Here is a 281,621-nt window from a genome sequence, read left to right as displayed (position 1 = left end):
GTAGCATTTCCAAGCAGACAACACCCCCCACCGCCCTCTCCCCTCCCGCTTCCCTCCCACCTCCACACGAAATCCAAGGCAGTGTCAGATTTGGGGATGAAGGATGGGGATGGGGGGCGAGGAGGGAAGCGCGCCGGTTCCTGCGCTTGAGAAATGGGGTTTCTGCCGGGAGAGAACAGCGTGGGCCGGGGTGCGGGCTGGGACGAGACCCCCCGGGGGTCGCCATGCCCGAGGCAGGAGTGCAGCCACCGCGCTGCAGCGTGCCCGCACCTGACCGCGCCGAGGGCCCACGCCCGCCCCGTCGGGGTGACCCGGGCCACCGCAGCCCCAGACGGGGCGGGCGGCGGGGGAACCGCCGGGACTCCATCCCTCTCCCGCAACCCCCCCTCCCCCGCTCCCGCACACCCTTTTGCCAAACTGCGGGTTTTCACCTCCCCGGGCCAGGAGCTGGGGGGGTTTCGCAGCCTGCCTTGCCCGGGTTTACGCCTTTATTTTTCCCGTCGGGAATCCCACCTTCCCCATTTGAATCCGACCCTTTTCTGTCTGATTCGTTTGGGAAAGGCCGGTCTCTCGCGCCTGCCCCGTGCCCACTCTCCACGGCAGGAATCGCTGGGAGCCGGTCCCCGGGGCACGGAGCACCGGGCCGGGAGCGAGGAGCTTCGAAACGTTCCGGGTTTGCCCGGGGGTGGGAAAACGGGACGGGCTCTGCCCCCGCCCCGTGAATCCACGCAAGAAGCACCGGAGGCAGGGAGAAGGCCAGGCAAGGGGGCCGCTGACCCGGGTGCCCCCGGCCAGCAAGTCCCGGGGGTCTCGGCCCAGCTCCCCCCTTCTCCGGGGCAGCGCTGGCTCCGGAGTGGAGCGGCCAGCGGCGGGGCAGATCCCCCGCCCGCAGGGCCGGCTGGTTTAGGGGCACAGGGTAATTTGGGGGTCTGAGGTGGGCAGGAGGGGTTCCGTGCGGGCCCTGCCCGCTGCCCGGAGCGCGGTCCCGGCAGCAGCGCTCCGAGCCGGCTGGGAAGGGCTGCGGCTGGGTCAGCCCCAAAGGGCACGGATTCAGCGCTGTCACCGCGTCCCTACTTCTGCTGCGGGGAAAAAAAACAGAGAGAGAGAAAAGAAATTAAAAATAAAGGTGGAAAAAAGCCAATTCCGGATTGTATCTAAAATTCGAGGGAGAGCAAACCCTGAGCCATAAATCTACCCAGCTAGGTAATCCCAGGAAACGGCGCGTTTAAAAATGCATGACAAATGAGGGGCACAAGCCGGCCCTTCATTTTTAAGCTAAAAAAAAAAAAAGCTTTTGTTTTTCAATATGCAAATTAAATAACCAAAATCCCGGCTATTTGGAAATGGGGGCGAGCCAAATTAACACGCTGCAAATCTTCGAGAGGAGGCTTTATTTACTAACCCGCCCCAGCCACGTGTGGTAAACTTCTGCGGGTGCAAGGCGGCCCGGCATCTCTTCTCTTTGCACACAGAAGTCAATAGATCAGAAATCCAAATTAACTCCCAGCCTATTTTCCACACACCCAGCCACTCTTTTTTTTTTTTTTTTTTTTTTTATTTCTTGGTTATATTGAATTGTAGTGTTTGCAGCCTCATTAAATCCATTCCAAGACAAAAGAATAAAAGACTGGGGGGAGGGAGGGGACAGGAGAGGAGGGGGAAGAGGAGAGGGAATGGGGGGGGGGGGGGAAGAACAGATAAAGAAAACAAATAAAGCCCTTTAACTAGATCTTCACATAAATGTCACAGTTTCTCAGCATTTACGATTTGCCTGTTTAGCATAAAAACACTTAAGGACAAGATTGAAGGCTTTCCGAGAGATCTGGACAGAAGTCAAAGCTATCACTCGGAGGTAAAAAACCAAACCAAAACAAAACCAAAAAAAAAAAACAAACAAAAAAAAGAGGAATGGCGGGGTGGGGGCGGGAGGTGGCGGAAAACAAGTGCTCTTCCAAATAATACTAAAGAAAAGTGGATTTCATTGTAATTCATAGGCTTGTTCCAAATACCAAGAGAGAAAGAGAGAAGAATAGAAGCGCACAGATGCCCCGACGAAGGGAGAACAGCTCTGCTCCCATTGTTGTGGAGTTAAACAGTGGAAGGGAGGGTTAACCTAATCCATCAAATTGTCTGGAAATTGTGAAGAAAATTCAAAAACCATATGGTCTCCAAGCGCTCGCCTTCTCTCTGCTGCGGAGGGGCACGCTTGTTTCAGCATGGCGAACCGCAGGAGGCTGTATATGCTCCATTGTCGCTTGTCACTTCAGAGAAGAGGGCTCATTTGTCCCCAGTTTTCATGCTTTACGCTAAAAATTACAACCCCATCCATTCTCAAAGAGGAGAAAGATTTATTTAGCCTCGGAGAAACTGGACCAAAAAAAAAAAAAAATCCAACCCACAAACCAACCCTGTCTTATCTGGACACTGCTCCGCCGAGCTCTGCCACTGTACACCAGATTTGTCTTTCTCACATAAATTTTGCAAAGAATAGGGAGAAACACACGTTGCTCGACTCCAAAGGCAGGTCACGCTGCCAAGAGAAAACACATTCACCAGAGCCTTAATTTTGGCGGAAAAAAAAAAAAAGAAGGGGAGGGGGAAAGAAAAAAGGAAAGGGAGGAAACGAAACATTTTCCACTCTCGTGTCGCCGAGGCAGCGCTTTTGCCCAGGAGCGGGAGGTCTGGCCCGCCGGGCGGAGGGCAGCTCCCCCCGCTCACACACGCCGCTTCTTTTGTCCAAATGGGTGATAACTCCTTCCCCTCCGCTCCGGTTTGGGTTTTCTTCCTTGTATTTTTTTTCCCCCTCCCTTTCCTCTCTACTTCGGGCTGGAAATGCTGTGCTGGAGGCGGGCGCGGAGGTGCGGGAGGGGGGCGCCGGTGGCCCCGCTCGCCCCGCCGCGCTCCCGCCGCCGCCGTGCATCCCCCGCGCCGGGGAAGCGCTCCCCGCACCTCCGGCCTTATCGATCCGCCGGGTTCTCCCTCTGCTAAACCTCTACCTGGCTTTAACCTTATAAAAAAAAAATTAAAGTAATAAAGTTCTCGCTCGCGTGCTCCTTCCCCATCATTCTCTCACAGGTACTGCGGTTAAAGTAACTTTAAACGCAAACGGGATGGGAGATTCCTGTGGGGGAAAAGTCTGTCGTAACCTCGGACCAGCGGAGCGGTTTTTCTTTCACAAAGAAGGACGTTAAAAGTCTATTAAAATGGTAAAGATTTTATTGTATCGGAAAAAAGAGCTATCTGTACAATTCTAAGAGACAGTAAATAAAGCGACATTGTCCCTATCGGAACTTAAATAGCAGGCCTTTTAAAATTTGTACAATTCAAACAAAAACAGGTCTTAAATCTGTACATTTTTTTTTAATTTATAGTGTAATATTTAAATGTATTGATCTTGGGATTTGTCCTTTTTTATTTCCGTAGCATGCAAAAATTCTAAAAAGAGTAAAAAATAATTCTAGGATTTTTTTTTCATTTTCGTTTTTTTTTTTGTTACCACCTTCATATCAAAAATACGAAAGGCAGCTTTTTAATAAAAGCACAACAATAGCAGAAAATGGTAAAAATAGCTTTTAATTGGTAAAATGAGGCAGAAATTGCATTGGAGACAAATCTCTATGCTCTAGGAAAAAAGAAAGTATATATTTTTCAACTTGCATTATAACCCATCCCCAAGTTCCCAAGATTGCGAAAGAAAAAAAAATTTCTAAAAGGAAAAAAAAATTACTTCGTGCACATCTGAAACATGCAAGGAAAGGAAAGTGGCTAATTTTTGCTGTTGCCGTTTCAAGTCTAACTTAAATCTCCCCTAAAGTGGTTCGTTTCGGAAGTCTTTGAAAACAACTGCCTACCCAAACATTTGTTGGAAGCCGAGTTTATTCCAAGGTTACGCATCTCCCTTATAGACAAAATAATCGTCATTGATAGCTATTAAAAAAAATAATAATCAAAACCTCAAAAAGAAGGGGGAAGGAAAAAAAAATCCAATATATACGTTTAAATATTTATACAGAAGCCGTCCGTAATTGCACCTTTCCGAAGATGTGACAGGCGGAGGGATATCGACTCTACCCTAAATTAATTTGTGTGTGTGTGTGGGTTTCTATTGCTTATTGCTCCGACCGAGGGGGAGCAGCCGCCTCGCCGCGCTGCCGGGGCCGGGATGGGGGGCCGGGGGTGCCAATTTGGAGCTGTCGGGGTGGGGTGGGGGGGAGCGGGACGGAGCGGGGGGGTGGCGGAGGTGGTGGGGGAGGCCCGCCAGCCGCCCCTCAGTCATCCACGTCGATCTCCACGTCCTCCTCCTCCTCCTCCTCCTCCTCCTCGCTGTCCCGGCGGCTGCGGGGCCGCTCCGTGGGGGGCGAGGCGGGGCGGGGCGGCGGCGGGGCGCCGGGCTCCCGGGCGGCGGCGGGGGGCGGTGGCGGGGAACCGGACCGCGCCTTGCCCCTTCCCTCGGCGCTGGGCTCCAGCTCGGCCAAGGCCACGATGTCCACGGCGGGGTTGGGGCCCAGCTTTTTGGCCGATTCCACGTCGGCCTTCATCTCCTCCAGGTCTCGCTTGAGCTTGGCGCGGCGGTTCTGGAACCAGGTGATGACCTGGGCGTTGGTGAGCCCCAGCTGCTGGGCGATCTGGTCCCGGTCCGCCGGTGACAGGTATTTTTGGTAGAGGAACCGCTTCTCCAGCTCGTAGATCTGGTGGTTGGTGAAGGCCGTCCGCGACTTTCGACGCTTCTTCGGCGTTTGCCGCTGCCCGAAGATCGTCATCCCGTCCCTGCCTGCCGACGAGCCGCCGGATTGTCGCCGCTTTCCCGATGTGTCCCGTCCCCCCCGCCACCCGAGCCCCCCCAGACCCCACGCCCCTGCCCCGTCAGTATCGGGGGGAGCGGGGCAGAGCCGCCGCTCCCGCGTCCCGAGGGTCGCGGGGGGAGGATGCCGCCGGGTACCGGCCGCCCGGGGATCCCCCATCCCGCCCCGTGCGACACCCCGGGAGATGGGGGAGGAAGGAAAATCAGGCCGTGGGGAGGAGCGGGGCACCCACCCGCGGGAGGATCCCCCCACTCTGCCAGGGGCTTACCTTCGGCCGCCTGCAGCACGCTGACTTCCAGCCCCTTGAAGGTCTTGCTGGCCAGCTCTTCCAGGGCGCAGAGGGGCGAGGTTTGGGAGAGCAGCGCCCGGCCGGAGAGGGGCAGCCCGGCCGAGGGGTGCTTCTCGGCGGCCGAGAGGAGGTGGGCCGTTCCGCAGAGGGTGTAACTCCTCCGCACCGAGGGCTTGTTGAGGATGTCCTCGATGCTGAAGGGGGTGAGGGGCTTGTTGGAGTTGGCCGGCGGCGGGAGGTGATCCAAGGGGCTCCGCCGCCGCTCTTCCCCCGAGGAGGGCTTGGGTTCTTCTTTGGAAGTCATGGTGGGGCCGGGCCGCGCGAGGCTGCCTTCCCCACCCGCAACGGGGATGCGCTGCCGCGGGGAGAAGCCCCCGGCGGGACCGCGGGGTGACGGCGGCGGAGACAGCGAGCAAAAGTTGAAGCCCACCTCCAACTCCGGCGGAGGAGCCCCGGGTCCTCCCGGGGAGAGCCACGTCGGGCGGCGGGCAGGGCGGGCAGGGCGGGCAGGGCGGCGGGCTGCGGCCGGGAGCGGAGCTGCCGTCGGTCCCTCGCCGAGAGGTGGTCCTGCCGCACCTCTTGTCCCAGGGTTTTGGGTCGGGGATTTTTCCCCCCCCTCCCCTCTCTCTCTCTCCACTCTCAGCTCGCTCGCTCTCTCCTCTCTCTTCCTCTTCCCAGCTGCTATTTTAAGAAACACCCCAAATCGCAGCACTTTCCCTGCCCGCCCCCCCCCGAGCGAATCCCCCCAAAAAATAATTAAAAAAAAAAAGAAGGAAAAAAGAAAAAAATTAAAAGACGACTTCGGAGAGGGGGAGAGCAGCCCTCGCACCGAGACCTCGGACCAGGGGGAAAGAGGCGAGAAGAGACGGGGTAATTGACTATTGCTAACAAGTTATTGTTGATTGGGAGGTAATCAATTATCTTCAATGACACTTTTCGCCCTCTCTCTCTCTCTCTCTCGCTCTCTCTCTCTCTCTCTGTCCAATGCAGGCTTTTGCAAGTTCGGAGACCCATTAATTAGGAGGCGGTATGGAGGTGGAGCCCAGTTGAATTATAATGCTGAATGCACTTGTCATATTCTGGCCCTGCTATTTGTTTGGACATATATATTTTTAAATTACATTACAAACCAGCCTTTATTGCATCAGGATAATACAGTATAGTGAAAAATAATAATAAGCGAAAACAAAACAAAACGAAAAATATCCGGCAGTATCTTTTTCCCCCCACCCCCGAATTTTTTTTTTTCTTCTGTTTCTCCCTCCTGTTAATTTCGGCTACTAGTTTATTTAAAAAGTCTCTCTCCGGCTCTACCCAGAGCCGTTTGATTTTTTAATGAGGGGAAGAAGGGCAGAGCCTGATTCCAGGTAAGGCAGACCTTTCCTTTCCAATAAAATCCGAAGGTTTCCGCCGAATTTGTCGTGCTCCTCTTTCCCAGCGCCCTGTGCTGGAGCGGGCTGCGGGGGCCGGGGCGGGGGCAGCTGGGCGGCGGGGCAGGGCCCCCCCGGGAGGGTGTCGGTGCCGGGGGTGCGCGGCGGGGCGCGGGCCGGGATCGCTCCCAGGATGTCGGAGGCTTCTTCGGCTCCGTTGGCGCCGGGGGTGGCGGGTGATCCCGATCGGGGGCAGCGCGGGGAGAAGGGGCAGGCAGTGGCCGGGTTCCGCCGCCCAACGAAGCGCTGTGTCGGGTCGGAGAGGGCCGGTTTCCAGCCCGAGGCCTTTTGCTGCGAGCCTGCGGGCGACTTTGGGGGGGGGCAGCGGCGGATTGCTTCCCCCCATCGCCCTCGGGGCAAAACCCAGCCCGGCTCGCCGTGGCCGTCGGTGGGGGCCAGAACCGCTCCTCATTATTTTCACCCGGGCCATCAGCCCGCTTCGGTCTCGCCGCTCCGCAGGGCCGGAGACAAAGCCCGGAGCCGGGGGGTGAACCGCCTGGCCCCCACCCTGCGCGGGGGCACCCCCCACGCTCCCCGCGGCGCGGCCGGGACGCAGCCCCCGGGCCGGGCCGGGGCTGCACGGGGCGGGCGGCGGCCGCCGGGCGCATCGCGGGGTGGCGGGGCAGGAGAAGAGGCCGGGGCCGGATCCGGCCCTAACTTTCCCTCCTCACCTTGACGGGCAGGAGGAGGGCGGCTGGCAGCTCCCAGGCCGCTAGGTACCAAACAAGCACAAAAGAAGCAAATGGCTCCTCTCCTTAAAGCGCCCTCTTCCCATTTTTTATAGCTCTCTGGGAGTCTCTTTATGCAGTGACCTATTTTTAAAGGCCTATATTGGGTTATTCATCATATCAAATACTGCGAGGAGCTGGGGGGGAGCCGGTCGGGGGGGAGCGAATTACACTGATTCTAAATCGCCCGGCTTCTTTGCTTTGCTAGGTGGATTATTTGCTTCGCTTTGCTTGGGTTTTATGAAGTGATTTAAACATATTTTAACCAATTAGAGACTTTCCTCCTCTCCCTTGTGTCCCCTCGCATTATTTTCCAGCGTGGCGTTTTATGTCAAGATCCGGGTTTTATTGAGAACTCAGCCGGGGATGCTGGTGTTATAATTACAGAAATAAGATTTTAAAAAAAGAAAAGAAGGGGGGGGGGGAGAAGAAAGAAAAATCGTCTCATTCCTGGGTGAGAGTTCGGGCGGGCTGGCGGGCGTTTGGGATGCGCCGAGGCGCGGCCGGCTCCAGGCTGCAGCCCGGCCCGCCTTCCCCGCGGCGCGGAGCGGAGACGCGGGGCGCAACTTGCGCCCCCACCCTGAGCGCAGCCCGCTCCGCTCCGGACAGGGGCAAAACTGCGCCAGACACAGCGAAGCCGCGCAAACCGTTCCGGATCCCCTGTTGTCCCCCCAGCCCGCATCTTCCCTTCCCTGCCTGCGCAGGGGGACAGGGCTTTAAATGCACCCCGCTTTTTTTTGGCTCCCTAGTAGGGGCAGAGCCCGGGGGGGCGGACAGCAGCCTCAGGTCAGGCTGCCCGGCACGGGGGGGACCCTTCTTCTTTTGCCTCGGCCGCTGCCTGGCAGGGGATAGCCGGGTTCATGCTTTGCATGAATAGCGCAGCGCGGTGGCTCCAGGCCTGCCGCCTGCCCCCCCAAATAGCACCTCATTGAGAAAAGGGGTGGCTGAGAGGGAAGGGGGCAGGTCCCGCCCCCGCCCCCCCCCCGAGTCCCCCCGGCGCTCTGTGGCTGTCCCGGCGGGGTCCCACCGACCCCTCTCCGCTGGGCTCTCGGCTGCTCGGCGGCGCCTTTGGTGGGTTTGGTTTTGTTTCCCCTGCTCTCGCTCTGCAACGGCTGCAACTCGCTCCCCGCGAACGACTCCCTCTCTGCCCTCCGGGGTGGCCAAAAATCAGAGGAGGGGCAGGCTGGGTTGCCCCCTCCCCGGCTTAGGGCAAGGGCTCAGCATCCCCCCTCCGCACCCTTCGAAATTTAATTATTTTAATTTTTTTTTTGGCAGCCCGCTTGGTACCCAGCCCCGCATTAGGGACCCTCGGTGCCTCGCGGCATCTCCCCGTCCTCGGAGGGCCCGGGGGAGCAAAGGGGCACCGAGGGCAGCCGGGGGCCTGCTCCGGCCGCCGCCACGGAACTTCGCATCCCGCCGGGCTCTCCTCCTGCCTGTCCCGCCGGGAGGCAGCTGCGGGTCGTGTCTCCCAGCTTTGGGGTCGTTTGGGGAAAAACACCCTCATGCGAAGCTCTTCAACACCTCCCCCTCCCCTTCTGCCAGCTCCAGCCCTTCTGAGTTGGGACGCGGCACTGATCCCCTCTGGTGCAGGCGGGAAAAGTTTGGGTCGGGTCTCCTGCCGAGAGGCAGGGAGGGGAGCACGGCTGGAGGGAACGGCGGCCCCCTCGCTGTACGCGGGGATGGATGAGGGGGTCCCCCGGAGCCGTCGGGGAAGTGTCACTCCCGGGTCCCTGCCTTTCACTGGGGAAGAAAAGCGAGTAAAGCAGCGGCCTTTCCTCCTCCACGGAGCAGAAAACTACCGCTGAATCGGAAACTACTCAGCGGGGAGCAAAAAATCCCTCTGGCTACAAGTAGCATCTTTGGAGGCGTCTCCCCTCGCCGCCCCCTGAGTCGTATTTCGGGGTGTCGGCGTGGCTGCCCTCGCCCGGGAGCCGTCCTGGGCATGGCAGGCAGCGGCGCGGCGCTGCCGGGGCTGCCCGGCTTTGGCTCTGCGCGGCCCACTTTTGTCCAGGAAAATGTCACAGGAATATAATTAAAGCAGGCGGCATAAATCATTCAAGTGTTGATCACCAAAGTAACTGCGTACAAATGACACCTCCTTTCCCGGCATAGCTGAGCCGTGCATGGCTCCCAGTTATGTCTGCCTAGTTTAAGTGGTCTAAACACGTTGCTGCTCCCTGTTAGCAGCACGGAGAGGAGCAAACTCCGTGCCCTCTAGCTGACAGCGAGCGCCGGCTCCTGGCACAGCATCCCGCACGGGGCCGGGGTGGGGAGCCGGGAACCTAGGAAATAACTGTTATTTTTGTCTTTAAGCACTCCCCAAGTTGGGGCTGCGAGTGCCGAGAGGCGGAGAGAGCCTGTGGGACCCGCCGTGGAGCCCGGAGGAGGGAGAGCCGCGGCGGGGTCCGAGATGCCTGTCCCAGCCCGCTCTTGCAAAACTGCCGGTAAAATGTACCCACAGGTGTCCCCTGTCCCAGCCGCCGCCGGGCACCGCTCGTCGTTGCTCCCCGTGGAAAACAATCGCCCCGAGCTGGGCGCCTGCCGGCTCCCGGCTCTGCTGGGGAGGGGGTGTCGCGGGGCCGGGGGGCACTGCGGAACTGGGGAGAAACTCCCCGGCCGACCCCATCTGTGGAGGTCGTTTTACAGGTATCGCCCGCTCCTTCCTCCCCTCGCAACCAGCTCCCTGCGGGGGAAAAAACTTCGCTGCACCAAAAATAAATCTGACCCAAGTGCCCGCACCAGGCCGGGGAGCCGGGGCCAGGGGCAGCGCGCCCGGCCCGGCTCGGCTGGCGCGCACCCTCCCCGCGAAGCCCCGGCCTTTCCCCGGCAGAGAAAAGCGGAGAAGCCGCCGTTCCCTCGGGCGGCTCCGGCAGAGGTGCGGGGCCGGGCAGGGACGAAATCCGGCGCCCCAGAAACCCGGCCAGAAGCGGGGGAGAGGGGAGCAGCCTCCCCGGGGCGGGCAGGCAGCGCAGTGCCCGGCTCTCCGCCTTTCCTCGGGGCTTTTTCGTTTGCAAACGAACTCCCGGGGACCCTCAGCGGCGCCGGGACCGGGGGAGCTGCAGGGTCCGGGCACCTCCTGCCCACCCCCGGGACCGATTTATTTTCCCCCCAAAAGCTCCCGCGGAGTGGAGCTGGGCACGGCGGTGCCCGGACCGCCCCCCGCCGCCGTGCCGCAGGGCCAGGAGCGGGGGATGAGCCTAAATTTGAGTGACCCCCTGGGCCGGTGTAGGCGGGGATGCTCCCGGACGGGGTGCAAGGAAAATAGGGGAGCCCGCCCCCCCCGCAAGCCGGTGTAAAGCACAAGTTAAAAGTAACTCCCAAGGCGGATCCACTCCTCCGGCCGTCTCATCGCTTTGCGTGGGGCCGTGGAGAGCGTTTCCCACGGCGGAGGAGAACCGCGGGGATGTCCTCAATCCAAATGTCGGGGGCCAGCACGTCCCCTCTCCTCTTAGCACGGCCGGGGACCCTCCCGAGCCACCACTCCTGGCAGGTTTTCGGGGTTCCCCGGGGTTTGGGGGGGCTGCAGCGCCGGTCTGCGCTACTGCGGGAGCCAGACCCCGGGCTCAGCCGCCGTGTACCTCCCGCCGTTCCCAGCCGGGGCTCCGGGGGTCCCCAGCCAGACCAGCGAGAAGCGGCCCATGGTTTAACTCCGGGGACAGGGTCCTTCCGCAGCAGCCGCAGAGGTTCCCGTAAATACGTGCACCTGAACGTGATTTTATTCTTTTAAACTCTAGTATCTTGATTTCTAGTCCAAGACACCCAGTTGGACGCGGGCTCCCCGGGAACACCAGCCCGGACGTGCCTGTCCCAGCTCCAGGATAGACGAGAACTTGATTTTTATTATTATTATTAATTTAATTTTAAATACTTCGATAAATTCAATTTGCAAGACCCCTCCGGCGGAGGCGGAGGGAGGCGGGGGAGGGCAGGGAGGTGGGACGGAGCAGGCCGGGGGCATTCCAGGCCTCCCAGCCACGCCAGGCTCTGTGGGCGGCAGAGATTTAGCAGCTCTCGGACCCTCCCTGCACTGTCCCAATCCCGGGAGAGGCAAGGCCGGGCCGTGGGGCAAGCGGGGAAGACCCGCCGGAGGGGATCAGCGCAGACCCGACCCTCTGTTCAGACCCTGGCTGTCCCCTGGATCACTCTCGTTTTGGGACGGGGCACAGCCACAGCTTTCTCTCCAGCCCCCCCTCGGCTCCAGGGAAGAGCCTTGGAGGGCGGGGACCGGGGCTCCGCGGCCGCCGAGCTTGCCCTGAGACCGCGGGGATGGGCGCAGGGGAGGCGGGGGCAGGCAGCGCCCGGCCCGCTCAGCTGCGTCCGGAGGCGGCGGCGGCTGGAAATAGCGCGCAGCGGTGGGTTTCACTGTCACCGCTGGGCCCAGCGGGACTGGGCTGGGGGTGCCGAGCCCCGGGGTGATGCCCACCTCGGCCCGGGCCCGGGGGCTCCCTCGCTTCACCCGGGAGAGGAGTGGCGGCGGGCCTGCCCGCAGGATGCCCCCTGTCCTGCAACTCCGCTCTGGGCTCGGGGCCCGACAAAACTTTGTTGGACGGAGGGGGTGGGACGATGACACAGCCACCCGGGGCTGTGACAGCCGAGCCGCGCTGGCTCCTCTGAGACCTGTAATATCTCTGCCGCTCCCGGCACACGTAAATAATTCACCAGGCTGCCAAATGCAAGTAACGTTTGTGGCAGCTATGAAGGAGCTGGGGAGGCGAGGGCTCATTTTTGGGGGGCAGGAGGAGGTGTGGGGAATCAATTGAAACTTAATAAAGGGAGTGGGGGGGAGAATGGCGGAAATAAGCCAGGCAACTTCTTCTAATAACAACTTGGTGTTAATAATTCAGGAGCAGTCATTGGATTATAGCGCAATATCCGAAGTACGCGTTGCCGGCACAGTGCGGGTGGATAATGTAATCGGAGCTCATTTCGCCTTCCAATAAATTACAGCAGCAAAAGTTTCCTGTTAAAGCAGTTATTTGTATTTCTTTTTTGAAGGTGATCCCCCTCCCTCCTCCCCTTGCAACAACTGCAGTAAGAAAATTAATTAAAAACTAATATTTCCACCCTTTGCAAAAGCAGCACCGAGACGTGAAGCCAGAGTTTGGCTATGATCTCTTCCAACTTTGAGTGCTGTGAGGCTGCTCCTCCCTACCTTTCACTTCTTTCTTTCAGTGCTCCTGTTTTCCCATCCCTCCTTTTTTGCATCCTACCCCGTCTGACCTCACGGGACCTCTCCAAGCTCAGACAAGTGCTGCTGGAAAGAAAAATATCCCTAAAGTCCATCCCTTCATGTTAGGCTTGCTGTGTTTGCTCCCCTTGTCCCTCTCGGGTCCTGTTATGAAGAGGCAGCAGCTAGAGGCAGGGTCACCTGTCTCTGAACTCACATGTGACGTGAGTTTGCAAGGCCTCAGATGACCCTTGTTCTTTTCCTTCCAAACCGCAGCACAATTTAGCAGCAGACACATCCCCAAAGACCCAGCCGGGGTATTCCAGCTTTCCTCTTCTCTATTCCCGTTTCTCTCACCAAAGGCCAGGCTACAGCCTTGCACTCTTGTGGCCTCCATCCATGGCCGGGGTTCACAAGCTGGTTCTCAAGCCTCTCCCAGCTATCGCTGCTGGACACTGGGCTCTGCTGCACCACTCTCCTGTGCTGAGTTTGCATCCTGCTTGGGGCCCGTCTCAGCCCTGCCTCGAAAAGTGACCTTTTCTCAACAGCTTGGCCACAGCCAGCAGACGCCTCCGACGGGATGCTTTACACCTCTGTTTATTTTATTCTGCTTTCTGCCCCAGGAACCTTAGACACATTCCTCAGATGGGCTTGAATCAGGCATGGCTCTTTCTATGGGTACTTTTAGCATCCTGTAATGGTGGCTGGCATTTCCCATCCTGCGTAATAGCTGCTGTCAGCTTACAGTGTTTCTGTACTGATCGCTGTCCGATCAGGCTGTCTCCTGTCTCCAGTGCTGCTTGCTGGTACGATGGAGAGAGAGAAGAGCTTCCTGCAGGAGGCTGGGGTGAAAAAAATCTCCCCCTTGTTAGGCATTTCCCTAGTTCCCACTCTTTGGAAAATGATTCAGACTCCGAACTCTGAGGTTTAATATGGCTACAAAAATGCCTCATCTTTAGTGATTCCATCTCTGAGCATCCTGTGGTCCAGTCCATCTCTCTACTCTGTTTTTTTGGTTGCTGACATCCTGTGGCACCGAATTCCCACATTCTCCTGCCTGGCACCCAGGGCTCTTTTCCAGCTGATGTACGATTATTTGCGATGGTGGAAATTTAGTGTCTGAGCTTTTTTTCTGCGCACTGAGTAAAGCATGTGTAGTGAACAGCCTCAAGATTTCTCCCATTTTTCTGCTTGAAATCTCCTCGGGGTCTATTTAGTTCTGCTGCTTTTTTACAGGTGTGGAAAGCGGGTCTTCGCTAATGCCAAATATGCAGCAACACGTGGGTCTGGGTTCTGCTCACATATGGCAAAACCAGTCAGGTTCCCTGCATCTGCCACCCTTAGTGTTACAACTTAACGAGGACCTACCAGTGTTCCTCAGCAAGAGCTGAGGGGGGTGAGCGAGACCCAGAAAGGGAAAAGCAACCCTCAGTGCCCAGGCCCCGAAGGGGTCCCCGGCCGGGGAGCGGCGGGCGCCGGCGGGGCAGCAGCCGCTAGAGGGAGGACGCCGAACGCGCAGGGTGCGCAGCCCCGCGCCCCCCGCCGGGCTCCCGCGGCCCTCGCCCCGCAGCGGGGGAGCAGGGGAGGACCCTGGGGTTTCAGTGCTGCTTCGGAGATGGGAAAGTAGCCGTGGAGGGGCTAGCTGGGTCTGTCCCAACCACAGAGTGACTTTTCCAGGAGCAGCCCCTCTCCTGCACTTTAAATCCTCTGCTTTTCTGCTTGGAAAGCTGTGTACCTGCTCCTGCTGCTCCTTTCGGTCTCAGCAAAGAAACCGGTGTTAAAAGTCTCCTGTGCCCTGCAAACCTATTGCCAAACTCCAGATGGTCCCTTATTATAGCTAGAGAGTGTCCGTGAGCCTTGGAGTACACGGACTCCAGGACAGGGTAGAAAAGCGATTTCAATTTCAAGGTTAAACACTTGTTGACGGGTAATGCATGGCAAAAATTATAGAAGATATGATTTTTTGAGATGTATACAGATCCTTAAATGGTGACCTCATTACGTACAGGGGATGTAGGCAGAGGGTAAGGAGGAGTGAAGTCCAGCAGCGGGAGAAGGAGCGCCCATGCACCCCACGGCTATGGAGCAGTTGCAATGTTGTGGGTGCACTGGGGCCGCTCTTCTCTTTGGTCTTTGCCCTTTTGCCCTGTGCGTGTGTATAATCTGTGGACCCACCAGCTCAGTGTTGCAGAGCTGGGCATGTAGTGCTGCAAGAACGTGACCTTTTGCTCTGAAGATGGTAAGAGCTTTGTGCCGGCAGCAGAACAACATGCCCAGTACAAATAGAATAATTCTGATAATAAATCACCATCCATAATAAGAAGACATTGTTAATAACAAGTCATCCAGGGGCCTCTAGAGACCAGCATACAACTTACTGTAAAAATAGATAGGAAACATGGTGTGATCATTACAAGCAAGATAACAAATAAAAGAGAAAATGACTTTTATAGGCATTTAGCTCTTCTTTCCTTCCCCCAGCTTCCAGCCAGTTCAGTTATCAGTCAGGACAGCTATGATTTAAGTTTGGTCACAAACCCAGACTGGATTTTGCAGATGCGGAGCCCGGGGTTCACAGCACTTGTGAGCTGGCCAGGTTGCTACCTGCAAAGGAGTTGCCTGGCAAAAATCCCTCCTTTTTTTTTCCCCACTCCTCACAGTGTGATCCCTTAGTTATCTCGATTTCTCTAAGGTCCTGGATATAGGCAAGCGCTCCCCAGTTATGATACACAGGAGCCAGCTAAGTCCTTGCCCGTAGATGTCGGCTCTTTCTGTACCTCTTCAGTTGGCAGGATTTGTTGCCTGGCTCCCATGGCTTTGTTTCGGCTCAGCTCACGGGGTGGCCGGACTTCAGAAACTGGAGAATAACGAGGGGCAAACACACAGCAAAATCTGAGCTTTTAAATGAATGAATGTTTGCAACCAGAACTCTCCAGACCAGAAATATTTTCACACATAAACATCAAAAGACTTGTGAAAATTGCTCCGTGCACAGAAGCCAAAGGAATCTGACACATTTGTTTAAGGACAAATTTGCAAGTCATGCCTTGTACTGTTCCGTCAGCTTTGAGACAGATCTGCTTGGGATATCAGTGCTGCTTTCTTGCAGCAGAGGGGAAAGAGGTTAGGGCTGTTCAAATCTTTCTTGGTTTCTCCCCTTGTTTGCGTTTGCCAGGCAAACAATAGCAGATGTTATATAGTCAGTTCAGTTCGCTACTAGTCCCATTATGTTCTATTTATGTTTCACTTTATTGGCTTTTTTTTTTATTTTCCTATTATTGTTTCACTCTGGGGGAGGCAGAGAATATAATATATTCATCTTTATTATACAAAATCTGTGTGAAGCATTTAATAAAATGCTGTTTCCACACAGCTAGGAATATTACTGTTAGCTATTCTTAAGTTAATGCTCCTATTAAAAAATGTTTGATGGCTGCAGTGACTGGAACTTGTGTGGACAAAAAGCACACACACCACTAAATAAGGCACTCATGGCAATTCAGAGATTTCCCGATGCCTCATGGAAAACTTCTGTTTAGCCAGATTTCCGCTTACTTAGCAGATTTCCAGCATTGTTCTTCCCTGGTTTTATTATTAGTGATATTTGGATGGAAAAGTTTTGCTTTTTCTCCCCAAAACATTCCCCTGGAGGGGTTAAATCTGGCCCCCATCCCCAGGTCTCTTTCCCAGACGGGAGTTTTGGCAGAGGTAGGTGTGAAGGCGATGGGGGCAGGACACCGATGGGAATGCAGTCACGGTTGCAGAACCATGGCCAAGCCCATGATGCTCTCCTGCCCCAAAGTTGCTGGTTCAGTACCAAAAATGCCTGCATGAGGTAAGCTGGGCTCATTCTGCTTTACAAGGTTGTGGAGGGGGGCAGAGAGTCTATACTTGCTCATGGAGATGGAGCAGGGCAACATCTGAGACCCACACGTCACGGCACCTGGCTGTACCAGGAATGGGAGTGGTTCTCCATGGACCAGGAGCACAGGAGATGGTGCTGCTTCTGGGGGTGCTGAGGGGATCATGCAAAACAGCGGTGAAAAGTCAACATTATTGCATCAGGTGATAGGAGATGAGCAATGGAAAAGAATCTATTTCTGAGAAACAAAAAGTTATTTTCAGATGAAGGTCTTTCCCTAATCGATAACTTTCCAGGAAAGATGCAGACATCCGCACCCAAGACAACGCTGACTCAGAGATGGACAGGTTTGGTTTTAGACCCAGAGCTCAGTCAAGCACCCAGCTTACCACCACGCTTCTCCCTGGCACAGGCAGGGGTTCGACATGCAGATTTAGGTTCACAAACCCTCTCAGAACCAGAGGCTTTATCCCTGCCTGTCTCCTTTGAAGAGCAACGAGGCAGTTCAGCGATGTGATCGCTATGTGTTTGCGGGAGTGCTAATGGCAGTCAGCCCGGCACTGATCTATACTTTCACCATATATGAGAGGCTGAGGAAGGCCATATAGGATCTAACGAAGGTCTGCTTAGCCCCATATCCTAGTTCCACCACAAGCTGGTGATGGATGTCCTGAGAGAGCAAAAGACCTAATTATATATTGTATTATTATCACTATAGTATTACATTATATTATTATAATACAAACATTAACAAGTATATGGCATGCTTCCCCAGGATACTTTCCCAGCCCCCGGCAGTTCGTGGTTCAGAGAGTCCTGAGCCAGAAGTGATACCTCCATGTTTTATAGCCCCAGATAGATTGTTCTTCCATGAACGTGTCTAACCACTTGTTCAACCCATATAATCTTTTGGCATCCACGATATCCCGGGGCAATGAGTTTCACGGCTGATCTACAAGCTATGCAGATAAGATCCTCCTTTCATTTGTTATGAATCTGCCACCCGATAACTCCACGTCCGCTCGCACTTGTTCAGGAAGAGGCGACGCACAGTTAATCCCTGCTCACCCACTCCTCAGCCTGTCTGACAGCACAGACGTCCGTAGTCCTCGGTAAAGCCTGTCAGCCTGGAAACACGGAGCTGACTGTGGGAGAGGTGAATTATTCAGGACTGAGCAGTCGATGGAGAAGACCACAGATACACCTCATAGGGAGAATGACATTCATGGTGTGGTGGGCAGTGGGGAGATCTGTGGTGTCCCTGGTTGGGCAAACACCTGGGGAAGAGGTTGGGCCACCAGGATGGATTGGAGGAAGATGCCTGGCTCATGCATAGGGTTGGCTGATGTATGAGGGAAGGCAGCTGTGAAAGTGAGAGGTTGGCTACTGGGACTGCAGGGGTGAAAGAGAAACAGTGGGGCAGGGAGCTCATCCCAGTTGGCCAAAATCTCCAGAGTTTCCTGAGGAGTCGGGGCAAAGCAGACCAGGAGCTTGAGGCTCACACTTGCTCTCTTGGGATAGACCTAAGCATCAGTGCATTGAAGAAAGGTGGAGAACATCCACCGGCAGCACCCAAGGCAGCGCTGCCAGGACGAGAGACTGTCCTCAGCCTGGCCCCATCATGTCCTGCAACCCTCTGTTTTGTTCCTTTGTCCACCCTGGTTTTGGTGCCTTTGTGTACCCCACATTCCCAGGACCAGGAGGGCTTTGCAGATGTGAAATGAAACATCCAAGGAATTTGGATGCAGATGAAACATCCAAGGGACTTTTGGGCCCTGTTATGAAATTATCATACCTTGGGAATGATAATGGTTATAGCAGAAGTGTAAGGACAAGAGTTCCCAGCCTCCTCAAGTTTTTTCTTGGTCTCTCTGGATGTGGCACCCCATCTGTCGGATAGGGAGAGGAGCTGGGGCAGGAGATGTCTGCTGTCAGAGCAGTCATTTCATGACATTGCGTTCCCCAGACAAGAGCACTTGCGAGACGGAGTAAGCTCCAGAAAGTGGGAATGTTTTACAAAAGCATCATAAACATCTGCTGAGAGGTACCTGGGAACGTGACTATGAGAGAGAATGAGGAGGTGCAGGGGGGAGGGAGAACAGGTCTTTGAAACAGGTTAAACCCCCCAGCGCTGTGGGGGTGATGTGAAAGGCTCGATGGCACCATGGGGGGCACCAACCCTGCCAGGCTGGGGAGGAAGCCTCTGGAGAGAGTTCCTGAGGCTTTTGCTATGTGATAGGGGTGAGGAAAGAGCCAGATTTGCTTGAAATACTTCATTTTAATTGCAGAAGGCTGCCTGCCGTCTCCCTGCTGGCTCGCTGGGATGTGTTTCTGTCTCGGTCATACACATGCAACTTTTGGGTGAATGGTGCCAGTGATGGGCAGGGACCAAAATGTCCTTGGTGCAGATGTCTTCCTCTAAACAGTCCTCCACGACTTAAGCCTTTAGGGCTGCCCATTACCCTGCTGGGCAGACTCCTCTGGTCACCCAATCTCATTGCTTCACTGGATTTTTGCAAGGTTTTAATGTTTCACTCAAAACCTTGGGAGCAGTTCAGTTTGCACATGTGGGTTTTCTCACCTGAATTTTGTGGTACAGAGATACCCTTGAAGATGAGCAGATGTTATGGACAAACCACCCAGGGCAAGGGACAAGGATAAACCACACTTTTTTTTCATTGGTTTAAGCATTCTCTCATGATTTTTAACCTGCTTCCCAGTTTTTTTTGGCTGCTTGGTGTTGACAGCACTGAAACGGAGCATGGATTTCCTGCCAGGATCCACAATTCCAGTGATTTTCCAAAATCCCTCGGTCTCCAGAAGCCATTAAACAAAATCACTTTCTTCCCTGCGACCTCCCATTGCAGTTGCTGATCTGATGTTCTGCACTGCTGTAATGCGCAGCCCCTGAGGCTGCATGGCAGGGGGCACCTCCCAAACCCCGGGTGTCTGCTGAGCACCTCGCAAGCGAACCGCAGGCTCGGCTGCCGGCTGCCTCCGGCTGTATCTGCTCCCACAGTGCTTCAGCCTTGCAGGTTCATTGGCAGGAGGTGAGGGGCATGGGAGAATTTTTACCTCTGTTGGTCTGTCTATCCTTCTCTCTCAATATAAACCTATATTTGGGAAAAAAGGACAAAGCTGTATTTCAAGTGATCCTTGTTGCTGAAGGGTGAACTATGTAGGGAGCAAATCTGAGTGCCCCGAAGGCAGAAATGCCCATGTGATTTGGGGAGATGCTCAGGAAAGGTGTGACATTTCACCCCACAATGTGGGCCTGGAAGGGCTAGCAGAATCTGTGTGCTTATCCAGCCCTTCACACCATAAGGATAAATTGGTCCTCCTGGGATTTGTGGGAAACGCAATACCTTACCCAGCAAGTAGACAACGATCTGCCATTGCTTTAGGTGGTGAGGAGCCTGAGAAACAGAGAGGTGATGATGCTTGTTTCCCTCTGCTCTTCGTTATCTTGAAAGCTGTTACGTTAAAAACTTCTCCTGGCTGTAATCTCCCAGCTCAGTTTCCCCTAACCACCACTGGATGATCTTTCTCCATCACCCACCTCCTTATACCCCAGACCTTAAACTGCATCCCTGAATTAGCCCGACTCAGACACCTCTACATGTCCTTATTCCCTTCCATCAACCCAAAAGTTCCCCAGAAACCAACGGCAAATCTCCTTTGTGGGGCCTGGTGTGGGAGCTGCCTTGTCCCCGTCCGTACTGGTCTCCCAGTGTGGGCTGTGCTGGGGAAGGCCATCTCTCCACCGCAGGGCTCTTCCTTCCCCCGGACCCGCAGCCGCGGTGCCCTCGGCCCCTCCATGGAGCAGAGCCAGCTGGGCACAGACCTATGTGCCCAAACCCTGCTGGTACCTGAGCTCAGAGGAGGGATGTTGCCCTGGCTGTGGGGCTGTCAAGAGCAGGAGCTGTGACAGTGGGGGACAGTCCCCATCCCAGACAGAAACAGCACTGTGGGGTGCGGAGACAGGTGAGGGGATCAGGCAGAGCATTGCGAGCAGGCAAAGCATCGCGGGCAGCCCCTTCCCCCGGCACCACTGCGTGGGAACAGCCTTCTCCCCATCCCCACAAAACTTCTCTCCCTCCCCAGCAAACCCTTTTCCCTTCCCCTCCCTGGGCCAGCGCGCAGGAGCAGCCGGTTGGTGGGAGGCTGAGCCCCGGCTGCTCGCTGTCTCTCCCACCATTTGCTCTGGGGAAGGCCCGCGGCGCCATGCTCTGCTGTCTGCCTCGATGGCTTTTTAATCCTGTTTCCCCGGTTTCACATGGCAGCGGCCCACATTCGCCTGTGCAAAGCCTTCCTCTGGATTGCTGGCAGCCGCGCTTCCAAACCCAGCTTGCTGTTTTCCCCAGAGTGGCGGGATTGATTGGCTCCAGCCGGAATGGGCATGGCTCTCCGCTGCTTGGACCGAAATGCAACCATCTGTTACACCTCTAGTTAAAAGTACATAAAGTTGAGCATTTGCGTGTAGACAATACCACCCCTGATACGCTTTCCACCGCACATCCCTCTCACGCTTTGGCAGGATCTTGCACCGTGACGGGCCCAGTACAGGCAAAACCGGCACTTTAGCTCTGCTGGAACCAAGCAGTGCAGAGACGGCGGGGGTGTAAATCAGCCCTTCCTTCTTTCGCTGCAGCCGGCCACCGTCAATTTTGCAGCTTGCCGTGCCCCAGGCTTACCCCTGGCTGGGGCTGGTCCTGCTACCCTCTCCCCACCGGGCTGAAGCCCTCCCCGCGCTGGCGGCTGGGCTGCCACGTGCCTGCTGTGCCACTGATGCCGGTGGAAATGGCAGTGCATCGCTGCGTCTCGGTCGGATGTTCCCATCGAGCGAAGGCACTGAGGATAAAAAGGCGGCAGAGACATGGGAAGATGGGACCAGCGTACGAGATAGCCTGGAGGGTGGGAGCGTGGAGGCGAGCGTGGCAGATACATCGCCCGCGTAGCCCTGCACCTGCAAAGGCCTGGACCGCACACCTGCCCCACTCGCTGCCTGGCCTCGCGCTGCCCGTTCGCTGTCTGAATGTCCCCGCGCAGCAGTGCTGTAAGGGAAAGGCAGCGGAGCGGGGTGGGAACGCAACGCGGCTGAGCAGTCGCCCCCTCCCTGAAAGCGTTGAGTGCAGCAAGACCCTGCCATGGCTATAAGGAGATTTCCATGAATTTTGGCTTCTCCAGTGTTGCTTCCGAGTTCCCTCCCTTTCCCAGCTTTGTGACTTCCCTTCCCTGAAAGCTTCAGACAGACACTGCTGGGGGAGACGGCTGTTTGCCACGCTGCACCCCAGCAGCAGCCGCTTTTCATCTGCCCATCCTGCCTCCACCTCCTAGCTGTGGCTTTCCATGTCCGCCACCAAGTCCATGCTCAGAGATCCACAAAAGCATCTAGCAGCTTCCTACTGAGGTCTATAGAGACCCTGAATAGGCACAGCATCCAGCCTATGTTGGGTGGACATGGGTGGGCAGGGAGAGCTTCAGTGCCTGCAGGCTGGGGGAAAGCCTGAGCGTGCAGCAAGGACCAAAGTTATTGCTCTTCCTGAGGCACCAGATAACCCAGCCCAAATCAGCCCCTGTTGTTCTTCCTTCTCTCCAAGGAGGCTGCAGGCTGCATGCACAAGGCAGAGAGGCAGGGGAGAAATAGAGGCACAGGGATGGGAAGTGACCCCACCAAGGCCAGCGAGCAGATCAGAGAGGCAAGGAAAGGAATTTACTTTATACCACTGTATAAACGTACCATTTGCTTGGCTGTTTACCTTCACCGAACCACATGGCTGAATTGTTTGAATGGGGCAGCTCCTTTTGGGGAGACTTAGGACAGAGAGAACCCAAATTTCCCAGCCTGCCGAGGCTCACAACTGGGGTGCAGCATGTGACAAGGATCCTCAAAGTGCAGCAGCATCCCTCCATCACTGTCAGTAACTCTCTCTGGAAACGCTGGTCTCTTGGTGCTTTCACCGGAGCCAGATGAAGTGAGAAGAACGTCACCTTTGCGACTTTGGCATGAGTGATGTCCCCAGGAGCTGATGGATATTGGGTAGCTAAGCCTTCTCCCAGGTCCCTCCTGGATTACAGAGGGACTGCTGGTGATGTATCACCCATCCCTGACCTCGTTCATCTTTGTGGTGCAATGGAGGTGGTGGGAGAAGGGAAAGGCTAAATGCATATCCCAGGAGCCAGGGTGGCTCTGAAAGCTGAGAGGAGAGCTGGGGGCTGGGGGAGAAGGAGAGACATCCGAGCTCAACACAGGGACAGCAGATGGATTGGAAGGAGCGTAACCTCGTGGCAATGCATGCTCTGGTCCCTGCAGCTGGCATTAAGGGTCAATTATTTTCAGTGTAACAACTCATTTCTAACTGGAAAGAGAGCGACCTGCTGACACTGATAGGGCCTGCTGATGTCCATCTCCCTGCCATGGGAGAAGACAACAGCACAAGCCTTGAGCTTTGTTTGTCCTTGACATGTGATCAGAGATCACCGTGCCTGGATTCCCTTCCAGACCCTCCGGTGTGCTGGATCCGGCACACCCAGACCTGCCCAGGAGGTGCTCTGCACACTGAGCTTTGAGGGGTCAGCAGTGTGGTGCTGATGGGTGGGCACGTTTTTGGCATCCACCCCCTTCAAAAGCTCTAGGAAGCGGCATCTCCCTCTTTCAAACCATCCACATCAGACGGGCTCAGGCCCTGTGTCTGGGGTCAGAGCCCAGGACAGGTCAGAGCCAGCCTGGCTGGAGAGGGCTGAGGCAGGACCCTGCCGTGGTGGGGGCTGGATCCCAGCCTGGCCTCCAGCCCCAGGTCTCTCTCACTTGTAAGAGCGCTCTGCTTCTTTTGGAAAAGAAACTCCTTAAGGCCAGAGGGCTTCCCCGCTGTAAGGTGCAGTCTGGCGAGGCAGCAGGGTGTGTGTCATGCCTGCTTAGGTGCAGCAAGGCAAGGTTTGGGTGCTGTCCTTGCTGTGGGGCACTAGTAATCCATCTGCAGAAGGCCACTAGTGTGCATGATGCCCTGGTATGAGCCACCCCTGCAGGCCAGCAGCACTTGATTCAAATCCAACAGCATCCTGGAGGGATGGAGTCTTGATTTTACAGATGCAGGCAGCATCAAAGTAATTGTGTCAGGACAGGCATCTCCCTCCTGCAAGCTTGACACCTCCATGGCAGGACGACCATCCCCCAAGGGCTGTGGTGGAGGACAGCCCTGGTACCCTGGCTCTGCCTGTGCCACAGCCCAGGGCATCAGGCATCAGGGACAGCCTGCGCTGGGGCCGGTTGTTGCCTTGCTGTGTTCCCCCACCCCTGCTCCCAGCAGCTGGCTGAGCTCAGGATCTCTGTGCTCCTCGGGAAGGGGTCCAGCCTGCTGAGATGAGTTAAACCTCCCCAGCTTGTGCCATCCACGTCTGCGTGTAAGTGACGCCCCGCTGTACCAGGTTCTTGACCTGGGAGGAATTGCTTGTGCTGGCAGAGTGCTCCGGGCTGCGCTGGCCACCGCACTGTGGGGGCAACCTGCTGCGTGAGGGAACCTGGTGCCAGGCTGGAGGGGCTCCTTTGATCATCCCTTTCTGGTGAGGCCACATGATACTTGTGAGGTCCACACGATACCCTCGAGGTCCACATGACACTTGTGAGGTCCATACGATCCACCTGGCGTGAGGAGATGGGCACTTCTTGGGCCGGCTGCTTCCAGGGTGTGACATGGTCCCGGCTTGGTCCCCTGTGCTGAGACCCATGCTCACCAGCACACCCCACCATGCCAGAGTGGGTGAACACGGTGGTGGTTTGGATAAGCACCCTAACTCACAGCAGGGCTGTTCTGGGAGTCTACTGGCCACCCAGGATGGTAGGGAAGGATCCCTGGAGGGGGAAAGGGGACAATAAGGAAGGGAGAAAAAGACCCCAAAAAGGCACAGGGGGGAAATAACCAAAGCAGATGGCAAAGGAAAGGGAGAGAAGCAGGGGGAAGAGGACGAAAGGAAAGATCAGGGTCCTGCTGTCAGTCACCCCTTCAAAGGCGGGGTGTAAAAGGATCTCAAAAGGAGTGGAGGCAGGTCGTGCCAGCCCGCAGCCCGGACAAAGGAGATGATGACAAGCAGCTATTTTAGCTGATGGCCTGCAGCCATCTCGCCTGGGGCGGTGCACTCATCAAGTCTCCTAAGATAAGCAAAATTCGGCTTTGGATCGGGAGTTGAATGGGAAAGCCAAGGCAGCGGGATGAAGGGCTGGTCCCTGAGCGGCACCATGAATTAGCAGGGTGCCCAGACGTGGGGCTATGGGCCACTGCCCCCTCCGGGGGGTCACCTTTCAAACAAGGTGTTTGACGCAGCTTTGCTGCTGGAGACTTCTCTGGCTGTTTTTGTGAGGACGGGAACGTGAGCCACTGTGTCGTGTTCTGGCACAGGGATTCCAGCAGGCACCCGGGGGGATGCTCCAGGAGCCGGGCTGCCTGGGGACCCTCCGCTCACCCACCGATGAATGAGGCTTACGTGGGACTGTTGGTTTCTGAAAGGGCACCTTTCTCCTTTGATAAAACAGAAAATGAGTCAGGTCCATGGTTTTGCTGAGACGCAGAACTCACACCTGCTCACGAGGTGCCTTGGGAACCAGTACAGAGAAAAGATGCTTTTCAACATATTTTAATTTTCTTTCTTCCTGTATTTTTTGTGGTGTAGCAAGGGCTGTGTGGGAGCCAGGCACGTCGGGAGCTGCTGGAGTGCCCTGCTGTGCTGCACAGCAGGGAGCTGTTGGGAAAAACAACCAGCAAATACCCGAGTATCTCTTCTAAAGTCTCTCGCTGTTGTCTTCGAGGGACCATGGGAAGATAGTGCATCTGTTAGAAGGATGCAGGACTCAATCCACAAAACACCTGCTTTGCTTAAACCATAAGCATAAACTTCTTGAAAGCCAAAGAGATTTAAACACATGCTTGGAGTGAAGCCTGGCTGTCAGCATGCTTGTTGAATTGGGATGGAGTCTGTTACATAAACATCAAAACTGGTTCACAAACATGGCTGCTTTAAATTCATCACACGAATTCACATGTAGGCACCTTTCTGGATATCCTGGTAGCGAGAGCAGTGCTGCTGGGTCATGGGAAGCTGCCATTTATAGAAGCCAGACCCTAATCCGTGCCAGGTGAGCGTGGAGCAAACCCAAGAATCTCACACGTTATTTGAATTGAGACATATTTGGCAGGGACAAAAAAAATCCCACCCAAACCTCCTAAATCCACCAAGCTTTAAAATGCCAGGAGTAAACGGCCGAGGGAATTACACCCAGGATGAACTTGGCCCTGCTGCTCCTTCAGCAGTGATCCCTGAGGCGACGTTGAGTCTAGCATCTCCTCTGGCGTTTTTATCCTATTTCATTCATTCTATTTATTCCTGATCCTGTTAACTTTATCCTATTGATTCAAATGCATTTTCATACTCCCTTATGGTCCCCTTTTGCATCACTTTCAGCTTTTAGGCAAACAGGACAGGCTCTGTCCTGGGAAAAACAGTGGTTAGCCCAGGAGCACGCTTCTCCCAAACTCCCCTCCCAGGTCTAGGTGACCGGGGTTTATTTATTTGTCTTAGTTAGACAAACAGCTTCATTTTCACGCAAAATAGGATGTGTTTCTGAATGCATACAGAAAAGGTCAAAGGGTTTTAGCCATGCAAAGGGCAAAATCTGAGCCTGTTGAAGTGATGTTGGTGCAGTTGAGAGCGTCTCTGTGATTGGAGCCATCTCTAAAGGCTGCAAAAATACTGGGAGGTGGAGATTTACGTACCTGCCAGCCAGCAGGTATGTTCAAGCCTTCCACTGCAGAGGGGTCCCAGCGTTACCGCTGCCTTCTGCTTTCTGTTGGCTACTGGTACAGATTTGGAAGTCAAATCTCTTGGAGACATTTGATTCTGCTTTGGCCTGTTTATGAAAAGATCTTTGGTATTTAGATGGATCTGCAGTTGAATGCTGAGCATCTCCAAGGCTCAGTGAGATGCTCTGGTGTGGGTTTGGGCATATTTTTGCTGACAGCCAAAGAGGCAGGGTGACAGAGGGGCATGGGCGTCTGAAACGGAGGTTTTATGCATCCAGATTCCTCACCAGTAGTTTCTGCCCTGGCACAGCCAAAGACCTGTCTCTGGTGGAACTGCAGATGCTCAGTACTATGGGACCGGGAGAACTGGGCAAGCAGGGAATTGGGCATTTGCAAGAGTCATTATTTTCAACAGTGCTTTCCCCAGACAAGCCAACTCTACTCTGAGCGACCTGTGGATATTTAACAAGCAGGTCCCAGTGGATCTAGACCTGGGAGCAATGGGTGTCTGTGGCTTGGACTGCTCAGCTCCCACCACCCCCAAATTTTCCTTTCAAGTAAAATTTGCAGGAGCCCAGACTCCTATGCCTTCCAGATTGTCCCTCTGGTTGCACTCTTTTGAGCTAAAGACCTGTCTTGTGGCACGTACGTCTCGGCTGGAAAGAGGAATAAAAGACCTTGCTGTAAATAAATACGAAACCCCAAATGGCATGCAGAACGCCTCGTTCAAAGCGCTCGGCCTGTTTGAAATCAGCAGCCCCATAAAATCCAAACGGGTTCAGAAACACTTGGAGTCACGGGGTCTCTCTAGATGAAGGGCTCAGCTCAGCGGCTGCCCCTCACCGGGGTATCAGGGCTCGTTCCTTGAGCTGGTGAGGCTCCACCGTTCCTCACCTTGTAACTTGGGGCTGCATCTTGGGACACGTAAATCAGAGCCTTCACCCTTCGCCATGGCTCTCGGTGGTGGGGTCGGGGGGTCATGAGCTCACCTCTCAAAATAATCCCGGACGATCAGGAAGTGTTTCTCATTTGATGAATTAGGTGTATAAAATCCGTGAAGGGCTCACGAACGGACAGACCTTTTCCTTTCTTCATGGGGATAATATTTCATGATTTGGGGAGGAAAGAGTGCAAAGGGAGGGGGGGAAATAATTAGTAATTTGTGATTAACTCTTTTCACGGGTATTTTGTTTCTTTGTTCTCTGATGCCGCCTGGAGCCATTTAAAAAATGACTTAACGACAACAACCAAACTAATCGCTCTTTGTAACTAATGTCTGTGTCAGAACTTGGAAATCAAACCCAAGGGTCTTGGAGGAAGTTGCAAGGGAGATGCTGAGCTGAGATGGGAGAGGGGGTGGAGAGGAGTTCCCTCCCTGGTATCAGATGGATGCTCAGAAAGCGCCCTGAGATCTGCAGCAATAAAAGGAAAGACAGAAAACCTCCCCAGAAAGCTGAGGGCTATTCTCACCGATCCAAGCCGATCAGGCTGCCTGTGATGTACCCCTTCGTCTCCCCACGGGCAAAAGGTTTCGTTCAGTCATGCTTGGGACCAAAGTCCTCCAAGATCTCCACTTCAGCTCTTTGCCCGATGCATTGCTTGAGATCATAGAATCATGGAATCGTAGAATCATTTAGGTTGGAAAAGACCCTTAAGATCATTGAGTCCAACTGTAAACTAACACTGCCAAGTCCACCACTAAACCATGTCCCTAAACACCACATCTACATGTCTTTCGAATACCTCCAGGGATGGTGACTCCAACCATTTCCCTGGGCAGCCTGTTCCAATGCTTGACAACCCTTTTGGTGAAGAAATTTTTCCTAATTACCCATCTAAACCTCCTCTGGCGCAACTTGAGGCCGTTTCCTCTTGTCCTATCACTTGTTACCTGGGAAAAGAGACTGACATCCATGGATAATTGGATCCTTTGAGTTTTGGCTTTGGGTTGTCAGGGACATTCCCAGTGGGAACAGATGGACCTCTGGTGCTGTCTCCCAAGATGAGTTCACCTTCATAAATGGCTTGGAGACCTCTTCCCATGTAGATCATGGGTGCATGAATCAAAGACAGAGCAACACTGCCTGCCTCTGGCTTTCTTGAATTTGCCTTTTGCTGCAGGGTGGGGGGTCTCTGGCTGTCAGAAGGTGAGAACTGAGGACTGCAAGTGGTGGGAAGAACGGAGGGACAGGGTCTGGGGTGAGGTCTCCTTTCAGTCACGAAGGCCACCAGCCAGCAGTGTGTGGAAAGCAGGCTATTGGCAAGCGACTGGGGCCCAAAGCCTTGCGGTCTCTAATTGGGTCATGCATAAAATAGAGCTTCAGATTGAAAGCCTTTTGGAGCTATGATTTAGAAAGGCAAATCCATTCCGGTATCTGATTATGACACTGACATTAAAAGCACTGGGAACCTCTAATCGATGGAGGTTAATTTATTTAGACCGTAAAACAGGAATTAATTTGAAAGAGGCTGTGGTGGAGCAGCAGCTGAGACTCCAACCATCCCTTGTGTGGTGCTGGCGGGGCGACAGGGATGTGTTGGCCAAACTGAAGGGAGACCACAGCTCTCCCAACCAGGAATCTGTCCGTCTGCCTATCCCCTCTCTCAGCCCTGTGCTGACTGCAGGCTGGGGAGATCTTACTACAGAAAGGTGAGAAGTTGAGTCTCAGATGAGGGTTATCTTTGATTTGCCCTGCAGTGGAGTCTGTCCCTACTCAGGCACATCAGGCCCCTGAAGTACGTTGAGAACAGAGTCCAGTTTTCTGAAACGTTGCCATCCTTCCTGTGAATCCTCCTTGCTCTGAGCACACAGCCAGCATGGCTCGGTCCTCCAGCAGGTACTGATATGTGTTGTGCCCACCCCGGAGACCCCTTGGATAGATGCGGCCAAAGACCATCAGGTCTGGAGGGGTCTGGACACAAAGGGTCACAGCAGGTAGCCCTGACCCGCTGGTCCAGAGCAGCGAATTTCAGCTCCTGGCTCCTGCCTAGGGGAGTGCTGAAGTGCAAGAGATTTCCTTAGCCCGTCACTTTTGTTTTCCTTGGTTATTGTTTAAAATGCAGAGATTATGAGGTCAAACTTTCCCAGCCAATATTTTTCCTAATGAAAAATGTAGTAGGGTACGAGTCAGTGATCGAATCTATACGTTGAGTGTTCCACACTACAGTGATTTCCACAGACAGAACTTCAATAAATCTTGTTTTCAGAGAAATTATATGAGGCCGATGCTCTATTTTTGCCAGTTTAAGATCACTTTTCCCCTCTGCTGTGCTCTGTCCAAGTGGAACTTTCCTCCAGCTGAGCCGAGTCTTTGCTACAGCAACGCGACAGATCCTGACGGCTGCAGCATGAGCAGGGCAGGGGTATGAAGGTGGCCCCCAAAGTCCCTTCGCGGTCAGCCCACATGCCTGTGTGGTTGTGGGGTCCCTTTTCCAAAGATGCCACAGAACCTCCTTAGACTGAACAGCAGTATTGCCCCTCAATTTTCCAACCTGAGGCATTTTGCCTGAGCGCTGGCTACATCGCCTTTTCCACGGGGAGAGAATTGGAGGCGTAGGATGCACATGGGTAGCACTGCTCCTGCCACAGACTATGTGGGAGGCCCATCACCGAGCTGTATTTGGTGAGGGACACATACCTTTGTCCTTCCAACATGCACAGTCCTGCCTCTTGTCAATATTATTTAATGCTGGAACTGCCACGGCCTCAGTCAGCACGCCGCTGTGCTGTGCGCGATGCCATGGCAGCCCTGCCACCCTGCACGTGCATGCCTGCAAACGCCCTTGAAATACTAATGGTACTGTTGGATGGATGGGAAAGTCCTTCAACATCCTCTCTCCTTTGCAGCTTAGGAGCTTTCTCCTGATTTCCAGCCTGGTTTCATGATGCTCATTGGGTAGGCAGACGTGTGGGGGGCAGCGTGCTCCCCATATCGATTGCCCCGCTGTCGAATGTCTCCACCCGCTCAGTGGATTCAGCGACAGCCCGTGTACGACAGTATTTCACAGCCTGTCCATAGGATCAATATGACATTTCCATTCATCATTAAATATGTCTTCTTTACTTTGTGCTGCATAAATCAACCTTTCAAACGTGGCTCCCGGAGTGAAGAGTCGCTCTCGGAGACCACTGACCAAAACGGGGGCTTTTCTTGGTGGCTTCAGCATTGTCACACTCTGCTGGTGTAAATGGTGTAAACTTTGGGAAGAAGCACAGAAATTCTGTGCCTCTCGCAGGTGTTGGGCGAGGTTTAACCTTCGTGCTGCCCCTGCGTGCTTTGCTGTGCTGCTCAATGCAGGAGGTAACACGCTGGAGTAACTTGTGCTTGCCCCAGGGGTTGGGAAGGTACCAAGATCACTGGTCCCAGGCTGTGCTGGATTTTGTAGCGTTAGACTGATCCCAAACCAGCTTGGTGTGAGCAAGGTCAGGTGCAAAGGCTCAGGCCATCCCCCAAAGTGCTGTCGGTCCGTATGGGGCAGGGGCTCCCGGCATGGCAGGGAGAGGGCAACCGCTGTGCTGGGATGAGTTGCCCTGTCCTCTGGAGATGGACCAGGAGCTGTGGAAGTGGTTACCTCTCCAAATAAGCACAATTCTTGCTCCAACCCACCTCCAGAGAGGGCTAGAGCAGGCTGGAAACACGGCCCCTTTCTCACCTCCCCCATTAGGTGTGACCCTGCAGAAGTTGCTCTTTGCTCGTGTGCTTCTCCTCCGAAGATCGATGTCCAGTCCCTGCGCCTGCCCGCGCAGCTATGGCTTCCAGAGCGATGGGAGAGTGCGGGACTGGGCTTGCTCTCCTGAGAATGGGAATGGACGAAAAGCATCCCATCCTTCCCACGGTGACACACAGGCCTCGCTCAGCAGATGCAAGGATGGTGGATGCATAGGATCCACAGGATACCTGGGCAGAAAGGCGCGTTCAGATCCCTCTGCAGCCAGCCACAACCCTTCGCGGCAGCGGAGACAAAGGAAAGACTCGAAGGGTGTGCATGAAGCTGCCTCTGCAGCACGCCCCGATCTCCCCTGCGAAGAGCAGGCACTGACCCGCGCCCTCCCCGCGCTCTGGCTTTTTGTCAGCCGGCTCCCTTGTCCCTGCCGTACACACACACACGTTTTAGCACTGTCTGCAAAGCAGTTTGGGAATCGATATTGCAATTGTGTTGTAAGTGAATTAGTTATAGATCAGCTTGGGGTAGGATTAGCTTATAGATCAGCAGGCTGGCAGGTTGCAGGGAAGGAGCGCAGGCAGACATGCACGCACGCACATCCCCCGGCACGCCGCTCTGCTGATGGCCAGCAAGAAGAGGAGGGTGAGCTGGGGCTCTGCAGGCATGGGACTGCTGCCCTGCAAAGCGTTGCAGGCACCATGGGCAGGCCGACGCTTACTCCTGGGTTTTGCAGTGCTTGGAGCAATGGGGCAAGGCTTCAGGAATAGCAGAGGTAATGCCATACCCCAGATCTTGAGCCTGCAGGTGTGGAACGAAAACCCATCGGCTGGCTCCGTACAGCCCTGGCCCGTGGCTTGCATCCTTCCTGTGAACACTTACACCTCTGCCAGGAAGCTGTTGTGGACTTTTATCCCAACAGCTTTGCCAAAAAGTGTGTAAAAAATCCCCAAACGAAGCCAGTCCTCACAGATTCCCTTTTACCTGTTCTCAGAGATTGAAATAAACTGCTCTTTTCCAGTTGCCACCTGCAGACCCTGGGATGTGACCCTTTTAGTGACCTCAGGTGAAAGCAGTATCTCCACATAGGGATGGGGAAATTGAGGCACAGAGCAATAAGCTGTCTGCTGCAGCCAAAGTAGCTGATTCAGTGCATCCACCCAGGCTCTCAGCACCAGTCCATACACGGCCAGCCCTGGACCCTGTTTTCTTCTGGTGCACTGCCCATTTCTTAAAGTCCTGTTGAGTCCCTTGTCAGGACTCCAGGATATACTGGCTTCTAAAATTAGCCCAGCACTTGGGTCCATGCTCAGGGGGTTTCCCTTTAAATAATCCCTCTGCCTCCCCTCCCACTTTTGCTTTGACTAAGCATGCTGCAAAAACAACTTGCTTCTAAAATAAGCATCTCCTCTAACTCCCAGTTTAAACCTGAGTAGCCGTGCATGACATAGCAGGGTTGGGATGCCAGCTGTGCCATCTCTCCAGCCGCCTTTCGCTGCAACAGTACCTGGAGTGGCTGGGGCGAGGGCGCGCGTGGGTTAGGTTTGTGTCTGCTTCGAAGGGGATCGGGGCTCTGCTGGGAGAGGAGCAGGGTGCTGGGGCACGGGGGCAGGCGTCCCCCCTGGTGGTACCCGCCACTGGACAGCCCGTCTTCTCCGAAAAGCACGTTTGGCATCAGGACGTGGTCATTTGACAAGATGAAATACAGGCAGACCTCCAAGGAATGCCAGCCCTCTGGGCATGGGATAGCCAAGTGACTATTCCCTGGCATCTTGCGCTGACTTTCCTAAGTAACCCTGTCTCCAGCTCCCTTCTCCTTACGTCGAACCATTTTTCAGCCATGGGGCCAGGTTGCTGGAGCTCAGTTTACACCCACTGGATTTGAGCTGGGGCCAGATCCCAAGCTCAGTTTCACAGCCATAAATCTGGAGTAGTACCACCGAAGTCAGGGGAGTTAATTCCAGATTTACACCTGGTAGCACTGAGGTGGGACCCGGAGCCTCTGGCTTTGGGGGTGAAGAGGGTAAATGCAAGCTATAGGGGATTTACCCTGGCAGGTTGCAGTGCTCGACCCCTGGCAGTGCATCTGTGCCTGAGTATCCCGTGGTCAGAGTTATTAGAGCAAGCCCTCTCTCTATTATTTGATATAATTTACTGCTGTCCCATCGGGTTCCCCTCACTCTGTGCTCCGTGAAACCGAGTGGAACTAACCCGAATAGGAGGATTACGGGCTCCAAATGGAAACGGTCGCACCAAGCCGCCAAGCGGAGCGCCTTGTGCTGAGCAAAGAGGGCGGCTGACAGCCTCAATGACATGCCAGCACTTAAAATGCTGATGATGGATGAATGTCATCCTGCTGGGAAGGGAAGGGGGGTAAGGAAAAGGGGGGACGGGGGTGGGGAAGGGAAGGAATCCGGCCCGGAGGAGCCAAGGAAGAAGAGCTGGCACCAGAGTTGACGTCCGCACTGATCCTTGTCCGTGGGCTGTGATTCATGGGGAGAAGAGAGGGCTGAGCTCCTGTCTGCGGGCCCCGCCGCTTTCTGCACGCCGGATTGAAATTTGACTGCTCTTGGCAACTCTCTTGCTCACAGCACAGGCACACGTACAGAGGTATATATTTATATATGCACACATAGAACACATAGGAAGAATGTTTAACAGATATGTGTGTAAATGTGTGTATATATACTTATATGTATAAACACCTCCCCTTAACACACATGCACGAACATAGGAGATTTCCTCCAAGACACTTCATTAAAGGCTGTTGTCCCCACCTTTCACTGTATATTATATTTCATCCTCAAATCACATCTACTGAATGACTTTAAAGGTTTTCTGTTGGTTTTCTTTGTATTCCCCAGATGTCAGGGGATGTCAGTGAGATGGCCGCATTACTCAGAATATTGCGGGTATGTCTCCAGAGTGCCCGGGCAGGGGATTTCTCTCTCTCTGTCTCCTGTTGTATTCCTGACAGCAAAGTAATCTGCTTGTATAGATTCTGGCAACAAGAACAATGCAAAATCTGGCTGCTCGACAGTGTTGCATTTTTAACTTGAGGTTGAACAACTTCAGTCTGGAGACCTCCGGGATTCCTGTTCCAGGGTTGTTCGCTCCTCAGATTTGCTCCAGCATTGGGTGACTTTGTAGATGGGACCGTGCTGGCACGTTTCCCACCACGAGGGCTTGCGAAAGGCGCCCTACTGCAAGCTGTGCCCCGGGCTTAGGGCAGAGCAGGACCCTTCCTCCGGGCAGGGTCCCACACTGCACTGTGGCCCTTTTCTGCTCAGGACCCCACACTGCAAGTATAGTATCCCACGTGGGGTTTCCCCAGCTGCTCCCAGAGGGACAAGTCCTGGAATGGCCAAAAGTCCGTAGTTATTCTGCAAAGACATGAGGGTGAGCCAAGGGGAGAGGGATCCTGTGCCTAAACGTGCCTGTGAGAAGAGCACGTGTTCTCCAGGTGCATGAGCAAATCGATGCTCTGGCAGCTGGTGTCCATCCAGGCAGCTGATGTGCCGGAAAACGAAGCAAAATCCATCTCAGTGTGTGCTAGCTGTGGTTCTGCAATGCAAAGAGGGTAAAAGAGGGGGCTAAGCTTGGGATAAGAGCCCGTAGGGGCAGCTCTGGGAGAGGAGCCCTGTTTGGGGCTGAGCACGACCCGGGGGAGAGGCCGCTGCGCCGGCATTTCGGCAGGCGGCGCTCCCTGCCCTTGCTCAGCTCTGACCCCAGCACCCCCGAGATTAATCCTGTCACCCACCTCCGATAGCAGCTGCTTAACCGCGCACAGCAACCCTGCGCAGCAGTTTCAGCAAGAGAGCGAAGAAGCCTGTATCCAATTGAAACCGCAGGGGGGATTTAGGGAGGCAGAAGGTAATTTCCCGAGCTGGAATACGGCCAGGATACAAGGACTAATATCCTGGCTCTTGGGGAAACAGTCATGGGATCTTTGCTCGCTGAGAGTCATCCTGATCTCCGTTTTAAGTCAGATCTGGAAAAAAGGAAAATGAGACAAAGGGAATAACCCTTCCAAGAAGCCAGGGCTTTGGGGCACTGCTTAAAGCTGCCCTCACCGCAGGGAAGAGCTTCCCGGACGCAAAGCCACCAGGCACCCCAGACATGAAGGCCTGGCAGCCGCTCCACCCCCTTGCATGGGTGCTCTGTGCCTGGGGCTCCCTTGTGCACCCAGATGGGGCTGAGGAGTGCCCTGGCTCCCAGGGGGGGAAGCAGGATGCTAATGTCCATCACTAGCATCACATAAAGTATTGCCGTAACCTGGTCATGTCCTTGTGCCAGTGCTTCCCTCTGCTGGGAGATACCAGGGAAGCTCAGACAGGTCCCATGGCAAAGGGGATTTGGGGATAGAGGGTTGTGTGCTGGCACCAAACATCCATGCTGCAGCCATTTTCTGCTGGGAAAGGCTTACTGGTTGTGTCCAAAAATGATCCCAGCAAAAAGATAACCTGCTGCAAAAACACCACGTAGGATAGGAGCGTGGCCACACCATCCAACCTGCCTTTTTTGACATCTTTGTGGACTCAGAGCAGTTGTGAAACTGTGGTCGTAAGGGGATGGGCTGTGTCAGCTCCCCCAGGGCTGCTGCGCTCAGGGCTGACCCTTGGAGGCACCGTGATCCCTCAGAGGGAGGTGGCTCAGCTCTCGAGATAATCTGGTCTGAGATGCAAATACCCTAGATTAGTTGTCTGGGAAGGTCTAAGCTGGTGATCCAGGCAAGGGGCCTGTGAGTGAGGGCTGGGTTAGCACTGCAGGAGCAGCCCGACAGCATCCCTCCTGTGGGAAGGAGAGAAAAGGTTTGCTTTAAAGTTTAAAACACTTGGAAACAGCACTGGAAGCCCCTAGGTTAGGAATTATTGCTATTCCTAGTGTGGCTAGAAAACCTTGAATGTAATCTATAGGATAGTGTCTCTTTAATCAGTGCCTGCAGCAGGTTAATAGCTAGTGCTCTCCTCACCTTTACAAGTGATCCTTTCAGGCCATTTTTTTCCTTATGGCTGGGCTCCCTGCGATCTGCCTGCCGGCTGGCAGCGACTCTCCACATCGTCCCCTTGTCTGTTGCCGCGGCAGGGCAGGGGATAACAAGCAGCAGCCCATCTCGCTGCCCCATACATCACAGCCGAAATCTGTATTCTGACAGTTGCATTTTGTCTCCTACTTTCCAAGCAATGTGCCCCCAGAAAGTCAGGAGATGAAAGTATCCTCGGGTTTGATTGAAGACCCAGGGCAGGCAGACACATCCTCCAGACCACCTCGGGAGATCCAGCTGCTGGGAGTTCTTGTCCTCCTAAATCCTATCAAGAGAAAGCACGAAAGCTGCCAGAGCTTTGCTATGCTGTGTGGTTTTGCTGCCTCGCCCGTTCCTCCACCCCAGTTCCTGCCTGCTGGCAGCCAGGAATGAAACCAGCCAAGCCCTAATATTAACAAGCCCTGACCATTGCACTGTGCTTAATTGGGTTTGCATGTCTAGCAAGAAGTGCAGAGTGGGAAAAGGGTTTTCTGTTGGGAAGTCCCCAGCAGGCTGCTCTGACCCGCTGACCATATCCCTGGAGTTTAAATCCCCCGAGTGTGAGCAGAACTGAGATGCCCATCCCACCATGGGGTGCCTCAGCAAGCTGGGTCTGTCTCACATATGAGGGTGAGCTCTCCCAGCCCCACAGACAGGCTGGGACCTCACACATTGGCAGCCCAGCTCTGTATCCCCTCTCTCGGTCTAGACTCTGAAAGCGCACCTATGCATGGGGTCCTGGGGCAGGAGCAAGGGCAGGATCTTCCCCACAGCTAGGGTTGCTCCTTTCCCCGTCCATCCACCCATCCATCCATCCTTGAGTTCCCAGAAGAGGCAGGAGCTGAAGTCTGCTCACAAGTATTCAGGGCTGGGTCTCTGCAGTGAGACTGGCTCAGTGGGCACTAGCTGCCTGGTACCTGTTTGCAGGGCACAGGCAGGTTTGAAGGCTGAGACAAGAGGTCATGGCTGAGGTTACCAGGTGACACCCCTGTGAACATGGCTGGAAAACCACAGTCACCCTTCATGTGAGGCCAGCAGGGGTGGCATGGGTTTGGAGGAAACAGGGACATTTTCAAGATGAGAAGGAAACCAAAGATCCTGCCAGGACCTGCGTGTCACTGATGTAATGACGTGTCTCTGTGCAGTGATTCCCCGAGAGCCACAGCCTGCCCTTGGTGCATAGAGAAAGACCATTTTGGCCATTATTAATAATGCTCTTGGTGGCAGCCTCATGCATCCTTGTGCCCAGCTATGCCACGTGCGGCACAGAAGCTCCCCAAGGGCCCAGCTCTGTGCTGCACTGATGGGCAGAGAAACCAGCTCCCAGTCTTCTCACCATCCCTCTGAGGAAGCTGTGTTTCAGAAGCAGGGGAGAACACGGCTCTACCGCACGCAGTGGGAGACGGTGTGCGCACGTGTGCAAGAGTGGGACTGGATCGGCCGCTTGCAATTCTCCAAGGGTCCTGGGTGTTTGCAAAGGCAGCTCTGTCAATCAATAAAAAGCAATCACAATAATGAAGTATCAAGTAGGAAGAAAAGATTTCAAGCTCTACATTGTTGGGGGATTGGGGGTTTTCTTTAAATGAGGCAAGAGAGGCTGGGAACGCAGAGCCTGCAGCAGGGATGACAAATCCGCTTCTTTTGCATGGGGGAAATGGCAGGACCGCAGCCCCTCCGACCAGATCCAATGACAAGGGAAAGGCTGAGAGAGGACCCCTTTTCTGCAGACACAAAGGACTAGCCGGTGGCGGCGACTTTCTCTCTGAAAAGTCACGTTTGCCAGGAGAGACTGTGAAATCCAAGCCGTTCCCAAGAGCTCATTCCCTTCCCACCCCCCCAGTCTGGGGAAGGGAGTTGTTCTAATTTTGTTTTTATTATCATTATTCCCTCCTGGGTGAGTGCTGGGAAAGTGGTGAATTTTGCAGCTGCCCGAGAGTCGGTGGGAAGGGGGATGTGAAGGACGCATGCCAGAGCGGGGTCTCTTCTCACCTTCTCCCTGGCTTCCCACGGGACCAGGCACGACTGAAACCAAAGGATCTCCTGTTGCCTCTCCCCTCCATCTCAGTCATCCCCACCCACCCCATTTCCCCCTCAGTAGGACCTGTGGCATGAAAAGGCAGCAGTGCCACCAAGCATGCGGGACTGTGCTGGCTGCATTGGCAAAGGGATGGGGAAAGCTATTTATCACAGCAGGCTTTTAAAAAGTGAGTCATGAGCCTTCTTACACTGGAGGGGAAGTTGCTGTGGACTTTGGTCAGCAAGGCTGGTTAGAGATGGGGAGCTCCCTCCAGACAGTGCTTGCCAAACTGCCCCATCTTCCCGAGGCAAGGCTGGTCCTAATAGGGCTTTTTTAGTGCTGAGGCACGTCACTCAAATCATCTTCTCTAATTAAGCCTCCCACAAACTGTAGCAGTCTTTACCTACAGCCGTGTGGTCTCCGATAGGGCAAAACTCTTTCCTGCCATAGCAACATCAATTAAAAAAAAAAAAAAATCAATGAGATCTCTACCTTGCAAACAAAATCTCCACTGATCCATGGCGATAAGGGCTGGATGTGATTGCACATGGTCTGGGAAGGCTTGGGACAGGGTCTGGGATTGCTGTGAAGGCACGTAGGTCAGTCACACTCCGTTCCATATCTGTGATGCCAGCTTGTGAGGATTTTTAAGCAGTGCTTTGCAGATATGAATTAATTATGGCCACAACCCAGGCAGGCCAATAAGCTAGAGACAGGGACACATCCATTGCCACATTTGCAGAGGGGAGATGCTCAATGTCCCTAAGCCTGGCCATTCCTGCAGCGCAGGTGTGGTCCCAGCGCCAGCTTCACCTCTTGCTTCTCCTCCCTCTTCCGCCTTGTGCTCACTCCCTTTGCTTTGATCGTACTGATTGCCAGAGAAATGCCCGGCACAGGCCAGGTCCCGATGGCCTTTATAGCTACTGCATGTGGCAGTGGGTGGATGGGATGCGAACAGCCACGGGCTGTGGGTACCTCACTGGTGTCTCCTGCACAGATAACATTGTCTTGCAGTGTAGCTCACACTGAGGGTCAGAGAGCAGCACATAGAGAACAAAATCCCCTAATTTATTTAATATCCTAGCAGACCTGCTTCTTTAATCAGGTGGCAGCACCTTGGGCTTCAGTGCTGCAGGCACTGGGTCCAAGACAAGCTGTTCAATTGGGGACTTGGCTGCAGCTCTTCCTCTGGCCGTGGCCTTGCAGCTCAGCCCAGGGAGCCTTCGCACCCTTCTGCCTCAAGTCTTGGCTCTCTATCAGCAAAGACCCTGGCCCAAAGACAGGGCCAGAAGCTCTTCCCATCCTCTGTGGGCTTTGTCCTTGCTGGGGAGATGCAGATGTGGAAGGAGAGGTACCCTCTGGGCAGGATGGGCACAGCTGTACAGGTGCTGTCTGGAAGGCATCTGCTTGTCTTTCTACAGAAGGGAAGAAGATAGAAACCACCACCAAATTCCTGCTTTCCTGGAATGGAGGAGCATTTGCCATTGCTGGTCACTTTGTCAAATGAAAGGGACAGTGCTGGTGCAGAAGCCAGCTGAGCTTCCAGGAGGGGAACTGAGCCCAAAACAGCCCTGGTTTCATGTTGGTCGTCCCTTCCAGCACAGCAAACAGGCTCCAGCTCAGGCCATGGGAGATGGGAGGAATAAAAGAGGATAGATTTATTCCATGAAATTAATGTGGTGACACTGGGTGTTAATAGCCTATTTACCAACATTTCCTCCTCTGTCTTTCACTTAGCTGGGGAAACTGCTTCCTACCCTCAGCTGTGCCCATCGCGCCTTTCCCCCCATTTGTTTCAGACTCCCAAGGAAGGGCCCTGCTCTAAGGGGAACGGGAAGGGAAACCCACAGCCAGACCCCCCCAGCAGACCTGACTCAGCTTACCTGAGGGTCTCAAGCCCACGTGCACTCACTCCCACCTTGTCTATACACGGTGGCAGGAAAGATGAAGTTGAACAAACCATTTACACGCCAAGTGGATTAGCCAAATTGCGTTAAGCCCCCGCAGGGACGTCCTTGTTCACAGCCTTCATTTGATTTCTCTTTCAAAAGCCCACCAAGCCGAATGTGATTACAGCCTCTTAATCCTGCCCGCACGTGTCCACGTGGGGTTAATGCAGCGTAATAGATGCCCTTTACAAGTGCATGCTGGTGACCATTCCTGCGTGGCTAAACCCTCAAGCCCAGATGTTCAGCAGATGTAAACCCAAAGCACAGACTCTGAGTGCTACCGCCTGGCCAAAGAGCTGCTCTCACAGCTAAAATATGGAGGGGAAACTCCATCTTCCCAAGGCTGAGCAGCAAATCTGTGTCAGAAGCAAGAACTGCTGTTGGCACTCAGCTCCAGATCGGTTCAACTCTTGCAGCGTTGAACATCCTTGGCAGGTCCAGCTTGTGATCAGAAAGTTTTTTTCCTGGAGGTTAGGAAGTGGTACCTGAGTCCTGGCTCCATCAGGAGTGCTGCCCTCCTGGTCCGATCCCCACCCGGCAGCATCTGCAAGCCCCGGCCCAGGGGTGGCTCTGCTGATGGGCAGGTTTGCTTTTAAAAGAGTATCGCTTTCCTAAGGCAGAAGCTACAAGCAAAGCGTCACTGCAGCCAAACAGCAACACTGGAAATCCATAAGAGTGCTCAGCTAGTTATTGCAAAGCTGTCCGGCTCTGCCCAGCCAGGCATGGGAGGCTGTAAAACAGAGGGAAAGAGATTTACTTCAGTTGCCTTTTATAAATAAGTAACCAAACTGATGCTGCCTTCAGGAAGGGAGCTGCAAAAGGCAAAGGGAGGCATTCCCCAAACACATCCTTTGCATCAGCCAGCACCTAAAAAGAAATCCAGGCCTCAGCGCAGCAGGATTTGCCCTGGCCAGACCACCTTTCCCTGTTTTCACAGAAGAAACCACCCAAAGCCATTCACACCTACGTTGAAGTTTGCCACAGCAAGATGTGCAAGGTGCTCCATTTGGGGAGAGAAACCAGCCATAGTTCAGTCCTATTATCAGCAAGAAAAAAAATCAAAGACCTTCTTGTCCGGAGACAAGGGGGATGAAACCACGGGGGGTAATTTCCATAACTCTTTCAGCCAGCACTCAACACACAAACTCTCTTTTCTCGAAGTCAGACCGCCTGCCAGGGGAGCAAATCCATTCCCCTGGTATCTCAGGACTGTATCACATAATCCCCTTAATAAAGCAATCAAGTTCCAGATTAAAAAAAACAGTTAGATTTCTACCCCGCTGAAAGGTTTTTTCCAGAACATCATTAGTAGGAAACCTCCTTAAAATGTGCTGCTTTTTGCTGGACTGACCAAAAATAAAAAAACCCACAACAAGTAAACGGTAAAACTGTTATTTCCCCATGGAAACTGTTGGTTTTGCCAGAATGATATTTTCCATTAAAAATGTTTTGCTGGAGAATTCCCAACAAGTCAGGCTGCTGCATCACTGATTTTAATCGAATACAGAAATTCTTGTTTCCTTTTGTTCTTAAACTTATATTCAGGAGAAGGGATGGTTACAGATCCGTCTGTCTCCTTCACCAGCAATGTAATGTCACCCACCAGGTGACATATACAAAGAAAGATAGCTATGAAAACCCGACATGGCTCTTGCTACTGCCAGCGCTCCCCAGGCAGTGGCATAATCTCTCACAAGGCTGCCTCAGCTCTCAGAGCCCCCTCGATCTCCAGCTGGTTTTTTGGAGATGCTCATTTTCCTAAGCAGAGCTGTAACAGTAAGGCTGTGCTGAATTCACAGATAATCAGTATCTAATTGGATTAGGAGCTGATAATATCTTTGACCTTTTTTAATGGCTTGTCTGGCCTGCCTTTCTGCAAGGCTGAGGCTTAATTTTAGGCAAGAGTTTTTTCCACAAGTGAAGCATGACCCTGTTAACCTCTGAATCAGGGAGGTGACCTTCCCTCTCCCCAGCCGCTGTGGAGCTGTTGGAGATGGTGATGCACATGCAGGCTTTCATACATGCGTGCACACATCTGTGTACAAACAGACTAAGCCTACCTACAAAAGTCAGATTCAGGATCTGATTTTCAGTTAGAGCTGGGCTGATGCAGAACTAAATCCTCATGCAGAAATGGTGAGTCAAAGGGTGTGAAGCTCCTGCAAAGTCAGTGTCCCTGCCGGCGTCAGCTGCGCAAGTCATGTCCCCTCTTCATCAGTTCCTCCGCATGCAATGTGGGGAAAATGAATCACCAGTGTGACAGAGGGACCAGAGATCAAGACAGTGGGTGTTTGTGAGACAAAGGTGCAGGGATGCTCGTATGCTCTTGTGATTATGTCTTGGTCCAGCTCACCTAGTCCCATCATTGCAGCTAAGCATGTGCTCCCACACATGTGAGCAGGTTCATACACTGGCCAAACACAGCTGAGAGTAGAGACAATGTGTTTGAGTTACACCCAGCTCATGCCCGTCACAAACATACTGTGTGTGATCATAGAAATAAGATGACCACACCACAATCAGACAGACATCTACACACAGAGCCACACTCATTTAAGCGCACTCCATAGACACAAAGGAATGCCTTCCTCCCACTTGCCACAAGCATGTGCATGCATCCACTTGTCCCCTCCACCTGCCCTGCCTGACATACCCTCTTTCCTGGGGCTTAACTGGGCACTCAGAGTCTCCCACTCCATCATGCTGCCCTCCTTCGCCTGTTGCTGCTTGTTGTCTACCTTGCACAATGCACATACCCACACCCTCCAGGCCATAGGGCACTGTAAAGTCCCTTGGTCTTTCCTTTCTTGAACACACACTTTCTTTCTCATATCCTCTCTCTGCTTGCACACCCTCAACCTTTCCCCCTGCTCTCACTCACACAAATCCCTCCACACACTCCATAAAAATCCCCTGGCCACCTCCAGCCTTTCAGACCAGCTTTCACAACCCCTTCTATAGGGACCTGACAGGCTGAATTTTGGGGCATTGGGATTTAAGGAGATGCAGGGAGCAGGAGGGAAGGGAAAGCTGCCTGATGAACAGCAGATGTTGGTGATCATTGGATGGAGCTGTTAATTTAACTGGAGTTTATCGAATGGCAATTAGGTGGGGCCTCATTACTGTAGCCAAGTGGCACAAAGATGCGCTGTGAAAACCCAAGGAACAGGGATATGCACCGGCAGAGTAAGAGCACTGATGCGGTGTTTAGGATCTGGAGCAGTAAATCCTCTCACTTGCCCAGAGGTCCTTCTCCTGGGTGGTACCGGCCGGAGCTTGGGCACCTAAGCCCAGCTGCTGGGCTTGTCTCAAGGTGGGAGGCTGCAGATTCAGGAGTGGTGAACGTGTGTACTCAGGGGAGCACAGAACGGGAATGAAATGAAGGTCTGAAAACAGTGGCTGTAACGAGGTGTGGGTAACAGCCTAGGTAAGGCGGGCAGGTCTCCAGCTCAGCCAGGGACAGGAATGGAGGCAGGGTAAACTGGTGGAGGAAGAGTTTGGAGCTCTGTAAAATACATCCAGGTGTCCCCACTTGCCAGGGGACGGGACAGGGTGTCTTGGCAATTTAGACATAACTTTACCCCAAAAAAGCAGTGCAGGATCCCAGCAGGGCAGGTTTCCATTCCATGTGATAGCCAGAGACCATGCATTTAATTGCTGCTCCTCCAGCAAGCTGAGGGTTGTGTCTTACACCTCTGCTGAGTGGGGCAGCCCTGACACTGCTGGGGAGGAAAGTCAGTGCTCTGCTTCTGCTGAATGTGGGCATGAGCCCCACCAAGACCCTTTCCCAATAGACCCAAAGATGCCTGCATCACCACAGCCTGAGCATTTGGAGTGGCTTGACCAGTGCAGAGGGGGCAAGGGAGCTTTACCACCCCTGCACAGCCTGACTTTAGCCTTGCAATGTGCAGTTCAAAGGAAGATCCAAGGAGAGGTCAGAGATAGCACAGGAAAGTCCTGAGCAGAGCTTGCTCCTAACACACAGAGACAGTGGTACACACGCACACACAGACACACTCACTCTCCTAATGACATGATTATATTTTGTTCTGTCTTGGGGGAAAAATCAAATGATCCAAGTTCAAACACAAACAAAAAACTTCCGCTAATGAACAAATTGCCAAACTAGAGCGCAGCAGGGATTTGGAGGGTTAAAATGTTTGGGATTAATTAACTGATTAATTAAGCCCTCACATCAGCCTCCATCCCTGCAGCCCTGCTATTGCAGGAGGCATGTACTGGGAGTGCGTGATCCTGTCAGCATGATGCAGGAATGCTGGGGGGAAGGTGCTCGGCAAGAGAATCTTACATACTATTTGGGATCATGGGGTGAAAGTCGGCTGTGCCCTGCAGACCTTTCGTAAGACACCCTCGCACCTCTGCTCTGATCAGAGTGGCTGCCCATTGGGGCTGCTGGCTCCTTGGAGATTTTAAAAGAAAAACATAGTTTTCAAAAGCCAAAGGGATTTCTATCCCCTGCCGGCATGGGGCTTCCCTTCGTTGTGCCCTGCTGTGAACGTGACAGCAGCCATGCTCTGCTCAGCAGCCTGTGATTCCCACCGCCTGCTTATCCTGGAGGAAGGGAGCGGTGGGTGTTGCAGTATGGTCTCAGAGGACGGTAGCTGTGGGGGCATTTTGCACGGGCCTCTAGCTCCATCTGAGATTTTAATGTTCAAAATTGGGTGGGACCCTTCATTTCCATGAATGGCCGATCTTGCTGTATGGGAAAGAAAAAAGCATGATGCTTTTAGCTTCTTCTCCCATCATTCCCAACTCACAAAACCACCAAAGGAAACATCCCCATGACATGAGGCCGCCTGCCTGATTCCCATGTCCTGGCTTGGTAGAAATCTATCCACCAAATGTACCGCTGGTGGATCTGGTGGATCATCTGCTTACTGGGTACTATAAAGTCTTCAAGATTTGAAACTGTCTGTACACTGCTGTACTCAGTGCTCCTAACACTTAAGCCATCTGCATCCCACACTGCTCTCACAGTCAACAGATCCAATGTCTGGAGGAGTGCAGACAGCCTTCATTAACAAGACCTGGCCTGGGCACTTCCAGTGCAGTTCTACAAAGCTCTCCTTGGCAGATCTGTGGTACATCAAGAGCAGTGTCGCAACCCTTTGCAACAGAATAAGAGAGAAAATAAAGAAAAAAACTGATATGGACCTGCACATACAGCAGGTCATTAAGTGCTTGAGAGCATGAATCTGCACTGGGCATCTGTATGTAAAGCACAATTGAAAAAGAAGGAGGGTGGTTACAGCAGCGGATAGGGTATGTCCAGGCAGATTAAAATAGCCTGCCTTGGAGGTGTCCTTCTGAGAGTGGATGACACCAGCTTAGCCTGTCTCACATGTTTTTATTTTGCTGGGTGCAAGCACAGCAAGGGAAATGACAACCGGAGCTCAGCCCACTACTGCTCCATGGCTTCACACTATAAATAAGGCATTGAGCTATTGCACCCACCAAATTCTTCCCTGTCTTCCGGTCTATAGCAGTGTAGTGTCTGGGCTATGTATAGCATCGGCCCCTTTGCGGTATCTGGTGTTTTCATTAAAGCCCTGACTCCTGGATTCTGTGATTACATGGGTGGCTCTGATTTTTTCTGAGAAAAGCAAACCTGTTAATAGCTCATATGGCAGAAAGAAAAATTTAAGATTAGAGTCCAAGTGTATCTAAATAGAAGGAGTTGATCTATTTTGCTTAAGAATTTCTTATGGAGAAAAATGTGGTTATTCCAACATCAAGATTCTTCTAAGGAAAATACTTTGGTACAGGTTTTTTATTTTCTGTCCAGGAGAATCAAAGCAATAATACAAATCATTCCACCTTGAAATTCCCAGGCCGAGCAGCAGTCTTCATTTTAAAATGTGGCAAGAACACTCCCCTTCCCAAGTTACACCCCCACTGGCAAAGTAGAGATTTTTTTTCTGGTGTTTTCACTTTCCACATTCGCTGTTTAGCTGCAATCTGCAGTTTGGAGACTGTTCTCTTTTGCTTTCTGATGTTTCAACTTTCCCTTCTGATTCCCCACAGAGACTGATTTGGAAACACCAAGATTTCTGGCAAGTGAAAGTTTCTGTTCCTTTTCCTGCCCAGCCAGGCTGAAGAGCCGGAGGGTAAAAAGAAGGAGCTCCAAGCTCCAGGCCAAATGTCCTGGTTTGGGGACTGCGTATGAATGTTGAATTCTTGGTGCTGGCTGCCTGGAGGGCCCTGAGTCTGTCCCAAGCAAGCTCCACGAGTGTGTGGACGTACCATGACCGGTCTCCCTGGGAGCTCTGCCTGCAAAACGGCACGTTGCAATGTCTGTCGTGTAGAAGATAAACAATTTCCAGATTGCAAACCCCACAAGTGTCACCATTCATAGCAATCTTCACCTGCAATGGAGATAAAACCATGGATGGAAGAAATGTACTGTTCATCAAGGGGTAAAATAGGTGGCACAGGCTGTAAATTCTGCGACATCCACACTTGAGTTCAGGTGGGCTTACTCAGGAAGATGAGTCATTTCTGCTGCTCTCAGGATGGGATCCTTCAGCAGCTGAGCTCACGTGGGGACATGAGGCAGCTCTCCCACAGGGCATAGGCCTGAGCTCACCTGGGAAGAGAAAAGACTTCTTATCACCACGCCCTGAGCAGCAGCACTGCCTACACGCTTGCTCTTCCCATCCACTCCAGCCATGCCTCCGAGGGTCTTCGTAGTCCACATAGGATCATCCCTAATTCTTATTCTTCATGAGTTTACTGTGATTGCAGCAGTGCCTGGAGACCCCCGGGGAGATGCTAGCCCTCTACTGCTGGAGCTGTTGCATTTCTCCAGGGCACCAGACAGGTCAGGATCTAAGCAGACAAGATGGATGCACAGTGCAGCAAAAAGAAACAGTGACTCCCGTTTCAGAGGCAGGAGAAATGGAGCAGAAAAAAAGATTAAGGCCTGGTCTCCTCCAGAAAGTTTTGCTGACAGAAGTTTGAGTGTATCCATGAACTGGCAAATTCCCCGGGTGTGAGTGAACCAGGCAACAGGGTCAGGGCTCCCTGTTTGTATTGCCTGGCTTCATCATCATGGGGAAATATCTGAGTTCAGTACGCCCTGGGAGGGCACCGAGATGTGCAAACTGCTTTTGGTCCCTGCTGCTCTTAATCTGCTCTAGCTGTAAGTCCGACTTCCCCGCTGCCCTGGGGAGGGCATAGCTGGGGGTTTGCTGGTGCTGGGGGGAGGGTGCCCAGTCTGTGCAAGCAGCGCAGGTGAGCACTCACACCGAGGAGGGGGTGCTGGGAACAGGGCAGCTCTCCTCCTCCAGAGAGCACAGGGATGCCAGCCAGGACAGCCTGGAGCGCTTGTTGGGGTGCCAGCCCTGTGGTGTCTCAGCACGGGGGGAAGGTGTGAAAGGAGGCAGCAGGCTGCAGCCAGCCATGAGGTGGAGATGTGAATTCAGCAAGTGACCTTGCTAATCCATTTTTGGGTACGGCAGGACTTTACATGGGCTGTGAGATGTACCAGTCTGGCAGGAGGTCAGAGCAGCCCTCCAAAGGATGCTCCAGCAGAAGGAGGCTGCACAACCACTGTCCATCCAAAGTCACCATCTGAGCCTTTGGGGAGCCGGGATGGGTGACAGCAGACAGCCCGGGGTCAGGGCATGCTGTGCCGCGCAGTTTGGGGAGAGGAGAAGGGGAGGAGATCTCAGGAGCTGACGCAAGAGGATGCTGCTGTGAGTCAGAGGCAGGATGCTCTGAGCGCAGGGCTGAAGGCAGGGGGGAGCTGCCAGCGCAGCCTCCCGGCGCAGAGTGCTGACACTTCTTTTTGTTCAGCCTGACAGCAAGCACCTGGTGCCCCCACACGCGGAGCCGCCGGCCGCCCCCCGCCCGCAGCGTGCGCGCAGGCACACACACGCGCTCGCGCGCAGCCCCGCAGGTTGGAATCAATGCAAACATATGCTGCCATTAATGTGAAAATCACTTCTGCAAACATGAGGGTCTCTCTATTCACGGCCTTCCCCTCTCCCTGCGGGGAGGAGGGGGGTCAAGTGCAGACCTTTCATTTGAAATCCCTGAAAGGGACAAGGGGGAGAGAGGGGGAGATGGATGAGGCTGATCGTGATAGGGAAAGCGGGACAACAGCCCAGCCTAACCTACGGGAGCTGCTCTCCTGCCACGAACTGTGCTAAATCTGCAGTGCTGCCTTCCCTTCTCCCTGTCCAAACACCTCCCTGGTGCTGCCAGTTTTGCCTTTGCCTATTGCTGATAAATGCAGGAGGAGCATGCGGGACTCAGGAGAATGGTGTGACCGGATGCCACAATGATGGGCACTTATATAAAAGCTGAGGGGGCAAACTTCTGAGAGGGTGGCAAGCTCCCTCATGGTTTCATGGTTAAAACAGTGCTGATGAAGGGTGCTAGCTAGAGCAGTTTTGGTGACCAGCATGGGAGTACCCAATCTTCCCCAAAAGCACAGCATATATTTTGGCCAGCCCCGATGTGCGTGGGCTCTGTGCACTGAGCTGCAAGGGGCTCAAGTCACTTGAAGTCAATGGAGGCTGGTTATCTGGATGCTGCTCCTCTGCCACACTGCAGCACTTCAGTGAAGAGCAGGGCTTGTTGCAGACATTTACAGCAGAGCTCCCTCCTCTTTGGGCAAAGTGGCTTCTCTGATGTCCTCCTCTATTCCACTGGCCGCCTGCTGTGAAACACCCCAAGATGCTTCGCCCCAGCAGCGGCAGTGTGGACATGGTGGGCAGGTTTGGTCCACAAAGCATCAGGGGTCTGTAAAACAGCTGGAAGGCCCTCATGTGCATCTGAATGTGAAAGGGACACAGCTGACATTAGAAGAACCAAATGGAGTTTCTGGACCTCGCAGTCATTTGTCAAAGGCTTTAGAGCAATGCTGTGAGATGTCACTAAGGTGCCTTGCCCCACTCTGCCTCCAGCTCCCCCATGAGACCGGCTGTGTCCCTTGTCTGTCCTGTACAGAAACAGCTTTATGTCAGTGCGTCTCTTCTATATATCTGCAAAATCCCCACTCTCTTTTGAGCTGTCCCCAGCTGCTGCTCTCATACAAAAAATCTTCTACAAAGCTGTAGTTTCACTGCATGGAAAAGCTCCTTCTTTCTCTGCATCTTGTTTCTCAGCCTCAAGCTTTGCTTTAAGGGGGAAAATTTTCCTGGCTTGGCTTTATGCCTGTCTCAGATTCATCTCAAAGCACCTGGTACTTTATAGCATCTCCATTTTGTTTCCTTGTGATGTCCTAGCCCAAGCACGTGTGCTGAATTCCCCAGCATCTGGCCTTCGCTCATATCTATCTGTTGGAAGCTGAATGCATCTCTGATTTGGGAAATCAATCACACTTAATTGAAGGGTGATTGTTTTCACATACAAGCCTGCCACATCACTTTCATCTTTATCACATTCTCTTTCTCTCTGGGTTTTGTGTGACAAGATACTGCAGTGCAGGAGGGAAGAGGTCACTGACCTTGGACCTGGATATAATTGAAAAAAGGAGGGCAGCGTCTCCTTTCTTTCCTCGGGTGGATCAGTTTGCATTTCCTTCAGCTGTCGGACCGAGCACGTGCACCCGCACTCAGAGCCATATTTAATCCAGTCTCGCACACAGCCATGCCGTGATGCTGCGCAGAAGAGCAAGCTGGTGCCCAGAATGGCTGGTGGCTCTTGCAGGGCCGCACAGAAGGTGCGTCCCCTCCATGCATTGCAGCAGGGAAGAGGGAATGATACAGGATGGGTTCTGACACGTGGCAGAGCGTGACTGGGTGACTCCGGGCATCTTGAAGAGCAGCCTCAGGGAGATCTGCCTGGCTTTTTAATGAGATTTTGGCCAAGTCTCTTTTCTGTTCCCTCTTGCTCTTTGCCTGGTCACACTGGAGACTGTCTTGCACCAGGACTCAGTCTTTTCTTACTGGAATATTACGACGCACAGCAAGGCTCTGATTTTCTTCAAGAGCTCCCATAACACAAATGGTGCATGAGCAATCCCTTCCGGTGGGCCTCTGCAAGGACTTGTGCCCAAGTCCAGTCCCATATGGCCGCCTGTCTTGTCACCCCACTGGGATGTACCAGTCCGAAGCTCTGATAAGCTCTCAGCACACAGAGATGTCTTCCCGTCTGTACCAGAGAGCTGAATTGTAAGCTGTTCCCCAGACTCCAGTTTGAAGGTCTCTATAGTATTGACTTTCTCGCACTTGGAAGTGCCTCATTTATCTTATGCTCTGCATTTGTCTTTCCTGCCAGTGCAGTAGTAAGCGACTGAAGCTGGCTGCCAGCTTTTCTGCCTTAATGACATACCACATATGCAGACAAGGATCTGAATCAGAGCTCTGGAGTCGGTCCCCACTTCCTCACTTTGGAGAAATGTATCTTAACGCAGTATCTTTCCTTTGCAGTTTGTCTTAGGGTTTGGCAATGAAACAGTCCTAATACCCCCGAAGGCGGTGAACCAGGGCACGTCTCCAAATTTTGGACTCATCTGAAGGCTTATGGTGTCAACAGGAAGGCTCCCGCTGGCTCTGACGGCTCTTGGACCAGGCAGCCCCAACTATCTCCAACTTCGGTTCTTTTCCATTGCGGTCAGATTTGTCCCTTCCAGTTGTGGGGAGAGCCTTTCCCAGCAAAGACGCAATACAAACCTTCTCCCAGACAAAGTGTCTTTTCTAGATAGCATGGAAGGAATTTAAGGTTCTTCCGGGTGTGAGACCGCATGGTGCCTGTTTTTTCTTAGGTACCTCCGGCGTGGGCTTCTCTTTCTGACAGGTGCTGATGACTTGCAGCCCAGTCAGACAGGCTGAAAAGGGTAGGAGGGCTGGAGTTTGTGTGATGGAGCTGTGGGTTTCATTGATTTCTAAATAAAGCTTTCATCAAGACACAGCCTCACTTCCCTCCCAATTTTGTAAAGCTCTTGTCAATCTCTGACACAGCTGCCAGGGCAAAATAAGCTGCCGGCATCATTGTGAAGGCGTGTAGAGAAGCAGAGCAGCGGGTGGGGAGTTGGATGTCTTCCCTCTGCAGAGAGGAACTGGAGCCCAAGCCCAGGATAATACTGCAACGTACCCGTTGCCTGGCTTTCCCTCCGTGCAAAGTCACCCTGCCATGCTGAGGATGCTTTGTGTCTGCTGGGCCTGCTCTTGCCCAGAGGGGATTTGTCTTTGAAATGAACTTTGCAATGTTGGTGTGGGTCCCAAATGACCTTTTGCAAAGCTACAGTGGAGCTGGGTAAGGAAGTGCATGATATTCACCAAGACCAGGGGTATGTGGGCAGAGTATGTGGGCAGCTCAGGGACAGGGGTTGAATGAGGTGGCTGGGGTCCTCTTAGCATGGTAGCAGATCACTGTCCTCTCCCAGATCTTCTTTCTGAAAGCTGTCAGGAGTGGTTGTATGAAGCCGGCAGGACAACCTTTTACTGCAAACTGTGTGTCTTTGGTGTCTCGTAAGGTGGAGCCTTCCCCATCACTGTGGAAGGCAGTGGACTCGTTCCTCCCAGGGCTAGTGGAGAACACACCGGCTCCCTGCCCAGAAACTGCTATGTTCTGGAGCAGGAGGATGGAGCAATCAAGCCAAAAGCAATGATCCAAGCATTATTTGCCTCTTGCACAAAATCTTGATGAAAACATGAAAACAGATGGAACATTTGCACGTTTTTATTAAAAAACAAAGCCCAGAAATTTGAAGGCAATTTTGTATTTGCTATTAGTCTTTTCAGGCTTTTTTTTCCCCTCTTGACAAAAAATATTTGACAACTTTTTCCATCACCAAAAAATTTCCCCACTGAGGGTTAAATATAAAGTCTTCTGTGCTGAGCAGAGCTGAGAGGAAGGAGAAACCCTTCCCATTCCCTTGGCCCAGGCCAAGAGGGATTGGAGATCATTTGCTGAGACTCTGTCTCTCTCTGGCCAGCACCCAGAGGGAGCAGGGCCTCTCCAGAGCGCTCTGAGTTGCCGCTGTGTCTCAGTAAGATGACAAAGCCTTGCCTTTGTGAGCGTGAGCAGCATCTGCCATTTTAGCCTATGCTCTGAGAGCTCAGGATGGTCTGAGCAGCCCATGCTGGCTGGCAGAGGGAGACACTGGGGCTTTTGGGGAGGCTGAGTCCCTTCTGAGCTGGGGGAAGGCAGAAATCACAGCAGGAGTGTGTGGGGTGGTGGACCACAGGGTGTCCTGGGGACATCCCTGGGAGAATGAGCACCCCTGAGGTGGCCAGAGCATCGCATCTTCGGCAAGCTCTCTGCCTGCAAAAGTCAAAAGAGTGGAGCCAAACACCTCCACCCTCATTCGTCAGCGGGAATGGAGGAGCCCATGGCCTCCCTCCTCCTTCTTCCACTGGCATTCGATTTGGACATACACTAAAAAAGGAGCTGTCGGTTAAAATAAGAGCTGCTTTTCCAGCTCCCAGAGGACCCCCCTGATGTGACCTGCAAGGTGTTGCAATCCCTCTCTGCCACTGGCCTGCCTGGTTTTCGCCACACACCTTCCTCCCCCTTCTACAGTGCTTATCGTAAGCGTTTTGGTAGAACTGCCCTTGTCATATAAATCTAAACATAATTCTCTCTTTCCTGTTAAGCTAAAGAAAATAAACGTGTAGGGCTGTTACTGGAAGCCAAGCTGTAGGACTGCCCTAAATTCTCTTCTTATTGAGTCTGGGCTGAAAATCACTCAATTCTGCTGAGGACACACATCTATGCTTGCACACACAGGGAGGGAAGACGGGGAGGGGGGAGGGCAAAAGAAAGAGAGAGCGAGCGAGAGAGAGAGGACGCGGTGTGTATAAATATCTCCAGCTCTCTAGATAGTCGGCAGATTTATTCCGCTGCCAAGCCTGCAGAAAATTGACTTGTTTCATGGAGGCAGGCTATTGACACATTACCGCAAGGAGGGTTAGGAGAGAAAGCGGTGCGGCTGGCGCCCCTCTATTATACGATAATGTAATCAGCATTGTGGGAAATGACTGTGGGTAAAATGGCATCGCTGACATTTATATTAGAGGATATTGATGGCAGGAACTGTGACCACATCTATCGTACCTCCCGTTTGCCAGGATTGACACAGACGGCTCTTGTTGGCTGGATTTCCTCACTCTCTCTCTCTCTCTCTCTCTCCTTCCTCTTAGCTCCGTTGCTCGCTGCTGTCACTGCAGATAGATAATTGAAAAATGGATCTCACCTTTCCAGCAAACAGGAGTGGTTCAGGCAATTACTGCAGAGGTTATCTACTCAATCTCGAGGCCTCGTCTCCAAGAGAGATTCAGAGGAAATTGGATTTTACATGGATGTTTTATTCTGCAAGGGCTTTAGTATAAATAGAGGCAAGGAGACACCAGCAGACTGTATGGCTGAGAATCACGTGCAGAGGGGTAGAGTGGGTTTTGACAGGCTGTAGACGTGGTGGTAATACCATGCTGTGGCCCTCTGCAGAATTTCTGATCTCAGCTTGTTTGTTTTGAGGTTGCTGTTGGTTTTTTGTCATGTTTTGGTGTTTTTTTTAAGGTGGAGGCTAAAAGATGCTACCCCACCCACACCCACCTGGCTATCTGAAAATAAAAGGGAGTTGCTCCCAAAGGAAATAAAGGCAAACAGATGGCAAAATGCTCTGAAGATGAGCGGGCAGAGGAGAGTGAGATGTACTGAAAGAGCTCTGGAAACTGTCTGGCTCTTAAAGGAGAGCAATTGCTCCTGGGGAGGGGATATTACCCAAAGGCCTATTCCCCATTAGCATCCTTGAAGAGGGTTAGGCCTTGAAGTGCCTGGCTATATAAGAGGCAAAAATATACCCATGGTCCTTTAGGACACACTGTAATGCCAGGCTTTGAGCTGTGCTTGGTGGGAATCCAGCCCTTGAAAGCAATTTGCAGCTGGTATATTCACCCTGAGAAACTGCTGAGCTGGGGAGGCCAGCGAATGACCTTGAGGGTCTTGGTGGCCTTGACAGTTTGGTGTGGCAGAAGGAGACATGTGGTTTGGGGCACACATGTAGATGCACATACATGCGGTGTGCATCGCACCTGGCCTCTGCTTGGAAACCTTCATGGGAATTCTCTTGCTGGAAATCTGGTATTGCAAACAACAGAACATTATTGTTACTGCTGTAGGATCCTTAAAACTCTGTTTCATGGATAAATAAGATATGTCGTTGTACAAGGCTGTCAGTACAGCACCTTTCACTAGCACTGAATTCACTTCTAAGTGAAATTTGAAAGCGAAAAAATTCAAAAGGGCTTCTGTCGGTTGGCAAGCCTGGTGGCTGACACAGTTTTGTCTGGAGGAGTCTGGGTCATGCAGCCCGCTCCTGCTGCTGCTCAGTGAGCACAGAGGAAGGCTGTGGGGTAGCCCACAGAAAGGCTCAGCAGACGTGCCTGATCATGGACCACTTTCCTGAGAAAGGCAGGCTAAAGCAGGGTCTGTCAGGACGAGTTTGGGCAAGCTATTCCCCACTTGGGGAATTCACCCATCTTTTCATAGTAATATACAATGTGTGGGGTATTTGCACATGTGGGTAAATATTCACGCATGTGGGCAAGAGCAAAGCACCCTTGGGCCATCCAATTGGTTTTACTCCCAGCCAGCGCAGGGACACAGCTTTGCACTGACAGCTCTTAAACTGTTATCCCAGATGGAAGCAGTGGGGCTGGTTTTGCAGGAGAAGAAATTCAGTACAGCATCAGACAGTCTCACCAGCCCCTCCGCTGCCCCCAGCAGAGACCCATGCCCGGTCCGTGGGTGCTCTTCCCCGGCACTGGGTCTCCGCACCCTGCCATGTGCTGCAGTCCTGCTGTCCATCACTAGCTTTTTCGCACTCTCCTCTGCCTGTCCCCTGATGTCAGTGCTAGAGGTGCTCATCTCTTTTGCTGATCAAATCATTCCTGACGTGCATAGCGGCAGCCTCTTCCTTGCTGAAAGTCTGTCTCCAGGGTCCTAGATAAGGTCCTGCTCTCTCTTCCCCAGGCAGTGAGAAGGCAGAGATGGGGGAGGGTGGCGAGGAGGTCTAGGACAGGTTCCCCCACCCCTCATACCTCTTCTCCCCATGATAGTGAAAGCCAGAAGGCCCCCACAGCTTACTGCCTATTCTGGCAGTGAATGCAGGGCTGGAGATGAAGCCAGATGGCTTTGAATGAGCAACAAAGCCCACATTTTCAAGCAAAAGAGATGAGCTGCTGGAGTGCAAAGCTAAGGCAGGGGTGGCTGTTATGTTCCTGGAGATCCCTGAATCTGGGAGGGATGTTTTCTGGGAAGCCAAACACAGGTGATGTGGCTGAGCGTTAGCTGAAATCTCCCAGCACGAGGCCCGCAGGCTGGGAGGAGGAGAGGGGGCCAGGACAAGTAAGGCTTTATGCTTGCCCTCCTTCTGCATCAGCCCTGGGCTTCCACTGGTGGCCACAAGAAAAGGCCTGGCTTCCTGCATCGGGAGCCCAAAGCACAGTCATCTAAGTTCAGTAGAAAGAGGTGGCCAAGCTCTCTGAAAATTGCTCAATTAAAAAAAAAAAAAAAAGCATGCACAGGATCAAGCCTATGGAGTTAAAAATTTCATCTTGCCTTTGCACATCTTTCCCAAGTAAAGGAAATGCTGAGTTTCTATGATGTGACCAAAAACTGCATTCTCTGAAGAATGACAAAAATCTGCTCTTTGAGCTGCAAATGATGGACTGGAAAAAGGTGAGGACTCTAGGCATGGGGAAGAGCTGTTTTAAAAAAAACAGCAGGCAAAAAATTTCAAATCACAGTGAAATACCACATTGGCTTCATTTCCTTCTGAAATTTTTCATTTAAAGAAAAAGGCAATGAAATGCTGCTGAAATGACATTTTTGACAAAGTGCCATTTTTCAGCATGACCTCTCGGACCCACTCACACCAGTGCTGCTAACTAGTTCTGTGTTCATCAAAGCCTGCAGGAGTGCAGGGCAGCACACCATGTGCTGATGAGCAGAAATGCTTTGGCTTTTTCTGTGCCAGTGCCTCGTGGGTCTATGTCCCAGAGCAGCTTCCACTGGGGATGTTCAGGCTGGGCTAGCGGTGTCTGTGACTTCCACAAGGCCAAAGCAGAAAAGGTGGTGGCTTGGAGAGCTTCATAGTCATCAAGAACCTGCTCTTGTGGATGCGATTTACTCCTGGGGACTGCTTGCTCCTGACAGGCTTGTACCTGGAAAGGGAACATGGTTTTCAAAAGCCAGGGAGCTTTCTGTCTCCAAGCTGCTGGTCTCAGTGGACAACCCTGAGTTAGCACACGAAGAAATGCCTCCTACAGAGTACCAGGGTGGGAGTTAGGGTGTGCTGAGTAACACAGAGGAGACAGCAAGGCTCCTGCCTTCCCTGCTTTTCAAATCAGGAGTGGATGGGTGCCCAGAGTGGGGCGAGAGACCACACTACCGCCACAGCCGAAGGTCTTTGTGATGGACCACAGTAGGTTCTGAACACCACAAAAAGTCCGCTAATACATCTAAAAGCCTAGCAGTTGAGCTGAGTGTCCTGGTACATTGTCTTCTCTATAACCCCTGTAATTACCCTGAATATGGTATTTGCTTTCATTGCTTGGCCTAGATTGCTGTGGACTGTTATTGCATGCTCATAAATAGCTGCTGTGTTCCACCTTGGAGGAGACTGCACTCCACAAAGGTGGCGAGGAGGCTCTGCCGCTGTCTAAATAAGCTTTCCTGAAGTGGGATGGATGCCATGAGACTTAATCTCCCTTAAAAGCTTCAAGCTCCTTGGATGGAGGAGTACAATATTATTTTATTAGCATTACCACAATTGTTAGCGGTATTACTAATATCAATCTTATTATAGTCATAATATCTGGTCAGGATCAAAAATGATGAAGTTTGACTAGCTGACTGAAATGCTGGGTCTCAGGCCACATGCCAAACGTTTCCCCGGTGGGCACGTAACGATAGTCCACCAACAATCCCAGCCCCACTGTAGGAGAGGAAATAAGCCCTGGAGATCCTCTTCAATGCAAGACACAAGTATGCTGTTCCTTTAGAGTTAGTTTTCCCTGGTATTATCCTAGTATGGTGAGACCTCCACCCTGGATAAGGGTCCCCCCTGTCTCTCCAGTCCCAGAGCATAAAGAACTGCCCCCAAATTTCTCCCAGCTAAATGTGCTTACAGACACAGTGCTGGTGAGCTTGGGTGCACAAGTTCAGCAGACAGGGAATGGCTGAGCGCTCCCACCAGCAACTGTCCCCAGCACTGATCACTGGGGCCCGTATGAGGCACGGAGCGCTGCAGCCCAGGCACCCAGGGGGACCTGAGGGAGAGATCAAGGCCTTGGCATGTCCTCTGAGCAAATGGATGGAGAAACACTAACCCCCCCTTCTCCCTCCTATATTTGCAGATGCATTTGCTCAGCCGCAGTGTGAACCACATCCACCTGCAGCCCTGATTTGGAGACATTTAAAAGGTCCTGCACTTCGCTCAGTTCATGTTTAACCGCTCCTCATGTCCTTGCCCTGGCCGTGCCACCCTCCGCTCCTGACCAGAGCATCTTTTGAGCTTTGCTTTCCTTCCCACCTCTCTTGGTATGCGTTACATCCACCGCGGGGGCGGGAGGAAGGTGGGAAGGATTCATGGCATTGATCAATAACTCTTTCCTGCCCAGCCAGGAACCCAACCCGTCCAACTTTATTGCTGCAACCAGATCTTAGCTCGAGGGATGTTACCACAACCCGCCTGGGCTGAGGGGGCCAGAAGAACAAATACCTCCCTAACAGGCGTGACTTCAGCCCGCACATGCCCTGTCCCCGGATGGCTCCTCTGACAGAGGAAGCCCCCCCCCGAGGATTTACAAGTCCCAACCACTTCCTGAAATCGCCACTCCTGCTTGTTATCTCGCCCTCCCATCACCTGCACCAGTCCGGATCCCTGTTTGAAGGGAAAGGAGAGCCCTGAGAAGGAAGAGGAGGAGGTGTGCAAGTCCTGGAGATCTGGCTGTGGGGCTGGGGGATGGCGACGGATCCTGACGATGAAATATCTGAGCACTCTGGCCGAGTCTTTTTACTACCTGTGATGGAAAATGAGTGCCAGCTGCAAATCAGGGATTTCAACAGCCTCTCTGAAGGCACGTCAAGCATTTTATGGCTGGAAATACATTTAGGGTTTATTATGGGCTGCCCACTGATCTTTCCTGCATGCACACAGTGGCTGGGCCCTGTTCCCACCCTGCCTTTAGATGGGGAGGGGTCCCTACAAATTGATCGGTTTTCGGATGGCAAATTGATTGGTTCCATCTGCTGCTTCTCTGCTTTCCTGCTCCTGAGCGAGGATTTAACCTCACATCGAGACAGGCTGGAAGCTGATTCAGAGGGCAGCCCGGGCCTGCAGTGGGACGCAGCATATGTTACAGACCTGTCAAATGTCACACACAGCAACACTCGCCCCACGGTTCCCTCCGCAGCAGGACCGGGCTCCCCGCTTTGCAGCACTGGGCCCTGACCTCTCCATCCTCAAGCACCCGACACATGCGAACCCCACACCTTCATGAGAGGAGCACCCCCATCATCCAGTCCCATGCTGGGGTCTCGGGAAAGCGGGCAGAGTAATGGGAGCTGGATCTCCTGGAGGTGGGAAGCTGCTGCAACCACAGCTTTGCAAACCAGCATGCAAGCTCTCCAGGAGCCTGGGCACACCAGCTGTTGGAGCAAACGTCTCTCAGCTTCACTGCTAGATGTGCTACAGCCATGTCTTCATTGCACTGCATCCTCCCCTGGATAACCTGGGGCTTAACTTTGCAGCAGAGCAGCCAAACTATCCGCTCCAGAGACAACCAGCTACACTGAGCAGCGCAAGGAAAGAAGGCCAGGGGATATTGGTCTTCTTTCATGGCCTGAGCTCTTTCTCTCAGAGAAGGTGTTAATTTGGGTCTCTCCTCTTCCCAAGCTCTTATCTTCCTAAAGCTGCCATAACTTCACATCTTTGAGGCCTCTTCCCTTCTTTCAAAGTTACTTGAAACTGTCCAACAGTTGTTGAGGAGAAGACAGGAAGGCATAGATGCAACCAGGGGGCCTAAAGCTTGCTTCCATAGGAGACCCCAAGCTAAACCCCAAAACTGCAGCCCTTTGGGCAGCAACCATAAATCACAGACACCAGGGTTGAGGACAAAGGCATTGGGCTTAGAGGAATGAGATATATTGCTAACCAGTGGGACAGACCTGCTACCAAACCCTCTGGCAGTTGGCAACATCTCTCTATATGTACTGTACATATAAGAGCACATACCTGGCTCTTCCTAGCAAGGCTTCTTGAAGGAACCCTCTCCATGTGCTTGCCAAAATGGTAATGTAGTCCTGTTACCACGCAGGAAAATAAAAAATTCCCTTAGAAAAGAAGATATAGGTGATGCTCTTGCTGTTGATCTACCCTCCTTGCCATACCTCACTCCTGCTTGCCCCACCATGACGTGGTGGGGTTGTGGATGCCATGGCATGCTAGCCTGGGTGCTCAGAGGCTTGCTGGACAATCACACCCAATCCAATGCTGCTCATTAATGCACCCAGCTGGATATTGCTGGTCTTCACTCTGCTCAGCTGTCAACCATGTCCGTTAGCATCAGTAGCTCCCTGTTTGTCCTCCTGTCCACCCTCCTCGTGGGTCTCCCCACTTTGCTCTCATCCCAGGTTGCTTAAAGGATCTTTTTTTGTCCCTGCTTGAGAAACAGATCCACATACCACGCACACCTCAACTGTCCAGGTCCTTCTGTTCAGCGGCTTGTTTAATGGCTCCTTTCGATTTCTATTGATTAGTCTCTGCTCTTCCTGTTGCACTCACATCACATTTTCAAGCTTTCTCTGCAAAAAAAAAGAAAAAAAGACACGGAAATTTCCTTGCAGTGTCCTGGTGCCCAGAACTCATGACTTGAAGACATGCAGAAAGCCAGCACTGCTGATGATAAATCAGGATAGCTGGGAATGTACCCAGCAGAGGAGGTAGAATGAAGGAGGGAAAGGGGGAGAGGAACTGGAATAAACCTGAGGAGCTGCAGAGAGGGACGTTATCATGTCACCTCCTGAGGGAACAGGGGCGCGAGGTCTGAGGTGGAAGAACCACACTTCAAATGCAACCTGGGTACAACAGGGCTGAGTTTAAGCAGGGCTGTAAAACAGTTCCTGCCCAGTCCGTGGCAGTTGTCTTGGCCTGCGCCACGGCCACCATCTTGGCCTATGCCACAGCAGCCATCTTGGCTGACCCACCCCAACTGGCCAGCGAGTCTACGAGCACAACCCCCTGCCATTTCATATCTGAATTTGCTGTGGGAGCAGCAAATACTTCATTAAACTCATGCTGTCCATGGCCTGGGTGCCAAGGAAGGGCTGTAGTGTCCTAGGGTGCCTCGGCTCCGGGCGCTGCTTGCTCAGCGGCCATTCTCCCTGGAGGTCGGCCTTGCCGTGAGGTAGCAGAGCAGCATCGCGGTGCCTGGCCAGGGATCCCGGTGTGGACGCCCATCCCCTCGTATACTCCTGCTACCATCTGCTGGAAGGAATCAGCCTGCGCGCTCACCCGCCACACGGAAACCCTGTTGGGAGCCATAACGGGACGGCACAAGGACGAGGGCCGCGCTGGGGTGAACCTGCCTGCTCGCTGCCTTCCCACCCTGCGCTCAGGAGGACCGGGATGCCCGGGTCTCTCTCCTAGCGTGTGGCCTCCTGCATGTTGTTTAAAGGCTGCAATTCCTGAGGGCTTCCTTGGCTCCGACACTGCCCTGCTCCTTGCATAAGGCATTGATTTTGTCCGTGCCTCAGTTTCCCTGCCGATACTTAAAACACCAGCCCTTGGTGTTGCTCAGTCCCCTCCATCTGACTTCCTGTGACTCTACACATTGTCCCTTCCTAGAGAGGTGCCATCAGCTTCACCATGCTCCCATGCCCTTTCCTCCCCACCATTCCCAAAATGCATCGCATCGAGCAGTACTCCCCTACCACAGAAACACAGCCATGCCTTGAGTAGGGCACGCGGGCTGCTCATCTCTGACCATCTGGGGAAAAAAAACAGTGCTGAAAGCCAAAATACCAGCTCAACACGCTCTCCTGTGCAAGCTGGGCCAGGGACCAAAGACAGTCGGTACCAGGCTGGAAGCTTGTGTATTTTTGTTATGGATTGTTGAACAAACCACACAGTTTTACCCTACAGGGTATCATAAATAAGCAATGAAAAAGCAGAGAAGTGAAAAGGAGAAGTATTTGCCTGCAAAAATATGCCACAAAGTAAATGAGTCAGAAGGACGTGGACTGCGCTGTGCAGGGCCCGCTCTGTCTAAAAGCAATGCTTTTATAAGGTAGGGAAAGTGATTTAAGAGACTGCAGGTAAACATGGGCTCCCACGTACTGTTCTGGGGAAAAGTGGCAGAATAAATATGCAAATCCTTCTTATGTGACAGCCAGGATGGTGAAAATGATTATGAAATAGACCTGGAGAAGGCTGATTAATAATTTATCCTCAAATGGAAGTTAATTCTTGGCTGAGCAGCGAGGATAATAAGGCTGAGGAATCAATAAGAGCATTTACAACTCTGTAAAATGCATTTACAAGTGCACAAAGATGGGTTGCTTTGTGGCCATGCCTTGCATGAGCTAGGAGAGAGGGAAGGGAGAGTACACAACAGTGACTGCAGTGTTGGCTGCACAGACAAGTCTGGAGAGGGAGCTGGGCATCAGCAGATGCTGGTGGAGCCGAGCATCGTCCCTGGATCGGTACTGCAATCTGAATTATCCTCCGCAGTTAACACATGCCCTGACAGCCCATGGAGGACACCTTAATTAAGCCCAGTCACTTATGAAGGTTGCCATAATGAATGATGTGTTGATGGAGCAGTTCAGCAGTGTCTTCAGCCAGAATGTCTGTCCTCAGGGACAGAGAGTGGAGGGACAGTGACTGCCTAGGACACCACACTCTTGGGTGCGTTCACATCTGGCCTAGCTAATCCACTTCTTCACCGCCCCTGCACCACAGCACACATGGGTAGGGAACTCAACCTACTCTTACAGAGAAAGAAGCAACCATCAGCAGCCTCCTTTGGTATAAACTCTTAAAAATATGTGCCTCAGATTTCAAACAACGTCCTCAGTGAGATCCATTGGGCAGATGGAGGTTCATTGCTTGTCCACCTCATCTTCCCTGGGCAGCAGCACTGCTTTGGGAAGCTGCAAAGCACCTTCATGTGGCCTGGCTCAGAGCTGGGAGCAGGTACCTCTGCCTTGATGCAGCTCAGAAGAATGGGGTCCCTCAGCTTGGTCCCAGACGCTGTGATCCTGGAAGGGACATGAGCCCATGACACGTATAAGACATTTAATTGTCACCAACAGCTTTGAGCCTATGGCCCACGGGTTCCCAAAAAGTCCCTGAAAAGTGAGAAAGAAAAGCCAGTGGGGCCACAAATGACTAAAATCCACATTGCCCCTGGCAAATTTTCCTTTGTGTTTTCTTCTGTAATTAGAGCAGTGACATTTTGGGGGAGCAGAGGGAGGTGAGAAGGCAGTTCCCACTGGGGACGTGCCTGATACTGAGACCCTCCTGGCCTTCGGCAGAGAGTACAGATAATAGATTTGCACAGATTTCCTCTTAGTGCTGCTCATCCCCTCAGGGCCTTTGGCAGAGTGTCTCCAGCCCCCGGATGGCATGGTCTGTCCTAGCCGAACGGTTCAACAGAGGGAACATGGAGGGAGAAATGTGAGGCTGGAGGGACCCTGATAGACAGTCTTGCAAGACAGCTCTCCCCAAGCCCTCCCAACAGATGGGTGTCCAACCTGCTTGTAAATACTGCCAGTGAAAGAGGCTCCATCCCTTCCTGACAGCTTGTTACAGGGTTTGTGTGTGCTCAGAGTTGAAGGAGTTTCCTGACATCTGACCTAAATCATCTCTGCTGCAAATGGAGCCTTGCTCTCCTTGTCTTGTCCCCACGCTGAATATGGAGAACAATACATCCGTGTCCTCGTATAAAAACCTTATATAAGTAAATTTTTTTTACTTGCTGCCTCTTGGTCCTTTCCTTTTTGGACAAAATAAATCCAGTTCCTTCAATTTTCCTTCCAAGGTCAGATTTTCCAAAGTGTTTATCTTTGTTACAGTATGATGCCAAGAACAGCGCGCAGCCCTCTGGATGTCCCACCTGCTGTGAGCAAAGAGGAATAGTCAGCAACAGAGTGCACTGGAGGGCATCTAGCAGGACTTCATGAGAAACAGAGAAGGGCTAGAAAGATGGTCAGAGGACTGACACTACCAAGCACGAGCTGAGATCCTTCAGTTGGTGAAAGACTAGAGGCAGGCTAGGTGACGGAGGTGAATGTTATTGAACAGGTAAGTAAGGAATGACTGTTCACTGTTTCTTTCAATAGAAGAACCAGCGCTGCCAAGTGAAAGCAGCAGGAGAACAAATGGAAAGATAAATTCTTTGTGCTGTGTACAGCTAACCTGAGAGACTCCTTGCCTTGGGATATGTGGATGCTAGCTGTTTAAAGGGGTTCAAAAAGGAACTAAAAAAAATGCATGGGAAAAAAATCCACATGAGCTGCTGTTAAATTCAAACCCACAATGTTTGGCTGAGGAAGTCCCCCATCAAAGATTGCTGAAGACTGGGAAACTATTCTGGAGAAATATCAAAGCACACCGACCCTCTTCTTACACATTAGACATCGTCTCAGACACAGCGCAGGGCTGTGTGGACCCTAGATCTGACCCAATTGGGTCTTCTCCTGTTCTGGCTCGCCCTGTGCCTCTGTCGAGCATCCGAGAATGCTTTTTGCTTTAGTAAACAACAGGCCTGCTAAAAAATGGGTTCAGCATTAGCTGTCAGAAAGGCACTTAGGTTGACTCAGTCATCTAGGGTGTCTCAACAGCTAGAGAAAAGGAGACCTGAGAAACACAAAGAAAGAAAGAGAGAGAAAGAAGGCATCAGTGCATCTTGTAGAAACTCACATGAGGACAGACCAAACGGCCTCATTCAGGGGTGTGTTTTCTAGTGTAATAAACTGTGATCTTAAAAACGTTGCTCACCTAAAAGGAGATGCTGGGTTCAGATGGGACACTGGGGCAGGGGGAAGGTAACCTGCCTTGCAGCCTTGTGTGGCCACAGCTTTGTTCGTGTGTCTGCCCCTGGACTTAAGGCAATTTACAGTAAGATTTCACACATCCCATTTCAGCCACTCATGAGATCAACTTACCTTCTGGAGCAAAGGTCAAGCATCCTGGAAGGATGAGGTCCAAAGCAAAGTGGTGTCTTGGCCCATCTAAATCGGGCTGAAGCTGTGGGCAACCATGGCTTTTGTGTCTTCAATTTAAGCCTGAACAAACAGAAGGAGCCTGACTTTGCAGGCTCACTGCTACCTTTCTCACTGCTACCAAGTCTGGGGCTGGAGTACTCAAGAGCAGGAGAACCCTCCTGGTATTACAGTCCTCCTGGCATGGATTGGAAGATGCCCACTGCAGGTGGAGGACACTCAAGGCTTTAGAGGGCCCTGATTTGTAAATGGTTTACTTCTACAGCAACTCCTTCCAGGGAACAGTGCAGGCTGACTCATTACACAGCTCAGTCGGTGTGAGCAGCAGCTGGTGCGACCCAGAGCAGGGCAGCTGAGAAAAACATGAGTTATTTGCTCTGATCTCCAGCCCCGCATGTGCCTGGTGGTCTCTCTGAGTCCTTCCCCAGCAAAGATCATGGATGACTTTGTCCAGTGCTAAGCCAGGGCATAGGCTGTCTCCAGGTCATCCAGCCACCCACATCTCCACTTCCAGGGTGCTCCAAAAACATCAAGGGTGACGTTTCCCCCAGGAGAAAGTATGTAGCTGCCCTTGTGGAGGTTGGTGGCATTGGTAGAGAGGAGTGGGACATTCCTTGGACTGAACAAGGCCCCAACCCATGGACTGAGAGGAAGGGTGGGCACAGATGTGGGTTTTCAACACTTTATTTATTTTTACAATCCTCCCTTTCCCACCTCCCCCTCCAAGGCATCTTGGAAGCCAAGACTGACACCTGCCAGGATGTGAGATGTCCAGACAAAATCAGAATGATCCTCTCCAAAGCTAGAGCGGAGGGGAACTGGCTTCAGCCCCTGCGGAGATCAAAGGGCCAGCTGGGTCTGGGGTTGCAGGGCTGGGCTATTCCCAGGTGCGGGGGACCGGCGAGGCGTCAGTCACGTCCCCCTGCACATGCTCCTGCAGACGCTCGGCATATGACTTTGGGGCAGCTGGTGGCAACTAAACCTTGGCCCGCACACCCCCTTCCTTGAGAAGCATGACGGAAGGGATTAAGTGGCTTGTAAGGTGACACGGGGTTGATCAGCTCTCAGTGGCGTGGTGGGAGGGGAGATGCTGAAGTGGCTTTCTTTCTCTGCCCTTGGTCTCCTGTCCAGTTGCTACCCAAGCCCAGAAGCCTATCCTCACTGGAGCTGGAGGAACAGCAGCTCCTATACCTGCCACCCGCTTTTCAGGCCTTACCTCTATGTCCTTTTCCCTCAAGCCTCTTCTCTGTGTCCCAAGCAGTGATGCTCCCAGTGGAGTGCCTCCAGGAGCTGTATGGGTGTATGGGGGCAAGTAGATGCCGTTCAAGTACCAATGTGTCCATTTGATGTGAGAGGACTGAAGTCCCTCTGCACATCCCCGTCTCCTTCCTGTCCTTGCAGCCCCGTGGCAAGGCTTCAGCATTGCTTGGAAGAAGAGGAATGACCTGCAGCACAAAACTGCTCCTGCTTTCATCCCTCTGTGTCTGCTCTGCTGTGGGGACACAGGAGCCAGACTTACCCCAACCAGCTCAGCTCACGCAAGCAGATTAACCATCACACACGCCAGCACAGGGGAGAGAGCATCCCAGGGGCTTGAGGATAGCCCGGGCCCAGCCATTAGGGAGGGAAATCTCTGAATGCAGCCCTATCCTGAAGGTGTCAGCATCACTGATTTTGCTCACCTCTTCCTTACCTTGGGTCAGTTCTACCACGGTCATTTTTCCCCCACATGGCAGAGAAACATGGTGGGACCCTACCACCATCTGGGAACACCAAAGCAAGAGTCGTGCCACATGGAGAGCTTTTTCTGCAAGCACAGGTGGCTCCAGCATCTCCTTGCCATTCCCCCTCTGGCCACACTGTCCTATCCTCCTTGCTGATCCCGGCTGGCCCCCTCGGCAGGCATTTCTGGATGACTCCTGTGCTCTGCACTGGCCCAATGCTTGTACCCCCGCACTGCTGCTGGAGGACATGGGATGGCAGCACATGGGTCTTGCTGGCAGGGCTCTAACAACTATAGGGAGCAGGATTAGCAGCTCCTGTGTTTCCACATGCTCTGCCAGCCCTTTTATTCCTCTGCAGCCTTCCCACCCTCCAGCGACACCCAAACTTTCCCTAACTCCCTCTCATAGAGAGGCACCAGAGGGCAGGGAATAAACTTATGGGATTAGTTCATGTGACTGGTCAGGGCTAAGGATGGCCAGATTTTTTCCATCTAATTAGTTCACATCCCTGCAGCACCTATGGACCCCACTGAAGTCAGGCACTCTGCATCTAATGAGTGAATCTTCACTAGACCTGCAGAGTTTTACATGCAGAAGAAACACAGTGCACATTGCATGTCCTTTTGATTGTCCAGACTTCTCTGCTGGCTCAGGGGCAGCTGCTGAGCTTTCCTCTTCCCAGGGCAGAAAGTAGCACACATCAAGATGCAGGTGATGTCAGGTCAGGTGGTGGAGCAAGGAGCAAGGCACGAGGCTGATGCTGGCATGGAGATCATCTCCCGTGGTCCCCATGAGCTTTGCTTGCTGCTGTGTCCCCCCTAGTCTCCCTCCCAATCCAGGATGCTGTGCGCCAGGCATGGCTGCATCAGTAGTAGGGGTCAAGAAGCAGGGGAGAAGCTTGGTGCTGTGAACAAGTGATATCCAGACTAGCTGCAGGGCAGGAGACAAGGCTCTATACTTAATCCTTGAGGCCTGACAGCTTGGCGCTGCCCTGTAAGGTTTCCCTTCATTGTGAGAGCCCACTGGTGAAGGCTTAAACCAAAAGAGGTGAAAAGATCATGACTGGCATCGGTAGTGGAAAAAAAGCATCTTTAAGTGGCATCTCTAGTGGAAAATCTGGCAACTCTAGTGGAAAAAATCCAGGCCAGTTTGTCTGGAGAAGAAAGCTCAGAGAGTGCTGCTCTGCCTAAATATATCTATCCCTCTCCATGAAGGTCCCGCAGCGTCATCGCTGTCCTGCCAGAGGTGATGGAGGAGCAGGAGGGAGCGGGTGCAATACAGACCTGGCAACATTAGAGGGAGCTTTGGGAAGGGGTCTGGGAAGAGTCGGAAACAGTAACTAGATGTAAATTACATTTTGTGAGTTTGTTTAAATAAGGGATCCAGTTTAATCCCATCGACTGCTTAGTGTACAGCTGAAAATTAGCATCAACAATTTTATGCACACTAATAAATTTAAGCCATTACTCTCTCCATCTGCAGCTTCATTCATATAGTTTAAGAATCAAAGTGATTTCCCTGTAAATTTCTAAGGCTCGGTAATTTACTCCAAAGAATGTAAATAGAAAGTGCCTGAAGGCCCAGAGAGATGGTCTTATAAGCCCTCCCTCCCTTTCCTCCTCTTCTCACTCATCTCAGGCAAAGGCGATGTGAGATGCCCGGCCTGGGGAGCGAACGTGGATACGAGGCAGCGGCCCCTGACTGCCCGCTGGTGTTATCCTGCAGCTGGATGTGGCACACATCAGCTGGGGAAAGGGAGCCTTGCACACTGGGACACTTGGCTTGGGTGCAGCATCATGCTCCGGGGCGGCTGTGAGGAAATCAATCATCTTTTATTGTTCTTTGCTCCTCCGGTTGGCATGGAACATTCCTCCTAAAGAGAAACTTGTTATCCTCCCCGGCAGCATCTCTGCCGAATTCCTGGCAATAGCAGCTATAAATACCCCCCATACATGAGAACAGCATGTGGGCAAGGCTCCCAGGGGTCCACCCTGCATGCACACTGGGCCTTGCCGTCAAACCGCTGGGAGAGCTTTCCAGCTGGCTGGGGAGGTTGTTTCCTTGTTCTTAGCTTAAAAGCCAAGGCAAAAGACATGAAATACTGCAAGGAAACCAGCTGGCCGGGTGTTCTCACTCCAGGGTTTTAGGTTTGGCCTGTCCAGCTGGGGCAGGGACAAAGTTGGGATAAAGATCTGTATCTTAATGAGTTTTACAGTCTGAGGCCTTGAAACGTGGTTGGAATTAAGATTAGAAATTCTTGCTTTTTTTTGAGAATTGCAGAAGTGTCCCATTGCAAATCAGGATAAAACCCACCAAAAGTCACAGCAACCCCCTTCCCATCACCAGAACTGTGTGGTCAGAAACCTGGATAAATATTTTTGTATGTGCCACTTTGAACCACTGGGTTTCAGTTTTCAACCTTTCATCAAACTATTTTACAATTTGAAAGAAAAAGCTCATTTTAAGCAGAAAACAACTACTTTTTCATTGTAGAGCATGTAAATTGTTTCAAAATGTTTATACTTTTTTTGTAAAATAGGAAATATGTCTAAACCAGCCAAGGAATAATTCAACTTCAGGACATAAAAAGATAAAATTAACAGAACACAATCTGTTTTGGCAAGGTGTTGGTGGACTATGCAAGAGCTCTGTGGCAGAGCAAGGGGGTGTTTAGAGGAGACTAGGGGGTGGCAGGCTAAAGTGCAATGGATACTGCACAAAGATATAGGAAGAAACAGCTTTCTAGGAGCAAATCCATGCTTATAAATGAAAAACATTTGGCTTACATAAGAACTGAAGCTCTGGGATTTGGACTGGCATCGGGACTACCGTTTTTAAATGATTATATAGCATCAAGCACAATAAAGAGCTGGCCAGAGCTCTGCAAAGTGCAGAAGTTTGCAAAATTCAGAGGGGAAAAGGAAGGCTGAGAGTTCCAGATGTGCAATATTTAATTAGAAATGTCCATCTCGTTCCCTCTCTCCTTTCACTGATTTCAAAACTACCTGCAAAGGAAAGTCCTCAAGGAACACTCATTTCAGATCAGATTAATAAATTCCATTTTAATTTCAAGGTTTAAAAGCATCATACTTTTAAAATGTTAAAACAAAAAGTTGTGTCTAAACACCAAGCATAATAATTTTTTGAAACACAGAAGTGAAGTCATTAAACATTGACCAAACTTTTCCTCTGGATTTTCTTCCAAACTGAAATCCTGGTAAAATGAGCCAAATCTTTTCAACGTTGGAAGAATGGTCCATTCTGAATGAGTGTTGTCCAGCAGAAATATTTTTAGCCATCTTGCTCTAGGGCTGATTTTTTGGGCCCTTCTGAACTATGTCACTTGGGAAGATGGAAGCTGATGTTGTGTTTCATACGAACAGATCTCAGTGGAGACACCCTGGCACTCAGAGCTCTCACAAGCAAAAGCATCAAGTCGTTGCGTTGCCACTGAAGTCAAGAGAAGCTGGGTTGCTCCCAGGGGCCATGGGCACCACAAGCCAGGTGAATATGGGTGAAAATGAGGTCCTGCAGGTAGGGCAGAGTGGAAATGTTTTTGATAGGGTTAAAAATAGGTAATAAACACTGTGCTCTCTACTGGGTAGAAAAAGAGGAGATGGGCAGGGATGAGAGGAAATGAGAAATCCAAATGGGAAATGAGACGCAAACACTGCAAAAAGCCAGTGCGAGAAAAGCAATATTGGTCAGGGTATGTGATGATATGGAAGTGCCCATGTGAAAAAGAAAAGCTGATGAATGTCCCTATGGGATGATGGTGGAGAGCGCTGCATGACTTCTAAATCTGACAGACTATCGCTATCTGAAGACAGGAGTCCAGAAATGGACATAACATGCAGGAGAGAGGACCTCTGCCCAAGAGAGCCAATACCCAGGCCCAAGAGCACCCACAGGGAATAGTGCTGTGACTGGGGGGTCTGGAGAGTGTGGCAAGAGGACTGGCAGGGGCTGAGGTCTTCCTGTATGATGGGTGCGGACTTATGAATCCAAAAGATGAGTGCTAGAGAAGAAGAACCACCATCAGCCAGTGGATTTCTTAGGAGCCACATTAAGCAGCTGTTTTGGGATCCAGATGTGATTTACCGGTTGACTCTACAGAGCTGGACCTAACCCCTGTTCACACTGTCTTTACTATCCACACCAAGTTTGGCTTCAGTGGGCCTGACCCTGACCCCACTGCATCTAAACTCAAGGTTACTCTCCTGAAGACGACAGCCCAGGTCAGTAGTGCAACCAGTTACACTAGCCCGTGGATTCAACCAGCCAGAGCTGGGGCATCTTTGCAGACCACAAAGGATTGATCCATGGTAGGGGTTAGACCTTGGTGGTTGGATCACTGTACCACCTTCCTCACAGCCACCTTCTCATGCAGCTGGTGGCTAATCCTACAAACATACTTTCTCTCTCCACACAATAAATTGCAGGAGCTGGGGAACAAGGCGAATGTTGGGGTGATGTGAACCCCTCCATCAAAGTCTAAGTTTGATGCATCCTCTGTTTTTCCAGCACCTCATTTTCCTTTCCTGTGTACCAGTTGTTACCCTGTTAGTTTAAAGGGCTGCTTGAATTCTATTAGAATATTAAATTATCTGGTATTGTGCTGCTGGCAAGAGCCAGCACAAAGGACTGTATGTTAGCTTGACAGATAAGCTGTCATTCTCTTAAGTTAGCTACATTTAAAAGCCAACATCTTTGTTAGACCAGAGGGGAACAGCCGATGAAGCAACCGGAGAGGGGATGTTCCTCCTCCCCTGCTGATGTTGCTGCACTCCATCAGGTAGCATGGACCAGCCACTTCCCGCAGATGGGTTTGGGAATCCTCCGGCCTCATCTTCAGATGGTGCTTTCCTTGCTTGCTGTCATGGGGCAGATGGGAGCCCCACCACTCTGCCTTTCTTCTAGATCAGGATGTTGCCTGGGTGTCTTCAAAAAGCCAAGGTGGGGCAGCAGGAAGGTATGAAAGGGAAGCACAGAGCCACCCACAAGAAGCCCTTCCACAAAGCCAGAGAAGGGACCCTCCTCACAACAGCATTCAAGTGTCACTTGTCAGGTGGACAGACACTAGCTTGTCCAGATGTTCCCTATTTCCCCACTAAGCTTCTCCAGGAGCAAGCAAGGCTTTAGGCTGTCCCTGGAGAAGGCCCTGGAAGTGCCCCTCTTGCTTAGGGTGAGTCCTGCACGTACATCTCTGTTCTGGAGGGGACAAGTGAGGTACGGCATCTGCCCCCACTCTTAGCAAGGCCATGGCAGCAAATGAGGCACAGGGGCCAGGGTGGTATGAATCCGGCCCAGATGTGCTCCCACCTGGGTGCAGAAGCAAAGCAGCTGCGCTGCCTCAGTGCGGGATGTCCTTATCACTTCTGGAGAGAGGAGGCTGAATGAGCTCGGCTTGTTTAGCCCAGCATGACACCTGCTGAGAGGGGATCTGATTGCTGTCCATAAATACGTCAACAGGGCTAACAGCAGGGAAGAGCCGCTGAAGCTAAAAGAGGACACTGGCACTGGAGCAAACAGGGCTAAAGCAGAAGGAAAGAAATGTAGGCTGGAAATTAGTGGCAGATTTGTAACATCAGAGCAAAGAGAGGCTGGAATAGGCATCCCAGGGCCAGCGTGGGCCAAAGACAATGCTTGTGTAAGACAGAGCCTGTCCAGTCCATGAAGGGGCTGCTGCTGTGCTGGATGCGTTCAAAGAAAAAGTCCCCAGCCCCAGTTATGTTTTCCACGCAAGTCAGGCATTGCTGATGAAAGGCACCTTTCCTTGGCTTGTGTCTCTCTCTCAGTGGAGGTGCTGGCACTGGGAACTTCCTCTTTCTCAACCAGGTGGACCAGCTTCTTGGCTGGGATGTGCTCCAGCTCCCAGGCCCCAAAGAGCAGCTGGATGTTCAGCCTTCCACACCAGGTCCAACCCATCCAAGACATGACTTTAAGCTGCGCCCATACTCTGGGCTAACAGGAGCATGTTGGGGTATCTTTTGGTACAGCTAAGCTTGGGTGAATCGAGCCACAGCAATGTTATCCCCACCACCCACCCTGCCTCTCCTGGAGGGACCAGACCTGGAGCAGCCAGCAGAAAGCACTAACAGCAGAACCCACCACTGAAGATGAATTTGCAGACTGCTGATTGGGGTGGCAGTGGTGCAGGCCACATTCCCTTCTGCCCTTTCTGCTCCAAGAATAGCAACCTCCAGCAGAAGAGCAGGGCAGCCAGCAAGGGAGAGCAAGGGACAACCCAAATGCTGCAGGCCAAGGTCAGGTGGCAGACATGCTGTATCCCTAACCGTCTGAGTGGCCCCAAAAGCTGGCCCTTTGCACCGCAGCAGCTGCATGGCTGTATATTTTCTCCTGAAGTGCCACAGCTTAAAACCCCAGCATCAACAGTGTCTGCTGATTTCCCTCTGTGCTGATGCAGCAGTAGCTAAAAGCTTGTGGTGGATCGGGGTGCTCCAGGCTGGATGCGTGATGTGTTCAGCTGTCCCAGCTGCGGAGGGCAGCAACATCTGGGAGAGCATGAGGGAATGGCTGCGAATTGATGTATCACACATGCCTCCCTTTTGCGTCGGGAGCTCGAGTGCACCATGCTGACAGAGCCTGACGGGTTCAGGCTGCAGCCAGCCAGCTGGAGCCCAGGGAGAGCAAACTGACAGGTTTCAGCCATCACTTGGGCACAAGGAGCCTGGATCTGGTCCAGTTTCTGTCCAGCCCTGGAGCTGGGCTAACCGACAGCTCTGCTGGAGGCCCTGCAATGTGAGCGGCTTGGGCGGTGTTTGGATCTCATGGGGATTTGGAGTGGGCAGTGCAAGCTCAGTAGGTCTGTGCTGGGTGACCTGCTTTGCCCCAGGCCAGATGTGAGCTCCGTGTCCGGCCATGTAGCTCCCCCGGATCCTGCTATTGGCTTCGGCCAGCCGTCCCTTTTCTCCTCTACACCCTGTGCAGCTCGTGTTTTATGAGGAATTGAATTTAGTTACGTGGTTCATTGACTCTGTGCCCTGGAATTCCCTCGCCCCAAGCGCCTCCTCCCTCCAGCACGTGCTGGGAATCTGCTCTGAAGCAAATCCCCTCTGATATCTGCTAATCCTTTCTGTCTCACTCCACCCCACCGCAGCCCAAGCTGATACTGCTCTCCGCTCGGGGGAACAGACCCTTCCCCAGCTCAAGCTTAACAGGAGCTGCTGTGACCTTCTGCAGTCAAACACGTGCTCAGCAATGTGCCGTCCTCTCCTAACCGGCCACTAGTACCAGTTTTGGCTGATGGCAACTGGAACCATAATTCTCTAGCCCTAACACCCCTCACCAAACAACAGGTTCCCAGGCGTCAGCAAACCCTGAAAGCTGAGAGCAGCGCTTCCCCTAAGCTCGATGCCTGCCATGAAGTTTAGATCCTTGTGCAAACATCTCTTGAAGCAAAAGCCACCCCTACACCTGCAGCAGCATCATCACCTTCCCGGCCACCTTGCCCGATGACAAATCACTGTTTCATGCAGGCTCATGACTAAGAGATCAGTGCCTGGCAGTGGTGCTTTCCCCAGCAAACGCCATGGCAGCTCTGGGGCAGGGGAGGGACGCAGCCCCAGCCCCTCTCCTGGTCCGCTCTTCTGACGATGGTGTTGTGTAAATGTTGAAATATGGCTCTTTTTTACTTCCAGTTATGAGAGGTGGGTATCCTGCTTCGATCTGTCTCTCTCATACACATTCATAACATTCAAATTTATAATGTAATCTTACTTGCCGTTCCATATTTATGAGAAGTTTTGATGGGTGTTTCTTTATGTGATAATATCAAGCAGAATGCTAACCCATTGCCTCAAACCACTGTAAAGTCGTTTTCTTACATAATTGACACCAGCATATTCTTTCATTATACAAGATTTAGCATGCATCTGCTCCACCATTGCACGGCAATAGATGACTTTTTCCAGAGTCTCCTATTATCAATTCAAATTAGCCCCATTTCCCGAAGCTACTGTATGGATTTTACAGTTGACAGTAAGGGAAAAACACAGGAGCATAATGACTCTATTAAATTATTCAGGCCTAGTTAAACCCAGTTCGGTCTGAACTGGAGAGCAAGGAAACAGGGAAGAGGGGGGAGAAAGGGAAAAAAAAGCCCTAAACTCCACGCAACTCATTGGTTATAAAATGCAGCCATCTTTACAATGAGTTATAGAGTGCATCACCTGCAAGAGGCCTGGAAGTCCTTAATCAAAGAGAAAAGTCTGTCATATTACAGCACATTCATTTTAGTTAGGGTAATTGGGTTCAGCAAGAGGCTAAGAGGAAAAGTTTGGTGAAGAGATGGACATTTATCACCTTTTATCTTCCCCAAATTTTGGTCCTGCTTGGTTTTCTTTCCAAACTGTTTCACAGGGCTTCCTGCCTCCTGCTAATCCTATGTCACTGCTTTCCCTTCTGTACAGACGGGTAGCGGGACAGGGTGCCATTGGGTTTGGCCAGCTGATGCCATCCTAACAAAACACCCTGTGCTTTGTTCCCTTGGTGGACAGACAGACAGGTAGATAAGGATGGACTGTGACTTGGGAGAGGGAGATACTGCGTGGGGATGGACAGGTAAAGGGGTGACACTTGGCTGCTCATGGATGGATGACTCGAAAGAGAGAAATGGGACTAGGTCTTTTGGCAGGAACACATCTGAAAATGGAGGACAGATGTATCGGGCTACCTGAGACATGGAAAAATAAGGGTCAGAGTCCACCCAAAACACAGGTAGATGCTGAGTTCCTGAATAGTTTTCTAGGATCTCACACTGAAATGAATACATTGGACATGATCAGCTGTAAATGTTAGACAAACAAACCCTTTAATATATAGTGTGGCCAGCTGGCCACCTTCCCTCCTCTTGGCAGCGCATCGCTTGGTCTCCTTGTTGCACCTCTCTAGTTGCACCTCCAGGTTTGGCTTTGTGCTGCATAAACTTTGAGCTCAGTGCAGACAAATGGAAAACACTGGCCTCAGGCATCAGTCGGGCTCCTGCCACTTTGCCTGGATTATTGACGAGCCCCGATGGTTGTTCGTGTCCTGTAGAGTCTGCACAGTGAGATGATAACAACTTGTAGCTTGCCTAGCTGTGGGTTTCTTTGCCCTTTAACAAACAGCACCAAACCTACAGCACTCTATTGCCAACCAGACCCCGCCATAGCATCAAGACTTTCACCTCTGTGAGCAAAGCCTTGCACTAACCCATGGTTGTGAAAAAATGGGTGAGCAGTGGAGCAAAATCCCCCGGCTGTACTCTTTTTGCAGCTGCTGGAGGAGCAGGAATGATTTGGAGATTGTTGCGTTTTTTTCTTTTTTGGGGGGAGGATGGAGGCAGAAAAGCAGCAGGGAAGGAGACAAAGGTCAGAGGAGCTTTCCGGGAGTCATTCTGCACCCCTGGCTTGAGATCGCAAGAGGCACAAGTGAGCTTCTCACAGCTGCCCTCTCCTGCTTGGATATATTTGCCCAGGTTGAAAGCAGAGAATCCAGTACAGCGTAAACTTGTTGCCTGACAGGTTGATATAATGCAGCATGTTCTCTCACTGCTGATGGCTTTATCTCACACATCGGCTGCTGGGTCTTTTACAGAGTAAAGATTGTCCTTCAAATCCAAGGGCCCCGGGTTGAGTCTCCCCGAGGGGTTACACGGGGAAGTGATACTTCCTGTCCTGCAGAGAAACTCCCTTTCCCCTTTCCTGCTGCAAACAAGTATTTTGGCAGTGCTGAAGCGGTAGCCGGATCTGGAAAACCTAGCAGAGATTTTCTGTGAAGCTTAGCGTGCTAGCACCAACCACCATGGGATGTGCTTGATCCAGCAGCTGTGCTCTGTCAGCCCCCCCAGCGCCTTGGTGACAGCTGAGCCCCAACGTATGGATTCCAGGCTTGCAAGGGCTTGAAATGTCTGGTGCATATAGGAGCAGGATGGGAGCTGGCATCCCCCTGGGGATCCCGGCCAATGCCAGTCGCTCTCCATTAGCAGAAATGAGCCTCTGGGATCAGGAGCAAAATGCTGACAGAGAGCAACATTAGCCCTTCTCCCCATGGTGGGCTCCGAGGAGCTTGTGAATTTGCCTCGTTTGGGGTCTCCCTATCCTCTCAAATGGGGTCTTTCTCCTCTTTTCCTCTTTGTGTTCAAGCTGTACTCAGGCCTCCTCATTGTTCCTTCTTCATCCCTTGCTACCTGCTCCAGCAGCTGTTTCTTGCTGTCTCTCCAACAGCCTGTGCCTGGGATCTCACTGGCTGCTGGGGGTTTCTTTCTCTTTTGCTTCATAGCAGCAGGTGATAAAGCCCAAAGAGAATGTACCCTGGGGAACTGTACCCAGTAAATTGTTGAATTGGAGAGGATCATTTAACAAAGCAGGGAAGTGAGTGGCTCAAATCACAGGGCCGTTGAGGAGCAGCCGATGGAGTCAGACTGAGAACCCATGCGCCAAGTTCCTGCCATCTTCCCTTGCTCAGCAGATCCCAAAATGTTTAAGAACTAATTTTGATGATGCTGCCTGGTTTAACAGAGCTGGGCAGACCAGAAGAGTCCTGATAGCAGAGCCGGGGGTAAAACCTCCCCAGCTACACAGGTGTTTTAGCTGTTGGGTGGCTTGGTGCTCCTAAAGCAATGGCTGGACTGGGGTCCCCACGCTGTGAGTGGCATGGCGCTCAGTCCAGCTGGCTGAGTGCACGGGTCCACAGGTCCTGTTCACCAGCTCCTCTTTAGTCTGTGCTTCTGCATTGTGGGGCGGGCTGCCCTGACAATCCCTAGGCCGGCATCGGGGTCTGCAGGAGCCTAGCTTCAAATTCCCCCCAGCCCAGATCATGGCTGATCTTTTCAGAAAATTTGCATCAAAGGGTAAAGTCTCTGCATAGTTTAGCAGCAGCTGTTTTGCCTGATTTATTGGCTGTTGCAAAGGCCTGTGCAAATGTAGCAAAGTGGTCTATTATCGCAAGATATATCCAGTGCCCCCTGCCTTGCGGATGACTGATGTCCTGATCCAGCAGCTTATTTAACACCTGTTCAGTTTTAAGCACGTGGGCCCAACCCTTTGAAGTTCTCTGGGAGCAGTGGCAGGGCTCATGCGCTCATGGTTTGAGTGTGTGTTTCCATATTTTCATGAATTGGGGTCCCAGTAGGGCTTAGCTTTGAAAACAGCAAGGGGCAGGACAGAAACTGATCTCTCTGAAGACTTACCCACTTATGGGGTGCAAAGAATTGGGTAGGATTAGGGTACACTTGGACAGAGCTCATCTCTCCATGCCAGTGTGGGGCAGGATCATGGCTGCGCTCACGGACAGCAAAATCGCAGAGAAATGGGGTATGAAAACCTGCAGAAGGGGGGCTAGCATGGTGCAGGGAAGGTACAGCAACCAGGTAAAACCCCAAACATCTTGCACAGAGCCCTGTCAACAGCTTTTTCCCTAATGAGTGAAAATGAAGCAAAACCAAGAGTACCCATTTGTTACTCTCACCTCCCTTCTGGGTGGGGAGTTTTCTGGATGTAGGGTTGGTGTGAAATGGAGCTTTTGGTACCCAAATAGCCCAGGATGCAAGAACAAGGCATGCTTTGAGCCATTTCTTCCCAAATGATACGGAGCTTTCTGGCCTGGCTGAGCCTGGCATTGCTGGCTGCCCGCCATCTAACTCTAAGGAAGATTTTTTGTGGATATCGGGGAACCACTTCTGCCCTTCCCCAAACCCTCTAATGGGAATATTGCTTTAAACCCCCCAAATGTCTCTGAACACCAGAGGAGATGGGGCAGAAAAGACTTGAAACAATTTGTTTCGCCAGTCCTGCACTCTTCATTTCAAAGTGACATTTTCCGTTTAAAAAATTGGCCAGATTTTTAAAAAGGAAAGAAAAACGTTGCACGAGGGGCAAGTTGTTAAAAAAAGAGTTGGAGCCACCGTGAGTTCTGGAGTCAGCGATAAAGAAATCGTGTTCTCGACAGGGAAATGAGAACAGCGCGACCCTGTCACCCAGCTGCGAAGTGGACTACCATTTTCCAGAAATGATGTCTGCTGTTATGACAGCTCTTAATTAAGCTCCCTGTTAATGATCTGGGAAGAGGCTGCTTCATTCCTGAAGCCTGTAGGTGGTAGTAAAGGCAGGAATAGATAGTGAAATGACACCAAAATATTTAGCACCCGGTTTCGTTCCCAGTGGGAGCTGGACGGAGCCCATGGGAACGCTGACCTGGGATTTGAAATAGCAGATGAAGGTCAGCTTGGGAAAACACAGCTGATCTGCAAAGGGGAAAGTAACAGATGGACCCCATCAGCTTCATTCCAGCTCCCTACCCAAAATACCCAGCGGCGGCTTGGCTTGTCGTGGGGGAAAGAATCCTGATCCATTTTCACCTGCTTCACTTTTCATGTGAGTCACCACCTCTTCCCTTGTGAGCTTAAAGGAAAACAGGCTGGCTTCTTTCAAAGGGAATAAACAGAATGAAATTTTATCATGTTTTTTTCAGTCCATGTCGGTTCAGCTAGTGTTGGAGTGGGGGGACATCACACTTGGGCACAGCCATGAGTAGAGGAGATTGCCATGGGAAAGATGCCAATATGATTTGGGACTGAACACAGACATGCAGAGGGAAGGATCAAGCCTGGGAACACCCTGAGCAGCTCTGCCTATGGTCCAAGTAGAGTTACAAGGGTCATTTCCAGGCCTATGACCCAAAAGCCACTCGCATGATTGGAAGAAGTTCAGGAAAAGCTATGAAAACAAGCAGAGGTGCAAAGGGAAAGATTTACAAGGAAAGATTAAAGGAGCTAACTGCAAGAGCTTAGCCTAATGATGGCTCACGGAGGACACGATGATAGCTTGCAAATATCTGAGGGGTATTAGCACTAGGAGCCAGTCCTAGGGGAATGAAAGGGTATAATTTAGAGGCACAGGCGGCAAGGGAGGCAAAATAGAGAAGGAGCTTCAAGAAAGCTTCCAGAGAACCAGGAGCATTAGGAAATGGGATGTGCTCATCGAGGCAATGGCGGGACACAGCCTGGGACCCACAAACAGCCTGAACAAGGTGCTGGGATGTGTGTTGGGGAGCACACACGGTGTGAGGGGCGAGCTCAAGGGCTTTTCACGTTGCTGGCCCATATGATCCCTGGTGTGATGGGCTGGCACACTGCTGGGGAGAAATAAAACACCGGGCACAAGAGGCAAGCATTCGTGGAAGTGCTGTGGGCCCGTGCCAGCCGGGCATGGCTGGAAGCCGGATAAATCCGTGCCTTAGCCACACTCGCACATCAGTCGGGGTGCACAGTTCAGGCCTTCGATATCCAACCCTGCCCCCTTTGCTGGTGCCCTCCATGTCTTCTGCATCTCTCCCAGAGCTCCCCAGTGCCAGCTCTGCCAGAGCTGCTCAGGCTCAGGCACCAGGCTCCAGCACCCTTTGCTCTCATGTACCCCTGGGGTCTCCCTGCTCCCTACCTTTCTTCCCAGCCCCTGCTAGGGGAGCTCTGCACATCCTCCAAGCCGTTGCGGGGCTGACCTTTCCCACCTCTGCTATTCCAGCCCTCAGTCTTTCCAATACAAGGATTCCCAACCATCCTAAGTAGCACACAGAGGGATCTTTCCATTTTTTCTGATACTGAATATCCACTGGCAGCAGGCTCTGGGGAGAACATGCACCCTCCGGACACCTCCCCGCATGTCCCCATGCATCCTAGCAGTGCCAGGTACAAGGTCACCTCCGGAGACAGGGCGCCACGTGGCACAGAGATGTGCCAGCCCTGTCAGCTGATGCAAACACCGCTCCTGCTCCCAGGGAGCAGCGCCAGGCGAGGATGCAGCTGACTGCAGAGCAGGGAGGGGATAGGAGAGCACAGGAAGGCTGATTGCAGGGCCTGACCTTACATTCAGACCCCCCAGAAGCTCTGCCAAGGTTGCCCACCATATAGTTTCCCAAGGAGGGAGGCCGGCTCTCCCCTCTGCATCCCTCCCAGGCAGGGATGAAGCCCTGGAGGCAGGAGTCGCTCAATCACATCTTGCTCCCATCCACATACGGCTGGGCTGGCAGGTCCTCCTTGCAAAAGGCCCCTCAGCATCTCTCCGAACAGAGGGACCCTTCCAGCCCTGCCAGGATGGTAACCCCTTGGAGGTGGGGATGGGTGGGCACAGCCCAAGGGAGCAGGGCGGCAAGCGGCAGGTCACAGAGGTGGCAGTGGAAGTGTGATGAATTGCCTGGTGTCTCTGCTGCTGGACAATCAAAGAATTCCTCCAACTGGTTGGATTTATCCAAAAGTGACGTGCATCTGGGGGTGGAGAGAGAGGGCTGGCAAGGGACTCTCCTTGTGGTAACAGCTGGGACCAGGCCTAAACATGATTAATTAACATTGGGAAAAAAAAGAAAGAGAGAGACAGAAAGAGAGCAAGAGAGAGAGGAAAAGAAAACCCAAGTCACAGACACAATTAAGATTTATGGGCCCAGAAGGATGAGGAGACTGGGGATGAAGGAGAAGAAGGAGGGAAGGAGAAAGAGTGCCAGGGAGGTGGATTACAATTTAATGCTTCTTCGTGCTCAAAAATTACAAGAAGGGGCTGAGTGTCGGTCCCTGGGGTGCTGGAGCTTAGCTGGGCAGGAGCGGGGAGGCGGTGGGGGGGCGCAGGCTTGCTGTGTTTTTTTGGCAGGGAACGTGTCCTGAGCGAGATGCCACTGGAGGAATGTGCAGGCATGATTTACAGCCCGCAGGACGGCCTGCCCGGCCGCACCGTGCCAGCGCTTGTTTGGCTCGCGAGGCCTCAATGCCATGGGACCCCGAGTGGTGTGCGGCGAGGGGGGCGGCCGGCTCCACCCCCCCGGCTCTGCCCACCCCACAAATGGCTCCTGGGAAGGAGGAGCTCAGAAAGGCAAGGGGGCAAGATCAAAATTGGTTTTGAGCAGAACCAAACCTTGCCGTGGCAAGGTGCCCACCAACCGCCCAAAGACTTTCACTAGAGGAAGCCAAGGTTGAAAGCGACAGGGAACAGGGACAGGTGACCCACTTTGGGTGAAATAGGAACCGGCTGGGACCTCCTCCCAAAACCGCCGACCAGCCCAGCTTTGCTCTACCCCCCTCAACTCACCCGTAATTTATGGAACAGAGGGCACATGATCCAAAACAGCCCTTTCACATCTCTGTCTAAGAGCTGTCTTGTACCAGCTAAAGCTGTGACATGGCATTGACATTTTCCTTCTGCCTCTCTGAGTTTGTGTGCAACTGCCAATGGCTTCACTTTTTCTCCTTTTTTTCCTATGGATGAGTGGCTGGAAGCAACCCGTCCTCCCTCTCTCCCAAAATCAGCTTTCAAAGCCAGATTTTGTTAAATGTGCTGGACTTTGGGAAAATCAGAGCAAACCCCTGGTTGTCATTTTTTGTTCATTTTGCCTTGCCGAGACCCAAATTGGACACAAGGGCTTTGCAGAATTATAAATAAATAACAAGGGGGTTTCTACTGAAGTGAAAAGTTTCCACAAAGGGCTTGGTTTGTTTTAAGAAATGTTTTGTCCAAAATGTCACCCAGCTCCATCAGCATTTGCTGCAGACGTGCAGAGCTCATGAGCAGGGTTATCCTTTGCCCTTCCCTGCTAAGTCATCAGCGTCACCAGCGCTGTTGTCTCTCATCTCATGAGGAAAATAAGGCTATGACTCCACTGACTCTGTCCAAATAACACCTTGTTGCTTGCCCCAAAGCCACTCGTGGCATGCAAAGCACCGCCCTTCCAGGATCTCTGCGTGCCCTCTGACCAGCTTGGCTCCCGCAGCAGGCATCAGATGCGAGACGTGGGGAGCCAAGGGGCTAAATCTAGTAAAGTGGGGGATTGCTGCTGCCTTGTGCCCATGATCTGTGTCCCTGGGTAACTCCAGCCATGCTGCAGACCAGCAAAGGAATACTAGCTTCACACCCCAGACGTCTACAGACTTTTTTGATGGTGTGCGAATCACACAGTGTTTGGGGGACACAGGGACTAGCAACCTTCTCTGTTTCCCCAAGTTCTTATATGTTCATGCCTGTTTCAGGGTGCAGAAGATCAGTGCAAAGGTCTTGGTGGCTGATCAGACTACACAGTGTCACAGATGGGACAGGGGAAAATACAGACTCAGGAGTGTCTGTCCTGGATCTGGCCCTGAGCGGACAATGCACTTGGGGGAAGGATGTTAATCCTGGCTGCTTTGCTACAGCACTTCATGCCATGCAGAAAGGATCGGCAAGCAAGGTGCCACAGAATGGCATCAAATTGTTGTCAGAAAGTGGGAAAACTGTGGAATAAGGAAAAGTTTGGGGTGTTTGGTTTCACTACAGCAGATGGGAAAGTAAATTAATATGAGGAGTTTGGGAATTTACACCAGAACCTTGACTGGACCCACCATCCATCTGGGCTGCCCTTCATCCATCCCTCCATCCATGGATCTTCCGTGAACCACCCACTCATCCCTTTATTTTCCTCTTCCTGCCTGCAGTAATTGTTGGCACAAGGCATTGCACAGAGGAAACCAGCTGCAGAGCACAATGTCAATTTGTATCGGTACTAATTCCCCAGGAATGATGCTTCGTGGTCTTACAGGCTTTCTAGTTGCCCTTTACGCGTTAACAGCTTGTACATAGCAGAACAGCTACCTCAGCATTTCCACGGCGCAGGGCCTGCTCAGGGAGAAGCATCGCACCCAATCTGCTCCCCATTAAATCTGGACACGGGGAAGCAAAGAGGCTGGTGGTGAGGCCAGCAAGACCTGGAGCAAACAGAGCAGAGAGGGAAGCAGGGAGGCAGGGGTTGGATGCAGGCTGATAGGAGATACCCGGCAGGGAGAGGTGAGGATAGGAGAAATATGGGGTGTTTGCAGGGAAATGGGCAAGAGGAAGAGGAGCAAAGAGTAGGCAGCTGCAGTGCTGGGAGCGGATGGGCTCACGCTGTGCACGGGTGTCTTGAAAGGGGTTCCCCAGGGAAAGAAGGAGCTGGGAGAGGTAATAACAGAAGCAGCAAGACCCGGCCTCTGCATCCCTTGGAGGTGAGCGGCACTGCTGGCTCCCCAGCCTGGCAGGCTGCTCTGTCCCACGCTGCTCCTCAGCCCCATCAGCGTCTTTCCAGCTGCTTCCCCTCTCCAGGGCAAACCCTGGAGTTTCAGCAGGAAAACAGCAAGAGAGCACGGTCCAAAGTGGTGTGTCCATAGCAATTCCCTATTGCACCCGTGGAGCCGCTGCGGGCGACAGTGGCTGGCATGGTGAAGGCGAGCTCCCGTCAGGAATGAGGCGGACAGCATCCTGGCCCAGGTGGTTATCCTATCCCTGCGGCACTGGGAGGCTGCCCTGATGCCATGTCCAGTTTGGGAGGGTGGTGGAGAAGCTGGGTATGGTTTGGTGGCAGGGACCATGGCAGAGGCCTATGCTGCAAAAGAAGGTTTTTATTGCATTAACAAGGTGTGCTCCTGCGTTTCTGCACCTCAGACCAGCCTTGCAAGAAACCTGAGAGTCGTTATTTATTTGAGGCAAACGTGAAACATCTCTGCCCCTTTGCTGAGATCTATCCTCAGATGCCTCTTGATGCCTCTTAAATCTGACCCAAAATGCTTAACACTGATGAGCTTGGAAAAGGGACCCAGGTGCCCTGCTCTGAGCTCATGATTTGCTCTGTTTGGGCAAGTCACTAACAGACTTTTTCTAGTGCTTTGGATCAAGGCACTTTTCCCTTCGCCTCCCTCTTTCCCCTGCAGCACAGGTCACATCGGAGCCAGCCTGGCTGCTCCTGGGCGATAGGCTACATAAGCCAGGGGAGTCCTCTGGATCCCAACCCCCCAGGATCCAGGGAACACATGCTGAGAGGAGCTAGAGGGTAGTCTACATGCTGGAGCCTGTGAGGTTCTCATCCCCTTTGGAAACCTATAGGCTGGTATGTTCTTGTCTGGTATTGGCATCATCACGTGGCAGTGAGGTATAGAGTCAAGCTCCTTGTGTCACCCCCATGTGCTCTGCTGGTGGGTTCCCCTGGAAGCCCCTTGAATTTTGTGTTGCAAGGCTGGGGGAAGACACGGCAGCTCCCTCTGCTATTTTGTACACAGTTTTCTCCTCTCCCTTCACATTTGCCCCTGTCCTCTGCTGCTCTCCTACAAAGGAAAGTTTTTCCAGTCTCCCTGTCAGAGGCTCAGCCAGACACATCCAGGCAGGAAAAGCTGCAGTTTCAGGATCCTTGTAGGGAAAAGAAATGGCTTAATGCTTAAATACCCTCCCCGCCATGTCGACACCTTCCTCCCCCCGACCTGGCGCGTGTTGAGCGAGCAGCAGGGTACCCCAGGGAGCTCTGCTCCAGCTGCACGCTCATCAGCCATACGGGGAGTGCGCAGCGGTGCTTCGCCACTAACGCTCGCTGTGTTTAATCACACATCTGTGGGTTCAAACAGATTTAGCCAGCGCGGGAAGGGACGCACCAGGTAGCAGCAGGTGACAGAAGTTGCTGATTCTGGTTAAACTGTGAAAAACGGATAAGTTAGGGAGAGGAGAGAGGCAGTGTCATGGGAAGAGGGGAGCCACGGGCATCTGTGGTAACAAAACGTCTGTGTGTCTGCGTGTGTGTGTGCATACACCCATGTGCATATGGGAATATCCAGACCTTTATACCTCTTTGATCACTGTAGAGCGCGCAGCCTGGGTCTGCCATGCTCCCACTACCCGGTTCACACATGGGTCGGCAGTGCCTGGGCATGTGGGTGACGTCTCTGTACACAGAGCAAACCCCAAGTAGGTTCAGGCTGAGATGTTTGTGTAGCAGTTGGCGCAGGCTGCAATGACCCCGCGTGGGTGTGTTGGGACGACAGTGTGTTCCTGTGTGTGGTAGAGCCCTGTGCGGGTGTTTGGCAGGAGGAAACCTCGAGTTTCGTGTAGGTGTGTGCTCAGTCTGTGTCTGCAAGTTGTTGTTTTCTTTATTTGTTTGCATGCACCAGGAAGAGAGATGAGCAGGGATGCCACGTCTTAAGCACTAGGGGAAGTCGGGGCTGGGAAATGAGGTTTTTGGAGCTTGGGCTCCTTCCTCTTGCATGCGTGTGTGTGTGCTTGTCCACCTGCTGACAGGCGCATGTGTGCAGGGAGCGTGTGTGTGTCCCACATCCATACATGCACTCAGCCAAATGCCTGCACGCCGGCTCCTGAGGAAGGAGGCGGGTGGGCTGTATCTCCGGCTGTTGGCCATGGCAGAGCCTGCGTGGCCCAAAGGCAGCTCAGAGCATCCCCTCTCTCCTTGTGCTCCTGGCACAGTCTCCCTTGTGGCTGGGGAGGGGGAGAGGGGTCAGCCCAGAGCATGGCCAGCTCTCATGGCCAGCAGGACTGCCCATGCCCAGGGATGGGGAGCTGGGGCATGGTGCCTGACGCTGCAGCTCATGAGCAGCTATTTAGGCACTTCCCACTAGCTGTCAGCACGGGCAGTCACAAAGTCCCCCGGGCTGCATTTTCTCCTGGGGATGCTCCCCAGGTGGCTGTGCCCACAGCCTGACCTTCACTCTGCCTCTGCTGTCCCCGTCCCCAGCTTCATGGTGCCCTCCTGCCACCTTTTCTCCCGCCTTCAAGCCCAGCCGGCAGCCTTCACGCTCTCCCATATCTGAGTGTATCCAGGCAGCCTCTTGCTGCCTCCTGCCCATCCCAGCTCATTTTCCTTCGGTCCCAGCCTACCCCGTGTCTGATACACGGGGCGTCTTGGCTGGCAGCCGCGCTGTGCCGGCTGGTGGAGGGGACAGGTGGGGTCGGAGGCAGTCTCTGCTCTGCAGAATAGCACAGTTCAGAGCCACATTTGACTCCCTCAGCGGGAGGGAGGCGGGCGAGGTAACGGCTGCTCTTTTGGGAACATGAGCATCCATCTGGTGCGCTGAGGGCACAGGGGGTTTGGCACCCAGGAGCTGGCTCTGCCACCATGTGTCCTTGGAAGGGCCAGGGCTGAGCTCTGCCTGGAAAGGGAAACTTGTCCTTCCCTCTGACCTTGGGGCTGAGCAGTCCCTGTGGAGCACATCGCATCCCTCGGTCCCGCTGCTCTGCTGCAGCTCTCCGCACAGGCTGGGGACAGCCCGGCCTCTGCCTGTCTCTTCCCAGGCTGTGTCTTGCCCCCGACTGTGAGAGGAGATCTGGGGGACGCTGCTCTGGGCCCTGCGCCTTGTGCCATTACTTGCATCAGTGCAAAATGTGGGTGTGACAGCAGCAGCTCGGAAGAGCATTTAATGCACCCCAGGTGTGTTTGCAAATGACTGTACATCACTCCAAAGGGTGAAGAGTCTGGAGATGCACAAGAAATTCCCACCACCACACTGCAGGACCTCATGGGGGCTTGAAAGGGAAATGCAACAGCAAGATGGAAGGCACGTGGCTGAGCTGACTATGGAGGAGGCTCTTCAGTGGGAGTGGAGCACGGTTAGTGGTATAAACCCTCTTGAAACTCAGCGAAGAAAGGAGAGGGTTTAGCTTATCCTGCTGCTCTTTCCCAATGACCTATCTCACTTTCCATCTGCAACCCTGGCTATTTTTATTTCCCTCTTCTGTGAAAGAGACCTCTGTTTCCCTCAAACTTGGATTGTTGTTATTCTCTCAAACAGACCCCAGGAACAGAAGGTAAATGCACCCATTGGACACCAACACATCTCCGCAGGGGCAGGAGCCTGCTGGAAGGTGTATCCTTGGGAGGAGGCGGCAGGGACACCCGGATGCCAGTGTAACCTCAGTGTTACTGCTGACAGATGCACAGTTAATGGTCTGTCTTTTTAATGTGTATCACTTTGGGATCTAAAAACCCAAACCGGTGAATGGAAGTCCCCTTGTGCTGCGGCATCAGGGCACTGGCTTGAGTCCCAAGCAGAGCAGCAACTTTCCACCCCTGGATCTCCTCTGTGCGAGTGCCTGGGGAGGCCGATGGCCACAGTATGTCCTCGTCCCGCGGGAGAATGTTTCCCAAGTGCTGCTGTGTGAGGGACAGCAGCTCCTGGACTGGAGTGTGCTCTTGGGCTTACAGGCTCTCCGGGGCACCTGGACAGGGCCTGCAGCAGCCAGACATGAGTGCCGGGGCTGGCAGAGGAGGAGTGTGCTTGGAGAGTTAAGAGCTCCTTGAGCATCATCCTTTTCTGTTGGTGGATTTATGCCATAAGGATTTACCTGCGTCCTGCACAGAAACCTGCTGCTGCACAGAAACCCAGCACTATCCCAGGTGCAGCGGCAGAGGCTGGAGTTTGGAGCAGGAAGGTCCAAGGCTGCTCTTCCTCCAAGAAGTCTTTGGGGACTGAGGGGAAAGTTGGATGACGGACGGGACATGCAGGGTCCGCAGGTTGTCACACTGACTCTCCATCTCACAGAAAATACCAGCAGGCATCATTAACTCAAGTCCCCAAAGCCCTGTGCAGCCCACTGTAGCCTGCAAACAGCACTGTGACATTCGCATCACTCCCCTTCTCTTGCTGCTCCGCACCCGGCATCATGCTGTACCCTCAAAACTGGAACCATGGCTCGGTTTCTGCTGGCATCACCAACAACCAGGGCTGTGAGACTGACTGACATGCAAACACACCCAGGTGCTCACACCCACTGCCCCCCACCCCGCTCACAGCACGGTGGCAGCCCTGCGCCGGGCGCCTGGCGGGCAGCACACACCATCTCACCATCTCTGCCCGCGGCCCCGTGCTCCAGGAGCCCCCCACGCCTGCTCAGCCACCCCGGCTGCTCTTAGTTTCTCCCTACTGAAGAATTATGTAGCATGAAGAAGCAGGCTCCACCATCTTGAACTGGCAGTGAACTTTGCTTTCTACATATAAATACAGATAGCAATCACACCCCAATCAGCACACAAGCTTCAGGGCATCATCACGGCAACTCTAACTTTCCCATTACGATAATGTGATTTTCACTCAGTCTATAATATCACCAGCCATGAATAAAACAACTGGCTTTCTCTCTCTCTCTCCCCCCCTTCCCTCTCTCCCCCCTCCCTCCCTCTCTCTTTCTCTCTCCCCCTCTCTCGGATCACAGTCTTTGCATACTAATGATGGCTGAATATGGCTTCCAGGGTGCGATCCCTGATGGAAGGAGGAGGTCAGGCTCTGGATGGATCCCCTGTGCTCTCCGGTCCTCGCACGCACGCCTTCATCTCTCTTTTACCCTCCTGGATAGGTGGAACCTGGCTGGACAGACAGACCTGGCTGGACGGACGGGCAGTAGCTGGCTTCTTGCCCCATCTGCATCATGCACCTGGAGCAGGGCAGGGACACACTGCGGCTTGTGTGGCCGGGTGAAGGGGGGGTCTTGGTCCCCAAAGACCCCAGCCCCTGCTCGGCTCCCTGAAGCATTCCCATCTCTGCTCGGAGGCTCTGGTGTGTGGGAAATGTGTCAAGCCGGGATTAATCCTGCCCTGGGGCACCCTCAGCAGCTCACCCCTGCCGCTCAGCCAAGCTGTTTGTCTAACCCCGTTCAGGTCTGCTGTCCCCGAGGACGCCCGGAGGCCAGCTCAGGGAAGCAATCCGGCTGAAAACATCCCTATCACAAAAAAAAAAGAGAGTAATTCCCAGGGGGATCAGGTCCCTGATCCAACCCACTACACGGAGCAGGGCTGTCCCAGGGAATTGCCTGCATTTTCCCTCTGAAAAGCAACTTGCTGGATCAAACCCATCCTCTTCTGGGTCCCAGCGCTGCCAATGTCATTAAGGGCTACTGCAGAGGAGAAATCCCTTTTGCAGCCTTTTAGGGAATAACCCTGACCTGGGGTTCGTGATCATTTCGGCACCTCCAGAGCTGCAGCCTCATGAGCTTAAACCAGCCAGAAAGGGCTCCTGACTGATTTTAGTGATTTCCAGCAGACCGGGCATCACTGTGCATGCTCTGGTGTAACCAGGTCACCCCTGTGCCCAGTACTACATGCCCTGCTCTGCATCCAGCCCCAGCAAATGTCCTGTGCCTGCTCCGCACGCCTCTGGCCAGAGCTGGCACCCAGCTGGCATGGGGAAGGCATGGAGGGGAGCACTCCCATACACAGGAACTCAAACGAGATGTGTCAGTTTGATTTTGTTTTCCATTCTCCCTCCAGAAACTGCCATGCCAAGGCACAGAACGCCAGGAGTTTTGCCCCTTCCAGGCCATGCTGATCCAACGTGCAAAGCCAAAGCTCAATTCATTCGCATTCTCCCTCAATTTGTTTTCTGCCACCAAAGTTTTCAGTAGAAGCCTCTTGTTTGGGGACAGTGGTGCTTTGGAGCACTGTGAGGCTCTCTAACCCCAGACTCCATACCAGAGCCAAGCACTGTTCCTTTAACTCCTCTCCACCCGGTGCTTTGGTTAGTGTTATTATCTTGGGGTGAGTAATTAATTCTCTTGAACATCAGCAGCTGGCCCTGGGTGGGAGCTGTGCTGAGGCGAGTGGCAGAGCACAGGATTGGGTTATAAGATGCAAGAACACCTGTTTGTGCCTCTTGTTTTCTCCCTAAAATCTATAAAGTGGGAGAGGGAAGGAGGCAGAGCCCCTGCCTGCTCTGCTCCAGAAGGTGCTCGTGGGCAAGCTGCAGTGTGGAAGGGACTGGCTCTCCTTTTTGCAAGGTAAAGGGATGCATCAAGCACCAGTTGCTCAAGTGGTGTTGAAATGACCGTGTTCCTGACCAGTGCTCCTTGCTGTGTCAGGGTAAGCGTGTTGTTACTGGGGTCCTTCAAAGGGTGTCTGAAGCCACAATAAAAGGAATTAGGACCAGAAATGGGGCAGGACGCTGCCTAGACTTTGCAGAGGGTGGGTGCAGATGTTGTGGCTGAAATTGTGGAAATCAAGTGAGTTTTCTTGCTTGCTTGCAAGTTTTGAGTGCCCAAAGGGGAAAAGCAGTCAGGAAAACAGAAAGGAGTGGTGACACCCTAATTTTCTGCTACAGGTCTCTTGCTGCGCATGAGGGGTGACAGACTGCACGGGCAGGCTCTGCTGCTGCTAACCTGTGCCAATGTTTTACTGCTGTGTGCTGGGCCACGGCTGACCTGGCAGGATGGATGCATGCAAAGCCAACCCTGAGCACCAGCCCTGAGCCCCCTGAAAGCATATAGCATATAGGGGTTGCTGTGTTCACGGAGCTGCTGTGCAGCATTGCCACTGCTCCCGATTGCTTTGCTGGAGACCCACATAGGGAGATGGGAGACTCTGTCCCTACAGCCCTTTTCCTGGATGGGATGAGCAGGGAAGCTGCATATTGCAAAGACACTTGCCGCAAAACCTAATGCTGAACCCTTCTGGTTAGGGTGTACCATGGGGTGGCAGACACGGCATTGCTCAAAATGAAAGACTGGGACAGGCTGCCTGCTCACTCCTGCTGCGAGCACTCATGGCTTGTAAGTGTCCTTATATAAATCAAGCTTCTTCCCCAGCTGATGGCTGTCCCTGCAGTCTGGGTGGCTTTGGGGTGGCTCTATCTCTGCTGTCTCTCAGGTGTGAGATGGGCTGATCCAGAGACTGCAATGGGCCCTGCGGCAAGCAGCCTGGAAAATGCTCTCCACAGATGAGAAAAGCGTGCTGGGCTGGTGTACTTCAGAAACCTGTGCTGGGGACCATGGCTTGTCCTTTCCTCACCCTCCGGCAGTGCCTTGGTCCTGGGATGTGGGATGCTTTGGGGATTCAGAGCCAGGCAGGGCTAGGTCCTCAGCATCGCAGCTCCCTCTGCCTCCTTTTGAGCTGGCAAAGGCTCCCTCGCCTTTCCTGCCATAAAGAGAAGAGTAGAGGTGCTCCAAAAACTGGCAGGCACCTCTGCCCCCTGATCCCCCCACAGGGCTCACCCCACCCAGCAGGGGACATGTCCCCTGGTGGGTGACAGAGCTGGCTGAAATGGATGGGGCTGTAATGGAGGTACCTGCCGGCAGGGCTACCTGGGAGACGCTCTTATCTGTCATCTGATTTATCCAGGTTAAAAGGCTGCAATCAGTCACCAAGGTAGATTCATTCCCCAGTAAATAGTGCCCGAGGGCTTCCAGGACCTATTTTACTGCTAAGCACTCTCTTTCCAATGCTTGAATACCTTTGTTCCCGATGGAGCCGTTGCTGGCTGATATATATATGATATGGGGAGTCCCAGTGACTTTTTTATTTTTGCTCTGCACAGCTCCTGGCCTTGTCTCGGCTGCGTTGGACTGCACGATGAATGATCTGTCCAAGGCTTCCTCGCGTCTGGAGGCAAATCCAGCTGAGACTGCTCTCAGCTGCTGGGAGACCTGCCTCTGCGAAACAGGCTCTGCCCGAACCCCGGGGGACCGGCACGGTGAAAGACGAGAGGTTTGGAGGGGAGGGAAGCGATGCTTGGAGTGCTGGTGGGGCTGGCCCAGGTCTTGGGCTGGGTGCTGGGTGTGACCCAGCTCTCCTGCCCTCGCTGCTGTCGCTGGGGCACTTTGGGAGGGGGGTGACAGAGCTGGGCTGAGGAAGGGTCATGTGCTGTGGGTGCCCAAACAGTTGCTTTCTCCACTGACTGATTCCTGCTGGACCTGCCTAGAGCCTGTCGCCTATCACAGATGAGTCCCTTCCAGGTTCGGGTACCCCCTGGTTCAGGGAGGAGGAATACAATATCACTTTCCATCCTCACTTTGATTTATTTTTCTTTCTTTTCATCCCAGTTGAAACCAACAAAGCAGACCCCCAGAACTGCTGGCAATGGGCTGCCACCTCCATCCAAGCTCTGGGTGCTGCCTGCCTCCCTGCCCCAAAGGCCAGGGGAAAGGCTGCATCCTGCCCTCTCCTTGGGGGGGACCTCGGGAATCTTTTTCTCCTACACCTTGTTCCTATGTACCTTTTGGGCATTTGTCCTGCAAACATCTGAGATTTGACTGCTTTTATTCTTTTTCCTGTCTTTGACAAACCTCTAATATAGTTCATCATCCCAAATCGGTTTGTTAACTTCCTCCCCCTTTTCCCCATCCCCTCCCACTCCTCCTCCTCCTCCTCCCCCTAATAAAATTTAGAGTAAAGTGCTAATGGAGTACTACTGCGACGGACTAGGCAAGCTTCCCGAAGTGCTTACCTAAGGGGAGAGCACTTTGACTAATAGATGCGCATTAAGGCTGTGCATCCTCGTTGTCCTGAGAGTGGAAGGAGGGGGCCAAGAGCCCAGAGCAGAGCTCCAATTATCGGTATCACCATCTTTCTCTGGGTTTCCAGACTCTGCTGTATAGTTGGACCATTACTGCTCTCAGATGCAGACCCCTTAGGGATGGGTTTAAAATCTAACTTGCCCTTTGGTAACATCGCAGCCAGGTGGATTTGACTCCCAGTAGGTGCAACATGGTCCTTTGCCAGCTAGAGGTAGGAGCTTTCCTGCTCTGGGGAAGAAGGGCTTTTCCCCCATGCCGTGTTTGTACAGCACCTACTGCAGGAGGGCTCCTCTGGTCCCCTGGGGGATGTTCTGAAGTGAAGAGCCTGCACCGGTACTTTGAGCATTGGATCACGCAAAGCTGCCCTGGGACAAGACACTGGGACAGCCAGAAGGAGAGCAGAGGGGTCTGTCTGGTGGTACAGGGCACTTCAGGAGCTGTGGTATACCTAGACCTTCCTCCTGGGAATGTCATGAGAGGTTTTTTTTCCTGCTGGTGCTTTGGCTTTAAAGCCTCCTGTGCATTTTCCAGGGGCTGCACCCAGCACTGGAGGGTTGGAGGCTGGAGTCATGCAGAACCACACAGCCTGGGCTTTGGGGCTGCACTGGGATGATAGGCAGTGATGATCCATTTGTCTCTCTCTCCCTGCTCCTGCAATTTTGTTTCTGAACCTGTCCTAGGGTGCAGAACCGATTGGATCAGCCTGGCAGCCATCACCAACGTCATCTGCAACCTTCAAGTGTTTTGCAGCTCAATCCTCTGGACCCCTGGAGGGCATCACACTGACATTTTAAACCCTGTAAATGGCAGCAGTGCTGGGAGGCACCAGGAGAAAAGTCAAGTGCTTCAGTAAGACATGGGCAGGCATGGGTTTGCACGTGTGTTTGCTGGTTAAGTGGATGGGGACACCTAAACTTGGGAGAGAGGTAGAAAAGGGAGCTCGGTGGGGGTGCACACTGGGGTTGGGCAAAGGGATAGGAGAGGAAATAAAAATGGAAAGGAGTGAACTGGGGCTGTCATGGCCACAGCACACAGCCTGAGGGAGAAAGGCTTTCTAGAAGGTAGGTTTGGAGACGTGAAGTCATGGGGTCTATGAAACGTGGTGACCAGGTTCACGGGACTCCTGATGGCTGGGTCTGGAGGTGGTGTCAGGGGACAGCTTATCGCATGTTTCTGAGACTCCTTGTTTTACCAGGGACAGAGCAACTTGCTATGTGGACACAGCACGTGCATGCAGCCAGCCCCATATTTGTGTTTCACTTGGGCTCTCCAGGTGTTCCCAGATTTCTCTCTGCCACTTCTTGCTTAAAGCCACGCTTTTGGTGTCTGACCTCCCAGCAATCTTGCCTTAGGAAAGGGCTGGCTGTTTGGGAATTTTTTTTGCTCCCTGATTAGCAGTAGCTCTGTAACAGGAGAGATGTAGGGATAGATACAGGATGGGTTCGACTCATCCAGCTTCACTCAAAGTTAACACCTGCTCCGAGTCACCCAAACTTCTGGTATCCTCCATGAAGATGCTTCCAGAGAGGCAGCTCAGCCAAACTGAGCTTGAACACTGGTGCATAAGGAGCCTGTGGGCAGTGATGAAAACATGGCTCTGTGCATCTCCTTTATCTCCTCTTACATTGGCCAAGGGCATGAAACCTCCAAGGGCAGAGACTGATATGAGGACTGAATTTGGCCCAGCTGCAGAGTGGATCCCGGGCTCTCAGGCTCCAGGCTTCAGGTTTTTGAGTGCTGGTACTTGGCATGGTATGTGCTGGGAGAAAGAAGAGTGTCCCCAGAATAACCGCCTATGTGCATGTAAAGGCGAAAGAGGGGACACACAACACTCTCCCATTATGGGCAGGGGAGTTACCACCATCCTGGCCAGCCACCCGTGCAAGGGGCTCCTTACATCTTATTTATCCCAGCACTGGGGAGGAGGAATATCAGAGCTCCCCACGAGCTGGACACTGCTCCCTCCCTGCCTCGGCGAAGGCATGATGTGCGGCCGCAGAGCGGGGTCACTCTGTAGTGCTCCCATCAGGGAGGAAGCCTTCCCGCACCCCGGCAAACCCCTAGTGAAAGACAATCAAGCTCGCTGTCACCAAGCTAATTCCGACGGCATAAAAGCAGTAATGAAATTCACGGCAGGATTAGCCTCTCCATCCAATGGGCCGGCGCCACAGTGACATATCGTGCTTCTTGCCCGAATGTAACACACCATCTAATTTACGTCGTGTAGCGAGCGGGAATGAAATGTTCATAAAGAATTGCTGAATCTTGTCACCTTAACTGCGGCCCCGGGCTCTGAGGCATCTGTCAGGGAGAGGAGAGTGGAGAAGGAGGCTCCTGCCTTGCAAAGCTGCGACCAGGGCTTTGGGAAAGGGGAGATGGCTGCATCAATCTTCTGGGTCTGTGCAATGGAGATGCAGAGCGTGGGGATGAGGACTCCAGGCTGGAGGAGGGGGGCTGTACAGCTCCCTTGCGTGCACACACTGTACTGAGTGGTGTCAGCAATGGGGAAGGGGCTGCTAGATCTTCCCCACCCCCAGAATTGCATGCCTGGGATGCATGGGAAGGGACCTGTGGCGGTGTGGAGATAAGAGTCAGCATCCCTGGAGATCCACATGCTCACAGCAGAACACAAGTTCCCAATTTCCATGATGGGTCCCATGTGCAGGCACACACCGGTCAGCAACCGTGGGTGTTTGCCTGTCTCGGGAAGTGCCTGCATGTGTGCGCATCCCTTCTGCTGTGGCTCGGCAGCCCCATTCCCCCCCCTCCCCAAATGTTTATTTGCAGTTAATTTTCATGGATCCTAATGGCTCGGATCCTGCTAGGGGGGATCGTGCTTGTCTCTTCAGTCAGAAAGTTTGCAGAAAAAAATAGCCCTTTCCTGTTGTGTTTGGAGTAATAGCGTCTTGGTGTCCGGAGGGGAGTTGGCAAGGAAACAGGGAAGTTTATTAAGAGTAAGAGATTGAATTCCACCGGGTTTAATTGGAAGTGCTTGAGCAAGCAGGGGAGGGAGCAGTCCGGTCCAGCCCCCTGGAAGCAGCAGTGCTGTCCCCAGGCTCCATGCCTGCGGGGCTGGCTGGTCCCCAGGCCACCCCATACCCTTGTCTGCTGGGGAAGCTGCAGGCTGTGGCTGGTTTGCTTCCTCACGGTCATCCGTCCACCCCAACCTTGGCTTCCTCCTCCATCAGTAGGTAGGATCCCACGTGGGCTCTGGAAATGCTGGGTCAGGAGGGATGTAGCTCTGAAGCAGCTGGGAAAAAGCAGCTGGGTCTGCATTTTACTCTGGAAGTTGGTTCAGGGCACAAAGCTCTGTGTGCAAGTGAGACACGGGTCCTGTCTGTCCTGTGCTGAGCCAGTCCCCTCCCATGAAAATCTGCCGCGTTTTCTCCCTGGGCAGGGACAGCACAGCTCCAGGCTGGGGCTCAAGAGCGGCTGGATGGGTGCAGGTATCAGGTATGTAATTTGCAACTGAGATATGTCTTGGGAGAGTAACGTAAACTTGAGAGGCCTGCTCTGCTTTCCTATTTTAAAGCAAACAGGGACTGAATCCCCTTTTGGATCCCAATCCCCATGCTGTCCTTCAGGGCACAGAAAAGTCTCCAAGTTAGATTCCCACGGAGGCAACGATCCCTTTGCTTTGGGCTGGGCTGGACGCTGCCTGCAGAATGAGCTGCAGCACCTTTGTGCCTCCACAGCACTGATAATCGCAGGGATGCAAAGCAATATGGAAATGTGCCTTTGGCTGGAAAAAGAGCGGAGTGCCAAAAGCCAGATCCCCTCTTAGAAAAGCCTCTCCTGCAAGCCCACCTCCTGTCCCACACTGAGTTGAAAGAGGTATCGAATACTTTCTTTGCTGATGAAGGTAAATGGGGGCTCAGACATTTATTTCACCTTGAGTTCAGCTGATCGCTCTGCTGAAAAATTCCAAATTAAAGAACAATAATTGATTATTTACTTTAATTCAAAAAATTGCTTCTCCCCAAATTAAGATATATTGCTTCAAATTAAATGTTTCATTAAATCTGAGATTAAAGTTTTGGGGGCTGGGGAAAGGATGACTTTTTAATTTGGCTGAAAACCTGAAAATTGCCTTTTCCCACTGCTTTAATTGCAAACTCGGGGCGGGCGGGGAAGTGACAGAAATTTTACAAAGTGCAGTTGTGCTGGTTTGGTCTCTGCTCCCACCCCTCTGGGAGACCAGTGGGTTTCTCTTACAGACTCTCCCAGGGTGGCACATGGCTGCAGACTTCCAGCTGCAAATCCAAAGGGAGCACATCTCTAATCCCAATCAAACCTCACAGGAACGTGCTTTAATTGAAGCACTGTGTGGTTCTTGGGCTTTGCAATATCTTGTTTCTCCACAACTTCACTTCATGGGTGAAATTGCCATAGTGGCTGGCGGTGCTCCAGCTTTCACCTCTGAGATGAAAACTGGGAGTTTCCAAGGCACAACTCTTCCCAACCTTGTCCTACTTTGTGTATAACACACTGTATGCTCTTTGGTTTATATCTATCTATCTATATGTTTTTAAGTTTCTCTTGGTTGATGCCCTGTGCTGGGACTCTTGAAGGTGGGATTTCCCCCATATGCTATATCCCAGTCTCCAGACGTGACCTTCACCTCTGATGAACGTGACATGTAACCTCATGTGTGTTTTCTTGTGGTCTTATCCATGTGGAGCTTTTCTACAGGTTCTCACTAGTACGATGGCCAAGCCACAGAGGTGAATGGGACAGACAGCCTTGCGCAGGTGGAAATCTACGTAGGCTGAAATGAATGAGTTTGCTAGTTCTCTGGGCAGTGATCTGCTTTGTACTGCACCTAGCATGATTGAATCTGCTACAGGGTGGGGTCTCTGGGGCCTGTCTGGCTGCTGCATGTTAGTACCAGATTTTGTAATTTATCAGGGACTGCTGGAGTTCAGCACACGGCTCCCCCGGTACTCGTGCACCTACGCACCAATATAGTCACTGCAGAGCACCTTAGTGCCCTGTGTCCTTCAGAAGCAGTGGAAAAAGTCCGTGCTGCTCAATTTAGGAACAACCTGCACAGACACAATTGCAGGAGCAAATAATTGCTAAGGGGGGCTATTCTTTCCCCTTGGACTCTGCAAGAAAACCCAAGCTCTAGGTTGAGGACAAGCAGAAGAACTGTAGGTCCTATAAAATGGTGCTGGAGAAATACTCTCTCCCTTCTCAGAAGTACCCCTGGCTGACAAGCTTTGAACAGCACAAGTGCACAAACCAGTTGGTCACGACTGCACTCTTCCTGCTGCTCTCTCCTCCTGTGGCTGCAGGCTCACCGCTGGTGGTATGTCCTTCACTTGTGATGGTGTCTGCCCCAGGTTTGCAAAGCTGGGACCATGGTCATCTTTCACAGGAGGGTTAGAGCAGCAAGAGGAGTGTGTTTGGGATATCGGGTGGTATCTGATGCGGGGAGAAGGCCTTGTGATGCCTACTCCAGGCTGCTCTGAACCGGGCTGAAGCCTGGGCAGAGGCAAGGCTGTATGCTCCATTTCCCTTTGGGTTTAAAAGTTTTTCCTAGAGGGAAACCTCTCCTATGAGGGTCTTTTTGCTTTCAGGAGAGGTTTCCCTCTAGGCAACCTTTTAAAGGGCTGGCAAAATTTCCTTTTTTGAGTTGTTCTTCAGGCACTGAATGGCAAGGGCATGTCCCATGAGCAAGACAGCACATGGGGTATGGGGGTTGGCTCTGCAGGCAGGATCCCTCCTCCTCCCCAACCTCCTCCCCTGAGCAGGTGAATGATGCTGGAGAAGAGACTTCTGAACTGCATGTGTGTTGCTCCTGGAACTCAGGTCACTCTTGGACTCATTGGGTCCATGACAGGGGGCAATTTCTTTTGGACCTACGAATCGTAATGTCCCTCCGAGGCTTGGGGAAAGCTATAATTGCTGCAGCAAGCAGGCTTTTGCCAGGCAAACTCTCTTATGTACTTACTATGTAAGTCAAGAGTATTTACAGGAGATCTTGCTGCCTGTAACTTAAAGCTTTAGCGAAACAAATTGGAATTGCCTTCTGGAGGCCATTGTTATAAATTACAGCCCCAACATCTGTCCACATCTGCAATGTCTAGACAACCCGTCTCGGCTAGGAGAGTGAGCGTGGGGGAGGCTGTGATCGCAGCGGGGAGGGGAAGCGAAGGGCTTACGCCGGGGCTGTGCTGAGCACCTTGGTTTGCGCTGCCCCCCACCCTGAGCCCCTCTGCCTTTGAGCATGATGCTCAAAGCGGGGTCCACCCCAGCCCGACCAGGAGGGACTTCCAGAGGCATCCGAGTCAGGAGGAGCCACATCTGCCTTTCCTCCATAGCAGCCTGCAGGTTGACACCAGCAACAAATTTGGCCCTTGGAAGCCTCAACTGCTGTTGCCTTATTTATTGCATGTTGGAGGACGTGAGGGAAGGCAGCGCCTTCAGGCAGGCTTGTTCCCGTCTTTCCCCGGCCCCTGTGCAGCGCTTGCGATAAAGAGGCCGGGCCCGTCAGCTGAAGGATTGTATTTTTTTACAGTTCCTAGCGCAAACCTTCTCATTTATATGTAAAGTAGCCATTAGTCATAGCTCTGTTCCCTCACACTGCCTGATGTACAATCACATTTTGCAGTGGATGAATCTTTCCACACAGCTGCTCTGCTATGAATAATCCGTTGCTGGGCCCATAAATCAGAAAAAAATCATGCACCTCCTTTGCCTGATCCTTGCACAAAGTCATATATTTTACATGAGGACAAGCTAAATATTCATGAGGCTTTAAAAGGCTTTTCTGACTATGAGGTACTTGTTGGGGTGGTGGTTGTTCTGTCGGGTCAGGTTTGGTGGTTTGGGTTTGTTTTTCATCCTCATAAGAAGAAATCTTTCTTCCCCCTTCGCCACCCTCCAGGCAGCAATGTTGAGCCCCTGGCGATGCTCCTCCGGGCTCTCGCGTTTGCCGAAGGACCGATGAATTCGTCATTGCTGCCGTCTCAAGGACGGGCTGACGGAAGGTGCTGTCAACACCAGAGGACACATCTCAGAAGCGTGAGGCGTGTGGGGCGGTGGCCGGGCCTCAGCGAGCAAAGGAGCTGCTTTTGGGGGTAAAGAAGCACTTCCAGACCTGTGCTGGGGGGACCCGGCTGGCTGCGAGGCGGGGTGCGTGTTTCTGTATGTGCACAGTCCCGCAGGGCAGCCCAGTGCTCGACACCGGGGCCTCAGCAAGGTTGAGGGGAAACTGGGAAGGCTGCTGACAAGGGCTATAGCCCCTGTTCAAGAACATTGCTGCCACCCTGATAACTTTTAATCCGTATTTTAAACAAAGTACCCCCAGAGTCTATGGAGACGACTGGGACCAGGGCTTCAGCAACTCCTGCTTGCTGGTGGCTGAGCAAATCCAGGTGGGGACCAGCGCCATGCAGCCCCAGTGCAAGGATCCCAAACTCCCAGGATCTGGCCTTCCCGAGACATCCCCCTGCCCTCTGCCTTGGCCATCCAGAGCCTCCCATGGCAGCGATGCTGCTGTGCGAGCAGGGAGGGCTCTCAACAGGAGGGTCAAGAGACCCTGACAGTGAGAAGACAAGAGGTTTTTCACCTGGTATCTGCTGAATTAGCAGCTCCCCATCACTGAGAGGGACCAGTCTCATCCTACCCTCCCCTGCCCTCGACTGCAATTCCCGCCTGCCCTCACAGTAGCTCTGCCATTTGTCTGATCACAAGAAAAGCCAGTTTGACTCGCCAACAAAGAAGTGTTTAGTTTGTATTTCCTGATTATCATTTTTCTGCCCCTATAGTGAATTAAAACAGTTCACCGTGCTAGCAAACAAGCGTCAGAGCTGGCACAAGGTGAGAGGAGGAAGTATGTGGCTGGCAGAGACAGGAGGGGGGATGCAGGTCCCCTTTTCAGCACCACAAGGGATAAATTCAACTCAACCTGTAATGCCAATCCATAGCCTGACTGTTCTGGTTTCTCTGCAGACACGCTTCTCTCTCTGGTCATCCCCTCCACATGTGCAGCTTTGCACATCTCCTTAGTACCAGGTAATGGGTACTGTCCTGCTCCAGCCATACAGTGAACATAATTCATACTACATGGTCTTGGACGCTCTTCTTTTGCTCTTGCACGACCAAGTGGCAATGTCCCTTTGTCCTGAAAAAAGCCCCTTTGCCCACAGCCTGCTGCACACTGAGATGCCAGCGCCCTGTGTGAAGCACACCGCCATCATGGATGAGCTGGGATGGAGAGGCTGAGCTGAACCACTGGGACATTTCTGGGTGCAGGGGTCCCTGTCTCCCTCTCACAAGCTCTTATGCTATCAAATGTTGTCTGTGTGCTCAGCACTGTGAAACACACTCGCAACAAAGGCTGCTGCTGCTGCCGAGATCTTGCAGGACAAAGGGAATAACAAAAGGTTCCTCCACTGGTGCTCTCCCCTCTTTTCTCTTCCCTTCCTTTTTGCTGCAACTTGGAAAGAATGAAGTCAAGGGACTGCCAAAGCAGAGGAAAACAAGGCCAAGCACACACAGATGGTGAGCCCACAAATTTAATTTAAAATCATCCTTTATTATTCAAAATATTAAAATTCAGGCAATAATGCCCAAAGGAACTGCACTGATTAAAGCTCCCTAATGTTTCATGGCCAAATCTTGCTGCTTCCTCCAAGGGTCACTGGGACAAGAAGTGAAACCCCTCTGGAGCACGGAGAGGTAGGGCTGTACCTGCTGTAGATCGCTTAACCAAACAGTTAGTTACTGACCCAATCAGCTTCACTTAAAGCAAAGCACCAGCTGTTCCTTACCCAATTAATGATTGCCACAGCAAATTAACATGGGTTACACCAGGCGTGGATGTGGTCCGCAGAGTCCAGAATGCACAGAGCAATATGCTATTGCAAAAATAATCACAGCAATATCTTTACCGTTAGGTAGCATCCTTCATCTGGAAGGATGGTGAGCTCCCTGTGCGCTATATGGCTTGCTTCATGCAACATGCTCTGCAGTGAGGGTGTGGAGGGCAGGAAGGGGGGTATACGATTGCTATTTCAAGGGGAAAATAAGAGGAGCTGATCAGGGCAGCTCTACTGTGGCAGAGACAGCACTGACCACACAGGTCTGGCTCTTGGTTCCTGCAATCCAAACAAATCATTATTTAATTGGTTGTAAATCTGCTGAACTCGAAGTGTGCCTTTCTTCTGCCTTATACACCACAGACCTCCCCAACACCTTTCCTCCCACTGTGTGATGTGACACCCTGATGGCATAGGGCTGTAGCAGGGATCTGGTGGGTGTCACAGCTCCGTGTGTGTGCTGACCGTTCTCCCGCCCTGGGCTGCGGCAGACACAGCAAGCTGGTGGGCGCAGAGCTGTCCATCCAGCTGCAGCGAGCATCCTGCGGTGGGAAGAGGCCACAAGGCTGGGCTGCAGACACAGGAATCCAGGCAAGGCTCGCAGGGCGAGGCGTTACCTCCATGCTCAGTGCTGCCGGGCCAAGCGCTGCCTCTCCGAGTGCTTCCTCGATCTCTCTGTGCTGTGGTGGAGACTCTTGCCCTGTTCCTCTGCAGTCGTCCTGCATCGTGGGGTCCCGATGGCAGTACAGCAGAATAACTGAGCCTTCTTCCGCCAAGGTTAAGTCCAGCACCTAAACACTCACTAGTTTTGGCTCCTTCATTCATGCTTTTTATGACCCAGAGATGTTAATCCCCTATAAGTTACAGTCCAGACAGATCAATCAGCCTAGAGGGCTTTGGGACAGTGGTGTCTAGTGCTGAAGCATTACACTTTTCAATTTTCCTTCAATTAGGCCAGCATCAGATATTATTGACAAATAAACCATGCAATCAAAGCCTTGAGCCCGTCACGCTGCTACGAAGAGGATCCATTTACATCCCAGCCAACTGCAGGATGCCTGGAGGGAGGAGACGCGGGAGAGCTGTGCCCCAAGTGCCAGCGGCCTCTGGTTGCCTGCAGTACTGTTACAGGAGCCGTCCCTTTGTAATTATAGGACTCCCTCATTATAATTACTGTTATTTATATAATTGTGGTAAGTGTTTTCAGTGCTGTCAGCAGTCTGGAAAACGCCCAGCCCCATTACAGCCAAGCATTTCAGGCGTTTCACTGCTGAGAGTCTGGGCTTAAAGTATGATGACCAAGAGCGTGGCTGGGCCAGTCCAAGAATAGCAGCCCATGTCCTGGTGACCCGAAAGCTTTCTTTGGAAGATTTCTATGCCTTGGGATTGTAGAGGGAGGACATAAGGTTATCCTGCCTCCTTCTCCCAAGCCACTGCTCTGGGAGCGTAGCTCAACCCAGCATCACACCCTGCATGGGCTGACGTTCCCTGTCACCTCTGCTGGGTCACTGGCTGGAGGACACGCTCCTGGCACTGGGTCATGAGGCACCACCCAGGTCATATGTCCCTGCAAGGAATCCAGTAATGTGCATATTCTCTGCATCGTTTTCTCTCTGATTATCTTGTTTAAAAATCCGGAGGAGATGGGGCGTTTAGAGAAAATGAGGAAAGGGGCTGGTGCACAGGAGACGCTGGTTTCATACCTGCGACTTGAAGTTTCACTTTACAGGTCAAACACAGGAACAAAAAGAATGGGTTTAAGCCGCACGTCAGCAAGCAAGTGCTGATGTTCGTGGCTGGCTCCTTTGCATCTAAGTAGGAAGAAATTCAGGGTAACTTGCTTAAGATGCAGAGTCAAATATATAAATGCAAGGAAAAGAATCTGAATGTTTTACTGGATGACAAACTGCGTAGGAATCAGTGTCATGTTTGCTATAGAGAAAGGAAAAACTTATCAGGCTCTTGTAATTAGTACTAAAGACACAGGAGGTAATTCCTCTCTGCTGCTCCACGCGAGGTGGCTTCAGCTTTTGGGCACACTGTAAAAAATGTAGGAAAATTGGAAAGAGATTAGACAAATTAACAAAACTGAGAGGATTAGAAGCGATGGCTGCCAAAGAGTGAGCTGGTCTTGTTTGGTGTGCAACAGAGAAGATTAAAGAGGGGGATATGGTAAATACCCTCCAGTCTATGTGCAGCTGCTATTAAAGGGATGCTGATCAATTCTTTTTTTGTTTGCCGCTTGGTACAGCAAGGAGAACTTGGCCCAATTTTCAGGGAAAATTGATTTAGCATCATTATTAGGGGAAAAAAGCTAAATGTAAGGGCATTGAAGCACCGCGGGAGGCTGTTTGTGTGAGGAGTTTTCTTTACGGGACCGATTTGAACAAACATCCCTCAAGAATGATGTAAGTCTATTTGACCCATTCCAGTGATGCAAGTTCCCCCTGTTTCATATCCCCTGCCAAGGAGCAGCAAGGGCCCCTTCGGACCGGCTTTCTCTCCGTATGAAAGTCACCAGATATTTTTGGTACTCGTTCTACGCATGCAGGGGCACGCCAGTGCATGGGATTAATTTTAGATGGTGTACCAGTAACAACCGACTTGGAAATCGAGAGTGCACAAGCATGGAGTGCAACCGGAGCAAATCCAGGGAGCAGCCAAGCTCTCGCGGGTGCCGTGGTTGAGGCGTCCTGCGAGGGGAACCTGCTGCCAGCCGCCCCTGCACCCTGCCATTAGCCACATGCGAGATGCTAATGGTAGAGAGCACAGGGCTGTGACTTGGGAGCCAGCCTTGCACCTCACCAGGGAAGGTCTGGGGCTGGAAATGGCCCACACGGCCCCTGCGGAGAGGGGCTTCCTTCCCTCCCTCCCCCGCCCCGAGCAGGGCCGTCCGCCCCCAGCCCCTGCCCTCAAGTTACACCGTCACAGCCCCACAGTACTACAACTCCCGCCAGGCCCCGCTCCCGCAGACAGCGCATGCGCCAGCCGGCTCCTGGCGTGCCGTCGGCCCCAAGACCTTTTGGGCTTTGTAGTTCTGACCCGCGGCTCGGGCCCTTGCCAGTGGCGCGGCCGGGGACTCCATTTCCCGTGGGCCTGCGGGCGGCGCATGCGCTATGCGGGCAGCGGGGCGAGGTGGGGGGTGGTACGCGGGGCAGCGCAGGTTCCTGTTTGCGCTGGCTGCGGCCTGGCACTGAGAGGAGGGGCGGCCCCGGCCCCGGCCCCGGCCCCGGCGGCGGCGCGGGACTATGGACCCGGCCGAGGCCGTGCTGCAGGAGAAGGCCCTCAAGTTCATGGTGAGGGTCCGCGGCTGTTGGTGGCGGCGGGGGTGGGCACCTGTGTGTGTGTGTGGAGGGGCAGCCGGAGGGAGGGGCGAGGGATGAGGAGGGGCTGTGGGGGAGGGGCGGAGAGGGGGAGATGGGGCTGGGGGCAATGGGGAAGTGGACCCGGGGGGAGGCCGGGCCTCTCGGGCGTGCTGGGCCGGGGGGCGCCGGGCTGCGGGGGGGCGGCTCCTCCTGCGGGCGGGGGAGGGCGGTGAGCGGGGCCCCAGAGGCGTCGTGGGGTGGTGGGAGGGGGTGCCTGCCGGGGAGGGCTGCGTGCCGGGAGCGGGGCCCCCAAATCCGTGGAAAAGTATCATTCTATTGGAAGGGGGGTAGGGGGCTGCGGGTGGTACCTGGGAGTGGGAGAAGTTAAACTGGAGTGAGGCAGGAGCTGGCAGAGGGGCCCAGGGCCCGGGAGGGGTTGTGCACGTAATTCTTGGGTTTTTCTCTTTATTTACACACCTTAGACTATCCTTCTGTGCGGCACACCATCTCTCTGCAGTTTTATTTTGTTTTTTTTCCGTTCTGCGTTGAGAACTGTAAATACTGACACTTAAATCTTTCACCTGCTGCTGCAGCAGCATATCATTGATAGTGAATGTGAAGAGCACTTACATTGTTTAGGTTTGCGAGTTGGCCTTTGGCATGGCAAACACCCTTGGGGGTACTTGCATCCAACATGCTCTTCAAATATGGCTAGTTTACTTAGATTTGAGGCATGATGCACTTAAACTGTAGTTTCGTTCTCTCTTTCTTCATTTGTTCATATTTCCAAGAAACATAAGATTTAGGAATGAAAACAAACTGGTGCCAGCTGAACTAAATGTAAATTTTGGGTGCCCAAAACTGTTTTTTCCCTAAGGATATAGTTTAAAAGACTGGCAACACTTGCTAAAAGTTTGTTTTGGATTAGTGCTTAGTGGTACAGAATTAAATCTAAGCTCATCAAGAAGAAGCAATTCTATTAAACCTTCAGAACATATGCCCAAAATGAAATTGAGGAAACACTAGTTGCAAATTTTAATTTTTAATTGAGCTTCGAAACACTTGTTTGGCTTCTGTTTTTTAATCTTGTAGAACTTGTTTCTCTTGAGACTTTTTGACCCTTTTGCTAGTAGTCTCCAAGTTTGTCAGATTTATAGAGTCTCAGTTCAGTGAAGTGGGAAAATGCTATGGATGCCTAAATAGGCAAGGTAGCAATTAGTAATAATAAACTACTCTCTTTGGTGTGTGATTGGCCAAAGGAGTGTCCCAGATCCTGTTGCACTTGTGTTTGACCAAGCTTGGTAATTACAGCCTGCCTCTAGATAGTGAGTTTCATATCCTGAAAAGTTTCTGCTAAAACATTTTTGTCCTCTGCCAAACAGCATTGTGAACGTGCTACGCTGACTTCTCATATGCCACTTTTTTCACCCCCTGTGCTAAGATTCCCATCCAAGGGCTTAGTCGAGGCGTTTGAGATCTTCCATTGGGCCTGGGACCTGAGGGAGTCCCTGTCCATCTTGCAGCTGGCTGTGTTCCACTCAAACAATATATCTCCCCGAAACTAGGAAGAGACCTGAGCATGAGAGAGAGCTGCTCTTACAGGAGATGCATCTGTTAAGAGCACCAGATAAAGGGAGGAATTATTAAGATCAGACTGCGCTGAGAACTAAAAGCTAAACCAAGTTCCTCAATGTTTTATTAAAATGCCTCTTGTATGCAAAATGTTTGTAAAAAGTGCAATGAAAGATGTGGCTTCCCTCTGAACTTTTTAGGGTGTTTTTGCTTACAGGTTGAGAGGAGAGTGAGAAGAGCTTTGGTTTAACACAGCTCAGGCTTTTGCTTTAGGGCACGTCTATCTAGAACATGACTCTTACTTTAATTATGCTGATGAAGTAAAGTTTTTGTCAGACTTGGTGGGGTCTTTTGGTGTTTGTGGAGGTGTGGCACAGGTAGGTTTTTTTGATACATGAGGCATCAGCTGCAAGTAGCAGCTTGGCCCTTGTAGGAAGCATCTTGTTGTTTCTGCCTGTTAGCACTCAGAAAGTGCTTAAGAACTGCAGTAATGGCATTGGTACAATTATCTACATAGAGCTAGTAGATCAGCTCGTGCATCCTCTCAACTAATGCTGAATCACTCACAGTGTATTATCTTGTTCATCCAACTGTGTGACACACTTCATGTACATCTTCCTTATTAGGTGGCTTGCAGTTTGGGTTGAGGTGGGCTTTGCTATTAATTATTGATTTTCCCTGAGAGTTTCCCAAGGGCCATCGTAGGTAAATACTCAAATCCATCCATGAAGATTATTATCTCTCCAGCTTTTGGTAGTTTTCTTTTTGATATGGATTTGTGGTAGGTTTCATTTCATGTTGAAAAGCAGCCCTGTAGGTGGTAGTATTTTTGTGCTTCTCTAGAAAATAATACTTTTTTCACTTAAAGATGTCAGTACCTAATTTTTGGCATTGACTTTGAGCAGCTCTCTTCAGTCACAAGATACCAAGCAAGACAGACCAGGCGATTTGTTTTCTATTTTAATGTCTCACTATAATAGAAAAATGTCATGTGGAGACTTCATCCAACACTAATATTATGAATGAAATTATCTTGCTTTAAAGTATCTATATTTGATGCTTTGAAAGACAAACAACTCTCTTTCTCAGAAGGTTGCTCATGTCTATGCAACTTTTTGATGGGAGTAAAAGAAGGCCACCTTCTTGCTGGCTGGTATTGGCTTGATTACTTGCCATTGAAGCAGTATTACATTTAGCTAATATCTGCTACCAGTTTCCTAGTTATCCGTGGTCAGCTACGATATATATAATCTAATACTTTAAGGTTTAAGTACTTAATTTAACTTCATTTGCCTACTCAATTTATCGCTACATTTTAAGAAGGCCTAATTTATTTCTGATACTAAATTGCTGTGTATTAGCATTATGCAATCCTAAGCAACTGCTCACCAGAGAAGACTGATTCTGCTGGTGAATGAGTGTTTTCTATCATATATTCTACATGTCATCTTTCAAAGCTTTTTTTGAATGAAAGCCAGTTCATAGATTTAAAATATGATCTTGTAAATTATATAGTCCAGTGTTCTGCAGCTACACCAAGGATTTTATCAGAGTGGAACCTGTCTCAGGTCACCTCAGCCCCTTTTCATGTTTCTACAATACTACAGATAAAACTACACTCTTTATAAAGTACAGTCTGTTAGAGACTGATGCACAAGCTAAAAGGAGAGGCGAATGTGCCCATTAGCTTAAAAAAACACACACAAAAACCCCTCCCAAAAACCCTTGCCTTAGAGAGCTCTGTTTTTATGCCTTCAAGAGTATGGGATTTCTGTTGTCATAACCATTTACAAAAGTACTAGAAATGAGGTGCTCAATAAGTAACTTTCATATTTGAATATAGTGTTTAAAACTGTAGATACAGTATTTAAAGTATGAGTGCAATAGGCTCAACTGAGACTTTGATTAAATGTCATATAAAGTAAACTACATAGAATAGTAGATATTTTTTCAAAGTAGCGTCAAATGGTTCTGTTAAGTGTACGAATGTTCTGATGATTATCTTTTTAATTAAAATGAGAAATCTTTGTTTAAAGTGGCATTCTTTTTTACGGCCTGTTACAGTCTCTGTAACAATCATTTCTTAAGTCTGAACGTTTTTAATTCCAGGAATCCATTTATATAAAACTATGTTTAGACTTAATTAAGGAACGATTCTTACAAAGCTTGTAAATAGCCAGGAAAAAAGGGACAGAAAATAAAACTGACATTCACACTTAACAGAATGATTGTTACAAGGTATGTAATATGCTATAAAAATACAATAAAGCCCTTTTTATAAGAGTTCATATTTTTTGTTCCTCATTTTGAAAGGTATTTAAGAAAAATATCAAAGCTCTATGAAGCAACATCTGTTTTCTTGAATGGACTAGTGACAACTTCAGTTGTGTTTAATTAGCAGTGCTTGGAGCTATACCTGACCAGTTTGGGATCCTATCGAGGATGGTTTGGGAGGCAATTGCTTGATATTTAATGAAGTTTCACTTTCTAATTTTTTCTGAATGAATCAGTTTGCAGTACTTCATTTAATATCCTGGCTTGTGAATAGGAAGATGTTGATACTAGCGTTCTTCATGAGTGTCTTTTTTCAATTTTACCCCCAAATTACCATTCCTTTTCTTTCTGGGTGACATGATTCTAGAAGGTCCTGATGGCCTTCCAGTTTCACAGGAGAACCAAAACCTTTGGTTGTCTTTTAAGATGCATCTGTGGGGGTTTTTTTTGTTTGTTTTAGTTTTGTTATGAGATAAAACCCTGAAGTTCCTTGATTTTTACATTCTTGTGTTTGTAGGAGCTTCCACATAACTGGCAGGTAATAAAGTGAGAAATAGTCAGTGTAATTGGAGGCTGAAGGGTAATAGACTTGGAATCTTTTTTTTTTTTCCTTCTCTCTATTTATGTGTGTATATATATGGAACAGGTGGACAAAAGCTGATACTTTAAAAGAGGTTCTGTTTGCACTGAACCTGTGTGATTTCTGGTGTCAGTAGGACTGGGATTTTTAAGACCCAGGACTTGTTAGCTATTGTTATAAAACTCTGCTTTGAGAACCTTATATAGTCTTCCAAATAACATATTCGTGTCGTGGTCATTGTGGCAGAGAATCCTGGGTATCCAAAGCAAGGGTTGCATGAAAGCAATGAAAATAATTTTGTAAAACAGCTGGGATAGCAGAGAGTTGTCTCCTAAATGTGGGGTTGCAAATCCTGCTTGAATATTAAACATATGCTTAGTAATTTTTTTCAATAGAACTGAAATAACATCCTCTTAGTTTGAGGATTTGTTGGGACTAGTGTATTGTAAAGAAAATGTTGATTTATTTTCTTCTACCCCAAACTTTGTGCCCTAGATTTTTCTGCACTTGGTGCAGGCCTTTGGTACTTCAGTAACTTCACCCTTGCTTCTCTGGCAATGTTTCCTTTCAGCCACTTTGCTCCATTAAATGTATGCAATTAGAAAAGCAAATGGCAAATTTGCTATCGCATCACTGAAGTATTTAGCTTCGTAGACTTAAAAAGCAGAATTTGTTGCACCATGCTCTTCGCACTGTAATACATACTATAAACATCAGAGAGAATAGGCTGACCTTAATATTTGCTTCCCAGACTAAATCGCCGCCTTGCAGCAGTTATTTCCCACTGAATAAAAAGTTTAATTTCACGCCCTGATTAGTGCTAGTATGTGCAGGTGGATATTTATTTTATGCAGCTAAACTAATCTGCCTTGGCAAATTATTTGCCAGTCAGCAGAGCTATAATTCCTCATGAGTATTTGGTACTAAATTATCATTCTCATTAGTAAGATAAAGCAGACTGTTCTAACCACAAAGTTTGGTTAGGCAAAGGGTTTCCTAAATAATCCTTGGAAGGTACAAGACATGCGCAGTGGCCTCAACATTCTCAATATTCTGTAGTGGTTTGTGATATGGAAAGAGGTAATGAAGATCTCAGAAGAAGAAAATAAAATTATTCTGTGTTATCTCTAGAGGTAAGGTACAGTGTTTGGTGACCACCTCTTTAAGAGGTGCCTGATGAAGAAAAAATGAAATGGTGATCTTTGGAGTATTTCCAGTGGCCAGCCAAGCTCTGATCTCTGGGCCATAAATGCGATGAAAATATAGTTACATTGTTTTCTTGTTTATTTTCAGTGTTAAGAACTACTGAGGTAGGAGAAATAATGACTTGAGACTAGAAGTTAAATGGCAGAGGAAACTTCCTGGTCTGGTCTCATTTAAAATTCACTTCACGCTCTAAAAACATTTGAAGTGGGGATCAGAAAGTATTTCCTGATGTATGAATGTTGACTGGATACGCTTGTCAAGAGGATGTGTTCATCCACTGTTTTGTTTTCTTTGGATTTTGCTGTACTGGTAGTTTGTATCATAAAACTTGTTAATGAAAAGTGCTTATTTTTGATTACAAAGAAAGTAATTTATACCTGGAAATTACGAATTTTCATTAAGAATTGAGTGAAGGGATCCCACTGACTCTTTTCAGCTGTATAGATGCATTTCTTGTCATACTCATTTTCTCAGTGATCGCTGCAACAGTATTTAGGGTATAAAAGATCAGATCACATGTAAGACCAGCAAAACCAGCAAGCCGAGCAACTTGATTTTGTTGTATAAAAATTTTCATGCTAAATTCAACAATGCAGATGGAATAAGCTGTTTTCTCACTTCCTTGTCTGCTTACGTTTTGTCATCTCTAACCTCCATGTGTGCTGGTGAGATTTGTGTAATATTTAACTATTCTCACAGTGGCAAACTTAACTAGTGTTTCTAATGCTCAGTATTTTCTTCAGTCTTCCTCATTTCCTCCTTCCTACAATTCAGGAGATGCTCAACGAGGTGTATTTATATTTTAAGAGATTTTGCACAGAAGGGCTGAATGCAGTGTGTGTTTAGCTGTGGAAACTGAAAGCGACTTGTAGCATTGCAGAGTCCGGTGGCTGCAACTAAATATTAAGTGCTCAAAATACAATTAATAAGCAATCAAACATGAAGATGTTTTCTTGACAGGATGCTGATTAGTGCTGAGAAAAACTTCCTGATCCCACAGAAACTGTTGAAAATAAACATTCTGGGAATTGCATTAAATATGTCCCTGCTTATTAAACAACAATACTTTCTAATGCCTCTTTATCTGAGGTCTTGAGGAACTCTGGTGTTGGACAAATACTACCCCTGCTTTGCAGAAAGAGAAAGCTGAAGCTCAGAAATTTGCCTGGGGTCATGGACTGGAGGAATTTGTGTAGGGTCACATGGTACACTGATAATAGAAGACAGAAGAAAAAGAAACGAGTTCTTCTAATAGCTAGCCTTGTGCTTCTGACCATGTTTTGGTTAATTTTACAATTGGCTAGCCACCTGTTAAGATAACACATTTTATCATTAAACAAAATTAATTTAAAAAATGGCTTGAAACTGTCTTTTTTTTAATGGGATCTGAATATTCTTAGTTTTAATCTGCCTCATGAGGCTTGTCTTTCTTCTGGGAAGTACATTGTTACATCATTAAAATATCATCCCCTACTGAGAGAGAAATCGGTCCCATTCACGAAATGGCAATGCTGAAACAATGACAAGTATTTCTAAAAACTGCATTAAAATTCATTTTTTCTCTTTCATCTGCAAGTTCCGTGGTTCCATTAACCAATGGGTGCTCAGCCTGCTTGCAGCTGTGTGTGCACAGCCAAATTTGTTAGCTGTGATGGCAGAAGGTTTGAGAAGCGGCAATGAAGACTTTCAGTTTTAAATTATTTCACTTTTCCACAGTGATTTTGTGTGGAAACAAACGATTGATGATAATTTTGCACTCTCTAGCTGCTTCTAGTTCTCCTCTCTACTAAGAATTGAGAAACATACGATTTAGTTCTCCCTCCCCTCACTGCTGGAACAGGATCTGTGCATTCATCTTGATGAGAGCAGCAGGAAGGAGAGAATGAGGAAGAATGGGAAAGCTCAGGAAGGGGTCTTTCCAGTCTTCTTGAGGGGAGGACAGAAGTGTTTACAGTCTGTGAGCAGAAGCCATGCAACCTCTTGGCAGAATCCACTGGAGTAACCAGTTTGGACTAGCAGAAGCAAAGTGCCTTAGTGCTGGTTTAATTTCCTTCATCCCATGGCAGGAAGGGAAAAGTTGCAGGGACAAACTATGAAGGAATGAACAAGTTGTTCTTAAGTGCAGTTGTATGTTAGCAGAACACTAATAAGTGTGCTTCTAAGTATAGTCTAGATGGCCCATCTTCTTCAGAAGCACTTGGAGTAAAACAGATGTAGAAAGTGAGTTTGGGAAGTACTAGCCAGTGCAGAACTCTGGTGTGGTTTTTCCAACTGCTGGCTTTGTGCCTACATACGGATTCTCTCAGTTTGTTTGTAGGAGTCCTCTCTCTTGATGTTTCTAGCTAAGAACATAGTTATTCTTACAGATTGATGGTTATATATTTTTTTTTCCCCAAATATAGGAGGATGGATTAAATACTCAGGAGAAAGGTGATGGCTGTCTTTGCCTGGATACAAAGCAGGGCTAGACTGCATTCTGACTAGAAAAGCTTAACCTTTCCAGGCTTGCCCATATAGCAACCAAAACAATCTCTAGTTGTTTCAGAGAAAAAAATGGTCTAGCATGAAAGTCCATCATAGAATATAATCACTCTCCCTCTCTACACACATCATTTGTAATTTATGGTGGGTGATACAGAATGGAGCAGTGCTTATGTGGGAGTTGCTTTTAGTTTATGGATAGTTGGCCCCAAATTCTGTCTCTTAGGAAGATGCTGATGATTCTCCAGGGGGGTTGTTCATTGGGTCTGCTCCATGCCCTTCCTTCTTATATGCCAAAACTCTCAGCGGGTTTGAGAAATGCAGCCAGCTATCATTCATCTCCTGCAAATTAGAACAATGAAAAGTGGGTGTAGTCTCAAGAAACGATGGATCAATCTTGTTTTAGAAGATGGGTCTGGGAAGCATCTCAACAGTTTTCTGAAGAAATGCAGACAATGTTAACACTCTCTTCAAATATGACAGAAGGTGTTTTCTGTTGCTAATAGGTTTGAAAGGACAAAACTCTACATTCCCTGTTAATTTTCTTTTTTCAACTTTTTTTCCTTTTTTTTCTCCTTTTGACTGGGATGACTCCAGTAAAGTGTGTTGCTCTTGTACTTTGTCACAGCTGTTGTTTATAAACAAGGATAAATGTCCTGAAAGTTTTTTACTGTCAAGAAGATATTCCTATATATCTGTATCTCACTGATCTTAAAATAAGACTTTATCGGAGGCAAAACAGTCAGAGCCCATCAGTGAGAGGAAACAATTCCACGTGGGTTGGAACGGGTCTTGTGGAACATGGGTTCAAGTCTGATGTTGGCAGACAGTGTATTGTCTAGTCCCTTTTGCAAGCTACTCAAAGCTGTTCTTAAGTGAGTAGAATTTTCTTTGCTATGCCATTGTAGAGCTATTCCAAATTTGACTACTTTGAAAGCTAGAATCCTTGTTCTAATTTTCCAGCTTAACTTCATTCATGGCTAATTCATTCTCATTTGTTCTTGTACTAATGTTGTCCTTGAGCTTAAACAGCTCTTCTTGCTCCCCTGTGTTCACCTGCATATATTTGTAAAGAGCAGTCATATTCTCCTCTGAGCTGGATCTGGTCAGGCTAAACAAGTTTGGTTTTTTTTTTTTCCTTTCTCTCATAAGACATTTCCTATAACTCTTGATCATCTTAGCAGACCATTTTAAACAGCTACAGAATTTGATTAATCTACCTGGAACTTGAGTGACTAGAACTATACAGAATATTCCAGGAAAAGTTTTTTGTTCCTTGTACAAAAGCAGTAATCCTAATTTCTCTCTTCTGGGAATTTTTCACTTTATACAATATCGTATTGTAGTATTTGCCATCTTCATGGCTGCATCTTATTGGTGAACCATCATTATCTAATGAGTATCATATCCCAGGGCCTCTTCCCCTCTTCTCAGTTACGGAGTCCCTAGTTTATAATGGCAATAATGTTACTTTTTAATTTATGTACATCTTGTGTTGGTTCTGTTACCCAGGTCTTCAAGATGCTGTGTCCTATGATGCCTCTTAACTTTGTCTTCAGCCAATTTCATTAGCACATTAGTGCTAATTAGTAATAATGTTTTTTTTTAATCCATTAATGAGAATATTTTAACATTATTTTCAAGATTAATAATGGATTTCAACAAGGATCAATCTCTGTACAGCTTGATGGTTCCCTTTTCAAAATAACCTGTGATCCTCTACCCTTTTTAGTTTCTTATCCTCCTTACAACTCTGGTATTAATCCTAATCCTCTCCATTTTAACTAGTAACTTCCTACATGTCATCTATCAAATGCTTAACTACTTCTAATTTGTCTGGACTTCAGTGATCTTCTTAAAGAAGAAGATTGGGTTTGTCTAGCACTAATTCTAATTTGTTCTAAATTGGGAGTAGATTTACTTAGGCCTCACATGGTGACTGCTTCATTTTGGCAATAGTTATCAGTACTCAGTCTCAGTAGATTTCCTTTCTTGGGAGACAGGACATACTGTTTGTCTGTTGGTGGTTTTTTTTTTTTCTTTTTCAAGGTTGGCCAGTCAACGCTACAACATTTCAGACTCATTCTGGTTAGTCTTCTTACAGATGCTCGTTAGGTATCTTCAGCTGCTTCTGTTGCCCCCGCTTCATTCTGGCATCCTAGTCCTCCGAGACAGCAGGCTGCTTTGGTACTTCTTGTTTTGAGGAGGGGTTTCCTCTAGTTAAGCCAAGCAAAGGAACATTTGCATCTTGTGCCAGTCTCAAAGAGTTGAGAACTGTCATAGAGCTGAACTCAGTACAGGGCATTTAGATCAGGAAAGGAAATGTAATATACCTTGGTAAGTACTGGAGGCAATGAGTTATGGATTCCACGTTACTTACGATGGGTGAATAGGTCCCACATTGTAATTGTAGCACAGCACTTTGTGAGGGAAATGAATTGGGATAGAATGGCCATTCTGCAAAAAGGAAGTTTTTTGGTTGCTTTATTGAACAGGAAAATGTATGGCTTGAGTGCTGGAGCCTGCTCTCCAAAGCATTTCCATTTCTTTAGAAAAAAATGGTATTCCTCTTACAAATTTGTCTGCTTAATGTGTGAACTGCAGATTTCCTTCCAGGATAGTTGGCACAGACCTCTAGCCCATCTCTTCTGCATGCTTTTTTGTCTGCTACCTGAAATTCAGCAGGAGATCAGGAAGGTGAAAGTTTGCACTGTAGGTTCTTTTGCTGATTATGGAGATAATAATTCTTAATTTTGTTCACCTTGGCTGTATTTTTTTGTTGAGTACAGAATTTTCTATTTCTGATGCTCTGAGTCTTAGTGAAAAATTAGAATCCAGGTGAGCTTTCTGACTTTTCTATGGACTTAGGAAAAAGAGACAAGATACTTAAAAGGCATCAGCTTCATTTTATTGATCTCTAGACAAGCTTCCAGCTTGTTTGATACGTAATTCTTCCACTGTGGATGCCACTGTTCTTGTTGGATACTTACCTGACAGAAGTTCAGACAGTAGCATGAGAAACGTAGCTTCTCTTTTCTTCACCACAGGTCTTGCAGTTTTGAAGGAGGCTGAATATAGGACTTGAATTTCAGACTTAAAATGTCAAGTGGTTGTGAAATTGAGCATGTTTTTACTTACGGGCACAAAGAGGATCTCTTTACACTGCTGTTGGGAGCGTGTTCACAGAGCTTGCTGTTACTTTGTCCAAAGATTAATGGAGTGCTATCACAGATCTCCATTTGGTTTTGAATACTGTAGTTTAGTATTCCTGTGACCCCTTAAGAAGGTATCCAGGTGTTTCATGTTACAATAGTAGTTTTCCTGGTAGCTGCTGCTCTTGCAGGATCTAAAAACTTGTGCCTTTTTATCTGTCAAGGAGTATAAATAGACGTTCTCCAGCGGGAGTTGTTTTGAAGCAGATCCTGGTCAACGTACTCCAGACAAATTCACGGAAGAACTAGAGTAGCCATGTTCACCACGTGTGGTGAATTCATTAAGTTTGCATGCAGAGTCAGAGCCTACTGTTCGAGAGCACCGTGTCCTTCTGAAGGAGTTTGCATCAAACTGTGAGATCTGACAGTCAACCAATTCAGTGTTCGTTCATTCCTTCTGCAAAATCTCACAAAGAGCGTGCTTAAATACTGTCAGATTATGGTTTTAGAATCGGAGAGCTCATGGTTTTCTCTCCTAATAATAATGAAAAATTTTGAAATCCTGTCTTTGGTTTTGTTGAATTAGAGTCCACAGATCTAACTGTACTTTGTTTTTTGAGTACTGCTTTGGACAGTGGAGTAAGGTATCTGTTTGGCCCATGAAGTTGTATATTCTGTAGTAGGAATTCAATTTATTGCTATAATGCATACAAACTCATTAACAAGTTCGAGGCCACAGGGCATATTTTCCTTTGCTGCGGAAGTCATCTCAACTGGACAATCTTCAGTGCACTGGCCATGCCCTCCCATGTCAGTGACTGACAGATCTAATTCTGCCTTTGTAGCCGAGAGCCTGTTAGTTAATGGAGTCGTGAATATTGTTACTCAGAGGCAGCCTTCAGAGTATTAAAATGCATTATTCCTGTTCTTCACTTGATACTTATCAAACAAGGTGTTATATCTAATGAATGCAATGTTATCGTCAAATAAATACTGTGTGTAGATCATAACTTAAAAGGAATGAAAATATAAGTAGCTTCACTGTTGCTTTGCAGTGACAGAAAGAGATGGGTTTAGCTTGCATGTTTAAATTGTATGTGATGGAAGCCCAGAGTGAATGTCCTCTCTGAGGGAAGAGGAAGCATTGTGGGTTATATGATCAAATACATAAGATCCTTAGTACATATATATTTCATACAAGTCTCAACTGTTTTTTTTCCCCCCATTTCTTCTTACTTGGAAGCAGATGAAATGGAGAAGCAGCGGTACTGCCTTTCAAGTGCCATAGTAGCTTTCCTTTTATAATTATCACTCTTGACATATTTATTCTTTCTTATGGAAGTGAAGATGCAGATATTTAAGAACCCTTCTTGCACAAAAAAGCCCAATTTCCACTCAGTACTTAATTAGCACTTGTTTATGACACGGCATCTGATTTGATTTTCAAAACAAATTGCACAGTAAAGAGGCTGATATTTAAACTGTATAGTAACCACAGCTCCAGCTGTGACTCAAATATTGTAAGCCTTCAGGGGTTGTGTTTAGGCTTAGAAAATAGGAACTCAGGCCTGTAATTAAATGTCCTGTAAAAATCAGCCTTTGTATGGAAGGGAAGAGGGTACCACTGAATTTTAAATTACTGACTTGTTCTCAGAAATCATTCTGTTGTTCTGGGCCTTGTTAGGGACTGCAGAAATCAAATGGAATAAAAATGGAGGAGTAGATTACTAAAGGAAAAAAGTCAGGGGTTGCATAAAAAAAAATGAGCAAAGTAAGCTATTCTGGCTCATGGGTTTATAGACAATTGCAATATATATCATAATGTAATTTAAGATATGGGTAGATAGTTCTGTGGCCACCAAAAAGAATAAAGAGAAAGTAGGTGTTTCATACAGGGTAAAACTGCATTTCAGAACTGTGAATAAGTTGCTGATGGTTATGGAATAAGCCATCTGCGGTGATGGAAGGCTCACTTTCAAAGCAAGTCCTTAATAATGAACGTGAATGTCTTGGAAAAGGAAGTTGTCAGGGTTGTACTACAAATTAGTCACTCACCTAGATAAAAATGTGAAATATTCAGAAAATAACATGATAGAAATTAGTGGTTAGAGTGCTTTCAGAGTTACTTTTTGAGGTGGCTATTGAAAAAGAGAGGAAAATTATCCTGGCAGTCTGACTTCTAGTCATGGAAAATGCTGGAGCCGATGCTAAGAGAAAATACTACACTTATGAATGATATTGAACCATGAGCATAAACCGTGTGTGCTCATGAAAATACAAAAATGAGTAGATCTTGCTGGGCAATTAATTGTATTGCTGATAGAATTGCCTTGAATGGATCATAATCATGGAAGATTTTAGTGATGATTGATAAAATAGTACAGCTTTCAAACAAGGAAGTTGTCTGTGTCCCACATCTTTTAAAGGCCTTTTAAAGGGGCAATTTTATTTTTATAAGTTACCAAGCATGTGTGAGTGCCTCTTCCGTAATTTTGTAGTTGCATGTCTGCTGTCATTCGGACACTGAAATTTGGAAAGTTTTAACCAGATGTACTTATTTAATTGCTTGTCTTTGCTGAAGGAGACATTCCTGGAGGTCATTCACAATGTGCCTAGGAGAACCACAGAAGTTTAAAATTTAGGAGATTGGTTGTAAAAGTTTAGCCAATGGTGAGTCTGTGTGCATTAAATGCTTGTGAGAGCTCCAGAGATTTTAATTAAATTAGGCTTTTCTATCAGTGCTTGCACTTGATATGAATGGGGGCTCACTTGTGCAAATATCCCACTTTAACGGTACAAGCAGCAGTATGAGGGTAATGACATACCTCGTACTGGTAAAATTTGCTTCTCTTCTGTATAGTTTATTTTCATCTTAGATGAGGGTAGATTTATCAAATGTACAGGAGACATATTTCGTTTGAGGGGATTTTGCAAGTATGGTGCTGAGGGAAGGGTGATGGGTCTTAGTTTCTCCTATTTGTATATTTAACTTGTCAGCAGTGAAAAATAAATCGAATTTACAGTAGCTGCTAATCTGCTGAAAGTCCTGATTACTTTTATTGCTAATACCCAAGGAACTTTATTTTGAAGTCACAAAGAACCTGTGTTGTTAAGAGTTGTCTAAATAGAAATACAGTGTTATCTTTGATGTTGGAGACACCTCTGCATGAGAGTAATCCTGTTGATGGCAATAGATCTATTAATACACTTACATATTTGCAGGACCAGGGTCTTCAAATTAAATGCTTTAAATCAGTGTCTTAAATCAATTACTTAAACTACTCTGGACTGATGGGCTTTACGAATGTTAAGCAGCCTGCCCGTCCTAAGAGAAAGCTTCACTGTTATCCTTTAATTTGTAGGTTAGGTGACAGAAAGAGAAAGAAATGAAGTCATTTTTCACAGACCTGTTGTGTGAACCTGGGCAGATCCAAGACTGGTATTCAGGTCTCTACTGACACTGTGATTTCAAAAGGTCGTTATTTCTGCTTGTTTATGAAAGCTTTTTTTTTTCCTTGATAGGTATACTGAGCTGTGCTACTTTGAAAAAGCAACTGAAACACTTGAGCCAGAAGTAAAATGTGGGTTTCTGTAGTGTTCTTGCTAAATACATAGCACTTCATATAGTTTCTTCCATTTTCAAAGCACGTAGAAATGTCAGTAGTTCCTCTCAGCAAACCTGTGAGGTGAGTTAAATGAGTGTTGTCCTCATTATACAGCAGAAGAGAGACTAACCACCCATGAAGTTAGTGCTGAAGTAAGGATTAGGTCTCGGAGCATGATGCTTCTAGCTGTGTGAGAAGTCCCCTAAAACATAGTTTGTTAATGTGTTAAGCATTGTAAGTCCAAACTCAGCAGGTGAATGCAGTAACCAGATACACTTGACTTTAATTTATCAGCACAATCATGGTTATTAAAATTCATGTTTAACTGAGGTGACTGGCTAGGACACCAGGGCGTAATCTTACTACTGCTTTGAAAGATTTAGGAGGATTTCAATTCAAACTGGAGAGAAGCAAAAATAACTAATGTTCAAAGTGTATTGTAAAATACTGTATGTGTACTTCTCTTTAGAGTCAAGATTTTAGTCTGTTCTAGTTCTTGTTTTAATTTCAAATTCCAAGGCTGGACTACCTCCCTACTATAGTTGTGAAGGTTTGTCATTCAGTGGTGACACATTTTTCCTCTCCAACCAATTGTATTTTTCAGTGTTACAAGTACCAAGGTGGACACAGTTTGTACAAACTAAATACTGTGCTGACACAAGAACAAATGGGGATAAACTCACCTTGAACAGAACCATTCTGAAAATGAGGAAGATGTTTCCAGCCTTCCAGAAGGAGTGGTAGGGGCACACATCTGCTGGTTTGGAGGGGAAGTACAGTGAACTAAGAAAGGGGTTGTGAAGTAGTTTCCAGGAGTAAGAAAGATCTCAGGACTTGGTGTCTGCGGATGTCCTGTCTGGTCCTGTTGCTTAGATGTGATTTTAATTTCTAAGCATCTCCTTTTTTGGGGAGGAGGGGGAACAGTTGAATCGACTTGATTGTGAGAATATCTTCAAACTGCAAATGAATGTCATGACAGGCAGTGTTTCATTTTTTTGTTGCATACTTTTTTCCTAGCTGTAAGTTATGCTATATATGTTTTGTGCTTCCAGAACAATTGCATGTCTTGTCTTTTCCTCAACCGATAAAGCATGAAAACAATAAATGGGGAGGAGATTATATTTGTCTATCAGTTTGAGGCATAGTTTATGGCTGTGTGTGAGTATAGTTTCCTGTTACCCCGGTGTTAAGGCTGCACCTCTTCAGGGATTTTCCTTAATCTTTTCATGTTGTCCAATGTCTGGTCTGACTGTGTTGAAGATGGTGACTGTAAAAACACTCTCATAGCTTGACTACTGCTGTTTCGACACCATTTAGCTTTATGTAGTGGTAAAAGCGTTAATGACCATTAGTCTCTGCTACTGCACCCACCACAGAGGCTGTGCTTATCCAAGTGCATTTGTGTGGAAATTTTAAAGAAATACCTATATATACTGAGTTGAAATGTAAAATGATGGAAATGGTAAAAGTGGTGGTGGCTTTATTAGAAAAGTGTTCTTAAAGCAGCTGATATCAGAGGAGTAAACAAGAACTAATCTGGGGACTAAACCTTCATACATGGCTTAAAAAAATCTGCATTGTTTAAAATGCTCCAGAATTTAGACTTAGGTTAGCTAGGTCCCAGTGTAAAAGGAGGTCTCTCTTTATGTCTATTCTCTCCTAGCCCCGAATACACATGCCAAAAGATGGATTCCAACTTATATCTTCTGGATACCAAGCATGGCTAAAGCAGGTTGGACTGTATTATTGTTATTCATCTCATGTGAGGGACCGTGTTGGACACCTGTGCTTGTCTCATTAGTGAAGTACATAAATGAGGGTGTAATGAAGTTATGGTACCATGTTAGCTGATACCCCTCATAGCCATCACTGTTTTGTGTTTATGCATGCTGTGTTTGTATAACATTTTCTCACCAGTCTTATGAATGTGCACTTCCTGTAAATAAAAGTTCAAAATGCAGTCACCTGAAAGCGAAAAGGGTCAGAGTCTGAAAAGAAATCTGCAACAACAGCTCGAATTACAGAATTAAAATGGGCCTTCAAACACAAAGCTGCATGGTGGTGGTGCTGGTAATAATGGGGAGGCCACTGGGTTAAAACTCAAGAGAATTGCATCTAGCGTCTAATTCAGATCTGCCTGGGTGAAACAAATATGGACACTTACTCACATCACATAACAATTGTGCAGTTTGACACAATCTGACACTGTGGGGAGTCCCCACTCGGAAGTGGCCTAGTGCTATATTACTCTGGCTATTATTAAAGGCCAGGCTTTAGATGTCTCAGCAGTCTGCCTCTAGCAATTGCTGTCAGCTTTTCACTTTTGTGAGTGAAAAATCCCCCTTCAGAAAAAATAGCTTAATTTACAAATTGCCTGTGCAAATCTCTTCTCTCATGAAGATACGTGTATGATGAATCCTACGTCCTTGAGAATACGTGGCTTAAAGTTGCTGGTTTTGTAGAAAACCAGAATGATTGTGTTGTTATGGCAACAAAAACTGGAAAGATGAAAACAGCACAGATAAGCTGCATCCTGTTGTCGTGGCAACTGGAGTTGTGAAATGATGAAACGTGGTGGTGAAGGGATCTATGGTACTGTGAGCCCACCAGAAACAAAGAGCCAAGTTACTTGAGCGGAGTGGGAGAGAATTAAAAATTACTGCATCAAAACCCCTTAAAACACAAGAGTTTCATTGCAGGTGCTAACAGGATGGCTTTGATTCTCTCCAGTCTTGTCTCAGTATCTTACAACTATTAAGTAGTAACTTGTTTGTGTGAGTTGCTTGCTGCTGTCAACTTACATTGACTTCTGTGAAACTGAGAAGAGCTTGAACACCTATAAGAAGATGGGTGTTGAGTCCTGTATTACATTTGCAAACCATTTCTTTGGATGAGTGATGTGTTGCAAAGGGGAAGTGTGCTTTGGAGCTTCTCTCCAACAGACCATTTCTCTCTCTCCAAGTCCACACTTGTGAAGGTCAGCTGGGACATCGAAGCTGATGTTTTCTTGATTTAAACTTTGCTGAGCTGGAGGCAACGTGTCTCAGAGGAATCTCAACTCTGCAATTATCGTCTCACAGAGCTCAAGTTTGTTGACCTATGGGGCATGGCATCAGTTTCTGTTTCTTATGTGGTAGGTTGGGAGAACAATAGGGAGAGGATTGTGTGGCTGTTCTGTTTTTCTTTTACTTTTGAGGCAAACAGACCTGCATCTGTTTTTGCTGTGTTATATTACCAGTGCTCTATGCAGGCAGGATATATGCTTTTTTGACTCTGAAAAATACCGAGGGGAAAAAACCCCAAAATGCTCAGTTAGTGAATTTTCCAAGGAGACTTTCACATTAGGCAACCTCAAATAATAGAAGAACTTACACCTTTTAAAGAATATTTTTCCGTATGGCTGCTTTCCTTTTGATTTTTAGTTATTGGTTCTAAAGTCTTTCTCTTAAATCTTCTTACTCCTCCTTGATCCAAGGAAAGTTACAAACCTGAGCTTGTGTCATCAGCAGACGCTGTCATGGAAATAGCTTTGCTATTCCAATTTCAGTGCTGTGATTTCACCACAGGAAGTATATGGGTAAGGGAGTTGAAAGGGTGGAAACTTTTGATCAAAAGAAAGAGCTCTCATGAGAAGCAGAGAGGTTAATTTTTTTTGAGGTGAGACTGATTTCGTGTAGAATGTATACCAAAGGTCCTACCTGTAGGATTCTTTAAAAACTAATATTGGAAATAAAGCAGCTTTTGATGTATTTAAAAGCAGTAATCTATATATGCATCCAGATGGAATGGTGTCTGTGAATCAGGTTTATCCTCCTGGTGTCTGTGTTTTTAACAGGTTCCTAACGTAATGATTTTTTTTTTTTTTCCCTCAGCATAGCTGAGTATTGATCTGCTGCCTGGCTTATACAGAATGTGAGAAGTATCCCAGTAACACATTGTATTAATGTGGGCTAAAAGCAGTTTATATTACAGATGAGGTGGAGGAAGATGGAGTTCTGCAAGACTGGACACATACTATAAATATCCATAAAACTGACAATTTTATCTAAAAACAGTGCTGGCTGGATTTGCATGTTTTCAGCCTGCTTAAACTGGAGATAATAGTTGAACACTACCTGAGCATGGGTCGCCCACACTGATGCCATTACCCTCTGCCCTTTAATGGCAGGTTTTTATATTTAATGTTGCTGTGCTGCAGTGGAGAGCTGTATTGTGTTCCTATGTGGGCTAGAGGAGATACAATACCAATGGCCAGAAATACCTGTTGCTTTAAGAATAGCATTTTAAGTAATCTGCAAAGCTGTCTTTACTCTAGCTGTTTCCTTTGAGTTTATCTTTTACAAAAAGGCAAACACCTACAGTTAATTTATTCAGCCTTGATCTTCATTTAAGCCTTTCTTTGAATGGCAGCATTGTACTGCTAGCAGTCTGTAACATCTCATCACCTAGATGTTGACCCTTTGAAGACAAGCTGCGATTGACTTCTGGGGGGAGGAAGGCAGGGAATGTTTGTGTATAAATATGATCAATAGACATGACATTCTGATTCCTGTATTGTATTGACAGCTTCTATGATTTAAGCCAAACTGTGAAATTGGGCAAATTAAGCTCTTAATTAGCTGAAACACAAAACATTATTTTGATTATATAAATGGGGGAGTTAAAAGTATCATTTTAGATGACTTGTGAAACACGGTAGTTCAGAGTCAAAGCTAATCCCTCCCCTTCACATACCATTGTGAGCAAGTGATACCTATGCATGTGATACCTGTGCATCACATAAGATATGTAATATAATGCACTCATCTGAGCCTTTCTGCCTGCCACTGTCTTTTGGAGTAGAATTTTTAGAGCCAAGTTATAAACCTGCAGATGTGTTTTATGCTGGAAATTCTTGGGGCTACCTTAACTAGATTAGTACCAGCAAAGGCCAGCATAACCAAAACAAGGCACTTGAGGTATCAATGGTCTGCACTTCAGTCAGGTCAGCTGGAAAAGCGTGTAAAAAGCAGGACTGTGGTGAAAACAGGATTCTTCCACTAGAATTGCACGTTCCTAGGAGAAAAGTGCAATGATTCTGGAAATATTTTCGTTTTGTAATTTTTGTCATGTAGCATCTTGTCCTTAACTTCTAAAGCATATATTCTATTTTCAGTGGATCCATATGCTTTTTAAAATTCAGATACTAATTCCTTGGGTGGAAAGTAGAAATAAGCTTTCTTTCTGCAGTTCATTATTAATAGTTGGCACTCATATAGTACTTTGAGAATGCAAGGTGCTATACAGACATATCAGTTGTCCTTGAAACACTTTTTTGTGGTAGGAGCAAAACACAACAATAATCCTGAGAGATTTTATGGAATTAAATAAAACTAGAGATGAGAGAAAATCTAATGAAACCTCCATTTCATCTTACCACCAATGTAGGTTTGTTCTCTGCAGTTTGTGTGATGGAAATCTAGGCTGAAGTTGTAGAAGTGTCCCAAGCTGAAGAGGTTTCAACCCATTTCTTAGAGTAGGGTTCGGTATTTTTTTAAAGCCTCATAGTTGTTCAGGTTCAGTGATAGTTAGGCAGTTTGGTATATTGCTCTTTCTGCTTTTTATTATAAAGGTGATGATTCGCCATTCTCTTCTTCTTGGCTCCCTGTTGTTTTAGTTTTTGGTGTTTATATGTCAGAGCTTCATAAATAAGAACACACTCAGTCTCTGACCCCTCTCTCAGGCAGGGTGGTTCTGTTGTCCTTGCCGTAAGGATGCGGAACTGAGATGCCATGTTACTCTGCCCAAACTCATGCAGAATGCCTGCATCAAAGAATTAGATTTCTCTCTTATGGCATAATAAGATTTTAAATTGCTTGGAATTGCTGCAAAATCAGGCTTTGGACATGATGGATCTTAATAGCAACGATGTTTTCTCGCTTACGAAAGAGCCTAATGCTCTTGGTCTTGTAAGATCTCCCATTTTAAGCCTTCACATAGTTTCATGCTGTAGACTTTGATGGGTTGCTTTTAGTAAGTTTGGGTAGGGCTTGCTTTTAATGCCACCATCTTTGGTGTTGCTTAAAGAAGCACACACAAGTCTCTGCATGTTATACTCCTTAAGGAAGGGTATGGCATCTGAATTTAAAGCTCTGCAGGTGCACTGGTTTAGATTTATCGGCTTCATGGATTAAAGAGCTATAATTATGAAAACATTAGTATTGTCTAGTTCAGATATGATCTACACAAGTTCCCTCAAGCACTTGGCAATTGAGGATCTTGTACACCTTATAGTTGGGAAGTTGGCCCCTTTCTGGGGCGTGTTAACTTCTGTTGATCTGGAATCCTGGAGGTTGAACTCCAGTAACCACTGTTTGGGGAAAACATTTCTTCACAAACATTTACCTAAAAGCTGTGATTTGATCCTCCCGGATCCCACTCGGGTAAGAAATTATTTGGATAATCTGAATATGTAAACCCTTTTCTATGTCCCTTATCTTTGATATTTAAGAGTAGTTAGTGAACTGGAATCTCTTGTAAAAAGTTACTGTAAGCTAGGGAGTTACCAGAAGATTAGAGAAGAGTTTGCATAATATGTATGTTAAAGAAAATTTACTGAGCAATTACATGAGAAGTGGGAGGCTGAAGGAAAAGGAATCGTTTACAGCAGTTTGAGCTGTGTGTGCACAGCAAAGCTTGCAGAATGTAGTAACCCCCTGAGCCATAGGGTGAAGGGGAAAACTGCTGCACTGAAGTCAGTGATCTGTACCGGGGTAAGAAGCCCAGTATTTCCTATGTTTGGAATCTAGGAATAGTGTTATTATTGAACCCTGGTAGTGTGTCTCAGCCTCTGATTTGTGAAACCTAATTGTTTTGGAGATAGATCCTACAGTTGAGAATATATTCTCAGCTTTCCGTAAGTGAGGTATTGGGTTGCTTAATTTGCGGTTTGTGAAAATGCTTCAAGAGTCTGTAATAAGATGGCTCAAATACTTTTGTTATAGCAAAACAGGAACACAAACCACTTCTAATCGTCCCCATAGATGCTTGTGGAAATGTGACCGACATGTCTGAACACAATAGAAGCTGAGAAATTGTGAAAAGCACTGGTTATGACAGCAACTGCATGTTGCCCTTCATGATTCTGGTGCAGCATGTGCCAGCTAGAAGAGCTGACAGTTGGCTAGTTGACAGTGGGCTAGTTGAACCCTGGGAGATCCTTCTCATGGTCGCACTCTGAGGAGTACTGTAGTTGCCTCTTCTATTTTATAAATTCATCTTCTTACCATGGAAAGACTTTCAAGAAAAACTGCCAGTGACAAAGAAAGTCAGAATTGTCTTAAGTGCAGGGAACAGTGGTCTGGGGTGTAAGGAGGTGTAAATTCTAACTGTATGGGTTTTGGCCATTGTTTTTGGTTTAATTAAGACTTACAGCTTTTAACATTTTTCTTATTTTCAAATGAAAACAGACAAAAAACTTTTGGAGAAAGTTATAAAAGTATTAATTTGCTCTGAGCCATGCTAGTCTCTATGGTAAGTTCATAATTAGGCAGGATTTTTTTTTAAAATGGGTATTCTTGTCTCTCAGGTATATAACTGCTCCATAACTGGTAAATCTGTATTCATATGTTAGGGTTTTTAAAGGCATATTATTTACACAATTCACTGGAATGGCTCCTTTGAAAGCTGGGTGGCTCTCTCATGTAATTACGTATTTAGTATGCCTTGTATCCACTGTTGGGATGGGGGGGAAAAGAAAAGAAAAAAGCAAGGCCCCACAAAAAACTACTAAAATAAAAAAAAAAGAATATTTTCATTCCGGTTTTGCAGGTTTTTTTGAAGTTGTATCATATACCTTTTTCTCAGATAAGAAGCCTATATGATCAAGTGCTACCCAAACTAAAAAATGAAGTATGTATGGCAGGTTTTTTAATTGTGAAAGTACACAAGATGCACTGGGAATTTATTTTCTTTTTTTATACCTACACCATATATATTTAATCAAAGAGAACACCTCTCTGAACAGTAGAGGGAAAAATAAGAGATACCTTTTCATTTTTATGTATATATGAGAGGTTGAAAGGATGAAAAGTGGATCAGAGAAAGGAACCAAAATCACTTTTTAGCCAGAAGTAAATTTCTGGAATTGTTACTAAGTTTCATGAGACCAACATTTGTAATGTAAATAGCAGCTCCTTATCTGATACGTGTCATACAATGTATTGCATTCTGTGGTGACAAGAATAGTGCACATTGGACACAATGTGAAAGTGATGTGTGTTATATTTTTTGGCGTTGGCTTAGTTAAATATGTGGCCAAAAAAAGTATAAGAGGAACGGAGTGGGGTTGAAAAGAATTGGGATTTGTTCTCCCATTTGTTGTCTTATATTATAAAAATAATTGTGAATATTAGGAATCCTAGTAACATCTGAACACGTGTTTGATAAAGCATTGTAATCAAAGGATCAAAATTCCTAAGGCATGTTTCCTGAGAATTAGATTTTAGAGAGCATGCAGGGAACAGTACTGCAAAAGAGACTTTCAGGGAGAATTGTACTTGCCAGCCATCCCATATTCGCTTTCTAAAGTGATGAAAAAAAGGTGGGGAAAGATCTGTCTCCTCATACCAACCTCATTTCTGGTGTATATAGTTTTAATACTCTTCAGAGCATCCCATACGTTTTATCTGCTCCAGTTTGGGTGGTAGAATTTCTAGCACTTCTTTTCCTCTTACAACTTGTGTTCCTGTTTTTCTTTGTACAACCTTATCCAGTTCCCTGGCTTATGATCAGCTGGACCAACCAGAAAAAGCCCCTTTTCTCTCAGTTTTTAAATTCTTCAGCTCTTGTCAACATGTGTTATATTCTATTCATGCTCCTTAATAAAAATATTGGGTGAACAGGATCTTAATTCCCATCTCCCAAGAGAAGTAGAAATTGTTACTGGTTTATCTTTAGAGTTCAAGTGCATAAAGCACCGCACGCTGTACTAGAAGGGAAATAATGCTGAACTAGGAAAGGGTTGAAATAGATGTGGTTAGCAGCTGAAATTAGTATTATGTACAGTTGATCAAAACACAGCCCTTGGAAAAAAAATTGGGTTTCCTTTTTGGCTTTGCCACTAACTTGTGAAGATGTGCAAAAATGTGTTAGGTTGCCTGTAAATCAGAGGCGTTCTAGGCACGCAGGTTATCAAAAGGTTGAGTGCAGGGTTCAGACAGGGATAATAGGTTATTACATTTTATTGTGTTGAAATGCACCACAGTTAGAGACAGTCATTCTGTACTACCATCTAATTAATTTCTCTGAAGTATTTATAAAGAAAAAAACCTTAAACTACTGTTTGATTTTTTTTTTTTTTGGTTCTTGTTTTACTGTGAGTTCAGTACAGTAAGTTTGTGTTTTCACACCTGTGCACTATAGTTGTAAATTGTAGTAGTCCAAGAACTTTTGTTTTTTCCCCATGTAGAGCCACTTAGTTTTACAGGACAAGGTGATATATTTCTGACCTGTAACACAATTTACTAAAACTGTGTTAGTTACCCGTAGTATATTGCATTTGCTGAAGGACTAGAAGAGAACAAATTTGATAAAAAAAACCAGTCTGAAATGGTAATGTATAATCTTGTAATGCAATAGCAAATAAAGTAAATAACCAATTTTTAGCACTGGCAAAAATTTAGCTATTGAGTGCGTATTGAGATTTGTCTTTAGGACATCAAATAATTGGAAAAGAGGGTAGGCTATTAGAGGCAGAACATCTGATGTAGTCAAAAATGTTCTTGCAATATAGTTACAAGAATAACTGAATAGATTAAAATACGGCTTCCCTTCAGCTCACTGTTACTGCCCACTCAGCTTGGCCAGTGGCTGTGAATACTTCTAGCCTATTTTAATTTGAAATAAGGCAAGCCCATTTTAATCACCAGTGGAGCAGCTGGTACCAGCCTCTGTCAGGAGGAGGACACTGGTCTTGTTTGAAACTGTATTCCCTGTATTTCTTTAGTGGGAAAATATATTTCAGAGTTCAAGGAATGGGGCTTAAATCAGTTGGAAAAAGAAATTGTGTTTTTTTGTCATATAATTCGCTATCTTATGCCACTCAATGTGTGTTAAAGATGCTTAGCTTTTATAAATGAAAAGCTTTGCATCTCTCGGTCCGAAAGTTGTGCAGACATCTGAAGTATAATGCAGTCGGAAGTCAGGAAGGTAGAGAGACGGCTGCATCCGGGCCCAGTACTTAGCAAGCAATATCAGCATTCCCATTTGGCTGTAGTCCAAACGCTGTGCCTCTGTATCTTTGTTTTGAAGAATCAATGTAGATTGACTTGAGTTCAGGAGAGGATTTTGTCAGTCAGCTTTCAAGTAGTGAACGTTGAGGCCAGTCCCTTGTTTGTGGAGCTGACAGTACAAAAGTGAATGTTTGACACGTGGCTTGCTCAGTGGATGGGGATAGAGGCTGTTGAGATTTTTCAGAGATCAGGCTGTAAATGAAGTTGTTCCGTTGGGTCACTCATCTGATTTACACACAAGCTGTTTCTATTGAAGCACCTGGGGCCTTTTGTTCATGCTTGTGAATAAGGCTCTTTCAGTCACCAACAGTAATTTAGCGTCTCTGCTTCCTTCAATACGTAAAAGGCAAGTACAGGAATGACATTTTCTCCCACACTGTGTGCAAATTCACACTTATTTTTTTTTTAAGATAGGTAACAGTACTGTGTCAGTAATACAAATTTTGTTATATACTGGAGCAGATTCAGAAGTCATCGAAGGTGTTGGTAATTTTTTACTGCATACTTCCTAATTCTGGAATAATACTAAGCAGCGAGAGTGCATGGGTGAGTAATGCAGGGTGCAGGGAGTTGTGCAGAATAGACCTCCAATGTTTTCCTTTGATATTGTGGCAATTTTAGAGGAAGACATTTCATTACCTTGTAAGTGCCCTAGCACAATGGAGTGCCATACCTGCAGCTTGTAGTGACTCTGACTTGAGCCATAATCTCACATAAACTTTGAGGCAACATAAGGTTGCCTTTCCACTGACAGAGTGATCCTCATTTTTCCTGCCTCTGTGTCTTTCCATGCTTTGGTCAGTACAAATATTTAAAGTAACCTCTTTTATCTGGTCAATCTAATTTTAGTGGCAATCAGTTCTTTGAGTTCATTACCACAGCACGAAAACTTGAGCCAGCACAAGGGATGGGAAAGCCTGAGAAGAGGGAATAAATGGTTGGGGTGAGACTTTATAAGTCTGTATGGGGGGGGGGGGGAGGGGGGAGAGAGAGAAGAAAATCACCCCATATTTATTTTGTGTTATGTTATAAATCCTAGGATGGGTAATACTAAGCAGCTGATGCTTACCTAGTGAATTTGCTCTGCATCATCAGAGGTACCACCTTGTAGTTAATCTCCCTTGTTACTGTGACGTTCTTGGAGAGTGATAAACAACTTTGATTTAAGTAAATGTAATATTAAATTGGAGAAATGCTTAACCATAGATGTCCACTTCATATATATTTTTTTTTTTTTTAAGGCTGATTGTCACAACAGCTTTTAATCACTGAATTGATACATATATTACAAAGAAAAGATTGCTGGCATTTGGAAGGTTTTTGTTTTTGAGTGTTTGCTTTCTGGGAGGTTAGGATGGCAGACAAGGAAGTATGGCTCAGTATTTTGTTGCTTGTTATAATACTATGGCTGTAATTTTTTTGTCTCCAGGACAGGCATTATCTACAAATTCATGTGATGTGTAATATTACGAAGTACTCAAGTTCTCGAGTTTCAGTATCTTTATAAAGTGAAGAGTTTTTTTAAAAATGAAAATGGGATGAGGAGTTTATTTTAAGGTACATAAACTTCTAATAAGCGTATTTGTATAGGTTATGTTCCCCAGCAGTCTTTTAATACTATTTCTGGAACAGCAGTGTAAATTGCAACAAAGTACAGCAAAGAACGTGGTGACAGACAGGGTTAATCTCTCTGTGGCTGACTGCATAGTACCAGATTATGGATGGTGGTGATCACCTTTCTGCTCATTCAAGGATGGGTTACGTTGCTTCTACATACTAATTTAGTGCACGATTGTGTAAGGTTTTCTAGCCCTCTTAAGACCAGCAAGAAACGGTGTCTCAAAAGGCAGCTGTCATTTCATACCCATTCCAGCTGCCCTTTCCACTCAGATTTCCTTCCATCCCCCTTTGGGGAGGGGGGGAGAGGATTGCAAAAAAGAAGAGTATGAGGGTTTGAAATCACTAGCATCTAATCTATCACATCCTACAGTTTTCATAGCTATCTGCCGATTTAAAATATACTTGTTTTTTCCTGCCTTGCCAGTAATTAGACAAATGCAGCAGTGCTTATGGCATCAAAAACTCCGTGGCTGGTAAAAGCAATTGCTATCATAATGCATCCCTAAATTTAATAGTAGTGGTGTAAAATGAACAAGCAACTCTATATTTCAGGGGGTAATGGCTTTAACTATCAAAATGGCTAGTATTTTCCTTGATTGGCTGCTTTGGCTCCTTTTTTGTATTTGTGTTTGGAGGAACAGCATCAATTTATTACAATAATTGCATTTTATTTAACGAATAACAAGGCAAGCAGAAACGTGAAACTCTTATAAAGTGTCACCAAGTTCCTATTCACCTTGGATTGCAGGTTTTTCCTTTTATCGCCTTTACAGACAAAACCCAAACATACAAACCCTTTTCTTTCCCTGCCAGTATTACACTTAAAGTTGTAATTTCCTTTTCTGCTTCCCTTGCAAAATTGCTTGCTTTGTGTTGTGCCTGGAGCGTGGCTGTGCATGGAGAAGAGGTCTGATTGATTGGAAAGAAACTTTTTGTAACTGGAAAAACTCACACAATGGTGTAGAAAATTGATCAAAAATTTACTTTCTTGATCCGTAGTGCCTTTTTCTTGCTACTGTGACATCTGTAAAGCTTCTCCCAAGGAAAAGACTCATCAGCAGTTTGTGTTCTCTTAAAGATGTCTCAGTCTTTAAGGCCAGGTGCAGTTGTGTTGATGCCATTTGGCTAAGCCTTGAAAGTTCCTGTAATCTGTGCCATCCTGTCTCATACAGTCCCATCTCATAGTTGTCCTTTCTCTGCAGTGCTCTATGCCCAGATCTCTGTGGCTGGGCTGCTCCAGCCTGGCGGACAGCATGCCCTCGCTGCGATGCCTGTATAACCCAGGGACTGGCGCACTCCCAGCTTTCCAGGTACTTTCTGTCTCTCCCCACTCCTTCTTTTCTCCCCACTCCTTCTTTTCTCCCCACTCCTTCTTTTCTCCCCACTCCTTCTTTTCTCCCCACTCCTTTTCTCTCCATCTGTGTACGTGTGCATCTCCTTCTTTACTTCCTTGCTTGCTTTACCTCCATTTATTCTGTCTTATACTGTATGCCTCTCCTATGTCATTCAGATCTCCTCTGGTATTTAAACCCATTTTGTGTAGATTCAGGGCAGCTCAGTAGTGGGGCATTTCCATTACCTCAATGTAATATAATTATTTTGTCTAAATTGGCTTGGTACCATCATCTGTTCCATTGGCTTTCAGTTGTGTCAAAAATATACTACTTAATTATATTTGGCAAACAGTATCCACCACACAGACTCCAATCTGGCTATTCATGCAGTGATTCCCCTCCTATCTAAATTTTCTGTATGCCACTTAGAGGACTGAGGGGGTGGGTTCATTGCCGTAGTGATAATTGATGCCAGCATTTGTTTACTTCAGGTTTGTTAGCAGCAGTCTGGACATTTTGACTACAGAATATTATTGTACAAGTAAGCTGTCAATCAAAAGGCAAATAAAGGAAACCTGTTTTTTCTTTGGTCTCTGAATTTGTTAGATTCAAACTTTTCTGTCATGAGACAGCTTTCTGCCAAGCTGGTTTGTTCAGATGCTTTGAGTGACCAGTGAATCTCACAAAATGCAGCCACTCTTCTGTGGGTAGAGTGAGGCAGCTATTGGGTGAGCATCTAGAAACCTAGACAATGCTCTCAAGATCATTGCAAGCATTTTATGATGACATGTGGATATAACCAGGAGAGCAGCAGAGACTGGACTACGGATATGTTATGTTCATGTTGGATACTCTGTCTCTGAGATGTTCTGCATGAACTGCAGTGACTGAGGGACCTTAGGAGTATCTCTGTAGAGTGCATGTTCGTTGGAGCTTGTGGTATCATGAATGTTTACTTCAAGGTTTATGCTGCTGGATTATACTGCTGCTGCCCTAACCTGTGGCAGAGTGTTTTATTCACCAGCATCTTGCAAAACCAGACATAACGAATAAGCTAGAATCTTTCAGAAGTTTTCAGTCATTTTGGTGAAAGTTCATTACCTGCCTCTAAAGCATGCAGAGATTATTTTGAATTTGGCTTCTTGCTCCCAGGGCTAGGAGAGTACTGTGGAAATAATCCTCCCAGTCTCAGGGGAGGCTTAAGTGTCTTGCATCATTTTGCTGCAACTCTTTTTGCTGACCCAGCAGTACCACTGAGGGACTCTGGAAGGTGTTCTGCCAGGCCTCCTTTGCTGAAGCAAGCTTTTAGTGGAGTTTTCCATGGGGGAGGGGAAAGATGACTTTTTATTAGTCTAAGAGGACTCTGGAGACAACAGGCAGAATTTAGACTCCTACTTCTAATCCTGATTTGCATAATTTGACTAAATCGGATGGGCCTCATTTTTGGGCTTTCTGCTGTTGAATAAATCTCAGATCTCTTTAAGCTCAGGTTTTAGAGAACCTTAGCAGTATATGGAAAACAATTTATAAACTCAAATTGGGACTCCTTTCTTCCTACTTGAATTATTTTTGATTACTCAGAATAAGCATATATTACAAAGGGGAAGGGAAATTAGCCTCTTTTAGCTCAAGATGTTCTTGCTAATGATAGATATGAACAATAACTTTTCTGCTAATGCAGCGCGTTGATACTTGGGGTCAAATGAGTCAGCTGCACAACCATTCACCATATACTTCCTTTTTGGGAGAGTAGTAGGACTTTGACATTTGCATTCCTGCAGATTTTGAGAGACATTTCCATGTGTATTTAGTGACTATGGGAATTGGGGAAGTCTGCCCCGCTTGCCATCCAAAGTGGTATACTGGTACTCATCACAGCACTCTGACTCCAGTGTTGAGGAACACATTTAGTGCGAATTGAGAGAGAAACTAAATTGCCAGCAACAGCTTCTGCAGCAATGAGTCATCCATATTTCAGTTCATTTTTTTCAATGGGCTTTGATCCCCATTGATTTGCATGGTATGAAGAAAACTCCCCTCTATGAAGCATGGCTTCTGCATTTTCCAGTGCAGAAGTCTACATGGGAGTGGTTTGGAGCCTGCCTGAAGCTGTGATGTTGTAATATTTCATCGTTCTTTAATGTTTTTTTTGGTATCGAATCTTCAGGAAAGCATTAAAGACTTCCTTGTAGCCCAGCAAATTTTCTCGTATTAAGTTATTTTCCTTTTTCCGTAGCAAGCTTGAAGTAACTGGAGAAGCATATCAATGTTCTTTGCTTGTGGCAAAAGAGAAGATGCCATCTGGAAGGCTACTTAGTCACTGCTGAATTTGTCTAGTTATTTACATGCTTACCTTCAGATGCTCAGACAGAAATGTGGAAAGAGGCTCTTTTTGAATAGCTCAGTTAAAGCCCTGCTGACTCCTCATGGGAAACATTGGCAGATAGTCGATTTAGAGATGATTCTGTTAATATGTCAGATAACTTCACTCTTCTTCTTTTTGTGTTTTTATTATTGGAGACACTTGTGTGAAAACAGGATCTTCTGACTCCTCAGCTCTGTTTGGCAATTCTCCCACAGTGGGAAAGATTTTAAGGCTAAACCCAGGGGTGGAGGAATAAGGAACTAGAAACAGTTATTTTTAACATCTTTTATCTCAAAAGGCTTTGCAACTGATAGTCTATGGTGTAACTGAATTTCATAGAGATCATGGTGGAAAATGGCAGCAAATTGGAACATGAACTCCTATAAGGCACTGTGGGAAGGAGTCAAAGAGGATATTTTAACAAGAGAAAAAGGCCAGCCCTTCCATTTTCAGTGTCTTGGATGCCAAATTTTACTGTACTGTTATTCTGCAAAGCAGCTGAAAACTAGGTTGCATGTAGATTCTCTTAATAACAAAAAAACCCCAAACTTATGCAGAGTATATTCTTTTTCCTAGAAATCCGTGCTTTGGAAGTTTCCAGATGTGCCAACAGGTGTCTGTTTTCATGACATTTTTAATTTGAAGATAATTACTTTCCCTTTAAAATATTTTCCATGCATGCTTACAAGGCTCGGTTTATGTTGCTTTTAATAGTTGCAGTTCTCTGAAAATTCTGATTTACAGCTACACCCATCAAGTATGCCAAGGAAATGATTGTATAAATCCTTCCAGATTTGCAGAAGACCATAGTATTTCCTCGAATTTATTTCTGTAAGCTATTGTATAAATGAGGAGACTTAAGGAGGAATTTAAAAATCTTGCCAAAGGTTATGTATCAGGGTAATCAGAGGGAACAGTCCAGCTCTTCCTTTTCACCTAATTGACACCTCTCACAAATACCAGCTCCAGTTTAGATTGTAAACTTTTTGGGACAAGAGTCATGCTTTTACTTCTTTGTCTGGACCCTAGGCACCAGTGAAAAAGCGAAGAGTTGTCTTGTAAGCTTTATTTTGACAGATCTGAAACTCTATTTCTGTAACAGGCTCAAGTAGTCAAAGAGGAGGATTAACTTTTGTGGCGGAGGTAGCAGCATCTTGTTGAATACAGAAGCGTCTCTCTGGAATACCAGAAATTCACATTTTGCTTTATCTGAAGTGAAGCTCTTGATCATAAAGAACTGTACATCAGGGTTTGTCAGATGAGGGGGACTACCTTCTACTTGGTTTTACAGAAGCAAGGTGTGTCTTCCTTGGTCTTGGCAGAAAGCTCTGTCCTGGTTGAGGAAAGCATGGGTGTACTCGAATTGCTAGGCAAATTGAAGGAAACAGGAGCGCGCTTGAGGTTGTGCAACATGGACATGATGTACGCTGCTCCTTTCTTTGGACGGAGATCGCTTTTGGAGAAAGGTGAGAGTATGAAAGATGTAAACGGTTTGCAGTGATGGAAGCCTGTTGCACCCATGAGGAAGAGACAAACTCATTTCTCAAATGATTTTTATATCTATAAATATTTATATTTTTGTGTTAGGAAGTGGAATATTTGTTAAAGAAGCATTGTCAGTAAATTGATAGAAACAGTTGTCTCTGAATTTCCTTCAGCCTGTTCATGCATTTTTGCCTTAAAAGTTGAAATTTCATTGCTGAGAAATACAGTGTAAATGTGAGTAGTAGTACATTATTTATGGTTATACAGGAGGCTAAAGCTAAAGTCTCGGGGTGTGCAGGCTGTGCACGCTCAGAAATGCATTTGTGAGAAAAGCACTTGAAGGAAATTGTTTGGCTTTGGAGCAAACGTTTGCTGGTGTGCATAGTTCTATCTCTAATTGGGGGAGGGATGGGGTGTCCAGTCCAATCAGTGTGGGGACGTGGCCATCCTCGACCAAGCCTGCTTTGTATTCCTGCCTTGCGCTCTCCCAGCGGCCGTGTGAAATCTGCCCGCGGGCTGTTTACGGTGCGCCTCTAAAACGGAATCATAATTTTGGTGACTAATAGCCAGAGCATGTGGCTCCAGCACCCCCCGGCTGGCGGCAGGCTCTCCCCTGGTTATGAATGTAGTTAGGTGGCCCCCAACTGTTTACAAGACAGCAGAGGTGAGATCTTTGATTGACAAGTCAGAAATGCATTAGATCATTCCCTCTGCCAGTCTCTGGTTCATGCTGTTAAAAATGTCAGCCTCTCCAAGTTTGAATGGCAGCCCGAGGGCCTCAGAAGCTTTTTGTTTTCTGAGATGGAAACACAAATTGGATGTGTGCCTGAGCGCTTCATCCTGGGCTGTAATTTCATCTTTTAGCTAAGAACCACAAGGTACATGAGCAAAGCACCCTGTAAACAATAATACCGGGGAAAAAAATAAACAAGGTCGTGTTTCTGGTACGTTGATCCACCGGTGTCCTGACCTCTATCAGGTTGAACATCTCCACTCTGATTGCTGTTCCCTTTGGCATTACAATGAGAGGAGAGAGACTGACACGGGAGGCAAAGATTTAAAGTTGCAGTGTTGTTGCACATTCCTTGTATTGGCTATGAAATATTGAACTGCCACAATGTGACACCTGGTTTTTTAAGCAAAGTTTCTTGTTGGAGGTGTTCGGCAGCAGTTTCTCCTGTTTCTCCTCGTCTTACCACCTGGCAGGAGCAATTATAAAGGCATGAGAGGGGATATGAGAAGAAGCAGAAATGAAGCCAAATTAATTGTGTAATTTTTGCACTCGACTCCAGCCCCCATCTGCGGTTCAGATTTTGGGAGCTTCACTGTGGGAGGACCAAGAGAGTTATCCTAAACAGGGATTTTTTTTTTTTTTTTAATAAAGTAAATGCCCAGTGACTAGAGAACAGCTTTGTTAAACATATTTGGGGTTTATCCCCTTTAAATCTAATGTCCTTGTCTGGCTGGTGGCATAACCTGTGCTGGTACTCGGTGATGCTGGGAAGCCCACTGAGCTCTGACAGCCCCTGGGTTGTGCTGCAAGACCTCCGCTCTCAGGTAGCAGCAACGACAAGAGGCGCTTCCCTCCTTTCAGGTGGCAGAGAAATCCTTCTGCATGGATCAGTGGAGATGGTTTTGGGTTTTTTGGTAGTACATTACAATTTAGTAATTAGAAATCAGCATTTATTCTGCACCCATATCAAAAGTTGCATGTGCTTTTATGAGTTCTTCAGTCTGAGTATCAAGAAGTGTGACAGTATCTGTCACTGAGAAATACCACCCCAGCATGCCCAGCATGATGATTAATTTAAAGTGCATTGTAGCTAAAAAGCCTTCCCTCCTTCAGCTTCTGCATTAATGATCTTGTTACTATGTAATGCGCTCTTCCTGGTACGGAGAGGGCAAGGTCTTTAGCACACCGGCATTAGTTTGGCTGATTAGTTTAAAAAATGAAACAAAAGTCGTCCGAGTTTTCTTTTCTCCCTCGTTAGAAGTCAGAAAGGTGTGTAAAACCGTAGTGACAAATGGCATATGCAGCGCCACATTGACGGCATACAGGTATTTTTAAAGCTAGCTCCAGTTCCTCAGGATTGTGAACATCTGCTTGGAGGTATTGTAGAGCTCCACAATGCACTAATTGAATTACTCTTTTCTGGAGTTGCAGACTGCACTAATTGAATTAGAATCAGGCTGTGCGTGTGCGCGCACACGCCGCCACCGCGCATGTCTCCGGGAGCGGAGCGGGGCGCGGGAGCGCGGCCATCCCGCGTACTGTGCTGCCCCCTGGCGGCCCCGGCGGGTACTGCAGAGGCGGCGGGCGGGGCTACCCTCAGCCCGCGGCGCGCCGCCTCCCAGCCGCCCCGGGGCCCAGGGCGTTTCGAGACCTTTAACAAAACGGCTTCTTCACGTTACTTAATGTGTTATTTTTTATTTTATTTTTAAGTAACATTTTAGTGACTTTTCCATGCTCTTCCAAATATTCTAACCGGTGTCTAATCTTACTCTTTCTTGCTTTATATGAAGAAGGCATTAAGTGTACCCCACTGCCGTCCCCTCACAGCAATTACAAATGTTTCTGTCTGTTTAGCACCAGCGTAGTCTGGTGTAAATCACTTGGCTCGGTTATCACTTTGAATTGCATGGTTCCATGGGCAGTGCTTCAGAGGGAGCCAGCTGCGCAAGATCAGTTTTACCTATTTCTGGAGAAGTGGCAAAGAGCTAATACCACATTAAATAGTAATTTTAATTTAAAAAATAAAATACAGAATTTTACCACAAATGTAGGGAAGCCATGAAGTACTTTATCATCCAGCATTTAAGTCAATGTTAGTCAGATTTCAGTGACTCTTGGGAAATATAACATGCAGAGGTAGTTCTGAGTAACTTTAAATGCACGCATGTATAGGAAGAACAAAGTGAAATATTTCTTCTTTGAAATCGGGTATTTGTGTGACCACATGCGAATTTCAGGGGGACAAACCCAAACACTTAGCATAGAAATGAAGTTGCTAAATCTTAAATTTCATAGCTTGAAGAGATACTTACTTTGCTACACTGTGTTGGGTGAGGTTGTTTTTATTTATTCTGCTTTCTGTTGGCTACTACTTACATGGTGCATAAAAATAGTCAGATATTCTCTTTCCTGTATTCTTTCTTCTATAGACAACCAGATGACTCAGTTTTCCATAAAATTTCAGCCATTTCCACTCAGCTTTCTGTATGTTTGGTAGATCATTCTCATAAACCATATCAGAGATAAGGTGGTATTTATTTTGCTTCACTGGTTGTTCCTTAGATTTTGTTACTTTTCAAGTGGACAAAAATAATTTACTAGAATGCTCTGCAAACTAAGTAAAATTAAACTATGCTTGTCAAAATACATAAACAATACTCTGTGATGTGCATGATTCTTTTTTATTATGTTTGTATACTTGCCCTGTGTCTGATGATGTTAAACAGGGCTTCTAATTACCACTGAGAATTAGCAAAGTGCTGCTATACACAGAACTTGGGAATTTTCAGTTTCACTGAAATTTGTTTAGCAACCTGCTGCCCCCAAAATGGAAAGCAGATTTTTTTCAAATGTATGAAATAGTTTTGTGTTGCGTTTGGAGAATTCCCAAACAAATTTATGCATTAAATTGATTTTGATTTTATTTATGTTAGTAGTTGTTTCTCTTTAACATTTTTATTTTTTGTATGTATATATACATATATATGTATAAAAAAGTAAAAAAAAAAAATCAGGTTGTCAGCGTTCTTGGCTCCCTTTCCAAGTATTCAGGTAGACTGCTTCTAGTAGCCATTGCTAATGAAATATCCAAGTAACTCATTGGTCATGCCCAAATGTTTATTTTGGGGTTCATGTTTAGTTCTTAAATGATTGCCAATATAATTGGTACCATTATGTAATTTTCTGAATTGTGTCTGCATATAGTAAGATCAACCATCTGCCTTTTGCCTACCTTCTACAAAAATCCTTGCGATTTATTCTCTCAAAATACAACCATATATCCAGCAAACAAAGGAAGCAACTCTTCATTCAGCCAATAAAGCTGCATATGTTTTTACTCTTTCAGGAATATGCCTTGCTCTTCTGTCGCATCTTCAGAGTAATAAACTGTGCGGCAACCTTTTGATGTAGGTAATAACATTTGACCTTGCAAGAGAGTACGTTCCCTTGTTGAAATGAAGACAACTAACACGTTGATGTTTTGGGTTGTTCTTAATTTTAAAAAAATATGAAAAAATTGGTGTGTAGCATCAGACACCTACATACAGTGCCTTCTTCTGGTAGAAGTCAGAAGTGAAGATGATTGTGTTGGGGGGATTGGGGTTGTCACCTCTAAAATAATGTGGGAGTGAGTTTTGTGCTGCCTTAAGAAGCTGTAAGTGGGAAAGAATCCATTCCATCCAGTGTATAACGTGCTTTTAAAAACAAGCTATTTCTAGAACCTGTATTGTCCTGGGACCAGCTCTTGATATAAAAATTCATAGAAACCTGTTTTTCTGAGCGTGGTAACTTCTTGCCATAGTGCTGTAGTGTTAGAATTCACATTGGCCAGGTTGTTCTGTAAATTAAACAGTGACAGCTTCCCTCGGGGGAACAGCCAATGTATTTATGATGATGTGCTGATTACACAAAATACACTGCAAGCAGAAAACAGCTGCAGAGAACAAACCTCTTAAAAGAATACAATTACAAATAGCACCCTCAGTATTTCTAGTCATGAGAGTAAAATACAGCATGCTAATGCAGGCTTCTAGTTTGCTTCCAAAGAAGAAAAGAGATCTACGAAGAAGAGGCTGAAGTATGGTTGGATGCACACACAGTGCCAGTATGGAGGGGCATATAATTCCTTTCTGAAGGTGAAGGGCAAGAACATACCTCAGGCCTTCTTTTTAGCTGTCCTTGTTCCTTAAAATTCCCGTGACTGCCGCTCCAGCAGCATTGGCCAGTGGGGCACTGGGCTTGTCAGCGTTTTGATCACTGTGGTTCGTACCCTCTGTCCTGGTTAAAAATTGAGATGTGATTAGATGACTAATAAATAGTTTGTGCTACTGGTCTGCCCACTGTGAAACAGATTATAGGAGATGTTATGGGAAAAAAAAGTCCCTGGTTTAAAGCTGATCTTTCTTCTGCTGCTAATTTTTTGCTTTGAGGGAACTTTCAGAAATAGATTTCAATTGTTGTTTTTTCCTAGACTGCAGTGTTTCCTTTTTAAGAGATCCCTGGTTTGTATGTGCAAGGCAAGGTCTTACACAGGCCAGTTTAGGATCCAGTTTAGGATATGACAGTAAAACTTGACACAAAATGTTACTGGGAATATAGTGGAGGTGGGACTGTGCTCACAAACTCAGGACACAAACAGACCTTGGAAGAGACAGGGGTCCTTTGAACCTTTCTTCACCTAGAAACAAAAAATGAGAAGTAACTGGAGTTGCTTTGTGTACTGTGGCTGTATGCAAGAGAGAAGTTGCAATAAGGACTGCTGTGGTGGGGTTTTATGTGAGGGTTTGTGAAAATCAGGAGAATGTGGCTGTGGCAGCTCCCACAGCTGCTAACGTCTCATTTTGGAGGGCTGCAAAACGAAAAAATCACCAGAACTCCAAAGCACAATCTTTTTATGTCTGAGATAAGCTGTCACACTTTAATCGTTAAAATACAACATTTTACTTATGGCTATGTCGTGTGTGTATGTGAGAGGGTTCAAGTACTGAGAATGCCTTTTCCATCCACTTTTTGAGAGTCATTGATAGATAAGTATAGTGCCTTTTAAAAGTCTGGGATTTCTTGTGTTTGATTTCTTGTCTTTGTTATGTTCCAAGACCAGTATCAATAAAACACGTTTCAAATACTGGGCAAGAAATCATCTGCTTAAAACAAAGAAATGTTGCCCTTTCAACATATAGATCTGATTTTAAAGCAGATGAGGGAACAACATTGGCACTCTAATTTGGAAGGACTTTAATTCACTTGCTTAAAAAGAAGAATCAGGCTTTCCATCTATGGATTGCTGGCATTTACTAATAGACTGTTATTCATCTGTCTGTATTTTCTTTAAATCGTTTCTGAGCCTCCCTGTGTTGTCCTGCTCTGCTGACATGTATCCCATGTGGCAAGAAGGAGTTTTGTATAATCACCCTGCTTTAATCAATAGAATAATTGATAAACCAGATAAGATTTAAACTGATTACCTCCCCGAGTAGAACTCCCTGAGGGCCTTGGACTCTCTTAATTTTGACATGTATGTTGTGTACCCCGTGGATGAAGTGCAGTTTGAATTATCTGTTTTTATTTGCTTAATGACGGGGAGGGTGTTAAAGTCAAATGTTTAATTAACCCAGCAATGGGCTGCGCTGTCACTTACACACACATCCAGCTGATTGAGATATCTCACCGAGAATACTGAATAGGAATGATAATGTGGCACTGAGACGGAAGATTGCTTTTTCAATCCATTTGCTGGGTCACTGCTTTGAATGTCTTATTGGATGAAAGGCATTCAGCCTGGAAAAAAAAATTCAGCATTTAAGTACATTTTGTTTTCCTGGCCCCTCTCCACCAAGAAGTTAACTAAAACAGATATGTTGTAGGTTTAATAAGCCATTCATGTTGTAGCAAAAAGCTGCAAATAGTGGATCTCAACAGGCAGTGATCTAGAGCTGTATAATTTCCTATAGGAACAAAGTGTTTGCTAGCCCCAAGGTATCTGAAGGTGAGATACTATATACACCTTTATCTTTCCTTCGATTGCTTGACTACCCACCCCATTTGATGGTCTCCATAGCAGTTCCAACTCTTCTTCCTTACCCAGCAAAGTCAGATTTGCAATAACATTTTGTAACTCCTTGCTCTAGTTCAAGAAAATGGCGTTTCGGAGTTGGAATTATTTTGTAGTAGCAGAATCTAACAGTGAGCTTTTAAATGGAAATATTACAGGAGGGGCTGTTGTGTTACCACATTCAAATTTGTCTAGCCAAATCAGGAGGACCCAGGGGTTTGTTTCTTGGACGGCAGCTGTTAAAAGGCCGCAGTGCTTGCTAGCCAAATGTTACAATGTGTGGTGCCTAATCTGTAATTTTCCATTCTTTTATTAGAAGGTTATAAAATTTTTTTGCTTGTTGTGATGAAAGGTTGGGATGTGTTTAGACTTGCACCTTTTTTTTTATATCAGCAATGAGGTTTTTCAACAGCACTGTATGGAAATAAACACACCACGTATTGGAAGTTAACTAAATTTGCCCCATAGTCCAGTGGTGGATGATGCTTCCTGTAATGAATGTAGCTTTGGAAGCTGGAAAAAGCGCTGAGGCCTGCCTGTATGGACAAATTACTACTGTGAGGCACGTCGGGGAGGTGGAGCTGTGTCACCTGAACTGTTCCATGGTGACTCTGTGGGTACTTTGAACCTGTTCTAGATTGAAAACCAAGTCACTTTGGCTGCAGGGTCACCTGGCTCACATTGTCTAAGACATAAAGATATTGGTGTCTCTACATACTGTGGTGTAGACAATATGCCGTGAATTCATGTCAATCTAACACTGTAGTGAGATCACTGGGTAGACTTTTCTTTAAACAAGTGAGCTGCTTTCATTCACTATTTTGGGGAGGAACTGTGCCTAAAAAGTTAACACAGTGTGGGACACAGAATCTGGGGTTTGTTCCCCCATGCTGTCGTTTTGACTTTGGGCAGACAACTTCTGCTTCATACCTTTGTTTTGTATCTCCTTTTCCCCTTTTCTGCAATGAATTTTTTTTTATTCCTTCCTATTGGAAGGAAAAAACAAGAAAAGCATAAAAGAGTACAGCGAGATGAGGACAGTGTGGTTGAATTAGATGTTTGGGAGCAAGAAAGCCGTGGGCTCTAAGGAAGGGATGTGATGAGAAGTGGAGGTTTTTTTGCCTACTCGATAGGAAAGCTCAGAATGAGAGGTTTGGAAAAAAAAAATCAAAATAGTAAGCGTAGGTGATAACCAGGGGTGGGAGGAGAAGGGTTTTTATAGTGAGACCAGTGAGATGGCATCGGTCTTTGAGGGAAGCAGTTATAAAAAGTTAGAAAATAATGCTTCAGGAAGGAGATGAAATCTGCAGCAAAACTAGCCAATTTTACAACCCATTTCTCAGAGCACTTGCAGCTCCTATGCAGATGAAGCTGTAATAAATATTGTACAAAGAAAGTTAATCTGTATCTAGAGAATTTTAATAAATAAAAAGTTTTTAAAAACTCTCCCTGGATCCGTTGGCTCTTGCTAACTCTTGTTAGTAGTAGAAATATGTTTTTGACATCGTTTTTGGATGTGGGCTTATGTTCAGAGCCTGTAAAAGCTGACTTTGTGCTCCCCCCCCACCCCTACATGTAGGGGAAAAAAATAAAAACCCATATTATTCCAGCATACAAAAGCACTGATAAAAGCTATGATTCGTGGGAGGGGGAGGGAGGAATCCTGCGAGCTGAGAATGAGTGTGTATAATTTCAAACTTCAGTACTTTTAACACCCTGGGATGAGTGTTGAAAATGAATTTTTGTGAAAGGAATGTAGCAAAATGAAAGCAACAAAGAAGCGAGAGCCCAGCCCTGATGGATTCTGTTCTTCTTTAAAAAGCTTCTGTTGCATGCGAAATCCCTCTTCCTGAAGTATGTGTGGCACAATTCTGCAGTCTGGCAGGGAAATTAACCTCAGCTGAAACTGTTTAAAGAAGAATTTGAGCAAGAATTTAAAAGATTGGAGAAATCTTTAAGGTTGTCCTGAAGAATAGAAAAGGAAGAATACTGTTTTGTTCAGTGTGGGGAGCAGATATGCAGGATAAGCTGTTTGTAAGAGACAAACCGAAGCACAGTGATAAGAAGATTCAGAACAAGTCCTGACACCAGTCTTACATAAGTGGCCTGGTTGGATATTTGGAAGTATACCCATATTACGTGTATCATAAGATTAATTGGGTGTTTTCGTCCATGCTTTTGGGGAATATGTGCTTTCTGTTCCTTAAAAAGATGTAGATAGCTTTGAACTACTATAAAATCTTGGAGTACAAGATGTACGCTATAAAATCATGCATTGAAAGTGCAAGCTATAAAAGCATATGTATACCTGTGAAGGTGCTGATCGATTTGTGCTATTTAGGAAAAGAAATTCTGAAACAGACCTGGCTGTAAAAAAATGCAAATAATAAGATTCAACTAGAGATCCTTGAGGCTTCTTAAGCTCTAACCTTGTTATGAGGAATGGGGAAGTCGAACTGCCTAATGCAGATGTCTGTGAGTTACAAAAATAACCAGATGTCCTGATTAGCAGAAGCAAATGTTCTTCCCTTAATCCACGTGAAATTATATTCAAAGGCTCTCCGGATGTAATGCTTGTGTAAATAAGGCACCAACAAACACTGGAATAGAAAGGGCCATTGGCCAACTAGCTTGCAAGGCTTGAAAGCTTGAATATTAAAAACAAATTTACCACTGCTGACTCTCTTAAATTCACAGAACAGAAATGTTAAGCAGGGCTGCTTCCCGGGGAACGTGGAAAGACTGTTCTCATTAGCCATATTTTCTCTCTCTCTCTCTGTCTCTCTCACTCTCATTTGAGAAATGTGTATGAAGTGAAGCTAGCTTTTTAAAATTTCCCTAAATGGCTTGTTCCCAGCACCTGGATTTCTGTTTATTTTTTAACTACAACTAGATTTGTGCTCTTCAAAATGCGTCTGTTCATCAGATCTTTGATATTTGTGCTGGCTTTTGGTATTTTAACATTAAATTGAATTTACTGTTCCTCTAGTAATGCTAAGACTCCCCATACCCTTAACTTACCCTTTATAACCAACCAATAATTAATAAGTTAAATAACTTTATAAGAAACTCTTCTTGATGTCATGAAGTTCCATTGTCAAGTCTCATTGCTTTGAAAATGTGTATTTTTGTAATTATTGATTTGAATGAAAAATAAGGAAAAATGCGAAAGATCCATTCTATAGATGTAAAAAACAGAATCTTGTCCTGGTTTTCCACTGCAAAAAAGGTTGTTGGAACTCTGGTTGTTGTCGTCGGCGTTAACATAGATGCAGACCAAACTGGTGCTTGTGTGAACATGTGTGCATGTGTCTGGTTGGAAGGGCAGTGTTGCACTTTTCCATTTTCACTGCTGTCAGACCTTCAATTTTAAGAATTTAGCTTGTAGTAGGTACCTGAGCTGCTCGGACATGAATTTAAGCTTCATTTCTTTAAGCACCACACAAACGTTCGGGATGGGCAGTTTATAAACATATTGGATGAAAAAAAGCCAGGATTCTGTGCAGCTAACAGGATAATAGATATATAATCATGATACACATGTGCATACCAGTCTGCAAAGCAGGCATTGAACTGGAAGGCCAGTTTAGCTTATTCCCTTTCTGTTTCCGATATTGGTCGCTGCAAGGTAGGCTGCAGTTTCTCTGCCCTCTCCTTCTGTCATTCTAATGCTTAGCCATAAACCCCTTGCAAAAGTACCATTTAACTTTAAACTTTTAAGAGCTGGGAAACTTGTCTGTGCCTTCATTCTGGGCTGAAGTCACCCCCTTGTGCCTACACACTGCAATTTATGGTGTTTTCTAAAAGGATCTAATCTCGGTGAATGTTCAGAGCAGCAAATGCCAAAGAGGAATGAGGTCTGATACTTATCTCTGCATTTTCATTGCTGTGGATCTCCCTGTGTGTTACAGCTGTCATTTTTGTTTTATTTACCAAAGGGGCAGAGAATTGCCTTCAAACTTGCAGCTTTCATACTTGTTTTTCTCAAAGAACATTACCAATGTTAAGGACTGCTTTTATATATTGTAGTGACTAGCCAAATAAGCATGGCTTTGAACGTTTTGGGCCTCATGATAGGAGACAAAAGGAGAAACTATCCTTAAATGTTTTTAGTGGATGTTAGACCCATTTTTTTTTTTAACGGTAATACTGCTTTCAGGCTGACATTGGCTATGCCAGGATTCATCCTAGCACTGTTTGAAATGGCTGAGATATTTATAAACTGACAGACAGCATTTATAAAATCAGGATGCTGACAGTCCCTTAATGATAACAATGGGCTTGGACTCATCTATCACTTACAAAGGTTATTGGAAAGGGAACATAAGGCTTATGTGTGCCTCTGGTCTTAGACTGGCACTTATTTCCGCACATCTCTCTCTTTCTCTTTTTCTCTCTTCCCTCCATTCCCCTCCCCTTTTCAGTCCACTTTGGCTGACATGGGCATCAGGCCATCACAGCTAATTTCTCCATACCTTTACCCACAGATTCCTTGACCTGTTTCCTGCAAGCAATTGATGCAAATTAGAAGACAGCTAACTTTGTAGCATCTTGGGGCAACTCCCCATCCCCCTGACCCCCCCACCCCAAACAAGAGAAACATCATGACTTGTTGGCAGGCGGGTAGCTTGAATTGGGAAAGAAGAACAGTGTGCATTGACTGACAGACTTAACCTGGGGCTGGGCGGGGGTTAGACAGGCCTTCTGCTTCCTTTTCCTTTCATATAGCGCCAGTCTGCAGGCAGAATGCTGATGTACCTACTTTATTCACTGGCTTTCTCTTGGCTGAGGAAGACCTCTGTCCTTGGTGAGGAGGACCAAGTGCAGACGGGGACACTTCAAGAAACATGAAAGAGGATGTCAGTTATTTTCAAGCTCTGATAAAAAGCTGCGTTCACTCAATGCATCTAGGAGCTTGAGGGTCAGGTTGTATCAACAGTTTGCACTGGAAAAGGGGAAATGCACTGTTTCACTTGTGTGTGCTAAAGCATCTATTTTAATGTGGCAACAGAAATACGGAGACAGCTACGTCTAGCATCCGGTTTGCCCTTGAAACATTTACTCTACTGTAACTGTTTGGACACTGTGTTCCCACTGTATTATTTGCTTAGAGACCTGAAATACCCAAGTAGATTTCCTACATGCAGTTGGATCTGCTGATACCACTAAAAACACACCCTGCCCTGGCTTCTGTTCGAGCTGATGTATATGCACGCAATGGCTAGAGCGAGACTTGATTGGCTTGAGGGGGTCTATTTATCAGGGAACTCGATTAAAATACAGACTGCACATGACATCAAATTTGTAATCATTTTTCCACAGCAAGCAAGCATTTTCTGTATTGGATGCAGGTGTTTAAAGCCATAGTGTGTTTTAAGGGCCAGTGCAGCACAAATTCTGGCCTTTGGGATAATAACAAGTGTTTTGCCTGCATAAACAATATATATATATTTTTTTCCCCTCCCTCAGGTCCGCACACACCTAGTTTCCCTCAAGCTCATCATCTCTGTCAGGTTAATCAATAGGCACCGTATGGCAGAGGGTCAGTAATCAGTGTCATCGTGCCTTTAAATCGTGTTGAAAATTTGCTTAAAGCCTGGGCCAATTAACATCGAGATGATGAATGGATGGGTAGATGGGAAGAGCCTGGCGCTCAGGGGCTTTGTGAGAAGGAGATGCTCAGCTGTTGAGCAGCAGACACCAGCGAATAAAATCAGCCATTCATGTGAGCTCAGTCCACCCACTCTTAATGATAATGTCAATCTAGCAAAATATATACACATTGGAGTTGTCATGAGTTCATAAATCAAAGGAGTTTGTCAAAGGCATTCAGATTAACGAGGCAGCAGCAATAACAAGTCAAATTTGCATAGAGAATTGCCCGAATCTCAGTAAATTATGATCCTGTTTTTCATTTGATTATTTGCTAATGTCTCAAGAGGGAGAATGATTATATTAGCATGCAAAATCTACTCCAGAAGTAGAAATCCGAGGTATAGCAGACCAGCACACGATGACAATTAATCAGTTTCTGCATACTAGCATAAACGCGCAAGGCCCAGAAATGAACTCCTTTTTTTATTATTATTTCTCCTTGCTACTGATCCAAATGGTTCAGCTTGACAGAGACTTTATATTGCTTTAACAGTGTTCTGAATTGTGCCTGCAGGCAAGACATAGTTATGCAGCTATAACCAACCTATCCATCTGCCAACCAGATTGGAATTCTCCTATCCAAGGCTTCCATTAACCCCCACTGACAGCTCCAAACAGGATTAAGAATTCGAAAGCATAAAAAATAGTTGTGCTTTTCACATAGACGCACGCTTCTCCCCCACCCCCACCCCCCACACTTGGAAAAAGGCTGCGTCTGTACTCTTTTATAATTAGTGCAGGGCAGAACAGCACCAAAGAAAGCCTCCCCCAGTTGGCAGGGGTTTGATTTCCACCACGACGAGCGAGGCGGTACTAAAGGTAGCTCTGCCCAATTGGTAGTCCCTGGGAGTGCATTTCTCTGTGTATTATATCTCGTTCCCAGCAGTGTTTTGCTGGGCTGTGTACACAAAATACTGCATGTCATCTCCCGTCAAACGCTTCAGTCTAGGGATTTCGTATGCGTTGTAGCATGTTGTGTTTAGTGGTGGAGGAGGCTTCATGGGGAGAGTTAAATAGTAAGAATTTCATAGTGGTCTTTAAGACAACCTGCCATGGAGTTATATTCTGTTAATTACAGGCTGAAGTTTTAAATGCAAATCAGATTTAAAAGGATCTCATTACAGACAGTAGCCATTTTAGGAAAAATGAGCTATGGAGGGCAGAGCCCCTTTACAGGAACCTCCTGCTGGAGAGAAATTTTGAAGGTTACAAGAACTATGAGCTTAGGTTTCCTGGCTTCTCTTCCCAGTGCTTCCACTGTCATTGTGTGACCTTGGGCAAGTAAAAAAATTTCTCTTACCTGTCTGTGGGAAGGGAGGGGCGGTATTTGTCTCACCAAGATTGATCAATTTGTGCGTTGGAGACTTCAGCACTTTTTATCTTATCTTGCTTGTACTTGTTCAAAAGGAGAGACCCCTGCATGCCAGCGCAAACGCTTTTGGCCAGTCTGGCTTTAGTCTATGAAGGAAGGCTTGCCTGTGGGATTTAAAAATTTTCCCTGATGGAAGGGTGTTTGTATGGCTTTTCAGCTTTCTGTATGTGCTGGTTTTCTTCACTTCTTTCACCCTAACAAATTCCATCATTCCTGTACTACATATCAAGTACAGTCGCTGCAGATCTTTAATATTCCCAGTGAGTACACCCAAGTTACCGTCTGGATACCAAATGCTTCTTTCCAGGTCTGTGCCCGGGACGTGCGTTTCAGTAACCACGAGAGGGTGCTCAGAGCGGTTCCTCCCTTTGTCTGCCTCTCTCTCTCTCTCTGCGGCCGAGAGCATCACTGAAGTCCTGCTGAAGCAAACCTTATCCTGACCTCGCACATGTTTATCCCTCCTCCCACCTTGTTCAGCAAGGAGAAATATATAGATGTATCGTTTCAGTCAATTACGTTATGCTCTTCCCATGGCCATGGCTAAGTGTTCCCCTATCAAGTGAAATTCACTTCCACGCAGCTACAGTTAGTCCTGAAATATGCAGGGTCTTGTACCTGCACCTGGATTGATGGGTTTCCTTTTCCTGAGAAATGAGCGGGAGTTATAAACATCTGTGCTTTTTCTTAAGTGTAATGCTTTCCAGTCATTCTGTCTTCACCAAGCGTAACTTACTTGCCGACAAAAGTGCATGAGCAGCGCTCCTCTTTAATAGTCTGCTATCGGAGCTGCTGTGTTGGTGCTGTAGAATGGTGAGACGCCAAGCTGTGAACCACCATATGCACTTGGCAGTCTTTGTCTGGTCTTTGTTCAGCCAACCTCTTAGCCTTGCCACCTATAAAGATAATGAATGCAAAATGGTCCTCTGCTTGCTCTTAAAATTAGATGCTCAGCTTAAAGAAAAAGTAGATAACTTGATGCTTTGCAGTAACTAGAAATTTCAAAATAAGGGCTGACAGTTCACCAGCAGCACTGATTTTCCTGCTTTTTGATGTTTTTTGAAGGAGGATCCTTAATGGCTTTGAAAGGCTAGAAGAATGCAAGATTTCACTGTCGTAGAAAGATTATTTGGAAGGGGAAATCCTTTTGGCACTTATTGTAGGGAAGGGGGTGGATGTTGAAAAAGCATCCAGAAATAGTAAACAACCCCCTCATCCCCCCAACAAAATGCATTTCCTGGAAATGTATAGTAACTCACCTCAGATTCTTACGTTTCTTGCACTTAGTCTTTTTCTCCAAAGCGCAAAAATTAAAATCCTTACTTGAATTAACCACTTACTAAACTGTATTTCATGAGCAGAAAAGAGCAGCTTTAATGTGTGGCCTTCTTTTTTGGAGATATGTGATTCTAGCTTGTACGGTTTTACGATCACAGTCCTTTCTAAACTGGATTTAATGTAATAACTTGGTCCTGGCTGAGACCTCATATGAAAACTTTTAAAAGCTGGCCTCTTACAGCGATTTATCAGGCCTGTTTAGGATTGATTTCCATTATAAAACCCTGGTTACAGCATCCCAGATGTCATGGTGCCTTGCGGGTTCTATATCTTGTTTAAAAAAAAAAAAAAAACCCCTCAAAAATCACTAGTCGGTCTGCAAGCCTTGATTTACAGAGAATCCTCCCGACCAATTTATGACATTCTAAGTGGGGTCTTTTGGTTGTTTTTTTTTTTCCCCCTTGTCTGCCATTTCTCAGCAAACAGCTTCTACCCTTGCCCTACTTCCTGGCTGTACCTTTTCTTCCCCTTCACCAGACCAGCAAACCTGAGCTGCCTAGACAGTGCCTGATCACGCAGCACTGCAGTGGGCACACAAGCACACTGCTCTTCTGATGGCTTCCCGCAGTCTGCTTGCTTTCTGCTAGCCTTGCTCTGCCACGCTGGCTGTTCGCAGGGCCCAGCTCCTCCTTTGCCAACAGATGCCACTTCTGTCTCCTGAGGTGTTGGGCTGGAAGCTGGCTCTGCAAGAAGCCAGGCAGAGCCATGCTCAGCGAAGGACAGGTTATTTGGGGGACGAGGGGGGAGAGAGACAGAATGCAAACTTCTGCCTTAATATACACACTCCTGAGCTTGTCTGCAAGTAACTGGAAAACCACCGTTTTCCTGGCAGAGCTCTCCCTAAGCAGTTTTTCTGTATCTCTTTAAAACCTGTTTAGTTGCTCACTACTGAATGCGTGGGAATGTGGCCTAAGGCTATGAATACTGTGGTGATCAAACTGATTTTAGATGTGTGTGGGATTCCCCCAAAGCTGGCTGTCATTACTCTGTCAATGCAGTGGCTGAACCCGTGCAAAGGAACGCTGTCTTCCAGAGTAGCTGACTTTGGCAGTGAGGACAGGATTCTCCCCACATACCCAGCAGTTTTTAACCAAATTTTTTTGGTTACAGACTACAGACTGTGCATGTCCTGAGATAGCTATAGCTTGTCTTTATTCTAAAGCAAGTAATAATTGGTTTTAATCATGAGGTTAACAGGACAAAAGTCTCCTGATGGTTTTTCTTACTTATGCCAGAAAAGCCCTCGTATTTCTTCTTGTCCACCTTGATGTTCTTTTTTTGGCAGCTTAAGTTTTGGAACATCAGTCTTTCTAGAAATTGTATGTGTATGTAGAGTCAGGGGGCAGGAGTGAAAAACATAGCCATAATATCATATGCTACCTTTTTTTTTGAAGGCTCTCTTGACAACCTCTTTCACCAGAATTTAGCTCTATCATTATTTCTCTATGATTTTTGGCAGCCAAGCAGACTCAGTGCAATTAATAATTGTTAGGGAGATTAAAAGCATAGGGGCACAGAGAGCAATGGTTGCACCCATCAACAACCTTTTGCTTTCAACAGGTTCCACTGTTTTAAATAGTTATTCTGGGGTGTTCAGGAGCACTGGAGTTGCCATGCTGATCCACCCACCATTTCAGCTTTTCAAAGTGGCTGTTATTGGTATTTTCAGAATAATTCCCCAAAGCACAGGCTTCTTCCTTAGATACCTGCACAGTGGTGCATTGTTGTGTTGAGGAGGAGAAATTCTTTCTCTGCCATAACAAGCTGTTTGGCTTAAAAGTACAAGTTAGCCTCCGGTATATGTATGCGTAAAATACTACAACCTGTGTAGTACAAATATTCTGTTTCTTTTCTCCTCGCAGAGTAATATTAGGGATAAGAACTGAATTAAAGCTTACTTTCTTTCACAGAATTCCTCTGAGAGAGAAGACTGTAATAATGATGAGCCCCCTAGGAAGATCATTCCTGAGAAGAATTCACTTAGACAGGTATGTGATCAGTCTCTTTAAAAATGCAATAAAACTTTCTAGCTATTTGAATTCTTAAATGCTTCTGGAAGCTGAAGTCTGACTTGTGCTCATGGAAATCCTTTCTTTTCTCTTTTCAAGTCTGAACAAGTCACATTGTACCCAGGAAAATCAGACACAGAGATTTAGCTTTTAGGAGAGTTTGATGACTCTTTCTAAAGAAATCTAGACTTCTGTATAGTGCAGTCAGCTGTGACTCTCTAGTTTTACCTTCCTCCATTTGGTGTTCATCAAGACCTCTTCAGCCTTTTCTTATGTAATTGTTCCTGTCTTATTTGTAGTATATTTTGCCTTGCTTCAGATCAAAAGTCTCAAAGTGTTCTACAACAATTAAGCTTTTCATTGCCCTTGAAGGTAAATTTTCTTGGAGGTAATGTCCAGGTTAATAACCTGAAAAATGACCTGTTCTTGTTTCTTCTACACTCTTATAAATTACTAATGGGTAGAAAAGAGAAAGGTCTGATAAAACATAATCTCTTTGCCTTTTATATATAGTAAAGCAAATTTCTTACCAATTCAAAAGAATAACGTTTTTTTTTAATCCCCATGGTCAACAAAGGGAGTCTGGCTTGTGATTTCTGGGGGATTTAAGTTGGATTTAGTGATTTCAGATTCTTTTTCACCTTGCTCTTTCTCCCCACTGCAACCTTCAGAAGCAGAAGAAAAAATATGTCCATGCCTCAGCTGGGCAAGGTTGCTGCCTAGTGTATCAGAGTAAAACCATTGATGAATGTGACTTAAGTGAATACCCCAGGCCACACATTGCAACAGCTGAGGAATTAGCACGTTTCCTTCTGCATCTCAGCCACAGGAGCAGCAGTCTCAGGCAGAGGAATCGGGTGGTACTACACTGACACACTGCTGCTATTTCCAAGAGAAATTGTGGGTCAGAACCATAGTAGAGGAAGAAATATCTTTTGATGTAGTATGCTTGTGCTCAGAGTTGTTGTTTGGGGGTGGGGAGTGGGGTATTGGTTTTTTTTTTTTAAATAGTATTTTGTGTTAGGAGTGTTTGGTTTTGTGGGAGTAGGTGTCATGTGAAGGACTACCTGTGGCGAAGACAGGTCCATCTAACAGACGTAGTTCATGTAAGTCTTTTAGACAAGAGGCAATATGCTAGGATAATGAGTGTGGTCCCAGATATTGCTGTACCTTGTAGAATTGATTAAATATGTTACACCAAACTTAAAACATTTCTGGCATTCAGCAACAAACAACAAGAGCTAGAGGAAGAGGGCAAAGCTACTTGGTCCCTACTGTGTATCCCCCAGGATAGCCAACAAGGTCCCCAGCACACCAGAAAACTGTTTTTTTTTTCATCTTAGAGTTATCTTATTGATGGCAAGCCTTCAGGTTCAGCAAGAAAAGGTGTATGTCTCTTCTCCAAGAAGATGTTCATAGTAAGAGATGTTAAGTCAAAAAGAACATGTTACCTGTTTTGTGTGCCTTCTCATCACACTGAGTCCTTCCTCATGATTATTGATTAAGGAGGAGACAAATATTCACGAACAGTATTATACAGATCAAGAAGGTACCATTTCTTGAGTTGTGTTTCCCTTCCATTATATATGACCTTTAAAGGTCCCTTCCAACCCAAACTATTCCATGATTCTATGATATTTCAATCTGCAGAAGTATTCTTAGGGTCCAGGGAAAGCTGTCTTTCCCACAGGCCCACAATTCATCATAGCCAGGGTGACTAGATATCAAGAATACACTAAAAAAACACTTGTACAGTCCAAATATTTCATATTGGACATAATTTACATGGACATTGTTTACATTGAAGATAGTTAGCTGTGTTTCAGGATATTGTTGAGATGTTGTATCAGTCTCCATCTTTGTGTCCAAAATGCAGGACAAAATCCTTGGTCTTCTGATTGCTATCTGGGGCCTTTGTGTTGAGAACAGTGTGTGTGGACAAGTTCAAGACGTAGTCTTAGTCTTAAAGCAAGCAAGTGCCCTCTTATCTAGATCATAGGAGGTGGTTGACCATGATTTTGTACCTGTTGTAGAAGGAATTTTGGTTCTTTATGTAGGCATAAATAAAGCTGTCCGAGCATTTTGGAAGCTCAGATTGCTCCTCTTCTCAATTAGTGATGGACAAGAGGCAAGTGGGGAGTTTTCCCACTCCAGGTGCAGAAATCAGACACGTAGGCAGCCATGTGCCCACATACTCATAATCAATGAGTAGTGATGCTTATTGGAAAGATCTGCTTCTCCTACAGGAAGGTATGCAGAGTGGCTACCCTGTCTTACATCTATCCATGCCTTGTAAAACCAAAAAGATCTGACCTGCAAATGCTGTCAAAGCAGTACTACCCAAAAAGTGCTTTCCACCTTAGTGGAAAGATGCTAACTTGGTAAATATTGAGTGTACAGTTTCATATTTTCTGTCCCTCCCTTAAGACACCACTGTTAAAATTTCATTATTGGGGAACATGGACCGACATGCACAGAGGAATTGAATGTGTGTATGCGGGTAGAGGAGAAGTCTGTTTACTTAAATGGTCTTTCCAGTGAAAATGTCCACATATTTAGTACTTTTTGATTATTTTTAGAAAATTAATGTGATGCGTCAGATCACTTCAGGAGAAGTTTGATGTCTTGACATGTTCAGCTGCTGACAAGTTTAAGTAAAGGTGTATTACCTTTTCTTGCCTTGTTTGTGGGGCTGGTATGCAGCCTTAGCCATAAATGTTTTCTCAGGTGGGTTTGTGGAACGGACATACCAGAAGGTGGAGGTAATAAGGAGGTGTGATGGTTTACTTAAGCATCTGAAGTTGTAAGCAGGGGCTGAAGACACCCATTACTCAGTGCTATGGACCTCTTATTAGGAGAAATATCATTCTTCTGTTGATTAAAATGGTTTTTGGACAAGGGTGTCTTCAGAAGTCTCAACAAGTGGAGCTGTGTCCTTAGCGTGCTGGAAGTGGGAGGCATGGCCACTCTTAGGTGCATGAGGAGCAGCAAGGCAGAAGAGACTGGGAAAGGAAACAGAAAAAGACAATGAACTTGACACTATTAGCTGGAACAGTGAAAAGATCTAAGTTATGACAGGCTTTGAAGTAAGGATGCAAAGAACGTTCAGTTCTTGTTGAGTGCTTGATCTGACAAAATTAAATTTTGAAGGGGTAAACTGAAAATCATAGTATGAAAACAGACTTCATAAAAAATAATGACAAGTGGCAAAAGTTTTTGGCAACTTTATTTAAGCTAACAAACGAATTTTCACACTGCAAAGTTATAAATTAATTTTAATAGGCTGATCCAGATGGTCCATTTGGAAAATGGATAGCTTGATCTGTTGAAAATTAAACTAAATTTATCTCTCTCATACTTCAAACTGAAGTAAGCGTGAGAAGAGTGCCCATTAAGTCCAGCTCATACAGATGGACCGGCAGGTCACACATGGGACTAATCTGATTCATTTTAAAAATAAATGCATGAGTTATTGAATCAGGTTCCTGTTTCAAGCCCTGCGTGTGACTGTGTGTGTGTGTGTGCCGCCCTTTCAAAGGGACTCGCAAATGCTTCAGTGCCTTTTTAACCTGTGTGTTTCCATTTTAATTCAACTTCCTTGCCAAAAAACATAATTAGTTTTCAGTGCCTATCATTTAGCATTAGACCCAAACACTAGATTGATTAGGTCAGACATTTGTTATTTTAAGGGCTATGTCTCCATTCTTCATTTATGAAGAACATGAGCTCAATAGTCTTGGGGAGAGAGCTGGCCTTTAGAAACTGGGAAGGGGAAACTCTCTGGGGGCCCCGCCAGCCTTTTAGCTTCTGGGTGTTTTTAACAGAGCCATGAATGCAGATTTGTAAATTTATTGCAGTGCCATCTGGTTTTTTTGCAGGAACCGTATTATTGTTGGCTCGTATCTGTCTATTGTGGTGGTCACTCCCTGGGAGCTTGCCCTCATAGTCCTAAGGAAAGTGATGAATAGTGGGGGTCAGCATGAATAGGTCACAGGGCAGCTGTCCGGGGCTGCCCTGAACTTGATTACCCCGCTGGTTTTTAAAGAAGACAGGCACAATGCAGGTTGTTTAAAATCCTCCCTCCCTTCTCTTTGGTGGAGCAATAATGAAGTGCCTTTTGCTGCTGTGGTTTGTCTGTGGGCGAAGGTGCCTTGTGGGGAAATGCTGGCAGCAGCGAGGCTGCCGTACCGTACCTCCTGCAAACCTCATGTTGGACTCTGCTGTCTTTCTGTAAGCTTCCAGATGGAAGTCCGGGGGAAAAAATCCCTGTCTGTTACCCCATTCAAACAGGGCCCCTTAGCATTTTCAAAAATTTTCCCTCTTGCCGTTTTGGCACAGACTATTACCTCAATTCACTCTTACGGATTTGAGATCATTTTGTAAAATTACATGTAGCACCTAAAACATGCTCTAGGCGCTATTTCAAAGTTAAAATAGGCACAGTCTGATCTTAAGAGTTTAAAGCCAATACACAAACAAACTGTAAGAAGCAGAAAGCGTTTAAAGAAGGTAGAGCAAAGGAAAGACAAAAAGTAGCAACCGTCAACCATTAACTTCCAGCTGGTAGCCTCATCCTGCTGCTTAGGGCTCCTTTCCAGGCATATTTCTCCTCCTCAAAAGTATTTCTGCTGTGCAAAGCTGAAGCCCTCTTTTTGACTGGTGGGGAGGGAGTGAGGGTCCTTCAGCTCGCTCCCTTCCTCCGGGGAAGACACTGCAGTTGAAATGTGGCTTCTGTTGGAGAGCTGGCCGAGGCAGGACATATCTGGTCTGTAAAGTTATCCTGGTTCCCTCTTCTTTTATGCTATTAACACTTCCTAGTAAGGAGTTGCTGGCTGAAAAGCCGCCTGAAATTGCTAGAAGTACATCCTTAGTCTTACTTTTAAGATTATTCTTTCTTTTTTTTTTTTTTTCTTTATTCTCAAACAGCCACAAAAACATAATTTCCATTCCTCTGTGACACTTAATGCATGTTAAAAAACTAGCCAAGGCGGGTTGTGCCAGAGTCTAAGTTACAATGGGAATGCTGCCTTGTGGCAGAAAGGCCACTGGGCTCTTTCAGCATTAGTGCTAATAGGAATCTGTCACCCCACCGCATTTCTGCATTCCTCTGTAATTGAGTAAATTGCAAGTGTTGTCTGCTCCCCCCCTGCCCTTTGTGTCCATGTCCACTTACCATCCGAAGAACGTGGGCAGTGATAAATAAAGCGCTGAACAGGGCTCTCAACTCTTTGAAAGCAGCATGTTGCCAGCCCCCTAGTTATATTTCTTTAAGTGTTTATGTTTTTCTGTATTCTTTCTCTTGTATGGCTGGAACCCTGGGGATCCAAAGCCATGAGAGAGGCCAAGAAGCTAACAAAGTAGCTGTCCCCTTGTTAGCTTGTTCCTTTCTTCTTTAAAAAACAAGATGAAAACCATCTGGCTCAGGGCATTACATTTTCCTCCCCCATGCACCTCTATAGATGAAGAGTTTCACCTGCAGTGAGGGTTTACATTGATTAGGGAGGGAGCAGTAATTCAAGCCTCCATCCACTTCAGTGGTACTTTGCAGTCTTTAAAGGTGCTGACCCATTGAGTTAAACTGTCAAGGGAGGATAAAAAAGGATCTTCATCCCGGGAGGTAACAGCTGCCAGGTTTTCAACACCTTGCACGCTGCTGGAAAAATGTCACAAATTGTCAATGGAAAGAAAAATCACTTGGCTGCCATCTTGCCTTAATGATGTGCCTTATAAAATGAAAGATTTAAGGGTTTAAAAATCAGCAAGTAGCTGTCAGGAAAAAAAATTCCTGAGGGATTTTGAACAATGGGCCCAACAAGATGTATCCCGAAAGACTGCGAATAATGCATCCAAGTTGGAATAACTGGATCTGATTGGGATGACCATGGTTATCTCTGCACATTGCGACAAGAGGAAAGTGAAAGCAGCAGCAGCACAGAAGTCTAACATTACCATGCCTGTATTTAAAAAAAAAAAAAAGTCTGATTCATAAGCCAGTGAACTGAGAGAAGACATACTGTATTTCTGCTCTTTTGAGGACAATTTGTTTTCAAGCAGCTACCAGATGGCTAAATACCACGACATTTCCTTTTTCTTTTTTTTTCTTCTTTTCTTTAACAAGAGATCTAGTTCTCCTTGCTCTTTGTTTTTGTTTGTTTTAATGCTTTTACATCGCTGAACAACCCCGTGGTGTTTGGGCATTGTGGCATACTCTTTTTTTTGTTTCCCCCCCTGTGCATTGATGGATGAGGAAAAAAGATCTTCAGCTTTAATGTAATTTCAGATAACAGGCAGATTGGAGTAAGGCTTTTTGTTTGTATTGTCTTGAGGTTTTTTGTTTTAGGGGCCTTTTTTTTGCTGTTTGTTTTAGGTAAGTCATTTTAATTGTACTGAGTAATTAGAAGGTACACACAGCCAAGGGAGCTTTGTTATGGTAATTGCTCAAGAAAACCCACTCCCCAACTACCATTGCCATGTGTTGAGACACGTCTTCCCTCTAGTGGCAATATTAAGGACTCTGGCTTTCACAGTCGGCAAGGTGTAATTGCAATATGACAAACTGTGCTTTAGGGAAAATCCTGTAATGATCTAGTTTTTTGTTTGGCTAGTCTTTATTTTGTCTTACGACTTTCCATGGAGACTACCCTTCCCAAGGCTGGGCTAGGGATAACAAAAATTTCGTCTTAAGAAAATAATCGCGGCGAATCCTGGGTAATGTCTTACAGCTTGACTTAATTCTAGTCTTCTTTTTAATTACCTGTTTATAAAAACGTTTTTAAATTTGTTGAGATTACTTAATTCTTCCAGAAGAAGCACCTCATTTGAAATAAATAAATAAATTGCATTTATTTTAAATAGTCCATGTGAAAGACCTTTAAAGGGTAATTAATGCAAGTCTCCTAAGACTCTAAGTAAGATGAAAGCGATCTTTCCAAATCTGCTGGAGTGATTTGTTTATATAACTTCCCACTTCTGCTGAATTCTTCTGAGTCTAATAACTTTTTTCTAACCGTTTGGCAATTTGTGCTTAGCTACAAAAGCCCTTGTTCAAAAAGAACAGTTTAATAATCTTTTCCCTGAAAATGACTTGAAGGGAGGGTATGGGTTTTGTCTTTTTGCTGTGTTTTTATTAGTGTTATCTTTCTCTGATAAATCATGTAATTATTAACTATTGGGGGGGGAAATCTTATTGAACTCCTGGGTTGCAGCTTCTATTAAGAAGTGGAGTTTTGTTCAGGGACTGGGGATTCTCGGAATAAATGGCCAAAGAAATGGATTTCAGTTGGCGGAAAAGCTGCGCGCGCGCACACACACACACACACACACACACGCAGAATTCTGCCTGGGGTTTGAGGCTTCAGGTTGGCATTCAGTGTTCGTCCAGAGCTACACGGACAAGAGTAGAAATGTTTATGTGTTTATGTCAAAGAGCAGGATCATACTTTCTTTAAAAAGAAAAATGTAACCAAAGACACTTATGGAATGAGATCAGATACAGCTCTATCTTTAGTGAACCATAGTCTAGCGTCTCTGTGGCATTTTAAGCCTTTGGCTGAGAGTGAATACAGCTTTGTGGTTCCCCTGCTTCTGACGTGATTTGGTGCTGCCATATATTTGTAGGGTTTTTTTTTTTTCATTAGAGCTTGTTTTGCCATAGGGCTGTTTAACACTGTTCTCAAACAGCTTTTGCAAGGTTAAGGAATGCAGCTTGGTAACAAGTTTGTGTCATTTTAAATATATACCTCCCAGTAAATAAGGAGGAGCCTTGCAATCAATCCCTTTTAGTGTGTTATATGTTTCACCTGACAACTAAGCCCTCTATTGATTAACCATTACTTTGTTAGATAATCTCGTGTCATTGAAGCCACTGTAAAAATTAAACTCTTTAAAACGTTTTACCCTAGCAGCAGTGCGAAAATTGAAAACTTGTTCAGAATTACAGCCAGCTTCCACAAAGAGGGTAGTTTTCAACAAACTGGTTTATGTTTGCATGCTTTATATGCAATATAAAAACATGTTAAAGCACTCCAACGCAAAGCTATCTGCTTGTGGCGTTTAACCAGGCTACCATTTCAGACTGCTTTTCCTTGGTGAAGAAACCTCTTATCTTGATGAAAGGTGAAGAGAAACTTGAATGGTTTTGGTGCAAATTAGATAAGATTCGTAAAAGGGTTGAGAGTTAAAGGTGAACTTGAGAAATTTGCTTTTCTGAGGTTTGGTTCTCGTTTTGATTTTCTTGGTTTTCTTCCAGATTAGTCAATGTTCCCATAGACATCAGAACGAACGAAAGGAGATACTCTGATGTTGCAGCATAGCATGAGAAACCATCAAATGTTTCACCTAAAATGTAGGGCTCTGCATTATTATTTGATGATATGACATTCATTCTACTTTGTTAGATCTACCCACTAGTAACTCTTACAAATACAACAATACCAGATGAAATTAAATCTCCATGTCCAGCAGTAATCTTGTGTCTCACAATAGCCAGTAACTGCTGCCTACAGAGGAACGTTAGGAGATGGCAGCCATATCATACTACCTTCACAATATATTCTCCAGGCTTCTCATGATTTGACTTCACAAGCCAGATGCCGCTTCTTTGCAACATTATCAATACGTTTCCACTGAGACCTATTAAGTAGAGTGCCATTACCTCTTTTTTCCCCTGGACTTTAAGGGAGAACTAGACTTTCGTCTGTGTTTTTGCTTGAAACCCTTTTAAACATATTGTAGAACATGCACATGAATCTTCTTTACCCTTTTTATTCATCCCTCAAGGCTAATAATGCATTCTTCTGTGAGAATGTGAAAATAAGAACAGAAGAACTTTGTAACTTTGCAAACATAGTGTAATGGAAGTTGAACTGAAGATCACTGTATGTTTTATTCTCAAATCTGCATCCCGATGGGTTGAATCCATTATACGTACTCCTTTTAATTTTCTTTTTCCCTCCCCACTATTTTTATTGAGAAACAAAGAGCTGCTGAAGGACTAAATGGTCGTCAGGTAATTTGGCACTTACATAGATCTTTATGTAATAAAATTACTGTGTAAAAGTTGATTCTTACTGTAAAAGCATGTTCTTGTCTCCTTTCTGTGGCTGACAAGGTTGGGAAGGAGGGATTTAAGTATCGTTGGCATGTCGTGAAAGGGCAGAGAGGTACTGAGAGCATGAGAATGCCCGGGTCAGTCAGAGCGAGCGTCCGCTCATCCAGTGCCGACTCCAGCACTGTCAGTGGAGGATGCTGTTGAATGAGAGCAGATGGGTCTGGCCACTCTCTGTACTCCATTCCCCTCCTGCTCCTGCAGCATCTACTGCTGTTGCGCTAGGGATGTCCGAGGGATATCTCTGCCGAGTACTTTATGGATCTGCTGTCAATGAGTTTGTTTAATTCTTTTTTCCACTTGCTGATGTTGTTTCTCTCGATGGTGTGCTGGCGCAGCAAGCTCCAGAAGTTCACTGCCTGCTGTGGTTCATTTTATCTGCTTTAAATTCATACTATACTAATTCCATCAAGTGTCACTAGTCCTGGTATTGTGGGATTTGATGAACAAGTTATGCTGGAAATTCAGTTGGTGCTGTTCAAACTAAGATGTACCGTGTGGATGAAAATAATAAAAATTATGCAATATATTGTAATAATTATTTGTATCTACATTCTGACATTCACACAACTTTTGAATAGTGGCATAGTGAGCTTCCATCCTTCTCAGAAAGTTCCAGGGTTTTTAGATTTAGCATTTAGTATTTCACATTGTGTATTTGGATTGTCTGCTTTTTCCCATTTGTAAATGTGAGAGAAAGCCTGTTGTAAGCACGGCTTTTAAAAAGCTGGCTTGCTACCAAGGTTTGTGCATACCTGTCTTGGGAGGAAAAAGACTGACAAGATCTGAGTTTGGTTCATGGTTCAGTTCATGGAGCCACAGGCTTCCCTGTTGCTTTCAGTAAATGTTTTTGTGGCTGAGCTTTTTATCTGCAAAGTGGAGTTAGTAGCTTTCTTCGAGTCAGGGCTCCTCATAAAATTTACAGAGAAGTTGTGCAGATAAGTTGTGCAGAAATACTGCTACTGGAATTTTAGGAATTAAATTGCAAATGAAAGAAATCGCAGATATATGATAAATGGTTAAATTACACAAATGTAAATAAAGAATAAAGAATCTTATCGACTCTTCATGGTTTTTCACCTTCAGAATCTGGTTGAATTTAACTAACTCGATGCTTATAAAATGAAGTTTGCATGGTATTGTCTGAACATCAGTGCAAAGCAGATGGCGTCAACTTTCTGTCCACCAACTGGGCCACTGCATCTAAGCCACGATTTATGCCATTCTGATCTTTCTTCTGAGGAGAAAGTGCTGTGCATACCAGAGTGATGGTTTTATGATGTTGGCAAATACTTGCAAGAGGCTAAGTTGAGTCCATCAGACTTCTGTTTGCTTGTGGCCTAATCCCATTTTGAATCTGAACCTCCCCTGCTGAAAGATGCACTCTGTTCATCTGCACGGCACTTTGAAAGGATTCGTGTGTTTTGCGTTTTTCAGTTTCTCCTTCTGGATCCAGAGTCAGAAATGGCTAGCTGGCTTCTAGTTGTGGCAGATATCAATATTATAACATGTAAGGAGATCTGCTGGAGCCAGGACATTCTGCATTCCTGTCTGTCACTGGTTGTTTTCTGGTTAGAGAGCTCACTGAGAAATAAAACATTAACTGCTAAAGCGATGGAGAAGATAGGGCTTCTGTGCCCCTTTTCATTTCTGTTTCATGATGAAGTTTAAAGAGGGTCTGTAAAGAAGTAACGTGGAAAGGACTGTGGTTTCTTGAAGTTCCACAGGAGTGTCTGTACTGTGCCGGACCAGTAGAGATCCAGCTGAGCCAGTATACTGATTTCCCATGGTGGGCAGTAGGGAATGTTTAGTGAGGATCATAAGAACTTCGGTGAATAATGTTATAAACTGATTGCGAACACTCAGTTCTCATCAGTTAGTGCTTACCATCCTCCTGAGCTGGAAACTTTTAGGAACACTGGGTTTGTGGATGTACCTCCTATTGCTCAGCATAACCCCCTTTTAACATCTTTGCGTTCTTGCCTCTAATGTCCTTTGCAATGTGTTCCTCTGCTGGTTTGTGTGTTGCTACGGCCTGCATCTTGTGCAGAGTCAGGCCTGTGGCAGAGGGGCAAAAAGAGGAGATCGTTTGTTTGGTGCTCAGCGCTGAGGGAATCTGGCTCTGATGGCGTAGCTTCGGAGCAGAGGGAGAGGTTTAGGAGCTCTTAGCATGCCAATGTTGCCCGCAGGTTTTGTAACCTATGGCAGGTTTGGGGCTGAATTAGTTTCAAATCAAACAAATAGAAATCTGTGGCAAGCCCTGAAAGAAGGATCTTCAGAGATTGCCAGCAAATATTACAGGGAGAGAACTGACAGGCAGTTCACTACAAATCTTTGTGTGTCCTCCCCTTAAGGCAATCTTAAAAATATCGTGAATGTTAGTATGTTTTACTTAGTGCTCTTGGAAATGTCTGTGTAGCAAGTTTAATTTCATTCTCTTTCAACATGCTTCTTGGGTTTTCCCCACGTAACTATTTGAGGTAGCAACATCTTCTCTGTGGTCCACTTAATACTCTTGCAGCAAAGCAAGTTTGTGTGTGCTTTTGGGCTGCCACTTTTGCTTGGGAGCAGTTTTCTGTAAATGGCGACAGGCACTGGGGTTTTAATCCAATACTGGAGCTCTTAGATGCTCCTATACTCCTACTATTACTAGAAAATGTGAGCTTAATCAAGTAGTAATTAAAAAGGTGTCGAAAGTTGGCGGGAGGGAAGCCTCCATTAGAAACTCCTGAGTTCTTCAGGCGTCTTAGTTGAGATAGCCGAATCAACCAAAGTATAATTTTAAGCACACTTCATAAGTACTGTTCATATGCTGCCCTTAAAAAAGGGAGAGACTATGAGTAATGTGTTCTGCAAAGACTCCAATGTCTGCAGCCTCAGCTGAGGGTCCCCTGGGCAGGACTATGTATGAGTTAAATTAAAAAGACATTCTACTTTAAAAGAAAAAGCTTTCCAAAATTGGGAATATTAAATACAACAAGTGGGATGTGGTCTGCATTTGCTCCCTTCTGATTGTAACCCATGTATTTTTACCTGATAAAGACAGGGGATGTTTATTATGACATACGCTGTGATAACCAGCGTGTAGAAATCACCTTGCTTTAGTTGTTCAGTTGTGCAGCATTTTGTGAAAGACTGAACAACTGAGATCAGATTTTTTTTTCTTTTTCAAAGGAAAAGAGGAGAAAAATCTTTTTTTTTCTTTGTGTCTCAGAACTATAAAATGGCACATAGCTTCTCAGAGGACATGCATGCCCTCAACATAGGCTTTTGCTGTAAACCAGTTTATTTTGGTTCTAAATGTTTACACCTTAGGAAAAAGGAAATGTAGTAGAGTTGTTGTGGGTTCCTGTGCCAAAAATGTGGTGCCTGAAAGAAAATAATGTTCTTCTATTCATAACCGTCTTAATCTTTCTGCAGACCTACAACAGCTGTGCCAGACTCTGCTTAAACCAGGAAACAGTATGCCTAGGAAGCACGGCTATGAAGACTGAAAATTGCGTGGCCAAAGTAAGTAAGAGAACAACTTTGGTTTTGAGGGTTTTTTAGCAGATTGTTCATTGTTAATCAAAGAAAAGTTTTTGTAAAAATTACGGTTAGAAAAAAATATTTAAACAGAAAGCAAGTATTTTGGGTAGGCTTTTCTGTCCTTCAGTGTAGAGTTTTCAGACTTGCTGTTTTTCTCTGTTGGAAATGATTACTTGAGTCCTGAGCTATCTAGGATTGAAGGGTTCATTCTGCTATACAAGTAATAGGCTTTTCCAGTGGGATGACCTATGCCTGCCATGTAATTAGCTGTGGCAACTTCAAATGATCAATGTCCAGATATATGCTAAAAATACTGCATGAGAGCTCTTTGTATCATGGTTCCCTTTCTTAGCTACCAGAGGGGAGGTGCAAAAAGAAAGATCTTTCAATTAAAATACAGTGAATGCTGTATTTAAGGGAAAGGGAGGAGGGAGATGTGGCAGTCAGAATGGTAAGAAAATGGATGTATTAGCCCATCAGAGAAAAATCATTCCTTGAGAATTGTAGTAAATGTGATTGGAAAAGATGAGGTGCCATTAGCCACCCTCTTTTCTTAAAATTCAGCATAACTAGAGTAAAATAACATACATGTAGGGCTGTTTGTGAATGGAAAACATTTGAACTGTGATGCAATATGTATAGAAAGGCTGCATGAAGGATGCGTTTAGCCTTGTGTATGCTTCGTATTTCTACTGAAAGGAAGTTTAGCATGGGCATGCAGGACAGATCAGTGCACACAGCCATCTGTTACCGAAACCAGCTGGCATTTTGTTGCTCCTCTGTCACCACAAACCTGACCACTCAAAAGCCTGTTTTCTCTTTCGATTATTTATTCCTTGATCTTCTTGAAGTCTTTTTTTTCATACTTTGAATGGTTGTTAAAGGTGTCTTGTTCCTTCAAGGCCCACTTTTGTATTGACCTTTAAGATAATTTCCCAGCTAGATCTTTGCTGGGATTTTGCTGGTGAAATTTGGATGTCCCATTACTTTTGTTTCCTGTCAGGGAATTGGCCATCATAAAAGTTTGTCATGGTGCTTGCAGGTGGCTTAGCGCTCGTAAACTGTGCTTGACATGCAAGGTTACCTTACAGTGGAGAAGCACTTCTGAGAGAAGCTTGGTACAAAGTGCTAATATGTAATACCGACACCTCCATTCTTAGCTTAAGAGGCTGGTATTGCACACTGCTTCCTAAGGCGCTTTATGATACAAAGTAGGTGAAACTCTTGAGCGAGGCACCAGAGCAGTCTGACTGAATTGTATCGGTGTACAGCATCATTCTGATGCCATGAAGCAGCTCACAGCAAGCTAGCTAGAGTAAACCTGTTTGACCCCATCTGCTTTATCGCATCTTGTTTGACCTGATCATCTTACTAAGGAGCACGGATGTGCAAGAACTACAGCTAATTTATGTGATGCCTCTTTTAACTGAAATGACATACCTTTAACATCCTAATGCCCTAAATAGTAAACTCTCCTAAAACTATGTTTCAGTGGGATCATGGTAAGAGGTGTGGGTAGGACTCAAGGCAGGAACAGCAAGACTTTTTTCATGTTTTTGAGGATGAATTTGAACCATCACACTGGAGATGAAAAAGCATGTTTTTTAAAGTATTGTGTCTCTATATGCTGTAGGACAATCTGCCATCACATATATATATATGAAAAAATGTATGTATACATGCATATATATACACACATGTGTTTATAATATTTATATATATATTATATATATTTTACATATTTTTAAAATATATATATTATATATTAAAAACATAAGGACTTCTCTGGGCATATATTTTCCCTAATACTACCTTGCCTGGGTATTGTACTCCTTTCCTTTGCCTTCCCAGCTACAACCCAAAATGAAATAGGTTCTAAGAAAGCTTGTCTTTCAAATTCCAGAAGTGTTGAAGCACTTATAAATCCAGTTAGCTAAATGCAGATGGCTCAGTGAGGGCAGAGGCAAATGGCACAACTGTTGAATGTTCCCTAGGTGAAGGGCTTATATGGGATTTAAGGAGTTCAGATGCCTTCTCCTACCCTTGTGCACATGGCGAGTTTTATCTTCCATGATTGATGTGTCTTACAGCCTTGGACTTTAAACTGTTTTGTCAGGAGGGTGAATACTGGAAAGTATAACTGTGGGTTTCTTTACATACAGCACTTTTGGAAAAGGGGTTTCAATTTTTTTTTAAACTGGCATTGAAAGACAAAAAGGATTACTTTGGAAATCATGATTTACCTTTTCGGATTCTGCAGTGCAGTATCAGCCCTGACTGGGAGCCACAGTCAGCATTATCACATGCTTGTCAGAAGTGTCAGTCAGTCTGCAAGGGATGATGTTTTTTCCGAAAACATAATTTTTGATCCTGCACCTACTTGCAAAAAAGAAAACTGTGCTCTGTTAAGACTGTATTAATGCCATTTGCTGATGTGTGCTTGATGTTTCTTAAGTTTGTTCAAAGAATGATATGCAGTTTCCCTTGAGGCCACACACATCAATATTGAGATACCTTTTTTCAGACTGAAGCACTGTCCATCCATCAAGCTCTCTTGTGAAGGAATGCTTTTGTACAGGACAGTCAGGTGTAACTTACCAACCTAACAACTGGCATTCTTTCTAAAATGAAGGGAAAATAACTTTACAATAAACATATATGCATTTTCCAGTATGGAGAGTAGCATAGGGCTACTGTCTTTTTGACCGCTCAAGGAAGTCTGTGTTTGTTAGGAAACCTTGTCTGCCCTGTCTTCTATACAGTGTTATGCTGACTGTGCAGCCAGGTGCTCAGTGGCTTTTACAAACCTATGGATTATCTAGTTTTATCCAGGCATTTAAAACTAAAACTAGAAATCAGGTTCTGATGAATCTTTGTATTTTGTTCTTAGCCATGCTTTTCTGGTATTTGTCCTCTGAAACTCCATTGATGGGACTTGGGCATATTTGGGTAGAAGCAAATACGGAACAGTAGAAATTGTTTCAAGTGTGTTCATGTTTTGACTAAAGAGGTGGGATCTTGAATTAAATTGTGATGCACAGATGTCACCTGTGTGATCAATTCTCTTCCATCCTCAGGAGTTTTTCCATTAATCTTTGGCATCTTTTTGCCCATTGCATTTGAGTGATCAACAGGTCTGATGTGTATTTAACCTAATGTCCTTAAAAAGGAAATGCAATCTCTAATTGTGTTTTTATATATGTGTACATACACACACACATACATATATATAAAATCCTCCTGCTTGTCTCTGTAGAAACCAAAAAATGGTTTCTCTCTCACCTCTGTGAGAGGATTTCTTGTTATGATACTATTGGTGTGCAACCACAAGTGGACAGCTTTCTCAGGAATTGGTGCTAGGTGCTTAAATAAGGTGGAAATGTAGCATGAACCTGAGCTCCAAAGACAGGGTGTTTGGTTTTAATGAGGCTTATTGAAATCTGGCCAAATGAGCATCTGTTCCTATTGTTTGTTCCATATTTTGTAAGCCAGTATCTTCAGGCCAGATAATGGTGTTGGTGTGTGCTTCATCCTCAATTAGAGAGGGGCACAGTTAAAAATCCCCTGGCATCTGGTATGTCACTGGAATTCTTGTGACGCTCCTGGGTGTGCAAACAAGTTTCTCTTTTGTTCTGCATCCAGGACCACTTACTTTTTGTGGTGACCTTCACACTTTCTGTTTGCTGTGCAGTGGGGGATGCTCTGATGTGTCTCCAGTCTCCTTGGCTGAGTCTTTGCTTGAATGGATTATATATATTCCTGTTTTCAAACAGAGATCTTGGAGATCTTAGCTTTTCACCCTTTCATAATGGGGGCTGTATTAGATTTGAGTTTTGGAGTCCGTTAGACTTTGCACTTCCCTGGATCATGGAAATATCCTTCTGATTCAAAGTGCTCTTTTCTTTCCCAGCAAGAGACTGGTGTACAACTGATCTCACAGAGTTCCACAGTCAATACCCATTTCCTGTATTCATTAGATAGGTCTTTTCTGTTTATTAACTTCTGCAGTCAGTTCCAGTTCATCTGTATCTGCTATATAAAGAAGTGTTCTTGGTTTCATTTTGCGCATTGAATTCTTTCCTACGTGATAGACACTCTATGGCATACCTGCCAGAGACAGCACAAAGACACCTTCTAAATGGCGTACAGCATCCCCAGGTTTTTACTTAGTTCTGAACTGAGCAGCAGCTGAGAGAAGTTCTCTGTCTCTATCTTTATCTAAGTGAAATTGGAGGAAGAAAAATACACTCAAGCACACCATCTTTGAAAAATTAGACTTCTGTTTCAGGCCACTCCTTGCTACCCACGTGTTATAATTGGTCCTGCTTTTTAAGGTCCCAGCAAACCAAAGGACTTCTCAGGGTCTTTTAAGCATGTTATGTCTTCTAGGGAATCTCTGATTGCTGTTCATCATACTTTTAAATGTATGCGGTAACCACTGCATAGTTACAGTATTGAACTAGGAGTCTAGAAAGAGTTCATACCCTTTATTTTTAGCACTGTGATTTTATTCTCTGTGGCCATGATGGCTTTTCTTGCTCGTCTTCAAAAAGGAACTGAATAATACTCTCCTTGCAGAAATGTTGTGAAATTTAACTGTATGATGCTTTTTTGACCCTTGGATGAAAAGTCCTGCTTAAGCATGTAGTGATGTTCTGCCTGCTCGGCAAGCTGTTTGTAGTGGAGGGGCAGAACTATGTTGTGCTCAATTCTGGAAACAAAACCAGGGCTTGGCACTTCAAGTATGCTATGTGAAATTTTCTTTCAAAGATGCATAGTATTATTTAGCTATAGCTACACATTTTACATTCAAGGATGATTCAGCTAAAGCAAGGAGTGGTGGAAGTAGCGGGTAATTGAAATCTACCTTCCTTTGTCAGTCCTTTCTGCATCGCTACCTCTGAATTTTTAGAATAAAAATAGTCTGCACAATAATAACATTGAGTTCAGAATTTTTATATGAATTCAAAGGAGAAACCATGAGTACTTTTTAATAAACAAACATTTAGGGTTCCAGACTGGATGTTCCAGTTGGCAGTAGGACAAATTGATCTGAAGAGTGTCCCTCTTGTACCCTCAACTCCCTTTATGTCACAGATTGATGGCTTCTCTTTCCTGAGAGTGCCCTGCATTTACTTTGCATGAACAACACAACCAGCTCAGAGTTCTGCTGTGATATACCACTGAGTCAGTATATCTTCAGATAATGCATAGTTTTCCAGTGCTTTTGAAGGCTTTCCAGTCCTTGAGATTGAAATTAGAGCAATTTAATCGTGAACAAATATTATTTTACTAGCTACATTCAGTTTCCTGATACTCCTTCCACTGTTTTAATACCTTAATTTTTAGTATTAAGCTTCTGTGTAATGATGCAGAGGGACTGTCAGTGGACATGCTTCCAGCTCCAAACCCCTCGGTAGCAGTGTCCCCTTTTGTAGCTTGGATATACCTTTCTCTGGGACGACAGTTTTTGAGGCCGTTGCAAACTGGATAAACGCTGCCTCAGTCAATGGCTAATAGAGATTTAAGCATGTCATTTTACCCTTCTGTGGTAGGTATTCTTTCTGTAAAAAGAGGGTTGTGTGAATGGCGGGTATTGCAGGGACATTGCTGGTATTGCTTAATGTTCAAAAGGTTCTTTGAAACTGTGAATTTTCAGTATTTAAACAGCACAAGTAGAAAACGATGTTGGAGGTTTATCTAAAAGCTTTGACCTAATGATCTTCCTTTCTTAGTAATATGTCTACTTTTATCTTAATTGCAAGTTTCTCATTTTTTATAATATTTTTTTAGGTCAAGACAGTCTTTATACTTTAGCTTCCCTTTGGTCTAATAACCTCTTCGCAAATGACTGAGAAAGAAATGTGATATTCCTGCTCCCCTCACCCCACCCCACCATACACATTCTCCAGATTTTGATAGACTTGTTTTATTTATTTCCAAAATTATATCCGCAGGAAACAAGCTGTTTAAATTCAGATTATGCTGAAGCAAAATGGTCCTGGTATGAGAAGCAACGTGCTGTTTTATGAGCGCAGAGTCCCTTTTCTCATAACTGATTGATAGTAAATATTTTCCTGAAGAATTATTGCCAACCATGAACAGTGCAACTGTTTCACTTTTTTTTTTCCGTGCTACTTGCTGTACCAGCCATTGTCTGTAATTAAGATCTACAATTCACAATGCAGACGTTTGCACTTCCTCTGGGTCTGAGCTATTTATAAGGCATTTCAGCTGTTCAGACTTTCTTTTGAGTGTTAAACTACATGTAAACAGGCTTCTTTAGTCTTCAGTTATGCAAACACTGTGGAGTGGTTGTCATTTCTGCTTCTCTTACCACCCAAAATGACTTTGCGTGTCAATGAAGCCATGAATTAAAAAAGAATTACACTTGTTCTTTTTTTAAATGCAAAAGAGACTTTGAAGAAATATTAATATAATAGTTAACTCATAAATTGCTTTATAGCTGAGGGTCTCTAAGTGTATTCTGGAGATCACTTCTCAAAGCTCTGCAGTAAGGGTGGTCAGGTGGTACGCAAAATCTTGCTATGAAGAATCATTTCCAAACTTCGGTCAACTCAATGGAGATGTTTTTACTTTTTGGAGCCCTGGGTTTAGAATCTCGAGAAAGCACATTGCGTTATATGTGAAGTTAAGTTCAGTAAATACTGGAAGGGCTCCTGCATAGATCTTAGAAATCCCTTCTCAGGTTTGACTCGTTACAAGGAAAAACTTTTTCATGGTCATGACAGTCAACTGGAATGGGTTGTTTGTGGAGGCTCTGCAACCTTCATCCTTGGAGGTTTTCAAGACCAGGCTAGATGAAGCCCTGAGCTACCTGGTCTGACCTCATAACGCACCCTGCTTTGAGCAGGAGGTTGGGCTGGAGAACTCCTGAGGTCCCTTCTAAACTGAGTCATCCTGGGATCCTCTCATTATACAGGCAGTGAAGATGTAATAGAAATCTTTTAAAATTTAGAACTTGACCTAGCATCCTTAACAAAATTCCCCTGCACCTGTGTTGTGTGTAGTGTCACTTGCTGTAGTTCCACTCCAAGTGTTCGCTGGTTTGATGATTGATACTCTCCATAAAGAATTACAGCCTTGAGGTCTTCATTCAAGTCCTGTCACGTTAAGCTTGTAAGGAGTATTCACCAAGATAAGAGTTATGAAACAAACTGGACTTACACTTATAAAGTACTTTGGGATCTTTTGTGCTGGAAGCGTGAAACAGTTTGGAATCCAAATCATTGGTGGCTTTAGTGGTAAATGGTGGCAAACATGAAGAGAAGCATCACTTCTTAAGTAGTCACCTGCAGCGGCAGCACCCTCAGATAGTAGAGAATACAAATACCATTAACATGACATTAACTAGATATTTTCAGTGATTTTCAAATGCAAGAATGGAAAAAGTTGTTTGAAAAATATGTCCAATTCTTGCACTAAAGCTTGTGGTGTGAAATGCTGTAATAGTAATTTCATAGTGTAGCCCACTGCAGGGAAGCCATGTGGCCAAGTGTCACATTTCAGAAGGCAGAGTGAGTTCTGAGTTCAGCCTAGCAAGAGAGCTGCTAAAAATGAGCCCGTTTTTGTAGACCGATGGGGGTTAATGTGGGGTAGGCTCCAACGTCTGTGCTGCTAGGAGCGGACAGGGGAGGGGAAGTGTGGAGTGAGTTCATCGTCAGGCGTGTACTGCAGCATTGCCCACTGATGCATGCCGGATCACCCGCACGCAGAGATCACATGGCTCCTCCAAAAGTCAAACGATCAATTCGCCTCGTTTTGGCTCTGTACTTAATGCACAAACAGTGCGATCTGCAGGGCTGTAATTGCATTGTTAGGGCCAAGGAACAAGCCTGTGCCTTTTCAGCAGACAGCTGGCAGGGAAAGAGGCATGTTGTTAGGAAAGAGAGAGGCAAGGCAAATAAAATTACTGCTAACGCTCAGAGATCGGCAGGAGTCCTACTTGCCTAATCTTACCGGTGGGAGCAAGCGGCTGTTGTAATCCAATTATAGCAGCATAAGCAATTTGTTAGACACTCCGCATAATGTAACAATTTCCCAATAAACTCTGACTTGTAATAACGTCGGCAAGAGCCCACATAAATCTGCCCGAATGGTGGGGGCTGGAGTGTTCGGCTGGGGGCTTGTAATTTGTGCCATCAGCACGTTTTGTGGAGTGTGGTTTGGTGCAGTCTTTCAGTGCAGGAATTTTAAGGAGAAAAGCATGGCACGCCCCTCCAAGAGAAAACCATTAGCAGGGGTCAAAAGAGATACCAAACAAAGCTGGGAGGTGGCTTTTCTAAGAGGGAGGAAAAATCAACCCCCAAACGCAAGGCTCTAGCTGATGAGGATTTAAAAATATTAAAAAGCAGTAATGAAAATTGTAGCGTTTTAAATTACAGCAGAGGGAGGAGGGGGAACTAGAATTACATCTGTTTTGGAGGAGGAGGGAGGAGAATACCCTTCCTTATATTCAAGCCGTTTAAATATTAAAAAAGAAGCTCAAGTATTGAAAGAGATGCTCCGTGCTTACAAGACAGAGAAGCCACGGATCCTGTCCCAAGCAATTCATAATCTACAAAGGGAAAAATTAAACCTTTTCTGGTATCCAGTTACTCTCCCGTTGTCTTTCTTGCAGCTCCTAGCTGGCTTCATGCATATTGGCACAGCATCTTGATGATGTGTCTGAGAGATAAAACGTAGGTCTAGAACCATTCACTTTGAGCGTACCCCAGTGAATTTAACTTTTTTGGCACAATGATGAATGTCCCCTCTGGTTCATGCAGATCTACACAAAGAACTAATCTAATTTAGTTATTATTTAAAAGTAAAATCAGTCTGCTGCGCTCTGCCTGTCACTCTTAGAGCACATTGCGAGTTACAGCATCGTAGACACCAGTATAAGGTTTATGTTTAGCAAGATTTAAGATATCAGATTTCTGTTAATCCCTCTATTTAGCATTTCCCTTTGCTAAGATGCAGATAGGCAGCAGGCGAAATAATGTAGGTCCCTTTATATAAAGCATAGAGACTGTCAGAGGTCTAGGATTTTCAATGTGCTGCGGTGTAAAAATGCCTGACTTCATACCGCTAACAATACTTTATTCATTTCTTAGCTATGGGATCCTGTGAGGGCTTCAGTGTGGAGTGACATTTCTGCTCTGACTCGTTCCCAAGTTGTGGCAGCACAATGCCTTTTCGTAGGGAAAAAAATAGTTCCCAGCCATTCAAAACAGTTTGCCTTATCGTTTGGAGCTCCTGCTTTCAGTCCCTGTATTTTGATGCTGGGCTATGCCAGCTCCTTTGCTTAGCAAAAAAAACCAAACCCAAAACTAAATTGTTGACCTTGTACATAAGCTCACGCAATTGTGCCCGTACCGTGTTTGCCTTTATGTTAGTATCACAGTTCGTTCAATTTTGGGGTGTATTTACATATTCACCTGTCATATTAGTACTGAGACGATTTTTATTTAAACTGTAAAATAATAGCCGAGATGTGCAGGCAGCCTGCCGTGTGGATAATGCTGCATATTTTGCCCTTCTTTATGTGGAAGTCAAGCCTCCATTGTTCTTAATCTTCATTGTCTGCCAGCATATCAAGATAACAGGCTGAGACGGCGAGTGTTTCCAAAAGTATCCTAATAAATATTTTCTTTCAACATAAATATGCCTAAAAAGTGTGTTTAAAGAGGGCAGGTATTATCTTAGTTTACCGAAGCTGCATCAATAAACTGCAGTGCTTCTAATAAAGCCACTCAGTGTCTGGGTTTAACTAATGGCTGATTTTCACGGCTCTGACAGTGAGCTGTGTGCGTTATTTTCTCCTGATATTGTAAAAATAATGAGAGCAAATTAGAACAATCAGTTTACTCAGATAGCTGCTGATTGGAGGTGATGGGCAATATGGCAGCGGGTAATCCATCTTCGGGCTCCTGTCACATTAACTTCAGCAGTGTGGAAAAGATCAGGCGGAGCGAGCAGGAATCCTGCCCAATCAGAAAGCTGAAATTAATGAGAAGAGCATTGTTCTGTGATCAACCTTTTAATTAGCAAGAGTGGAGATGGAGGGAGTGATGAAGCTGGCAGCACAGCTGCACAATGCTGGGCATGTTTTCGGTGAGGGGGAGGAAAAACATGGGTTTTAAATTACCCCTTCTGTGCTCCCTGTACACTGGCAGTGTGTCTTCATTCTAAACCCCTTAAAAGATCTTAATAAACAGCCACATCCAGGTTAATATTGCAAACGTGGCTGTTACTAATGAGTAGTTTCGAAGTAGGTCCTTTCGGGGGTCATTTAGGAAAATGTTGATCACTGTTTACAAAAAAAAGAGAGAGAGAGACAGGGTTTGGTGTTGGATTTAAAGTTTCACTGCATCAAGGAAAGAAGAGGAGGGAGACGGATAAAATTAGAGTAAGGGACTGCCTGTTTTATTACTCCCCTCCTTATTTAGTGTATGTTTGAAATAAGATTCCTTGGCATATATTTGAAATGAGACTCCTCAGTTAAAAATACTATGCATGCCATGTGGCTTTCAGCAGCAAAAAAAGAGGAGAGATCAAATACTGCGTTGATTTCCTAATGCTCCTTTTTGTTTTTTTTTTGTCGATGGGGTTTTTTGCACCAATATTTTTCAGTTTATTCATTTACCAACAAGAAATTATAATTTGAAAGATTTGGCTCCTGTAATTGCTAAGAAGATCGACTTGATCTTTTTTTTTTATCCTAGTGGTTTGATAAAATCACAATTTTCTCAGGTACATTCTAAAAATAGACACTGGAATTAATGACTATCAGATCTGAATACCAGTCTTAGGAAAATTGGTATTTTTGTGAAGGGAAAAAAATAATGTGGGGAAAAGAGTGATGTTAGGGGACGATTTCTGGGAAGGAAAATAAGAAATATTACAAAATAGTATTAATGTTTGCAGTGCAGGGGAATCCTGCTACTTCTGATTAACACGGTTCCTGTTCTTCCTTCCTTGCTCTCTGCATTGTGTTTTTCAGGCATTTCTTTTCTCCTTCCCCATAATTCCCAAAGAAGTTGTAACGGTTGAAGAGTGAGGCTCTGTCATTCTGCGCATGGTGTCCGTGCTGCTTTTCTTTCATTTTTCTGATCAGGACAGAGGTTGTCTTCACTTCTAGGTATCCCACTTTCTGATCCTGAAAAGCAAATAAAATCTTACCAGTTTGCAAGAGCAGCCAAAAATCAGCGCAGCGCACCCAGCAAACTGTACTGTGGCTGTTTGTGCGACTCCTCTGTAAGCCCGCACCCATCCGTCAACTTTGCATTGCTTACTTCTAGGTAGGTAGCAGCAAACAGATGTGCTAGAAAGGAAAGCTTGTGTGGGCGAGGTTGATTCCTTTCGTTTTTAGTTCTAAACTGATCTCACCATCTTAGCTTACTGTAGTATTTTCAACTTTCTTACTTTGTAACAGTGATGTAACCTCTTCCCTCCCCCTCCTTTAAAAATGAGGGAGTTTTGTATGAGTTTGGTGATATCCACATAGTTTTTATAGCTTGAAGTACATCTCTGCAAAAAAGTTAACCTGGTAAATCACAGACCTTTTGTACTATCTAAACCAGTTGTATTTCTAATATAATAATGAGTGGGGCTTGCAGTTCTGCGTGTAAACTTGTCTAATACTTTCCTTTATAAGAAACAGTTTCAGTTTTTTTATAACTTTGCTACTATTTAACCCTTTGAAGTAAAATCTTATTTCGGCCTCAGTCTGATTCCCTTCCACTCCCTGCAGCCTGAGGCAGAAATAAAGTTTGGTGTGTGGGATGAACAGTATTCACTTTATTCACTTAACGAACAGCTGTTCAATATTTTATTTTATTCATGTTGTTTGTTCTGTGCCCCAGGCTGTATTTATTGCATGCCTTTCAAGCCCTGGTCAGAATATGGAAATACAAACTTCCTCCTGGGGGTTTCCCCTGTAGTTTGGGTGCTTCACAAACCTTAATTAATCCTTCCAGTGTTTCTTGGGGCGAGGGCTGGACTCACAGCATCCCTTTTTTGCAGAGAAGTTCAAAAGTTACTTCTACAACTGAAATCTAGGGAGGAAATAGTTTATTTATAGTAAGCAACAAGGCCTCACAGGAGGAATATTAGATTAGGAATTATGGCTCCAGATTTTGAGACATCTTTTGTCTTTGTCATATTCTGCTTTTCCATTTCAGTTCTTCCATCTGTAAAAGGGGATAATGCTGCTTAACATTTCCTTATGAGACATTTGGGGATCTGGAAACATGGTATCAGTTGAAGCATGTTTTGTACTTAAGCGTTATTTTTGTTTATATACACCTAATCTTGATTTGGGCTTTGTTCCTCTGGCACCTTCCCTCTCCCCAGGTCTGTCTGCATTTTTAAAAGGCTTGCATCTTGGGAAGGATGCACTTGCCAATGGTTGCAGTCAAATTTGCAATCAAATATGATCCTTTATGGGAGGCAAGGGGAAAGTCTAAGAAAAAGTGGACACTTTCTAAGCCAAACATTCTTCTTCTTGTTGCATAAAACACCAAAAGCTCTCAAAGCCTTTTGTTCTCCTTTAATAAAACACAAAACCCAGTAAATTATTCCACAGCTGCTTAAATCAGTTTGTCAGTTCCCAAAGAGATTCCCTTGTGGGCTGAAACCAAATGGTAAATTCTTGCCCAAAAGTAATCTTACTGCAAGAGAATAACAGGAAAGAGGCAATGTGTTGCAGAATTCACCTTAAGTATGGAGCCACTACCGTGACTCCATAATGGGATGTCCCAGCATGGGGTATAATATCATAAATAGTGTAAATATGCCACATGTGAATTAATAGGCAGCCTAAGGATTGTTAATGTTTACATACATGTTAAAATGAACATACAGCTAATCTTAATTCTTTTTTAACCTGATAAAATAATTTTGTTCTAGCTCCTGGTTGGGTTTTGCAACTGGATGATTTTATCAGTGCTAGAAGTTCTTCGTTGTTTTTTGGATCCTATTTGCTGTTAATTTAATTTAAAATGTTTCACATATTTTTCACATTCAGTTGTCTGTATTTTGCATTTTCTCCATGCAGTTTTCCTGCCTCTCTCTTCCCACCCCCACGCACAGCCCTCCCTGTTCTGGCCCCTTCAGTTTGAGAGCTGCTTTGAGACTGGGGGACATTTGCTCCCCAGCAAGCTGAGGAAAAAGTCATTCTCTGAAGTGTTTTTCTTCACCTTTTTTTGCCTGATTTCTCTGAAGTTTTTCTCTACCATCTTTCAGGATCAGAGCTGTTGTAGAGTGTTACTACTTAGTGTCTTCTCCCTGAGGCTCAGTCAGCTTAGGGAACATTAACGTAACTCTGCAACACCCTGTGAAATAGCCGCATAGTATCTCAGGAGAAAAGGTGTGTCTTAGCCAGGCTCAGACCAAAACCTGAGGAGAACCAGGAGTAAAAGTTGTCCTCCAGCTCTACTGACAGTCTAGTCTTCTGCTTTAACTGCAAGTTCATCTTTCCTTTCACAGAGGTATATACTGCCTTTCTGGACTCACACCGATTGTCATCACAAGTTCAATAACCGTCACCTCTTCATCAAACTCTCTCTAAAATACTCCTCGTATGAATGTAACTTTCTGAACATCAGGACTGACACAAAAGGTAACCCCGTAGAGCAATATACCTACTTCTGTAAAGCTAGCAATGACCTGAGGCCACCACAAAGGCTTTGATGTACAGCCAGGTTCTCAGACAATGTTGTGTGTGCTCTGAGGAGAATACAGCCGTATTGGCTTCTGCAATCTAAAGAGATCCTCACCCAGCCAGGACTTCTCTGTAGAGAGGCAGCTTTCATCTTTCAGTAAGCTACCCAGAATCCCTGTACAAACTGCTGCAGGGCATACTGCTGCAGGGCAAGTTGTATGGACAAGCCAGCCTAATTTGGATCTAATGAAGAAAATCATTAAGTAATTAGAGCCTATACAGGAAGAAATTTTCCCAGAACCCTTCCCTCTTTCTCACCCTGCCCTGTAGCTTTCAAAGAGCTCCCACAACCTCAATAAACGCATTGCTAGAAACAAACATTCAGGCAACCAAGCATACACCAGACCGTGTTTAAGTAACGGAAGTTCCCAAGGCGTTTCCTCTGTAACGCAGAATGCTAGACTCCATGGATCCTATACCTGTGCACTTCCAAAATATGTATGCTTTGTCCAGCACACTAAAAGCCTTCCCGAATACTGTTGGTAAAGCCAAAACCAAGCCTGTTTGTATTACGTGTTAGAATTTTTCTATCTCTAGGTAAACTCTCTATATTTTACTTATTCCAATTATCTATTTCTCTCTTTGCTCTATGAGGGCTAGCAAATTGTCTACTAGCTGTTGACAGAACACCAGCAACATTTTCTTTAAAACCTCTCTCCCTCTCCCTCTCCCTCCCCCCCCCCCCCCCCCCCCCGAAAAAAAGCCCAAAACCAGGTTAAACTGGGTCACAATTTTCAGACTCAGTTTAACTTTGAAGATTTTTTGTGTGTTTGAAAAAGTAATAGCAAGTCTCATATATCTCAAGGTTTTGTATGGTTTTTCCAGCTGTATAATCAATATTACTATTCCCCAGAAATCCTTCCTCGCTTAAAAATTACAGTAATATCTTTTTATAGGTGAAACACTTTAAAGTTTGGAAGATTCAAAGTTTTTACTTGATCTTCACTGTCCCCTTTTCATATACACAGTATGAGTCAACATGTGATACATGGTAACTTTGTTTCTATAGTAATGCAGTGTGATGTCTGATCTATAAAATGTAAGTACATTAAACTTTTTGTGAATAATATAAAAACATGAGGAGAACATTTATTTGAAGACAAATCATTTTGTAAGTTTACCTGTTAAGGTTTTAATAGCTAAACAGTTATTTATAATGTAATTTGTCTTTAGAGAGATTATAAAACCTTAGCTGTACTAATGAAATCAATACATATATTAAAGTACTAGTCCCTAAAATATATCTTGTAGTTCCCATGAAGGTGAGGTCAGAGAAATGTGAATTTATAGGTAAGTTATTAGTTGAGAAATGGGAGCAGCGCTGTTGAGTCTGCAGTTGCATCTCCTACAGTACTGTTTAATAGAATAAAACAGTTCTCATTGGAGGACTTGATGTCTTACCCTTGGTTTACTTCCGAATATGTAACTGTCTTTACCTTCATTTCTGACCATTTATCACCATAGTAACCTTTTTGAATCAAGTGCTGACACTTAGAATCCCTTCTAATATGAAAGAAGCTTCAAATCCTGTCCTCAGGTGGAGACACATTTACCTTCAGAGTTTCCTGATACTGAACTAAAGAACCCTTCATCTTACGTGGGGCCTCAAGTCGCTCAACATAGATAGTCTGTCTGGAGGTCAGACACTTGCCTCCATCATTCTGTCTCTCGAAGTAGATCACCATCGACTGGCAGGACAAGTTTTGATCCTGCTGGCCGTAAGAATTGATTTGGAGTCATACCAGGCTCCAGATGGTACCTGTCTGAGTTTTTGCTCTTCGCAGTCCCAAGAATGGCAGATACCCATTGCAACCTATACCCAGATAACTGGTCAGTTAAAGGTAGAAGCTAGCAGAAGGCAGCAACAATGTTGAAATCAGCCATGTATCTTTTCTTCTAATTATGGAGACAATAGACGATTGTCTGTTGTTCATAGTCAGAACAGCTGACTGCCCAGCAGGTCACAACCTAATCTTCCCAGTCAGTGGTAAGTGACTTGAAGGTAACTCCTCCAGCAAAAGTGCCTCCATATCAGGGACTCTTAAGGTCATGTGCGTCACTAACATCCAGATCTTATCTTTGTCTAACATCCAAACATCACATGGATGAACAGCTTAAAGGTTTGCCCCAGATCCTATGAGAGTTTACTTGGAGGCAATGAAGGTATGAAAACAGATATTCTCTGTTCCTGTGTAATACATATGTTATAAATGCAGCAGAGACCATGAGGGGTATCCTGTTGAACCAACTACAGACACAGTGAATATAGCCTCAGGGCAGTCTGAAGTTACCTGTGAGTCTCCTGGAGCTAAGACAGATGGATAAAACCATACCAGAATAAATAGTGTTCCTGTGTCATGTGCAACTCAGCAGTTCAACACCTAGTGGAAAGGTGTAGGTTGTACATTTTATAAATCTCAGGTATGCTCAAGCTCATTGGGCACATGCCAGACTGAATATTGACAGCTCTTTTTCTGGGTGAAGCAATTGCCCGTCATCCATGATAGAGAAATAAAGCCCTACCTTTGTATGTTTAACGGAGTGGAGCCCACAGTCCCATCAATGTTCTCTACTCATTGAAAGTCAGTTTGCTCAGTTACCAGTCAGCAAGTTTGCATCTTGCCCTCTCGGGTATACTCTGAGCTATAAGGTGGTGAATGTCCTCTTGCAGAACAGGACATTGCCTGGTTTGTGTCATTCTGCCTTCTGGGACCTCGCAGGTCACTGGTTCCAGCCTCTTGCTCTTGCAGATACTACTTTGTGCCTTTAGTGAACTTACTGAGTTTCATCTTACAACCAGTTAAAGGTTGGTCTGAGGTCTTTTTTACATTCTGTTTCTATCAGAAGATGATTCCAGAACCCAATTGTTCTAAGGACTGGAAATCCTCTCCGAGTTTCCAAGCTAACTTATTCATGGAGAGATTGTACCACTGGTTCTTCAGCTTGTTTATTCCTTTTCTTTTAATAGTTCCTTTTCCCTTTTTGGTGTTTATCCCCATATATTTTTAGAGAGCAGTCATATCCTCTTTGTTTTATTAGGATAAAGTGAATGGTCCTTGGGGGAGTGGCTTAATTTAAGAAACGAGGGAAGAGAAACGGTGAAGATGTTTGAGCATTTGTGGTTGAGGAGTTTGTTTTCTAGGAGGAATTTATTTATGTTTATTTTTCTGATCACTCTCTCTTACACAGAAATTGTCGAATTATTGCCCTAAACTCTACTGCAGCTATTAACAGTCTTATGTACATGTAAAGATCTAATTCTGGCAAATACAAAGCTTATGGTTTAACTGTCACATTAAGGCAGTGACACAACCTGCATTTCTTCTGAAAGGAAAAGGAAGCTTGGGCAAATGACTGCATGCTCCTCCTTGTTATTGTCAGATATCCTGGTCCCTTCGTTCTCTTGGAACGTTGTTCTGCCCTTTGCAGTACTCAGCAAATACTGCTACTGACTGGATTAGGTCTCACCAGCAGTCACTGCTACTAATTGGCAGGTTTAAAATTTAGAGTTTTCTTGGAGGGAACCTAGAATGGGAAATAACTCATATTGTGCAGTAAAAGAAACTGTTCCATGTTTTCCTTCATGTATATTTAACACAATCTGTAATTTACAAAAATAGATTTGAATTAGTCTGCCTGTGGAAGCTCATATCCAAGATAACTACAACAACGCAGGCAGTCCCTTGTTGGGTGTGACTGACGGCTTAGTTGAGGCTGCAGCTTGGAGACAGCAGTACTCACTGTATACGTTGCTGAGCCTTATTGTTGAGGAAAATAAAAACGAACAACCAAGTAGTTGTTCTCACAGACCTGAAAATAGTATTCCAAGTAGCTGCAATTACTTATTTTACCGTAATAGTGAATCTTGACAGTCAAATAGTCCTCACCTGCTCAGCTCTTAGAGCAGTTTGAAATTAGGGAATGAAAAGGGTGCTGTATGTAGCCTGGCTGTTTGGGTCCTGTGTCCAACAGGGAAACTTGCTTTCATGATGCCCTGAATTTGTGAAATATGATAGGTCTGTCCTAATTGTGTGCACAGGTTCAGATTTAACTGTCTTCTCATATCCATAAAGTCTGAGATCCTCCTGTTGCTTCTCAACACAAAATGAAACCCTTGTAACAGTGAACACAAACTGAGAATTTGGTTAAAATACATGATGATTAAAATATTTCAGTATTGTTTTTTCTGACCCCACTTCTGTCAATTTAAACAACAGCTTTTGTGCTTAGACTAACATTCATTTAGAAGAAAATAAAAGCGAAAAATACTTATGTTAACAACTATACTACAAAAAAAATGAGATTGTTAATTAAGAAAGACTTGTAATTTCTCAGCAAAGAAAGCCCTCTTTCTGACAAGTAAACCTTCCTTATAAGTCTTTGATGGTAGGTAATAAAAATGTTGCTTAATTAATGCCAATTATGTGCATGTGTTGTTTTCTTTCAAGTCACTGGATTTTACAAAATTGTGTGAACTACAGAGTTGAATCAGGTTGTTCTCCTGCCATGTTAATTTAGATCTGTCAGCCCTGTTCTGGATCATAATTTGTAATTCTGAATGGTTCTGAGGTGGGTTGTAATGAGAGTATTTTGAGATTTAATTTAGAAGATTGCAGATGATTAGGCATTGCAGTCAATTAATTCGCTGTTTGAGACCTGAGTTTTGAAACTGGTTCAGGTCATAAGTGAGGGTAAGTTTGGAATTTAACAAATTGTGGAGAGAATCAGCTGCAGTTCTTAGAGAACACATGCATCATAACAAAATCAACAGTTTTTGAAAAATTTTGAATAGTTGGACAAATGGAACTGAAAGTCAAGACTGGATGTCCAAAGAGGTCCCTTGAATACTGCAAGCTCTCAACTTGCAAAGCCAGAGGGCAGGCGTATCTGCAGTACTCTTTAAGAACTTGGTATTTGGTTGCTACAAAGAATGAATGATACAAAAGCAAAGGCTTGTGAAACCCAGAGTTGGAAAGCCTATAAAAAGTAATTCTCTATAGAGCACCTTTTAAAAAGAATTTCAGATTTTGCTTATGATAAATGAAATACATCAACATCAGACAACTATAACTTGGCTTCAGTCAAAATCTAAATTGCTTTTCTCTCCAAAAGCCTGGGAAGTGTAGATGAGCTTTGACTATGAGATTAGAAACACAGAGTCACTTAGGTTGAAAGATACCTCAGGAGGTCCAACCTTCTGCTCAGAGTAGGGTAAATATTGAATTCATTAGTCCCAGTTAACCTCCACTGCTAGGTACCTACTTCTCCCAAGTTTTACATACACAGAACGTCTACCTTACAATTCAAAGTCCCCCACTGCACCCAGAAATGAAGCCCATGCTTGGAGTATGTAATGTGTTTGCATGAGAAGGGCTACATGTGGCACTAGCTGCTGCCTCCCTTTATCTCCTGAGATAACACCAAGGACCTCATTAAGTTACGCAGGCTGGAAGTAACAAAGGCACAAAAACAATGGCTGCAAACTGCTTCCTAAATGAAGATGGGAGATACATTGCTTCTAATATACAGAAGTGATCAGAGATCTCAAAAGTTTCAGTACGCTGGCATGCGTGTGTGGGGAAGTGCTGCTGATGCCGTGTCTTACTGCAGTTCGGTCAGCACAACCTCTCTCTTACCTGTCTCTGATTCGGATCCAAGCCACAACTATTTGGAGATACGGGGGAGAACAGGTGGACTGCGGTGTCAGCCCAAAGAGGCAGGCAGCTGAGGGTTGCCAGCATCACTAACAGATCTGCAACTGTGGAGGTCTTGCTTTCATTTCAGATGTCCTTTCACTCCTGCTGGACAGGTCAGATATTGGACCGTAATCCTCTCCTGCCACGTGTGAGAGGTGTGGGGAGAGAGAAGTTGTTGCCAGTGCTTTTCTCCAAGTCCTCTTAAGGGGATAAAAGGAACGGCCTTGGATGCCATCTGTACCGCGGGAGGGAAGGTCTGTGTGTCAGGATTTGGGTGCAGCAGCAGGACTGTGTACAGGGTTCGGGCCCAGAATGGCAAGGACAGCTGTCGGCTGGGACTGAGGGACACCGGCGGGCGATGCCGGGAAGTTTTTGTCAGGTGCTTCTGTCATCTGCTCGGGTCTAGTTACTTCTAGTCTTTCTTACTGGACTTGTCAGAGACGTAAAAGCGTAGCTGTGGATAGCCTAACACATCCTATTGTATTTCCTCATCTCTGTCACATACTAATATTAAAATTGCAAACTTCTAAACCCAAGCAATGTTCAGAAGTCCCCTGGTGGTTACATATTGAAATTGCTGTGATGAGTAAAGGAACTTAACTGAAGCGCACCCTCCCTAGGGCGCTTACCTCGGGGGTCTGTGAGTTGTTTGCACGTTTGTATTGATTTTGGGAGTGGTATCTGGATGCGGTGTCTCAGTTTGAGAAAACTCGAGGTGAAATTTTTTCTTAATGCACTCAGCTCTTGGTTCTGCTTTGAAACGCTGCTGAAACGATTAGCACGGTTGCATTTTTTTGAATTGGTGAAGTCGAAGCCATGCCTTTTCTCACGAGTCTGTTTTGTTTAGTTTTTAAGTGACAAATTTGTTTGCTGGTGCTTGAGGGGAAGTTTGCACTTGCGTAGAGTGTGGTGTGGTGTCACCTGGTGAGATTGCCCTCACTGAGCACCTTTCGTGCAGAGGCCTCCGAAGACGTTCCCAGCATTAAGCTGTGCTTTGCCTCTGTGTGAAGTGTGTTAGGATACATCTATTTAATCGATAGACTCGTGAAATGAAGAGGAGTGCCTTGCATGTGGCAGCGCAAGAAGGCAGTGGGAGGGTTGGAGTAAAACTTGAAAGACTTGGCTCCCATTTTCCTTTCTTATTTTTATATTGTACTGCCAGCTTTCAGTTTATCAAGAATTAATAAGTAATAACCTATGATTAAAAAGGGCTGACACTCTTTCTGTCATGAAATGTTTCTCTGTCTTCAGCGTTGTGCAGAATTCAGCAGGGTTACACCTTTCGAGTTTTACTTAAGTGGTGTTACTCAATATTTAATGCTGAAATAGAAACATGTAATTCACAACTGCAGGCGACCTGTCAGCTGCATTGGGATGTTTGTCAGCTGCAAGGGAGGGTGAGGTAGCAAGACTTTTTTATACTGTGAAAATTGAATATTTTCAACAACTTTTTCATTTAATTTCTTGCTACATTTCACATTGTACATACAGCTGACATGATAATCCTTCAGCTGATCCTAAATTACATTTTAAAATATAGATCAGTTAATTATAGCAATCTGAGTATTTTTAATCGGATATAGAGGGAATTTCTCCTGACGCTTGTTTCTCCTGAATTTCAGATAAACTAGTGGATGTATTCTTAATTATTCATGACAGCAAAAAGTAAATCAAATAAAAATTATGGGCAACCCTACACAAGACTGCTTTGGATGAGACCAGATAGTCACAGTTTAGCATCTATGGCTCTTCTGTTTCGAGAGTGCTAGAGGGAGCTCTAACCCCTCGATCAAAGGAACAGGCTATGAATGGTGCAACTGCCTAGTTTGGTCTGTGGTAGGAAACACTGAATTCTCTTGATGTTTAATTTTATTTTGATTTGGAAGGTTGCATATGTTTTTTCCAGGCATGATCCCAAATTGCTCTTTCTAGATGAGAAGATGCAAATAGTGTGGTTTTTAATAGACTTAATACAGGCTATTGTGAGCTGACTGAAAATACAGGAAACAAGTGAGAGGTATCACAGAGGTGTTCAACAAATAGCATGCGATGGTAAAGTCTAATATTCCCTTCCTTTCACAAAGGAGGACAATTCTCACAATAGAAGACCTAATGATATTTAAAAGAGAATATATTTAAAACTGTTGGAAGGAAAAGCTACTTTACTCAGCATGTAATTGGTTCTTAGATGTTTAGCCAATTATTGTAGTAGAAGTTAAAGAAAGGGTTGGTGATTGTTAGATAAATTTACAATGGGATGCATCAGTGCATGAGGATGGGAAGAAATTTCTCGCATGATATGCTCCACACTGATTACATTCTTGTTATGACAGGAAAGTAACTCTCAGAAGTGGGATGAAAAGAGGAAAAGAAAACTTAGCTTGTATTTGTAGAAAGGAGAATGCAGGTAGATTGATACTGTTTTCACTGTTTATTAATCTCATTAAAAGGAATAGCGGAATCATGCCTTTGAGTGAAAGAATGTTATGTGGAAAATACAATATGTTGAAGGACCAAGTGAGTCTAGCAATCCTGTTCTGCCCCAATTTACTGGGGTTTTTATATTGCTTGTATGTTATATTCAAACAATTCACTTTGATTGAGTCCACTATAGGTAGTGGAATACTGGAAGGCTCCCTCCCTCCTTTAGTTTGAGGTTTTTTTCTGAAAGCACCGAGCCAAAGAGGAATCCCTAGCACGCTAGTGTGTGACTTGGGCTTCTGGCTTGTGCAATTTGAGTATCAGCCGATAGGGACAAAGTCTGCTCGACTGTGAAACGGAATATGCCTTCCTGAAGCGCTGTTATGGTCAGAGCTGGTCACTTGTTGCTGCAGAGGGTACTATTTCTTGCCTTTCTTCTGTTATGTACTTTCACATATCAACAGCGTTTGACCTAACCCAACCTAATGCAATTTCTAAAGATACAGAATTCATTAGAGAATGTCTTTAGCTTGTATTTTTGGAGTCTGTTCCTCAGTTCATGAATCTCTTGCCAAGTATCAATGAAAGAATGGACCAACACAATCTTAAGATATAAAGTCATAGAAAACTTTAAGTTAGGATGGACCTCTGGAGGTCTCCAGTCCAACTGCCTATTCAGAGAAGGATTACCTTCACAACCAGCTCATTTTGCTCAGGACCTTGTCCACTCATATTTTGAAAATCTCCTTCTTAATGTCCAGAGTTTTGCTTGCTACAGCTTGTGTCTGTTGCCCTTCTTACTGTTGTTATGCACTTTTGAAAAGGCTCTGTCTCGCTTTCCTCTGTAATCTCCCTTTAGGTAGTGGAAAGCTAGTAGATAGCCCCCAGTCTTCCCCAGGCCAACTGCCCTAGCAATCTTAGTGGTCCTCCATGGGAATCACTCCAGCTTGCCAGCAAGGTAACGTTTGACTGCAAGGTTAGCAAAACAGCTCATCTTGAGAAGACAATACTCATTAGTGAGTGAGAGATATGGGATGATCTTGTAGGGGTTATAGGAGGCTACAAGGCAAAATCTGTCAAGGTTTTGGCTGCAGCCCACTGACCAGCTTTGACCTGACACTGTGCAAGAGTATTTTATGGACTTTTCCTCTTACAGCTGCCTCTGTGATGGCTGCTAACAGCAGTAGTATTGGTATCAGCCACTGTGAGCTGATGAGATGTCCTCTTCTAGATCTAGCTGTACTGGTGGAAAAGAATACCACTCAGCCTTCGTCTGGCTGCTGCAGGTTGCTGCCCTCCAGGATCTGTCAGCAGAACTGCAAACCTGCTTTCAGTTAAGATGAGGTGTTTTAGCTTAGACAGTTTAAATAGCAGGTCTTTGCTAACAAGCTTATTTTGACTGAAATAGGTTAGGGAGTGCTCGTGTAGCCAACATTGCCAGCAGATGTAAGTAGTATGTTTGCAGTGGGAGCAAAGCATGTACGTGAATCTTGCGGTTCTTCAGAACGCTCCTGCATTTTGTTTGTTGTATCTCCAATACGCCTGGAAATATGTAGTACTCCTGTAGCTGGGAAATGCTATATGATATCCAGCATGTATATTCATGACTTTCAGTTCTCACTTTGCCTTGGCCAGGTAGATTGGTGCACTTGTGCCTACTTTGTTGTTGGTAGCAAAATGCATCTCCAAGGAGGAAGCTCATGGAAAATAATACTGGGTAAACTATCTTGGAGGGCTTGTGTTTTTGATGATAAAAACTTTACATAGACAGAACCACAGTGTTTTGAAAATCTCAGTAGTGTTATTGAGAGCAGATAACAGGTCTTTTGGGTCATTCTCCCCCCTACTCATGTGTTGTTCCCGGTGGTATAGGCTTCACTGTTCAGCCATGTTTTGAATCACTCGAGTCCACCTACCTGTTCCTGGCTGCTTTTCTCTCTGAGTTAAGGGAGTACTTGGAGCAAAAAGAAAATCAACAATAACACCCGTAAAGAGTAACTTCACTCAGGCTGTAGATCATGCTTGGGTATTTTAAAAACAGAAGCAACTGTTCCAGAAAACTATGAAACTGCTGCTTAGAGCATAGCTTATGCCTTTCCCGGCCATAAATGAGCCCTTTGCTGCTACTGGACGTTACCCGATGACTTTAGTAGACTGGTTCTCCAGGTGATAATGTGCATATTCCTTCCCTCCGTTAACAGTAATAACGTGTAATGGTCCCAGCAGTTCAACTCTGGTTCTGGTAGCCATGCCAAGGAAGAAAGCATTTCCTTTCATGACTTCCACTGGAAGCGATTTGTTGTTACTGGAGGATCTGATTTGAAATTTGTGTGTGATCACTTTACAACTAATAAAAGTTATGCTCTGAAACCTAGCTCTTTAAGAGTGATGGTGTCTGCCCTCCCCCCATATGTCTAGATAGGCATTTGGTCAGGGATCGTAGTTTGGGAAAGTAACATATGCCAGTGCTGTGCTGATGCAAGCAGATTTCTCATCAGTGTTTGTTATTTGCAAAGACAACTTGGAGATAAGGGAGGAGGAGAGGGACTCCCAATTCACATTCATTGCTGGCATCAGAGAAATTTTATTTTGGAGGTTTTTGCCAGCACTTAAAATCTAGATGGGAGACCTATATCAAAGGAAAGTTTACAGTAAGACCTACGAGATTCCAGACAATTAAACTTTATTAGTCTGTCTGAAACATTAAGTATTAGTTTAAAAGAATAGTTTTTTAATCTCCTCTCCCTGTTACTGTTTACTGTGTAGAGTGTGGGAGGGGAGCAGCTTCTCCAGCACGGTATTATTGCTGCTCTTTGTATAGCCAGTGTGCAAGTGCCCATGGCTCAGTCCTGCCTCCCCAGTCCCTGGAGAGACTCAGCATGTTACTTCTCTGGTGTCTGCAGCTTTCTCTGGCCCTAAACCAAAACAACCTTCTCCCTTTCTTCTGTGTCTGAGGTAATATCCTTAGCCAGGTGCCCTCCAGGCTGACACCATATCATAGGTACTTAGATGGTACCTCTGAAAACTATTGGCCCCCCAGGATTTCAGAAAGTGCAGCAGGTTGGACTGCTGTGTCCAGCATAATTCCAGTGATCTTTCATCTAGATGTATCCTTTCTTATCAAAGTTTTTCTGTGATGTGATTAGAAACCAGATGTGGACAAGCAGCTAAAAGCCCCAGACAGGCAAAATTGCTAGTTCCTTGGGTATCCAGGGGACTGTTAATTTCAGTGTGAGCATGTATTTTGAATTTTCTCTTGAAAATAAATAGTAAAGATGCTGTTGTTTCTTTCATGGTGCTTTCTTTTTGACTCTCAGATGTGATTGATGATCATCTACTTCTGGGTTATGTTCGTTTTTCAGAATGTTTCAGGGAGCTTTGCAGCGTGGAAACTAATTCAGTACTGAGCGAGTAAGTCCATATATGTGCTAAACCCATGGTTAACCTCACAGACTGTTATGCGAGATGGAGGCGGACAGAAATGGGTAGATTCTAAACTGAGCTTTTAAAATAAAAGTAAATGGAGTGAGTTGTTTAATGACCTAGTATTGTAGCTTTGCTGTCAAGTCAAACACTGGAAAAGCAGGTTCATCCTGCAAAGGAGAAAAATGAGCAGCCAGCTACCCTACTCATGTCTTTCAGGTGCTATGGCTCACAAGATCCTGCTCTTTATGGCGAGTCACCCCCTCGCCTCAAAATTCTCAAAGCGAAGGAGCTTTTTGATAGGAAGCTGCCAAAAAGGAGCTGCAAAGGTGGTCTTCCCTCTTTGCTTGGCCTTGACAGTCTGGGAATCAGTTCTGCAGCATTTGGTAATTACAGGCCTAAAAAAGAAAAAGCCAGCCCTAGAAATTGAACCTGTATCCTCTTAATTATGCTGTTACTGCCTTTAGGCCATGCAAACAACATCCTTTCAACAGGATTCTCAAATACTAGCTCTGCCCTTTAGCATGGAGGCCTGGCATGCATTCTCAGCTCCGTTTCACCATTTTTGGTACATTGCTACATTGGAGTGGTATTGAGTGGTACTTCATCATGGGCAGTAGCAAGCAGTTTCATGGCCACACAAGTAGCTTTGGAAAAGCCAGCCATGCTGAGGTTCTCTGGCTAAGAGCAGCTTTACAGGCATCAAACCGAATCATCTCGCTGCCACACTGATACTTTTTAATCCATGTGCTTTTCCCACATAGCTTCTAACATGCTCCAAAATTCCTGAGCTTTGTGCTGCTGCTGAAACTAGTTTCATGTCTGGATTCACTGTTGTGGGTATTTTTAATGTGGTTAATCTTGAAGAATATTCAAGAGATAGGGACAAGCGTGGCTTTGCTTTCATTGTGAAGTTCCCGTTTCCCCCCCCGACTCTGGACATACACCTCCATAGTTCCTTTCGTTGTCATCCCATTGCTTGTTTTTTTCCCCAGTGTCTTTTATCTTGTGGGTAAAGTTTGAACAGTACGCAGAAAGTTAACTGCCTGGAGTCTTTTAAATATAAGTAACACGCACCCAGTAATAAGCTGTCGGTTGTTTTTTTGCTGCCTGCAAAGAAACATAAACACAGCGCTCATTTCTGGCAGGTTTTTACTGTCAGAGTTTCTCCTATTATATTTATCTTACAATTTGCCAGGGGGTGAAGTTATTAAGTTTTAGCAGCAGCCATCGATCAAGTTCACAAGTTAACACGATAAAGGCTCTGTGCCGCTCCGATCCGGGAAAATGATGATCCTCACTCGGTAATTAACTAAATGAGAAAGTTAAATCTTACTTGAGAGCTGGGAGAGATGAAAGAGAGGTGTTTGTCAGTTTCTCAGTGGAAATTAGAAGCAGTTTTCTGCAATTCCCTAAGCTGCTGCTCTGTCATATTTTACATAAGCACTGGGAAAACGTCTTGTAATTAGTGCTGTCATGGAGGATTTTTTTTGCTGAAGGATGTTGGAATAATTCATTAGATTATCAAGAAAGGCTTGTGTCCTGAAATGATTAGCACAGTGAAATTTAAACCATTAACGATAACAAGTTTAGAGCTTGCTGCAGTGCAGAGGCACCCGGGGTATGTCTGTGCCTATTTCAATCATTTCTTATAATTAAACATTATGTCCTCTTTTTTCCTCCCCTTCACTAAGACCCATCCAAAATTCCTGTTAAGGTGGCTCTGTCTAGATCAGTGACTTAACCACAACTGGTGGTGCAAGCAGTTGGAGGTGAAATGCTGCGGTTGCAGATAAGCAGTAGAAGCCATCTCTCTCTGTAGTCAGCCTGTAGTCCCAGGAAGTCTGGGAGGGAGGGGAGAAGCCCAGTATGACCTGTCGGTACTGGAACATCGAAGGGAAGTCCGTTCCTTTTGCCTAGAGAGAAACTCTGAGAAATTTGCAGTGGTGGTCTCAGCTCTCAGTCTTTTCAGAGCTCCAGCATGAAGATGTCTTGAAGGTTCGGAAGGTCCCAAACCTTGCTGGGATTGTTTAAGCCATTCTTGATATTCTAGGAGACAGCCTCTCTTTTTCTTTGACTTTAAGAGATGTCTTCTTACATTATGAAACATATAATCTGAATTCATCCACCCTGTGGAAAGTGCCTTAACAAAGTCCTCTGCAATGATTAGAGGACACGGTGGTTTGGATTTTTTTAAATATATAAAAGTTGTGACCGCTCATATGGGTGGGGAAACACTATACTTATACTAGAATCAGAGAACTGTGCTTGTGTTTGTTTTTTCTGTGCTTCAGGAGGATCCTTGGTCCCCTGTACTGAACAAAACCAAAAGTAATCTTGATTGTCATATGTGGTATAGCTGTGATATACCATGGCTGTTTTGTTTTATATGCAGAGCAGTAGATTTATCCAGGCTTTATTTATCTGTGTTGAAATATTGCACCTTCCTATAGTTGCAAGCCATTATTTAGATTAAAGTCCTTTCATGTATTAGTCGTCTTCTACTTCACTGGACATACAAACGCGCTTTGTGTTAAATGTAGCCATTTGGAGAAATGGTCTTGTAATTATGGGCTGCAATGGAGCATAGTACGGAGATCCCTGAGCTAGTACCAACCTGAGGCACTCAATCCCCTGGGTTTCCTGGCACAGCTTACTAGCTCAGGCACACCGTTGTAGGAGGACACCTCTGCAGGTGAGTTGTGCCTAGAGCCAGCTTGGGCACCTCTCAGCCCTCACTTACAGGGGTTTGTGAAAGGGGAGTCAGAAAAAGTTTATCTGTTCCAAGCTAGTGGCTTGCTCTGTTATATCCAAACTTCCTCCCAGGGGACAGACTACCAGTGCTTATTCTTCTTTCCCACTTTTGGAAGTGAAGCTTATAAAAAGCTTCACACAGTGCATTTGGATGGGTGTTTACCCTGGCAGTATGGATGGCATGTGGGACAGTGCTTTCTCTTTTAGGTGAGGCCTGGTTATTGTACCAGGAGAAGGAAGAGGCTGTAGACAATTGTGTGCCCCAGGAAATATGCTGATATTGTTCTGAGATGGTTTGTCATGAGCTTGAGGCAGTTGATCAGAATGGTTGAGTCATCAGGGTTTCTCAGGAAGCAAATCGATTCTCTTGCTGATAGTAACTCCCCTCCCCCCCAACACTTTAATAATACAGATGCTTGATGATGTTGTTTTGTTGTTGACTTTTTTTAATAACAGGCCTTTTTCACTGAACCCCCAGTGGATTTTCAGGAATCTTCAAATTGAAATTCTGGAATTTTGTTCTAAACTGTAGCTACAGTCGGGGGAGGTGGTCTAGGGGAGGCATGTGAGCATGTATTGCGATCGAGTGATTTGTGAGCTCTGTGAATTTGTCTGTCTCTACTCTGCAGAACTGGTGTGTTCGTGGTCTGCCCTGTCCTCCTGGTCCCCTGCTTGCATAGACCAGAGGACCTGCTGGGCACACCATGGCTACCTCTGGGCTTGTCCTCACTCCTTTTGATGGGAAACCAGCACAGGCAAGGGTGCAAATGAGGTCTCAAGCTGACATTGTCAGAATGCGGCCAAAGTACATGCATGAACCTAAAAAATAGTGTTCCCCTGTCCACTAATTTGGACATAAACACTGTAACAGGGATAGTGCTTTTCTTAGCAGATCCTCCAGTCTGACTTCCAGAGCTGTTGCAAGTGTTGGTCAATGGACTCTCTAATTTACACATTATTCCCACCCAAGAGGCCTGTATTCACTTGGGATCCAGGCAAAATGGGTTGTTTTGTCCCATCTAGGCTATCTGTTTGTACGCACATAAGCCATTACTTGTTTTTGCAGACGTTGCAGTTTCTCTTTGATACCCCAAACGGATGTTTTAGAGATAACTGGGAAGATGAAGGCTGCTGGGAGAAGGGTGCTCAGGAGGCAAGGAAGGGCCAGAACACGGTGGCTCCCCGTGAAAGGATTTGCCCCTTTTGTGGTCTTTGCACATCAGCTCCAGCTCAGCATATTAGTCAGAGTTCACAGTCTCTCAAATTAAAAGGCAGAAGTATAGGTTTTTTAAAAATGCTTTGTAGAGACAGCCTGTTGTGAGATTGACTGTACAGCAAAGAAAACGAGAAATGAAATGAGATCAAGCTTTTAGAATACAACATCTCTCCGCTGTCTTAATCCAGCATTTTTACAGGGATGTCTGTTTTGCAGGCAGCTTAACCGCAGCAAAAATGACCAGAATCCCTTAAGACCAATGTTCAGTGTAGTCAATTGGTAATTATTTTTTGCCAGACTGTTGCCTACTGTGGACTTTGCTAGAATAACTCCAGCCTTTCACACCTAGGACTTCATGCGCACGCTCCCATTAGAGATTTCTCTATATAAAAAGTTGGCCCGAGAGAGTATTTCTTTCCTTCTGCCCAGTAACTGGGTCTACAACTCACCTGCAGTCAGTGCTGTCCATGTGATGACTAAATCAAAGCGTAGCTCAGTCATAGCCCTCGTCTTGCATGATCTTACTGGGGACACACAGAAATTCGCAGGGAGGAGTGGGGATAAAAATAAGGTTGAAAACACTGAGCTGCAGAATTGAGCACTGATGATGTAATCTCCACATTCTGTGTTCTCAAAGAAACTTAAGTCAAACCATAATTCAGCAATAGAAGGAACTGCGTGTTAAAAATGACAGCTAATTACTGTCTTTTTCTACGCTCTGTTCAACTCTGCTGGAAATGCTGAAAAGAGTATTTAGGTGGATTTTCCCCAGAAAATGAAATGTAAATGGTGATTATTTGAGTAGATTTTCAAATTACGAGGTTTTTGGTGTTTCAAAGTCAGGATTGCTGTCGGGGTTGGGGGGGTATTGAAATACAGGAATTTTTTATGAGGAATTCCTGCATTCTAAACCCAGTTTTGGTAACTAGATTTTGTGGTCTCTAAATAACCCAGTGTTTTGGCACTTGCTGAAAAAAGGCTTTTTTGTTGTTTTTTCTTTTCCTGTAAAATCAGTTAATCCATGCATTTCTTTTAGGTCATTAGATACTTTTGCAGAGAGACTTAGGTACTTGTTTTTTCCCTTAAAGTTAATAAAGTCTCCTGGTGAGGTTGATGCCTGGAATTATCATCATAGAACAGAAATATGGCATCCCTACATAAATGTTTTTATATTCTGATATCTGTAATTTGTTTCTAATTATTTGATAATTGAAAACCTCTAAATGTATTTTGTAAATAGAAATGTTGTAATAATATTGACTGTTATTATAATGCTGTCTGGTGTTAAACCATTGCAATGGAAGAGAGAAAATCACATGTTTTCAGCATTTAATACAAACTGTTTGACCAGTATGGGAAAAAATAATTTCCAGCAAACAGCTAATCTTACTTGGACAAAGGATATCCTTGCAATGCAAAATGTGCACTTTTCTTCCAGTTAAATTGTTTAGAAAGCAGAAATTACATCTTGCTATCAAGTAGTAAATTGAAATGTCAGTGTTTTGTTTTGTCCCTAAAACTCTTCTCTGAGCTGAGTCCTTCTGACAAGGTATTAACGGTGCTCAGAAAGTTGAAAATCTTTTAGTCTGTGAAAGAAGTATGTACCAAATATCAGGGTGTGTTTTACCTGACTTTGCTCTCAAGGTATAATTTTATACTCAAAAGAAGTACTGCCAATTTTTTTCTCATCCATTTCATGCGTTCCCTATGAATTTTAGCAGCAGTCCATTCTTTAGAAAAAAAAAAAACAAAATACAAATGCAGTTTTCTGTAGGTGCATTGAAGTAACTGGTAACTGTAGATTGGGAGTCCAAATGCATTTTACTGTCTGCAAGGTGTAATTAAAATTGTGTTTATGTTAAATTGCCACTCAGGGTTTCCTGTCTAACCAGAGTCCTTTGTGTGCAGCTCTGGCATGAACCAGTGCGTTGTCCTGCAGGGGTTACAGCTCGCGGTGGCTGGGCTCCGACTTACAACACCAAATGGGATACATGGCCTCGGCCAACTTTATGTATCAGAGCGCTTTTTTTCTTCTGCTTTTTTCCCCCAAAAATTGTAAAACCACTTGAGCTTCTTTTCATATGTGTGATTTGGGTTGTTTCTGTCCTTCCTGTTTACAGACAAAACTTGCCAATGGCACTTCCAGTATGATTGTGCCCAAGCAAAGAAAACTGTCTGCAAGCTATGAGAAGGAGAAGGAACTCTGCGTCAAGTATTTTGAACAGTGGTCCGAGTCTGACCAGGTGGAGTTTGTGGAGCACCTCATCTCCCAGATGTGTCACTACCAGCACGGACATATAAACTCATACCTCAAACCCATGTTACAGCGGGACTTCATCACTGCACTGCCAGGTATTTCTGCAGGCAGAGGGAGCTTGCTCCTCTGTCTTGTCTTTCAGAAAACCGTTCCACTCTGGCCTACCCTGCTGGAGAGGTCTCTTTTGGGGTCAGTTTGCAAAACAGGTGATAGCTTTTGATTGAAAAGCTCTACAACAGCATGAAATGTAGTAATATTTTATTTTGTATTCCTGCCATCTCTCAAGGCATGATCTAATACCACCATGGTTTGGCTATGAGTAAATGATAGCTCATATATGTATCGTAAGAATAGTCATCGCAAGCCACAGGGCAGGTAGTTGTACTCATCATGCTCACAACGATGAATGAATAACGAAAATTTTTAAAATTAAAACTACTACTCTTTCTGGTTGCTCAGCTGAGGTTTTCCCTTTTCTTATTTAGACTTTTTTGTCTCTCTTTCCTAGTAAAATACCTTCCTGAAGCCATTGCTTTGATTATGTGTTTATTGCTAATAGAGAAAGGAGGACATAAGATCAAAGGATGGAAATGTTCTATTTTTTGCATCTCCGTAGTGCTTTCCATTGAGAATATTATCCCAGCTGTTCTCAGATGTGGCATTGAGTGTACCTCACAGAACGCACACATAAAGTAGTGTACATGCGGTTTTGTATTGGCTCTGTCTTATAGATGGGAAAACTGAGGCAGTGGGAGATAAAATATACACAGCAATAGAGGTTCAGAACCAGACAGAAATTCCTGGCTCTTTGGTCTTTTTTTCAGACCATTAGATCATACCTCTGTAGATAGATACATAGATAAATAGCTAATAGATTCGCATTCCCATGGCATAGGTCCTTACTTTGAGATGGACCTGAGCAAGAAGTGCCGCAGGTGTTGTCTCTAAATAGCTAGTTGAAGAGAGGAGTTTCTTGCCAAAATCTTGTTCTGTGAATACCTTTGGAGAACTGCTGAACTCCGACAATTTGTTCAATCCAGTCATTTGATTGTTCTTCAGAAGGGATTTCTCAACATGAAATTTAAGTTCTAGGGTTAAAAGGCAGAAAAAAGCATGTTTGACTGTGAATTGTACAAAGCATAAGGGCACCGCAGGAGTTTTGCTATGAAGTTAAATGTGTAGACTCACTGGATTTTTAAACTCAATGTGCCCAGTAATCAAATGGCTGTTGTAGCATTAAAAAAAAAAAAAATCTTAGTTATGCTAAGTACCTGCTTTATGTTAGTTTCTAGTAGTCCAATGGCAATAATCTCGTGTACTTAGAGCAGCATTATAACTTGTAGAGCTGTTCTGTTTCAGAAAAACAGAGAGTATTTTGAAAGTGCATTGGTTTCCCCACTTTTAAAATGGAAGTGTACATGTAGTTACATACACAATTTTTCCAGGTCTTTCTCAACAAAACTCCATCAAAGCAAGTCAACACATCTCATTTGCACTTGCTTAATTTCATCCTACAGGCCTTTTTCTGAAAATTTGGGGCAAATGTTATAAATATTTTCAGAGGCATTCAAAATTTCCTAGCCATACCATATTTGTTGGTGGTCTTTTCACACTCACCCAGGAAGCAGCTAATTTTACTATTTCAGAATGCAGAACAGATAGGAATCAGGCAGCTAATGTGTGAGTATTTGAATAGTTGTGGGAACTGTGTGCTTAAATAATGTATGTGCATCGATTTGCATATTTGCAAAGTGCTAATGTCCTAGTGAATATAGCTCTAAGGGAGAAAATTAATGGCAAGGAATTACACTGGTGCAGACTCTGCAGTCTGTGCAGGATGTCCTGAGTATAGGCAGGTTTCTAATGAGGGGAATGGCAAAGGGGAAGGTAAGAAACTGCCTAGGAAATAGTGATGAACCTAAAATTTTAAATTAAGTCACATAATAAAAAAACCTAAACTCTCTAAGTATTTTTCAGCTTTCTGAAATTCCCAAGTATTCAGTATTCTGATTTCATTTTTACTCCTTCATTCTCTCTCCTGCTCTCCCCCTCAAGTAAATAAAACAATAAAGCTACTTCAAAATCATGAGGCATCTTATCTCTGTCCTCCTAGCACTGTCCCAAAGAATGACCAGAATTAAAGGTAATTTTAGATCATGAACACGTTTTACTAATATAGAGTAAAACTGGCTCAGATTATTTTCCCAGTACTTTGAACAGAATTAAGGTTGTTTGAAAAATACAGCTTAACTTAACAAACTTTGTTCTGTTTCTGAAAAATAAGGTCTCTGCTTAGCATTTCCAAGCTGTTTAACATTTTTTATGAGGAAAGTCATTTTTATAAGGGTTTCATGTGTGAATAACTGAAACATTCTTGTTGGCGTGGAGGGCTGAAGGGCTAATCGTGTTTCACATCAATTTAGCAAAAACTTTTGTGAGCAGAGATTTCTGTTTTTTAAGGAAGCGATGCTTTGTTATATATATGTCTCAGTGAGTTGTGCTGTTCGTAAGAAACAAAATAATAAAATTGAGTTTGCAGCCAGGCCAAAATAGCTCTGCCCGTCCACTTATCATAAATGTGAGGAGGAGAGACCAAAACATTGGTATTCCTTCTCTGTGAAGGGTCTAGGATCAATGGCAAAGGATGACTTAGCGGTCATGGAAGTAGTTACACCACCTCACTGCAGCAAGATCTAAAGAGCAGCTACTGATGATCCAGAAAGGGTAGGTGGGTCAGAGGCAGACTTGTGGGTGAGGATTACTGTGCCCAGTTTATGTAGTGTAGCCCTGCTTCCTAAAGCCACCGATTGTTCCCCATATAAAATAATTTCTTGCTGTGACGCTGCTGACATGAAGCCACCAGTATGGATACTATACAGGCAGGCATTTGTAAATGTTCTGGTGGGTCTGTAAATGTCTGTGGGCCCATTGGAAGCAACACAGACTGGGAAAGCAAATATGCCATTTCCACCCAGTGGAGAGAGCTGAGGGCTGCAGGTGTCAGGGTGGGGAAAGCAGGGGGACACGATGTCCATGTCTGCCCTACCAAATTGCAGAATTCCTGCAAATTCCAGTTCACGTTCACTAAAACATTGTATCACTCTTTCCACGAATTGCTGTAGAGTCAATCTAAATTTACTCTTTTTTTTCTTTTTTTAAAAAATTTTATATAGTGGCTGTATATATCTTTTCAGATTAAATACATAATAAAGGCTGCTGATGCTTTTATTTTGCAGGTTGACATGTAATTTTGCATCTATAAAGATAAGAAATGTCAGACCTCTTTCTGCACTCTCTGTTTGTGCATGGTATCATTCACGTGCTTTTTCTAGGTATAAATGGAGGCATAAAACGCTGGGCAGAATGTCTCACCCAGAGTGTATTATAAATTCAGGATGTTTGAAAGGAGTGAGAGGAGGCATGCTGAATTTTTTCATTTTCATGCATTGGGACATAATTTTGAGATCTTTCGCTTAACGAAAACAAAGGTTGGGCCTTTTGTGTCTCATGAACTCTAATCAGAATCAGCTGATTGCACCCAATTTGGGTTTGCAGAAGTACAGGCATATGACTGTAAAAATGCACGTGCTGCTTTTTCTTTCCCTGTCACAAGCAGGGCCTGGTTTTTGAGGCTGTTGCTTTAAAAGCAAGAAGAGACGTATTTAACTCTGCCCCAAACGTGAACCAGAGGGAAGATGCATGTAATACCAATCTGCCATGCTTCCTTTTTGGTTGGTCTGAACATTATGCCTGAGGGATGATGGGGTCTAAACTACAACTTTCACAAAGCCTCTGAAATTTGACCTGTGAAGTGAGATAATGTCTTGATGGTGTGTCTCACTTGTGAATTAAACAGCCTCCAAGAGAAGCTGTATTTATGCAACATCTTATTTAAAAGGCATCTTACTTTCCTGAAGTCTGGCTAGTGATTATATTTGAGTGGGTAAGGGCACATTTTTACTGAATACATGCATCCAGTTAAGAAACATAGCAAAACCTGCCCTGGCCCCCAGCTACGCAGACGTTACTTTGGGCTGCTTGGTGCTAACCAAGCAATTGCTTTACATTTCACTCCAGCCATGTTGAAACAAAGCCAGTCGTGGTACTCACACTGGAAAATATTTGCAAATTATACCATTTTGGTGTATATTTTTCCTCCACCCACTAAAATAAATGAAACTAGCAAACCTGCTTCACTTTCTCCTTACACAGCCTCTCCTTCCCTCTCGACTTCCCTGTGCATCTGCATATCTTTCCCTCCCCCATGTCTAAAGGTACCACTACCCTTCAGGGCACACATTGGGAATATATATTTTTTTCTTCATTACGTTTAAAAGCTACTGCTTTAGCAAAAACAGCTTTTGAGCCGTTGGAACATGAGAACAGCTGTAGCAGTGAGATGAGAAATGGTCCTAATATAGAGAGATTTTGGGGGCTGCGTCGCTGAGTTGGAAATGCCATCCATAGAATATCCCCCTAGTGCTAAAACCCATCGAAATAGATTGGAAAGACTTCTTGGATTCTTTATTATTTTTAATGACTTGTTGTGTTATATCCAAAGGAAGTTGGAGAACGCTGTTCACTCCTGAACTTAGCCGCAAATGCTCTTCTGTGCATTTGGTCCAGCTCTGCATGCAGAAGAGGAGATGGAAAGAGAGGGTATCTTTGTACTAGCAAGGGGAGTTGTTTTAAACTCTGTCTCCCCAGCAAATAATCTTTTTTTTTTTTTTTTGTCTCCCCCAGCTCGGGGATTGGACCACATTGCTGAGAACATTCTGTCATACCTGGATGCCAAATCATTGTGTGCTGCTGAGCTGGTGTGCAAGGAGTGGTACCGGGTGACGTCGGATGGCATGCTGTGGAAGAAGCTCATCGAGAGAATGGTCAGGACAGACTCGCTGTGGAGGGGGTTGTCAGAGAGGAGAGGATGGTGAGGAAACTGCATCTTCACCTCTTTTGCCCCCATTCAGGACAGTAGGTGCTGTTTGTTTCGAACCATGTTTGAAGAGGGTTATTTAGCACCCTGAAACATCATGTTGGTTCCAAACCTGACAGTTGCTTAAGTCAAAATTCGGGGATTGGGGAGTTAGGGCTATGCATTTGGCTATGCAAGCAATGTGGGGGCTTTTTCCTCACCTTCCTCATCTGATCATGCTCTTATCCCACTGTGACAAGTGAGATATACAGACTGAGATTTTTACGCCCAGCTGTCATTCGGTTCAAATTAAGAAGCTGTGTACGCCCCAGGGGAACACTAAACTAGTCAGCAGTTCAGAGCAGAAGAGCTTTTTTAGGGGTGGCAGTGGGGCAGCATGTGCTATGAATTAGTTGTTTCCTGATAGGTCTGTTTGTTTTCCTCAGCAGATTTTCACTATTAGATATCTGTTTAATTTTCAAACTGGAAGCTGAGGGTAGGTACCACGGAGAATAGGGGACTTTAGAAATGCAGATAGATTAGTTAATAATCATCTGGAATAGCCTTACTACAATGTGGGTCTCACTCAAGTTTGAAGCTGCTCTGTTAACATTTCATTAGAACTTTCCCTCTCAGGGGTACGTCCTTTAATACATAATTTTCTTTTCCAAGGGTGTCCCTAGGATGTTGGCAGAAAGGAAGCTGGGTATGAATATTTCATAAACAAGATAAAAGTGACAGCTCAGGCGTTTTGGTTGCTATTAAAAAGAAAAAGATACAGAGTCGCAAACAAAGACTCCTGTTTTATGGTTAATTTTGTTACACTGTTTGTCTCAGGAAGTAAAGGCGAGTAAATCAGGATTATGAATATCCTTTAAAAATAAATACTATTTTGATCTGCTTCCAATAGTGTAATGTTTATAAAGAGTGTAAAAGAAACACAAGCATGGCAGTGGTAACTTTTGCATTCCTTTTAGTGTCTTGTTCTCTCCGGGACTTCTATTTTTGCTCTATATTGTTGAGGTCACAGTAAGTGCAAAGAGGACCTTGAGAGGTTATTTAGTCCCTCCTGTTTCCCAAAGGCAGAGCCAGGTTTCTCTTAGGTCATCCCAGATGTTTGTCTAACTCATTCTTAAAAACCTTCACTGATGGAGATTCCCCAGGCCTTGCTTGGGCAAGGAATTCCACTGTTTTGCTAACTTTAGTGTTAGAAAGATTTTCCTAAAATCGAGGCTGTCTTCCTAGCTACAGTTCAGCATGTTATATTTAGCCTACTCGGACACACAGAACAGTTTCTCTTTCTCCTTTTTGCAGTAATCTTTTCCATGTTGGAAGATGATCATGTTCCCTACATTTTGGATGTGCTAACCAACCATAATCCTGTGTTGTCTTGTCCTCTTGTCATTCTTGTTTTTCTCTGTTTAGACCCTCCCCAATTACTCTACTCCATTCTTGGAGGATGGTGTAATCAGCTGGATGTCTTACTTCTGCTGAGGCATCACTAGAGTTTGGTGGTGTGGGAAGCATTGCTTTGTATGCCATATGTAGGAAACTCCATTTTATGCTTTCCAGTAGAACATGTGCGTCTTTTTTAACACTAGTATAATACAGTTATAAAATTAATTTCTGTGGAAGTTCTACTTAGCCATTATTCCTTATCTTGCATGCCTATGTTGTTACTCAGTGGTGAACTTGGCACTTGGCCTTATTGAATTCTATTTATTGTTTGGTATTTCTCCATTTTGTCAGGAGCATTATGAGTTTAATCTTGTCCTCCAAACTGCTTGTAGCTTTTCTCAGCTTTAGTATCATTGGCTAGGTAATAAATGCACTCCCTGTTCCATTCTTTGTCATTAATGAAAATGCTCAGTAATGACACATCTAGGACAGATTCCATGCAAGATCCCAGTTGCCATCCTGTTTGACAGAGCACCATCGGTAAACTGCGCTTTCCAGCCATATGTGTGCCCACCCTTGAGCTCTTCCAAGATCATTCTTCTCTTGCTAAGTCATTAGAATAGCCCGTGAGAAGAAATTAGGTCAGTTTGACATGGTGTATTCTGGATTGATCAGTGTTGCCTGTCGTTTGTACCTTGTCATCTTCTAGGCGCTCATCTGATTGACTGTGTGCTCTATAACTGCTAAGCTGTCAAAGTTGAGTTGGATGGTCCACCATTTCTTTGGTGGACCTTCTTCCCTTTTTTTAAAATACAAGAGCTGCATTTGTCTTTTTCCTGTTCTGTGGAACTTTACCTATTCTCTACATCTTGTCAGAGGTCATAGCTGATAGTTCTCAAGTTGCTCCCTCCAGATTTTAGAAATAACATTAGCACCAATTACTAGTTATACAGATACATGACATTTCTAAAAAACAATTGCAAAGTCCTGCTTCTCATCTCAAAGGACAGTCACATCCTGTTACTGCACCTCTTCTTCAGGTTTACACTGTGTCCTGGAGGTTGCTTTGACACAACAGGAGCAAGTTGGGCCATGTCTTTCAGATTGCCCTCTGATTAGCTCTAGAAGATACAACTGCAGGCATGGTGGGGTGGTTAAGAGAGGCAGACAAGAAATATCCAGTGTAATTGCATCTCTGCCATATAGAGCTTTTTAGCTTGTAATCAGCGCTAACGCCGTGCATGGCACAAGGAGGTGACTGACTGGACGGTTCAGAATGATAGATGACTCCTGTTATTTGCTTACAGCTCCTCACTTTGCACATGGGCTGTTTTCAGCATTTGCAGCTCGTGGTTTACAACAGAAACACCCGGTTCTGCAGCATCGTAGCCTTCACTGGCAGCTTGTCAGAGAGCAGTAAGGGTTACACAGATTTAGAGAAATATAAAACAGAAGCCCAAAATCTGAGCACAATTGTGTCCATCTGAATACTTGATTGAATTGGCCAGTCATCAAAACCTGCAAACAATAGTTTCATTTATCCCAGAGCCACAGCACAGCAGCCACTGGGATGCCATGGAAATTCCAAGCAATCCTTTAGCTGAACTGTAAACAACTGACTCTACATGCAGCAAAGCAGGGCCTATAGGTAGCAACAAGACCTTGTATTAGATCAGTTAGTAAAGTTGGAAACAATAGACAGGTTTTCAGGCACATAGGCTTGTATGCAGATTGTCGCAGACCTACCTCAAGTCTTCCAGGATGTCCTAGGTATTCTGTGTGACTCCAAAGCATTTTTTGTCTCCCTGGGCCAATAATTTTAATTTTCTTGTATGCACTTCCAGACTGGATCACAGTAAATAGGCAACCATCTAGTTAGTGGTTTGCCTGCATCCATGTCTCCCTTCTTCACGTGTGTTTGTCCCCATATGAGTGGCTGCTGGTCACTGTATTTGAAGACTCAGATGATTGCTCTGTCCAAAGTGGAAAGCACCTTTGTCTCAAGTTGTACTTGAAGTCCGTTATTTAAAGAATTATCAAAAGTTCTTGAGCATTTGTTACTTTGTTCAGTCCTATAGTTTGCTACTGCTTTATAACCTAAAAATTTCAGTTCATTGTTGTGATTTCCCTGGTTCAAGTACATCAGGACAGCTAACGTACAGTCTCTCAAATGAGTTTCAGGGTATACTGTATGGAAAAGACAAGAAAGAAGTGTGCAAGGAAGTATTGAACAATTAATTATGCCATGGTGGAGCAAGGGAGGGAGAAGTGGAGAGCTTGCCCAGTGTAAACTCTGTGCCTCTGATGCCAGGATTACACTTGGAGGCATTTGTGCCTCTCTCCATTTTGTGAGGCACGTTGCCAGGCAGAACAGCAGTTAGTACGCCCATGGTGGGGTTTACTAGCTTCCACACCGTGTTTGGTGGCTTCTTAACTTCAGGATGAGGAATTAAAGTTTTTTACACAGCAGGTAGTGATTGCCGTTTACGGATTTTTTTTTGTAGCAAAAATCTAGCTTGGGATATGAATATTCCAAATCAGTGTTGAAATAAGGGAGGCAATATAGATGAAGTGTTGCTTACCAAAATACAGTATTAGTAGTAAAGTGTCCATGTACCAAAACTGATACTGTTCCTGCTAATGCAGATAAAAGCTAGCCTTGAATGCATAGTGAGTTTGAGGGTTCCTTGGCTTCTTTCATTTTCTTTGTACACTTTATTTTAAAGGTGATCTCTGATAAGGGTATGTGTATTGCAAGGCATGAGCCATTCTCACCTCCTATTGAGTCGAATGGGCTCATGTCCATAACTGATAATATATTCCCCTTCCCTGAGTGACTAGGCACAGATTTTTCGTGAGTATTTCAGTGTGAAAATGTAACACTGACATGTTGCAGGGCAAACAAACAAGGAACCACCCCATCTTACTGAGTAAATTAAGTTTGAATATGAATCTGTCTGTACTTTTCAACAGCAGTTACCCATTTGTAAAATGCCAGGAGGACCTTTCTTGAAAATACTAAAACATGATTTGTGTTCAATGGGAGTGTTCTTTGTCTTCCAGGGGACAATATCTATTTAAAAATAAACCTCCTGATGGGACTGCACCACCCAACTCGTTCTACAGAGCACTTTACCCCAAAATTATACAGGACATAGAGGTAAGAAACAGCTTCCAGATGTGGTGTCCGGTGGGTTTTTTTTTTAAATCTCTCTGATTTATTCATGTTGCTGAAATTCTGAGTATATTTCATTCTAATGAAATAGTTCATTAAATCTGATGTGTCTGTGTTTGTCGAGAGTGTGTAGATCTGGGATAGTTATATAAGGTCCCAGGCTTCGCTGCTCTTTTAGACAGAGGATGAGTTGGATTGTTCAATGAGCTGTTTGCAGATGGAGTCTCTACCCCTTTCACGTCAGATGTCACAGCAGCACCATACCATCTTGATTTTCTGTGTTCCACAGTACTTTGCTCCACCCTGTGCAGATGAGACCTAATAAGATGTTAAAGGGAGATACCAGCAACTGAGCCAGGGAGAAAGTGCATTGCTAAAGACTGCAATCCTAAGACCCAGGGAAACAGGAAGCAACTGAGCATGGTTGCCTTGTATCTAGTGTGAGCAAAATGCCATGTTCTAGTAGTTTCCTAGTGGCAAAAGCGGTTCTCAGGCACTGTTGTGACAAGTTTGTAAAAGCATTTAGCTAGAGCTCAACTGAGACTTTCTCTTCAATTGTTTAGTCGTTGAGTCACAGAGGGTTAAAGGTTGGAGGCAGAAAAAAGCTTTTAGGTCACTTCTCCCTCACCATTCCAGATAACACAGACGAGTTTAGTCACGATATGTTTTCCAGGCTTTTCTCCATTTAATTGGTTTTATTACGTGTGTTACTTTTTCTAGAAAGCAGTTATGTCATTGTTTGGGCCTGATTACAGGAGAAAGTGTGAAGAAAAGTATCTGCCGTCTTCTCAAACAAAAAAAGGGGAGATAGTTCTGTGCTTTATTTTTACTTCTTTCTTGTCCCCTGTCTCTCCTCAAGACAATAGAGTCAAACTGGCGGTGTGGAAGGCACAGTTTACAGAGGATCCATTGCCGAAGCGAGACAAGCAAAGGCGTTTATTGTTTACAATATGATGATCAGAAGATAGTAAGTGGCCTACGAGACAATACTATTAAGGTGAGAATGCTCCAAAATGGCATACTAATGACATGCAGTGTCCATGCCATAAATAGCAGTGTCCTAATTTCAGTGTCACCTCTTCAATCTCTTGTTAGTAACCTGGCCTTCTCCTTCCCCCACCTCACACCTGCACAGTATGTATGCCTCTCTTATCTGGCAAGAGAGACCCTGATTTCTTACAGACTTTACTAGCAGAGTTTTCGTCCATCAGTAATTACAGGCTATGTAATTACTGTGCCCTGTACCCGATGAGAAGGGTAAAACCAATGTTCATAGTAAAGCCAGTAATATCAAAGATGTTAATGTATTGCACCAAAGAGTCTGTAGAAGACTCTACAGATGCCGCTAAAGATATTCTAACTGCACTATGGATGATGTGTTGTAGTAAAAAACAGACCAGTCAAACCAGTAAGTGCTGAAAGATGAAAACCTTACTGATGTGTCTGGTTTTGAATGTTTGCTATCTTAGATCTGGGATAAGAATACATTGGAATGCAAGCGAATTCTCACCGGACACACGGGTTCTGTCCTGTGCCTCCAGTACGATGAACGGGTGATCATTACTGGATCTTCTGACTCAACAGTCAGGTGTGTGCTCGTGATTTGGAGCTTTCTGTTTGCCTCTTAAGATTTTAGGCCTTGCAAGCTGCTGAAATAATCTTTTCTTAAATGTGTGCTGTTCAATTGGTTCTGTGAAGTAGTTCAGCATATTTGTTCAGGAGTGTACTGTCCTTGTTTATCAGATGTCCATGCAAATGGCTGTCAAGGAGAAATGAGAACCTAAGCAAAGGCCAGTCAAGGTCAAGATGACTTAGGAAGGCCATCTGGCATTTCACCAAGGTTTTGCATGTTTTGACACTTCCTGAGAATGTTTTAAATTCTCCCTGAGAATAACTTTTTAAAAGTTGGTTGAAGTTTTCAAAGCAAGTTTGAAGGTTTAGTCATCCATTGTCACTTAATTTTAACAAAAGATGTATGACTAGATCTCCTGTGACTTTTAATTAAATTTCAGCATGATGTTTCTTTTCATTCAATCTTTCTAACCTTGCTTTCTTTCCAGTCTCCAGCAAAAGGCTGGACACCTCAAGTCAGCACTTGTGGTGCATGTTGTGCAGATGTGAAGTCCACTAGACATATTACAGGATCCCAGAGAGTCTAAGACCTGCAGTGTAAATACGGGGACATATGAGTTAGTGAATTGCAATATGAACTTGGATGTGAAGGAGCAAGTCTGTCTTCTCCATGTTGTTATATATTCTCTTCATGTCAGAGTACAAAAAATGCCCATGCAGTGAAGTTACAGACAACAAAAAGCTGTGTCAGTGGCCTTTTCTGAAGCGATGAGCATGTGTTCGTATGGCTGCAAGCTCCTCATGGTTATCACCGTGCTTGCATGTAAACTACCACTGTTAAGCTAATAACCATTAAATTTAGTTCCTAACATGTGATGCGTGCGGTCTTGTGGTGCTGCTAGATTTTGGGGTCCTATCATTAGTAGGAATACAGAATTTCAGCAATACCGCCTGCCAGGAGATGGTGTGGGAGCTGCACTGTGCTAAACACATCGCAAAAGGAGAGGCTTTTTTCTGTAACAAGCACTATAATCTTCTATATCAGGCCAGGCAGGCCAAATTGCAGACTGGCTACTTGCCCAGAAATACTTTGTTTCCCACTGTATCTATAAATGTTTGTGCAGACCCCAGAGGCACATAGGATGCATCACTTTTATCCTTGGGTCTCCTCAGGAAGAGGGGCTTCATCCAATAGACAGTACAGATGGGCTCTTAATGCTTCTGAGATCTCAGGGATGCACTTGTCCAAAGAAGTCAGTAGGTCTCCAGCTCCTGTTCAGTTTGGCAACCCTGTCTGCAAACTGCTCGTATGTTAATGGCTCAGGTCTTTAGTCTGGGTTTTTCTCCTTTGCATTTTGTAATTGGAATGTGGTTTTCTTTCTCATTTATAGTCTGTGAGTTGATGCACTTCAATCTCCATAAGTTAGAAAATAAGACATTAGAAGTCTTTCTCACATCTTGCCTTTTCTTACTGCTCGTCTTATTGGCAGAGGAAAGTTTTAACTTCTGCGATGTCTGATGTGCCTGATGATACAGCCATTTTCTGCTCTCACATAGTGTATCTGGGATACAGGTGTGATAGTGCCAAAAGAAATCTCTTTATGGGGGGTAGAAGAAGTTTGGCAACAGAATAGCCCAAAAGAAACCTTTTTAAGGCTTAAAATCTTCATTTCAAGTCCTAGAAGTTTTGTATGAAGCCTTCGTCTAACTTTCATCTTAAATTATCTTTCAGCTGAAACAGTTGGTTCTAATAACATTAAATTGACATAAATGCTCTGTCTTAATTTGGGTATTCAGCACATTCCTGGAACATAGTTGCGTACCAGATGCACTGCAGGGTAAATGCAATTCGTGGTGCAACTTGTGGCAATTACTTAACATTTGTTTGAAAAGCATTATCTTGTCTTCTGCTTCTGTATAAATTATCCTTTGAGTTCATAGTCCTGTGAGAGAGGTCAAAAATTAAACCTGTCGCTGAACTTGCTTGTCCACAGGTCATGATTAAGTACTCATTGACTGGAAATGGAGTGTGTGATAGGCTGACAGAACCAGGAAACATCAGTCTTCAAGGCTATCAATCTCATACCTTTCCTCAGCACTAAATTCCCTTAATTAAAGAACGCTTTTTTCCTGGCTGGGTTATTTTTATGGTGTTAACTGCATTGCAGGGTTTTTGGCTGCTGGACTGTCTCAATGTATGCATAATCAACAGGTTTATATAATACATCTTTTAATGAACTATTTAATAGATGTAGCTATAACTTGTGGTGTTTGCTTCTCTAATATTGCTAAAGAGTCAATTACCTCTCCCCGTCCCTCTCTCGCTTTGCAGAAAATCCATTGTACAGTTTTTAACTCTCTTCTCTCTGGTTTGAAATTTGAAACTGCAGGGTGTGGGATGTGAATGCAGGCGAGATGCTGAATACGCTGATTCACCACTGTGAAGCAGTGCTGCACCTCCGCTTCAATAACGGCATGATGGTGACATGTTCCAAAGACCGTTCCATTGCTGTGTGGGACATGGCTTCACCCACAGACATCACCTTGAGGAGGGTGCTAGTAGGGCACCGAGCTGCCGTCAATGTAGTGGACTTTGATGACAAGTACATTGTATCAGCATCAGGTGACAGAACTATAAAGGTGAGGTGTTTCAGAGGCTTTTTATTTGCAGCACTGGGGTATTTAGTAACCAAGAACAGTGACCAGACAGGGAAGATGGTCCTTGGCAGTTATTACACAGATCTTCCTTTAGAAGCAGTGTTCTTCCTGCTGCTCGTTTCCACTCGTCCCTCCTCTGTTGAGCTTGCACAACTTGTTTACAGAACTGTATGGCAAATCAGATCCAGGTACAGATGCAGTTGAAAAAGGACTTTTTTTTCTGTGTTCTTTTTCGACTTCACCACTTCCATAATCTGTTTCAGCATCAGTCATTCGAACAGTTGTCAGAGGGCAGCATGGGGGCAAAAGTGAAGGTGAGTGGATAGGAGTCACTTACGTGTTACTGCTATGATCCCAGTCTGCGGCATTAAAACTGAGGAAAATCAAGACCCTCTGTAGACTAAATCATAGCCCAAGAGTGCTAAAGCCTGATTTTGGAAGCTAATTCTCTTACAGTGTGGCAAAAATCTTCTGTGTACAGTGACCCAAGCTGCTAACAGTTGCAGACTATAGTCACAAGTCATCAGAGGGGTAATTTTCCCAGTCTTAATGATAGCATCTTCAATTAAGAGCATTCTGGATGCACCCATATATCATGCAGATACCAGCTTTTGTTAGTCTCTTCTTAATAATTTTGTCTCTGTGTGGTTCCCTCCCCCCTTCCTGTCACAGGTATGGAACACTAGTACCTGCGAATTTGTGCGCACCTTAAATGGCCACAAACGAGGCATTGCATGTCTGCAGTACAGAGACAGGCTAGTAGTGAGCGGCTCTTCAGATAATACTATCAGGTGAGAGACACACTCCCCGTTGCAGAGTTCTGTGCAAGCATGTTGTCTCTGATTCCCTGGGATGTGCAGAGGTTAGGCAACTGAAGTGCTCTGTACCCTTGTCGTCTTTGAAATACGCTTTCTTTGGTATAGAACATTGGGAACTACTGGAAAGAGATATTAGAAGCCTGTTTTACTGTGTTGTCTTTCATCCTCTATATCTCAAGAGTACCATACTAATCAACAAGTTGCATTGCTCTGACAATTCTGGTGTATGAAAGAGCTGGCAAGTACCACTTTCTGTGATGTCCTCTTGTGATATTTTAATTGGGCTATGTGTCTAGTTAAAGGGGTCAGATTTGCAGTAAGAGGCATTTAATCCTCTGCAGAAATCCTCCTGGGCTCTCGCCAAACTCTTCTTGTGGTACTTGGCACCTGGTTAAGTTTGGAACAGCTGGTTTAGAGCATGAAGTTCAGTTTGCTGCCTTTTGCACTTCTCCAGCTGCCCTGGTTGCAATCTGAGATTTAACTCCTTCTGGTATCTTGAGCCAGGATCTCTCCCTACAGCCTGCAGCTGCTGGCAGAGCGATGTCCCACTAATCTTGGGGTGTGCAGAGCAAGCTTGAATAGTAGCATATGTGATGTAGGGAAATGGCTCTGTCATGCAAACAGGATAAGAGCAACTTCCCTTTTGTCTTCGTCATTGCTTTAAATAATTGACTGCCTTCTGATAAAACTTGAAAGCTGGACAGTGTAAGCAGAAACCCTTCACTTTGCATGTCAGCAATAATTTCTCCTCAGTGAGAATGATTCACGCTACTGTTTGCCTGTGGACTTTGCTTGCAACATGCTGCCTCTCCCTGCTTTGCATTCTGTGGGAGAATGGTGGTCCTTTGGTTGACATCACCAGGTCATTGTGCCAGATTTTGTTATAGGGCTGTCTGAGAGCATGACCAAGAGAGCTGGAACTTCTGTCTCTTAATCAGGGGAAAAAGTATTACAGGCACTGGGTAAGAGCAGCACCACTTACACACTTAAGAACTCCCACACTTCACATAGAAAAATAACCCTCTGCAATTGTACTATGAAACTTGGTCTCAGAATTAGAGTAAGAAATAGTTAAATATTACAGCACTTAGGGAAGGATCTAAAATAAGGCTTGCAATGCTAATAAAAATAAATGTCAAGATAGTGATAACACTAAAGAGGAATACAGTTACTTTTATGCTTACATTGGACAAAATCCCTAGTTGACAGATAAATTGTGCTAGAATTTCAGGAATGTTGGCAGTGAATCTTAATGGAAGTCAATTTTGGCAGCTGTGTGGGCAAGGCACAAGACTTACCTGGTCACATCGTTTTCTCCCAGCCATTAGCAGAGGGCACAAGTCAGTGGAAGGGTGATTCAGAAAGGGCAGGTTACTACGTCATCTTTGTGGGTGGCTTGGTGCTTTGTATGTTTGACTTTAATCCACTGTAAAATGTCAGATGTTGTGTGTTGGCCTTTAGCAGAGGCTGCCTCCTGATACAGAATTTGAAGTTTGTCGTTCCCCAGTTGCTTCCCCAGGGAAACTTTTTTCCAAATTTTTTCTGTGATTTCTAGTTTTGCAACTGCAAACGCAAGGACATGTGAAGTAGCTGAGAAATCAGTATCTGTCTTCTGTAGGAAGACTCAATGTATAAAAATGATTTAGATTTTGTTTTAGGCCAGAAATTTCACCAGTGTAAGAGGGGACAGCTACATAGGCATTGCTATAATTGTGCCGATTTCCATCTGGTAGAAACTGATCCATCAAGTTTAATCCAGTCACTTCAGTATCTTAGCCTCTAGGGCCAAAGTTCTTAATTGCTACAGACAAACATGGTATAGAAAAAAAAGAAAAAAAAGAAGAGAATTTAGAGCAAGAAAATAGAATCAGACTACATCATCTTGGGTTAATTTTTAAACGAGTGGTTGATTTGCATGTGTGTATTCAACCTCCAGTGTGTGCACACATGGGGATCTGCTACTGGACTATTTAGACAACAGCATTCTCTCTGGGAGATGGGGATTCAGGCTCACCTGCCTTCTGTACATCTTCCAGCTCTGCCAGGACTTCAAGTGAATTAAAGGCTGAGATAATAGCAGACCTCGCTCTGCTTCCAGAAGTTCTCCCAAAGCTATAGGAAGGAGGACTGGTAATGTTTTTGACTGCGTACAGTTTGTAGTGAATTTTTTTAGTTAGTTCTCAAGCCTTAAGAGTAGTTCTCTTACTATTTGGTCCTTTGACTATTTAAAGAAGTAGAAATTTGAGAAGGTTATCAAATCTGGGAGGTACCCTTGGCACCAATTCTGCTAGGAGATCTGCTCTTACATAGCAGTTATCCCTTTTGTACGTGAAGGCCTATTCCCCACATGGCTAGGGACATGATCATCTCTTCTAATCCCATTCCTATTCAGGTAAAACCTCAAACTGGGACCTGAAAATACAGGCCTGAATTAGTGTGATGCAGCCTCCCAGAGCTGCTGGCAATCTCAGGATTGATGGCAAGGAATGGAAACACATGGCATGAAAGTTCCTGGCACAAGATTGCTCTTCAAACCTTTCTGCACCAGTTCATTTCTGGCATTGTCCATCCTGTTTACAGTCCTTGAGAGACTTAATGCTCTCTGACCAGCCAGAGTGCCGTTGGCTGACCTTTGCCATGGAGTTGCTTGCTCTGACCTTGACTGGTGTGCTGCTACTCATGTGAAAACTATTGGGATCTTCACAGATTCCTGAAAGATCAACTTCATGGATTGAAGTTGTGCTCCTTGTTGGCCTCAAACGTGTGCCTAGACAAATCCTTTCCCAGTTCTACAGTGACGAAAGAGTTCTGTTCATTCCTCTGTTGTCCAAATTCAGGCAGCTTGTCGTGGCATGACAGCTGCAATCGTTATCCACCAACCTTGGGCACACATCCACTGGATCTGGATTATTCCCTGGGGGACCTCAGGAGTGAAATATGTGGGGACAATTTATCTCTTTCTTTGTCTCTCAAGGAAAAGTGACATGACTCTTCAGCAGCTGTGCTGCTTCGAGATGTGTCACCCAGAGAAATTCCACGAACCACCCGTATTTCTCACTACTGTGAAGCTCGTGTCAGTCTGAACACTAATTGAATGAGCATTTAAGAACATTTGTGACTGCTTTCTTTCAGCTATGTGTCAGGGAGCCGCAGCAGATACTGCTATTAAAAGATTCCTGTATGAGCAGAGCATGTCTCAGCCAGAGGTGGAACACGTCTAGACAATACATGTCAAAGAATTTCAGTTCATGTAGGCAAATAATCTTTCTTTATCCATGGTAATTGGGAGTCATGTCAGAGAGCTGACAAAAGTACGGAAAGCAAATAGACTTACTTCACAACTGTTTCAAGCGTTTCTTAAGTATTATTCAAGGTAGTGTGTAAGTGAAAAAAAGTGATGTATTTTAATTTATTCTCCATGCTAAAAATCCTTCACAAAGTCCACAACTCTGGAATATTTACAGTTGAGAGAAGAATGCCTTGCTGGGTCTCTTACCAGGATATTGTGTACTGGTTTTGGTGCCAGAACTTTTTTAAAATACTGGATTATTAGAAACACTTAGCAGAGAGCCGCAGGAATTATTTGAGAGCAAGAAGAAAATGCATTACAAAATAATAAACATAGAGTGCCCATTTTAGCTTATGCATAAGTTGCCTAGATTACAGGGTAAACATACCGTCAGTGGGAGAAATGACAAATAAAAAGGGCTTGTTAATTCTTCTACCTTTCACCACTGTATTAATGTCTTAATTTGTCTGATGGTAGTCTCCAAATCAGAAATAGGCATGTAGGGATACAGAAAGGGGTGTGTGCCCTGTGAAGGTGATCTTACCAATTTGAACAAGCTGCCAAGGGGATTGGTAAATCTCCCTCTCTTAATGTCTTAAAATCAAGGCAGGATACTTTTATGAAAAACCAACTTCAGTAAAATAAAGTAATGAGGCTCACTGTGAAGATAACTGGGAGATATCCTGTGTTACTAGAGCAGTGGATACTAGACACAACTGGTCTTAAAATTTTTGGATCTCTGACTCATTTCCCGTGTGATACTGTAACAGGGTCGTGTTGAAAAGCGTGCATCCACTTAATAGCAGGAAAAGGAGTGATGAATGTAGTTTGTTTCTTCTTTGTTGTATCATCATAATCTTTATTTCCAAGTTTCCATCAACTACAAGCAAAGACCAAATGTTTTGTTGCAATGATCAGATATTCAAAAATTCCTAGTGCTTCTTCCTACTGTCTTCCAGGCTGTGGGATATCGAGTGTGGGGCATGTTTACGAGTACTGGAAGGCCATGAAGAGTTGGTGAGATGCATACGCTTTGATAACAAGAGGATAGTCAGCGGGGCATATGATGGGTGAGGCTGTCAGTGCAGTCAATACCTTATATCTTCCTGTCTGTCTCAGTGTCTCACATGTCACTTTGCTCTATCTTCATTATAAATATTAGACTCCTTGTCTGTTATACTAAGGGGACCTTTTTATGGCCAGTAAATCAGGACCATGCTACAAAGTATACCTTTTTTTCATCTTTTGAAATAAGTCAGTGTGATTTGATGTGTGTGGTCCAGTTCTTTAGCTTGTAAGAATATCTGACTGACTCAACCTGAAACCTCTTCTAGCTGAACCACTGGTAAAAACAATCTTTCCCATCTGTGGTTATGTCTGCTGGACCATTTGCCATTACAGACCAGGTGTCTGCACTCCCACATGTTTCTGTTAGTTATTACCACCTGCTTTTTAGGTGGTTTACTTTGTTGACAGCGTATTTCTTTCTCCCATTAAGCTCTACAAGCTTTACAAAGGGGAAATGCAAGAACCAGGTCTCAAGAGCAGAGGGATTGCTGTAATTTTCCTTGAACTGGTGTATCAGCTAAGCTGTACTAAAAGTTAATTTTTTTCTGTGAGCACATGTTCTTTTCTCTTTAACAGAGCCGTGGTGTTTGTCTGTTTTTTCACTACTAGAAAAATTAAAGTATGGGATCTTGTGGCTGCTTTGGACCCCCGTGCTCCAGCAGGGACCCTCTGCTTGCGAACACTTGTGGTAAGAGCTTTTGGTAGGGGTAGTGGAGGGGGCAGAAAAGTGTGCTTGATCAGGGCTATCTTGAGCCATGAAAACTCAAGTCAGCTTAGCCCCAGTCTGCAGGATCTAGAAATCATTTCTAGGGGTCTGGCTTCTTTGGGTGTCCAACTTTTTTTTTTTTAATGTTGCAAGCTATAAAGCATTAAAAATTAGAATCTGTGGAGGTTTCATTCACTTTTTAACAGTTTTGTTCTGTGATTTGAAGTTAACAACTAAATCCATTTTTGAGACTTGTCCTTCTTGGAATCCATGTGCCAGTGGGTTTACTTCAGCCTGTGTGTGCCTAATGATGTAGTAGTACATTGTCAGAATTGTGGACATGGAATTTCTCAAAGTAGTAGATTCCAAATTTGAGCAACAAGAACAAAAGCAACCTTGGGGTTGCTTTTAACTGGCTCCTGGGTGTTTAGGGAAAGGGAGGCTAAGGACTGAAACAGACAGTGAAATTGGCTCATCTTTAAACAGCAACTACTACTCTCATGCTGTCCATTGATATTTAGTGCAGGTCTGATGATGGTGTGGTTAAAACGTCATTGTGTGAGTGTTAACGACGTTCACAGTCATGCTTAACAGTGGCTCTGCACTGGTCTTAAAATAATGTGGGAAGGTTGTGAGAAAAATGCCAGTACAACCAAGGCCGTGGGATGGTTCCTATAAGCACTCCTCCATCACATTCACCCCCAAAACCTTGCACTGTTGCTGGGGATAAAGGAAGATTTCAATCGAGTACCAGATTCTCATAGAAAAAGAAGTACTAAATGTATTTATTTTTTAGCTAAGAAATGTTTGGGCAGTGTTTGGGTTGGTATACGTTAGACCTTTCCCTGCTGTGGCATGTGACTGTAGTCTGTGCTCTAAACCAAGATCATACTGTCAGATTCTCTGAAAGTGTGGTTACCTCTCACCAGCTGAGCTGTGCTAGCTGACCTTCTGCACACTCATTGACCACCTGAATTGCTACTGTTGCTGTAGACTTTGCTAAAGTATTTTACTTCCCATTTGGTGCAGGCTGTGAGGGTTACTGTGACTCAGCTGACAGGCAGTAGATCATTAAGGCATGCTAACTCTTTTCCAATCACGTATTTGGACCATAAGCTGCAGAGTAAGAGTCTGTGAGAGCCTTGAATGCCTGCAGGTACTATGTTAGTACTATGCAGGTACTAAACTTTCTTGTTAGCCAAATAGAATTGCAAATAGTTTCACAGCTGAAATCCAGAAAAACCCTTTGTCATTGGCCACCCAGTTGCAAACTGTGGAATAACTGTGCCCATGAGCACGTATCCTGAGAGTCTAGGACTTCAGCTTGGTATTAGCAGTGTTCCTGCTCCAGCCTGAGACAAATGTGTGCCTAGTAACCTGTAGACTTAATTTAACTGGTGTGATTTCCTCTGCATTTTCCAGCAGTGGACAGCCAAAGTGCCCCAGCTAATTATATTATAAATCAGAAGCGGTGGGATGGAAACACTGTAGGAATCTCAACACATGGATACTCATAAATCCCTGTTTGATAGCGATGGAGGGGGCCAGAAGAGGGGGCGCAGAGGCGGCTGTTGTGGTGCTTTTAGGACTTCTCATGTTTATGACAACAGGGCATCTATACCCGCTTACCCATGGTTTGGGTTTTTTTTTCTGTCTTCCATCGGCCTCCAAAATTAAACCTGGCTGCACAATGAACATCGTGAGTCTCCTGCTGCTCGTGTTCAATTTTCAAACAGTAGGAGGAAAGTGCACAGATAACAAATGCTCGCTGCATGCCAGGTCCCTTCCAGTTTTGTCTTCCATTAGCTGGAACAGCGGCCACAAGAATTTGACAGAAGCTTTCCAGGCACAGAATAAGCACACAGTTCAGCTTTCCTTACGAGGTTCAGTCCTTGTGGCCTCAGCATAGGGTGTGCAGTCTGCTTATTGCCACTGCAACAGCAAAGGGCAGGTGCTGTGTGGAACTTCTAGGGCAACCTTATTTAGCCTACAGTGACTGGGAGAAAAAAGGGAGTTTTGGAAACAGGCTTTGGAAGTATCTCTCTCTCTCTTGCCGTCTCTGTGAGCAGTCCCTCAGTGAATCTGACTACCGTAGTGATATTTTTTAGCAAGAACTTCACTTCTCTGCTGCAACACAGACTCTGGAAAAACATTTCTCTTTGGAATAGGTGGGAAGGTAGAAACCATAAGGTGTTTTTAAGACAAATTTTAGTTATGATTAGAAGATCAGAAAGGTTCCAATGTCTGAACCTTTTTTAAAATTTATCTTAAAAATGGAATCTGACTTTTGTCTGTGTATTTTCAGTTAATTTTAATTTTAAAATGTAGAGTTTCACTTTAAAGCAGCTGTTTTGCTTTGCAGACCGAGCTGTATTTTTGTAGTCCTGTGCCATAAGACAGAGGCTTCCCATTTAGTAGCTAACAATTCTCTTTTGTCTAAATATTTGAAAAAACTGTATTTTCAGTACTAAAATATTTTAAAGCATGTTTTTTTCCTGACCTTAGGTCACTTACAACATGTGAGCACTAAAGAGAAATATGTATTAATAGAAGAGATAGGGCTTACTCTACTTGCATGGTTTCTGTTCCCTTCTGACTGAGACGGCCACTGCTCACTCTTGCAGCAGTGTAAGCACCAAGAAAAAATAGGCAGCACAAAAGGGCAAGCATAGTGGATTTGCTCTGTGATATCCAGGATCTTGCCGTTCCCTCTGTTAATTACAGTCTGAACTCTTGCCAAATTGTCATGCCATTTCCACTCAGCCTCAGAGCAGAATGCAAACTGCCTATAAAGAATGCCCTTTCTAGTTAATATTTTTAGAACTGATTAAGAGGAATTATTACTGTGTCACTGGACTTCACAACAGGCTCCTTAGTGTCCTCCAGTATTAAGCTCTTTCCTCTTCAGCAGTGGCAATGATGCCAACTCTTGAATGCAAAGTTCTCATCTCTCCCCCTGTAACCTGCTGCATGTGGGAATGCTGTGATTTCAGGAAAGGGTTTCACCATGGAACAAGGAAGACAGTGCTCCTATTAGTCTTGCCAGACTGACTTGGGTGGTGGAGGGAGCTTGGTTTCTTCTGCACAGTGTGTGTCCAATATTGGAATTTAAGGAATAATGGGATAACCGTAATGTAAGCTTCCTGCAAGCCAAGTACTCGGATATGGCAAACCCTTTCCACTGAAAGAGCGTTTAATTTACGCTATGTGATGGTGATGCACAGTGTGTCATGTGAAGTTTACTAAGAAATGAATGTAACACTAGAATCCAAGCCCAAGTTCGTCTTCCCTGCTCCGTCCCAGCAAGTTTGTGAAGTAACATGCTGTGTCTCCCACTTGCATTTAGGAGCATTCTGGAAGAGTCTTTCGACTTCAGTTTGACGAGTTCCAGATCGTCAGCAGCTCACACGATGACACCATCCTCATCTGGGATTTTCTGAATGACCCAGCTGCCCAAGCAGAATCCACTCGTTCCCCGTCCAGAACATACACCTACATCTCGAGATAAATAACACTACATTGTACCTCACACTCGCACAGGTAATAAAAAATTTAAAAAATAAAAGAGGCTCAAAGGTGACGCTTGATGTAGTGTGAGCATGCTGCTTGAATAACAAGCTGGGTCTACCAATATTTCTCATCTTGGTTGGACAGTAATTATAGTGTCCTGTAAAAGGACAGGAATGGTTTTGATACCTTAGAGTAGGGACTTCATTTTAGGATTTGTGGCATGTGGCACCTGTGAGTTCCCCTGAAGAACTCCTCCTCCTCTGTCCATCATCATCAATAATTAAATCAGCTATCACTGCTGTCCAGAAGGAAGAGGGTTTCTGCAGAGCGAGTAGAGCAGCTGCTGCCTAACAAGGGGATGCAGATGGCCTGACCCTGGGCAGTTGTCACCAGGCAGGAGGGTTTTGCCAAGAAGCATCAGCTTTATTCCCTCCCTCTGAAGTGGTGACCATTCTTCTCACTCTGCAGAAAGCTGATTCAAGAGAACAGTTTGGCTAGGGGAGGAGATACTGAGGCACAGGCCCAGGCAAATTAAATCGAGATGCATCAATGTGCAAAATCATTTACTGATAGGGCCTAGCCCTCGTTCTCTCTAGCACAGCATGGGTGTTAAATTGTGCATGTCAGAGCCTGGCTGGTTTGCTCATCACCTTACCCTTTTGTCTTGGCCAACACAGTGTGAGGAAGACATAATGTTTCATATATTTGGGTCAGTTGTAGAGTGGATTTGATGTATACGAGTGGAGTGGGATAGCATGATCGCCCACTTTGGTGGGTATATGCACCATTACTGTTAGCAGCTTGAGAAAAATGGCAGAAGAGCTGACAGGCTTCTGCAGGCGGGTGGCCACAGTGACGTTTTCCCATGAAAATGCTCTGTTATGGGGCCCATCCTGTATCCTGTTTGATTGGTAAATATAAAGTGATGCTCCGGAGCTGTCAGATCAGCCATCTTGATTTTCTCACTCCGGTCAATCAGATGTTCTTTTAAATCATTAAAAGGTTTAGTACGAATGGGGTTTGTTTGGTTTGTTCTGTTTTTTGTTCCCAGGACTCATTTAAGCTGCAGTATTTAAATTATCTGCCAATGCCAGGACAAAAGAACTATCCACGTAACCAATACTCGCTGAAGAGAGAGGCTCTCAGACTTGTTTCTGGAACAAAGTTGGCATGCGGTTGATCTCAGACAGGGTCTACTCAACGCGGCTGACTGCTAAAGTGCTGCTATACCAGAAGATGACTTTTATCTTTCAGGAACAGTTAACATTTTTAAACCTTCCCGTCCCTTTCTTCCCCTGTCCCTCTCTTCCTGTTCACTCCTCTTCCCTTTTCCCTGTTTGGTTCCCCTCCAAACCCAGTCACAAATGTCCTATGAATATATTTAAGATGTTGCCAGAATGTTGCTTTGCTGTTAAGCAGAAGACTTAGAGTCACAGTGCACCCTGATGAGAGTCACTTCAGGATGGGTGGGAGGGTGGGTGGGAAGGAGGCTGCTACTCTCAGACTGAAATCAATATCCATTGCTAGGCCTCTGAAAAAGCATTCAGCTCTGAAGAGCAACAGAAACACTTGTAACAGCCGGACCAGCCCCCCGCCCCAGCTTCCCTGCGGCTTTTGGCTGTTCTGACTGCAAACCTATTTTTTTGTGGAGAGAGGACCCTTGAAATTTGACTATTATGAGCCAAATCCATCTCTTTCCTCTCCTGCCTGCTCTGCTAACCCTTTGGAAGCTGGATGTGTATTGTAGTCTCCCTTAACATCTGCTTGGCTGGGGAATGCTAGTCAATGAAAAGTTAAACTCTTCTGCCAAAGTCCCAAGCATGATGGACTGGGGCTGAGATCCCGTCCACCCCCACCCCGGGTGAAACGTTGGCCCAGGGCAGTATTTCACTAGCAAAGGGATTGTCTGTACCATCTTCCTCCTGCTGTTCTCCCTGAAGACAATGTGTTGCTGATGGCTTACGAATCATTCTGTAAATTGGAGGAAGTTTGAGGTTGGGGTGAGGAGGAAAGCTGGACATTGCTCCTTTCTTTCCATTCCTTGTCCCCTCAGAGAGGCTGTAGCTAGCTGCTGGAAGAGGGAGCTGCTAAAAACCTTGTGGAGCTCTCAAGATCGAGCCGCCCTAGAGTGGAGACACTACACAAACACTCTGGCCATGACAGTAAGATTTTGCTCACATGAGCACCGGTGGGGCACAGTCCCCTGGTGATGGCAGATGGATAAAATGAGTATGGCCATGAGTACAGTCAGTACAGTTAGCAGTGGCTCCAGGCCAGTTCTGCAGCAATTCTGGGGCTGGCCTTGCTAGAAAGCCTTCGGAGGGAGAGCCTTTGGTGTGCTTCTCTAACCTACGTGCATGCTGCATTGCGGTTTAGGGACACAGGCTGATTAGTCCCTTTGCTGATAGCTGAGCTGGATCTTTGCTTTCTAGCTGAGGCTTTTGCAAATTGCTGTTGTTTAGAAGATAAAAATAGCCCTGAAGAGGAGGGACATGAAAAACAATTCTGCATGTCTCTGAACCAGACAGAGAGGTCTGGGGGAAAACAGCTGTTCTTACAGAGCTGGAAGGAATTGCAGCAGGCCTGGATTTGGATCAGGAAAGGCTGTAAAGCAGTCCCTGGCCATTCCAGGTTTGTGCCCAGATCTTCCACTGTAGGTCTTGAATAACCCCTACTGCCTTAGTAGGGAGTTGCTCCAGTCCCACAGTAGGAAATTGGAGCCCTTCGTCTCTGGGCTGGAGGGGTTTTAAACAGGCTTTATTAAAACCCTTTAAACTTGGAACTTGGCAGATGGGAAATCTTTTTAAGCTATTCTCATCAACTTCACTTTGCTGGGGAAGCAGTTGCATTGTTTCTAATTGCTTGGAATGCGCTTTTTCCACCAATGAAATTTTGCAAGGAGCTGGGCCAAGAGTCCCGAAAGAACAGTCCAGAGGGCTTAAATCATTTTGGTAACAGCTAAGACAGACAAGAAAGTGATGGGAGTTATAGAGGAAGGGAAAGCTGGTGCTTGGGGAGTACCTAATGCAGTTCCTGAAGCATGTGGGCAGCAGTGTTGAGTGCTCAGCTCCCTGTATTTTCATTGAGCCTAGAGACTACATCAGTTCTAAAGAGTGACTCAGAGCGTGTGGTGACACTCCTGGTTTCTGTTTGAACTATTACTGTAATTGAGTCAAACAGGTTAACAACTCGACTCTGTTCAGGTAACACTGACAGTGTGACTTACCTCTGCAGAGTTATAAAAGTTCTGAGTCCCAATGGTAAGTTCATCCACAACTAATTTTGGCACTACTTTTAAGCCTAGGAAGGCTGTTTTGGATTTCAGGTAGCTCTACATATCGGACATACTGCACTCCCAAAACCAAAGTGGCAAGGGGGCAGAGAGAATCAAAGTTTATATCCCAAACTTTGCTGAGTTGAAGTTCTGAGTCTTACTCTTAATGTTATTTGAACACCTCTACCCTAAGTTCAGTTATTACAAGGTCTGTAGCATGGTTGCATATCAGCAGGGTTTATATGACCTTGGCTGCAGATTTAATAGTTATTTTCCTCAGTTTGGTCATCCTCTGTCTTTTACATTTAGGTTGTTGTAGAAAACAACGATCTGTTACTCCAGCCTCTGAAGGCTGCAGAACTTCCTAATATTTTAATTGCATCTTTGTGGGCAATACCTGCAAGGATGCATTTCATTTTCCTAGTTGAGGGAATTTGGGAGAACCGGAAGACTGGCTGGCCAAACAAAGAGACAACATCATTGCAGATTGTCCTTGGTTGTCATAGCCCTGCTGCTCCATGCCGCTATTCTGTAACTTCTAAGCACTCTTGGGTCTTCAAGTGGTACCATAGTTTGAACTCTGCTGTATAGAGCTGTTTAAGGTACAGTTAGTGAGCAACAGCTGAAATGCATTTTTGGCACATGATAAGAACGGTGTCTTACCCTCAAGAAGGGACTGTGTCTGGGTACTTCATACAGAACTGCAGAAGGGCAAGGATTCCTACCCCACTGCCCGAGTTGTACAAATTTTCTGATAGCTAAGAAGGAAGCTGAAGTTAACTGATCTAACTTGAACTTGAAACTGCCACAGCCTGACATTTGGTGGTGTTTATTGTGCACCCAGGGAGGAGCAATCTGGTAAGTAGATCTCCCAGTGTCAGAAGAAAGTGGCTTTTTCAAACTTCCCCCCCTTAGGATATGTGTGTGTGTGTGTGTGAGCGTGCAAGAGTGCATGTGAGAGAGAGGTTTCAGCATGAACTGGATGGATAATCCCTCAGCCAGGTTGGAGTAACTGCAGAGTTTATAATGAAAAGAACTAGAACGTGCCTGCTGAAAGGAGATAAAAAGGGGCTGGAAGTGTCTGTGGGCTTTAAGTGTTGCACATCACTTTGAAATGAAATGAAATACCTCTGCTGCGTAGAGATCGGCACTTCTCCCACAGGTAGGAAGCTCACACTAGCCTTCCCCCTTGGACTATGGGATGGAAAGTACTGGAGGTGTGGGACATTCAGAACAGGACAATCCGTTATGGCCACACCATCTCCTGTGTGTGACTCCTTTGCAATAGGGCACAGTTTTGCTGCAAATGTTTCTCATCCTCAGAGGAATACAGCTTGCTTTAAAATATGCAAATAGAAAATGGCATGAAGGCATTTGCAGCGAGAAAACTTCTGCGGCTGTCTCCTCTGGAGCAGCTCCCTCTGCTCCCCGTTAACGTTCAGGGACAGACACATCCGCTGTTGGAACAGAAGGATTCAGGTGACAAGTTGGAAGTCTATCGTCATCGGAAACATTGAAATGCTTTACACTTGTTTCTAAACTGGAAGCTGACTTGGACCACCATGCTCTACCTACCCGCCACCTGCTCCTGCTCCAAAGGATCCTTTTTTCTTTTTCTTAATTTTTTTTGAACACTGAAAAAGCTGGAGAGTATCATGTGCCTTCCTCCACTCCTACATATGTGTTTCCTGCCCCTGCCACATGTTCCTTTCTCAGTCTGAGCAGAGCTCCAGGCTTGGTTCTGAGTTGTTTTGGCATCCCGGCTCCGATGGGAAGCACATCTCCAGGTTGGCCTTTTTGCCTAACTTTGTTAGCTTCCTTTAACACCATTTTAGATGTGCTTTTTGTGGCTGATGATTCCTAAATTCGCTTGTGGAGGGAATATTTGTGTTTGATAAATCACAAATACTAGCAGCTCTTCCTAGCTAGAGAAGTGGACGAGAAGGAGCAGCCAGCCTTCCTACTGCAGGCTTGCTCTTAATTGTGTGAGGAAAAGGAGGAGACAACCCAAGCGATTGAAAGCTGCGAGGGGGTGCGGGGATGGAGATGGATCTCTACAGAAGTGGGGACAATGCTGAAAATAGATATCTTAGCTTGTGTAGTTGGCCCAGAAAAATAGAGATTTTCTATGAGAATATCAAAAGTCATCAAGAGGTAATCAAGTAAGGCCTCCAACTGTTGAACTTGTCAATTGATACCCCTTTTAGGTTGTGCTGGGGGCATGAGGAGAAAGGGCTGGTCTAAACTACACTTGCCAAGAGAAGAGTGAACTTTGCCAGGGTCTCCAAGTGGCATGCATGATGCATCTGAAATGCTGAGCCTTGCCCTACTGTTGTTCCCCCTGAAGCCATAAGCAGCAGCTTCCCAGGAGGGAGGAACAACAAGTGACCCAGCTGTCCCCAGAAGAGGTCTCCATATGAAATCCCTCCATCCTCCTGCTGGCAAATCCCTACTGGATTGGTTGGCATGAGGGGGCCACAGTCTTTCTGTCCCCACTTTTAATTCAGAGACTCAGAGAAGCAGTAGGTCCCTGGGGTGCGTTCCTTCTCCACAACCCCAGCAGCAGGTTGAGGGGAACGGCTGCCTGCTGAGGCTCAGCATTTGGCCTCCCCTCCTTTCCCCCCTCACCCCATTTTTTTTTTTTAAATGAGGTGCAGCCAAACTACTGGCGAATTCCCAAAGCGTCTCTCCCAGGGGGAGCCTTGGCACGCTGCCAGAATAAATCGTCCTTTGTCTTGCAGAAAACTCTTCCCATGACTTTGTGCTTGCTCCCAAAGGCCGCCGGGCTTCCACATTTGTTGTCCAGCGGATATCCCATGGGAGTTGGCAACACTGGTTAATCCTTAGTAATGTAAGCTGATACTCTTAAAATCAGAGGGATGCTGGTGTACATGGATGTACAACAAGCCCTTTAGATATTGTAGCCAACTCCTAAATAGGCCCCTTTTTTAATAGCCTATCACCCTAAAAGATATCCCGATTTCTGCTCAAGCAGGAACCAAGTGCAGCTGTGGCCAGAAAATCAGCATGAAAGACCAGTCTTCATCACAGAGCAGCTCTGCTCGTACCTGTACGACGAGTACCAATTTGTTGCATTTACAGGCGAAGTGTTTTAAACTGCTGGCACTCAAGCACTGGTTCACGTCTGAGCAAACCTCCACGTGCAGGAGGAGGGCAGGCCAGCCTGTCCCAGGCTATTTGCAGTGGCTTTTACAAGGAGCTAGCTGTGAGGATTTTTTGGCAATTCAATGTGAAAATCTGGAGCTGCTTTTGAGTGTAAAACTTTGCTTTCAGCTACTTTGTCTTTATCATGCGAGGCATTGCAGGGCTCAGCCTAGCCACAATTTCAGCATGGCAGAAAAATAATGTGGACCTTAGCAAAGCCTAACAGATCCCATTTCTCCCAGTCATTTTACATCACTGCGTTCAGGAGAGCTGCATGCCTGCCAGGCCAGCCTTTGCTGCATCACTCCTGTCTGCTCAGGCCGAGGTGGGTGTGGAAGTGGGAGAGGTGAGAAAGAACATGGTTTCTCCAGAGTTTTCTGTTTGTTACTCTGCTATATTTGTTATCTGGATTCTTAAGTAATGAGTGCTTTGAATTTTGTGATTATGTTACGGTGATGTGTAGTTAATGTACTAATGTTCACTTGAGCTAGGATCATGATAACAGTGTGGTTTGTTTTTTTTAACTGTTCAGAAAATAACTTAAATACAAATACAAAGATTAAGCTGTGAATCTCTCCTGTTTTCCTTTTGGGGTGAAGGACACTGGCAAAATATCAAGCCTGTATCTTCCTCGAGCCCCATGTATGTGAGTCACACGCTTCTACACGTGCACTGTACATGACATTTGCAGCGTGAATACCTGGAAGCGCTGCGGCCGTGAGGTGGACAGCTTTGCCCCAAGGCCTGGGTAGATGCAGCTTCACAGGACACACGGAGTCTGTGGTAGCCAGTCCCACCTCAGAGCTGCCTCTCATTGACGAATGCAGCATAAAAGACTGCTCTAGCAGTCAGAAAAAAACACTTATTCCTAAAACCACAGCATACTTTTTAATTAACAAACTCTCCATTCATAGCTGATGGCGTCTGGCTGGGGCAAATGAGTCCGCCTGTAAGCCAGAGAATGGTTTTGACTGACACAGAAGAGCTGGAGCCATCCTGCCCATTAAAAAAATGGGGGGGGGGAGAAGCTATAAAGACTTTGTGTTTTTCTGGGTACTGTTGCAAGATCCTGGTAGGAGAAGCACAAATTTGTTTTATAAGCTAATCAGAATCCTGCTGTTCAATAATGAGTGAGTAATTGACATATCGCAGCACCGCCACGCAGCTCCGTGGCTGGGGATGCTGTCATGCTTACGGCTCGCCCAAATTTTAACGCAAGCACCCTTGCCCTCAGAATACCTTTCTTTTAAAAACGCTCCTTGGATAGCAGCCTTGGATCTTTCCGTTTTATTTAACAGCCCCTTTTAAAACAAAGGCTACCGCAGTTTTAAGATCCCGACTCCTGGGGTGGTCAGAAAACAAACAAACCCTGCGCTCCCACTGTCTCTCTCCCTGCTGGCTCCATTCTTGGGAGCCAGCGGGGGACTGGAGATTGCGAAGGCTCCTGCTTTTCTGAAGCGCTGGGAGCAGGATTCCTGTCACTTCCAATCCCCGTCTCTCCTTGTGACAGGGTTCCCAGCAGCCGCGTGCTTTGTTTGGCAAGGGTTTGGGGTTTTTTATATATATTTTTACACCACTTTAACCTTTTCAGTTCCCTGCCTGCTCTTTCCTCCCATCGGATAATAGATTTGGAAGAGGAATTGCAGTGACAGGCTTCATCCATCGTTTCGGATCGGTCTGTAACACAGGATGCAGCTTGAATTAAACAACCTGTGACTGCCAGCAGACACAAATGAGACCCCTTACCTTTCATACCCACAGTCCTGGGTCTCTGTGTGTACCCAAACAACACACGTACTACCCAGTCCTACGTGAAACAGGTTCTCCTTGTGGGTTATTTCTAGTTGTTCCTTAGCTAGTCCTTCACCGCCTTCTCCTTGATGTTTAAAGATGAGGATCACAGTATTTATTCCAGATTTCTAGGACTGGGGCAGTGCTGCGCTGTAGGGCACAGACTGGAAAACTTCCCCAGGAATTCTGGCATCGCATCCAAAAACTCAAGTACTAAAGTGAGTCTTTGAGAAAGAAAAGCAATCTCAATTGTAAATTTCCACTGGAAAAGAATGAACACCAGACAGCTTATCTTAAATAGATTCAGTGGTTAATTACCCTTTCTGTTTAAAAATGTGTGCCTTATTTCCACTTCAAATGAAGGAGGAAAGTAATGTTTTACCATAGCTTCAAATTAAGAGCATTTGATCAACCTACAGCTTTAAAATGAAATATTCTGTTGGGGTTTTTTTTATAATATTATATACACACTTTCAAGAGTATAGTAAGCTAGTTTTTGGAAAGGGGAAACTGGCCAGTTTAGACCTGCTAGGCTAGAATTAATGTAATTCTTACAAAAAATGTTTAGGATGAATTCAGTGGTTGGGTGGTGCTACATTGGTTTGAAGAGGGTTAGGATGGCAAGCTCTTAGCAGAGGAGGCAGCGTGGCCGGGGAAACAAAAGCCCTGAGCAGATAGACATGCTCTAGTGCTGCCATTGATTTCTGCTGTCCTGGCAGCCCCTGGGGTATGGGCTGCGCCTGGCTGCGCCAGCGTCCCAAGGCCGTGTGCGGCGGAGCTCCCCTCGTGCAATGGCAGACCTGTCAGCGCCCAGGAGGGTGTGGAAATGATTCAACGTTTTGTGGGAGTAAAATGCCACTCCTGGGCTTGAGAGCCTGGTGCTCTGTCTGTATAGCTGTGCCTGCAGAAGATTTCTCTTTTCCAAGTGCTCAAGTTGCTTCACAGCCAACGCACACACTGCCGAGGACACTCTCCCAGGAGGAAAGCACCTGCGCCGCTGGAGAAGACTAGCAGAGGAAAACAAGATCCTGCTTGTGCTAACTATCCCATGCAAATCTAACGTAATGGGCTGCAGCAATCTGAGGTCTCAGCCTGTCCCCTTTGCTGGCTGATCCTTCCTTGGCGAGTATGGCTGAGGACATCTGATGGACAGGGATGCGATGCCCTTCTAGCAAGCTCCCAGCAGTGCATGTGTGTGAGTACCAGCCACTTTGCTTTGCCCTCAGACACACATTCATTATATCTCCAAGGGATACTCGTTGTTTCTCATCAGTGTTATCTCCCCATTCTGAGGTTTGTCTCCGAGATGCTTTGCTGACATGCACCTGGCTGGTAGGAGCAGCTAGAAATCTCCAAACCAGCAGGGAGGTTGCTGAGCTGTGGGACTGATTTGCCAGAGACCACTGAAGTTGGATAAGGAATATGACCAGGAAAACCTGAGCTTGAAAAGGTCTCACCTGTACAGGTAAATAAACTTCTCGCAGCTGGAGAACAGAGTCCGATGGGCTTTCCGGTGTGACAAGGCAGAGACAGCAGCCTGAGCAGTGCTTTCACTAGGGACACCCCTGAGTTTCTTCTGCAGGCCACTGTGGTTTGCAGAAAGTCAAACCCCTGGTTAACATCACACAGCTGATCTGTCCAAAACTCCCTGTCCCGTACCCAAAGCACCCTGCTGGCATTTGTAAAGGCAGATGAAGGAAGGCTTCTTCTCCAAGGGGGCAGCGAGGTGGTGAGGCTGCCGGACCGTCTCTGTTTCTGCAGTGTCAACTCCGAAAGGGCAGTGCCGGCAAACTGCTCTGACCTTTCAAGCTGCGGAGATGCCTGCAAGCGGCCCTGCCTGCTGTGCCCATGCTGCCAAGTTCCTTCTCCTCCAGCGCAGGGAAAGGGGTCAGTGTTTGCTAAGCAATGCATCTTTTTGCCTACGTTTATTTGAGCCGCTTACTGCTTCCTTGTGGACTTTGTTCTGGTTTGGATTAGATGGTGCTGGGCAACCACCAAGAGGCAGCACTGACCATGTCCTCTCTGAGGGATTTCCGTCTCACCTTGGAAAAGGGGACGGACTCTCCCAGTGGGTCTTCCCTGCTGCTGCTTTCCCCAGTCCTGCAGAAATCCTCATACCATTTTTTTGTGTTTTATGTCTTTGGTGTGGGATCCCGCATGGCTGGCTCGTGGCTGCCAGTGCCTGGCCCTGGGGAGCTGGGCAGGGAGGCAGGAGGCACCAGGTGCTCCGCCATTGCAGTGGGGCTGGCTCTGTCCCTCCACACAAGCTCCTTGGGGCAGGATGGATCCTGCCTCTGCCCACACCATGGGCAGCTGGGCCATCAGCTCAGGGGAAGCCCTCGGGAGAGCACAGGGCTCCCAACAGCATCTCCATCCTCCTGGCCTTGGCAAATGCCATTGCTCTGTGCAGGATGCGTGCTGGGACCGGCTCTTCTTGCTGCTCTGCCTCTCCCGGTCCTCCAGGTTTCTTTGTGTGCCCCAGGCACTGTGTGTGCGAGGCCTCCAGGAGAGGAGGTGCGCGAGCATCCCACGGCGTGGAGCACTGAGACGGGGACAGCCCAGTGCTGCGCCTGGGGACGGGGGCAGCAGCGAGGAAAGAGTGGGACGGGAGCTCCTGGGAGTGACAGTGGGAGGGAATGAGGGTGGTTTGTGGGCTCACAGCTGCTTTCCGAGCCAAGGGGGGTGTTTTAGCCAGGGAGTCCTTGCACAGAGGCAGGGGAGGAACAGGGGAGGAACGGGGACGCCTGTAAATTGCAGAGACGAGCTCCCTCGCAGCACAGAGCAGCGGGTGTTTCTCGACGGCGCTTGTCTCCTTCTTACAGTGTGCCACCTTCACCAGGTCAGGTCACAGGAGTGTCTCAAATTAACCCAGCTCCCTGGTGACCCTTAATTGGCACCCCAGGCTTTCTTCCTCCTCCTCCTCCTCCCCATTCCTCCCCCAGCACGTGTTTCTCACCTATACATCTGCTGCTAAACCTCTGCTCCCGGCATCCTAGCCGCTGCTGGGAACCTGTGGCAGTAACCCAGATTTACCCCCTAAATCAAGGCAGCGGTCACCCGCCTGGCTTGGAGCAGCATCCTGAGGTTGTCCCTGCTCAGTGCCTGGCATCAGGCTGTGTGGCGGGAGCGGGGCTGTGGCTGTGGGGCCGAGCACTGGGCTTGGGGATGGGTAAGGGCTTCAGTGCGAGGGGCTGGGAAGCTCCAGGAAGGTTTTTAGGTGGGTACTTGCTCGGATAGCTCAGGATGGGGGAAAGATGGCTGCTGCTGTTTCCTCCTCTCCCTGAGGCAGAGACCACTGGACTGGGCACATTTAACCCTCCAGGTGCTGGTCCCAGAGACAAGCCATGTACCTGGATGACCAGAGTGGGAGCATGACTGAGGAACACAGCATGGCCTGGCTTACCATCCTGTCCCGGGTTTGCTGCTTCGCCCTGTCTTAGCACAGGGCTTGGGGTGAGTCCTGGGGGTGTTTAGGGCTGCCCTGCAGCACTGCAAGTGCTTTGGCCATGGCTGGTATGCACAGGCTGCCTGTCCTACTCCTCCATGGGCATGTCTGATAAATGGATCTTCATCCTGCTGCTCTGGGAATGAAACGGGACCATCCCCTGAAGGACCTTGGCTCCCTGCAGGTCTCCCCCCACTGTGTCCATCACCAAGATCTCTGCAGCTGTCCAGCACATCTGCACGAAGGTAAAGGCGATGCCCCGATCGAGACATGGAGAAACTGAGTCTGAGAAAGACATAGGAGCTCTTGAGCAGGTGCCTGCCCTGGGAAAAGCTGAACGCCGGCGGGCTGGGAAGGGCTCGTGGCTGGGGGAGAGGGCACGGTGCTTTCGAGGAGAGCTGGAGGCTCACGTGAAGGCAGGAGACAGATGCTGGAGCATCCCGTGTGGGAGGATGAGGCGCCTGGGCTCTCCCTCACCTGAGACAGCCCGGCTGGGGTTGGGCATGGCAGGCCCAGAGGTGCCCGTGCCCGCGGGGCTCTCCCACCCTGCTCCTCTGCCCCCGTCCCCACAGGACCCCTCCTAAGGTGGGGCCAGCCAGCCAGGGCCTGTCCCTTTTAAGCCCTTGGAGCTGTTGCCAGCCGTGGCTTAGTGGGGTCCCCATCCTTTCAACTGGCTGTTCGGCAAATTAAGAGCTTGCTATTAGGCTGCTAATTAAAGGCACTTCATTAGCAGCAGGGGAGGCAGCTCCTGGCCGCAGCAAAATTGGATTCCTCTGAGCTGCCATGAGCCGAGCCTCTCCTCTCTGGGGCTGGGGGCTGTGCCCCTCCGTGTCCGGAGAAGGCAGCTGCCCTGAGCCATGGCCATGTGGGTACCAGCCCTCCTACCTGAGCTGCAGAGGATGGGGCACATCTGCCCCATACGTCTGACAGGGTGGGAGAGAGGCCGGGGGGCGATGGGGGTGTTGGGTGATGTGGGGCTGCCCCTTCGCCCCCAGGCTCGAGGGTGATGCAGGGATGCTACCCTGCTTATGGTCCCTGGGGCCACCTCCATTTGGAGGGGACATGCGGGGGCTCTCAATGGTGGCAGAACATCACATCGGTGGTCCCCCTGTCCCCAGGCCTGGCCGTGGCCCCTCAGCGGGCTGGGCAGCCCGGAGGTGCCGGTCTGCCTCTGTCCCCCCTCCCGGCGAGGGGGGAGGCCCCCGGACTCCTCCTCCGGCCGCTCAGGCGCCTCCAATGAGCCCCGGGGGCACCCAGGCTGCCTGCCCTGCCCTACTCTGCCCTGCCCTGCCCTCCCTTCCCTTCTCTTCCCGTCCCTTCCCTCTTCCTCTCCTTCTTCCATCTAAAAATGGGAGAGACGAGCAAGGCCGCCGGACCGAGGCTGCCTTCCTCCCGCCCTCCTCCTCCTCCCTCCTCCCGCTCCGGCTGCAGCATCGCCCCGACGGTCGGGAAAGGGACCCCGCAGCCCGGCGGGGACATCACTGGGGTGAGCTCCCTGCGGGCTGGGCGACCTGCCCCATCCCCGCTTCCCGGCTGCCCCACGGTGCCCCTCACCCCAGCCCCTGGCCTGAAGCCCCCCTCCTTTTCCCAGCTCGGGATTCCTGGTGGGATTTGCGGGGATTTGCTGTGCGTGAGCCGGGAGCTACTGGGTGCTACGGATCCGGCTACCGTGCTGGGGGGGCTGCGGGGAGGGCCGGCCTCTGGGTGCTGGGACGCGGGGCTGCTCCCGGAGGACGCAGACTCACCCCGCATCCCGCCACAGCCCTGTCGCTGTGGGGTGTTTCTTGCTCCGGGGGAGACAGCCGGGTGCAGCACCCAGGGATGCCCCTGAGGCTGGGAGATGCCCTGAATGCCTCTTGGGTCCTGCTGAGCACCACGATCCAGGGGTGGGCTGGTCTCAACCCCCCGGGCTGGGTCGGGGCTGCAGCGTGTCCCTTCGCAGCCGTCGGCTCCCCTCAGCGAGATCCCCCCTTGCAGGCGGAGCAGGTGATGGACGCACTGGTGGGGGCAAGGGTCTAGGAGGTGGGTGCATGTGGCGTTTGGGGGGGGCTGGGCCCCGCTGTGGGGAACTGCCCCTTTCAGCAGCTCTGGGCCTCCCAGGCAGGGAGGTATGCGCGGGGCAGCTCGCAGCAGTGCCATTTGGGTGCCCCCATCTGTGGGAGGGGACGGGTGTCTCCCCCTCCTTCTCCTGCCCCTTTCTGTCCGCTGCCCCCTCCCAGCCCAGGGGCAGGGGTGCTTTGGCCCTGGGACAAGCAGCCTGAGCTGGGCCACTGCCAGGGTAAAGCCTCACGCCACAGCCACGAGACCAGCCACGGGGAAACCGGATCGGCCAGGCTGGGTGCTGGGCAGCGGCATGAAGCATTGCTCAGCACAGCGCTCCGTCGCGTTGGGGTCTTTGCTCTGGGACAGGGACATCCCTACTAGAAAAGGGGCAGTGACCCAATGCAGCTCATTCCACACGTTGACATTGGCCCTCAGCTCTGCCGGCCGGGGCTGTGCTGATCCCTTCTCCTCTCTCTCAGCACCTCACCTTCCCCCTGCTGTCAGTCACTCTCCTGGTGTCCTTCGGCTCCTCCATGCTCTATGGCTACAACCTGGCCGTGGTGAACTCGCCGGCAGAGGTAAGGGAGGGCCAGCGTCTCCGGGGAGCAGGGGAAGGGCTCTGCATTCCTCCTTGGGAGGGGTCGCTACCCGGCAGCCCCACCTCAAAACGCTGGCATTTCCCTTGGGCAGTCGCTCACAGAGAGCAGTCCCAGGAGAGGGATGGCATGGGAGGGACATGGGAGCCTGTGTTCTTGTACTGCCCCAAACTGGTCCCCCCCTGGAAGGCAGGGGCTGGGGAAAGCTCCGCACAACCTCCTTGCTCCAGCTTCAGCTCTGCCTGTGGCATCTCCAAGTTGTTCTTAAACTCCTCTGGTGCTGAGGCTGGCTGAGCAACCAGACCAGCACATCCCAGTCATCCCCAGTCATGTCCTGCCCTGCATCCCCTGCAATGCTGTTAATTCTGTAGCATTTTCCCTATGGGGCCTGTCTTCCCCATCTTCCCCTTTCTCACAATACATTTGGTGCCCGTGTGTCTCTCTCTGCCCTGCAGCACATAAAGGCTTTCTACAATGCCACATGGTCCCAGCGGTATGGGCACGGGCTGGCCCCTGGCCCCCTGACCCTCCTCTACTCTCTGACTGTCTCCGTCTTCGCCCTGGGCGGGCTGGTGGGCTCCTTGCTGGTGGGGGTGCTGGTGGAGCGGTATGGCAGGTAAGGGGGTGGCATGGGACAGGGTGGTCGAGGGATGGGATGGGGCCGGAGGGACTGCCCTGCTGCTTGTGCCTTGCTAGGAACGGCACACTGAGCCGCAGTGCTCTCCTCGTCCTCCTGGCTGGCGGCTTCATGGGCTTCAGCCGGGAGCTGGGGTCCCCCGAGATGGTGATCATCGGCCGCTCCATCACGGGGCTGCACTCAGGTAGGTGCTGCGGGGCTGTGCACGGCCCCTTCCTCATGGCTCGGTCCCCTACAGCTCATTCCCAGGGGGCTGGAGAAGACTTCATATCCCCCATGGCCACAGGCTCTGCAGTGGGGATCTCCATGGGGCAGACAGGGCCACCTCCCTGGCCATGGGGTCCCCACTGTGGGTGGTGCTGGGCATGGGAGGAGGTGCATTGAGGGTCTGGCTGGGCACCCTTCTCCTGGCTGCCTCTCCCATCCCGGTCCCTCCTGTCCCCCCCAGGTATCTGTCTCAGCGTGGTGCCCCTCTACCTGGGAGAAATCGCCCCCAAGAACTTGCGGGGTTTTCTGGGCCTCATGCCCAGCATCTTCATCTGCCTGGGGGTTTTCTTTGCGCAGGTCCTGGGCCTGCCAGAGCTGCTGGGCAAGGTGAGCACAAAACCCCAGCCCATGTGTGCTGGACCCTGCTCTGCCCTCCCCGTGACATGTCCCGTTTCCACTCCTCTCAGGACAGGTTCTGGCCCCTTTTCCTGTCGGTGGTGGTCGTTCCCGCCTCCCTCCAGCTCCTGCTGCTGCACTGCTTCCCCGAGAGCCCGCGGTACCTGCTGATAGAGAGGAATGATGTCTGCGGGGCCACTGAGGGTGAGGGGGTATCCTGTGGTGGGGACTGGCTCTGGGAGGTGCTGGGTGCTGGTCCAAGGTCTTCCGAGCCCAAGGTGCGTCTTCATAGCATCCTTCCACACCCAGACCTGACAGCCCATCGTACTCCTTATGGTTCAGCCCTTCTCTCCCACCCAGTTGTGCCATAGCATTTCCATGGTGCCCATCACCTCACCTCAGTGTGAGGCATCTCCTCGGGTCCTATGGGTGCTCAGCCCCATGGGTCAGGGAGGTCCCCCGGGTAGGCTGAGCCAGGGCAGAGCCAAGCCCCTGCCCCTGCCCTGTGCCATACCTGTGAGCATCCACCCTGCGATGGGGAGACGCATGCCTGTGATCCCTGCTCTCCCCACAGCGCTGCACCGGTTTCTGGGGACACCCGATGTGCAGGATGTGATCGAGGAGATGAAGGAGGAGCAGCGGTCACTCTCCTCCGTGGAGATGGTGTCTGTCTGGCAGCTGCTGCGAGACCGCTCTGTCCGCTGGCAAACCCTCTCGGTGGTGGTGGTGAACGCTGGCATGCAGCTCTCGGGGATCGATGCTGTAAGCCCTGGGGGGTCCTCGCCCCGGGACCTGGCTCTGCAGAAGCTGAGCTGAGACTTGGCAACTCATTTCATCAAGTGCCCCATGGCTCCGTCCCCCCAGCTCATGCTAAGTCCCCTCCTCGGCAGATCTGGTTTTACACCAACATCATCTTTGAGAACGCCGGGATCCCCGTGTCCCAGATCCCCTACACCACCGTGGGCACCGGCGCCATTGAAGTTGTTGCTGGGCTGATCGGGGTGAGTCAGGGATGGACAGATGGACGCAGCCCCTCAGTGCCAGAACCGTGTCCTCACCTCCCAGCATCATCAAACGGGGAGTGCTGGATGGACCCCAAATGCCATCCATGCCACAGCACAGCCCCTTTGCTGGGGGGCAGAGGGTTTGGCAGGTGTGGGGGGACGGGATGAGAGGGGCTCAATTTGTAGGGTTGCGTGTAGGAGGGGTGGGAGAATTTGGGGGTAAGTGGATAGCAGGGAGGTTGGGGGGACACACAAGGCAAGGAGCAGGTTGGGGGTGGTGGAGGGAGCTATGAGGTTCCTTCTGGCTCCCTATTTCATTGTCACTCCGTTAGCAGAGCCACATGTCCCCATCTGCCCCCCCAGCCAAGCACCGGCCTGGCCCCGGGCTAGCAGCCCCGGCCTCCCCAGCCAGGCCTCATTTAGCTGGAGAGTTAGCACTGGGCCAGGCAGATTTATGGCCCTCGTCCCATCTGCGAGTGTCACTTGGGGCCAGCCCAAGCCACCCGGCACTAAATCCGCTCCCTGACAATTAGAGAGATGGATGGGGGGTGGCTGCTCCCAGAAAACTGAGGATGAGCAAGGGGCCGCTCCCCTCTCCCCATAGCTCAACCCATGGCAGAGTGGGGCCCCCCAGTCACCCCCCTGCCCCTCCGAAGGGTGCCCCCTTCTCCCCATCTCCCTTGCCCCAGCTGTGGGGCCGCCCCAGCCCACGGCAGCCGCTCAGCTTACAGCCGGATTGCTTGGGAGCAGCCCCGCAAACGGCCCCCGACGGACATGCCGAGATTGGTTATAAAATTACAGGCATTTGTTCTGCTGTCAATACCCTGCCTGCTCCAGCCGCCGCCGCGCCGCCTGCCCGCGCCCTGCCTCCTCTGCCCGCTGCCCCGCAAACACCCTGTGCCCAGCTCGGCACCTCTGCTCGGCGCCGGCCGGTGCAAATATGGCCACCCCAGCCAGCCCTGACTCTGCACCCTAATGGGGCTCTGTGGGACCCCACTGCTGCCCAGTGCAAACTCACCCTGGGACACCAGAGTTCTGGCTCTTCCCGTGCTCCAGCCCCAACCCTGGAGCTCTGAGCTGGGGCTGCCCCCACCCCCAGGTGCAATTAGGAGCATCCCTCCACCCGCAGCTGGATCTGGGGTTCAGGGGATGCCCCTGTCCTGGTGGGAAGCTTCAACCACCCCATCGGTCTCTGCTTTCCCTTGGCAGTGCTTCACCATCGAGAAGCTGGGCCGGCGGCCCCTCATCATCACCGGCTTCTGCGCCATGGGCATCTGCTCGGCTGGCATCACCATCTCCCTGCTGCTGCAGGTAGGGTCCAGCCACCGCCACCCCCCAGGCCACTGACATGGCTGGGGCTGGAGCACTGGGTGCCTTAATGAAGGCTGGGTGATGAAGGGATGGGTATCACCCCGGGGGAGGGAGCATGCATGGAAATGAGAGGTGAGCCGGCTCTTTCCAAGCAATGTTTTCCCTTGTTTTCCCTTTCCTTTTTTTCCCAAAGTTCAAGGGAAGGAAAACTCAGAGCAAAGAACAAGAAGAAACCCCAATCCACATGAGTAAAATCCTGCCACTTCTGGTCCAATCCACATGAGTAAAATCCTGCCACTTCTGGTGGCAGAAATTTCTGCAGAAATAGTTGTCCCCAGGGAGGTGGCTGTGAAATGCCAGGGGAGGTGGAGAAGTCTGTGGGGTCCTTCCTCTGCTGCCTGCTCCCGGGGGATGCTCCCACAGCTCTGGGGATGTCTCAGCATCATGAGTCGCTGAGCTTTGCGAGGCCAAATCTCACCAGCTTTGCCCCACACATCCTGCATGGCCACTGTCCCCAAGGGCCACCACCGAGCCGAGGAGCAGGTGTGAAGCCCTGTCCCAGGGACACTGGCTGCAAAGCCTGGGGCCACTGCCCCGGCAGCATCCCCCAGCCCCGTGTCACTTTGCAGACCGCCCTGCCCTGGATGCGCTACGTTGGTGTCGCCTGCGTGGTCGGCATCATCGCTGGATTCTGCATGGGACCAGGTGGGTCTGGGGCCGGCAGGAGCAGGGGGCGGTGGGGCGGGAATGGGGGTCCTGGGGGAGCAGCAGGGTTTGCAGGCAGGTGGCGAGACCAGCGCTCTGGCCCCTTCCCTGCAGCCAGGCCCTGGTTTATCATGCTGCATCCTGTGAGCAAGATCCCACCACAAGCCCCTCCTGCCCCATGCACACTCCACCTCCTCCTCTTCGCCCCTGCTCCCGGGCCAAGCGGGGAGAAAGCCCCGGCACCTTCCCTGGGCCACGCTGGAGGTGTGATCCGCTCCCATCATGGTGTGGCTGGTGAGCATCGTCCTGCCCTTAACCGAGCGCGGGCACAAGAGCGGGCTCAAACAGCAAGGAGTGAAACCTGGACTGGTTTACCCAGTTGATGTATTAGCAGAGCTGTTAACAGATCTATAATTCATCCTCAGCCCAGACTTTATTCACTGTAATTACATCTTTAATTAGGATTTTAATGGCTCATTGTTCACAAACAATGATGAATAGGAGTTTAAAAACAAAAAAATATATATCTCTATTCTGGGCGAGCTGTGAGTAAGAGTCCGTTAGGGGCTCCACTCCTCCCTCGCTTCTTAGCACTTTTTTTTGGTTCATATTTTCCCTTGGAGCATCTTTTATAAAGAGGTCCCAGTCAGCCCTGTCCCAGGCAGTGGGACCCCGGGCATGTCACCGTGTCAAATACAGTCCTCTGCCAGATCCCCGTGTGCCCTGGGGTGTGCACTGGACCTCGGACCCTGCCCTCCAGCAAAGGGACAGTCCGGGGAGCCAGGGCTGCCAGCTCAGTGACACATGGCAGGAGGGGCTGAGTCCTTCCAGGAGAAGTAGCCACAACCCATGTCCAGTTTTTAATAGCCAGGTTGGCTTGGGCAATCACCTTCAGTCATTCTGGTTTTTTTTTCACTGTACATGGGAAGAGCCGGCTGGAAAAAGGCATTTCGGTGTCCTGTGGGAAATTCCGATGCTCGGAAATGTGGTTGCTTCTTTCCTGCCTAAATCAGCCACAGCGTCCGAGCCTTTAGCTGATCGATAGAAGGAAATTTTCTAAACCGTTTTGATCAAGGGAGGGCACCAGGAACATGTTTCTGTATGCCTGTGGTCTATATGAGATTTAATATATCAGCATTTAGGCAAATTATTGCAAAATGAGGATCCAGATGAAATGTTCCACCTTGATATTGACTCGGTCTGAAACTTCCCAACCAAGTAACTTGTGAAATTGGCCTCAGGACCCAGCAAGGTGCAACTGTGGTATGTCAGGGGGACATCACCCACCTACCGAGATGGATCCCAAAGGGAGACCAAGGGCAGGACACTGGTCCACCCATCCCTGTGCTTCCCGTCTCCTCCAGCCCTCCCAGCACCCCCACTTTGACCTGTGGGTCCTGCTGGGCTCCAGCCCTTTGGCCACAGGAGTGAGATGGGCAGGACCTGTCAAACCCAGGGGTGCCTGAGCCTGTCCCCCATACCCTCAGCCTGTCCGCTCCCTCCGCAGCTGGCGTCCCCTTCCTGATGACAGCCGAGCTCTTCACGCAGTCGCACCGCCCAGCCGCCTACATCGTGGGGGGGTCCCTCAACTGGCTCTGCAACTTCACCGTCGGCTTCATCTTCCCCTTCTTGCAGGTACCAGTCTGGAGGGGCCATGGGAGGAGGAGGGAATGGACATGGCCCTGCTGCACCCCCAGGACAGGGTGCCAAGCCAGGCTTAACCCAAGAGATGCCCGTGCTCCTGGCTCAGCTCAGTGCTGGCCAGAGCCCGCCCGGGGAGGGGTGACAGGAGGGGACGCTGCCTCGTGCCATGCCCAGCTCGGGGGTGCCTGGCTCTCTGCCCTATCCCTGCTTTCTCCTTGTCCCCAGATGTCAGCCGGTGCCTTTTGCTACCTGGTTTTCTGTGGCGTCTGCCTGCTGGTGGCCCTGTATGTCTACCTCGTCATCCCTGAGACCAAGAACAAAACCTTCATGGAGATTAGCCACATCTTCGCCACCCGCCACTCCTTCCTCTCCATCCCAGCCCATCTCATCGGGATGATGAAGCTCGATGGCTATGGGGCCTTGGAGAGCAGCTCCCTGGAGGGCTCGGGCTCCAGCCTGCCCTGACCTGCACCCCGCCTCCCACTGTGGGTCCCCCACCCCGCATGGGATGTGGGGGACAGGGGTGGTGGAGGGGGCTCGGGGCTGGGGAGGGAAGTGAGGGCCAGTTTGCTCGGACTCGATCAGCTCTGTGTCTCCCAGGACATCTCACCACACCGCAGCCTGCGGCCAGGATGAGCTCCGATGATGTGCCAGGGCTGCACCGACCACTGTGCATCGTCCCCATGCTGGAAGAGATGCCCTCCAGAGACAGGGGGACCTCCTGAGGGCAGGGGGTGCACATCGCTCCCGGGCACATGGACTTGCCAAGAGCGGCCCACATAAGGTGTTTAATAAAGAGCGTTGCCTCCAGAGCTGGCGTCTGGCAAGTGCAACCTGGGCCGGCAGCAAGCTGAGGCGTGCTGGCACGGGTGGGTGCTTCCCCAGTGCCAGGGAGCAGTGGGGAGCAGCAGGATGGATGGGGGCCTTGTCCCCCTCCCCGCGGTACCTGGCTGGGAAGGTCAGATTTGCCCCACGTTTCCTAGGGCGGGTGGTCAGGGTGGCTCCCGGGCTCTTGCATCTCACTCCACGCTGGTCATGCAAACACAGGCAGAGTTGCAGAAAGGACAGGGAGCAGCTCAGAGCTGGGGGTGACCATCCAGCCGCCATGCCCCCCCCGCCCCCAGCCTGCTGGCAGCCCCTTGCTGCCCAGCCCTGCACGCTGGCCCTGCAGAGTGCTCCCATGGGACCCCCGCACCCTCCCAAACTCTGCTGAGGACAAAGGGGTCCTGAGCGCACCCACATCCCCTTGCTACACCCCATGAATTACTGTGACCCCAGGGGTGCTCTCCAAGCACGACTTCTCCCACATCTCTGCCCTGGATCCTGTGGTGGGGGCTACCTTGTTTCCTGGGACTGCTGTGGGCACGACACTCGCATGGCCCAGGACCCTCACAGCAGCTCCCACGAACACCAGGGCGTCGGGGGGTCCCAGGCCAGTAGACCCCTGGGGAGCCGCCAATTGCAGGCAAACTACAATATTTTGCTCTGGTAAGAGGTAAAAGCTGGGCGGTGGGGAGGGCTGCGTGGCCAAAACCCTCTAGTGCCAACACAGACACGATTTATTTTGTTGCAGATAATTTAGCCCTCTTTTTTCCAGCTCCCCACTCCATGATGGGCCCACGGCTTGCGTGTTTGGTGCTTGCGGTCACTTTTTGGTGTGCTGGGCTCCAGCCCATGTGAGGAGCTCACCCTTTCTGCATCACTTGGTAAAGCCTTGGGGTGTCTCTGGGGGGGGGTGGGCACCTGGCCCATGGGGACAGGGACTGGGCCATACTGGGTCCCCCAGTGCCTGCTCCCAGCCCTTCCATCCTCAGCAGCCGGCTTGGGGCTCTCCTGTAGCTCGAGCTGTTTAAGGGACATCAGTCAAAGCAGGGGTCACGGCTCCACAGCATCAGCCGCTTCCCACTCCGTCTCCCTCCCGACTCGGCTGCTCTCGGCAGCAGAACAGAGCGGTAAATATGTGCAGCATTACATATGTATAATGGAGTGTAAATAACCCCAAAAAGTGCATTGTAAATAGACTCCAAGTTTATCCTTTATTAATGAGGCACTGAGTGCCCTGCTGTTTTAGAGCAGCGAGACTTTCATAATATCAAAACCTAAATTACACTTGTGTCTCTCATTCCCAGCAAACGACAGCATCATTTCAGGCCTCTTTGCCACTTGTATTTATTTATTCTGGTATTTATTTATCTCTCCCACCCAGCATGTGGGGCGGCTTGGAAGATGCCCCCTGCCCTCCATGTGGGAGGCAATGGCCCCCCTGGGAGCAGCCCCCCATCCCGGGGTCCTGGTGTGGCCAAGGAGCCAGAGTGTTGCCTTATGGCTAAGGACTGCTCAGGTGCTGGCTGGTGAGATGGGGCAGACCTGGGAAACATGGGGTCGGGACCCATTTCTGCCAGGGCTTCAGATACCACCAGAGGCAAAAGTCCCCTCTTTCCAAGAACTGAAAGTCGCTGGCAAAATCCTACAGTGCCTTTTGGGTGCGTTTGCTCTTGGGGACCCTCGTGAGGGTACCGTGCCAAGGGACATGCCCATCCTCCTTCCATCAGGACCTGGAAGGGCAGGAGCGAGGAAACCCCACACTCATGGGACACTAGCTTCTCATCAGGTTTTTCTTTAGGATATTGGGGCAGGATCTCTGGAGCTGTCAGTCCAAGGTGCCCTCCCCCCCCCCATGACTCTGGTACTCTTGCAAAAGCAGGACTTGGGCTTCCCCTCTGCTTGCCCTGCCCAGGGAGGCATTCCCTGCCATGCCACTACAGGCTTCTTGGGAAGGGTATGGCTGGGTGGGCTCCAAGCTGCTTCCCCATGACCAAAGCAGCTCTCTGGATTCTGGCCTCCAAAAGCACTGGTTCTGCTTGGTGAGGGTAAAGCTGTATCCTCTAGCAGTGTCCAAACAGACCTTGAAAGATTGGAGAAGGTGCAAAGAAGAGTCCGAGAAATTACTTTGATGCCTGGAAATGCTCCTGATCCTCTTAAGGTTTGCAGAAACGAAGATGAAGGTGACTTCCTCCAAATGCGTAAGTGCCTTCTCATGATGTACCCACTGCTAAAGGGTGGGTGAGTTTAAGCATTGAGGTATACACGTGGAGGGCTGGAGCTTACCCCAGCCAAACTGGAATGGGAAAGAAGGCCTCAGTTTGAACTCTCAAGATACTTTGAAATGGTGATGGCCCATCACTGGATATCTCCAGATCCTGCAGGGAAGCTCTCAGGTGCCTGACCGGGAGGCTGATAAAAGCTTGCTGGGCACACTCTGGTGTCCCTGTGCCAGCACCGGGTGGCTGACGAGGCAGCAAGTGCCCCCAGGCTGTGACCGGACAAGCCAAGGACCGTTCACACCCTGCCAGTGCTCATGGTCCCTCTGGCTCCAGCAGGGATGGGCTCCTGCGGGATGGATCCTGCTAATGACGGGGACCCACTAAGCCTCTGAGGCTGAAACCTTCCTGCACTGGTTTCATCAGGTGCCCTAACAGCGATCTGTCACCTCAACAGGGATGCCATCGCTCCCCCCAAAATTTCACCTGACTGCAGAGGCTCCATCAGGGACCAGTTTTGAGCGGGGTTCAGTTCCTGCATGCTCTGAGCAGGGTGAAAACCCTGCTCCTGCCTCCTTCTGTGTGGAGAAAAGGGAGCTGGAGCAGCACCCCTCTGCCCTGCAGAGGTGGGTGCAGGATTGGTCCCTGCCTTTTGTCTTACCAACGGAGGAGAGGCTCTGGAGCTAAGAAGCTCCATAAGGCATCTCGATGGTACCCAAAGCTGCACCACGGCCTCATGCCCTGGCCCTGGGGACCCCAAAGCAACTCACAGTGCTGCGGTGGAGGGCTGAGCCCCCGGCACAACCCCTCCCGGGCCGGGCTGGCACAGCTGTCCCCTTCGGTCCAGGCAGGCTCATGCACGGTTTCCTCGGCTGTGCTTGGAGCGCAGCTACCGCAGGGCGAGGATGCTGGACACGGGGGGCACTGCCTGGGGGGAAGTCAGTTTGCTAGCAGCCCTGTGTCTGCAGCCTGGGCCCGGGGTGCGTTTGAGGTGTCTGGGGGTGATTTAGCCCCCCGGAGGCCCCAGCTGCTAGGGGCTGTTCAAAGCAGGGCAAAGCTGGCAGAGGAGCCAGCGTGGCATGGGGCTCTGTCATCCGCCCTCTCTGGTTTCTCCTCGGGAGTGGGGGGACCCGGCTGCGGGGCTGCACGGCGGTGAGGACATGGTGCATCGGGCACGGTACCTCATGGGGAGCAGCCCAGGCTGATGGGCAGCCGAGCCCCTGTCAAAGCTCTACATCAGTGCTGACGGGAGGTCTGAGACTGCGGGATGGTGCACCCCCATCTCCCAGTGCCCACACCAGGGCACTCCACGTCCCCCCCGTCACAGCCTTGTGTGCAAACACGCCTTCAGTAAAAGCATGGAGGGGGCAAAAGGGGGGGGCCTCCTCCCTTTGGATACAGGGTTTGTCCTGCACCAGCCACTCTGCCCTCCCCAGTGCCCCAGGCAGGGGTTAAAGAGGCCCTGGCTGCACTTTGGGGTTGGCAAACCTTCAGGCGATGGGCTGGAGCTGCCCCCGGGCATTCTGGGGGTGGTTCGGGAGGTGAGCATAGAAGGGGAGAGGAAGAGGCGGCAAAGGCGTAGGACATGGCAAATGATGGAGCAAGGAGCTGGGACCAGCCCCTCTCCACCGCCAGCTCAGCCACCACTGGACCCATGGTCAGGGCTCACGGTAATAACTGCCAGGACACAAGTGACCTGGAGAGCAAAGGTTGCACTCCCAAAATTAGGAAAGGCTCTCAGATGGTGAAACACCCTCTCCAGTTTTGGTATAGAGTGGGAGGCTCTCGGCAGAGTCCCAGGCATCTTCTGCCTGGGAAGGGTGATTTCAGCCAGGAATGGGTCCTCTTGGCGTCTTGTCTTTTGCACTCACCACTGTGCAAAGGAGACCAGGAGTCCCCCAGGGAAGGGGACAAGGACGCGGTGGTGGCGGTGTGCCCCTTTCAGGTGCCACAGCCCCATGCACACCCTCGCGCTGCGGTAAACCTGGCTCGCTCCCAGCTGAAAGCCGTCCCGCAGCGGGGTCTCCCCGGGCTGAGCCTGCAGCTCTCATCTCCTGAAAGTGCGGAGCCGGCTCCAGCCGAGCCTGCGGTTCACATGGACTCTGGTCAAGCGCCTTTTTGTAGGGTGATTTTTTACTGTGTTCTGCGTAACGGGCACTCAGCTGAAACCCGGCACTTTGAAGGGGTGGAGAACAGTGATCTGTTTCTTTTAAAAGCCTAAAATATTTCCTTGGCATCTTAAAAAAAAAAATAGATGATGAACAATTTAAGAGCATATTTGGGGGGAAAAAAGTGTTTGTTACCCTATAGAAAAAATAATAGTTCTGTATTAATGCCGGCAGGTCCACGTCTGGCGCTCTGTGGGAGCAGATCTCGGCAGCTGGCGCAGGGTGCCGGGGCTGGTCTGGTTGCAGGTGCCCAGCGTCGGGGTGGCCGAGGTGAGGGTGCCCGGCGGAGGGTGCGCACCAGCAGATGGCACTCCCAGAATTTATTGCTACAGCAAGCTGCCTCTCAGAGAGCAGTCATGTAGGAGATGTCCTATTATATGGGCAGTTGACTTTAATAGTCATTGTGTGCTTAAAGCACAGCAAAACAACAGTGGGAAAAAAAAAAAATCCCCACTCCACTTGGATGGCCCTTTTCCCCCCAGCCCTGCTAGTCTATTTGTACAGTAAATTAAAAATATGAATCACTTCTCTCTACTGCCTCCCCAAACACTCATCCTGTCAGGCTCTGTGTTGTCTTCATTTGTATTACCTTAATTTAATGTTAATTATGTTCTTCATTTACAAAGAACAAGCATTTACACTCCCTGTCTGGGGATTTTCCACGCTCGCGGTCTCCACAGACTGGGAGGCGAAGGGGAGCGGTGGAGTCAGCGGTGCTGGGGAGGGGGCTGTTAGCACGGCCGCGGGAATGGGGGGAGCAGGGGTGCCACCCCCTGAACGAACCGGTAATGATGAGCGCTATTGCCTTTCGATTTATGAAACCGTATCGCTGCCTGTGCTTAAATCCCCCCTAATAAATCCTTTTTAAAAGGTCCTCGGCTAATGGAGGGCAGTGATTTATGGCAGGGAGCTGGGGCGGAGGGAGGGTTTGGTGGCAGGGTTTGCTGCCAGGGGGGCTGGGGACCCGGCCGGGGATGTCACGGGGCTGGGAGCGCGGCCACCTCAGAAAATTTCCCGGACACCTTTTCCCTGACGTCTGCAGACTTGTCGGATGCTGTCAGTGATGGGATGACCCGTAACCACAGCATGGATGAGGACCGCAAGTCCCTGCTCCGCGCCTCAGTTTCCCCATCAGCACCTGGAGATAAGTACCCCCCCTCCCAGCTCTCCCCATCCCAGAAACTCCCAATCTGTGACAGCCCCAGGCGCTGGCCGGGGGAGCCAAACTTTTGGGTGCACTAACAGAAATGACTTGGGGGGGTGTGGGGGGGTGTGTGTGTGCATGAGTGTGTCCATGGGCACACACATAAAGGGCCCAGGGTCTCTGAAAAAGCCACACACCTCCCCCCAAACCTGACTCTCCCTTGCCCAGAGCCTGTGTCTGGAACAAGGAAGGGCAGAAAAGAAGAAGAAAAAAAAAGAAGAGCAATGAAAGCAAGCGCCAGGAGCCTTCCTGGGACATGGGACACATGTGGCCGTCTTCACAGCCTGCCCTGCCTGTCCCCGGGATGGGGACGTGGGGGTGAAGGCTCTGTGTGCAGCCACATTTTCAAACCTCGTGCCCCCCTCCTGCACTAGGCAGGTTTGAGCGCTGCCCGCGGCTGCCTGCTCCCTGCCAGCGCCCCGTCCTCTGGCACCGTGTCCAGCCACAGGGCGGGAACATCAGGGACTTCTCCCAGGGGACCTGCGGATTGGGTTTGGGCAGAGGAAGAAGCATTTTGGACCCGTTTCTGGACCCCCCCCCGGGCTGTGTCAGAGCTCCTGGAGTCACATTTTGCTGTGCAAATCAGGGTTGTACCAGGACATGCTGGGAGGGCAGCGGGCAGAGCTGGCTGAGGCACCCACCCCAAAACCTGCCCAAACACCCCAAAAGGTAATTTAAAAAAGAAAAAAAAAAAAAAGCCACCCAAACCTTCCTGTTCTGTATGATCACAGGCATCCCAGAAAGGCACAGAAAACAGACTCCTCCCCCCAAAAATACCCGGGGTGCCATGCACCCTGGCTGCCCACACTCCTCCCCAGCACCACCACCTGTTTCCATGGCAACAGCCAAATATTATGGGGTGAGGACCTGAGCCCCCTCGCGGCTGAGCAGGCCCCAGGGCTTGGGGCAGGTCTCCTCGCTGGCTTCTTATGCAGGGGAGGTGTCATGGGCTTGGCCCTCCAGACTTCTCCCACCCCTCGCAGTGGGTTTGCACCCTCCCAGGACGCCCATGTGCCAGCTTGCAGTGGGGCACTCAGGTCCCCCATTTTGACCCCAGTCCACAGCCCACCCCACACCCCAGTCCTGCCCTTGCTCAGCCACAGGGCAACCCCACTGCGAGGTCACCTTCTCCCCACCCCATCCTGCCGCCGCGCAGGGCTGAGGCCGCTCACTTCGTGACACGAGTGGCTCAAATACACGCCACGGGACAAACCCCGCCCTGGACGCCGGGGTGTGACCGTCTCCGGTGTCCTCCGCCAGCCGTGCCCGCGCCCTCCCTGCGCGCTCCCGCGCGCTGTCCCTTATTAACAATGACCTTTCCACCGTGCTCGCCACCGATTCCCCAGTCCCAAATATCTTTTAAATGGGTTTCAGGAGCTGATGCGCGCTCCGTTAAAAGGCCACCGCATCGCACCCGCGCCGCCCCACGTCCCCCCGCGCCGCCGCCCCCCCGTCCCCACGCAGCGCCACCCGCGCACACGCTCGCACTAACATTTTAATTAATGACAACGGCTTTTTTTTTTTCTTTTCTCTCCCCTCATAAGCACTTTAATGTGTGTTCGCAGCCCGGCTGATCCCCACAGCCATGGAAATATTAGGTTGACGGATGTGGTCTGTCGCCAGTGCTCCCTCAACGGGTCTGCCTGTCAGCTCGCCGATGATGACATTAACACGGGAAGAAAGTGATGACAAATGCCCGTTATCAGGGAACGAGGCCTGTGACAAATCGCACGGCGCCTCGCGAGCAGCCCCATTACGCTGTAATAAAAAAAGATGGATGGCTCAGCGCACCGGGGCCCCGCGCTAATGCGATTTCGCCCGGTCTCTCCGGGTTCTAATTAAGGCAGAAAACAGAGAACGAACAGGAGTCCCCGGTGCCCGACCCCCACCCGCCTCCCCCCCCCCCAAACACCCCACGGTGATGGGCGCTTGCCCTCGGGGACGATGCCCCTCTGGCCACCCCAGTGCCCCAGCCCCTTGGGAGAGGGGATTCGGGGGGGGATGCAGAGAGATGAGAGGTGCAGATGTGGGGGGGGCTTGCAGTAGAGGTGGGGGGGCCGGGGGCACCCCCCAACCTGTGCCTGCCCTTCCCAACTCTGCCAGGTGGGCTCAAGGCTCCTCCATCCAGGGCAAAGGGAGGAGGGGGGGGGACACGGCCACCGTCAAGCCCGTCACTCACAGACAAATGTCACCTCCACCATCTGCTGCAGCGTGCAAGGCGGGGGGAGCACTACGTGGTGGAGAGGGGCTGGGACAGTGTCACCCCAGGAGGAGGCTCAGCCACTGCGAAGCAGGGACCTTGTCACCAGCCACTGGGTCCTGTGGGGACAGAGAGGGGGTGGCCATCAGGGGGTTGAACAGTGCATGTGGTGTCCCTGGGATGCTCAAGGGATGCAGCAACTTGCTTTGGGATGGGGTTGGGGGAAGGCAGCTGGGAGGGGGTCAGGCCCCGCCCCGGGGGACACGGCCATCCGTACTCACTGAGCACACCGGCGGCTGTGCCCTTGGTGGCAAGAAGATGGCCACAGCTGCCAGCGAGGGTGGGAGAGGGCCGCATCCAGCACCCGCTGGGGAAGAGGGGCTGTTAGCCCCCCAGTGTGGGGTGCAGAGTGAGGATGAGCACCCTACGGCCCCAGGACGGGATGCCCGGGCTGTGCACACAGCCGCTTCTCCCGACGGACCCCACATATCCCCGCTGCCACCCACTCGCTGCAGCCAGGTGTCCCCACACCCACCCAGCTGCCTGCACGCCCCTCACCCCCTCCCAGCACCCCAGCAAGGAGGCAGGTCCAGTCTCCTCCCCACCCCACACCCTCTGCCCACTTGGTGATGCCAAGGGGATGCAGCCCCTGCACGCACTGTGCAGGGGGTTACGGCCGGATCCAGCGTGGGTTATTTACCTTGTGCCAGCCGGTCTGTAGGCTCAGACTCTCCATTTCTCTTGCTTCACTGCGTGCATCCCCACAACTCCAGGCAGGACACAGCAAGGCACAGGGAGCGGGTGGCATGGGGACCTGCCAGGGGACGTCGCTGTCCTTGGGTGATGGAGAAGGAGGCTCGGATGAAGGCTGCTCCCTGCCTGGGCACCGCGTTGTGCTGCTCTGACCGTGCTTTTGAAAGTACTGCTTCTTTTCAGTGCAGAGCTGGATTTCTTCCAGAGGGATCTGTGAGTGATCCCTGTTGTGTCCTGGGGGATTTATTGGTCATTTCAGGGAGTTTTATAAAGCTCCCACTTATTTACGGCTGCCCATGCCCCTTCCATGCTGTCCAGGCCTTAAAAGGGTGTGTGACAAACTTGAAATATTGCTGGAGCAAAACTGATCCCAAAGGGCAACCGTTTTCAGCGGGAGCATCCCAGCTCTGTAGTAAAAGCTGCTAATCTGGAGCTGGTCTCACCTATCCGTACTCATCAACTTTTACATCCCAGATCTAACTTTAGGGCTGTTCAGAGTGAGAGCTGGGCAACGTCCTCCGACAGCTTCTTCTGAATGAAGCTCAGCCTCTGGTGCTGTCTAGCAGCACAGATTTAACCTGTTCTCCTGAAGCCAGCGGCCAAAAGAAGTGCAGAGGCCATGGAAATTATTTCAAACAAATCACCTTTGCTGAGAGCCAGCTGGGAATGCCCTGAGCTCCAGCTTCCACAGCAGGTTCAGACCAGGAGACGTGCTTCCCCGGCTGGGCTGAGCTTCGTGTGCTGCACCCAGAGCTGTCAGTGGCCAACACTCAAGGGTGGTGCAAGCCACAAGCTGCTGCTGCCTGAATCCAGTTTAGCCATAAGAAGGATCCTAAGAAAGAAAAAACACCGCCCCCATAACATTGCAAAATGACCTGCAATGGGGTCAAGGGAAGGACTTGATAAACTTGTTGGGGAGGGGTTGCTTGGAAAGATGCAAGCTTTCACTGCAGCCTTGCAAAGTTAATACTCCTTGGCTGAGAAACAGGGAGCGGAAAAGTGTGTTATCAGTCGGAAAGAACAACAAGTGTCAGTCTGGACACCAGCGGACCCCTCAGTTTGCAAACAGCAGCAGGAAGCCTGGTGGGACAGCGACAGACCCATTGCATCTGCAGGATGGCCAGGCAGTGCCAGGAGAGGCTCGCAGAGCCCTGCGTGTCCGGCCGAGGGGGTGGCAGCCAGCACACCCCAGCCCTTGGCACTACAGCCCACCGAAAAAGAGCCCTTCCCACTGCAGGCAGGCAGATATTGCTTATCTCTGGGAAAGTCCTAATGTCTTACACAGATATGGTTTGCTACCTTCTCATCCTTCCCCAGCAGAGAGCAAAGGCAGGGTGTCAGCAAGGCTGCCTCACACATGCAGCATCAGCCTGCAATTTGGGCCAGACCAGTGGTGTTCAACTCCAGTCAACAGCAGTACAAACATTTGCCAAAAACCTGTCCCCAGCCCTGTCTCAGAGATGATCTTAAGGGAGAGGTTTGTGCAGACATCTCGTGGGGGTGCAGTTTCCACCCCAGGGACTGTCTCTTAGCCTCAGGACCTTGCTCTGCCCCTGGGATCACACGTGCCACCCTGTGGGTAAGTCCCCAGCCAAACCAGCACAAGCTGCATGGAAAATACACAGTAGAGAGAGCTCCTCCTGGCAAAATAAAGCCAAATCAGGAGAATCAGGAGACTGGGCAAGAAGGGAGCTCATGCAGTGCAGCCAAGGGGTGGGAACCCTCCAAGCAATGGGACCATGGTCGGGTTTATTCCCAGTTTCCCCTCCACTGCCTGGGCAAAGCTCGGTTCCTGCTGGGGCAGGGAAACCCCAGGCCGGGGCACACCGACGACATTAGCCATGGCAGTGTCACCCCAGGGGTTGCTCGGGTCCTGCCCAAGCACAGCACAGAGAGGGAATCACTGTGTTGTGCAAACGCTCCCGCAGAGCTTCAGGAGTCAGAAACCTGTTCTGCTTGTCCTCTTGTCATTTTTTAAAATGTTCTTCCTTATCACCAGACAGTGGGGAGCTCTCAGTGTGCAGCCAGGAGCAGGGCAGGTACTTTTTATAGGAAGCCCAAGGGCTCCCCCCAACCCACCCAGACCACCTAGACTGGCAAGTCAAGCTGGCATCATCCCAGGACAGGGAGGAGCTGCTTGGTGGGTACGTGAATATGAGGGTCTGACCTCAGCAGTTGCTGCAGGCAGGGATTGGGGTGGCAACTGATATAGCTGTCCCCAAAGCTCAGCTCCCATAGTCTGGCCATCTTGCTGGGATAGTTATCCAGTCCAGCTGGGAAAACAAATAATAGAGCTTAATGCTGAAACACATGGAGAGTATGCTGTGATGGGGCTGAGTGACACAGGGCCCATGTGCACTGGAGTGGGGGTCTGGGACCTGGAGGGACATGTGTCCATGAGGTGAGCAGGAGGAGTGTAACCTCCCACAGGAGATTTCTGCACCCTAGGGCTCATGGATGAAGCAGGAGGTGGGAGCAACAGACCAAGGCGGACGCTTCAGGCCACCGACTGTGGCATCGCACTCTGTTGTACCTGTGCCAGGTCCTCTTGGTCCCTCAGCCCAGTGAGTCCTGGGCAGGGGCTGGGCTCAGATACCTGGTGCCCTCCCTGGCTCTGCTGTTAATGTTCACGAAGCCATCAGACCATGGGTGTCTCTGTTTCCTCCCAACCAGGAGCCACACCTCCAGGTTTGATGCTGCTGACCCAGGACCCCCTGTGGGTAAAACAGGAGGAAAGCATGGTCAGGGAGAGCCCTCAAGAAAGGGGAGAGGGACAGGGTGGAGGGGGACAGGCTGGAAGCTACATCAGCTCCAGCCCCGGCTGCCCCAGGCTCTGGGTAGCTGTGCCATTGCAACTGGAGCCTCAGCAGCCACCCCCGCCCTGCATCCCCCCTCCCTGGCCCCCTACCAGCCACTTCACTTTCGCTGTAGCTCTGCTGACCTGCCATTAGTTATAATGCCTGAGCCAAAGTAGGAGGTCAGCGCAGGCTGGCCGGGACATAAATCAGCTCCCTATGGGCAAGGAGACTGGGGGACAGCAGTGACAGGCACCCGCCATGTGCTGCAGGACCCCCCCCATGGCCCTCGGATGCTGCCCAGGGATGGAGACCTTACCCTGCCTCACGTCCAGCCAGGCTCCCAGGGTTCCAGGCTGTCCCCCAGGGTGATGGGAGGTATTGTGCCACCCGCCCCAGCTGGTTACAGGGGGACAAGGGACACAGCAGGGTCCAGCCAGGGGGAAGTTGTATGGTCCCCCAAAATGAAGCAGGGGGGCTGAGCCCCTAAAAGCCTAGAGGGGGGACAGAGGACCTGCTCAGAAGGTGACTGCAGCAGAGCTGGGCACCCATAGGGGTGACGTTCCTGGAGCCAGGTCAGACCGGGCTGAGGGCACAGTCTGCAGGCTGGGGGCACCTCCCACTGCCCTGCTGGGGGGCAGTCTGGGTGGAGGGGGGATCTCCCCAACATGGGGCTGGCTGAGCTGCCCGCCCAAAGGGCCCCAGCACAGGCCCGGGCTGTCGGCAGCCTGCCCATTGCTGCCGATACCCAGTCCTCCAGCTCCCTCTGCTGCCTGCGAGGATGGCGGCTGCCCGAGCCCACCGCATCGGGGCTGGACCGGCCGTGAGCAGCTTCTCAGCCACGCAGGGTCCCCAGTAAGGTCCTCACCCACGGGCGACAGGGCGGCTGCACCAGCATCCCCCCACCACCCCGGTCTGCCGCCCCAGGGAAGGGGTGTGGGCAGGGGATGCTCCCGGCCCTCGGTGCAGTTGGGGAGTCCAGTGGGTGCCTGCAGACCCCAGAGACCCCAAGGAGGGACAGACCATGGCGAGAGCTCAGCCTCAGTACTAGACACCGGAGACTCCATGCAGGGACTGCAGCTCTGAAGTCCAGGCATTGGTAAAGTGCTCCTTTCAGCCTGGGTGATTTTTTTTCTCCAGGTAGACACGTGTGTCCACGCACACACACTGCGAGTGGCAGGAGCTGCAGAGCAGCCAGTCTATTTCTTTTTAAAACTTGACATAAACAGGTAAATTATCCCCAAGTAACGCATTTACCACAAGAGGGGAAACGTCGGCAGTGCCGCCGCTGCCGGAGCAGGAGCGCCTTCCTCCCATTCCCCGCGGTGACGGGGAGCCTGAGTTATGGCCCTGTTGGAGAGACAGCGGGTTTGTAAATGCCTCTGTTTGTGCTGTTTTCCAGCCCGACCAGAGCCCATTGATCACCAGGGCAGGACTAAAGCCAGCGAAGAGAAGCAGGAGCGAGAAAGACGGAGGCACACGGCTGGAACCGTGCACAGGGCTGGTGCATCCTCGTGGGACGCACAGCCATGCCATGCCAGGGGCTGGGTGCATGCAGGGATGCTCGGATCTGGCCTCCCCTGGGACCTCTGTGTCCTTTCCCTGGTAGGAGATTCCCTGGTCCGAGGACACAGCCTGCATCTTTCACCCCTAGAACAAGCTGGTTTGCTTGGACCTGGACAGAGATTGCAAAAGGGTTTAAGTCAAGGACCCCATGGCATTACAGGGTGAAGGTCCCTGGGCCAAGGTGGTACAAGCAGGGAGTCATGGCACATATATTCAGTGTGAAACAAGGCTAGTTTGGGGGTGAGGACTGAGCCTTTATTTGGCCACATCTCACAGCCACTAAATGCTACCAAGGCTTCTCGGGAACTGGGATGCTGTTTGCACCCAGTGAAAACCAGACCCTGCCCAAGGAGGAAACAGGCTCAGGAAATGCAAGAAGGAGGGAAACTGAGGCACGGAGCGGCAGCGTAGCAAGTGGAGACATCCTGGGTTTGACCCAGGGTCTCAGTATTGGATGCTTTTACAATCTCAAGCACTCGCTGTAGCACAGCCAGTGTTGAGAGACTTATCTGGGTAACGTATAAACTGCTTTGAGTGAATTTTCCCCCCAGAGACAGGCAAAGGAAGGGCCATTTGCCCAGTGACTGAGATGAACCTGAGCAGTCTGGGGACTCGCATCCCCCACGCTGCAGCAGTTTTGCAGCAGCAGCCCAGCCTCTCGCATGTGTGGTGAGCGTGAAGGAGGCATCTCAGCACCATGGGACAGGGCAGACATGGGGGTGATGTTGGAACCCCCCCAAAAGCCATTCCCTGGGAGGGTGGGACACGACACAGCTACTCCAGGCACAGGAGCTGCCCCATAAGAGCTGGTGTGCTTTAGGCACGTGGTTGCTGCCCCCACTGTGAAGCCGCCCACCCTCTCCCTGAGCCCTGCACAGAGCCAGGCTGCTTCATGCAAAGGTTAGGGATAGCCAAGGGGCTGTGTCGCATCGGGGCACTCAGCTCATGAGATTTTACCTGCAAGTCACAGGCAGGTTGTTTCCCATAGCACAGGTAGGAAAACTGTGGCAGGGAGGGCTGCTGGGACCTGGGGAGCAGGGGAAGGTGGCAGCGGGCCTGCTGCACCATCCCTACTAAGCCATAGGGAAAGTCACTTGTCTACCAAGGCCCTGTGCAGACAACCTCTGCATGAGGCCCTGTGCAGACAACCCCCATGGGATATCATGGTCATCATTCCCCCTGCCCAGCTGGCAGGACGATCCTGGGGTGCTCCAGGCTTTGCTCCTCCAGGCACAGGCTCATGCTGACCAGCAGCCCCTGCCATGGCCTCCACCACGGGACACGACACAGCATCCTGCCACATATCCATGCCACGTTCCCATCAGGGCAGCCCTGCCATCACCCGGGTGGATCTTCCTCCAGCCAGAGACCACCAGTGCTGGAAACAGAGACTGTGATGCTGAGCGTCGATGCCAGGACCTGCTGCATCCCCTGCTGCATCCCTCGCTCCTGCTGCCCACCGGCTGCCCAGGCAGGGCTCTCGCTTCGCATCCCCCAGCCCTGGGGATGCCCTGCAGGCAGCTCTGCCCCCCTGCCAGACTCCCCCTGCCTGCATCCCAGCAGCCCTTCCCTCGCACTCCACGCCGCGCCGATGTCGCCCAGCCATCAATAGCGCTTGGTTAATTAATTTGATGGGAACAGCAGGGACTGCACTTTGCATTTAGTGAACTTCTGAGAACTTCCAACCTCATCTTCATAATTGGCCTCATAAATTTGAGGAAAGAGAGAAATCAGCAAAGCCAGAGGAGCACGGGAGGCGGGAGAGGCTCCGCACGCAGGAGGGCGGGCGGGCGCGTGAGAAGTGACTCTATTTGGTGTCCTTATTTAATTTTATTGCACAGATCCATCTTCACCCGCCCCCTCCCTGCCTAGCCCTCTCTCTCCCGCTCTCCCTGCTGGGTTCACCTAATCATGATAAATTCATATTCATTTCCCTGCCTGCTCTGGCGGGGGGAGCAGCTCCCTTACATTCGCCTGGCCATGCTGCCATTAGCAAATATTTACTTATGAATACAAAGTGACAGCGTTAGAAGCCAAACCACCCCCTCTGCACCCCTTCTCCCCCAGCCCCGGCACCCTCCCATCCCTGCACGAGGACAAGCATGACAGCGAAGGATGGGTGTCCTCCCTGCAGGGTAGGGAGCAGGGTGGGAAGAGCTGCCTAACGCTCAGAGCTGCAGCAACTTGTCCCAGGCTTTTTCTTCCTGTTATCCCAGGGGGCAGAGAGATGCTTGATGGGGGGACAGGAACTGCCCAAACCCCCAGGCTGGACCCACCTTGGGGGTGCAGGGAGGGGGGGGTGGGAGCAAGGGGCTCTGCAGCAGGAGCTGAGCCTCTGTCCCGGCTCCCCGACTTTCCACTCAGTCTCTAAGTGCTGCTGCGTTTGGGTTTATTTTTAATTTTCAGGATGATCAGACTCACAGCCAGGGAGGGCGGCAAGAGAGCTGGGGAGGGGGAATAGCTGAAGCCCCTTCCTGGGAAGCAGGAACCAGGCGACACCTCATTAGAGATGCCTAAAACCGTCTTTGCTCACCCCGCCTGCACCCATCCTGGGGGCTCAGCACCCACCTCCTCCCAGGCACCCTGCGAGTCCCATCCCTTGTACCTTCTTCGCAAGTGTGGCGTCCCAGGGTTTAGAAGAGGCAGAAGCTGTGCTCGGGTAAGGGGTCGGCCACGTCCTGCCCTGCTGCAAGGGCAAAAGAGGGGTCTCAGAGGAGCTTGTGGCCTCAGGGATGTCAGGCTAGCGTTAGCCCCTGGCTTGGGATCTGCAAGGGACTGGGAGGATGGAGGGCAGGAGGGCACAAGGAGGAGACTGTGTGGGGCAGCTCTGTCCCCTCCACCCAGGGCAGGAGGGACTGCCCAGCCCAGGGCTGACTCACAGTGGGCAGCACGGTTCAGTTCCTCGTGTTTCTCCCCTTGTACCAGGATGAGAGATAAGCGGGAACCTTCAGCATCCAGAAATGTCACCTCCAGTGCTCTGGTCGTGCTCCTTCGCCTCTTGCCCCTTTGCATCTGCCGCAGCTGCACCCAGGGGAGATGACCCCAGTCCATCCTTGGCCCAGCTGGCTGCAGCTGGCCACAGGAGGGCCCTCTGCCCCCTCCAAAACTCCTGGGCAAGGATTTGTGGGATGGGAGGGGACAGACAGACATCAGGCCCCTTCCCTCACAGAGCAGGGGGCTGGCAGGACTTCTCCCCCAGCAGCCTCCACATGACATGTATGCACTAGGGCCACCCTCACTGCCATTTCCCAAGGGGCTGGGTGAACAGTCCCGCTCCCACACCCCCTGCCTGGCCTCCCCCCGAGTAAAAGCAGCACAAAAGCAGGGTCAGGCTTTGATGCGCTGCTGCAGCACCCGTTTAGTGCCAGGGTGTGAATTGTGTCCCTGGAGAGGGGGGTGACAAAGGGGAAGGAGCTGGGGGCCAGCAGTGCCACATCTCCCCCACCCAGCGATGTCCCCAGCACATGGCTCTGGTGAGAGAGGCAGCCCCGGCCCTCCAGACACAGCTCACACCCGCATCCAGAGCTGGAGGCAAACCTGTGTTCACCAAGGGGACAAGGTGAGCAGCCCCATACTCCGCTCCCTCCCCCAGCCCAGGCAGAACCTGGCCCATGCCCAGGGCTGCCATCCATAAGGCTCTAGGAAAAATCCTCCAGGTTCATCCCGGCAGCACTGTAGGGAGAGGGAGCCCCCATCCAACCTCCCTTTGGGGCAGGACTATCCCCAGCCCTGGATGAGGCCAGCTGTGGCCCCGCCTGGCCAAGCCTAGATGACCCCAAGGATGGGGGGACTCCGTCCTCTCTGGGGCTGGTCCCAGGGCTGCACAGCCCTGCTGGGGAGAGTGCGCTCCCCCTGGACCTCCCAGGCCCTGGTCTGGGGCTGACTCCCCTTTGCCCCTGGAGAACCCAGCCCAGCCCTCGCTGGCTCTGCCCCAGCCTCTGCCCACCCCAGCAGCCCCTGGTCCTCTCCAGCTTCTCCATCTCCCTTGTGAGCCAATGTTTCCTGCTGCTCATCTCCGTGTGCCCCCTTGGCCTCCAGGCTGTTCAGATTCCCTTTGGAAAACCAAAGCATTTCCATGCTCAGGAGCTGTGTTCCAGGCACAGAACAGGAGACAGAGCAGCAGAAAACTCCCACATACCCTACTCTGACGAACTACGGAAAAGCTGACAGCAATCCCTTCCTGACTCCAGACATGAAGTAAGAGCTCAGCCCAAGGCTCAGAGCTCGGGAATTGCTCCTTTCTCTGGGCTCGGCCACATGGCCAGCTGGATGCCGGGACAGAGCCAGGTCCCGCTCTGCCATGGGAGAATGGTGGCCAGCAACTCCCTGCCCTGAGAGCCAGAAGTGATGATCCAACAGTGTGAAGGTCTCCACTGCCTTCTCCCTGCCTGTACTGAAAACAGGGAGACAGGCCAGCACAGGAGAGGCTCCTGGTCAGCCAGAGGAAAGAGTCCCAACAGTTGCAGGGCAGACAGCAAAAAGACAGAGATGCAACGGAAAAAGAGAGAAGGGATTTATTATACTTCACATTTCAAAGCACCAAGACATTCCATCAGGTGTTCAGTAGAAAAACTGGGCTGACAAATGACACTACTGGGGATAAGGCCTCTCCAGCAAACACCCCAGCCCCGCTACTGGTGCCCAGCAGCCACGGCTGACAGTGCAGCAAGAAACTGCAAACCCACCAGGTTTAATGCTTTTGTGCCTGCCCTGGCAGCAAACACGCAACTTGTCACTGCACATGACAAAGACACGGCAGAGTGCAGAGGTGGCCAGGTCCACCACAAGACAAGGGAGCGGGAGGCCAGGCCAGGCCCAGAGGTTGGCCAGAGGGAGCCCTGGGGTCCTGGCACAGAAACTCCCACCATGGCACTCCTGGCAGCTGATGCCGCAGAGCAGCACCTCTGCCAGGAGGAACCACTGCAATACCCACACCAGAGACAGAGCACTGCAAGTCTCTGGGACATTCATCTCCAGAATATAAAAATAGTTGAGTTTTCCTGAGAAATAAAATTCACTCCCACGGAACTGACGGGGCCAGCACACATGTACGTGTATACTCACATACACACACACACACACTCTCTGATCAAAGACCAGATGACTCCGTGGCTTCCACACGTACAAAGGGAAAGCTTTGCCTCGCCCAAATTAGAACTAAACCATCTCCTCGTGTTTCTCTCTACCTCCGTGCCTCCTATGCACAAACCCACAGCCCTGCCAGGTTACCTTCAGTGCCATTACATTCAAACCCTTCCTGAGGAAAGGCGCCCTTGGGGCCAGAGCGGGGGGATCACAGCTCTGCACTGGGGGATCCTCAGCACACGACGGGCTGACAGCAAGCAGGCACAGCACATCGGGTCCCTACGCCTCCTTCAAGGCTCACCTGGCACCAGGGGAAGCTGGTGCCAGTCGCAGCAGCTTGGACCCATGCAGTGAGACCCACCAGAGGACACAAGTCAGCTCAGATGGAGGAAGGACACAGCAGCAGGCCAGGGGGACCCTTCATGATTCCCGCAGTAGCGACTGCCAGCAGTAGTGAGAAGGGGGAAGACCTATTTTCCAGGGCCAAGCCAGACCCTGGCTGCCTTCATACACAGCTCAGGCCAGAGATTTTGGGATGTCTGTGCTCAGACACAGAGGAAGACACATCCCACTTCCCTCGTTCCCAAGCACTGTGAGGGGCTGGATCACAAGGCTCTGCAGCCCAGCCTTCTGAAGCTTACCCAGGGAGAGCAGGGCTAGGGTAGCTGATGGGCAGCAAGGCCTTTTGGTAGCCAGGGCTGCTGTGGCATCAGGTAACGCTTCCAGCATGGTTCCAGCCCACGGCCTCTGCTGGGTGAAGCCACACAGCTCTGCCAGCAGCAGGGCCCTGCACTTCCGAGGAGCCCCAGTTTGCTGGGATATGTTCCCCAGTCTGCAGTCACCACAGAGCAGCACTGGGGAAACCAGCACCCTTCAAAACAGCAGCACAGCAGTGGGCCCAGGGTGCTGGGTGACAACTGGATGTCACCAGTCCCGTTCTGAGGGCTCCCGGTAAGGCAGCCCCAGCTGAATGAAAACATCTCTCTCAGTGGGAGTGGGCAGAGTATGGCCAGATGCCACCTTGACGCCTCCAGGGTCTCGCACCACAGCCCAGCTGAGGGCGTGCTCCGAGAGGCTCATACCCTTGGTCTTGGCCAGGGCCCGCATGGAGCGGTTGAAGTGAGCTGAGCCGGTGAAGTAGAGCAGGGCACAGGCGAACTCACTGTAAGGCACCACGATGATGTCAAGCCGGCGGTGACGCCGGGCTGGCCCAGGGAGGCGGCACACCCCCAGGTACTTCTTCTGATCACCGATGTCCTGATTCACCAGGTCATCCGTAAGGAAGCCTGGGGAGAGGGAACAGGCAGAGAGGAGCTGAATGGCAGAGACTGATACCCCCACTCCGAACTCGCCACTGTCCAGACAGCAGCTGAGATGTCTCATAATGTGCTGTGGGACCCCAAGGGCAACCCAGCCTCAGCCCTAACAGCCTCACGCAGACAGAAGCAGCCATGCTGAGCTGCAGCAACGCTCCCTCCTTAACACTGGCTGCAGAGCTGTCACTGGAGCAGGGCCAGGACCAGGGGCAGTACTCTCAGGGCTAACAAGATGTCCTGTCCTTGGGAAAAGCGATCACCTACCCTTCAATGAATGCCATTCATCTCACTGCCTCCTCAGTTTGGCCATGCTAAGAACAGCTTCGAGCACCATGTGCCAGTCCCCAGCCCTCTTACCGCTCCTGTGGAGGCTGTCAAGCAGCTTGCTGAACACCCCACGGTGAGACTGCCCATCTGGGTGAGTGACCAGCACATCCACGTCTCCACAGGTGGGCTTCCCCCGACGGTAGGAGCCACATGCCACACACACGAGCCCAGGCTTCAGAGCCAGGGCAGCTTGTCTGACCTCCAAGAAAGAAAGAGGAACGAGGAGTCAGAGACCAGTCTCTTCATGCCCTTTCCATCAAGGCAGCAAAGGATCTTGTGCCTGCCTTGCGGCCTGTCCTGCATCTCCAGGGTCTCCATACAGAGCAGACATTTGGCAGGCATGGCAAACTGCCCCACCAAGGAGGCTGGCCTGCTGTCAGGAGCCACCTGAGCCGGGCTGGCCTCCACCCAGTCCTGCAAATGCCCAGTACACTGCCACACAATACAATGATCTACCATGGCACTACCATCAGTCATCAGCTCTTGGGGCATTGGGCTGAAGCTGGGTTGGGACAGGCAGGAAGATGCAGCAATGCTGAGGAAGCAAAGTACAGCACAATCTTTCAGAGCCTTCAGTTTCTGAGACAGCAGGAGAGAAGAGGTTTTTCAGTTCTCCTCTGGTCCAGGAGGGCAAAGCTCACCAGTTCTGCCCACAAAGAGAATCAGTTCAACACAAGATGGTCACAGGTCCTGTTTCAGAAGCAGAGATGGGCTCATGGAGAGTCCCCCAGCAGGACCCAAGACAGCAGAAAATCTGCAAGCATCCCTTGGAGTCCAATTCTGCCAAGAGCTCTGCCTTTGCAGGAGAGCTGGGCTTTGTGACCCGGAAAAACCACAAATGTCCCAGCATTTTAGACCAAATGGATGCCAACATGCTGCTGCCAGCAATCAGACACACAAAATCAGAACTTCCCCTAATGCAGCCACCTCCAGGCTGGACCCCAGCTCCTGTTTTGTGCAGACAGTGCTAATTCTGATGGCTTCATTCATTAAATGCTTAAGAAAGGCTTCTAGGTCCTTGGACAGGAGTAAAGTATTCTTGCTCTGATTGTGCCAATCATCCTGCTGGCAGCAAATAATTAGGGGCTCAGCAATTCCCAGTGATGAGGCCATCACAGAGGCTGGGGTACAGGAAGGCAGTGTCCATGCCCACAGCCCCTTGTCACTCTTGGGGATCATCCTTCATTAGCAAGAGATAAACCCATTAACCTTTGCCCCAGAGGTGCTCCAAGAAGCCACAAGCCTTTCTCATGCGGAGCAAGCCATCCTCTGGTGTCCTTGCCCCCCCTCTGGCTTTAAATGAAGATTTCTAGAAAACTCCCAGTCCCACCCGAGAGCCTAAAAGCTCCTCAGATCTCACTGTGACAGGCAGCACAGACAGTGACTAATCCCTCATTCTCTCTCCTGGGCCTGGATCAGAGGTGTGTGTGTGTGTATGGAGGGGAGCACAGTAATCCCATCAAGATAACAATAGACCCACCCCCAAGAGCCAGCTCCTCGGCCCAGCCTGCCTGGGAAAGGGACCACTCACCACCAAAATGGCTAATCTGGCACACGGGACTGACACCCCAGCAGGAGCCTGGCAGGAGTGTATTCTTCCTGGTCAGGCCCTGTGGCCGAGTGACAGGGTCACGCTGGCTGCTGCTTCCATGGTGATCAGAGAGCACAGGGGTAGCAATGATGGCGTATCCCCCAAGCTCTCTGCTCACATTAGGGTACACTGGCTTAGCACCCCATAATCCTGGAGTGCCGTGGCGTCGTAGAGCAAGCAGCACCCATCTGCAACCTGAATCCCCTTCACTTCCAGCAAGGATATCCGTGCTCGGTCTCCCCAGTGACAGCCAGCTCACAGGGTGCTCACAGTTTCCTTTGGAGAAGCAGCACTAGGGAGACAGCTCAGGGGCCTCGGCTGAAAGCAGACATCTCAAGGGAAGATGAGAGGCAGGAAAGAGGAGCTGGAAACCTGCTCATCCCACACGCAGCCTTTTTCAAAGCAGTGTGTAGAACTGACACCTGTGAAGTATCCTCCTCCTTGCCAGGCACTCAAACTGAAGCTTCCTATGGGGCAAAGTAGGTGCCTTGTGTGCCTAGGCCCAAAAACAGTCCCCCAAGCACTGACCCTGCTCAGAGGAGAGTCTGAAGAGCTCAGCTATAACAGTGAGGGACACTTCCACAGCACCCTCCTGTCAGGTCCCAGCAGGAACTCTACTCTGAGGGCCCGGGGCCAAGCTACTCACGGTCTGTTCTATTTCTGCAGCTTCCTCCCGAGGCATGCGCTCCAGGAAATCCGTGTAGTGCTTCAGCCCCACAGCTTGCTGGCTGGTGAGAGTCGCCTTGGTGCGGATATCATCCAGTGTCCGGAAACCCTAGTGCAGACCATGTGATGGTATTCAAACATCTACTGAGACTTTGCTCTTCAAACACTTTCAACCAAGATTTGTATTTAACCTGTCTCAAGTCCAGGCCAGTCACAGCGTCTGAGATCACATGTAGAGATCACTTAGGGCCTGGTTCCTAAAAGAAGGAATTTAGGCAATCCCACTACCCACATACCCCTCTAATCTCCACCCCACAATGACTTTGAATCTTAACTAAACCTGACAGAAGGCTTCTGTATTTAAGGCACTGTGTTCCTACAGCTTGAAGGAAAACAAGTGATGCAGGTAAAGGCACAACACCCAGAATATCCCAATGAGGGAAAACCTACAGTGTGAACACAACCATATTTTTAAGAATCCAGTCACAAACCAAATGCTACAGGAAAGCAGGCTTCATTAGCTCTATGCTCAAGAAACAAATTGTTTTTAAAGAAGGAACCCACCAGTGGTCTATGTTGCTCATGTTGGCACAATTACTTTAATCTCTTTTTTGCAACTGCCAGACAAGGTGGACGGCTGCTCTGACAGCTACAGGAGCCAGCCAGGCCAACAGGCCAGCAACTGCATCAGGAGCTTTCATGGCCAAGATGTCCTGGCTCAAGCCTGGCTCTTAGCAGTGTCATTGCAGTGAGCAGCGTGAGGTGAGCTCCAAGCAGCGATGCTAACGGAAGAGCAGTCTGTCCCCCACTCCTCCTATTGCATGTCTCTGTTGCCTATCCTCCACCCAAACTCAAGCCTCAGCCGGGTGCGCTCCATTCTCCCCAAACACACCCACAATGTGGGTGTGGGAAGGATCCAGCCTCACAGCTCCTCCCATAACATCAGACTCAAATCCCATCTGTGGATATTGGCAATTGGAAACTATTTGTGAAAGTAATTCTCCTGCACTCAGAAGCAGTCTTCAAACTCTAGTCTGAGAATTTCTTGTGTAAGGCACTAAACTTACCTGCTGGTACCACATCTGAGCTGTCTTGACCCCTGCTCCCCAGATGTTGGAAAACAACTCCAGCACAGGAACACTCTCACTGATGTGATCCAGCTTGCGCAGGTGCCCACTCTCCAAGATCTCCAGAATCTTCTCTGCCATTCCCTTCCCAATCCCAGGGATTTTACAGGCTTCCTAGCAAGAGACCAGAGCCGCTACTGGAAGAGTGAAGGCTACAGACAAGCTGGGGAGCCGCTACCCACTCAGAGCCTGGTTAGCCATTTGATCAGTGACTGATAAGTGGCAGGACTAGTTCTGACTACTGCTGTCTTCTCTAGGCCAGGCTTACACAGGCTACATTGATTCTACTATTCTATCATTCTATGATTCAATGCCAAGTGGAAAAGGACAAGCATGCAGAACAGGACTGAAACACTAACACACTGAATGGCTGGACTGTCACAGCCAATCAGGCCTAGATCCAGTTAGTTTTATATATTATCTCCAATGGTGGCAGTTGCTGATGCCTAAGAGGAAGGTGAAAACGTCCCTGCATTGAGCCTGGAGAAGGCATTTATCTCACGGGTGCTCAGATCTGGCTCTAAAAGACTCAGACTCCCCTTTCCTGCTCATCTGAAAACACCGCAGGTGGTCAATAAATACAACTCGCACTTGCTAAACAACTTCCTTCAAAATTCTCCCACAGGAGGGAACTGCCAAAGCCTAAAGATAAGCTATTCCACGTACAGAAAGAGAAAGGAATCTGGCTCATAACAGAGCTAGGATGCTGGGTCTATCTCCCCGCTCCACCACTCTGGGAAGGTGTTTTACCTGGTAGGAGGTGACTGGTTTGTGGTAGCTCTTGAGTGCATTGATGGCTTTGGAGTAGCCCAGAGCTCTCCACTTGTCCCCCTGGACAGAATAGGCCTTTGCCAGCACTTCCAGCTTCTCTGTGATGCACTGGTTGTGATTCTCCTTCTTGCTGTTGGAGGAATGGGCACAAACCCACTTGCTGGCAGGCTGGGCCACCGCGGAAGAGCTGTCACCGATCTCCTCTGACGATTTCACAGGGTAGCGGCCAGAAATCAATGCTTCCAGATCTCCCTGGGTGACACTTGCATCTTCTCCTTCACTGTCTTCATCATCAGAGACTTTCTTTAGGGAGAGGTAGAAAAGCAGCCATGTGAGAATAAGTGCATGCCTCACATATGTCCCCCTGGCACAGGCTGCTCCTGAGAGTAGGAAGTCAGAGCACTAACCAACCTCCAGGGCATGCAGTGCTCAAATTGCCATCTCTAGGAGCGGTTGGTTATATGCACACCATAGGTCTTCATGCCCCAAACTACACATGCACCCCTTGAAGCTACAGGCACATCTCACAAAGCACAAGAGACCAGAGACTGCAGTCCACCTGTGATCCAAGCACACAGACACCTCCTGTCGCCAAGACCCCGAGACTTAACTGAGGTAAGACACTGGTTAAGTGAGCAACTGCTGCCAGCAGCACGGTGTGACAAGGCTGAAACCCCTGGCTGGGGGAGATCCTGACTCCCTGCTCCCACTGGGAAACCTTTCGCTGGTCTGGTGGCTGCATAGACACATCTCTCACGTTCAGACTCTGCACCTTCCACCCCATGATGCAGCTTGCAGGAGATACGCACTGAACTCCGTTTTCACGGTACCGACACAAAATCTTAACAGGGTAGTAAATTACAACCCCCCCATTTTCCCCATGGCTATCTGCAAGAGAAAAAGGGGAGGAAGGAATGACACAAAGGACTCCACATTCCTCAGTGACAGAAGAAAGAACCAATGTATACATTTGCTGATACCCTCAGCATTAGGATGCCTCTGTGTGGACTTAAGAAACAATGAGCCTCGGCTTCAGGTAACGAACAAAAGGGGATAGAAGTGGGAAGCCACACAGACGCTTTGTAGACTGCTTTGCTCACTGGGGTCCCCCTCTCTCCTGATGTATAAACACAGGAGTCCAGGAAGATCCAAGAGCTTCTGTACTGTGGAAGTAACCCTGAACGGCACAGGGCTGTTTGGGATCAGTCCAGCAGTTACATGTGGCACGCAAGTCCTGTTACGAGTTTCTGCAGAGCGTCAGCTGAGGCAGAGCCATATCCTTACAACCTCTGGTTCTCCTGGCTAGGGAGATCTAGAGACACAATTCCTGCAAGATACAGAGCTGAAGTCTTTAGGCAGAAGAGGCAGGATGTTTCCCTTTTGTAATCTTGTTTTATAACTCTGAAAACTGGGTCAGACTGAGGATTTGATAGACTACAGCAGTTTTATCTGCCTTGAAACACAACTCCCTTAAGACACTGTTCCCTCGAAGGGCAGTAAAGCCTCAGAGTGTTCGGATCGGTTAGTAAGCCCCTTAAAAGCATTTAAGGAACATGTTATCCAAGCACAACGCAAACAACTCTGCAGCTGGAGCATGCAATTCCATCCCCTCGGCCAACAGTGTCACACAGGTGAAACGGCACATAAACCCCTGACTCTCTATGCTTCGCCAACAAAGCTGATGGACTCTTCACAATCATACGTGCAAAACCAACTGGTCCCGTGAGCTTCCAAGATACTCCAGCATCCTACAGCAGCTGACTTGCTAGAGCTAGGTGAGACTGGGATGTGCATGGTTTGTCTGGGGCACAGCACAGGAGCCAGGATAGCGGCTGAAGCCCAGTACCTGAGGCAATACGCCACTTGAGCGGGAGGCAGGCAGCCTGGGGTAACAGCCCCAGTGAATAACTGGCACCGCTTGCACAGGCTGCCTTGCAGAAAACTACTGCATCCAGATGCCAGTCACACAGTGGTTGCTACAATCTGACTGGTAACAGGGTTTCCTCGCAGGAGTTTACATCAAAAGCAGAACTCCCAGAGGATCCCCTGTTCAGTATGAAACACTGGCACACTCATCATCTTCTACAGAAAAAACATCCACCCAAGCTAGAAAAGTCTCTGTGCTTAAATGGAGGCTACTTCTAAGCTGAGATTTCAGCTTCAGCTTTACTGTTGTAGCTGGGTCTTAAAAGTGGTTGGTACCGTCTTTAAAGCATATCCTGTGGGTTCTCTTCTCCTCCCCAACCTCACATAGTCCTAAGCTTGGGACAAGGAATTTTACTGAAGTGTCTACAATATTGCTTCTGTGCACAGAGTAACAACAGGAAATATCATTGCTCGAGGGGATTTAAAAGAAAAAAAGGCAATAAGGCTTCAGAATCTAGCAGCTGTCTGACCACCCAAAGTAAACGTGAGCAGAAAGCAAGGCAGACAGCACAGGATCTGTAACAACACAAAAATCCCTTCTCCCGTTAAGCGTGAGATTTGTTAACGATTGCCGCTAAATTAGAATTACAAGAAACAGCAAAGATGGGGTAACTGCAAAGGTGATGCAGTTAAGAAGCAGCCAACTCTGCCTATAGCACACTGGATAGTAAGTCTGGGGAGAAAAGATCCCTCCCTACACATATTCAAGAGAAAGCCTAAAACAAAAGGAGCCCTCAGTGGGCTGCCAGTTAGGGAGTAACTACAGGGTTTTGTAAAACAAAATTTGGGACTGTGTTAGAAAACAGATGCCAGCATTACAAGGCAGCTGCTGCTCTAAGAGGTCTGGGGTAAATTTGCTACAGATAGATTTGAATGATGCCAATGCCCAAAAACAATTCAGCAAACTTGAGCAAAAATACAGAGAAAGGAAAGAAAGCTAACAGCAGGTCAGAGAAGCTGACTCATAGCAGAGGCCACTAATAACCCAACACAGATATTTTAAGCACACCGCCACAATCGTTCAAGTGGCAACCTGATACACTGCACCCGTGTCCGAACAGGGTGCTTGCCAAGGAGTGGAGATGGGTCAGTATGGCTCAGGCAGGAACACAGGATGAAATATCAGGGACAGCTTCCTAAAAGGGAGATATTCTCAGCCAGGGAATATTCCTCAAAAGGGCGCAGGGGAAACATGATCACCAGAGTGAGCCTTGGCCTGATCAGAGCACCAGGACTGCTTCAGCTGGAAATATTCTGATGGGGACAGGAATTTAAGGGGTGTTGTTTCTACTTTTAACACCTAAAAGGAACAAAGAGAAGCAGTAACCAGCCTGAGTCTGCCAGCATCAACCCACTGAAACACCGCAACGCCTTCCCTTTCCTGAGAAAATCTGGCATTGTATCCCTGCAGAGATGCTCTTAGCCAGGAAAAGCAGCACACTCCGTTCACAAGGAGAAGGGCCTGTGTGGGAAGCCTCACCTCAGCCAGCTGCTGCTGCCCAAGGGTGCCCAGGCCTCGCTGCGAGGAATCCTCCGCCTGTGCTTCAGTATTTGGTTCCACTGCTCCCTCCTCTGCTGGAGGCTGGATCTTTTCACTGCCCAGGACCTGCTGCTGCTGCTCTTTCTGCAGTTTGCCCTCCTCCAGGTACCTGCTATGGATCAGATGCCTTAGTATAGGAGGAGGAATTCTCAGCTCCCAGAAGTTTGACTGAGAAATCCTTCTGCATGTTTTGGGATGGAGCCAACAACACATATGAATTTTACTCTCTCAGATCACAGATTAATTACTCTGGTTTTGGCTCAATTCCCCAATTTCCATCCACCTCGCTGACCTGCAACTTCCACTCCTATCTACCTCACTCTTAGACTCTTTCTCCACAACTTTGCCAAAACATTTTGATCCTAACCTGTGGCTGCCTGCTGCTCCATTCCTTATTTCCTTTTGTGCCTAGTTGTCAATCCTCTCTCTACTTTTCACCTGCAATAAGTAAGAAACAGCATTTAATCCTCAGCATTTTTAAAAGAAATCTCCTTGTTATCACTGGTGGATTAGGAAGAGGTGCCTTTAGCACCTGTAGAAGTGACAGAACTCCTGTTAGCACTTCTGGGCTCTATTCCATGTTTTGCTACCCCATGCTACCCCAGAATGGCAACTAGTCACAAAGTCTGTATGGTGAAAAGTGACTCTGAGTCCTGCCCACAGGAGCTGCAAGGAGTTGCAGTCCGAGATTTTGAGCAGAGGTCAAATTTTAGTGCTGTTCAGTTTAGGATAGAAGCACTGTAGGGAGGAATGACAGCATGGCATTTACATACCTGTGAGGGATAAAGACACCGTAGCCAGCGGTACTCAGCAGCTTCTGGTCTCTAATGCAAGCACTTAGCCAGGATGCCTTCACTAGCTGCAACCCTGAATGTAGCTTGGTTAATTTAAGGAGCCGAAAGGCCCGATCACAGTCCATGTCTTCAGCCACGATGACGTGCGTCACCTCCGAGGAGAGCTGGTTGTGTACAACACCCCCATTCTGGACAATCTGCTTGTGGAAGATCTCCGCCCTGGCTTGGCCAATGCCAGCTTGCAACACGTAGGCAGTGACGGGTTTCAGCCACTCTGCTGAGGAAAACACAGGGGCAGCAGCTCAGTGACAAGAAAAACAGTGTCCCAAACCAAAGGGGCTACGTATCTCACACAGGACTTGATGGCACCAACAGTGGCAGGCAGTCTTTGGGGGGCACCAGCTGGACACACCAAAGCAAGCTAGCCATGATCTCTACAGAAAACACACTTTGGGGGAACAGCACCTCCAGTTAACGAGCTGGGGTAGGAGTATTATATTCCACGTCACGGGCACGCAGGACTTACCCTCAGGTATCTCTGTTCCTTCCTCTTTTGGGATCTTTGGAGGGACGCTTTTCCCTGAGTCATCCCTCACCTTCTTCCTCTTGGGAAAGGCTTTGACAATCCCTCGTGGCTCCATAGGCCTGGTGCGAAGTTTAGCTGCAATTGCTGAATAACAATAAGAGAACGGGAGATTGCTTAGAACATCATTACACAATCACAACAACTTAAGATTTACTCATTTTGCCCATTGTCTTTGTTAATTTAGAATTCTTTTTTTGTTGTTGCCTTCCAAAAATGCTCGCCCTGAGGGAGGCACCTGGAAACAAGAATTGCAGCCCTCAAGGTCAGAAAAATCCAAGTTAGAAACCGCCAAAAAGCCGCTTAAGAAGACCCTGCTTGAATACTTTAGAAACCACTAAAGCTGAGTTCTTATAATGGAAAGTATTTAACTACTGTAACATTTTGGAGCTCTTTCCTGCCCAGCCAACAAAAGCAACTTTATTTCTCAGATATTTCTTAAGCGTATTCCCAAGAGGAAAACGCCTCTCCTGCCTGGGCTGAAATGCAGTCACCGATGAGAAGAGATAAAGCAGCTGATTGACACCAAGTGTTTCATACAGCCACAGGAGGAAAACCCCCACCTCGGTTTCAGCTGGAAATAGCAAATTAGTAAAGATTAACTAGCCAAGTTCAATACGGCTACAACTGTAGCTTTACCATCACAAGCCTTGCAAAAGCAAACTTTGGAGCTTCAACTACCGGCCCAGGCTACCAGGAAGTTCGGTTTTGCATAGCCCAAACAAACCCCCGAATCGCTGCGTATCCCAACAGCCCCTCCCACCTGGCTGCAGCGTTAAGTCAACGCCAGCTTGGTTTCCTCTCTGTGCAGCACTTCGTGTTTTGCTTAGAAGTTTCTCGCACACAAGCCAGCACAAAGCTATCATATTAAGCCTGGAAGAGCTGAAAACGGTCCCACCCGGCCGTGTCTTCTCCCTGTGGTCACCTTCTCATCCGAGCATTAAACACAATCCTCTGGAAGACCAACCCAGAGCTGTACTCAAGTCCTCGCTTCTGCGAGGAAGAGCTCAGCTTCAGGGGAGAAGAAACCCTGCTACATTTCTAAAACTCAGCTTCACAGAGACGTTTCTGTTTTTAGGACATTTTGACCAAAAAAGCCCTCTGAAAACAGTAATGCTTTCTATTAGACAAAGAAAAAAAACCACACCAAAACCCCCCAAGCTTCTAGGTGCCCAAGTACTTTTCAGGGCTTGGAAGAGTGTTTTTCCAGGTAGTATTTTAACTCATCTAAGACAAACCACGCATGACAGCTACCAAGCTTGCCTTGCCAGCATCCTCAGGCTGTGAAGGCTTCAACGCCACCAACCCGGCTCGCCCCAGGACTAGCGGCACCCAAAACCCCGGGGGCAGGAAACAATTCCCCCGAAACCTCGCGGCTGGGCCTGAGGACCAGGGGAGGAAGATCTGAGGAGGGGTGCCGAGAGGACCGAGACCCCCCACACCAGCCGGGGAGCAGCCCGCAACCCCAGCCCCGAGGAGGGGAAGGGCCCCCCAAGCCAGACGGGGCGCGGGAGCTTGCCCGCAGCCGGGGAGCGAGGCGGGGAGATGAGCCCCGGGGCAGGGCCCGGCCGCGGGGCCGCTCTCACCTATGGGCCGGGGCCGGGGCGGCGGGAAGTGCTTCCGGGTGGCGGCCGGAAGTGTCCGCGTTGCCGTGGTGACGGGACCCGGCCGCCATGGCGGTGCCGAGCTGGCTGGAGAGGCTGCGGGCTGCCAGCAAGACAGCGCTGGTGCAGGACGGTAACCGCGGCGGCGAGACGGATAGCCCCCTCCTTCCCCGCCGGCGTGTTTTGGGTGACCCTGCAGCGAGCGGGCGGGGGGACCGAGCTCTCGCGGGGACGGCCCTGCACCCGGGACAGGGCCCCAGCAAAGGACACTGAGCCATCAACGCGGGGACACGGCCCTAGAGAGCGGGACAGGGCCCCAGGCAGCAGGACAGGGCCACACACCCAGCGATAGGTGTATTCCTATTTACCCTCACCACCTGCCTTGCCTCTAGGGAAGCGGAAGATCCACTACCTGTTCGAGGATGGGAAGGAGATGGCCGAAGAGTACGACATGAAGACCAGTCAGTTAGTGAGTAAGTGCTGCTCTCAGCTGGGCCCCAGCAGATGTGGGTCGGGGCAGAACTGCAGCACGCATGGCAGCAGGTTTGCACTCACAGGACTGGGGTGTTGAGAGGGACCTCCTGGTAAGGAACAAATCGCCCCTAAATATTATGGGGGATAAGCATACTTGTAGCTGAATTTTGTATGACTTCCGTGGCATAGCAGACCTTGCTTTAGCCCAGGATCTCTCCCAAACAGCTCATCTGTAACAACAGACTTGGATGGACTAAATGGGACTGCCATCTTGTATAGCCAGGCACCAAGTCTGGAGCATATGCTGGGGTGAAATATGCTTTTTGGTGGCTTCTGCAACCGCAAACAAGCAAGATGTCGGTTATGGATCTTGTCCAAAACCACATTGACTGTGGCATGGCACCTGTTGCAACCACACCATGGCTTCAGCACCAAGTAGCAAAAAAGAGACTCGGTATAGAATTTCTGACTTCAGGAATAGGCCAGCTAACATATCCACTCATACCAAAGTGGAAATGACTGGAATTAGGATGTGTATCTTCATACCATCTCAGCGTGCTGGGCAGCTTTGGTAGTCATTTGCTGGAGTTCTTCTTATAGAGCAGAATAACAAAAACCCTTCTCCCTTCCACAGGTAGAAAATGGCGAGAGAAGAACACCCTCGGAGGCTCCGGCAAGTGGCAGGTTGAAGTGGGAGAGCCAACGTCACCACTCCTGGGAGCACTGGAATCAGAGCTCATAAAGGAAAGCAGCTCCAATGTATGTAAGGGTCTGCAGGCACAACTGCACCTAAAACTACCTAGTCTTGTGCTTACAGCAGGAGTTAGTATACCACAGATCACTCGCAGCCCCAAGAGACAGCCTTAACCTGCCCAGCACTCTGCTACAAATCATCCCAAAGGTGCAGGGCTGGGTAGAAAGAGGGCACAGCTTAGGTTCTTTTGAGGTCTTCAAAAGACTGGTAGCTTCATTAAGTAGAGAAACTGTACTGCTGTGTTGACCAACTACTATTCTGCTTCTGAAAAAGTAAAGGGCAGTGCCAGGACAAGTCTGTGGATGGAAAGTGGAAGTGATGACAATGAAAGGCCGGCACAGGCAGTGCATAGCAGGCGCTCCTTAACATAGCACTGCCTGTTTCATCTTCACGTCCCACTAGCTCAGGGGGCAGAGGTTTTAATCTCTCAACATCTTTTCTACGGACCTGAAATTGGGGCCGAGCCAGGACTGAATCCAGCAGGTCCCTAGGGTAGGCAGAGCTCAGTATTCAGTTGCCTGTCAGGAAGAGGCCCAGTTTCCCTGTAACCCTGTACTGCAAGACACCCTTGGTGAACACTTTCAGCCTCCTACAGGCAGTGCTAGTACTAGGAAAGTGATGCTCAGGCAGTTTCTTGAGTTACTTCCTAATGCTCCAGTGTGAAGGAAGAGCTACTCCCGCGTGGAGCCTCTCGAGGTAGTACAGGAAGAAGGGGACAGGGAGGAGAGAAGACAGCTGGAGAGGCTTTGCTAAAGGTACTTGTTTGCTGTAGCCTGTCTTCATGAGGAAGGATACCCTGAGCAGCTTCCAGTGGCGGATCCGTAACCTGCCCTACCCCAAGGAGGTCTACAGCGTCTCCGTGGAGAAGGAGCAGCGCTGCTTTGTCATCCGGACCACCAACAAGAAGTCAGTAAGGACAGCACTGCCAGTGCTGACAGTCCCTCGGGGTGGGCTGGCACAGAGGGCAGACTAGTGATTGCACAGGGGGGTTGTCCTCTCTTGCCTTCTATCCCTAGCATGCAAGGGCTGAGGGGCCCCACCTCGCAGCTGCATGTCTCCTGCTCTCCAATTTCCACTCCCAACTGCCCCAGACACGTTTATGGTAGAACCCCTCAAGCTCTGCGCTGGCCTCTGCAAACTTACCTCACGGTTCCAATAGCATGGTGTTTGCTCTGTTCTTTCTCTGTCAAATGTCACTCCCTTAGAAAGATAAAGTAAGAACCTTGCAGACCTTTTGAAGCTAGAGCATCCCATCTTCTCCCTCTGACACGATACTTTGATCTAGTCATTGTATCTCGGAATGCATGGAGCTGCAGGATTCAACAGGTACAGCAAAGTCATGGGTGCCCAGGCAGACAGATCTCCCTGCGTAAACCTGTCCTGTGGTCACAATGCCAATGACATGGTCTGGAGGTAGCAAGAAAAAAAGGTAAACTGAATCTGGAAAGCAAGCATCACAATATTCTGCCAAAAGAAATTTGAGATGGGAGGAAAAAAAAGAAAAGGCTTTTAAGCATCATCTTATACTGTGTCAGTACATGGCATCTCTCGTGGAATAAGACACACACTGTGCCCCAAAGGATTTACAGCCTCAGTGAGATAAGCCAGGATGAGCAGTACTATTGGGAAGAGATAGCAAGGAGCGAGTATTAGGAGAACAAGGGAGGATATTGGAAGATAAGTGAAAGCTATTTACAAACTGGGATAATACACCAGTAGGGAAAGCTGGGCAGGCTGCTCTCTGCTTGTCTTCCCTCCCCAACATTGCTGCAGAACAGAGAAGGATCAGATTCATGGGTAAAATCAACCCCAGTGTTTCCCAGTCTGCCCCCTACCCTCTTTAAGCCGCTCTTTGTAGCTGGCTGTAGGTGGTGCTGTTGGCAAAGAACTGCTCCTCTTCGGCTGCTGAACGGCTTTCAGACCGCAGAACCCGCAAGTCTTCAGGCAAGGGTTTACCACATCACAGGCCATGGCAAGGGGATGTTTGAGCGCTGCACATGAGCACACCTGGACGCTCAAAAGCAGGAGGCGGCTAGACAGGAGGAAGGGGGAGTCTACCCCATGAAAACAGCAAGCAATTACAGCTCTAATACAGAAAGATGCTGACCTAAATGCACGCAGAGGGATTCACAGGAGAAGAGTGGCACTTCATTAGGGAGACCTATGTAGCTAAGATGAGTGACATGATTCCCATCAGCCACACATGGATAGATATGGAGCTAGGACAGGAAGGGAGTACGTGAGCCTAAGTCCAACCACATACTATCACAGACAGGCTTATCTACTCCCAATCCTACTAATAGTAGTGTGTATGTGGGAATTTCCTTGCCTGCGTAGGTGCTGTAGAGTTGTAACGTACCACTGAGGCTTCACCGGTGCCCTAACGTCAAGCTTTTTTGTACCACTCTCAGGAAAACAGTAGAGTGCCCCCACAAGCAGTCAACACCTGCACACTCGTAGGTTAGTGTCAGAGAGAGTTGAAGGACCTGACAGCGGCTCATGGCTTGCATGTGAAAGTTAAGGACTTTTGGAATTAAAGCTGAAAGTGTCCTCACTGGGGACAAGAACAACTTTGCTGTCAGTAGGGAGCAGGGACAGACTCCAGCACCAGAACACTTAGTACAGGCTCCAGGATATCTTATATCATTTCTCCTGGGTCTCGGCCAGGGCAAGGCACCACTCAGCAACTAATTCCAAGATAGCAACAAAGGCACGGAGTCCACAGAGAGCGCACACATCACTACAGGAGAGAAAGGAAGCCTCGGAGCCTCTCCAGCCCTTGGAAGTCAGCCACACTGCTTCTGAGCAACAGAGCTGTGCTGACCGCCAGCCAGAGGCACAAGCAATGGGATGGGTTGCCAAGTCACTACTGAGTAGCTCCGCTCTAAATTCTCAGCATACCAGTAGCATTTTTCCCTACAGGCTGACAAAAAGTGGGTTTCCAGTAGGAAAATAATAGAGGTGACTTCACATACGCACTGTGGATCTCAGGCCAGGACCCAGGCACAGCGTGCAATACTGCCCTTGGCCATGGGGTGAGAGGCAAGGGCAGAGAATCTGCCTGCCTCGGCAGGGATAACCACCCATCAGCTACCTCCCCAGCCCAGACAGGAGCTCTTCACTTCCACTAGTCACTCCCGTTCCCTCTGGCCACGGCAAGGGCTGCTCAAGTGGGATTTGCTTAAAACCTCTTGCTGTAAAATAAATCCATTAAACTAAATTCTAAAAACAAACCCAGAAAGCCACCTCCCCAAACACCAAACCTGATTCAATTATTGTAGCGAGAGGCAGTGGTAATGTTAGGAGGAGGAGGGGGTGACCAGGCAGATCTGGTTTCCTTTGATCTTGTCACAGATTTTAGTTTGAGGCCAGCCAAAGCCATTCTTCTCCCCTTCTCCTTAGTCCTGGGGCAGCAGAATGCTGCTGTTTCATTGATGACTCCCAAGGCCCTTTGAAACAGTGGGTTTTTTTCTGTGTACTGCTTTTTTTTTTTTTGTCTAATCGGTAAGAAGTTAACACTTCCTTAACATGTCTTTGTGTTCATCTAATCTCTGCTGTTTAACCTTTGACATCTCCCTTATTATCCATGTCTGCCACCTTTTCCAAATACCGACAGCAGTGACAACACAGAACGGTTTGAGCCCTGCGGTAACAAGCTGTGTACATTCCTCCCACTGCACCAGGAGAGCCATTTGCCCTTTGTAGCTATTTTCACCGTGACTTGGAAAATAAACTGCAATTTGGGCAGAGGTAGCTAGAGAGGCCAAGCCTCACACACAGCCAGCTGAATGGAGAACCCCTCATGGCATGACAGCAGCCGTTGCCTGTTCCCGCTCTGCTCTGGGCACCTCAGTACCAGCTACAGGCTAATTCCTTGGAGAGGATTGCCCACGAGAGTGCTGGAAGAGATTAAGAACCCAACCATGCCTCTACATGGGCATAGGACCACCAGTGTATTTGGTGCAGCCCCAGAGAGAAGCAACAGATGCAGGGCAAGCCATGCCAAGGAAGAAGGGCCTCAGGCAAACACAGGTCTACAAGGTTCTGGTCCCAAAGTCTTTGGAAATCTCTTAGCTGCCTAGACAGCTTAAAACTGCTCTAGATCTACCTGAAACATATTCCTTTTCCTTCATACTGAGCAAAGTCGGTGGAGCGACACGGGCTGGATAAGGAGCTGGCAAAAAACCTCTCTGTCCTCTGCTTGGATGTGAGAGGTGATCGGGAAACTGGGATAGAGACCAGGCAAAGAGCAGCCAGGGAAGCTGAGAGTGCAGAGGAGCACCACAGCCATCATGGGGGCTGCGAGGAGACACTGCAGAGCAGAGGCTCAGGTGACTGTGGGCAGCTATACCTGGAGCTCTGTGCCCAGGGGTATGCCTGAGCACCACTGTGTCACCAAAGCAGGAAGTGATCTAGGAAGCACAGCAAGAGGCCAAAAAGATGGGTTTAGGAAGGACTGCAACACAAAGCAGTGCATCACTCAGGAAAGTAAGTCACAGGGCACAAGGGCTTTGACAGCTGTTTTGACAAGAGCTAATGGAAGCTGCTACTTAGAGGGAATGAGAGACCATGAGCAGGGACAAAGACAAGGGATACCTCTTGACAAAGATAAGAGACACCTCTTGGTAGGGCTGAGTAGTCTGTCCCTAACCACGTCTGGCACTACTCAAGGGCAAGCTGGAGGGAACAAACCTGCTCTCACACATCAAAGCCTTCAGGACTTTGCCAGCTCTGATTTCCATTTCAGAGGTTTGTTTCCAGTGCTCCTGCTAGCCTGGGGGCACCAGCAGGCACACAACATGGCACAGGGTCCTCCTGCCAACCCTGAGAGGTCTGTTGTTCTCATCTACACCTTGTAGAACAGCACTCTATAGCTCAGCTCTGCTACTGGGGGAATAGGAACCTCACCTTCCTCATTTCTGTCTCCTCTCTCATTTGTAGGTACTACAAAAAGTTCTCTATTCCTGACCTGGACCGATACCAGCTCCCCTTGGATGCAGCTGCCCTGAGCTTCACCCATGCCAACAACACCCTGATCATCACGGTGAGGTTTTAGCCACGCAGAACAGCGCTTTGCCCTTCTCTTTATGTCCCCAAAGAAGTTAAAATTCTTACACGTGGGGAAATGAGGCAGAGCAGGGAGATCTGCTGAGGGTCACTGGTGAGTCCCCTTCTCTGTCACACAGTCAGCGGGAGTTTCAGATTACACTGGGCATGCTGACACTAGCCAGGACAGCCCGGGCTGCAGGAGGGGCCCTGCTTGCTGCTGAAGGTGACTTGCAGGTGGAAGAGTGTCTGTCGTGCCCTGTTTTCTATGTGTCCCTTCCCTCAGGCTTGAGCAAGCCTCTGCTCTCAGTGACAGCAAGCTTCTCTTGCCTCAGAGCACAAGTGTTAAGAATCCAAGGACCTGCTGCACTTAGAGGTCTCACAGTCTTAAAAAAAAAGTAAAAAAAGTCAGCTGGTGGTTTGGGCCAGAGAGGACACATGGAGAGGACACACTTCCACGCACATGGTGGAAGTGAGAGACTAGCAAAATGGGCATTTACCTGTTGTTGCAAGGAGCAGACAGAGGCAGACAGTTGCTTTTGAGCAGCAGGTACTCATCATTTAAATGTAGAAGTCAGCTACCCAGCAAGCATCCCCTCTGAGGGAAACCTTGCAGCAGAGCTGGGGTTGCACATGCAGAGGAAATAGGCCAAGAGGAGCACCTTTAGTGTTTATAAACTTGTTTGCTACGGGCCAAACCCTTGCCAAAAAGCACCTGAATCCCCCACTAAACTGCAGCTGGGCAGGGGGGCTCTGAGGGGAGGGCAGAGGAACTGCAACTTTTACTTCTCTGTCTGCCTTTTAGAAAATGCATTTTTATATATATATATATAAAAAAACATACAGATACGTAACACATGGGAGCATACAATCAGTGAGCACACCAGGGATCTGCATGACACAGCTTGCCAGGATATTCCAGAGGGGGTGGTGGGGGCCAGGACTCCACATCCAACTGGAAGGTGTTGCTGGCACTGTAAAAGACGCTCCAGATCTTGGCAAATGTCCCTAGTGTGATGGCACCACGTCTCCAAGCAGGCTTCAGAAGTAGCTGGTAACAGAACGGCCTCCATTGGCAGGAGGGCCCCAGCTGCGCTGGTAGCACCTGGCCCCAGTTGGTCTGCTTGGAGCAGAGGCTGAACAGAAGTGCTAAGGGAATTTCTCTCTGTCCTACAGTACCAGAAGCCAAAGGAGATCCTGGCTGCAGAAGAACAGCTGCAGAAGGAGCTGAAGAAGATAAAGGCAGCTAACAATGGGGGTGGCGATTGTAAGACCCAGTAGGTAGTGGCTGCTAAGAGGCTGAGGTGGGGGCCAGCTCTCTGGCATAGCTTCATGGTATTTATTTTGCCTTTTCTAATAAAAGTTAGTCCTGTTGTTGTTAATAGAGCTGTTTGGAGGAATCTTTGCAGGCCCAGGGAGATGGCAGGGCGGTCGATCTCTTTAGTGCCTGGTCTGCTGATTTATGCAGACATTTACGATCCTTCTATGAGTTGTGGTAAGCTGCAGCGTGCAAAGGAAGCGCGCCACAGGCAGCAGCTCTCTCCCCATCCTCCATGAGCAGAAGTGACATGAAAGCTGCGTAGTTACCTTTGGGAATTCCCTCTGTCTGCCACCATCGCTGAAGGCAGTAACATTTGGAAAACGAGATCCCCCTCCTCAAGCCGAGTTACCTGCCTGGGATGTGCTTGGAAGCCACTCCCCTCCTGCGCTGTTGCGCAGTCCTCTGTGCAGTTAGAAGGATGCTCTGGTGGCTCTGGTATCTCTGCAAACAGCAGCAGTGCCTAGACCTGAATGGGCCCAGGTGAAATAGGGTGAAGAGGAGGACACCCAACTGCTTCCTTACTGCCAGCCATGCGCAACGTGACGTGCGGAACACAGGCGGCCGTGCAGAGCGCAGGAACCGAAATGCAGCTGCCTTCATTTGCATGGCATGGAGGGGAAGGCGGTGACAAGGGCCGCTGGCCAGCTCAGGAGCAGCAGTAGCACACCCCTTCCGTGAAGGCACAAACACGGCCCATCACAAACCTCGCTGCACAGACAGCACCTCATGCATTGGGACAACCCCAGCAGTGCTGCTGCTTTAGCAACCCGCCCTCCAACTAGCTACTGTCTCTACCCTGCAGCAGCCATCCCTGTGCTTAGATTTCTACATGTCCTTCCATCCCAGTTCATATTTGAACAGCTCCTGCCCGAACAAACTCCACTTCGAAGCGAGCAGGTCACGGGCTCCCAGCATAGCTCCCCTGATGAGGACTGCTTCAAACCACAAAAATTCCTTAGAGCCTGGGTGGCATCCCCAGTTAGAGCCTCACTGCCGGGTGGCTCCAGGACCCACCTGCATCGTCCTCCCAAGACAATGGAGGCACCATCGACTGGCAGAGCTCATCAGAGCCAGTGCACCAGCCCCACTTGCAGCTTCCCCATTCCCCAATGTCACCTGAGATGCAAGGGTACACATCCTTCTACCTACCAGTGCTGGCACCACTATGGGGCTGTAGCTCTGCTCCAGGCTTCAGCCAGGAAGAACCTAAAAGGAGCAACAAGAGTGCAGGACCCACCAATGTGGGCTGCAGGAAGGGACTGGCAGGACTGGCAGCAGCAGTGTTGCAGGAAGGGCTGTCACAGGAGTCGTCACCTGCACCAGCGATACTTGTCCACCTGCTCAGCTGACATGCTCATTCCTACTCTGGGCCTTGCCCAAGTCCCAGTGCAATAAAGAACCTCTCCTCCCACCCCACAGTTACTCCAGTTCCTTCACAGCCTCTCCCTGGGGACACTGCTACAGACATTTAATATCTCCATCCCTCCCTCCCAATTTCATTAAAGGACTTGTAACACACCAGGACCTGAGAAAAACCAGACCTCCTCCACTCCCAAGCTCTGCCAGCTCGCTCTCTCGTCTTCCATCTCGTGCCTAATCACTTACCTAACGCTCTCTCACATGCAGAGCCCAAAGTGCTCCAAGCAATACAGCAGCGGTATTTAGCAACCCCTGATGCAAAGCACCATCTTTTCAGCAACAGCTCAGCTGTTACCGATAACCCAGAGATCCCCCCAGAATCATAATCTTGGGCTAGCAGTCTTTGGGATCTACAGCTTTGAGCTGATGGAAGATTGTTCTTTTGGCATCTTTTTACAGCAGTAGATCATCGCTTGGGGCACTTGGACATCAACTCCGCCACTTACACAAGAATATGTAGCACCACAGTAGCTACAAGGGAGCTGGCAGCAAGCAGGCACAAGTGGCAGCAGAGGAACAGGCACAGAGCAGGAACTGTGACAGGGAGCTGTGCTGGAAAGATCCTTGTGAGAATGTGATCCTGCAGCAAAGCCATGCTTTTAAATTACTTTGCACTCTAAGCTGCTGTCTCACATCCACTGGGAATGGAGAGCTGCCTTCAAGCAGGTGAGGAGCTGGTTGGTTCCCCGCCCTGCTCGGGCAAGGGCTCCAGCAAACACCCCCTTCCAATTTTTGTGCATCACAAGGGAAGAACAGCCTCTTGACAGTGGAAATTACCTCTTAAGTTCTAACAAAGGACCATGCTGTGTGCTTTGCCCTAGAAGTGCTCCCAGTTTGTGATACAAAACCTTTACCTATCTAGGATACGCAAACTCACAGCCAAGTAGGGTTCACGGACCTCCTTTCCCAAGGAGGGCCAGACACCAGAGACCGCTGCATTCACCCACAGCACATTCATCCACAGAGATCCACATTCATCCAGACAGCACAGAGCACGCTGAAAGCTATGGTTGTTCTGAGACCCAGCTGGGGTTCAGAAGGCTGACACAGAAAGGAGCAGAGCCCATTTAGATGTGCCTACAGGATCCCAGTAAATCACGTCAAGGCCTTGGTGTTTGCACTAGTCCAGTTTGCTGCTTCATTATGCAGGCAGCAAGCAAGTTGCAGATCCT

The 281,621-nt window shown here is 48.0% G+C and overlaps 5 protein-coding genes across 23 annotated transcripts; 3 read left to right on the top strand and 2 right to left on the bottom strand.

The window, feature by feature from the left end:
- Nucleotides 1-3,433: 3,433 nt before the first annotated feature.
- LBX1 (ladybird homeobox 1) lies at nt 3,434-6,131 on the bottom strand. The gene is made up of 2 exons (XM_075155471.1): nt 5,071-6,131; nt 3,434-4,771 (listed from the first exon to the last, which is right to left on the bottom strand). The coding sequence occupies exons 1-2, from the start codon at nt 5,393-5,395 to the stop codon at nt 4,269-4,271; spliced, it is 828 nt and encodes a 275-aa protein (XP_075011572.1). The 5' UTR covers nt 5,396-6,131; the 3' UTR covers nt 3,434-4,268.
- A 97,497-nt stretch (nt 6,132-103,628) lies between these two features.
- BTRC (beta-transducin repeat containing E3 ubiquitin protein ligase) lies at nt 103,629-227,162 on the top strand. 13 transcript variants are annotated; one of them, XM_075154896.1, is made up of 18 exons: nt 118,709-118,771; nt 119,295-119,430; nt 120,354-120,422; nt 131,784-131,891; nt 152,823-152,900; nt 165,448-165,537; nt 196,915-197,146; nt 201,795-201,981; nt 206,428-206,524; nt 207,399-207,536; nt 208,009-208,127; nt 210,502-210,751; nt 211,033-211,083; nt 211,442-211,560; nt 215,836-215,946; nt 216,554-216,632; nt 219,997-220,190; nt 221,212-227,162. In XM_075154896.1, exons 3-17 carry the CDS (start codon nt 120,366-120,368, stop codon nt 220,156-220,158), a joined length of 1,878 nt encoding a protein of 625 aa, XP_075010997.1. In that variant the 5' UTR covers nt 118,709-118,771; nt 119,295-119,430; nt 120,354-120,365; the 3' UTR covers nt 220,159-220,190; nt 221,212-227,162. The 13 variants fall into 13 exon arrangements, 12 of the variants coding, with proteins under 12 accessions (XP_075011005.1, XP_075011002.1, XP_075011001.1 ...); XM_075154893.1 differs by lacking the exons at nt 118,709-118,771; nt 119,295-119,430 and adding an exon at nt 103,633-103,811; XM_075154900.1 differs by lacking the exons at nt 118,709-118,771; nt 119,295-119,430; nt 215,836-215,946 and adding an exon at nt 103,632-103,811.
- A 5,530-nt stretch (nt 227,163-232,692) lies between these two features.
- On the top strand, nt 232,693-240,854 carry LOC142084540 (solute carrier family 2, facilitated glucose transporter member 5-like). Its single transcript, XM_075155387.1, has 12 exons — nt 232,693-232,756; nt 234,314-234,456; nt 234,930-235,090; nt 235,171-235,295; nt 235,560-235,705; nt 235,786-235,918; nt 236,289-236,476; nt 236,605-236,715; nt 237,928-238,029; nt 238,659-238,734; nt 240,242-240,369; nt 240,604-240,854. Exons 1-12 carry the CDS (start codon nt 232,693-232,695, stop codon nt 240,841-240,843), a joined length of 1,617 nt encoding a protein of 538 aa, XP_075011488.1. The 3' UTR covers nt 240,844-240,854.
- A 12,953-nt stretch (nt 240,855-253,807) lies between these two features.
- On the bottom strand, nt 253,808-271,583 carry POLL (DNA polymerase lambda). Of its 7 annotated transcripts, XM_075154887.1 has the most exons (10): nt 270,595-271,063; nt 269,775-269,918; nt 269,228-269,525; nt 268,395-268,566; nt 264,968-265,291; nt 264,158-264,331; nt 263,071-263,199; nt 260,864-261,032; nt 260,354-260,476; nt 253,808-253,889 (listed from the first exon to the last, which is right to left on the bottom strand). In XM_075154887.1, exons 1-10 carry the CDS (start codon nt 270,695-270,697, stop codon nt 253,882-253,884), a joined length of 1,644 nt encoding a protein of 547 aa, XP_075010988.1. In that variant the 5' UTR covers nt 270,698-271,063; the 3' UTR covers nt 253,808-253,881. The 7 variants fall into 7 exon arrangements, with proteins under 7 accessions (XP_075010988.1, XP_075010990.1, XP_075010987.1 ...); XM_075154889.1 differs by lacking the exons at nt 253,808-253,889; nt 270,595-271,063 and adding an exon at nt 271,418-271,583 and having other exon boundaries at nt 257,401-260,476; XM_075154886.1 differs by lacking the exons at nt 253,808-253,889; nt 270,595-271,063 and adding an exon at nt 271,086-271,411 and having other exon boundaries at nt 257,401-260,476.
- On the top strand, nt 271,480-279,091 carry DPCD (deleted in primary ciliary dyskinesia homolog (mouse)). The gene is made up of 6 exons (XM_075154892.1): nt 271,480-271,568; nt 271,828-271,908; nt 272,544-272,668; nt 273,436-273,569; nt 277,605-277,707; nt 278,886-279,091. The coding sequence occupies exons 1-6, from the start codon at nt 271,505-271,507 to the stop codon at nt 278,988-278,990; spliced, it is 612 nt and encodes a 203-aa protein (XP_075010993.1). The 5' UTR covers nt 271,480-271,504; the 3' UTR covers nt 278,991-279,091.
- The last annotated feature ends 2,530 nt before the right edge of the window (nt 279,092-281,621 follow it).

Source organism: Calonectris borealis, chromosome 7 (assembly GCF_964195595.1).
Source record: "Calonectris borealis chromosome 7, bCalBor7.hap1.2, whole genome shotgun sequence".
In the NCBI taxonomy this organism is placed as follows: Eukaryota; Metazoa; Chordata; class Aves; order Procellariiformes; family Procellariidae; genus Calonectris; species Calonectris borealis.
The sequence above is the reverse complement of the archived record's forward strand: the minus strand, read 5'-3'. Positions and strand labels throughout refer to the sequence as shown.

Excerpts from the sequence above, each read along its gene's own strand:
- LBX1 (XM_075155471.1), bottom strand. The coding sequence starts at position 5,395 with ATGACTTCCAAAGAAGAACCCAAGCCCTCCTCGGGGGAAGAGCGGCGG. Across the intron at positions 4,772-5,070 it reads CGTGCTGCAGGCGGCCGAAG|GCAGGGACGGGATGACGATC; the intron begins GTAAGCCCCTGG and ends GCTCGTCGGCAG.
- BTRC (XM_075154893.1), top strand. The coding sequence starts at position 103,764 with ATGGACCCGGCCGAGGCCGTGCTGCAGGAGAAGGCCCTCAAGTTCATG. Across the intron at positions 131,892-152,822 it reads GCGCACTCCCAGCTTTCCAG|AATTCCTCTGAGAGAGAAGA; the intron begins GTACTTTCTGTC and ends TTTCTTTCACAG. Across the intron at positions 201,982-206,427 it reads TTGTCAGAGAGGAGAGGATG|GGGACAATATCTATTTAAAA; the intron begins GTGAGGAAACTG and ends TTTGTCTTCCAG.
- LOC142084540 (XM_075155387.1), top strand. The coding sequence starts at position 232,693 with ATGGCCATGTGGGTACCAGCCCTCCTACCTGAGCTGCAGAGGATGGGG. Across the intron at positions 232,757-234,313 it reads GGGGCACATCTGCCCCATAC|CTCTGCCGGCCGGGGCTGTG; the intron begins GTCTGACAGGGT and ends ATTGGCCCTCAG. Across the intron at positions 235,706-235,785 it reads TGCCAGAGCTGCTGGGCAAG|GACAGGTTCTGGCCCCTTTT; the intron begins GTGAGCACAAAA and ends CACTCCTCTCAG.
- POLL (XM_075154882.1), bottom strand. The coding sequence starts at position 270,697 with ATGATAGCTTTGTGCTGGCTTGTGTGCGAGAAACTTCTAAGCAAAACA. Across the intron at positions 269,526-269,774 it reads AGGAACAGAGATACCTGAGG|CAGAGTGGCTGAAACCCGTC; the intron begins GTAAGTCCTGCG and ends TGTTTTCCTCAG. Across the intron at positions 265,292-268,394 it reads GGCAGCAGCAGCTGGCTGAG|AAAGTCTCTGATGATGAAGA; the intron begins GTGAGGCTTCCC and ends CTCTCCCTAAAG.
- DPCD (XM_075154892.1), top strand. The coding sequence starts at position 271,505 with ATGGCGGTGCCGAGCTGGCTGGAGAGGCTGCGGGCTGCCAGCAAGACA. Across the intron at positions 271,909-272,543 it reads GAAGACCAGTCAGTTAGTGA|GTAGAAAATGGCGAGAGAAG; the intron begins GTAAGTGCTGCT and ends TCCCTTCCACAG. Across the intron at positions 272,669-273,435 it reads TAAAGGAAAGCAGCTCCAAT|CCTGTCTTCATGAGGAAGGA; the intron begins GTATGTAAGGGT and ends TGTTTGCTGTAG.